At 38.1% G+C, this 253,314-nt stretch overlaps 3 protein-coding genes across 3 annotated transcripts; 1 reads left to right on the top strand and 2 right to left on the bottom strand.

Annotated features, from left to right (window-relative positions):
• Positions 1 to 18,505: 18,505 nt before the first annotated feature.
• mchr2b (melanin concentrating hormone receptor 2b) lies at positions 18,506 to 23,664 on the bottom strand. Its single transcript, XM_084430397.1, has 2 exons — positions 22,986 to 23,664; positions 18,506 to 19,799 (listed from the first exon to the last, which is right to left on the bottom strand). The coding sequence occupies exons 1-2, from the start codon at positions 23,384 to 23,386 to the stop codon at positions 19,160 to 19,162; spliced, it is 1,041 nt and encodes a 346-aa protein (XP_084286523.1). The 5' UTR covers positions 23,387 to 23,664; the 3' UTR covers positions 18,506 to 19,159.
• Positions 23,665 to 53,085: 29,421 nt separating this feature from the next.
• On the top strand, positions 53,086 to 177,295 carry ctnna1 (catenin (cadherin-associated protein), alpha 1). The gene is made up of 18 exons (XM_084430288.1): positions 53,086 to 53,541; positions 56,022 to 56,130; positions 56,221 to 56,416; positions 65,684 to 65,850; positions 68,325 to 68,444; positions 71,322 to 71,591; positions 85,843 to 86,046; positions 126,381 to 126,461; positions 127,790 to 127,942; positions 137,015 to 137,107; positions 137,390 to 137,546; positions 139,204 to 139,404; positions 142,451 to 142,602; positions 148,288 to 148,398; positions 154,979 to 155,160; positions 159,051 to 159,156; positions 175,968 to 176,102; positions 176,425 to 177,295. Exons 2-18 carry the CDS (start codon positions 56,026 to 56,028, stop codon positions 176,713 to 176,715), a joined length of 2,724 nt encoding a protein of 907 aa, XP_084286414.1. The 5' UTR covers positions 53,086 to 53,541; positions 56,022 to 56,025; the 3' UTR covers positions 176,716 to 177,295.
• Positions 112,942 to 118,166, bottom strand: lrrtm2 (leucine rich repeat transmembrane neuronal 2). The gene is made up of 2 exons (XM_084430289.1): positions 117,555 to 118,166; positions 112,942 to 116,973 (listed from the first exon to the last, which is right to left on the bottom strand). The coding sequence occupies exons 1-2, from the start codon at positions 117,556 to 117,558 to the stop codon at positions 115,349 to 115,351; spliced, it is 1,629 nt and encodes a 542-aa protein (XP_084286415.1). The 5' UTR covers positions 117,559 to 118,166; the 3' UTR covers positions 112,942 to 115,348.
• Positions 177,296 to 253,314: the final 76,019 nt, after the last annotated feature.

Raw genomic sequence — 253,314 nt, 5'->3', positions numbered from 1 at the left:
CGCGCCCGCTCTTAATGTGTGAATATGAATTGTGGACATTGCAATTTGCTTTTGGCCATTTTGAAAGTGAGTGACTGAAAGCAACTGCTGCTAAACACAAATGTAGATACGCTGATGTCATTTTCACTCTGACCACTAGATGGTGACAAACCTTCACACTTTGTAACAACAGCAAGTCCTGTAAATTGACAAAAAAAAAAGCATCATCTTGATAATCTCATCTTTCTTTTGTTCAATAGTTTGTGATGCTGACACAAGTAAACCAGAAACACTGCTCGAGTGCCTTTTAAAATATGCTTTAATGTGCTTTTTGACATGGTCTCTCTGCACATGCAGCACTAAATATTGTGTCCACCATCTGCAGTTTTCACTAAACATTTCTGTGTGCGCTTTGTTTGTTTATATGGTACTTCTATCCAATAGTTTTTTTGAATAGAATGTTTCAGTTGTGACTCCTTCAGAAAGTACTTGCTAACCCTCTTCTGAAGTGTTGTGAAGGTGCCGTCATGCTGAATGCCAGTAATCGGAACAGTGACATTATCAAGACCACCTCCTTAAAACTGACCTCCTCAGATAAACAGACACAATTAGATTCAGTACTGCTTCTCTAGCATGTTCCACCAATTGAAGTCAAATCAAATAATGATAAAATATTGAGCATATATGACTGGAGGGGATTATTTCTGTTGATGTGTGCCAGATACCGTCCAAGACCCTGCATTTGATATTTTCCAGAGATTATGTTTCCGATAGGATCAGCAGATTGGAGGCGCATCACAGTGTTGCCTGGAGGCAAGGAGATTCCTTGTAGGTTTTTTCCCTTAGAAAACTTTTGATCTGTTTTCCCCTATGTGCCCTGTACCCTTTCAACATATGGCTGATCCTTGACTGGATTACTCAAAGTCTCAAAGCAGGAATGTGACATTTCGATAGGACTTTAGGATGTCTCTTTATTGCTGTGGTCGTACCTTAAGCAAAGACTAGCTTGATGATAGATTACCTTCTGAAACAGGCCCAGCGACATGCTGCACAATTTGACAGTGAATCGTTCTCAATTGACTTTTATTCTTGAAGAGGAACAATTTTATCGATTGCAGGTTTAACTTATAGCTTTTCTAAAAGCATGATTTTATCAACAATGGCATCTGTATTGGATACAATTGGTGCAAGATGCTTTTATTTGTTCTGTATCATCAAAACAGGCTTTTACTCTTATGGTGACTTGTGACAGCGAGCTATTGTTAGGTGGCGTAGACTTTCAACACTGTAAAACCTTACGTTAATGGAGCTTCTCCAAACCCATGTCATTAAAATGTATCCAGTAAGGTCATCTCAAAGAGAGAACTTAACCATGGTAGTGAACTAGCAGCAAGTCAGGTTTATCATAAAATATTTGTTCTATTTACTAAATTCAAGCTCAAGGAATTTTTTATATTGCCCACAACCACAGTTTTGTACTTGATAATATTAAGTTATTAATATAATATTTATTATTATTATTATTATTATTCCAAAAAATGTAAGGAATGTACTGCTGGTACAAGTCAAAACTTGACATTTCAAGCAAAGTTTAATCCGAATTGTTTTCATTTATAAATGACAACATTAGGGTTCACAGTGTGCAAAAAAGTCTTGGCATTTAGTCCATTTAAATTTAGTCTTTTAAAAAAAAATCATAAAAACAAGATGAATTACTGGAGAAGCAACTTCACCGGTTATATGAATACTTGGTTTCAGAAGACTAACAGACAAATTGATTTTACTTGTTTTAATCATGCTAGATTTAGTAGTGGACTAAAAAGCAAATCTACTTTTAAATAATTTTTTTTATTTAAAAAAGATTTATATATACATATATGTGTGTCTGTGTGTGTAAAACCCTAACCCTTCGAGACATTATCTCTAAAAACAAGTCTTATTGAGCATCTTATTGAAAACAATTTTTTTCAGTGAACTCAACCCTGATTCATCTGATACATTTTCAAAACTCATGACTGTTCTCTAAATATAATTAAAAGAGACTGGCTGCAGACAAAATATTTGGACACGTGTGTGTGTGTAATTCAACAGAGCGACAGAACTGTTATTGCATCTGTCCGATCGGCAAGCCACTAAAGACTGCTGTATTAATACAGTCCAAATCATCACACGTCTGGCCCATCACAGCAGCTCATAAGACTGTGAAGTGAGTCATGACTGAGTGTTGATCTCAACCACAGAACTGACTGTTTATTTGAGGGCTGCATCAGCCATGTTGCTTTGGCAGTTTCAAAGGCTCCCATTCAGCCAGTGATGCCGTCAAACCTGCGTCATTTGTCTAGAACAAGGCGACCATCACATGACGCATCTTAGCTCCTTTTCGTTTCATGTGGATGCCATCTAAAGGAGACTCTTTCAGCTTCGTAATGGCCCAAAAGGGGAGATGCGCATGGGTTTTCACCGCTGCCCGGAATGGGAAATGAATGCGCCTTATAAAGTAGCGTATTTTGTTTAACGCGGTCTGGTGGCTTTTCTCTGAAAGCTAATGAATGTAACAGGGTCGGCCATGTTCAGCACGCAAGCGTGCAACCAAATGACACTGTTTACTCTGTTAGGGGTGAAACTTGAGGGGATTTTGAGCGGGAGGTGATGTCCGAAGGCATGAGGCTTTTTCATTGCTGCGTGACTCAGATAAAGCCTGACAGGGACAATGGCTCCTGCATGTGGAGGATTGGGAATTTTTCCAAACATTTTCTCACTTTCCCTTCCTCTGTAGTCCTGCAAATGACTCAAAATTGATTCATATTTCCCACACTTTCCACGCTATTCTGGCTTCTTAAAAATCGTCCAGCCGCCCATCGTCTTGTCCCATGGCGAGTGGCTGTGTGAGAAGCCTCCGTCCAGCAGAAAGTTTGTGGAATTTATGGATTGATTGGATGATTGTGTAATTCGATTGGATATCCAGTGGCTGCCAGGAAACTTTAACCAATCGAATCAGAGTGCGATTAATGGGAAGATTAGTTAATGTCATTGAGGGGTTTGCTGTTCTTAACATAGGCCTATTCTTACTTCAATAGGGTGATGATACTTCACAGAATGATGCTCAATCTGATGTATACGACATGTTGGCACTGTTATCCGACAACAAATTTAGGAGCTTTAATTAGTAGAAACAGCCATCCAGTTCATGCTTCTGTCCCTTTTTTATGTTTTGTTTTGCATTAGCTAAGAAATTATGCAATGCAAGATATGAATTGAGCACGATTACACAAACTGCATGTGTAATATCTGGTTTTGTAATCGGGGGTGTGATTCAGAGCTCTCATAAGCTTACATCAAATGTTCCCTTTCGGTTAAGTGTTGCTCTCACAGCTCTAATTACCCCTCTTTTATTATACGCTTTTATTACCTCTGAAATATTTTCACATGCAACGTTACGCACATTGGCTCATTGTTCACAGCCTGCGCATTTAATGTAATATCTGTTTTATATGGATGCCCTGAGCATTAACTCCCACTAAAATTTTACAGCACGCCTGTGAGGCAGCAGCAATGTGATCTCACCTATTATGGGTTTTCTTCTTTACCAGACTCCGTTGAGCTTTGCTCTGTGCCCGCCCTTACAAAACACTGGCAGTATCAGATAATAATAGTGTGGGATTTTGATATGTCATATACTGAATGAAATGTCATGGTGTTTATTTATGCATATCATCATGGGAATGAAAGCCATGACCCTGTCATTGCTATCCACTTGTTAAGTCTGAGGTCTTGTGTCATCGCTTTAGATGCCAAAAGCAAACAACAAACGGTGCTAATATACATTCACAATGTGCTGTAATACTACCGTAAGTCAGGATCATAATTTCATCACCATATCGAAATCTCAGATGACCAGACAGTGATTCATCATTTATAAATAATGGTTAAAATGTTGGTGTCCATTGTCGTGTACACAAGTGAGTCTTTAAAAGCTTCACTTATACAGTGGGTACGGAAAATATTCAGACCCCCTTACATTTTTCACTCTTTGTTATATTGCAGCCATTTGCTAAAATCATTTAAGTTCTTTTTTTCCCCCTCACTATTGTACACACAGCACCCCACATTGACAGAAAAACACAGAATTGTTGACATTTTTGCACATTTATTAAAAAAGAAAAACTGAAATATCACATGGTCCTAAGTATTCAGGCCCTTTGCTGTGACACTCATATATTTAACTCAGGTGCTGTCCGTTTCTTCTGATCATCCTTGAGATGGTTCTACACCTTCATTTGAGTCCAGTCCACACCTGTCTATATAAGACATTACAGCTCACAGTGCATGTCAGAGCAAATGAGAATCATGATATCAAAGGAACTGCCTGAAGAGCTCAGAGACAGAATTGTGGCAAGGCACAGATCTGGCCAAGGATACAAAAAAATTTCTGCTGCACTTAAGGTTCCTAAGAGCACAGTGGCCTCCATAATCCTTAAATGGAAGACGTTTGGGACGACCAGAACCCTTCCTAGAGCTGGCCGTCCGGCCAAACTGAGCTATCGGGGGAGAAGAGCCTTGGTGAGAGAGGTAAAGAAGAACCCAAAGATCACTGTGGCTGAGCTCCAGAGATGCAGTCGGGAGATGGGAGAAAGTTGTAGTAAGTCAACCATCACTGCAGCCATCCACCAGTCGGGGCTTTATGGCAGAGTGGCCCGACGGAAGCCTCTCCTCAGTGCAAGACACATGAAAGCACACCTGAAGGACTCCAAGATGGTGATAAATAAGATTCTTTGGTCTGATGAGACCAAGATATAACTTTTTGGCCTTAATTCTAAGCGGTATGTGTGGAGAAAACCAGGCACTGCTCATCACCTGTCCAATACAGTCTCAACAGTGAAGCATGGTGGTGGCAGCATCATGCTGTGGGGGTGTTTTTCAGCTGCAGGGACAGGACGACTGGTTGCAATCGAGGGAAAGATGAATGCGGCCAAGTACAGGGATATCCTGGACGAAAACCTTCTCCAGAGTGCTCTGGACCTTAGACTGGGCCGAAGGTTCACCTTCCAACAAGACAATGACCCTAAGCACACAGCTAAAATAATGAAGGAGTGGCTTCACAACAACTCTGTGACTGTTCTTGAATGGCCCAGCCAGAGCCCTGACTTAAACCCAATTGAGCATCTCTGGAGAGACCTGAAAATGGCTGTCCACCAACGTTTACCATCCAACCTGACATAACTGGAGAGGATCTGCAAGGAGGAATGGCAGAGGATACCCAAATCCAGGTGTGAAAAACTTGTTGCATCTTTCCCAAAAAGACTCATGGCTGTATTAGATCAAAAGGGTGCTTCTACTAAATACTGAGCAAAGGGTCTGAATACTTAGGACCATGTGATATTTCAGTTTTTCTTTTTTAATAAATGTGCAAAAATGTCAACAATTCTGTGTTTTTCTGTCAATATGGGGTGCTGTGTGTACAATAATGAGGAGAACAAATGAACTTAAATGATTTTAGCAAATGGCTGCAATATAACAAAGAGTGAAACATTTAAGGGGGTCTGAATACTTTCCGTACCCACTGTATATGTAATATGAATATATAGTGCTCATAAATGGCTTTTGAACCAGTTAAAACGAGTAGATAGGCTTGGACCCCGAAACCGTATTCCTTACGTCACAACTTACAGTAACAAGCAGATTGCCATTCTCAACTAATTTTATAATTTACCTTAATTATTATGTTAAAACTTGCATATTATTTGAGCTAGGAGTTTAAATCATGTTTTACAGTTGTTATTTTGTAATGGTGATAATTGTAAAACTGAATCACTACACAGAAAAGGTTAGTAAGCTATTATTATTTTTTTTTTATCCTAAAGTCGTTACACATAGTACTATTTTGACATTTTTGCTTTTTTTGTGATAATCAACATCACCTTACAATATACAGTTAAAACTTTTGTTTGATAATGCAATGTATGCAATTCAAATGTACATACACAATGCGGTTTATTGCAAGAAAATTTGAAGCATTTTGTAATTTGCATTGAAAAACACACTGGAACTGTTTTGTTATGCTGCATTACACACTTTTGCCCGTTATAGTTTTTTGTAATCAGTTAAGTATTGCAGTGTTTTATGTCAAATTTATGTTATTTATTGCGTTATTTTATTGTCATGTCACCCTGAAGGCCATTGTCATTGTACTGGATAATATTTTTTCTCTGTCTCAGAGGACACAAGCTTGGTTTCCCACATAAAATATATTGTTGACTAATGCGCTTCTGCTCTTTACGATTTTAAATGAGGTCCAGTGCCATTCTTATGTGACAGAACCTTATGTCAAACCACTTAAAGCCCATGTAAAAACCTCGCTTTGTTGGTTTTGAACAAGGCAAAGTGCTTTTTATGGTGATGGAGTTGATCCATGATCTATGGTTGGGGGAGAATAATGGAATAGCATACTTGGGTGGTGGGGAATATTGACTAAAACACTTACACGCTATTTGTCATTGAAACAGTTTAGGGAATGTAATAGCCTAATGAAGATAAAAGGTATCTTGCGACGAAAATGCTCACGTAAGCATGCAATTGAACTTTTTACTCTTCTCTGATCTACAGCTGACCCTGCAATAATGCAGATTAGCACTCCAAGCTGGAAAATAGTTTTTCCTTGACTACACATATTACAGCAGAGCTCCACCGGCAGAGGAGTCTGGCTTCCTTATCAAAAACACGCCAGAAGATGGTAAGCGAGGTTCGATTAGCTTCAGGAACAGAGATAGCTCTTTGAACACATGATAGATTCAAGTTGGAGTGTGTTAATTCAAGATTCAGCCCCACATTCAATCTGCCCTTCTCTCTGTTTGCTCTTGATAGACAACACGGATGAATGTGGGTATTATCTTCTTGTACTCTCTGTGACAGTTTGAGTCTCGGTAAACATTCACGCTCAACAGTTTGCTGCATGAGTGCAACGATTAGCAAGTCAACAAACTGTCGAGACAGACATATTTATGTGGCTATATAAACAAAGAAGTCTAACTAATATGCTAAAGCTTTGAGAAAGCATCTAAATGCTGCAACTCAGATAATTAAGGATTTATCAAGGAATGTGCTTATGAATTAATTAAAGATGATCTGACAATTTACACTAGCACAAATTCCAGGGTGGTGTATTCTGGTTTATGGTGGTCCAACATTGCTATGATGTTTATTAACATAACTTATCTTGTACATCCGATTAAAAAGAATGGTCTTATTGGTTTAGGACTTTTAAGTTCTATTGACAGTGTCTGTATCATGCTGCTTTTGACACAAGAGAAAATAATTTAGACAAACAGTAATAAATTAGAGTTATAATTTTCACAATTCATATAAATGGACAAAATTGTGTTTACAGTAATGAACTTACAGTGGAGGTCTGTGGGTCAAGGCATTCTAGAGAGTTTAAAAGCAGAAATGTGCAGCTAGTATTTTCTAAAAAAATGTTTGTTAAAGGTTTTTTATTTCATTTCAATGGCTGCATCTGAAATCACATACTTCCATGCAATAGACCTTATGCGCCAGAGAAACGAGGGCGCCGCCATCTTTTGAATATTGTCTTTTAACTTCCGTTTTCGCGGTCGCTCTGTATATTTCTATGCCATTTCTGTCCAGGAGTAATTAGCTTTTGAAGAGCATTTACTCAATGTAAAGTTAACGAAAGTTATCATGAGGACTGTAATGTTTAAAGCAGATGACTTAACAAATGTAAGTCGACCGGGAAGATTTTAAAACTAGCCGTTCATTAATAAACACGCAAAATCGCTGTGAAAATACAGACCAGAAGACAAAAGACAACGAGCGCAGCGCTGAAAAGGGGCGGGGCTACATAAGGTCTATATAGTCATAGATATCATATAAAGGCGTGTCTCGTCCGCGCTGCTGGCCAATGGAGCTCGACATCCGCACACGGCGGCCATCTTAAGACAGGGTGCTCGCTCACTCATAACATGGTGCATGTACTTTTAAATAACCATAACTTGCTCAATTTTCTACCGATTTTCAAACGGTTTGGTTTGTTATAAACGTCAGAGATGTAGCTATTATACTGCATACATATGAATAATTATGTTCAAAATGTTTAAGCATTCAGAATTATAGCCACGTTAATAACGTTTGTAAGAAACCAAACCGTTTGTAAATCCGTCCAGATTTCAGCGAGATAAGAGGATTTGTGTGCGTGCTGCTCACTCACCTTAATTCACAGAGCCCTGTCCTAAGATGGCCGCCGGTGATGCCGGAAGTGACTCCGCCTTAAGACATCTAGCCTTTATATGATATCTATGTATATAGTAGGCATAAAACAGTAAGTGACAAAATGAGTACAAAAGAAGTACCAGGAAGGATGACCTACTACTTCCGGCGAGATGGACACTTTACTATCCCATGAGGCCACTGGAGAGGATTTGTGAATGGCAGTGAAGTGACGCAACTGACACTTGGATGTAGTACGTACGGATTACATTCATACTATAAAGAACATACTTTTTAGTGGTCGTGCAGTAATTACTTATTTAAAATAAGTACCTATAAGAGAGTATGTAATTTAGGACGCAGCCATTGACTTCTTTGTCCCAATGGACTATGTTTTGTGTCTTTATACTGACACCTATTGACTTGGATGCATTAAGTTTACACTGTTGCCGCTTCACAGCAAGCCGCTTTTGATTTGTTCCTTTTCATCTATCTTTTGTCTTATACTACACACAATTTTGTTTGTTGACTCCATTCTGTGTTGAACAGCGTTCAAAAGTTTTGGTTTGGGAATTTTTTTTAAATGCTTTTGAAAGAAGTCTCTTATGCTCACCATGCTGCATTAATTTGATCAGTAAAAACAGTAATATTGTGAAATATTATTAAACTGTTTTGTATTTAATATATTTTACAGTTTTATTTAGTTCTGTGATGACAAAACTGAATTTTCAACATCATTACTCCAGTATTCAGTGTCATGTGATACATTTATTATTGTTACCGATGTTGAAAACAGTTGTGCTGCTTAATATTTTTATGGAAACCCTAATACTTTTACTGCTGCCAGAGATTCAATGTAACATTGCGTAGACATGGCTGGCAATTATTTCTTTAACATATTTGAATATTTCATGTCTTGTGGCAATGATTTGAAAGTTTTTTTATATATATATAGCCTATATATAGATATATATACATTTTTTTTACAAACTGTTGATGCAGATTAACATGAATTGAACATTTCTTTAAATGCTGGTTTAGCTGGTCACATAACATGGACTTGTGGTTTAAGCAGATAGAGCAAACTAGTTGTTTGTGATTTATAGCTTGTTGTGGACAAACTACTACATGCTGCAGGACCAGCACAACAAACAATAAATGCTGGTCTTTTCAATAGGGACGACAAACTGGACTCAAAGAAAGTTTTATAAAAGGTTAACATAATCGTGCTCAGCAAGCCTCACTTAAGCAGAGAGTCAATATTGGGTTGTTGTGTCATGTAAGGTGAAATCAGCGTCCATTATTGTGTAAAAGAAGGTCTTGTGTCCTAAGTGCTTTGTTTGGGTGCAAGTTGCAACAAGGCTTCTTTCTAAGAGCTTTAGGTCTTTAGCTTTCTGCTCCAGATGGTTTTAATGAATCCTCTCTCTGCCGTTCAACAGCCCACCTAAAAGAATTGCTGCTTCAAGCATTTGACAGCTAAATTTGTCCAAAACCACTTCTCAGTAATACGTTTTGAATAGCATTGATAACTGCCTTGATTTTACTTTTCACTCTGCACAGACTGCCAGTTGTTTTATCGTGAAGCTTCTGTCATTTTATCCATTTATCCAGTTGTATAAAAATGAATTAGAGAAATCATAACGCTCAATATGGCCTTTTTCATAGAGCTTGATTTACGTTAGAATGTGCACGCTTATCTGAACTAGGCTGAAAACATAGTTTTGTGGTGTTTGTGTTGTATTTTATTTATTTATTTGTATGTATGTATATTTAGTTATTTTTTACATGATTTTAGTAAAAGGTATGTGTACGATTTTTTTTTATGTAGGCTATTAATTACTTTTTTATTGCCACTGTGTGAACGGCTTGTAATGAAACTTAAAAAATGAGACCTTCCCCAACTTCCTAGGTTGTCTATGAAAGCCTGTAGCCTGATTTTACGTGAAGGACTCGGGATGTTTTTGCCGGAACAATCCAAAGGACGTGATGTTTAATACACGCACTCCCGACAGCAGCCTTCAGAATAATGCTGAAAGAGCAATCGTCAATATGTCATGCAAAGAAAAGGGATTAATTGAAACTAGTCTCATATAGTTAGATATAATCTATAGTCTCATATATTGGCTACTTTATAATAATAGTATCATAACAGTGTCATTTTAATATCCTTATCTGTCAACATGAGGCCTAATTGCATTGTGTTATGTTGTCAAACAGATTTTGTTTTGTCATCTAGTGTAATATTATCAACATAATTCTACACACACTCAATCATATTTTAGATTTAGGTACAGTTCTCTGATGATGAAAATCAATAGCCTATATTGAAATAGCCTTCAGTTCAGTCAGTGTCATATGTTAAGCCTTTGGTTTGCTGTGGTGAGATACAATCTCATAAAACATAATTTACTTATTTATTTTATAAGGAGCCGTTAACTAAAAAGAAGTTCAAGTTGTTTCAAATCAGTATGACTTGAAAGTAAATGGGAACTGAGGCTTTCAAAGTTTAAATAGGATGCAAAAGCACCATAATAGTGTCATACAACTTAAAGTCCAAGTCTTACAAAAATTTAATTTCATTGCAATAATTGTGTGTGATAAACAGACCAACATTTTAGTTTATTTTCACTGATAATCCCTTTCAATAATACCTACCATTTCAACTGAATCAGTCGAATTTGTGAATGAATCATTCAGACTGGGTTTGTGATCTGGACCACCAGATTTATAAACTAAACATGCCTATACTACTGGTGAACTAGTCTTTTTTTTTCTTTTTTTTTTTTACTTTAATTATATTGAGAAGACTGGTCAGGGTATTCTACTTTTGTGTTCCACAGAAGAGAGTATGTATATGGGTTTTGAACAACATGAGAGTGAGTAAATAAATAATGACAGAATTTTCATTTTTGGGTGAACTATCCCTTTAAGAAAACATTTTCAAGCAACTTAATAATCCTGAAGGGAGAAACTTTTCTTAGACATAGTTCGAAAGGTCATGTTCATTCATGTTTGACATAGCTCAACTCGGTGGGATTCTGGTTCTCAGCATGAATCTATCTTTTGAGAAAGGGGGGAAAAAACTAAATCTTATCTAATCTTTCTCTTAAACCTCAGTGCTCTTGGGGTTGAAAGTGTTCCATTGACCTAGAATTTAATTTTGAGGCAGTTAAAGTTTCTTTGAAGTGTTATATCCCATTATGGTGGCTTCCTGTTGAGAGTTGTGGAGGGCCAGGGATTGATTTCATGTGAGACCTGGTCATCTCTGAGATTAGTCATTCTCTCTCTTTCTTTCCTTCCATTTAACATTTTCTACCAAACACATAAAGTATTTAACAAGCTCCACAGAAACACCTGTACACATTTTACTTGGTACTTGCATTCTTTGTTTTCCTGATATTTCAGTCTCATTAGTTTCATAAAGAGAGTGTTGCTGTAGCAACTGCTACCACCAATCAAATGGTGGTGAAGGATACAAAATAGCGGCTTCTACCTTGATGGTTTTTTTTTTTTTTTTTGCATTCTTATTATAAATATACTTTTATAGAGATTTTTGATCCTCAAAGTCAACCAGTGTACAACAAATGTACATGTACTGTAAAATGTGCAGTCATTATGATTTAAAGTAAAATAACTGAAAAAGGCACATTAAACATGATCCATAAGCCAAAAGATAGCAAACAATCTGTTCCTCACACAATCATATGGCTTCAGAAGACTTTCAATATATAAGGTCATTCTGTGTCAGATCAACCAAATTTTGAAACTTCCGTGGCTCAAATTCAGTTTCCAAGTTTGCATACCTGTAACTCAAGATGTAATAAAAGATATCTTAATATCATTTTAGATTCTGGTTCTTAACAAACTTTTCTTTTGGTATCTTTAAAGGCCCTCTTTGGTTCAATCCCAGAGATATGGAGATTTCAATATGGAAAAATAAAGAATAAATTGTTAAATTGTACAGTTTTTCAGTGGTCAGAAACCAAATGTTGGGTCACTTTTCATACACCTGATTCTTTTTTGGTCTGAAGACCAAATAATGTTGAAACTAGAAATGTATCTTGTTTCCCATATGACAATGAAACCAATTACATATAAGAACATTTCTGAGCGCCATAAATATAATTTTCCCCAAGTTTGCATGACTCAAAAAGTATTAAAGATATCTCAATATGATTTTACATTCTGGTTCTTAGCAAACTTTTCTTTTGCAATGTCAATTTTTAAGGCCCTAATATGGTTCAGTCCCATAGATATGGGGATTTCAAAGATCCATAAGTTGAGTATTACCCATTTTCAATGGTCAAAGACTAAATGTGGGTAAAATTGCATAGAGCTAATATGCATTTAAAAGGGAATGTCTGAAAAATAAATAATGTTGAAACTAAAAATGTGGCTTGTTAACATGACGTTTTATATTTTAATAAATGATGGCATCTTTATAAAGTAATTTTTGCCCCCTCTGTAATTCTTCTGTTGAATTTTCACCCACCCCCCTCTACAAAATATTGGATCACTCAGTAGATATTCATCCATGACATTTTTTATTTTATCTTTCTTCATTTATGTACTGTATGTCTTTCGCAAAAGAAATAGTCAAAATCTGTAGTTTTTGTCATTTTTGGAGCCTGTCAGTTGTAGAAAAGTCGGTTCATTGAAAAAGAGCAGCTTTGGTTTTGTATTCAAAATCATACAGGTTTTGAACTACATGAGGTTAAGTAAATGATGACAGAATGTTCATTTTCTCTAAATTGAGTAATGTGTGGGGCTATTAGAATTAAACTAATTGATATCACAGGGTGGGTCAGTTGATTGTGAGACCTATATATATATCCCTTCATCAAATGTATCCACCATTTGCCTGAAGAAGACCCAGCAGGGTCGAAACGTTGCATTTTTTATTAAATATGGGAGCAAAAAGCGGACATCGAATTTTTTTCTGAATGTTCATTTTAACCATAAAAGTTTAGCCTTGGGAGAGTGACAGTCCTCTAAAACCTGCTGACATCAAAATTGGCATCAAAGTGTCGATTTGGCGGTGCGGAATAAAAGTTGCCAAAGTTACGTTTCCTAATGAGGGTGTTTTGCTCATTTCAAAGCATGTTGAATTTAAAAGGCATCACAAAACATTTGTGTCTGGCTTTGGAAATGCCTTTTAGAACTCCTCAGTTCCTGTGGTTAATGAGGTATATAAATGTGCTGTCTGATGTTTGATTCAGGATGCTTCTCATGATCATTATTATTAGGCCAATTCTTTGCACCTAGACTTTTGTGCATTGCTAATATGTTAGAGTTAGGCTTTTAATCTATAAATGATACAGTAGAGTACTTGAACTCTCTTTTGTGTGTGTGGCATATTAATTATTATAAACATTTGATGACGTCCATCACCCTATGGGACCGGAAGCATCCAGCACTATTTCTTTCAGAGCGCATTATGTAACACCACAGAAATCAATCCCAGCCCTGTGGGAGTGCGTTTTGGTTAAGGAGGTGGTTGAATAAAGATTTACTGATGAATGATGAATATGCCAGAGAGAAGTCAATACACCCTCTCCCCGCAGGACTACTGAGCATGATAATGTTGCATTGAATATGACCTTGAAGTTATTGGAGAGATGTTTTTTTCTTCTTCTGAAACTGTTGGAAAACAAAATGTTTCTTTTATTTTGTACCTTTTTTCAGTTCCTGCTGAGGTGAAGAAAAAAAGAGGCTTGCGGCTTCATGGGAATTCTTTGTTTTTCTTTTCTTTCGGTCTCACCTTTTATTACACTAAATTTCCAAGAAATCTCTGTCATCATGAAATGGTTTTCTCAAACAGAGATCTCTAAAGAATAGTCATGGAAGGCATGAAAAATATCTTTCTTATTTGGCGATGATACCCTGTAGCGTTTGTGCGGTCAGATTGTGCAAGGACACGCAATGTGGTACAATGTGGACACTTTGTGTGGTATTGTTTTTTTTTTTTATCTTTCAGGGTAAGATATTTTAAACTGTTCAATGCAGGCCATTATGTATACTTATACACCAATGATCCTCTTAATAAGTTTTTGGCCCTTTGATAAAAAGGCCTTTATTAAATTTGTTTGCTGTTTTGCTTTGTGGAAACTGTTTGGCTGTGTATGAAACTAATTAACTCAGCATTGTGTGTGTGGCGTCTGAGCAGATTTGCCTTAGTCATAGAAGGAAAAACAGGACACGCTTCTCTGATTTTATCCAAAGCTAAAAAAAAGTAGCCATAAATTAGTGTGATATTTACATTAGCCTACATGTAGGATGATGCAGACCTTTCAAGATTTATCGGTCAAGTGATTTATTGCTGTGACTCTAGGGAAGGCTGAAGCAAAACATGATTGAAGCACCACTTACATTTATAAAGACATTAAAGCATCTCAATATCGTCATAATCTTATCAAAATCTTTGTGTCTGTCCCTAATTGAATTAGACCATAAAAGGACCACAGGCTGTATTAAATGGATGGGGCAGGCATAGCTTAGCCTGTTGTGATTTTCAGTGCTACGATCATACACTTGTGCTCCTCCACAGTTGAGATTTCTGAAAGTTGTCATTATGCATATCTCTTCATATTTCACTGTGGTGTAATTGCATTAGAAATCATTTGTTTATTTTTTATTAGCGTTTTGGGAAGAAATGCCCAGTTAAAAAGGCACAATGTTCAGAGCCATGGCCTAACAGATGCAGACTCAGTCAAGCTGAACCGTGAAGTTTATGTGGAAGTTTGACTTCCTGATCATGACATTGAGAACCATTAGCAAACTAAGAAAAGTTCATCTGTACTGTATATTTTATAGTAATACATTTAATAAATATACTTGAGATCAGTGCATCAGTACAAGGACATTTCAGGCTGGTTACAGTTGTCTGCTATAACAATAACTGCTGACAGACATAATATAGACAGATTTATAAACAACACCTAGATATATAATGCTGTATGTAATACAATTTTTTTTTTTATTATATTGTTAAATATTTTGTTCAATATTATTTTATGCCATGGTAAATGTTATGTCATGTTATGTAGGGCCTATGTTGTTATTAAATGTTTTGTTTTGTGTTAACATTATTTTGATGCTTTTTGATCTATCTATAAATTACAGAAACGTCTGTCTGTCTGTGTGTCTGTCTGTTATTCGCAAATCTCTCGAACCGTTGGATTTCAAACTTGACCGGTGTCTCGCTACGGGCACGAGAAAGTGCAGTGCCAAGTTTGACGTTGTTTGGATTTGAAATGCAAAAGATATCGGTAAATATATCGGTAAAAGAAGCACTTAGAAGGTTGTGGTTTAAAAATAAACATTCTGACATTATTATATCTATCTATAAATTACGGGAACGTCTTTCTGTCTCTGTGTGTGTGTGTGTGTGTGTTATTCGCATATCTCTCAAACTGTTAGTCCAATGGATTTCAAACTTGACAAGTGTCTTGCTACGGGCATGAGTAAGGGCAGTGCCAAGTTTGACGTTGTTTGGATTAGAAATGCAAAAGATATCAGTAAATATATATCTGTAAAAGAAGCACACCGCAGGCCACTCCCCCTCTCACACACACACTGAGTGAGCACAGCGCAGGACCAGATACAGAGAGGGTCGAAGAAAGCAGCGGAGCTTAAGTAGCGTTTTCTCTGAGTTCACTGTGTAGCCTGCTCCCTCAATCGTGTAGTTCAATTTTCCACATTTATTGTATGTCATTATGTCAGTATCAGTATTTGCTTTCTACCATGCACAAATAAAAATGTCACTGAACTTTTGCTGTGTAATTGTAATAATGAGCACTCAAATACACCAAAACCACCAATTACTAAAAACACACACAAAAACTGATTTTGCACGGGCACTTTGCACTGCTCCCTGAATCGACGCGCTTATTCATTTGTGGATGTTAACTGAATCTGTAAGTCAGCTATGCTGTTTACTTCTGAATATTATATTTCATTCTGGTGCGATTAAAGTTATCGCTATTGTGTAATAGTAGCCTATGCTATTCACCAGCTAAACATATCCTATTCAATGCTTTCACAGTCTCTTTCACGGGCATCATTTGTAGTAGCCTATTCACAAACTGTTTCCTCAAGCATAGCGTTTTCTCGGAGTTCACTGTGTGCTTTCTACCATGCACAAATAAAAATGTCACTGAACTTTTGCTGTGTAATTGTAACAATGAGCACTCAAACACACCAAACCAACAATTACCAAAAACACACTCAAAAGCTGATTTTGCACGGGCATTTTGCACTAGTGTTCTTAAATGTTAAGTAAGTTTTGTTTATGTTGTTTTATATGTTTTTTGGTATGTTGTTTAATGTGTTATTTTTGCTTTATGTTGTTACATTTTGTTATTAACATTAATGTTAATGCCAAGAAGTAGGGCTCATGTGTTGTCTTTAGAACTGCTTCAGTTCTTGGAAGGTCATTCAAGCAGACGGATAATGGGCCACATTTACAATTATCCATTTAGCAAATGCTTTAGTCCAAAGCTTTTACAAATGAGACTAGCTATTCATTAAGAAGAAGCCTCTAGTTATTTAAAGTTGTATGAAGGAGGAGGAAATCTGCTTTGCATTCTGAGCTCCTGAATTTGCCATAAAGGTTCAGGATGTTTAAATATGTTTGACTGGGGAGACGTTTGACTTCATGCTCATGTTCACGAAACACTTTTCAGTTCATCCTGCCATCTTTATGAGGAATAGGGAAGCATCATTTAGGAGGAATGTTTACAACTTAGGCTGCACCTGGTATACTTTAAAATAGCTGTTATGGGATTATACAGAGCAATTATAGGACATAATGAGGTTCATGAAATGGGCTGACCATATCATTATGAACAAACCATGTGCAACAGTTGAACAGGCAATAGATGTTGTGAGTTGTGGACTGAAAGATGGTTCTTCAGTCTATTACTCTTTTGTCTTCGTCTTCAGTCAAAAGTATAATTACATAACAGAATGAATAAATAAATTGTGGATAGAATAATATTATATAAATTGTCCATGCATTGCAAGTACATTACATTTTTAATGCGGGGACACTGTCAAAATGGCAAAAAAAAAAAAAAAAAGGCACCATAAAATTATCAAAGTAAGTGATCCATATGTATCTTCTAAATTCTTCTGAAACATTGATTGGGGAACAGATTGAATTTAAGTCATTTAAATTTCTGAAATTCTTCTTCTTCACCATATTTTTTTGAAAATTCTGTCATCATTTACTCGCCCTCAAGTTGTTCCAAACCTGTATTCATTTCTTTCTTCTGTTGAACACAAAACAAGATATTTAGAAGAATATGATCTAACATTTGATCGGCCCCATTGACCTCCATAGTATGGTGAAAAAATTATAGGAGAAATAGATGGAGAAAAAAAATTAAAAACCCATCAACCGTTTGATTTTTCAATAGATCTTCCGACAGTCTTCAAAACATCTTATTTTGTGTTCAGCAGAAGAAAGAAGCTTTATTCTTAATTGTTAATGATGACAGAATTTTCATTTTGGGGTGAACTTTTAAGTGATTCATATATTCAGTAGTGTTGTGAACCCAGTAATTTATTTAAAAATGCACACCAAAGTGATACAGGAACCTGATTTTACATTCAAATGGTTTTTGTTGTTTATTTTGTACAATTATAGCACATAAAAACAAAAGCCTTCAGGACAGAAAGTACAGGCACGAAACAGGAGGTAATTGTTAAAACAGTGATCATGAAATATAGTTTTTCTCCCTGAATAGCAAAAATTCTTCCCTACTAAAAAGGCATTTGTCAATGTACGCCAATATATATTAAAGAAATAATATGAAGTTCTTTGTTTATTTGCCAGACATCATAATGTGTTGATTGAGGCTGGCAGCTCCTGAAATGTGACTGGTCACACATAGTTTAAGTGTCACACGTTAACAGTGAACATGACTGTTCTCACATGGGCCGCAGGGGGTTCTTGGGGAAAAAAAGGAAAAACAGAACCACACGGAGAATTTCACACTGGATATCTTTGTGAATTGATGTAATAAAATGCTCAGAAGCATACAGTCAGGGTTATTTTATCGTGTACACTGCTCTAAGTGAAGATGAAACGGACAGCTAAACATACGTGACAGCAAGACTCCATTATGAGGTCAAAGGATGCGACCTAGTAACATCTGGAGATCTGAATATTTAAATGTGTAATTATATTTTCTAAAATACTAGATATAGCCAATATCTACACATATTTACTCAGCAGATTTGCTCATTTTACTCACTAAAGGACTTCTTCAACCTGATACATAACCACAAAAACACTGATTTTACTTCATACTACAAAGGCATTTTATTTGACATATGCATAAATGACAAGTCTGGTGGTTCTCTCATTTGGTCTATCATTCCCCAACAACGCAAACAAAAGGCACCAATACATAACAGAAAACATTGAATTGTCTTTAAAGGGATAGTTTGCCCAAAATTTTTAATTCTGTGATCATTTCTTATGGAACACAAAAGTTTTTTGCAGAATTGTACGGAATGCTAAATAAGTTTTAAAGCATAAAACAATAAGAAATACTGCATGACTTCAATTCTTGATCCTTTTATGATATTCTTTCTCTTTTTGAAGCTTGAAAATATGACAATTCTTAAACCTTTTTCCTTGTGTTTCACAGCACAAAATGACATTTTGATGAACCATTCAAAAAACAACTGAAAAATGAACATTATACAACAAATAATAGATAAATTAACAGTAAAAGAAAACAAGACATTATAGTCACTTTTCCAATGTGTGACAAACCACAAACATATTTGAGTGCTAATTCACTCCTTCATGCCTCCTGAAAGTTCACTGTGGCGTTTCATTTCACAGTTTTCCCCTTTGAGAAACAGTCTACAGCGCAATTGACACCCTGTGTACAGCAAGTGTTGCATTGCAGGCCTCACTTGCAGTTTTCCTATAGCAGGTCGGGCGTTAGATGACAGTGCAACGGTGGCTGGTGTCCGGGCTGACGCTAGACCCTCCGTCGGTTTTGACGGTGGTCTTGGATGAGCTGATCTGGGACCGTAACTCTTTGCGATGACACAGGCGTTCGCGATAGTTCTGGGCGAATATCAGCAGCATGAGGGGGTTGATGCAGCTGTGAGAGTAACTTAAGCAGATGCTGATGTTGTACGCGTACACAAAGGCGCTGGTGGGCTGCTGGATGCTGAGGTTGATCACCTGGATGACGTGGTAGGGAGACCAGCAGACCAGGAACAGGGCGATCACCATCAGAACTGTCTTAGTGGCCCGTTTGGCCCACACCGACTGCTTGCGTTTGACCCGCCGGATGGAGCGGAACACGTGGTACAACGTGAGGGTGTAAAATGTACTTATTATAATCAGGGGGACAATGAAACCCAGCATGGACTGGTAGAGAGTGTACCAGTACATATCTTGTGGTCCATCCAGGTTCATTATACACATGTCCATGTTCTTTTTGGAGAGGACTTTAGCGTATATCATGACGGGGATGCTCAGAAGGAAGCTGCCCACCCACACCATAATGTTGATGATGATGGTCCACTGAATGGTTCGCTTTTCAGATGTAGGATGTACAATTGCAATGTACCTGGGGGGGGGGGGGAGAAATCACATTTTTCAAAGTAATGTCATCCCAACTCAAAGGTTGCTCTTTTATAGCTCATGAGACTTTTTCTCAGTAATTTTTATTTATGCCACATCCTAAAATTGCTTTGGTGAAGAAGAAAAAAATACTATATCCTGTAATTTTAATTTGGATATGGTAGCTCATGTAATCTGGCCTTGAATTTGATGTTTATGAGAAATGTTTGAAATCATTCTGAAATTTCAGAATTTGTATTTAATTCGATTTTTTGTTGATGATTATATGTGGACAAATCTTAGCACAGTCTTCTTCTGATGCTCAGTTATTATGTTTTTTATTGTTATTTTTTCCAAGGAAAAGCTGGAGACTTCGGCAAGAGAAATTTATTCTCCATTTTATCTCACTTTCTAGGAGAAACAATTAAGATGTTTAAGAGATCTCAATTCTTAAGTACGTGATTCCATCAGTATGAATTTTTTTTTTCTTGAGAGTAAACTTTACAAAATGCTCAAGTGCGGGCTATTATATTTTTATACAACAGAGACATTGAAACAATATCATATAAAGAACTTATAACAAATTTTCAATCAACTACCTGCATCCATCCATTTTCCTGGTGGATTCCAGTGCATCTAGCCTACATTTTAATAACACATTATTAAATAATGTTTTAAATAAACGTAAATTATATTAAACATATTACGTAGCTTAATATCTGACATTTGTAAACTACCATTCAAAACTTTGTGGTTGGTAAGAATTTTTTATTTATTTTTTTATAGGTTTTGAAAAAAGTCTCATATGCTCACCAAGGCTGCATATTAAATAAAAAATACGATAAAACTGTAATATTGTGAGATATTATTACAGTTTAAAATAATTGTTTTGCAATTTAATACCTTTTTAAAAAGTCACTTATTCCTGTAATGGCAAAGCTGAATTTTCAGCAGCCAATTACTGTCACATGATCTTTCAGAAATCATTCTAATATATTGATTTGTTGCTCAAGCTAATTTTTTTTTTTATTATTATCAGTGTTGATAACAGTTGTGCTGCTTAACATTTTTGTGTAAACGTGATACTTTTTTAGGATTCTTTGATGAATAGAAAGTTCAAAAGCATTTCTTTGAAACAGACATATTTTGTAACAGTATGTCTTTACTGTCACCTTTGATCAATTTAATACATTCTTGCTTGAATAAAAGTTTTAATTTCTTAAAAAAAAATCTTACTGATCCAAAAATGTTGAATGGGAGTGTACATTTATGTAAATATGCAGTACATAGTGCTCTCCCAGATTCTGGTTTCTTTCTCATAGCTTCTTTCCTTGCCACAGCTGTCTTTGCTCACTGGGGGTAAACAAATTTTTTTTTTTTTACTGTAAAACAGCTTTCCAGCAATATGTAGCTGACTTGTCTTGACTCTCGGAAAGCAAACAGGTCACATGCTACAGTAAACAGCACAGCAAGTGACAGATTTCTAAGAAATGCATTTGCTCTCTTTGCATTTTTCTAGACTAAAAGCAGATAAAAGCTTAAGAGCATAACATCAAGAGATGTGTATTTTACTCGTGTACAGTCCAAACACATCAGTTTCATTTTTCATCAAGTATAACAGCTCTCTTACTCTAGTCAGACATCAATATTTGTTTTTTCCCTTTAAAGAAAGAGAAAGTGTCTGGCTCCATGTATAATGAATTGTACACCGGGACTTTAATGTTGCTCTTTAAACAGAATTTGGGATTGTATTGCTTTGCAAACCATGATGAAAATGTGCAGCTAAGATACTTTATCTAAGTACCCCTCCAAGCATGTGACCCTGTAAACCCCTTTGGGAATACAGCAACAACACTATATGAAAAAGTGTTATAGTGGAGCTTTATCATAATCATTCAGATGCTTTCTGGGGGGCTCATATGTCTTTGACTAAGCAAAAACTCTCCTCTGGACTCTGTATTTTATGAGGACCTTTAGTATGTAGTGAGATATTGTGTGCTAAAGTGCTTTTGTGGGCCATAAATAGAGGCTATAAGTAAGAGGGTTTTTCAAAGTCACACACTGTTAGTTGCTGAAGTACAGTCTTCCAGACTTAAGATACAAAAATGATGGATGCAGTGTGCGTCAGTATTCAAGGTCATGTAGCATAGATCGCACCCTTGAGAGTTGCATTGATTTCTTTCTTTTCCTTTGCATATATTAAGTTGATTAAGTGATGAACAGCCAGGCTGTAATTTCATATGATTTTGTGAAAATGCTCTGTGATCTTTGATTAGAGTTTGAATAAAGAATTCTATCATTTTGACCCCTAAGCTGATTCATAGTATAAGCACGTTTAATATTATCTTCACTGAAAGAAACCTGTCAAGAACAAGTCAGAGGTCACATAAATAAATTATTAAATTACATTTAGCTTTTCAGAATTTTTCAGTATTATTGTATACATAGGCCATACATAACGGGTTTATGTTATGCTTATAATAAATGCAAAAAAAAAACCCCTTTCTATTAAAAACGACTCGATTACAATAATGAGCATCTAATGAGAAATAGTTTAAGTCATCTGGTGCAGGGATGACGTCAAAACCCGGAAGACTAATTCGCCAGTGATTCCCTCGAAATTTTCCTATGGGGTTTTATAATGGAGTTTTTAAAATTTATGATTAAAATAAGGTCTGTGCCTCTATGGTAAACATAAGTTGATGATACTTGGACGTTTTGTTCTTTAACGTTACTTAGTTAGGCTAGCCTACTTATTAGACACGTTTAATATTCGAGTTTTCGACAGGCTGTGTGAAATTTATACTGTAGGCTAGAACAACACGTCGTCAACTTATTTTTACCACAGACCTTATTTTACTCATGAATTCAAAAACCCCATTACAAACACACAAATCTCGAGGGAACCACTGGCGAATTAGTCTCCAGACTATTGGCAAATCCTAGCACATTGTTATCTCATCAGAAACTCTAGATAAGAGACATGTGACATGGATAAAAAAATAAATAAATTCAGTGTAGAAATTTGAGAAGAGATGGTGTTTAGGATAAACTGATGAGATAGAAGTACTTGAGTTCTCATTTGTGATTTTCCCCCACTGTATGGTTCAAGGCCTATATGCAAGAGATGTAAATAAAGTGTGACCACTAGCAGCATGCTACTGCATATCATCATTCTGCATGCAACTCTCACCTGTCAATGCAGAGCACAGTCACTATCCCCACTGTGGTAAACTGGTTACTGACGTCCACCACCACCACAGCTTTACACATGAAGTGCCCAAAGACCCACTGTCTGTCCCTGACCAGCTGGTGGATGTTAAACGGCATCACCAGCAAGAACAGCAGGTCTGCGATGGCCAGATTTAGCACGTAAATATCAGAGACCATCTTCTTCTTGCATGATGCCACAGCATAGATGACCAAACTGTTGGCCAGAACTCCAACTGAACACAGGACGCCGTAGATAGTGGGGAATATGTGCATGAAAGACGCGATGTCTATGATGCTGTGCGACGGGTCGGTTCGGTTCACACACGAAAAGTTGGACGAATTTGCAAAATTGGAATCGCAAAAAATATCCGAGGTGTTCATCTTCAAAACTTTTTGCTTAAAAAAGGACTAAATAAACTCTAAAAGTTGTCGTCTCAGTCTGGTTTGTGCACGATTACGCAAGCTTTTACGCAGCGCTCTACTTCATATTCAAAACGTTTAAAGTTGTAAAAGTTCTCCCTCGGGTGTCAGTTATCGTCCCGTTTTCATCTGCTTTGTTTTTCATTCAGTTTGCCGATGCCTCAGTCTCTTGAGATAGTGTTAGTTCATATGTCCAAAAGCAGGAGCTTCAGTGCGTATTCTGCGCGTCTGTCTCCTCCAGAAGCTGTTTGAAGAGATGCGCGTGTCTCCACCCTTTCATAGCCCTCTCTCCAAGCTCACCCATCACACTCAATATCTAAGATATTTTTTTAGATTTTTTTTTGATGATTCATTTATGCACAGTTCTTCACAACAAGACGCTCCAAACTCCAGTGGTCACAATCAATTTCTTTATGTTATCATGAACTGGGAACCTGTTGCATGCACGTCCTATTAGTCCTGTTATAGTTTAATCTTTTATATTTAAGCAATATTTGCAGATGTTTTTAATTTTTTTATTCAAAGTGACTTTAATGTACACATTTCATGACTAGGTGCTGCAAGCACCGTTTAAGATACTAATGTATGTTATTATATTAGATAAGATAAGATAATAATTTTCACTGTTCATTGTGAAGATTCGAAACTTCTGTACTGAATACTGATAAAAAAAAAGTAACTTACGGTGCTCATCCTACCAGATTCTAGACAGCACTGATGGTCCCTTCCAGAGCAGAAAGGATATTGATGAGAAAAGTTAATACCACAAAATTTTATTGCATACATTTATTGATTTTTAATCCACACCGTCTTACAAATGAGATGTGTAATTGTGCATGCAAAAGAGCAATGCAGCAGTCCAGTTTAAAGATGATCTGATTGGGTATTGTAATTTAGTTTAATGTGCATTATTTGCATAAATAATAATAATTAATTTAAATAATTTGAATAATTAATTTAAATATATATATTTTATAGAAATCTGTTATTCTCATCGAGGCTGCATTTATTTGAAAAAGAAAATACAGTAAAACAGGAATATTGTGATTTATTACAATTAAAAAACTGATTTCCAATAAAAAAATATTGCAATTAAACTGATTTCCAATTTAATATATTTTAAAATGTAATTTATTTCTGAATGTTCAGCATCATTACCCCAGTTTTCAGTGTCACATCATCCTTCAGAAATCATTCAATTGTGCTGATTTGGTGTTATTATGAACTATTATTGGTGCTCAATTACTAATAATGACTCTTATTATTCTCAATGTTTAAATCAGTTTTGTAGAAATCTTTTGTAACAGTATAAATGTCTTTACTGTCACATTTCATCAATTTAAGATCCTTGCTGAATAACAGTATTTATTAATAAATCAATTTTTTGCCTTTCTCACCCCAATTTTTTTAAATGGTATCACAGTTTCCACAAAAATATTAAGCTGCAAAAAAAAATCTGAGCACCAAAGTTTTTACTGCATTTTTCATTTTTCAATGAATGCAGCCTTGAGCATAAAATACAACAATTAACTGAAATTTACAAATGTATTTTATTATGAGAGCACATAGTGTTATTGTAAAGTTTACAGCGCCTTTTAGTGTAGGCTTTTACTCCACCAGAAAAAATAAAGGTGCTTTAAGGTGTCGAAGGTGTTCTCTCTTCTCACACATCATAGCGCTCATTCATTCACTCTCTCTTGCACACGTTAATTTACTGCTGTCATGAATCCACCGTATCACCTCAAAAACGGTTCAAATGTCACAGTTTTCACACTTCATTTTTTGTGAGGAGGTAATTAAAAACCACAGTCTTTGTTACAATGTGTGGAATCTGAGGGAACAATGTGTGTATACGAGCATGTTTATGTCTCCATAAAATTAAACTGGCTGAAGAACATTTAATGGTTACGGTGGCTTTAGCCTGAGGTTGATTGCATGTCTTGTGATTTGGATGGGTGACCAAATGATCTTCAGTCACTCTGACATCTTTAGTCATGGTCTCAGCCTGGTAAAGAACAGAATACAACTCACATACTGTACATCATATAGCCTACTTATATTGTATTGGGAACATGCATACTATGTTTATTCTGTCTGCCAATGAGTCTTTTGCCTAACAAAAGTTTATAGAACCCTGTTATGGTCTGAATTAACTTTCATTGTGACAAGGTCAGATGAAAAACAGCACTGACGTTGGAATTATTGCACCCTGTAATAAATCATTAAAATCAATGAGCTTAAAGGAGAAGGTGATGGCTTTGTTCGAGGAGCAGCGTAATTATGGAAAACTCGTCAAAATCTCCAGCTCAGATGCCAATTTGGTTCGACTGAAAAAGTCTGCTGATTATGAAAGGTAATTTGCAAATGTTGATACATGTGGATTTATTCATGTTAATAATGCATGTCCTCATTCATAGTAATCAGCATAAGTAGATTGGTTTACTTCTGTGTTCCCACAGAACTGAAAACTCCTTGTGTTCCTTCGTATTGTTTTTTGATTCAGTCTTTTATCTCCGAAGCAGTTAAAACAGTGTGCAATTTGCATTCCATTTTGTGACATATGTTTAATTGCAGGGCATAGTCAGTCCTTGATGATTATTCTACAAAATGGAACACAAGCAAGCAGCAAGATTCCTGGTTGATACAGACTATCCAAATATCTCCCTGAAAGCACTGAGGAATGCACGCTTTCAGGCAGATATTTCTCTAAATGGTCTCAAAGAAAAATACAAAAAGATAACAGAGAAAACATGGACATGACACTAAGATAAATGACCCAAAGGAAAGGGGGGTGGGGGGATGAGATGAAATAGAGAGTATGGCTGTTTTACTTTGTGGTCACATGCCTAAAAAGATCATATGATGTCTTGTAGTACTGGTCTGCGAGATGTTTGGCAAGATAGCAATCTGTGTTTCAAAACTACACATCTCGATCCCCAAACACTCATGTTTTCTTGACGCATATCATGCCCAAATTAGTTACACAAGTAAGGCAGCTAGGGTTCGAGACAAAGCCATTATGAATGAAAATATGAATTGTCAGCAGAGGGCGCTGAAGTGCAGCAGTCAGTCAGTGTTTCTCTGAACACAAACCCGTTTTACAACCCACACGCAGACAGTTGGGTAAACAAACTTTTTCCGCATTCTTGTTTTAGTTTGCGGTCGTCAGTTTTAAAATGTTTCCTTCGCCTGACGTGCTTCATCTTCCATTTGAATGAGCATCTGAGGTGGTATAAACATTGATCCGTGAGAAAAAAGAGACAAATTGCACTGTAAATATAGTGTTACTGCAATAATTTAAAATCGATCTTACGTAGAGATTATAAGGAATAGTAAGACCACAACAGCAATGCAAACATTATCAAGCTTTACTCTCCTTAATCAAAAATGATTATTCTTCAAGTTCATTTTAAGTACAGTTAAGTGAAATTCAAGTAGCCTATAGGCTTAATGTTGTAAGTATACTAATATTAATGTACTAGAAGTATACTTGGAAGTGTAGCATATACAGTTTTTTTGGGGACTAAATTGACCCACTTTTTAGTGTAGGCTATAAAAGTATACTTTTAAGTAGCCTATACTTTAAGTGTAACAGTAATAAGCTTTGAGTAAACAAACTAGTTTACAAACTAGTTTACAGCTAAGTTGTACTGCAACTATACAAGTGAACTTAATAGGTAGGCTACACTAGTTAACTAGTCAAATACTAGCAGCACTTTTTTTTATATATATACTTTAAATATATAACTTATTAATATTAGGCTACTTTAACTCTTTCCATTTAACAAAAAAATGCAACATTTTAAACAAAAAGCTGAGAAAATCGCATTTTTGTCAAAGCTAAGTCCGGATTCAGAACGATTATCAAAACGTTGTTTTACATTTGCGTAAGCAATCTTCTATCACTTGTTTCTGCTGCTTCTTCATCTGTGTTTTTTGATCCGGATATTCTGAAGCTACTCTCTCAGAAGAGGCGTAATAGCGCCCCCCTACCGTATAACAGTCAAAACATGGATAGCCGGAAAGTTCTGTCAATGTTGGGGAAAGAGTAAAGTAGATTTGAAGTTAATTCCGTTGTACACTAACACTACTAGTGGTCTAGCCTGGAAATCCAAACCTAAATCTAAAAGATTAATGGTCTGGCGTCGACTAATGAAAATAGGACAGCTCGAGGGGCGGCACCAAGCATGCATTTGAAAATCTCACTGCACGCAATTGGATAACACTACGACCAATCACAACATCGCTTAGCTACCAGCGGAGCTAACTGGTAGATTAGACTCTTACCGTATCCGGTCGGCAAAACAGCACAAAGGAACGATTCGAGCGGCGTCTTCTGGTCCTGTTTTAGATAAAAAGCCAAGTCTAACTCGTTCATTGTCGGCCAAAGCCGTTTCAAACAACTGGTATTCATCCATAGCCATCTTGCAATGTTTACTAATGACTTCGACGTCACAGCCTATGGTCACAGCGCTGTCGTCATCTGTTTAGCTCACCTCTGGCCCGCCTATATCAGATAACCCGATCTGATTGGTGCAGCTCAGATCGAGGGGCATATTTAATGAGCATCGTTACTCGACACCAGAGTAACTCGCAAATTCAACTTGTGCTTTCGCGAGAACTCTGGATTACCAGGGTACCAGTGGACTAGCCTACACAAAAATACAGATACTCAGAATTAGGAACAAATCTGTTTTCTTTATAAATCAATATTTTCAAACAATGTTTATATTTTTATTAGACAGTATGTAAAAAAAAAAAAAAAAAAAAAAAAAGAGTAAACAACTACAAGCCAAGTATACTTAGAATACTTAATTATAAAGTATCTCGATCAAAAGACAGGAGAAATATAGGCTACTCCGAATTTTCTATCAGTATAAGTCAAGCGCGATTTTAAATATCTCTGAGAAGTAAAAACAAAAGTAGACTGAAAGTATACTTTCTTATTTTTTAGTTTAAAAGAAGTATACTAATAGCACACTTGAATAAACTTTTTTCCGTAAGGATTGTACAATCGTTATTCACAATTATATTCTTTATACTGGTGTCTGTTCCTGTGTTCATTAGTAGTAGGTGCCAATTTTGCATTTCCAAAAAAAGTAGTGAGACCTTGAACGAATAGTTTCCCCATGAGTCATCTAGTCATGAAACATGAAACCATTCATCTTTGTTTCATCTTCCCTGGGAAATCAATGTAATGTTGGTGATGAATTTCACATTAAAATTCAACAATAATCTCGCTCTATGGTCACTGCCATTGATACAGGATAAAGCAGAAGTTTCTTAGCTACTGACTTCTGCTTTGCAAACATGGAAGTATGAAAAAGTTCCATTGACTCTCACAAGATACACAAACTCACATGAATATTCTGTCACACAGATATCATCTTTGAGCTGGTCTTCATAATCAGGAGAGAGGAAGGTGCATGTACAACCACTAATCAACATGTCAAAGGAGATTCAGATAATATAAAGTGAGTCTGGGACAAATTGATTTAATTTTATTGATTCAATCACATGGTTTGTTGTTTCAAAAGCTGTAGCCAAGTTTAATAAATCTAATCGTGGTAGTACTGATGGCAAATTGAATAATACGATCTGACAGGATTTGTGGATTCACATTAAAGCTTATGAGACAAATGCAGCTCCTGTAACAGAGCAAAATCTTTGAAACTGTTTGCCGTGCACACACACACACACACATGCACACACAGGCATTCATTTGTCATTCAGGCGATGCTTTTTATCCAAATTAAAGTGCACGTATTCTTGGTTCTAGAAGTTTTCCTATTTTTCAAAAACGAATCAACCCACAAAGCATTTCAAAAGCAAAATCACATGAAAGTTACTGCACAAAAGAAAGCTATTGATACATTCACTGAATTATATATATTGAAATAGAATATTTTTGAGTTGAGCAAAATATTCAGACAACTAGTTTGAAGTTTTATTGCTTTTTTATTTATTTGAACCTTTTTATCATTACTATTTTAAAATAATTTTATATAAAGCAGTTTGAATTATCACTGTGTATGAAAAGCACTTGCCTTGCCTAGATTGAGAGCATAAGGAGCAACATCGTTCACAATGCTTCATGAGTGCTGGATCTCTCTCTCTCTCTCTCTCTCTCTCTCTCTCTGTCTCTTGGGACTGTGAGTAGTGTATTTAAATTAACAGTGACTTGGGCTTCTACAGTGCACAAACCATCGATTAACAACCTCGGAGCGCACAGTTGGTCTGTCTTGAGGGGGTTATATGTTATCACTAAAAATCAATTTCCATATTTTCACTTCTGGAACCTGACTGGTGAAATTGATTATAGGGTTGAGTGCCTCGCTTAAGGGCACAATGATGATAGTATATGGATTGAAGAGCCTGATCCTGGAATCTGTCTATTGCAAGGCCAACTTTTTAACCATTAAGTTACCGCCACCCGGATGCAGTTTGCCGGGTTCTTGCTGGATAGTGGTCAATAAATCAGTTAATAAGCGTGGTGGGCAGGGGACAGTACCATCCAAAACACAATATAACAGTCACCTCTTCTTACTGAGTCAAAAACATCTGAAGCTTCAGAAACTAACATAAGCGAAATGCAGCACTGGTTTGTTCACTATATATACCTTGATCGCTCGTAATGATTTATTTATTTGTGTGAAGTGCCTGCAGTGACTATGATCTGGCCACTTAAAGTTTATTTCCGATTTTCATCCAAAACAAGACGTCTACTCATAGCAGAGATGAGCATGAGAGTGAACAGTCACTGTACTGCAAATACCACTGTTGATTTATTTGTTGTTTTGTTGTACCACAGAGAAATGGGCATGAAATAGAAAACATTCAAGTCACGCATGCACCTAATGGAATTAGGTGAAACCAGAAAAACTGTTTTTTCACACTAACACTATTCTGTGGAGTTGCTACGGCCATACATATATATATAATCTGTAAGTATACTTGTAATTAGATTAATTACGTTTAAAAATACTCGTAATCAGACTACAGTTACTTTTTTATTGATTACATGTTATTCTCACAATGGTAGTAAATTATTCATAATTCATTGATTGTCCCTATACTACTTCTTTTTTATCTTTTAAATTTTACTTTCTAAAATTGCCGACTGGCGACTGCTTTTATACATCCAGAAGGTCTTGTGGAATCACACACACAGACCAGCCACTAGTCATGAGCCTCAGTGAAAACTGAGACCCACACACGGCATTTCATCACTGGATTTACAGAAATCATTCAAAGTCTTTTCTCAACATTGCAACATTGCATTAATCAACTCCTGATGAACACATTCATTATTATTATTTGTATTATCACTCAGTGAGTCATCTGTGCATTACTGGAAGGCTTTTGTCTTTCAAACACATTACAATTTACAAATACAAATTTTTTTTAATGCAATTTTTTTTATTTTTTATTTTTTTTTACATTTTTATGATTTAATGAATAGCTTTTCATTACACTCACAAACCCCCTGCAGTTCCATCACAAACCCCAGTCTGAGAAACCATGACGTAATGGAATATTTAATGCACTTCAAGTTGTTCATAATGGAATATATTTTCTTTCTCTTTGTATTTTTATATCAATATGGTACAACTCCTATTCAAATCAATGAGATGTCAAATGTAATCTAAAAGTAATCAAAAAGTAGTCCGATTACATTACCTTAAATTTGTAATGTAATGGATTACTTTAAAAGCTAAAATTGTCATGTAATTTGAAATCAGTAATCGACTACAGTTTTTATATCCAGCACTCGACTATGGCTTCTAAAGCGGGCATTGTAATTTATTGTAAAACAACTTACATCTTTAATTTATTTTTAGGATATTTAGACCTTGTGGTTTGTATGAATGCTTAAGGATTTTTCTTTGTAAATAACAATAATCTTATGCAAATGCATGCGTATGAATCATAACTGTGCAATGCTCAAGGGCCCTTCTAAGTAATCTGACCATGGGTCGTAACCTTCTTCTCACTCGCTCCCTCCAACATCCAGAAACATGGTTATCTCCGTTCATATCTGACTCTTGGCTGGCTTTATACATCCGTTTGTATACTCCTCGAGAAAGAGTTACATTCTTATATACTTCAAATCAAACATTTAGATGGCTCTACAAATATTTGCCGCCATCATCGTGATGATTATCGCTGAAATAATGTAGGCTACATGCGCTCAACGAGAGCTAGTGAAAGCTCAGATTTATGGCTGCGTATGAGGTTTTTAACCTCGCTGTGTTCTTTGCATAATTTTTCTTTCATAGTTCTTGATGCATGCAGCAAGCCTTTAAGCTACATGTCAGTAAATTAAAGGGTCATGTTATTGCACATTCATGTTAATACAAAATGTCTAAAGGCAATGAAAATTAATAGCATACAGTGATTAGGGAATGAGCAGTTTACTGGACACGTGGCTATTTTAGCTTCCTGTGATAATTACGTAAATTGAGAAAAACTACAGGTCAAAGGGTTTCAAGCGTTATTTGAAAACACAAGTTGATGCCAAAACAACAAAGCTGTTATCAACCACAGTCAGTATGTTGCTCATAACATTTTATAATTCGATTAAAATATAATGTTATAATTATATTCAATTGTAACAATATTCATTATATTAATTAGTTATATTAATTTACATAGGTCGTTCCTCTTATGCAGTAGCCTACATATTAATGTTTTTATATCATTTAAAAAAAATGTTTTCCTTTATTTTTATTGTTTTGATTGGTCATCATCAGTTTATGGGTTCAAGATTTGGCTAGTTAGCATAATCCTGTTGCCCCTGCTGGTAGATATCGTAACTACACCATTGATATAATTTTCCTTCTGTTCTAATTTGCATGTCCTTTAAGGCTCAAACTAAATTCCTTGCACCTGAACTGACAGAAGAGCTGTAACTTTAATTTCTTAAAAATCTTTTTTTTTTATTTTTTTTTTTTACAACATTACCCTCCAGGAAGTGACATTATTTTTAGTGTTGGTGTGATGGTAATAAAAATTTCAAAAGATGTTTGAAATAATATCAAAATGAACACTCATGTAAGCTAACTCTCAATTGTGCAACTTTTGATTATGGAAGTAGGAAGTAGTAATGATACATTTACACCCTCTTACAACCATGTGTAATGACTCATGTGCCAATAGTAGCTAGCACATGCTACCGCAATAAACAGGTTTAATATAATAAAAATCTAACGCACTTAGGCAGACAGACATGCAGTGCAAATACAAAAGTAACTGTTACACACACACACACACGCACAACCTTGAAGTGCCTCTCCACCCTGCAAGAAAATAGCCTGCCTGTTGAACAAGAATCATCAATGCGAAATGAGATGAGAAATGATTCTGTATCATATTGGACACGGAGAGACTCTCAAATCCCACATGGATGGAATCTGATGTGGAGCTTGTATTAACTTAATATCTGCTTTTAAAGCAGGCTTGCCTTGCACACAGCACAGGTGTTAAATCACGTGATTTTAGTGACCCTGGCTCAGCTGGTGCCTTTGTGCAGGGGGACGAGGCATGTAATGCGTGGGCAAAGTCATGCTAGACTGTGTCATTGTTCATTTCTCGCTGTGGTCAGGAATTCAGCTAACCAGAAAATTGCAGATACAAGATGTGTGTGGAGTTTGGGGACAAGATAAAAACTGATGATGAATTTCTTCCCTGGTGGTTTGGACACACAGAATTAGCTGCTTGAAATCTGCATGCAAGTCTCAAGAGCTTTTCTACAGCAAATATAAAGTTTGTATTTTGCAAAATGTAACGCTTAATTTAAGTTGCTGTACACTGAGTTTTGTATGCATTAATTATCACCGACATATGGTGAGTTTTACACTTACTGCACTTGAGGGAAGCACATTAGAGAATTGAGCTTAGTTTAATAAGAGTCGGTGCTGTTTTTTCCTGTGAGCCTTTGTCACGCATGGTTGATGTATCTTTTATTTTTAACTTTTAATTGAGCTTTATTCCATTAGCCTATTTACAAATGAACGTCAAACACTGTATACAGCTTTCTTTGTCAAGCCAATTCCAACAGAAGTTCATTGTGCCATCAAAGTGTTCACAGGAAATGGAACTTATCTGTTACATCTGTTAGTTTGGCATGCATAAGTATTTTCACAGTTGACCATGCATTGTCTACATTGTAGACATAGTTCGACTGAGTCTTGGCAAAGTATAAAGTGAACAAGACTAATTTCCATAGCTGTAGAAGTTGGGCTGCCGGCAACTCCTCCAGGCATTTGGTTTTGTCTCTTGGTAATGTGTGGAACAAGTTTTTGAAACTTTATTAGCAGAGACATAATCTAAAATGTATGAAGATAAGTGCGCTAAGTCTGTTTAATTGGTTCCTGGGAGAGTGTTAGTGGTCACAGAGAATACTAAGGCAGCAGTGACAGTCTTTTATGCTATTGTTTAGCATTAAGTGGTTCCCAACTGAATTTGAAGGTTAGTAGAGTGAAGAATTTTTTTGTGTGTGTGTGTAGTTTTAGCCTGAAAATGGATAGGCCTACTTCCCCTCAACCGTCTCTGTAATGTCAACACTGTGCCACCTAGAGGATCTTTGATGGTACTGCAAGCATTCTAACAAGCGTAAAACAGATTCCATTAAATAATTATTTTAATTAAACTTGAGATTTGCTTTTGGTTCTCATGGAATCCGTTTGTGTGAAAGACATGCAATTAACCCATTGACTATTGCACTCTACTTTTACCTCATGTTCCTGTCATTCAAATCACCATGAGCCTATTTAACCAAATGTAATGTGACATTTCTATTTCCCTATTTGCTCTGCATGCGTCGGTCCCTCTGTATATTTACACAACCTATCAGAGAATAGCGTGCGGGAGGCTCGTTTTCTCTGCTCAAACTGGAGCTGATATTTTGCTGTTGTTTGAGTGAAAGACTGCACGTGAGAAGATATAGGCCTACCTCTGTATCATGGAGCAAAGCGCCGTCAAATCTGCAATATAAAGGAAATGCAGCATCTGCTGCCTGCTGAGCTCAGATAACAAGTATGAGTCGCCTATTTGAATGGGATTTTCGTGATTAATGAATAAATAAGTGAATTAATTGATGAGAATAATTTATGACTTAATTTAATGCGTCTTATCTCGAATCAGCGCATTTACTGGTTATTAAATATTTTCAAGGACTTGAAACTGGCAGCTGTTGTTTGGGAGAACATTAGGCCCACTTAACAAATCCATAGGTAACATTCCGTGTGTTTCATAAAGTGATTTAGGCATATTATTTTGATGTTATTGTGCCTATATTTACAGTATTTTACAGAAGATGTAATTGTAGGATAGGCTATTTAAAAATTTGGAGAAAACCTGCCTTTCTGTTCTCACATCTCATTAATGCAGTTTAATATTCAAATTTTGTCGCACAGTGATTGGTTAGGAGACACACACGTTGGCATCAACTATGGACTTTTATGGTGCTTTTTTTTTCTTCCTCCATTTTGTAGCTCCCCTGTTTAGCCTACCTTTCACTTTCATTGAATGGAAAAGGGCAGCTGCAAAATATATTTTCACTGCAAATGATAAGTTAATTCATACTTTTTCCTTACAAAAAAGTTTTCTGTGTATATTATAAAGTTAACCAATTTAAATGTTTTTTATGAAGCATTTTTCCAAATCAGTTAAAGTAATCATGAAATCAAAATTGACTTTTCTTTTTTTCATGGAATACTGCATGGAATTTTTTTTTTTTTTCTTTAATCAAAATATCTTCCCCTCCTTCTTGCAGTGACATATCTTTTACTAGTGCAAGGGTGGGACAACCTGTCACTCACATGAGATCACAGCAATAGCTAATTAAAACAATCAAATGATCCAGTCAATTCTGGACAAAATTAAGTCCTACTTTTTTCTTGTTCGAGAAGCTGTTTCACATATACGTCACAAAAGACTATCGCAACTTCCGTTTCATGGAGATTTTAAAATGACTGTAGAACAACACACTAGTTAACACATTCAGTGACCACCACAATATATGTTAAGTTTAGCAGCATGCTTGGAATAAAAATGTCCACTGTCTGCTAACCATTTCCACTTGAGCTGACCTCTGCCAGCAACCCTCATTCAGTAAATGCCAGAGAAGACAAAAAGTTCTCGACGAATGTAAGTCAGTATAATGAATCTGATAATGGTCTCCCACCTCCCTACTGAGTCTCCTCATGCATCACATCCAGTCTCATGCCGTGCGGGGGACAGATTATCTCGTTATCAGTGATCGGCGCTTTGCGGTCAGCCCTCAGACTCTTTCACAGTCAACGTGGAAATCATAGAGTAGGAAAAATGTCTCTCATACACAAGAAAGAGTGAGAGATTAGCAAAATAGTGCAAGTTTTGTGTACCGTTTCTATCTTTTCCTAGAATATGGTTCGCCTATATCTCATTTAGAAGCATCCTCAACCACTAGATTGACTGGCGGTCTCATGATAGTGGTAAAAATAGCATCGGCCCACTCAGAGTTGATTTAATTTACAAGCCTGGTGTCTCACTGTGAGAAGAGTGTGATGAGAATAGGGAAATGGAGTGTAACTACGCACACTCTCTTAAGCTGAAATTGAAATCTGTGGATTTTGACTTATTGGATCACAATGAAAGTGAAACGCAGGGAATGCAATTAGGACAAAAGTGAATTAAAAAAAGAATGTTGCAGATGTAAAGAAAAAATATCGAGTGATATGTCGGCTGTTACAGACCCCATGAAATTGCTGGATGTGCGCAGTTTGCTATCTTGTATTGATATATTTCCTATGTGATTTGAAATCTGCCACATTTGCTCCTGAGAACCAGTTTTTGAGCCAGTCACCTGAGTCGTACACAAATGTCATGTGACTAATCACTAGCCGTAGACGATTGTCTATTTCATTTGCATTTAGGAATGCGTTCTCATATGGATGACATCAAGGCTAATGTATGAACGAAGCAAGTGTTTTCAAATATTTTGATGCTATAGACCAAAAAATAGGATGTTCCCCTGGCAAGATATACTCCCTTCCTAAAATATAAAGGCATATGTTTACATGTATAAAGAACAGTGAAAAATAAAATAAATGCATAATAAAATATGATAAATGTGAAAAGTATTTATATTTATTTAGAGGTATAAATCTGAAGACAAACATAAATCTATGGCTATCATTTAATAAAATAAACTGTCTTAAAAGCAGAATAAACAGTAATTTAATTGTTTTCCCATTTCAACTTTATTATTCTTATAATTGCATAAATTATTTATTTTTTTCATTTTCATTTTTGTGTACCCAGAGCACCCCCTTGTGGCCCCCTGGGGCTCCCGGACGCAAGAAGAACTACACGAGGAACAATGCTTTAATGAGCATAGATATACAGGGGTTGGACAATGAATCTGAAACACTGGCCAATATAGTGTTGGAGGTTTCACACCTAAATATGCGCGGCCTGGTGGCCAATCTTCACTGATTTTACATTCCATCAGTAAGAGCAGAGAGTGAAGGTTGAATTAGCAGAGCAATAGCACATCTGTACATAAAATATTGCAATCCACACAACATAACAGGAGACATATCAGAGTTGAAAAGAGGACAAATTGTTGGTGTCTCGCTGGCTCATCTGTGACCAGGACAGCAAGTCCCTGTGGTGTATCAAGAGCTATAGTATAATATGGCTTACCACCTTGAAGGACAAACCACATCCAACAGGTGTAACTGTTGACGCAAGAGGAAGCAGTCTGAAAGGGCTGTCCAGGACAGGTACTAACCCGGATTGTATCCAAAAAACATAAAACCACATCTGCCCAACTCACTGCAGAATTAAATGCACACATCAACTTTCCTGTTTCCACCAAAACTGTTTATCTGGAGCTCCACAGAGTGAATATTCATGGTTATGCTGCTATAGCCAAAGCTTTGGTCACTCATGCCAGTGTCAAATGTCGGTTTCATTGGTGCCAACAGTGCACATCTTGGGCTGTGGACAATGTGAAACACGTATTGTTCTCTGATGAGTGTGTGGAGATATGGAGAAACCCCAAAGAGGCGTAACACCAAGTTCTACCGTACCATTCTGGAGGACCATGTTCAAACATTGTACCCTGAAGGGGGTGCCGTGTATCAGCATGACAATGCACCAATGCACAGCAAGACTTGTGACAGAATGTTTTGATGAACATGAAAGTGAAGTTGAACATCTTGCATGGCCTGCACAGTCACCAGCATCACATAGTGACCCATCCACTGTTCCGCAAGAGGAATGGCTAAACAACCCTCTGGCCACTGCGTGAAGGACTTATCTGTCAGTCTCAAGATGAATTGATGCTGTATTAGCAAAAGAAGACCCTACACTGTACTAATAAAATATTGTGTATTGAGTTTCCATTGTCCAAATATATATATATATTACTTTAGTATAAATATTTATAAATGCTTCTTAATCTCGAAATATTTTTTTTACATAGCTTGTTACAATATATTTTTGAGGTTACCTCCTCAGCGAAGGATTCATGCTGTGCTGCCTTAGAATTTGGCCAAGAGAAAATATGTTATTAGGCTGCATAATTAAGATCAGCTAACATCTTAAAACAGCCTTGTCGATTGGGAGAGCGCCTATGATGCCTAGCAGCTCCCTAACTTTTGGAACAGAGCTTAAGGGTCTTTTAAGCATTGAAATGCACATGCTGTGCTCCACGAAGGCACATATGTGCATCTGTGTGTGGCGTGCAGCTCAGTGGGGAATATGATGATTTCAAAGAGAAAGAGTAACTGAAAGAGATGGTACGCTAGAATGCTGATGGGCCCTGAGAGTACATCCCCATATAAGTCTTTAATCTGCAGGTAGCTCATTGCGCTCCTGGGCACAGTCAGAGAAGCATAAAGGGCTATGTGAATTATGCGCCGCCGACCATGAGGGGTAGGAGAACGAAGAGAAAGATATTGTGCAAGATCTGATTAATAATGAAGAGTTATAACAGCATGGCAAAGCTTGGGCAAACATCTCTGCAGACTGTCATGCCACATAGAGCAGAACTGCTGCCTCCATCTGCTGGAGCTCGTGTCCAGTAGCACCGGCATGCTGATGCGTTCCCGGGCGGTAATGGAGATGATGATGGCGTCTGAAATCACTGAGATGGGGTGGCTGGCATCTCTCTGGAGGACATTAGTGAACCGGTGTATATGTGTGGGACCTCGTCTGTGCCTGCGTGAGGTGTGTAGGAGGGAGGGAGAGGTCTCACGGCAAGAGGGGAGGAAATCATTCATTTCGTGACCTACGTGTTCTGTTATGGAGAGACCTTGAACACTATGTGTGTGTGTGTTTATGTGTGTTAGAAGACAGTTTTTTAATGTGTGGCTGTGATGAATCAGAGGTGAAAAGGGAAACCAATAATAACGGTCAAAACAACATGATAACAGATTACGGTGAAATAACCTTGTGATGCAATAGACGGGAAGACCTGTTCCCTTTTTTTGCCTTTTTATGAGAGTAGATGTGTGTGTTTGTCCACTGTTCCATTTGCAGTATAGGTAAATATTATACAATAAAGGAGCTCTTGTAACAAAGAGAGAGAGAGAGAGAGAGAGATCTTTTGCACTATTATTTTACTTTATTTGTGTGCAGTTTTTGTCTAACAAGCATTACCAAACAGGAGTTAAAAAAGAATCCAAAAGGTTTCTCAAGCACGCCCTCTGATTGCTAAATTAGTTGGCTATACATATAGGCCCACTAACACGTGCCATTGGTTGAGCCAGTGTTGCTGAGTCAAACAGAGACATTTTTTCTTTTTTTTTGTGTAAATAAACATACCTAGAAATTGCATACTTATATTTTTCTAGAATATTAAGCTGGGAGGAGAAAGTAACATATATTTACACACTTTAGCAGGATGAAATATACATTTTTGCCACTTTTAGTTCATCTATTCAATTTGCTGCAATGCTCTGGTAATACAAAAGTGCAATTATAATAACAGTTATACATTTGATCATATATTTTTTTTCTGTGGTATATATAGGTTTGGTGTCAGTATGATTTTTTACAAAGAAATTAAACCTTTTATTCAGCAAGGATGCATTAAATTGAAGTTTTAAATTGAAGTTTTTGAAGGATTATGTAACAAGACTTGAGTAATGGCTGCTGAAAATTCAGCTTTTTGTGGAAGAACATTGTTTTGGTTGTGCTTCAGCTCTGTGTGAATGTGCGGATGAATATAACTCTTCACAATAGATAATGTTTTACAGTGAACTTAGAGAGCTACATACTGTATGACATTTAACCTAAAACGCCATCTCCAGGTCGCTTTCACAACATTTCAAATCCCTCAGTTTTCAATGTTAATTTCCGCTTTGTTACTCGCTCTATCGCTTTCTCTTTTTGCCAGCAGACTCTCCTGTGATTCCCCGGATGTTCGAGATTTAGCGTGCTCCATTTAGCGTGCACCTATGCCCCTCCCACAGCATACACGCGTCAAAGTAGCCGGAGCAACTTTTTTCTATTTATGGATATGACGCATCCCGTGAAAACCATCCTGAAAGGTCTAAAATATAAACACATAAAATACAAATATAAAGCTTACCATCGTGAAGCAGGGTCAGACAAACATGTTTTGGAAGAAGGATTGATGATGTATTAGCTCATTATTTAAATTTTGTTAACTGTGAACGAAACTTTGTGTACCTTTCAACAATCTTACTGACACAAAGTTTTGAATGGTAGTAATATATATATATATAGAAGTAGTCTAGCGACTGACGCTAGAGACTGCAGTGATTAGCCTCCTAGTTAGAGTGCCCGACTCCCATGCGAATTGGGCCGGGTTCGCATACCGCTTAGAGCGGTCGGTGCAAACTGGACAGGCTACAGTGGTGCGGTGACCCGGATGTGAGTGGGCTTTGGGGAGGTGAGTGTAACAGATGTATAGGCTAGTGAGAGCTGTACATGTAAACCTCACTCCCCTAATCTCAAGAGGTCCGTGCGGAGGGGCCCGGGTTCACGTCCCGCTTTATAGAGCGGGTGGTGCGAACTGGAAGGGATATATATAAATCAGTGCTACCAGAAATGATTGTAAATTTGTTTGACATGTTGTTCACTGACCGCATGGACAACTTTAATGCCCCAATGGTCACATTTCCCATTTCACTTGCTTCATTTATGTCATTCTCAGTTCTAGCTGATGCAAATCTTCAACAGTACATAAATAGTGCAATATGAAGAAAAGTGACATGAAATATAAAGAAAAAAACCCACTAGACCATACAGATTATTTTATTCTTTATTTCTCTTTCTGCCATAAACACAATGACCCTTGAGACAATTTTCTGACCCATTCCAGTGAATGAATATACAGACCACTTGTAAGTGATAAAAACACAATAACCTTGGAATGTGTGACCCATTTTTTTGCTGTCAGTCATTCAAATGCAGAGCTGCAGCATAGCGACATATAAGCAAAGGAGAAACTGACAGTCAGCCCTTTTATGCTGTGTCACTGTGCATGTTACACTGAGTTTGAGTGGCACATAGATCTGGATTGCTGATGCGCTCTACTCTCGTTTTTTGATTTTTATGTTTTTTATTCCCGGAGACATTTAGGGCCCTGATATCTCTGGCTGGAGGATGGCTGGCTAAATACTGCCAAACCCTTATGCTTTATGTTGTGACTTGTGCAAGACATTTACCCATATTTCTTTGCAGAGCTGCAACCAATTACAGAGCCCAGTCACAGTAGACAGTAGGACAAATGCCAAGAGCGCAAAAGCTGTGTAACTGGCTTCCATGTGGCCTTGTGACAAAATCAGAGCATGACCCCTTTTCATATAGAGACATTTCTAGAGTCAGTGTCATATGCAATGAAAACACTTTTCAGTTTGCCGTACGATATCTGTTGAAGATGAACAACCAGAGACGTTCAAAACATAGTGTACATTTGCTCTACATGTGTCACATGTTTAACAGCATCACAGAAGGCCTTCGAATCGATTTATTCCACGCCGTTCAGTTTGAACGCCTGCACACTTCTTGAAGGATGCAAACCTAAACATCTGTTTGCATCAATATTTTATATTAGTGCTTCCCTCATGTGCATGTTACCTCGAACAGTGTATGAAATATTTACAATGGAAAAAAAGGCAAAAGCAATCACAGTGAGGAATGGGCCATGGGAAAGGACCTGGCATTCATACTATAGCAGGCCGGCTCTCTTAGATTTATAAGTTAAAGGCTCTCAGCAGCTATTATGATATGCCCTTACTGCTCACTGCCCCGTGTCTCTCTTTTTTCTTCACTCTGTAGAGGGAACATAAAAAAATGGACATTGTAATGAACATTACATCAATAATGAACACTGTTTTATCTGGATCTGCTTTTCTGTTTTCTACAATATGAGAAAAGCATTTCTAAAAAAAAAAAAAAAAAAACAACACAGAAAAAAAATGTAATGTGACAGGAAAAAAATATATTTTTGATATGTAGCAAGAGTTGCATGGAGCCCAGATGGTGTACCTACATGTCCTAATAGCCACTGAAAAGCCCCCGGCTGTGTTTCTTGATGTTTCAGCCCGCTAAACAAGAGAAGACAGTTGAATCAACAATCCATAATCATTTTCCATAATTGCATATATGCAAATAAGAATAAATGTCCTTGTGATCATGTATAATTTTATGAAAGCATGCCATCTGAGTTGCGCTCCATAATTGCACAAATGGATACCTGTATCAAAACAGGAAGAGCCGGGTGAATCAGACAGTTCAGATCAAGTGTTTCGAATATTTCAGTATCGGAGAGAGCAACAGGTAAGAATGAAATGGCAACGTGTTCTGTGAAAAGGTTAAAATGTTGTTGCTTTTTACCCATTAGAATTGTATTTAATAACCACTGTGGTTTTTGAACAACAGCGGATGCCATCACTTCTTGGAAAATTGTTTTTCTGTCAATTAGGGAATGCATGGTGAAAATGCAAAATTGTGTTGATTTTGATTTTGGCCTTCTTAAAATGCCAAACAATCAGCAGTATTTCTACAGACATTTAGACAATCAATTTACATGTGTGTGATAATTACAGAAAACTAATTAACAATGCATGGGGTCCATGATCAGTGCAGTTGACACTGGCACAGTGCAGCAGAGCTGTTTCTTTTTTTTCTATATGGAAGTCTTAGCAGTTTATTAGGCTGTCAAGATTGGAGAGTTTCTCCCATCTCATGGCATGTCTGAAAATGGAAGCACTTTTCGGCAGCAGGATCCATTATTTTTTTTAGTCAGTTTGCATTTTTACTGGCAATAAATGCCAGGGAAGTTACAATATTAACCATTTGTTTCCTCTTATTTGGGTGCATTGACAGGCTAAAATAAAACAGGATAAACCGCACTTGACAGTGCATTAAGGTAGTCATTTTGCCACGATTGAAGATATATCCGACTGTCGAAGAGTCATGGATTGTTTACAGTGCAGTGCAGGGGCAATGACTGGACGTTTATTGCCATCCAGTCAGGTTGTATTTCACCATTGTACCTCAATCCACTGAGCTGTCATTGCACGCATAAGACCACTGCAGCCAGATATTTCCCAGAAGTCTAACTGCAGACTGTTATGGTGAGTATAATATAAAGTTACATTAACAACTCTTGAAAATCACCAACTCTGCATCATAAAACTGATTTACTGTTTCTTTGAATTGCTGAATAGTCAGTAAGTTTCAGGAGTGTCTTTGACTTTTCTCTTTATGTTTGTATTATATGGTATAAAACAGCTTGTGGGCCAAATATGTCTAACCATTGTGGGCACTAAAGAAAAACATATTTTATGTACATATATAGTACATATATTTTATGTACTGTACACATGCAGAGGGCAATAGATATTATATTGTGACCACTGAACAACCATCAAGAATGCCATGGCAACACACTCACAACGTCTTACCACCCAGTGACAGCTTTTTACTGATGTTTGAATTGGCAAACACCCCTCACATTTGCTTCAGAAAATAAAAGAAATCGTTAGATTTGTGCATATTGCTATCAAAAAATTAACATTTTGAAAGGACAAAAGGCTGTTAAGAAGAAACAGAATCTACTAGCCTAACTATTGTTTGAAATGTCTGACAGGGTTTGAAATGAACTTTTTCACTCACCGGCCAATTTGGCTACTAAATTTTCAAGTTACCGGCCATTTAGAACTTCTAGGCAACTAGCCAGAAAAAAAAAAAAAAAGGAGAAGAAGAAATGAACCAGATTACTGTCACAGCTTATATATGAAGTTTTGGATTTCTTCATTTCTTATTCAATCAAAATCCTGTCTTTCAGCAGTCTGTCTCTGTCCTGTCTCCTCCCTTCCTCTTTCATCCTCATCCTTTTCACCAAAAATGCATTTTAGGTGGACGGATCAATACAGTACAAAGAACACCAAAAACAATGTCTTTTCTGTTAACCAAATGCTTTTTAATCTCCGCTATTGCTTCAATGCAAATAAACAAATGCCCCGTTATTTTGTTTTTGTTTCTTTGTTTGTTTGTATACTTTATTGTCCTTTTTAAGGAAATTTGTCTTGGACTCAAAGCTGCATTGATACACAACATATACATACATACACATATACACACACAACCAATAAAGAGCTACAAATATTAACAGCATCAACGGTCCCTCTTCCCACCATATAGGCAAATTGAAAATGAATCCAATAATGAATTTACACTACATTTCAACACGACTACATTACTACATCTTGCTATTTAACATATTAATAGATACAGGAATAAATGACTTTTTGTAACGGTTGCTCTTACACAATGGGACTCTATACCGTCTCCCTGATGGCAGAAGCTGATACACTGGGAATAAAACATGGCTTGAATCACTCACTATTGTCTGTGCATTTTTAAAAATCAACGATTCGTAAATTGATTGAAGTGATGAGTACTCTCTTACACCCATAACTTTCATTGCAATTTTCACAAGACGAGCAAGCTGTGATTTTAATTGGACCGAAAGATTGCCATACCAAGTTTGCATCCCATAATTCAAAAGACTACCTAAAACAGCATAATAGAATAATTGCATAATTCTCTGATTTACACCAAACAGCCTAAGTCGTCTCAAAAAATACAAGCGTTGTTGAAATTTTGAACAAATATAATCAATGTGGGCTTTCCAAGTAAATGACCGATCAATGACCACACCTAGATACTTATAGGTATCCACCTGCTCAATGATATTATCATAGATGATAACTGGGCTATAATCACCTAATCTTTTTGGATCTATTATCATTTCCTTCGTTTTTGATACATTTACGATAAGATGATTTACATTACACCACCGCACAAAATTCTCAATTTCAGACTGATACGCTAATATATCATGATCTTTGTCTAAGAGACTCAATATCACTGTGTCGTCAGAGTATTTGATAATATAGTTATTCTTATTTATACTAAGACAGTCATTTGTATAAAGAGTAAACAAAAAGGGAGAGCATACGCAACCTTGAGGCGCACCAATACTAATAGATTTAACATCAGAGAGTGTATTATTTACTTTTACATATTGAGTTCGATTGGTTAAGAAAGAAAAGAACCACTTAATAATAAAAGGGTTGACATTACTTATTACAAGCTTACCCAGGAGTAACTGTGGCTGAAGCGTATTAAAAGCGGAGCTATTTTGTTGTATTATTGTATTATTGTAATAATACAATACAACATTGTATTATTTGTTGCATAGTGACGACGTGTGTGTTTAAGTAAGCCAGATTCTGCGCAATACGTTGTATTTAATATAGCCTATCATGATAACTCACGAGTGTTTGCGCTAAATTTGTGCAGATTTGGCTTACAAATACATGAACTTCCCCAGCAAAGTGAGTAAATATAATAACGCGCCAAATTGGCTTGTGATTTGACTAGTGATTTGACAGCGTTACCCCCCACATGTGATTTTTACCCGTATTTGGCAGGTTGGCGGGTGTTAATTTCAAACCCTGCCTGTGAATGATGCTTTGCATTTGACTGCCGCTTTTCTGCACTGAGATTCTTAGCCACCAAAATCTGTTTTAAAAAAAATCACCTTTTCTCATAGTGTGAAAATCTACCTCTTAGTTTCTGACATTTGTCAGTGCTCTGCTACACATTTTTTATCTCTTTTATCTCTTGTGACTCACTGAACTTCACACTGGTCTGCACAGGTGTGATATATAGACATGCAGTTACAACAACTCTTGATATTTACAGGAGCCAAAAACAAACCACTGGCAAGTAGAGTTGCAGTGAACTTCTCCATTATGAAGCTTCCTCATCAGAAAGCATGTGTCAAAGTAATGAGGCAGAAATTCAACACCGCATCTTCACTGTGGGAGAGGTGTGACATTGTGCCGTTCCTACTGACCTATGATACGCACCGTATCTGTGCAATGAACATGGATGACTGAACCGTGAAAACACTGTTGGTTCTTGCTTCACATTCTATAAAAAACATGGAAAGTTCTGAGGCTTTCTGATAGGACTGTGATATAGTAAGGCAACTCAAAATGTATGAATAAACAAATCTTTTTTTATCATTGTAATATTGGATTATTGTATTTCAGTGTACTGGAATCACTCAAAAGAAAAACATGAAATTTCCCATATATACAGAAAGAAATTAATACTTTTATTCAGCATTAAATTGCTAAAGGGTGACAGTGAAGGTAATTAAATGATTCAGATTTAAATTTCTAGAATCCTGAACAAAATGGGTTTCCACACAAATATTACACATGCAGCTCATCTGTTTTCAACACTGAAGACTGGACTAATGGCTGCTAAAAATTCAGCTTTGCCATCACAGGAATAATTACATCCTGTGTGTTCATAAGAGACGTATTTCAAAATCATAAAAAAAAAAAACCTTACCAACCCCAAACATTTTGAACATTAATATTAAAATGTGGCAGAAATCACATTTTACTGCTTTGGTTAGTGGTTGCAACTTCTGCAGATAATTTGCTTTAAATTCAATATTTTTTAAATGTTTAATTAATAACATAATTTACCCACTTCATGTTGCATCATTTTGGTTGGTTAATGACTAATAAAGAATAATATTATGTCAGGATTTTGACCCAGGCCAGGACCCCCTTGCATGCTAAACAACACCTCCTGCTTGTATATATATATATATATACATACATTTTGTATGTATATGATCATATCATCTCACGGAGGACACCAAAAGTGCAAAAGTGAGCTAAACCATTAAAACCAGCAAGCTATATTTCAATCTAATAGAGCTTGCACGGTCACAGCATGCCCGGCCCTTAGATTTGTGAAACCCTCTTTAATCCTATATTTTACAGGTTGAGAGGGTGTCTTTTGTCTTGAGGTGACTTACAGGCTCATAATGGCCCTATTATGAGCCCAAGAAGTCATCATCAGCCTTTTAACAAGCTGGCTTTTGTATTGATACTCATTGTCATGAAAAATACACATGACATAATGCAATCGTAATTACAGTGTTCTCTGATCCTGTTCAATAATTCTCTGCAGTTCATGTCAATAATAGGTTGAAGGAAGTAGAAGCCCTGTGGAGTAAGTTAGATAGATCTTGATCACACTGGGCTAGTGAGAACCTAAATGAACTCAAACTTCAATATATTGTATTAATCCGCAGTGACTCACCAGAAACCCATCAGAAAACCTTGCATTGACCCAGCTCAACAGGAAATGAGTGTCTCTCTGTCTCCAACTCCAACAATCTCTTTTTTTCTCTAAGCCACTTGACTTCAAAATACTTTGAATGTCAGTTTCTGTGGCAGCCTAGCATGAAATGCGGAAATGTGGAGAAATGTATGACAGTCAGAGACACTCTGACATTAAAATCAGTCCAGTTCCTACACACAAGTCGATGAGAGGCTCTAGTTCCTATTATCGGAAAATCAGTGACGACTAGGTCTGGTATTAATTGCTACATGCTCTATTTGCCTCATCCCCCTATTTCTACATACGCGTGTGACAGAGAAAATGCTGTCTGTTACCAATCAAAGACACTTTCTTATCAGGAACGCTGACAAGTTACCAACCAGACCTTCACAAGGCAACATGGAAAATATGACCCACTCAATGCATGTGACCCCTCCATAAATAGCTCATTAACTCCTTCCTTCTAAGTCAAGAGGGACGGTAAACATCCGGTAAGATCATTATACCGTCTATAACTGCAATGCAAAATACAATTAAATATCTGTGGCACTGAGCAGGAGTCAATTCGAAATCCTATAATAAGCTAAGCAGGGAAAACTGCTATTACCCCATAGGGACCTGTATGAGGCGCCGCAAAAATAAAATAAATGCAATGATGGTTTATTTCAAGTTTCATCACAGTGTTTTAAACTCTCCCGCTCACCTACTTCTCAATCTAGCTCCCATGTGGATCTTATAGTAAAATGGAACAGCTCCCAAGTGACAAGCTTTACAAAATAGGGCTGCGCGACAGATGAACCTAATAGCGGAGAGTGCCGGAGGCACGTCAGTGATGAACAGGCCTCAGTTGATAAGTCATTGAGTGAGAATCTTATCCATGCATGAGAAATGATGTCAAATATTACATTTATCTCACGGACCCTAGAACAGACCGGCCAGCTTCTATTAAATGTCACAGCTTAAATTGCTCATCACAACACGGTACAATGGTATTTAAAGAGCCTTTAGTTCTGTTCTCGTGAATGGATAAATTGAGATACTCGGAAAGAGCTGAAAAGTTGACATTTCCACGCTAAACTTTTCTCGCTCCAGGTTTAAGTGCACCTAATTTCTCTTGTTGCCTTTGCTAAGGAATGACAATTGTTTTTGCTGATAAAACGGGCCACTATATGTAGGCATGAGCCACAAGGTGGCGCTCACCAGACCCCTATCAAAGACTTCAGACATCAGAGCTTGATTCAGAAATGTCCGTTAGTTGTTAAATAATGCAAAGCCATGTCAACATCATTCCCAAAGGTTTGATTGAACCCCCGAAAAAACAGCCAAGCATTACGTTAGCAGAATAGACTCTCTCCAGGGCCGTGTTTATCAGTCCACAATTGGCCTCATTACGAGAAACATCGAATCTCAGTGCGGACAGGATCACTTTATTATAATCATTTATTCCATAGTACTCTGTGTGCTAGTACTCCCAAGTTTCATTTGTATTTGTGTGTATTTATGGGACGAAGCCCAGATTTTCGAAGTCTCTTGTTAGTGTGAAAGGCAGTACTGATCCATGGCTTCAGGGGTGGCTGTGAGTGATGTACTCCCGAACATGGCCCCAAACGTTACTAATCACAGCAGAGGAATGCTGTGACCATGGAAATGACTGTGCCATGCTGATAATGGCTCTCACTGATGACATCATAGTGGTCTGTGAGACTGCAGGGATGACTCAGTGAAGTCGTCATTACAGACATTCTCACACAAACCCCTTCCTGGGAAAAATTCCTCGGAGCCCCCATAAGTGACATCATATCTTTAAACAGTTGATTGCAATAGAGATAATGTATTATTTATTCAGAGTGACAGACGTGTCCAATTCTTCCATATAACAAGGAATAATTTATCACAAGCTTTGCCTTCAAAAACACACCCGTGGATAGCTATAACACACATTGCATATGCAGCCTCTTTGCACATAGGATTACTTATTATTTTGCATAATAAGATTTATTATTTAACACATGCAATAATTATCACTCCATCTGCAGTTTGGATGTGTTCATGAACCTAATGACAGTGGTTCTCAGCTGGTTTTGTTTCAGGAATTTGTTTTATCATACAACAGTATATAAATGTATATAAAATCAAACACTGAAAAGTATCAATATCATTATGAACCGCATGAGCCCAGGAATATGCAAAACGATTAACATGACATGCTGAAAAGGAAGCAGACGATTTTGGTTTCTAAAGGTCTCATGAATTTTGATGGTTTCATGCTCTCGGCAGCCAATAATTCGTTGCACAAAACACATTGTTGTTGGCACAAACCATGTTTATCCTAGCTGCAGGTGAACCCGTATTTAATGTAATCTATTTTTTTTACAGCTTAATAGTTTTGCGCATGGTTTTTGAGGATGTGGGGATCTCAAGCAACCTGTCCATTTTGGCATCTGTCTAATTTGGCTAGCTTTAACCAAGTGAACCAATGATTTTGTGCCAAAATACTGTTTGAATGGATGCACAGCCTTATCAACAACAACAAAATAAGAGCACTATTTCCTAACTTTTAAAGGCCTATAAGCTATTTTGCTACCCTAACAAGGCATGATAACATTTGCATCATTAGGAATGTCTGAGATCATATAAGAACAGACCTGCATGCGACTGACCACCTGAGAAGCATATACAGTAGCTTAAACCCAAAAATCGAAATTCTGTCATCATTTACTGTCACATTTATTGTATGAACAAAGACAGTTCAAAATGTCATCTTTCGTGTTCCACAGAAGAAAGAAAGTCATACAGGTTTCAAACAACATTTCATTTTAGGGTGAACTATTCCTTTTAGACACAACCTTTTAAAACTGAAACCGGAGCTTTATGCAGCATTATACATACAAAGAAAAGGGATAAATTATGCAATGGAAGCTCATGGCTAAAAATGGCCACTTTTGTTAAATTTAGAGGGACATTACTGTTTTAGGCTACTTTTCTACACAGCCCTCTCACCTCTTAATGACCGGTATAAGTTTAAATCAGTGTAAGCGGTTTAAGGCTCCACACTGAACACAGAGGTTGTGGAAGTTCTTCATTAATGTCTAGTCCAACCAACTAATTTAGTGAGCTTTTTCTTCTTCCAGTGCCTGAAGAACAAAAAGTCATCGTTGTTAATGCACTCTCTTTTCCTTAGCACTGAGTTTAGAATATTGTCTGTGCTCTACCACTAAAGCAATTTCCTGAGTGTATCTAATTGGTATTATGACCACTTGGCTTCTCCTGATTTGTCAGAGAGTTATTTATTTATTTTCATTCTAGGGAACCGGACGGGCAACAACCGTGAGATGCGTAACCTGCGGAAAATATGAATTTCTAAGGGCTAAATTAACACAGCTGTCAATTACCCCAATGCTGTTTTATGTTCCCATAAAGAGAAAATTAGAAAATGCCATATGACACAGTAAAACACAGACAGACTAGCTGCAAAAACAACATATTGAAGAGAATAAAACATCCGCTTTCATGCACCGTCATCTTTTTTGTACGGCCATTATGGGTGAGATGCGCATGTTTATTTTAAATACATCTGGCCCCATCCAATAACCTGTTTATTGCTCCTCCACTTCATTAAGCTCCAAGAAAAAAACACTTGGGTCTGGCAGATTTGCTCATTATATTTCACATTGGTATTCAGGCTTGTGAAGACAAAGTACTTGTCATCCACATTGCAGCCCCCTCCTTTACCAAAATTGCTTAGCAGTGCATATAGTCTATGTCATACTCTCACACATCGGTTCACCCTCCCCAAAAGGACTATCAAGCACACAAACACAGCCTTGTATGACACATAGTCAGCATAACTATATCATGCATAGATGTAATCATTTCCACTAGAGGTTAAGGTGGGATTTTCATGATGGTTGTATTACTCTTTCACTAGAGTGGCCTCTCTCTCTCCCTCTGTTGACTGATGGAGAGGATAACTTGAGACCACCATTCAAACTGAATATGAGATTCGCTCTGCTCCAAAGATGAATACGACAGTCTTGCATAAAATATAACTTTATTACGATTCCAGCTAAAATATAAGACTCAATGCAGTTCCATTATGAATTCTTAGAAAATACAAAATAAATTAAATGACTATCATCCACTTGGCTTTATTGTAGAGAGAGCACTATGCCCTCATATAAACTGCTGAAAATGTAAGATTATTACTATTCATGCTAGAACTCGCCTGGGACTCACATCTCAATAACTTCCTATATGAGTCACACGCACTTGTGATGCACTCTGCACTGTGTTCTGAGGGGAAAAAATCTCATACCAGCTGCTCATATATTCACTGCATTTCTTACTCCCTCTTTTTCATTTATAGATTTATAAGAAAGGATTCATTTGACCTTGAGATTAAATCATTATTAATAATAAGTCATTTAAACACGAAGTTGCTAAAGAAGATATTTTAAACTTGGATGGATAGATAGATAGATAGATAGATAGATAGATAGATAGAGTTTGCTGGTCTGGAGGTATGTGTTCACACAATGGCAAGGAGGAAAGAAAACAACAATGATCTTAGAGAAGCAATTGTTGTTGCCATCAATCTGGGAAGGGTTATACGTCAATTTCCAAATAATTTGAAGTCAATCATTCTACAGTGAGGAAGATTATCCACAAGTGGAAAGACAGTTCAAAACAGTTGCCAATCTTCCCAGAAGCGGACGTCCCAGCAGATTTACCCCAAGGTCAGACAGTGCAATGCTCCGAGAAACTGCACAAAAAAAAAACCACCTCAGACTCTACAGGCCTCAGTTAACATGTTAAATGTTCAAGTTCATGACAGTACAATTAGAAAAAGACTGGAGAAGTATGGCATGTTTGGAATGCATGTTGTTTCCAGGAGAAAGCTTCTTCTCTCTAATATGAACATGGCAGCACGGCTTTGGTTTGCAAAGTTGCATCTGAGCAAACCTCAAGACTTTTGGAACAATGTCCTTTGGACAGATGAGACCAAAGTGGAGATGTTTGGCCATAATGCACAGCGCCACGTTTGCCGAAAACCAAACACGGCATATCAGCACAAACACCTCATACCAACATTCAAGCACGGTGGTGGAGGGGTGATGATTTTGGCTTGTTTTGCAGCCACAGGACCTGGGCACCTTGCAGTTGTTGAGTCGACCATGAACTCCTCTGTATACCAAAGTATTCTAGAGTCAAATGTGAGGCCATCTGTCCAACAGCTAAAGCATGGCCGAAATTGGGTCATGCAACGGGACAATGATCACAAGCACACCAGCAAATCTACAAAATAATTGCTGAAAAATAAAAGAATCAAGGTGTCGCAGTGGCCCATGTCAAAGTCCAGACCTCAACCCGGTTGACCTTCAGAGAGCTGTGCATAAACAAACGTTGTAAAAAAGAGCGAGCCAGAATGTCTCCAGAGCGATGTGAGAGACTGATAAAAGTCATACAGAAAACAATTACTTCAAGTTATTGCTGCTAAAAGGGGCTCTTGCAAGCAACTGAATCATAGGGTGTATATGTTTGTCACCCATGGCTTCTCCATTGTGGCGTCATGCGTCATCAGTGTAATATGTCATGTGTTGTTTTTCATCTGAGGTTGTATTTGCCTATTTTTTTTAGACCTTTTAACAACCAGATGATTTTTTATTATGTCCTGATACATAAACCATATAATTTAAAAGGGTGTCCTTCCTTTTTCAAATGATAGACAGATAGATAGTCTTGTGTCTGCCTCCTTTTATCACAAATGTTATTTAAAGCTCATCCTTGTTTTTTATTTAAAAATAAATATTAATTATGTATTTGTCTTTTCTTTGTATAGAGTATTTGATACAGTCCTATTGTCTCTTGATGCTTAATTTAATAAGTTTTTTTTCTTTAACAAATTTAAAGAAACAAATTTAGCCTACTGTTGTTGCCATGCCAATAAACAAAGCACATAACTGGGCTCAGTGGGCTGATAATGAGTAGAGAAAGAATATGCACATTTCGCCTTTAAATTCAGTCAACAACCATGTAAAGAGTGCCTTCACAGATTCAAATCTCTCTTCACACCTTTTAATCTTATACCAGTGTGTTTTAATGCCCCCCACTGCGCGTTCAGATGAACTTTTCTCGAGTTCTCGAGCCACTCCCAAACACACCTGATAACACTGACTGCTGGGAATCCGCCATCATCCTCCTCCTCCTCCTCCTCATTGACCTCACGGGAAAAACCGAAACTCCTCCTAAACACTTCACGAACTCTTCCATTTATTACTCGAACGGGCTCTTTTAGTCAAGTTTTAGTGGATTATATCGTTTGGCTATTGTTTAGCCGCTGGGAGGGATTAAACACGCGAAAAAACTTTACAACAGTATTTTAAAAGTCTCATCCCTCCATTTTGAATCTGACAGGAATTTCAAACAGTCTGGTGAGTAGAGTTTGCCTTTGTCTAGGTAGTTTAAATGGCATTATTTTCATTAATAACTCACAGAAAAGTAAATTTGCCTCATAACTGGTTCAGTATGTGTCTATATTGTGAATATAAGAGACAAAATGCGGAATTTGAGTGTGTGGCTACACTGTTAGCTCGTTTCCCAACTTCATGGAATGTTTGGGATATTTCTCTGTCGTTTCACATTTCACTGAATTAACACCCGTTTTTTTTTTCTTGTAAACGTCTTGTTAATTACCCTTTGACGAATTTAGAATCGTAACGAAAGGACAAAAAAGTTGATAACTTCTTAAAGTATTAAACAGAAGCTATCCTGGAAACTTTGGTGGGAATGCTAACGTTAGTTGTTAGCCGTTAGCTGCACGTCTCGTATCAGGACAAATGTGTCGGGAGTTTTATTCTTGAATGTGTTTTTGATCAACAGGCCATTGAAATGTTATCGTATGCGTTTTGTGGATGGTTGACTATTTTAAATCGCCTATGATTATAGGTTTAGGCGTTTGAGAAATATAAAATCCATACGAGGAGTTTAGGGCTCCGCCTAAACCACAAACTAGGGATCAGGCCCTTCCTGTGAGTTCTGCCCTTCGCAGTTTAATGATACAGGATTCAGACAGTATGTTGTTGTCTACTGAAATAATGTGTTGTCTACCAAATGTACAATACTTATGATTAAAGTACAACCTGATAATATTTCTCTCTAAGCCTGATGTAACGTTAACATTAATAATGTACAGTTACAGTCAGCTGGTCATTATGGAAGGGAAGTGAAAGTACATTATCCCGTTTTTTTCACGTCTAAGTTACTCACCAAATGAATAATTACTTGGACAGATTTGAATTTATTTTAATAAGTTTACATGTACATTCTCAACGTTGTCGCAAAGGAAAATGTTACTTAAAATGTACAAAAATATTGTGACATAAGAGTGGGCGAGTCCGAGGTGTGACGCAATACATGAAAGTAGCACCGGTTTCGGTTACCCGGATGATTTTTTTTGTGTGAAAAACTCACAAGATTGTTCTTCAACAGAAATAGAAAATTTTCCAGTTAAACACCAATTAACATATCTCTGTGTAGTAATTTGTAAAAATGGAGGAGTCAGTTAAATTTTGAACCAATTATTGAGAAAACAAAGAAATATAGTTTGTGGTTAATGAGGCGATATATCAATATTTGGAAGGGTATTATTGTCAAAGAGGAAAGATCTGTACACATCTTTATCATTTGACGTGCCTACTTTAACATTATTTGGAGAAAAAAAAGATTTTTTTTATTTATATAAAAAAAAGGAGGTAATTTGTAACCCTAAAGAGGGAACTCTGTCTTAGATTATAGTCCACTTAATGACACTTTCAAAACTAAATGGTTGATGGAGTTAATGAAGAATAGAGAAAGTCTATGGAATGCATTTCCTAATTATTATTTAATACTCTTGTGGGTATACACTCTTTGTGGAAGTGTATTTTTTCTGTTGACCAAAATTCCTGTTAAATTGGCCAGTTTTCACAGACAAGCCGTGCTGCCATGGAAATTGTTTTTTATATATATATAAACCATATTTTTAAAAAATCAGTTACCATCTAAACCAAGAGACTTTGTTGTTGTTCTTGATGGACTTTCAAATGTGATATTGAATCTATCTATCTATCTATCTATCTATCTATCTATCTATCTATCTATCTATCTATCTATCTATCTATCTATCTGTTTTAAAAATAAATTCCCCTACATAGAAAATGTAGGCCTATATTGTATATTTACAGCTGGAACCTGACTAAATGGAATGCAAAGAATGCTATTTGATGTTTTAAAGTACACAAGCTTGTGTTCCTCCAAGTTTTTTTTTTTTTTTGATGGTAACAAACCAATTCTATCTAAGTAGCAATATTTTCCACCAAATTGAGCCTGAATTTGTGAAAAATTATTCTCATTTATTTTTAGTGTAATTTTTTTATTTATTATTAAAGTACTTGTGTATTATTCAGTTTTCTTAGGCCAAAGAATGTCCTAACTTTTTGTAGGACACATTTGAATTCAAAGGTTTTATTCGCAATGTGTTGGTCATGCAACACTGACCTCGCCCATTTTGTCTGCATTCCCTGACCTATATAGCAAACAATGTCCATTTAGTGTGGCTGTCTAGTGCAGACAGACCCCTGCAACAACAGCAGAGCCCTCAGGGTAGGCTGATTATCCCTGTCCTTCAGTGCAAGATTGCTGATCAATACAACTGTGGTCACTGTTTGAATAGAAAATAAGAGTGGGCAACAGAGCTACTCAGACGGCATGAGTATGAGTTTTGGTTAACAGTGTGGAATATTTACATCATTAGTATTTGCGTACGCAACGTGAGTCTGTCATGTGACATTTGATTTGCTAAAAGACATAGCCCCAGGCTGCTTATTTGTCTCACCACCCTTTTTAATCCATTGATTGCTTTTTCTCTCCTCAGAAACATGACTAGCATTAACACAGCAAACATCAACTTCAAATGGGATCCCAAGAGCCTGGAGATCCGCACACTGGCGGTGGAAAGACTGCTCGAGCCCTTGGTTACCCAGGTCAGGCTGCTTTTTCAGTTTTCACACTCAGTTGCTGTATTAATCACCAAAAATCACAGTTTTCCTTATTTTTTTTTGCATTGTTTGCAGGTCACCACACTTGTGAACTCCAGCAACAAAGGCCCATCCAACAAGAAGAAGGGGCGCTCCAAGAAGGCTCATGTTCTGGCAGCCTCTGTAGAGACAGCAACCCTGAACTTCCTGGAGAAAGGCGAGAAGATTGCTAAAGAGAGCCAGTTCTTAAAGGACGAGCTGACTGCAGCGGTGGAGGATGTCCGTAAGCAAGGTAAGCAAAAAAGAGAAGGCTGCTAACTAGGGCTGGGTTGAGAATATAGATTAATCAGTTTGATGAACTGTTATCAATTCTTAAATTCCAATATCAGTCTTATATTCTATGCTGTTTTCTGGTGATGTGTGAACAAAACTTAACTAAACATTATTTGTAGCGCACCAACATCCAATTATCGCAATAAGCTTTATGCTGTTACTTTTGATGTGAAACACAGTTTCAGCTTTCAAATTCTGTCAATTGCATAATAAATTCACTTGTTCTATGCGCATGTGACCTGATCATCTTCTCCCCTTTTCTACTAGTTCTAGCACAAAAGAAATATGAATAACATTTGAAGGTTTATTGAAACAAACAGTACAACTTACTGATTATGTCTCATGTAATCACTCCTTTGGTTTTAACCACGTAAAGATCTCAATACAACAGCTTGTAAATAACATGTCGCACATTACATTTATCTCAGGAAAGCCATTCAATGTCCATAGCTTGATTGTTAGCTATATACAAAATTACATTTAGCTAAATATTTGCACTATATTACATGTTAATTGTAATTTTATTTAACCTGTTAGTGATATCTTGTATACGATATCGGATAGAAAATTGTATCGCATTACGAGCTTGTGAATCAGTATCGAATCGATTTGTGAAATCTGTGTTAACACAGTCTTGGTGATAACACTGTTAAAAGAGTTAAAAAGTGGCTGCTGCCATTGAAACTATTACAAGAAATTTGAAATATCCTAATTTAAATAATGGCTTTAATGAGTGGTTTCATTTCCTGTTTTTATTATCTGTCTGTGCTTATCTGCATGACTGGATGGATTTTTGAATTAAGAGGGCTTGGCTTGTACTATCAGAGTTGCTGCTATCATGCAATGGAGTGTATACTTCCTCCAAGACTGTTGTTCTCCATATCCCCTCATTCAATCTCATGTTGTTTGTTCTCATTACAGAACATCTCTGCCGTGTCTTCTTGCAGAAAGAGGATAGGGAAGGCAGGTTAATAGAAGGGTTTAACCCTGTCAAATTGCACAACGACTCATTTATTCATGTCTTGTTTGCCATGCATTTTTGATTAAAAATCCTGCTGATATTGATTTGCGGACCCCGCTACACTCTAGTTAGTGCACATTTTTGTTTGACTCATTTAAATAAGATGCGATAGCCTCATCATATCAGCATGAGTTTGGAGGCCTTCATTTTACGGTGCAAAGTAAATTTTCCTGCCATTTTTGACACCTATGCTAACTAATTCTAGGTATATGGCTATGCTACCTGTGCTAAGAAGGGATTGTCACTTTCATTAGTGAACAGCTTGACTTGCTGTGCTGATCCATCAAGATATTTTTTATTTATGCTCGGTTGCCAAAGATGTGAAAAGAAGCACAAAACTTGCATATTTACTCAGAGTCTGCCAGTTGTCAAGGGTGATGTCAGATGTGAAGTGAGACTTAATGTAAAGTCTGTTGCCTTCTGTTGGCATGTGACAAATAGCCTGTAACCATGAAGTCATCACCATACATCCTCATCGAAGTGAATGGCTGACATGAGCTTCTCGACTTGGAATGCCCCCTTCTTCTGGAATTAGTGTGGCATGTCGTACTTCTGAGATGCAGATGGAAGACTCAACCCACTTATTACTTGTTGGAATAACATCTTTGTCAGTTTCAGACTCGGCACTCAGTGTTTATTGGCTTAGTTTAGGCTGTAAAATCTGTCAAGCGCCGGCCAGCACACTGCTGTGATGCCGGGGAATGTCACTTTGGTTTTGGTATGCTGTCATTGGCTGTGGAATCCAGACACTGTTGCACGCTGGTGCCAGAGACTGTCAGCTATGCAGTTTTGCTCGACCATGCATGGTTCGACTGATAATGCCACCATTGAGTGGAGTGAAAGCTTCCCTAGATTGAAAAGAGATCCTGGTACCCAGCTGTGGCTTACCAGCTGTTCTGCAAGCCGGGCAAATGTAATCGTTGCGTAATGCACGTTAGAAACCACTGGATCCTTGAACGATTTTCTCCCTAACAGCTCCAGAGTTGTCTGCTGCATGTATATGTGCAACATTAGCATGTCTTCTGGGTGGAGTGTGTCTTATTTAGTAGGGCTGTGAAACGATTAATCGCGATTAATCGCATCCAAAATAAAAGTTTGTGTTCACATAATATATGTGTGTGTGTGCTGTGCATAATTATTTTGTATATATAAATACACACACATGCATGTATATATTTAAGAAATATTTGCTTAAATATACTGTATATATATTATATATAATTTGTATTATAAATAAATATACATATTTTATATATAAATAACAAATTTTTCTTAAATATTTACATGCATGTGTGTGTATTTATATATACAAAATAATTATGCACAGCACACACACATATATTATGTGAACACAAACTTTTATTTTGGATGCGATTAATCGTTTCACAGCCCTATTATTTAGAAACTGATTTTGATTGCTTCGCACCTTTCCAACGGGGCAATGAAGGATGCTGGGAATGAGAATGCTGTTCGCCTTCCCTGCAAGGTATCTGGATGCTCATTGTGTCTTCTTTACACCTCCACTTTCAACATTTCATCACAAGCTACTGTGGTCCTCTTGTGAGCGCTACCTTATAAGTGATAGATGTGAGTTTATTATGGGTGCACTGATCACTATCAGGCCCGTGAAAATGGTCTTATTGATTGCGCCCTCTGGAAGGAATGACAGTCTCTGAGTCCTTAGTTCTCCTGGCTTTTTGTGTGGTCTATGGTTAGATGAATCTTTTTTTTTAAGTGATGGGCAAAAATAGAAAGGGTCTTTGAGCTATCATTCAGCGTCTGTGGAAACCACCACTTGCGCAATAAACCAGAAAATCTTGTTTTTTAGATTGCCATCATTCTGTGAGACTTGCTTCCTGTTACCAGGGAACTCTGCACATTTTTCCAAACATCAACAAAGGAAAGAATGAGACCCCCCCTCCTGAGCACATAGCTCTTACTCAGTGCCTCATCAAATAGATTTTTCTCTCTTTTCATTGAGTCAATTTCAGTTCAGGCTAGTTATGAACTTGGCCATTACTTGCGCTCTTGGCTGCTTTCATTGCAAGCTTTTTTATTTTTATGCTTGACTTGAGTGGGATGCGGAGATCTGCATGATTGTGTTCAGTTTCATTTGTCGACACATTCGAAAAAACAACCAGAGACTCTGTCCAATGTGAGGCTTGTGGTTGTATGACTGCGCTCATTCATTTCGGTATTTTAAGCTGCTGTTAAAATGCTCTGTTTTAACGCGTTGAAAAGGTTTCAACATGAACCAACTGGGATGTGAAGCAAGCGATGACCCTTTCGCAGGCACATCAGATAAGACATCAGTGTTATCCCGGGGACTCGACCTTCACTGAAAGAACTCGTTTGGTGTGCTAGCACGTGTCAGAGAGCACTGGCTATGAGCAGACATGAATCGTGCTTTTGCTTTCACCACAGTGTTTCACTGCTTCTGAATTTCCTCTCGATCTAGCATTTCACAAAATGACATCCTAATGCAATTAACCCGTCACCCCCTAACCACTGGCATTTATCCTCGAACATGAACACCCGCTGCTCTGGTGATTAGCTCTATATTTCACCTTGTTAGTTGTTCTTGTGTGTAATGGTTGGCTCTGTTCTTATGACAGACCGTGGGGTAGCTGAATCAGACCTATCGCTTGAATTGTTGGTTTAATTGTTGGGGGGGCAGAAAAAGTAGCAAAAATGAATACAAAATAAAAATACAAATAAAGAGAAATGTTTTTGGGTAGGTCTAACAGTGTTCAGAAATACTACAGAAACTGAATAAAGTAATCAAATGTAAAATAACACTGATAGACTTTTCGTCCTGACTAAATTAAATACATAGGCTATTAATTCTGATTCCTTACAATTAAAGCTATCTTTTGTTGTTTTGACGACAACATTAATGACAGACGCATATGGCTGCTGTCACTTTTAGAGCTAGTGCACGGATCCATTACGGTTTCATTATTCTGTTGTCACACTGTCAGCGTTTTATGCTTAACCCTCTGGGGTGTAGGGCTGGGACGGTATGGATTTTTTCTTACCGCGGTTGAAAAGCAAGAAATTCCCGCGGTATTGCGGTAAACTGCTTTAAACCGCTTTAAACCTCAACCCCCCTCCCCACCCTCCCCCAGTTTTTTTTTTTCTGCGACGTTGCGGCTGGAACAACAAAGTGTGTCAATGATAATCTCAGGTAGTGTTTGTGCTTTATTTAATGTTAAAAGCATGCAATGTGACTTTGAGTATTGTTTAGTGCTCCAGCTTTGTAGCTGTAAAAGCAACAATGGATAATTCACCTCAGATCTTGAAATTAAACGAATGGAAACAATGTTCAAATTGTGAACATACAAGTGTATTCTTTGACAAATATTGTTTTAGTAACTCAGTAGCCTATGTATTTTTAATAATGTTTAAATGGTGTAATATTTGTGAATTTGATTATGTAGTAGGGCTGCACGATTAATTGCAATAAAACCGCACGCGATTTGGCAAAGGCTGCGATTATTTTAAGCGCAGCTTGTCAGTGGAGTGCGGCTGATCGGTAGTAAACACTGCCCCATTTGAACACCAGAGGGCGCTCTCACGCAAACACGCTAAATATGCCCCGCCGCAGAAGTACAATAACGGCGTATCATTCCAGGAAATCCCTGTCGCTGTAGCTGAATAGTCAGAAGATTGAAACGCTTTGATTTAACATGACTTATAAATGCACGACTGCCTTATTCTGTGTCAGAAGCTCATCATCTCACAGAAGGAGGAGCTCAACTGTCCTTATGAAGTGAGTTTGGAGTAAATGCATGTTATTAAATGTTGCATGTTATTAAAACGAGGTTCATAAATGATTCTCGTGTTTGGAAAGATATTTGACTCGTGTTGTTTTTTTCAAATGCACGTTATAAGTGACTCAAACTCACAGTGCTTTCAGATGGAGCAGCGTTTACAGAGCCGTACATCAATGACAAACTGCGCATAAAAAATAATCGCAGCCTTTGCGATTTTAAAATCGCGATAAGCGATCTCGATTTAAGTGCGATTACATGGAAATTGCGATTAATCGTGCAGCCCTATTATGTAGCCTACTTATCCATTTTCTTGTGTGCCGTCAAGATTAGGCTACTCTCTGGTGCTGTGAGTGAGCACTTGCCGCGACTCCGCGAGGGTTGACAAATGCGGTCTTCACGTGAGAGAATTCTGTTAAATAAGCACGTGCAATTAAAAGCTGAGGTCCTGCTTTTACTTTTTTTATTTATTTACGGTGCGGCTTGGGCGCGGCGTCTGTCGAAAATAGACTAGGCGCCTATCTTTATCGAAGCGGCGCTGAGAGACGCTTCTGAAACGCTTCTTGTCGTGGCTGTTGTAAACACAAGCATTGACTAGAGTGGGCGCGATCAGCTCCGGTAGCCGCGTCGCAGCCGTAACACGCCACAGAGTGTAAATAAGGGGTTATAGTCAATAGCCTACGAATGGAATGTTATTATGTGTCATGAAACAACTTGCGAAAGGTCGGATTTGTTCCATCTTTTGATAAGTTTTGTTTAGAAAACCTTGAATCCATGTAAGACACAATGTTATTAGACACACTCCATGTCATTAGAATCAATGAATCCATGTCATGTCAATGTTTTTTTGTTTTTTTTTGCGCGGTGATGACGGTGACAAGCTCAGACCCGCGGTAGGCGTCACGTGATTGCGGTAATGCGGTAACCGTCCCAGCCCTACTGGGGTGTTTTCTGGGCCCTGGAGGTGTTCTGACATGCGCTGACATTTGTTCTTATTTCTGTTACTTGTGACATTTTCATGGCTAAAATCTGATTACACTGTATTCAGCACAAACTCTGCTACAATATGTCAGTGGCATGTATGTAAAAGTTTGTAGTTTTGAGATAATGACATTTATGCGTGGTTTGTGAAAAAAACAAAAACAATTGTCACTGAAATAAGGCCATGAAACCCATACTGATTATTTCTTCACACGACTTATATATTCCAGCATTGCAATCTTGACATCGCAGCCTGTTCAATATAACCATGGAGCTTCAGAGCTAAGGCGGAGCTACAGATTAGGTGTCCCTAAAGAACCCGCGTATCTAACAGTAGTTCCGCATTACATTAATTAATTTGCATGCGAGTTTTATTTATTTTTATACCGTGTATTCTCTGTGTATATTCATGCACCAAACTGTGACGCCCGTACCGTTTCGGTTCAATACGAATACATGTACCGTTCCACCCCTAATTATCATATGTCACTTCAAATGTTTCCATTCGTGATGACGTTATGAAATGAGATCGGAGTAAAAACATTAAGCCTAATGTTTGGTCCGTTTTACTTTTCAAATTATTTACTGAAGCGATTGAGCTGCTCCAAACTATGAAACATTGTTACCATATTATGTTTATCTACGTTTGAACAGATATCCACAAACACAGTATTTAACAGTAAACACAGGTCTAAACTAGGGATGTCAATTTTCACAAATTCCCATGATCGATCGTCATTTAAATTAACGATCAATTAATCGATTAATCGTTAGCCTTAATACTGCGATATGCGTCTACTGCAGTGGCTATGGCCACATCATGACAGGGTCTGCAAATGCTGCTCAGAACGCTATGTTCCTCACCAAATCAATGAGAAATATAAATAAAGGGCTAATAGGGTTGTAAAATGTTTCGATGTGATTGATAAATTAATTATTTAATAATCAAATATAACTACTAATACAACGTGTCACCAACGCCGCCTCATATGCGCTTAGAATGTGTGACTGTTGTGGACGCGCTCTTCCTGGAACGCGCTGAATGAATCTGCTACCGTTAAACTGGAGCACTTTGCTAGCACTTTATTTATCTAAAAGAAACGCATCCTATGAGATTAATCAGATATATTCAAAATAAACATAATATTACAAATTATATCTGCACAAAATGACGCAAATTCATGCACAAGTGAACTTGAACTAAGTTACGTGCCATTCATTCAGAACTAGTTACTCATGTTGTGGACGCGCTCTTCATGGAGCAACGCGACACGGCAACTAAACCCAAACAATTCACAATGTTTTATTACAATATTGTTATGTTATGTAATATTACAGTCCCAATAGTCATTATTAGTCGTGCACTGCCGTTTGAGCTGCGCGCGCTGAAGCTGACGCTTTACTACAGAGTTAATTCTTAACCAAATGCATCCAATGTGAGATAAATCAGATATAGATAGGCATACACAAAATAAACAGTATTACAACTTACATTTGCACAAAACAAAAGGCTGCGAATGCACACGCAAACTTCTAGTCATGATGAAGGTGTAAAATGGTCCCAAACATAACTCCGGCGCGCTCGCTTTACATGTTTCGCGGTTGAGCAGCGCGTACGCGCATGAAGACCTGCTTAATCGATGATCGATAAGTTGTATCGATTAAATGTATTATCGACAATTAATCGATCGTCGATTAATCGTTGACATCCCTAGTCTAAACATTATAATATTCAGCATATATCTAGCAACAGTTCAACTGCAATGTGAAGTTTATGCAAAAATAACATTAACTAATATAATTCAGAATACATTTCTTACCTTACATCTTTCTTGTTTTCAAATTGCGTTCTTCTTCTGAGGTAAATCCAATGTAAGCTGACTAAGCTCACAGTGTGTCTTCCAAACTCGCCGAAAAGCAGAGACTGATGAAGTTTGGTGTTTTGAGGTAATGTTCGCGTTCCTTAACGTGGAGATTTGCATGTCAATCTCTTTTGCGCACGTGGGCGTGGTCTATAATGAAAAATAATGAGCAGTCATATTAAAAATAATGAGCAAGGGTTTGAGAAACTGGACATTTTGGTGGTTTTATACAAATTACTTAAACAGAGAATATTTGTTTTCATTTTAAATCCGATCATTTAAAAGTACGCTCTTAAATGTCCATAAAGATATATGGCTCATTAATGTGTGACAAGTATTCACTGAGTTTTGTTTCAGTTTATAGACGTGCTCAAGAAAAAAAAGTTCACCGAGACGGAGAGGCAGAAAGCACACCCTGTTTATTTTCTTTATTTTACAAAAGCACAATGTCTTGATTGTAAGTGGACGCATACAGAAGTAGACCTCTCACAGATTCTTTTTTCATATTTCTTTTTTCTGTATGACCATAAATGACAGAGTAATTTAAGTTTGTTGTGCTACTATGTGAAGAAAATCCAGCAAAACGCGCCGGCGCCTTTACCGACCCCAGAGGGTTAAGACATAACCGACTGTTTGCGAGTATACTGCAAAGACCAAAATTGACACAATTTTGCAGGTTTTTTCCCGTTAAAGCGAAATAATCGCGAAAAATCACTTTTGTTAGCCGCGAGTTGTTTGTGAGGCGGCTTTACTGTATGTATGTGCGCAGAGAAAAACATCTCTCAGAGAGAGTACTCAATCTACAGAGTACAGGATAGTTTATAATCAATGAATGTTTAAACTGATCAGACTGGTAAGACTTCACAAGACGTGAAAATGATAAACTTTGGTTACGATGCACTGCTGACCCGATTGTGCAAGTGACAATTCCATCAAGTCCCGACTCCTAAACTCGAGAGTCTAGTATCGTCGCCTGCAGTGTTTGATGATTGCCTTGTGCAAGCCATTTTGAGAGAGAGCGAAGACGCAGCACCACTGAATCTCTCATGCTGTTTGTAAAATTACGTCTCGCAGAAAGTTTTAAAATGATTGATTTGATTTTATAATCTGTGTTGATTAATTTACTCATACAATCTACATGCTAAAGTGAATCAATGTTTGTGGGGGAATTTCCCGCATTATAAGTGGAAGACCTGCAGGAATTATTAAAATTATGCGCAATACCCGCAATCCCACGCCAAAATTCGAGCCCTGTATTTACTGGGTTTGTGTGGCCGGGTTGCCCCTAAAGAGCCTCTGTAGCAACATCTATATGTCGTGCTGAAGCGTGTTCATGTTGTCTCGCAAACGACCTTGCACTGTATTATCATTGTCAATTAATAGAGGCAGAATTTAATCAAATAACGGACAATAATTCATTGCATTTCAAAGGGTGGCTTTGGAAGTAATTGCATCATCAGATGTTGAGTTATGTCGTCTTCCACATTGGGACATTATCATTTCCTTGACCTTGCTGCTCTTGCATCATGAGGGATAAAGAACAAATTAAAACTAATTATGAGACTTTGTGTATAAATCTTTTTCTGTAGGAGAATCCATGAAGATGGCCTCAGGAGAGTTTGCAGAGGATCCCTGTTCTTCAGTTAAGAGAGGCAATATGGTCCGTGCTGCACGTGCCCTTCTTTCTGCTGTCACTCATCTTCTTGTACTGGCGGACATGGCTGATGTGTACCAGCTTCTGCTTCAGCTCAAACTGGTGAGACACATGCACACATTTTTACTCCTTGAAGAATTGACCTATGGCTAAGCCATGCCCCCAAACACGATGAGCCAATCACAGTGCGCATAGCTAACCCAATACACTCGGACATTCTCTGCTTCCACGTCCGTTGAAATGCATTGCAGTTAGTCAGTTTTTATGTTTTTTCTTGTCATTTTAAGTTTAAAATGGTCAAACGGTGTGCATGGGGTACATGCAACTCTGACACTAGGTATCCCGAGAGGCTGGGTGACGGTGTGTATTTTTTACCCTTTTCCAAGCCACATCTCAACCGAGATAAGTGTCTGCTCTGGATTAAGTTATGCGGTAGACCGCAACACCAACTAAACGTGGATAAATTAAACAAGGATGTTTGTTAACAGATGTTTAGCGAAGCCTAGTATGCTGCTTTAACAGAAGAAAAATGTAGCTATGCTAATACAGAGTTTTAAGCTAGGTTTAGATAAAAAATAAGCTAGTAGCAATTACCATAGCATATTTTACAAGTCGCGTCAAGTTAGATTAATAAATTGAAAGTAATAATAATACATTAATAAATTGAAAGTAAATCACACTTCTTACCCTGCAGTGCATGAACAATGCTGATCCTCTATCTTGTTGTCTGAGATGGTGATGGCAACGAGATGCGGTTTATCACGTTTACACTGTGACCTGTACATTTTTGCCTGGAGCTGAAGCTTTTCATCGACCTTCTCAACAATAAAATTATTAATATAACCTTCCAATGCATAGTTAAGGCCCTTTAAGTGACTTAATAATTTAATAATCTATAGATTATTATCTATAGAATAATTTAAGATTTAATAATCTTTCTGTCTCCAAAAATCATCAATTGCCTCCTGTGAAATGCCTCCTACTGTGACAGCTGCCATAGCGCCTGTCACCGAATGTTGACTGTATGTCTGAGTTAGTGGAGGGGGTGTGGCTTAGCCATAGGTCAATTGTTTGACCTAAAAGTGAAACAAAATATCATTTTCTCAATATCACATACACTACTGTTTAAAAGTTTAGTTTCAGTATGCTTTTTTTTTAATAAAGAATTTAATATTTTTATTCTGCAAGGATGTATTAAATCGCTGAAAAGTGACAGTAAAGACATTTATAATGATGTAATCAATTTCTGTTTCAAATAAATGCTGTCCTTTTAAAATTCGAAGCTCCGATGCGGAAAATATTAACGAAATCGCGGAATCCAGTCACAAATGGAACTTGCTGTATTTCTTTTTATAGCACCCTTCATTATCTCTAGCCCTCGTCAGTCTCTGATTCTGAGGAAATAGCTAAAGCCGAAGGGAGTACCATAGGGAACTGGCTCTGGTCCAGAAGGCTGAGTAAAGGATAAACAAAGACACCCGAGTTTTGTCCTATTTACCCCCTTCATCATCTGTGCTGGTGTCAGTACTTTTATTGCCCTCAGGCTTTATTGCCTAACTCTTATTGAACTTCCTCCAGCAGTAATTACATGCACAGCAAACACTGTTACTGTGTGTGAAATAAACACTTCATATAAAAAAGAAAACACTGCATGTTCCAAGCCTTACTGTAGCCTTCACTTTGTCTCATACGCCTAGATTTTAATTTAGATTTGTTTGCATTTAGTCTATATGTTGTTGGTACAAACTAGATTACATTCACTTTCTGTTTCTGCAAGCAACGTGTTGAATCGCACTGTAGAGAGGCCTTCTCACGTTTGTGAATTAATTAATTTGACCATGCTGGCAGGGCTGTGAAAAACATCCCTCTGAGATTTCATTGGAAATGTATGATAAAGTATGATATTTTTTTAGTGTTACAATTTGATTTTTATGCCAGTGTTTCTAACGTAAAGTTTGCGACGGACGTATGTGCAAGTAGAAGCAGAAGCCTTCTTGTAAAAGAGTAGGCGCTGTTTTTCTTGCTTTTTTTTTTTCTTCATTGAATTGTTCTGTAAGTTCAGCTTGAATGATCAAATTAAGCTTTTTGAGTATGCTTGTGTGACCATGAAATTATTTCTTTTGTCTTATTTTGACTAATGTACTAATGATTTGTCTAATGCATTTTGTTGAATTAATTAGAATAAACTATGAAAGGGGAAATCATGATAGAGTTGCACATTATTATTTGCCATTTTTCTTTTTCTTTTACTGTTGTGGTTGAATGAGGTGCAGGGATCACAAATTGAATGTAGGGGGCATTTTCTGGCTCATTGGTTATGTCACTGATCATTTTTCAGTACAATAATTTCACATTGATGCCTGCCAGTCCTTTCTGTTCTCTTTTAATAAATATTCATGTCACCTAAAGGACCTTAATAGTTTTAATAGTTTTATGATGAGTAACGAATACAAAGCCAGCAGGATGAACATATATATGAATTTCAGATGTCACACTTAATATATGGTCTAAAATAAATATAATGAGAGACATTAAGGCTTCTTTTCTTTAACGTCATATTGTACTTGACTCCACAGGTGGAGGAGAGCCTGATGAAGGTGCGTAATGCCGGCACTGAGCAGGACCTGGGTATTCAGTACAAAGCTCTGAAACCGGAGGTGGACAGACTGAATGTGATGGCGGCCAAGAGGCAGCAGGTAAAATGCAGCCACTCCTCGCACCCAATGTTAAGAGATCTAATTTCAGTCAGGAATGTACTAGGGCATTTATATATAAATATATAAATAAATAAATAAATACATAAATAAATAAATATACTTTTTTTTTTTTTAGGAAGATCTAATAAAATAAAAAAGCTGTCAAAAGTACACACCACCATATGCATAAAACATGAGCAAAAAAACTATTTAATTGCAGCCGATACCGATTACCGTTTTGTCATCATTCAAGCTTTTTATAACTAATTAAACTCTCTGTTGAATGTTTTTTTTTTTTTTAATTTTTATAAGTAATACCACAGTAATATTTACAGTAATGCTGTAGATTGTTTTAAAGGGGACCTACTGTGCAAAATTCAGTTTTACATGACAAATCCACCCAGTGCCTTAATTTTTTTTTTTTTATCCCCATAAATCATAAGCACTGTGTCAGAACAAGCCGTTCACAGATTCAGGCCCCTCCCACAACTGTTGACGAACTCTGCCATTTTAGCATAGACCCGCCCTGACTGAGCTGTACACAGTCCGCCATTGTTTCGACACCAGAGTAGGTGTAGACAAGAACTTCTAAGCGATTGAGGTGTTTTGTTGTTGGATGTAAGAATGAACATAGCAGTCGTCATTTACTCCCGACATCTGAGCTGCTGGAGACACAGTGGATTACTTTTGTTTTTGAAGGGAATGCGACCCCCAATATAATATAATTTAATTTTTTTCTTGGATCCTGCTTTAAAGGTTCGCAGTCTTTATATTACAGAAAGTGTGCATAGTCCACTTTTTTTATTTAATACTGTAAAGCTGCTTGCTTTAAAACAATTTATTGTAGAAAGTGCTATAGAAATAAACGTGACGTGACTGGAGTGCTGAATTGCAGAGCTCGTGCGAATATATCCACATCGCTATAATCAGATTTCTTTAGAGTGGAAGCAGTGGTCCACACTTTAAGCTCTGAACAACGCGGCAGGAGCTGGTTTAATTCTATCATCTTGTGAGCTGGGATTGCTAATGCTAACGCTAGTGATGCACCCTTGCGCTTCTCCCCGTCACAGTTCATGTTCTGAGATTACACTGCTATCTAGCGGTCGGGTTTAAACCGAACACAAAGCCACTGACACGAATCTTGGATGTAAACAAATACACACTGACACAGTTTTGAGAAATCTATACAGTATCGCCAAACATAATATTGTGATATTTATGTGTATTGATATTTTCTTACACCCCTAGGATATACTGACTTTAAATATCATCACTTCCTCCGCCCACATGTGGAACGAGGAGCTATGTAGCTCTGGTTGAGGATTTTAGGCGTATAACCACAAACAATCATCTTAGTACCGGTCTGGGAGGGGGAAGCACGAGTGGATTGGAGCAGTTAGAGTGACAAAATGCATTTAAATGAAATGAGAATTGGGTCTTTGGGATTTTTTTGGGCTTATCAGGTTAAGCGGTAGTCGTCAGTGATGGATTTCAGGATGAATTTTCCAGGTGAGCTCACTCATTAATAGAATGAGCAGTGTTTCTCTATTTGAGAGAGATTATAGTATCTTGACAATGCTAATTATTTCTCAGTTTGAATATAGTTTAGCTGTTCATTTTATTTATTCAGTGTGAATTATTATTATTATTATTTTTTTTTTTTCTCTCATGCTACACTGAGCAAGTTTAAAGTTTTGTGAATCATGCGCGCTGCAATACAACACTTTCACTTGCGTTTTGGGACAGCTGACGGAAAGCTAACTTGCCCACGTCTTTTCAAACCTTGCCTATTCAAACATCCAAGCGATTTTATATCATTCAGTAGTATATGGGAGCTCTTCATTCATACCAACAACACACACACTGTTAGTGTGTTAGTGTTACGCCTGTTAGTTTTGGGCATGTTGATTGAGATGTTGATTATGTTGTCACATTTGTCGGTTTCACGTCAGTTTGGGTAGCAAAGCAGCAAATCAATTACCGAAATGAGCAAAATCATGATATCATACTGTTTAAAATAATAAAATATATACCAGTATTTTTCCACAACCGGAATATCAACCCTACTAGAGATATCTCCTGTTTGACAGCAATGATCGATCATGAAAAACCAAAATGGACCCTCTTTGATCAAAATCCTGTCAACTATACTCAAACTTCGTGGGTACGGATTAATCAGTGGGTGAGATTTGTTAAACCGAGGGAACCGTCTAAGAATCTGTGAGTTAGGTTTATAAAAATGAGGAATGTGAGAATAGGACGAATTGCAGATCTGTGGCCATGGATTTGTTGGTCTTGTTTTTTCTTTTCTTTTTTCTCATTCCTGTGACTTCCCAGACTCTATACAAACCTGCCATAAAGTGTTTTTTTTGTTTTTTTTTGGGCTGTAACTTGTGTACTGACAGACAGCAATTTGTGTCAACACTGTACACTGACTTTAAGTATGGAGCAACAACAGCAACACTTTAGAGATTAGAGGGTGTTCACGCAGGACACTTTCCCTTTTCAAACAGCTAGACAGAGTGTGAATGGAGCAGGACATTTATTTTTGACAACTTGACACAATGTCTTAAAAATGTGGCACTTAAGGCATGAAATGCTGAAAATAAAAAGTCCATCTAACTAATTTTTAGGTAAACCGACAATTCAAAATGTAGACAAAATGACCAAAACACCTAATGTCTCCATTTAACGGAAGTGGTCATACGGCACGTTTCAATGCTTCTGATTTGCCAAACTGTACGTTCATGATCTGATTATGAGCATGTGTTGGCCTTTGGGGTGTGCTTTGCTCTTTCAGAGTGCTTCAATGTCCTTAATATGACAGGGCTGTAGCATCACCCCTAATTCTCCTCCTTCCCCCTCTTTGTATGACAGGAACTCAAGGACGTCCATCACAAAGACCAAATGGCAGCAGCTCGCGGCGTCCTTCAGAGGAACGTTCCCATGCTGTACACAGCTTCACGTGCCTGCCTGCAGCATCCAGACGTGGCCGCGTACAAGGCCAACCGGGACCTCATCTACAAGCAGCTGCAGCACGCTGTCTCCGGCATATCTAATGCTGCCCAGGCTACCAGCAGCGAGGACTCTGGCTTCTCCCAGCCTGCAGGTGGAGGAGAGCTAGCCTACGCCCTCAACAACTTTGATGTAAGTCCATGGGCCATTGGATTTCACATTTTTGGGCCATTTTCTCTGATCCAGGCAGAAATAGCCAGCTAATAAGTGGTATCAGTGGAGAATTGTCATTCAGCATCACGACTGAGGCTAAACTGAGAATTAGCCTCCCTCTAATTGAAGGGATTGTGCTCTGTGAGCGTTGTCATTTAGGAAAAAAAATATTGCCCATTGCATTGGGACAGTGAAGTACTTTTTTCAAGGACAAAAGGGTAGAATAACAGTGAAAGTTGTGCACTTTTTAGTGAGGGTGCCAGAAGACTGCTCGATAGAGCTTATTATGGGTTATAGATTGTAAAATATTTAGAATTCAAGGAAAAGGTTGCATTGAAGTGTTATGAAAATTTGAGTCCTTTGTGGACTTTAGGCATGGCTTAACTTTTTTAAATATCCTTTAATTGCTGAATCAGTAATTCATCCGCCAATGTTTGCCATTGAATTTGACATATTGGCTACAGAAAGATCAGGCTTTGGCTTAAAATGCATTGATTTAAAATGCTTGATTTTGAAAATGTTGGCAAATTTTTACTCTTGTGTAAAAAGTGTGTGAGTGATGAAGAGGAGCATATTTGTGAGTAGGATCGAACAGCAGTTGCATCACCCTCTGCAACTGCTCCACACAGTTTTATCAACAAAAGCGCGAGAGCAGCAAGTTGTTGACAAATCCGGTGTGTGATTGAACTGTGTCGAGGAGACCGTAATCCACGATTCAATCAGATTATATTTGTATGTCCAAACAAAGCTGAGCTACTGACCTCGGAGAGTCTTTCACAAGTTTGAACTTTTGTTGCAGTGTTGAGTCAGGTCAGCACCAAAAGCTTATGGGAAATATCATGCTGATTTTAAGTGTCTAAGCAATGCACTTATTTCCTTATGTGACTTGTATTAAATAATTCAGATCAGAGTCTCTAAATATAATTTGAGGTTAAGGGTAGCAAGTGATCATTAGCTATCCTTCATTTATTTGCGCTTTGAACGGTTAGTCTCCTTCCAGAATAGGATGCGAACCATTAGTCTAACTGTTTTTGGTCTGTTGCACTCAACATTTTAAACAATCAGTTGGTGAAATAATAAATTCAAATGATATGCATGAACTGAAATGTTGCCATAGAGATATTGTAAAAGGGGGTGGGGGGGAAAGTAGGATCCAATGGCACTAGCAGTGTTTGAGCTCTGGGTGTCCACATTTCTTTTGAATTTGTTTGTGTCTAGCAAATGCAACCTTTACTCTTAAGTAATGGATAGTTTGTTCCTGATGGACAGGCTGGGAAATTAACTTTTTTCCTCCACTTGCCACATTGATTGCTAAATGCAGAATTTTACCAGTTCAATTAGGGATGCACGGCAATGGTTAAACTAATTTTTGAGCAAAATAATCATGATTATCAATAACGATTAATATCCAGTTTTTCAAAATAAGACACACACACACACACACACACACACACTCACACACACACAGACAGACACACGCACACACACACACACAGACAGACACACGCGCATATATTGCATAGTATTATAATTTACTTTTATTATATAATAGCAATAGGCATGAGGTAATAAAGGCCATTTCATATTTCACTTCACCTAATAGGCCTGTAGGTGGCGCATGACTTTAACCAACTAAGATGGCTTTATCAAATGGAAAATCAATACAAAAACTGTGGCTACTAATCTTAATTCCAGAGGTTTCATTTTTACTTTCTATTGTAGCACAGAGGTTGCCTAAGTGCATTTATTCACCAACCTTGATCGCAATAAATGTGGACGAGATTCATGTTTCGATTTAATACAATTTGTCACAGAGAAGGTTCACTCGCAAATTTAGTAGCAGCAAATCGCAGACACGGCCTCATGAAGAAACACAAACTGGCTGTGTGACACTTGCATTCGAGCAGAATTTCACAATAGACATCGCTAAACTTCAACAAGTTTGTCTGTGCTGTCAGATCATCAGTGCTTTTTTGCAGCACAGAGAGAGTGCGCATGGTTACCAGGTTGGGAAGATTAAGTAAAACACTGGACAGAAATTGTGTCCTTTTAAGAGAAAAGCTCCGTTTGGGGGATTTATTCTCTTGTCATCTGGAAACCCCAAGCAGGAAAGATAGCGGAGGCTTGTTACAATGCAAGATAACGGAAATGTCAGATAGTCAAAACGTTTTCAGGACAAATAAGCAGCGAGCCAATATTGCGTTGTGCTAGGTTTCCTTTCCTCCTCCTCTGTTTTAATGCTTTGAAAAAGAAATGAAAAAAAAAGAAGATAAATATAGAAGTAAATATAATTTTTCTATTTTAAATATTAATACTATTTGCTGGCTAAAACCAATTAGGTACCTTTATCGATTTGAATTTATACCTGAATACCTGCATTTGGCTACTAGTGGGTGTTTTTTCCCTGCTGATGGACAACAAAAATAAACATCTTACAACTCTGCTGATCTCAGTGCAATTTGATTATATCTGTAGTTTTTACGTTGACTGAAGCAGGTGCCTCTAATGAAGCTTGAAGTCGCTAGAGGAGTGTTTACAAAGTGTTGCTCTTGATGTGCAGAATATACTTTTTATTTTATTTGCTGCTTTGAAATGGATGCTTTCCGTCATGAAATAATGATGAGAGAAGGCTTTGCGCTTAGCACAGCACTTAATTAAAATTTTAACATTCCTAATTAGAACATGTCTATTAGTCATATCCACAATTCTTTTATGATTTATCATATACCTTTGCCTGGGCAACACAGCTCAAAATATAATGTTAAGGTGATGCATCTCCTGTTAAATTTGCAAAAATCAGTCACTGCAGGTATTTCTCTCTGTCTCTTGTGGCAAGAGGGTTTGTTCATCAAATTCCCTTTGCCTCGATTAGCTGTTGAAAGATTTCTCATACAAAGGAGTCAGGAGTGGCGTCGCCCTGCTAAAGAGAGAACCAACACATCAGATCAAACCATGTCGCTTGTGTCTCTCACCATTTGATTTCTTTCCTTTTTTTTTCCTTTCTTTTCTTTTGTTGCAAAAGTGCGTTCTCATCCTCAATTCTGGGGTCTTTTATTTTTGGATTAATGGATTATTGTTTTGTTTTGACTTTAGAAAGCATTGATCTTCCAAATCTGCTGTCTCTGGGGCTCACGTGCTCCGTCACCTACAAGGCTTTTTATACATAGATGAGAAAATGGGTGGTTTCCTCAGTCTCTTAGGATGAAATCGCCCATTTTTTTTTTACTGCAAATACATCTGGATGTTGATAGATTAATGCAGAATTCATTAGTCATCTGTAGGTGTAGTAGCATGAGTCAGTCTCTCTGTGTTCTTGCTCTTTTGCTCCTCCACTCATCGTTTGTTCCCGTTTTCCCTATTACACACTGCAATTATTATCAACAATGAACTGACATCCTTTTTTTTTTTTTTCTTCCTCTGACTGGATCCCTAAATGCATTGTCACTTTTGTCTATGGACTTCTCAACTGTATCTTTCATCTTTGTTTTACCCCCAGGGTTAGTTAAACAGCATTAGGCCTTTATTATTGGTGCTTGCCTGTAAGGTGAAGCACACTATTCTCACATGCTGCTGCTGCTGCTTCTTCATCCATACAAATGTCTGTATGTAACTCGTCCCGCACCTTTGTCGTAGACCCATGAATGAGGTGTCAAATTGTGCAGATTATTGAGGAGAGGTGTGTTATGACTTTTTACGCGATCGGGCGTACGATGTTCACACTAGGGGTGGGAGAAAAAAATTCGGTGCATCGATGCATTTTGATTCTCTCTCCAACAATTCTGGATTGATTCTGAGCTTAGTTTTTAACCAGAGATGTGTGATGACGTAGCCTGGATGCCAGCTGAACTTAGCCCAGCCCACAACATTTAAGGTCGGGAAGTTCGGTCTGGACTTGATCCGTTGTTGAGTAACTATGCTCGAACCATAGCAATTCGGACCAATCAAATTGTCGGGGCGGGCTTTATACGATGATGGACAGATGATCAACAGTAACGTAATCATCCACGTCACCAAAGAGCGCTTGGGTTGAATTCGTTTACAGCAAAGATGCCGCCATCGCGTGTGTTATAGAAGATATCGACAGCGCATTCATTTTAAAAGAGGAACAGAGAACTGCGATCAAGGCATTTGTCGATCGGAAAGATGTTTTTGCCGTCCTTTCTGCGGGATTCGGCAAAAGTTTTCATTTATCAGCTGGCCCCGAAGGTCGCTAAGATGGGGCGCAATGAAACCCTGTGGTCATTGTGGTTTCTCCGTTGGTCTGATTGGTTGTAGGCCTATACAATTGAGTGCAGAGGCCTTTTCTTTCCTGGTCCGGTTGAAACACGCCCCATAATCACAGCCCAATGGAGCAGTATGACGACGTCAGGCTAGTGATGACGCTGCGTGTTTTAGAAACACCCATATTCTGCTTGCTTCCGCTTCCACACACACACACACACACACACACACACACACACACACACACACACACACACACACACACACACACACACACACACACACACACACACACACACACACACACACACACACACACACACACACACACACACACACACACACACACACCACTCTAACAGTCCATACAATTAATAAAGACAAAGTTCAGAAAGATTCAAACTAATTACAAGCACATTCGCGTGCTTCATTGCACAGGATGGCGCTGTGAGAAACCGCGCACTTTGCTTGTTACGCTTGCTGTGTGCGGTCTCGCATGCTGTGATTTTCCTTACAAATGCCCTAGGAAGGCATTTATGTCATTTGGAATGCAGTGGGCTTATATATTAAAAATATGAAACTCACTGCAGAAGGCTGCTTTCAATTTCAAATGCTCGTGCACTTTGTGAAGGGCGCTCGTGCATGCGGCTGTGTGACTCTGTAAGTGGTTAAATGTACTTGCATCTCAAAATGGTTTTATGACGCAAAATTAATGTAAACAGTCAGTTATGTCTTAAGTAGGGCTGCACGATTTGGGGAAAATGTCATATTGCGATAATTGAGGTCAATATTGCGATTACGATTGCGATATGCGATATAATAAACAAATGGTTTCATGAGTCAACTTGCTTGGTTCTAAAGGAAAATAAATGCACACACAGATTAGTGATAATCTGCCTAAAGAAAAAAGTTCTTTAGTCAAGAGCAGTGAGTGTTTTTCTCTGTTCCCTTTGTTCTTTGATTAACTTTAGCGACAGATTTTTTTTTATTGCATTTTAACAAGAACAAAACATAATTTACATACAAGAGTACATATAACTATACATGTCAGGGTTAAAAAAAAAAGAAAAAAAAAGAATAACTTTAGCGACAGATATTAGTGGCTGCTGTGTACTGTCCCTTTAAGACCAGCCGCTGTCAGAGACGCGGATCTCACACACGCCTCATTCTTTCACGAGTCATCACAACTCTTCATGTTCATCATAAGACTACTCTTATGTTATGAAGACACTCGACAAAAAGACATTTTGGCATAATTGTGTGTTATTGTTCGTTCAAGCTCGAAAGAGAACTGTCATGCTGTTTTGTGCGCACGCACGATATTAGCGCGAGTCTTTCTGTCTGTCACAGTCAGGACATTCACAGGCAGCGCGTTCATTTTGGCATACGTGTGTGTTCGTTCTACCGCGAAAGAGAACTTGATTCTGGCGCGCATCTATCTCTGTGTGTGTGTGTGTGTGTCAGGAGGACAATCACAGGCAGCTCGTTCTTTTGTCTTATCGCACATGAATGGTTTAAAAGCATTTGCATTAATAAGTGTGTTAACAGCGCTCATTTGTTTATTTAATATAAAATCGCAGCATTTTGCGTCATATAATCGCGTAGGCTTGACATCGCGATTGCGATACGATTAATCGTGCAGCACTAGTCTTAAGGGAGTAAACAGACAGGACAAACTACATCTTACATTTCAAAAGAGATCTGTGTATTAGTGTGAATGCAGCTTCTTCCGCTGTCTATGATGTCATCAGTAATAATGGCAGTAATAATAAACGGTAAAGCCGAGAAAGAGAATCAGAGAAATCACTCGCAGGTCTTGAATGGAAACTGTTCAGATACTATTTAATACTGAAAGTGCTCTTTGTTTATTGCTTGTAATGTTTTTATTTTATTATTTTATTTTTATTATTCACTATTTGCTTTTATGTTTTGAAGCTGTATTAGTTTATACATTTTAAAATTCTTAACATACAATTGTTTGAATTTTTTAATTTGTAATTATGTAATTCTTTAAAAAAAAAAGATTTTCAAGTTGGTAAACAACAAATAGTGCATCTAAGTATATCAAGAATCGTTTTGGAATCGGATCGTGAAGTGCCTAAAGATTCCCAGCCCTAGTTTGCACAGCGGGTGATAGTGATGCGCAGATCATGGTTATATCCGTGGACGCTGCAGATAATCCGCGGGTCAAGTAATAAAAAATAACATTCCAAAAATTGCGGGTTGATGAGAGAGAAATCATCAATCATGTTGATTTTAATAAAGAGACAGAACTCTGATTTCACGGTAAAATGCAACGAACGGTTGTCACTTTTACTTTTGTTTTCAAAAACGTATGAAGGAAGTTTTTCCATAAAATTCGTTTTTTAATTTGGTCAAATTCATGCAAGTTCAACTCAACGAAAGCAACATAAATGGGCTTTATTTTATTTATCATCTGCTGATTTTAAGTTTAAAGACCGCAATGGGAGAGAGAGCGGCATCAGCACTGGTAATATCATTTAGTCTTGCTATTTTTAAAAGACTTCTGTGTTGAGCTTTAGGACGCAACGCTTCTTCAGCAAGCTGACATGCAAACTGCCGCAAATGAAACTGAGCTACTCCAAACACATGACGTGACCAATATGAACGGAGTTTGCTTTTTTCCGCAAGTTTTTTTTCCTTTCTTGCGGAAGTTTATTATATATTTCTCTCGGAAGGGCGCGCGCGCACCCACCCGTAGACCAGAGCGAGAGAGCGAAAGCAGTACGCCCATCAAAGCGCTGTGCTCGCTGCAGTCACAGGACTTTGTTTGTTCCCTGCATTTCGACGATGATTGTTTTATAAACAAGGCCCAGTTCGACGCCGGATTTAGCAGTTCCAACAATAAAGGTTCACGGTCGTGCGTTGGAACCGCAGGCGGTGAGTAAAACTGCTTCATATGTCTGTGTGTTGTTAGCTATCGGCACGTAAGCACCGCCCACACGGCACGCCTCCAGTCGCTCGGTTTTTTCCGGAAAGACTCGGTACAGCCTATCTTTCTTTTATAAATATAATAAAACTAAAGACTTTTTGGAGATATGAAGGATGCAATACTACTCTATAGGTACTCAAGATTAACATGAGATTGACTGAATCTGAGTGTTTCACCCCCCCTTTAACATGTTGCTAGTCACATGCTAACACGATTAACTTGTTACCATGATGCTAACATTATTATTGGTTGCTAACGTTTTTAACAAGATGCTAATGTGTTTAACTATGTTAACATTAGTTAGGTAATCGCTGGCACGTGAGCAAAAGCGAGAGATGTCAATTTAATAATTCTGATTAAATGTGTTGGCATCATGCTCGGAACATGTTAATTGTGTTAGCATAATGCTAGCGTATTTTGAGTCGAGGCAGTGGTTGTGCACGGCAAGCACCACTCTTCAGAAAATGTACATGTCTAGTTGTCATTTGCTGTTCTCTTGTCCTTTTCCATTTGAGCTCAAAAGCATTAGGAAGTGATAATTTAATCATGTGAATCCAGACTGCAGAATGCACTGAGACAATTTAAAGCTGGCAACAAAATGAAGTCCATAGATTTTATTTTATCATTGCGTACGGTTCATCAGATTGAGTATCTGCGAGAGGTAATAAATCTGAGCTATTTTAAATGAATTAAGAGATTTCAAAATGATGCATTTGTCCTGACCTAAGTCTAACAATGTAACATGGTTAATTGTAAGTGAAGCAAATGTCCTGATTTTTCTTATTCTTAGCCAATCAATACTCAGCACAAAGCACGTTGAGATTTCTCACAGCCTGCAGCTCTATCCGTACCTGTGGCTGCTAGAATTATCGGTACCCTCAGACCTCCATTATATTGATTGTGCTGTACTATGTGATTGGCCCAGTTTTTACTCTTGACTTTGAATGCTGCTTTTCTAGGGATTCTGTATAGAGCTCATCTCGCCAGATCGATCAGCGCACAGTTGAATAATTACCATTCCACCTTTTCTTTTAATGATTTCCAGTGATGATAAAACCTCTTATAGTCATGTTTTAGCAGTTTTTAATGATTTAACATCAGCTAACCCTGTGTAGTCATTGCCTTGAATCAGTAATGACATTTGTTTCCGGACTGTGTTTATAATTGTTGGATGTACTCTTCACTGGTGAATCAAAACAGATGATTGGGGCAGTGGTTCCCAAACTAGTTCTGTTGTAGTTTCAGCGCTCTACTTACATTGAGGTAAGAGGAAAATAAAATGGCATTGAAATGTTTTGGATTCAGTTACCTTAAGATATAAATTCATATAAACACCCATCCCCCAATTCAATAGTTATTTTTCTTCCTATATTTCAAGCATCACAAACAGTGAGCTTGCTGTGCCTGTTCCATCCTCAGCGTGTTCCCGGCCTGTGTTATCATTCCATTTACAGACTTTGTAATATTTCCACACTTTACATTTTGGGAAATGATTGTAATGCAGTTAGTTCGGAATAGAGATTGGTCAAAATAGAACAAAAAACTGGAAAACAGTTCCCATTTATGACTGGTCGACCGGTGTATTTCGAATAAAACGTTTTGTAGCTGTTGTTACATTGTATTCTGATAAATAAGCCACCAAAATGTTTGATACAGGTGAAATTTCACAATTCTCAATTTAACAGCAAAAACTACTAACCTAATAGGGTTGGACGATGTCCCCTAAATTGGCAGTTGACGATGTTTACAGTAAAACATCGCGATGGACGATGATATCGTGGGGTGGGGTTAATTTATAATATTACTATTAAAAACATGCTTTTTTTCAATAATTTCAACAGTAGTAATTATTAGGTCCATAGACAACTAAAAACAAACACATATTCAGCAAACAATTAATAAGTTGCAATATGGGAATTAATTGTGCAGGGCTTTCACTGTGAGGTTGAGTTACCAACTGATAAGCATAAATCCTCTTCGTGTGAGAGAGAGAGAATGCACACAGTACTTACATCTACTGTTTACGGGAATACTCGACTTGGCATTTTGATACATTTACGTTTATTTTGCCGTTTCGGCGCGCAACCGAAGACAAAGGCTATTATGCTTGTCCGTGTTGCGCTCGGAGCGCGCGCATAGCATCCTGTCAGTACAATTCAGTTCTCTTTCGCGACTTATCGCGATTTTAATATTTCTTTTCAATATAAAGCACATCCTGCTCTTTTCTTTCTCATTCGTTCATGTTTTGTTATTAATAACTTTAAACAGAATCGTCAACTGAAATCTGTGTGGATTATCAAAAATACGACACATTTATAGGACATATAGGGTCTCTGCGGCAAAAGTGAAAGTACCCGTGGCCAGCGGGTGAAATGTTTCGAAATGTCTCTTTGCACAGCTAAGCACCCGTTTCAATAAAATGATATATTAAAGTTTATATAGCCTACTTTTACATTTTCGCTGGTTTTCGCCAGCTTGAATCCCAGTGCAGGAGCTCTAGGTTACCACAGAAACGTAAGTGGTTAGTTGATTGCTGTGGTGACTCGTGACACTCGAGAACAGCACTGAACACGCACTTTTGCCGGTACAACTTGAATATTATTATCATAAACTTTTCATTAACTTCGGTAGTCTGTAGGCTACAACAAGTGATTTGTAATTGGCTGCTTTTTCTGCAGAGAGCGAATCTCTGTTGATGTGTCTTTAATTTTTTTATCGATTGTTTGTTGGTAAAGGTTGAGAGACCTTGCGAGCCACATGATTTTTGCCATTGAAGAGCCAGGTGTGGCTCTCGAGCCATAGGTTCCCAACCACTGGTGTACACGAATCAATAGATTAAATTACGTGACCATTTCACGAACTGAAATAACCTAACTAATAAAGTTCAAACATTATTGAAGACAGGTGAGTCTTCCATTAGGGATGGGAACGACACGGGATTTGGGAAATCGACTGTCGAGGCCCATGTGTCGACTTTTTGTCGAATTGTCGGCCTTTTTTTTCTTTTTTTTTTTAAAGAGCAGCAGCAATGCGGAGGGTGGAAAATATTCTACATCAGGGTCCGAAATTAACACCCGCCAAGCGCCAAATGCGGGTAGATTTTCTGTTTGGCGAGTAAATCTCAAAAGGCTATCCGCCACACTGGCGGGTGAATGTTCATAACAAAATATGAAATTTTAAGCGCGCACGCACGAGCAGAGAGAGAGAGCGAGTCCCGGCCGCGCGCGCGCTCACTCACCATTCAGAGCGGTCAAGCTTCCCCGTACTTTTTGACAAGCGTCCTTGACAGGGCGGCCAGAGCTTCTTTGCAGCTCAAGTCGGCGGCGGTGTGTACGTACCTACAGTTAACGCTCTTTCTGTTGACGGCGCTGAGGAAAAAGCTCCCGCCACTGTAAGAAGCTGTCGCCGCCCATTTGTGTCCTCCTGCGCACCCATCAAAGCCGTGCAGAACGTCTTCAGCACTCGCGGATCGTGCATATTTCCGCTGCTGCTTCTGTTTACACACCATGGTCGTTCTTTTCTCGAGAAAAGGAGTTTTCTCATAGCGTTTGCAACGCAATACTCGTTCCCTTATCTCTCAGGGAACCGAGGTTAAAGTAACCGAGGAAATGTAATAAATTAAAAGCCAAAAAAAAAAAAAAATGCAATTTGGAAATCCCACAAGCCCCGCCCCTTCGACATGTCGACACTCTATTTTTTTTGTCGAGTGGAGCATGTGTCGAATGTCGGTCGTTTTGTCGAGAAAAAGTCCCATCCCTATCTTCCATAATTAAATAAGTGAAATAGTTGGTAATAAAATAAGAACAAATAAACAAATTACAAGCAATACCTCAAATACAACAGACCAAAGATACAAATGAAATAAACAGTGCTTAATTTTTGTTAAAAGTGCTACAGTGCTCAAAGTCTAACTGTATTCAGGTACAGAAATTGAATAATCAAACATAAAATAACACTGCACAGTCTCCTCTGTAAGTAGATAGATTACTCCTTGTTAAAGCTACAAAAGTTGCTCAGTCTAGAGCACGGAGTGATTTTCTGTTTTTTGTTGTTTGGTTAACATTAATAGCACAGACGGCCGCAGGAATATGTGATGCGATCTGGGAAAACCCACCACATGGTGAAATTTGACCTATTACAGGTTTTGATATCATATGGAAGCTGGTATCAAGCCCTTTCCAAATCGGTTTTTATTTTTATCATAGCTTATTGGTAGCAAACCTCTGTCAGGAGCACTCGGTGTTTCTCTAATAATTCTTGTTCTCCATCTCGCGATTGTTATAAAACTGCGTGACGTTATAGTTTAAACAGGATTGGTGCGAAATGCGCACTAATACACATTCACTGTAGCCTATGTGGTTTATTTTATAGGTAAACTATCTTTGTAGTGTTAAGAGACGGACAGATGTATGGGATATACGGCGATTGTTTTGTTTTTTTCACCTCTGCCGGGCGTTAGAGAAAATTGTCGCATAGAATGCATTAGAGAAAGAGAGTATTTTCAGCTTGACACTATAAATCGCTGTTTTTCTGTACTAAACAAGGGAATTTTGCCAAGATATTTTCAGAGATAAGAGAAAAGATGTTCTAGAATAATAATTTAATGAAAAAAAACTGACATTCAAACTATTTTGGAATTTACTGAAAACGGCCCAGCGCGACATCCGACGGGTTTTCCCAGATCGCATCATATATTATCAGGAGTATAACTGTCCTTTTCTTGCAGTTTGTGATGTATCTGCTGTCAGATCCAATACAGCTGACTGAATCATCTGTAAACAAAAGTTTCATTGCGAACTGTGCCTCCTTTACAAAACAATCTGTAGTCTCATTCTCCGAACAAACATGTATCCTCAAACGTGATCATGATGCCAAAAAAAATAAAACATTCACTTATTCCTTAGACTGGTATCCTTCGGAGTTCTTCACAGAAATCATCAAGTGAGCTGTTTGAACAGGACGCATCAAAGTGAACATTCCTTTACTCTTCCCTTTTGTCCTCTCGTCGACAGACTCAAGTGCGTGGGGTATGTCAGAAACTGAATGCACATCTGTACTGTATTCAGTGTAGACTGTATCAGCAATTACAATGTAATTGTAAACACTCGCATCAAGTGTAAGCCAGTGCCAGCCAAGTGACTGAAAGCCAGTGATGTAAAATCTGTTCGTCAATGTCTTGCTCTGCAGGCAGGTAATTGTATTTGCCCATGTGACGTCACAAATCCAACTATCCAAACAAGCCTTTTTTGGAGCTTGAATAAATAAATTCTTTCTTTAAAATGAGGATGTTTTTTAGCAGGATGTTTTAATAGAATAAAAACCTCTTTTTTTAAAAGTCTGTTAAAAGATCAAGGCAAACTTGATATCTCATGTCATGACACCTTTTACAACGTATATTGCGAAACAGCCTATACTTTATTAAACTATTAGTTAGGCTAGTCATTTTTTCTGTGGTATCGTAGTACTGAAACTAATACTTTAATGTTCTTTATAAATGGAAAGCAAAGTTACATTTCTCTCACCGCACCATGCTACTTTGCGGAAAAAAATAAATAAATCCGATCCGTGACTCAAACTGTAATAATATTTGAACTGTGAGGTTTGTGATCCGTTGCAACACTACATATGGTATTTTTTGCGATGCGCCAATGAGACTTGGTCATTGATTGTTAATGGTGCAGACACCTTTGTATATTAAAACTGTTCAAGCTTGAGATGTAGCTGCTCTATTCTTAGTAGTAGCTGTTTCAGGCGACTAGACATCCTCACAAAGGAGAGGCGGTCCTCTTCCCAACCAGATGTCATCTATTTAAATGGCAAGAAAAAAAGTGGGCGTGAGTGTGTGCGCACATATGAGATGGGGAATGCTCGATACCTCAGATCATGTGTGTCTTTAATTTCCTGGTGACTGTGCAGAAACTACAGCACACATGCATATTTTTTCCACATCACTTCTTGCTGCTTAATTTGAAGCTGGAGCAACTTTGCAGTGAGTCAGAGTGGCTTGTTGCCATGCCAACCTGACACGCAAGCAAAGGAGGTCAAATGAGATGAGGCTAATAAAATCATATTCTTACAACTAAATTGTTGAATATTTTACTGTGAATATGACATCAGATGAAGGGGATTGTCATGTTTTTTTGAAGACTGATTCCGCCTGCTGCTGTTGTACATTTTCTTTCTTCCTAGGTAGCTATAGCTTTTCTGGCACATTAGTGACTCTTGTCATCACTTTAATTGCACCAGACGTTGACAAGTTTATTCTTTGAGAGGGGGAGTGTGATGTCCCCAAGTGAATGTACCCAGCAGAGGGTATGTAGGGACATCTAAAATGTCATCCTGGCTCAAAAAGGAAAAATTGCAATGATTTATATGCACAAGTGCATTTTGTTGCCCTAGGCTAAATTGCGATTACTCTGTTGTTTAGCCTTAAAGATGCTCTTTTACTAACTACAGTGTTTACCAAAGCAGTTCTCTCTGTTGAAAACCCGACTCGAGATTTACACGGTCCAAGTCTGTGATCTTACATAATGTGCAGTTAAGCTTGATTTTTGTCCCCACTTGTTTAACTTTTTTTTCCATGTTCGGCCCCGGTGGATGGTACAAATGGTTTTTAAGATGCCGTCTGTTACATAGTTGATTTAAAAGGCAGCTGAAGTGCACAGGCAAGCTAATGCAGCCTCTGATTGAGCAAAACCCGTTGGCCTGAAATTGCATCAGGAGCCCCAGACCATCATCTCAGATCTTGTGAATTATTGATTCGTCCAGTTAATGAATATCACAGCTTGTGCCTCAGCGTCCAGGGAGATAGATTCCAAAATCCTGTTCAGGCCGCACTGCCAATAATGGCACCCGTTTAACTCTTGTGAAGTTGGACATTTGGTATGTGAAAACATAAATCTCACTTTTTTCCCCCTCTCATTTTGCAACGAAATGTTGAATGGCAGTATTTTAGAGCATACGATTTTTAAAAGTAGAGGGAGCAAGACAGGAAGATTGAGCACTTTTTTTTTTCAGTATTAATGCTCTATTCTCTGTGTTTCTCTCCCCCTGCAGAAGCAGATCATCGTGGACCCACTGAATTTCAGTGAGGAGAGATTCCGGCCTTCTCTCGAGGAGCGTCTGGAGAGCATCATAAGTGGCGCCGCCCTCATGGCCGATTCCTCCTGCACGCGTGACGACCGGCGCGAGCGAATCGTGGCTGAATGCAACTCTGTGCGGCAGGCGCTGCAGGATCTGCTCTCCGAGTACATGGGCAATGTAGGTGCACGTCAAATACTATTTTTCTTTCTCGTTTGCTGCTTTTCCCCTTCTGCAGTCCCACATTCCTAAATGATGACCGCAAGTACCCACCTGCTACCAGAGACAGACGGTCTCCTGCAGTGAAGGAGAGGGTAGTTTTATTTCAGGGACAGTGCACACATCACGTTCGCCTGGTGGTGTTGTATAAAGACCTTCAGTCTCAACACAATTTGTCCTGTGCCGTCTGGCTTTTGAAGAGAGGGGTTCAGTACACACAAGCCCCCTGCTGTGCTACTGATCTGTGCATTGAATTGTTTGACTGCTGTTGTTTTCAAATAATTCCCCTTGTTTGCTCACCAGTATTGGTTTTATTTGTTTTCTCGAATCTTCATTTAATTTGTTTTCTTTTTCCTTCTTCATTTATTATCTTGCAGTAATAGATTCATTTTTTTTTTCCTGCTGAAAGTCCTGAGTAGTTTAAAGAAATATTGCACCCCTGCGGCATGCAGCTCGGTTGGTGATATGATATGCTTGTGGTCCAGTTGGTAAATTAAGAACTTGTAAGTTCTTTGACACATTTGGCTGTATTTGCCCCACACAGAGAGAAAATTGGCCACTTTTAGGCCAAGCTGGTGTGAAGTGTTCTATAATTGAAAAACAAACAAATGCAATCATGTTTGTAAATGTAACTTCAATTCCCCACTTTACGCCTACCTCATTTCTCAGAATCCACCTCAGGCTGATTTATTCCTCTGATTTCTTACACGCATTGAATGTCTTGCCTTGTACCATCAATGCCCCCCCCCCCCCCACACACACCACACACTACATTCTCTCTATGGCAGATATTTTTTGTAACCAACCTCTTTCACCATCTTAATTTTTAAATGGAGTAGCTTTTTTCTTTCCAACCAGCCAATTAAATTTTGTGGTGATGCATTTCGTTGAAAATGACTACAAATCGATCGCTTTCTAAATATCAAGGAAAGCTCGTAATCTGTATTGCAAAGAGTTTTTCATGCTTGATGACCCTTTTAAAAGTTAAAATAAGCTCTACGCCCCAAGCACTCAGGAACATAATTTTTCTGTCACACGTTAATAGTGGTGTGTGGTCAGCCGAAGTGGTGTTGTGCCACAAACCGCTGAAGATGATGTTTGGGGAGGCGATGTCTCACAGGTGTCAGTGACTATTTATGTCAGTCTTACAAAACGTCAGCAAGCAGCGGGTCCTCGGCTCTGTCTGGAAACACGGCGATGTTCTCGGCAACCTGAGCTGACGCTCTCCAGATGGCTCATTGCTGGTTCTGTGTTACTCCAGACCAGGATTGTGAGCGAGCGCCTCTGTCATTATTGTCCATTTTTAACTCTGCGGCGTGAGAGCCTGAAAATGGCTGTCTGATAACATCTAGCAAAGGGTTTGGCATGGATAAGGCACAAGCATTCAATAAAAGTCAAATTACACATTCGATTTCCAGTGCCATTTCAAGTGATCCTTATGAAGAGTGCTCATGCCTGGAATGGAAAAATCATACCAGATTGATTCCAGCAGTGATAGTAATCACTAATATGCAGCTATCTGTGTAATAAGCTTGCCATGTCATCCCATATTAGCTGTGTTACCATGACTACATGAGAAATGCTAATATAATTGGACAGGACCTGTTAAAGCAACCTCATCTTATGTATAGAATTTGTCCATGCACCGATAAATGACATAGAGCCATCCCATATGTCCCCACGCAGATAAATGATATGGAGCTGTCGTTTTGAATACACGAGCACAGTCCAGGAGACTTTCCTTTGTGATCGCTTTTTTGCTGATCCTAGGTGCTGCCGGTTTATTTTAGCCACAGATTCATCGAAGCAGTGTCCAGGATGTTTCAAAACAGGTTTTCTACTTGACTAGGCCTTTGCAGCGTGTCTGCCCCAACACACAAAACACTGCTCCTCAGCCCTGAAGCGCAGCTGACATGACAAGGCTTTGGCTGCTCACTCGTTCAGACAGGTGAAACCGATGAGGGAGATTATATGTCTATCCTTCTCGGCTACCTCTGGAGCAAAGCCTTCTTGAGCCTCTGGATACTTTGGCTGACATTTTACCTGGAAATACCCTTCACAAGCTCTCTTAAAACACCTAGTGCGCTATTGTTTACAAAGGCAACAAATTGCTTTAGTTTTGGCATGTTGCAACGATAACCACGCAATACTAAACACAAAATGTATAATCCAGAGTGTGTCTGCGATTGTTGCCTTTTTAGGCAGTCAAATTCAAAAGAACAACATTTGAAATAGAAATCTTTTGTAACCATAACCAATGTAAAAGTCTGTCACTTTTGATAGTCGTAGTCGTCAGGGGTTTAACAGTACGGTATGCATCGCGATACATGGTGTGCCGAAAACCGTGGTATGTACCGAACTGTCAGTTTTGTGTACCGTTACACCCCTAGTAGTGGTATTATTTTAAGACATTAATTATTACTTTATAACAATATTTGTGGATGGATTTAAATGTTGATGCAATCTTTTAAATCTCGAGGTGCTTTCTGTGAAGTCCTTTGCCATATTGCTAACATTTTTCATCTCTGGACTTTTAATGCAGGAAAAGTTAACATCTTTACATCTTTTTGTTATAGTCTTTCAGGATTTCCTTTATAAGGTAGCAAAGATATTTCTCCCTCAATCTCTCTAACTCTTCTAAATGGAGGAATGTATTGGGTGCAATAGGCTGGAATTTCGATTTAAGACAGGTGCAGATCCTCCCCCCCTCTGTTAGAATGAATAACTAGTCTCACATCCAATGTGTGCTCTGACTGTGTCGTTAAATGAACTCAGAAGGCCTGCAATAATACAGAGATTAGATTGGTGTCCTAAATTCAATTTTTAGCCATATGATTTTCCTGGAATAAAGGAACTGCCTTGTTTGAAGTTACTTATTTTGATAGAAGGACATATTGGCCAGACAGCATATGGGGTTTCATTCGCAGCTGAGACTCTGCAGTTGGAAGTGTTTTGCTCTTTCAACCTCTCTTTCTAGCTAGCTAGCTTAGCAATGTTTTTCCCCACCCGCATTACATTTTTCAAATGTAACGCAAAATAAAACTTCAGCTTAATTTAATGATTAATTTATTGAAGCAAAATGTTTTATTCACACAAGAGATTTGAAGATCTAAATGTTGTAATTGTTATCCTGATTAAAGGGAACACAAATGAAGATCTATTTGATGAAATCTGAAATTCAAAAAGTTCATAAAGAGATTGTAAAACTAATCCATATGAATTGAACGGTTTAGTCCAAATTTTCTGAAGAGACATGATCGCTTTATATAATGAGCAGATTTAATTTAGACTTTTATTCTCACATAAACATTCATCAACTCGCACATCAGTTGTGGTAAGCGGAAGCTCAAGCATGTTCGTTTGACGTGCGAGAACAATTGAGGTTCATTCTCTTGTGTTACGCAGGAGGTTTGAGCTTCCGCAAGAACCAATGAGGTTTGTTCTCGTGTGTAATGAGGGTGAGTAAATTATTACAGAATTGTTTCATTTTTGGTTGAACTAACCCTTTAAGGCAGGAAGCACTTTTCATTTCACACTCATCAAATGTCTACAAATTTCACTTTTTAGATGAGGTTTGGTTGCACATGTGCATTTCAATAGCCTCCCACAAATCAGCTGCATAAAGCAGACTTTAATATTCTTTAAATTAAATGAGGTCTTGAAAGGTTAATCTGAAACCCAAGTTATGTAGTTATAGCCTCAGGCATCAGCTCTAGTTATGAATGTTTATAAAAATTTAATAAAATGGCAGTTTACAGCAGCTCAGTTTCTAGGCATTGAGTTGACCAAGCTAAGCGCTTAATGCATTGAGGTTTCTGACTTTAGCGCTTGAATGCAAATGCTTTAAAGTTGCTTAAATTGGCATAATCTTTTTTTTTTTTTGTCACCTTATGTTTGTTTAATATCCTCAGTATGATTCTTGCCTCAGTCACATATTTAAAATGAAATTTTAGAGCAGTGCCTCAAAATAATCAAACCTCTATTCATAATTGATGGGATCTTATGATGAATACTAATGTTTTAATCACTGTTATGTGACCTGAATTTCACAGGTTTCATAATCTTTGAGCTGAAACGGTGTATGTAGGCAGAAAACCAAAGAGGCAGATTGAATTATAATGGACTGCAGTGCAGCATCCCGTTTTTGGCTTAGGTGTTTTTCAGACCATTCAAAAATAGATTGTAATTAATTGCCGATTGGCACAGAGATTGATCAGGCTGTTGTTAGTTAGGGAAAAGATGTGTAATTGTTATGCAGAACCTTAAACAGAGTGCCTCGATCTGTGCTGTAAACCCAAACTATGTCAGTCAATCAGGTTTCAACTTAAAAGTTCAACCCAGACTGATTATCCGGATGATTAACAATGCCGTGCACAGCTAAACAAACAAGCCTCTTCACTTTACAGAGCACAAGCTCATGGTTTTGAGTGCTGTGGTTCAAGCACGTATTTAATTATTCCACCCTCTCGCGACTACTTCACATACTGTGTCTGTTCTGAACGTTTCTGCTGCATTTTATTAATACATTTCAAACCCCCCTAGACTCTTGTTGTAGAGATGATTGTACACAAGGCGAGCTAGCAGTAATAAGGTTTCACGTGTCGAGCTTTTGACATTTAAATTCTTAAACTTGAAGGCAAACATCTGAAGAATCTGTGAAAAGACAGATGCGAACTCTTCAAGGCCTTACGGAGGGGGAGATGGAATGGGAGACCCACACACACCCACACCTCTCTCTCCGTCTGTTCTCTTCCTCACGTTTTCCTCTTTGCCATGGGCATTCAGCAAGATTGACGCTCACTCTGTTTTTTTTTTTTAGAAGCCTCTTAACTCGAACTGAACCTTGTTTCTATCGTCCCTCTTGTTCTTTCACCTAACAGTGTGCTTTTGAAATATTTTTTTTCTTACCACCCCAGAATAATTTTTGCTTTTTCATAAATAGTGATAACATTTGAACAGTAAGCGCAGATCATTACCATTTAACCTTTTCTGCTCTACAACATTCAGCGTTGGGGCACCTGCTTGTTAAAGCTGAGCCTTAATGAGTCCTTGTTAACCTGTTGGCTTCTGGTTCTCCCCAAATATGTACCAAAGTTAATTAAATTTGAGTCAAGACTAGAGATCCTGCAGCTTCTTTAAAACATGTTTAAAAAGCCAGAGCACTTTTAATACATCTTGGTTTTTCTACCTCTGGTTGCAAAAATGCTGTATTGATTTTGTGCATTTCATTGTAACCCTAATCTGAATGCGTAATTAAAGCGAATCACACCACATGCAGTGCATCAGGGGAGCACATTACTGTCCCTGAGGCTTTTGCTAAATTTACAGCTCTCCATAAAAACGCAAATCTGTCACACATGGGCTGTCAGATGGTTTCCTCCATACCTGGTCCTTGATCATTTAGCTGTTAAAATCACATCCCAGTCTTTTCAGAGAGATGGATGAGGTACTTTTTTTTGCCCAAGCAATTTTAATTGCATAAAGATTGAGACAGTTTGTCTATTTTAGAGGAAGCTTACTGCACTCAATTTTACTCTCTCGCTTAAAGGGATAGTTCACCCAAAATGCGGTCATCATTTACTCAACCTCATGTCGTTCCAAACCTGAATGACTTATCTTCCTTGTTCCGCATAAGAAAGTATTTAGAAAAATGCCTTTTTTCTCCATGCAATGAAAGTCAGTGGGTCCAATACAAAAGCCATACATGTTTGTAAAGAGTACACTTTTTTTTTTTTGGGGGGTTGATTTGTTAGGCAGTGGTACTTGTCTGCATGGCAGTGGTGGACCATAAAAACTTTATTTTTCTTCAAGGTAGGGTTGTGCCGATAGACGATGGTATCGATATTTAGCTCAGTTTACCATTAATGTATTTTATAATAATAATAATATAATAATTAGGGATGGGCATTTTTCAAAAATATTGCATTCGAATATTCAGGCTCATAAAATTCGAATATTCATTTATTTAAATGACGTTTACCGAAAAATGTTATTTAAGGTAATTTTTTAAAAAAAAGTTTTGTCGCCATTTCTGAAGAAGCTTACAATTAGGCAATATACACAACAAGCTTACAACGTGTTAAAGTTTTCTTTTAATTGAAAACATTAAACAGTAGGCCTATGTGTAAACAAAAAGGATATAAGCTCAAGCAGCGCGAATGGAAAAAACTGCCTAATAAAGCAGAGTAGCAGATTGCGCCAGTTATCGTACAGAACGTACACATACACTCGAGTCAGCATATGATTATCGTGTTTATATTGTTTCACGTTTATGTTGAGAAAAACAATAATATCCACATGGAGGGGCACTGCCAGCAATTTTTGCTCGAGTGAGAAAACGCGCTGCGCTGACAGACGTTTCAGAGAAACAAAGATAACTGTGTTCTAGTTCTAAGTTTCTAACAGCACCTTGCGTTTTCTGTTCTTAAACCTCTCTCTCAAAGAAAACTTAAAGGAAGAATATACCTCAAAATCATTTTACTATTAGATAAGTTATCATCTCGGATCACTCGCACTACAGCTGCGCTTACCTGCAGTCGTGATGCAGTGATGGACAGCTGTCTTTCCTCAGTCGACTGCTGTTTGGATTTCATGTGATTTCTCATTGTGGTGATATTATAACTCCAGATTAATTAATTAATTTGATCAAAAGTAATTCCATTTTGTAAAATCATTTAGTAACCTCATTTTCGACTAGTAATTCCAAACTTCGCAAGGCAGACGACGACATTATGATAAAATACAAACAACTTGTTAAACATGCGCCACAGTGCCACCCAGTGCATTTAATTATAACTGCGAGTTAGTGCTTGGGATTTATCAGGGATTCACTGCATTTACGACCCGCAAAGTATTTACGGCTTCATAAATTCGATAAAATTCGAATAGTATTTTATTTTTCGAATAATAATTACAGATCGAATATTCGAAAATTCTAATATTCGTGCACATCCCTAATAATAATAAAACTAGTATTGTTATTTAACTTAATATTAGGAACTACAATTAATTTGCCTTGCCTAAATTCATAATGACATCACCACATAGCCTAACACTTGCCACATCACTGACACGCGCATATTGGGCCTCCTCTAAGAAAATGTTTTTAAAACAGACAAAAAAAACTACATTCCACATCAAAATTGAATTGCAAGGTGATCCATTCACAAACTGTCAAGAGTGCTTGTTTTAACAGATGCATCATTCTTATACAGATCCAAGATGAAAACGGCATCGTTGTTCATCAGTATTTTGTTTCCATAGCACATTAACAAAACATTTAATGACACCAATAACACTAAAAACAATACAATTACAAAATATTAATAATAATAATAATAATAATAATAATAATAATAATAGTAATATCACTCTTTAGTTCACCAACACAGCACAACTCTGCCATCTGTGAAAATCAAAAGCAGCTTCAAACACTTGTTTAACAAGAAATATTCAAGTTTTTTTCACGGTCATTAATGTACAGTAGGTCCACAAGAGAAATATTAAGCCAGTAAATTAAGATAGTTGCTATACCGCTATATCCATCGTCGTCAAGTCATAAGTTTAAGTATAAACCAATCGACTCGATTTTTGCCCCTTACTCTGATTTCTCCCGGCATTTAAAACGCATTAACCCGCGTTCTTTGGGCTTATCGAAGTGTGTATATGTGAAGTGCATCCAGACAGAGAGAGCACTGGTTGGTAGGAGGACATATATCGCAAACTTTGACAAAAGAAAACAACTCTTTCTTGACCCAAAAAATGATTAAAACGGGTTCTCATCTCGTGCAGAAGTACAGTCAAAATGCTGTACCTGTAACAGCGTGAGAGGATAATGTGTGTGTCCCTAAATTTCCCGCTAACATGTTGAAATACTCTGAGTTTGATACAAAAATGATTAGGATCTTTTTTTACCTCACTATACCGGAAAATAACCTGATTTAGCCTATTAATAAACACTCCACCTTTGCTAGCAAAATAAAAAGATTCTCATATATAAAACTAAGTAATAAAACAAGCAAATTAATGAGCAAATAAGCAAGTTAATAATCAAATAAGTAAGCCCCGCCCCCTCACGATAATATCATGTATCGCCGATCTCACAGGCTGACGATAGGACGATATGAAAATGGAGCATATCGCCCAACACTACTTCAAAGTTTTTATACATTTCACGCCAAAATCAGATTAAATGACAAAATTGCTCATCACTAGTAGCAGTTATTCCCTGATGCTGACAACAAATTGGGGAAAAGTTAACTAGAATTTCACTGGAATATTATCGTACTATGATTAATGAAAAAACATATCTTTGGTATTGGTATGGTATCAAAAGCCTGTCACATTGGGTATTGCTTTTAAACCGTTATTATCCAGCCATGCAAAACAATCTCTAGTCAAATGGCTTTTAGTGTTTGTCGCTTATGAATAATTTTTTGTGTGTGTGATCATGGTGTTTGGCTCTAAATGTTAAAAGCACACCTCTAACTGTTATAAATATGACGGAAAAGAGACAGACTTTGTAATCTGAATGGATCACTTTAGCCAAAGACTTTTAAACCGCACACCTTATTATTCATAGTTTATGTGTTATTATTCACAGTGTGTGTGTTTTCTCCCTCCCCCAAAATACTTACACTTAGTACAGTAAATCATGTTGTATCTGTGTGCAATTTTAGCACCTGGGCAGGTCTGGAGATGGTCTGACCTCTTATAAAATTTAAATACAAGTCGATAAAATGCAAGCTTGAGCGACGGAGGCGTGGTACTTAGAGGATTTATGCCCCAGTCTTTGCAGTCTGTCTCATTGCCCATTACATGCTGGGAGAGGTATGTGTGTGACAGAGAGCACAAACCACTGATGATTCCATTATTTTCATTCATCGTTCTTATCCTCGTGGGTCATAGACCACTGCTGTCAGCTGCTGCAGAGCTGTGGCATCACTCTGTGACTGACAGTTTCTATTAAGGCCCCTTGAAGTCTTAGATGTGTTGTAGAGCATTTAAATGACAGCTCAGACCTGTGTTGTAGGTTATCGTAGTGCCATTTCTCCCATTTCTGCTAAATGACCTCTGCTGTGTCTTGTCATTTTTCCTTTTTGCATATTTAACCACTTTTTCATCATGCTTAGAAATAAACATTCTTCTTTGTCTATTCAAAAGATAAAGTGTTTGTGTGCTGTGGCACAGTATATTCAGTGCTGTTTTTATAATAACTATAATAACTAAACTAGTGTCAACACCAATTGACAATAAAATTCAGTTTATTACAAGCGCGGTTTATGTCCCCTGCCACTTTAAATCCACAAGCTCTTTAAAGTCAGGGGAATCTGATTGGCTTATAGTGTTTATCATTTATCAGCGGGAAAAACTGTTCTGAGAGTGATTCCAATGATACAGATTGTCTATCTTTATAGTTTTGTTGTGGACTTCCCTATTTTCATAGAATTAGAATGATTAACAATAACTAGAAGAACTATAAAGTTTTAATATAGTTATTGTCCTTGGTGTTAACTGCCCTTAACACTTTCTAATAAGGTTTGCTAACTTAAGGTGTTAACTGACAGACTAGCTAACATGAACTAAAAATTATTATTTTTTTATAGCATTTATTAATCTTTTGTAAATGTTTATACAAATAAAATTTTTCATTGTTTGTTCGTTAGTTCACAGTGCATTAATATTAAAAGATGCAACTTTTGAACTTAATGTATTAGTAAATGTTTAAAGGGGTCATATGATGTTTTTTATTGTTATTTTGCTTTAGTGTGTAATGTATCTGTTTGTCCATGTATATAATCTGCAAAGTTACAAAGCTCATAGTTTCCTACAAAGGGATATATTCTATCTAACATAGAACACCGATCTAGGTGTTTTAGGCAGGTTTGGATCAAAGTTCAGATATAACTTCCTCAAATGTCTGTTACAATGTGAAATGATAGCATAATGCATAATATATATACACACACACACACACACACACACACACACACACACACACACACACACACACACACACACACACACACACACACACACACACACACACACACACACACTGTAAAGGACTCTATTTTGTGAAGTTAGGTGGACTAGTCCACTACGGAACTCCGGCAAGAAGTGTGACAGAAGACAGAAGATCGTTTAACTGTTTATCTCTTCAGGATGTGTCAATATACATGTCCAGCATTATACAGCCATTAGCCATAACTGAGGTGGTAAAATGTGGTTTAGTCTGAAATAAACAAATAAATATATCAGAATATATCTGAATACAGTAAACCTAAAGATTCACCTCAGTATACATCATCTATACAGGTTTATATTGTCCTTAGCGCGGCAAATGGCGCTAAACATGTGCACGGGAATTACACGGCATCACTCGCCTCCAAACACATTAATCACGATATGAACATAACAGTCGGATATACAGCTGCGACATGAAAGTGTTAATATATCACAGTATAACAGCTAAATATAAGGATAAATGAACTTGCATTCATGCACGCACATTTACCACTCGTAGAAGATGGCGGCAGAAATGAAACGGAGTAAACTGAAACCGCTTTGGCAGAATGCACGTCAGCGCGCTGTACGTACACAACAGTGTAATACACATTAAAGGACTACCCATACCATATATGTATAAGGAATTTAGCACACACACACACACACACACACACACACATATATACAAGAAGGCATAACCTATTCTATTACACCTAATAAACAACATAATGAACTTTAAAAATAACATCATATGACCCCTTTAACTACGATAACAAATCAAACCTTATTATAAAATGTTATTTTTTTGCAGTGCTGAAGCAAAAATATCAGATTTTGTGCTGGATTAGTCCTCAGGTATTTTCTGCTCTATTGAAAAAAAAAAAAAAAACCTTTCTAATGCAGTTTTGATGAGCTGCAGTCCATACTGTGAACTCTTGACAACCTCTTTTTATTTCGCCTCCTCTCATAATGAAATGTCCACTGACATTTTGTTCCTACTCAAGTCTTAAAGCCTGGCAGAGCTGGTATCATAACATACAATAAAGGGGTGCTTTACTCGCTGTCCTCTCTCACTGTCTATTTTTTTTTTTTGTACTTTGGCACAGAGAACACTTGAGTGAGTTCTACAGACTTCTGAAACTAGGAGTGATAGCTTGGAATGATGGTTATTTTCAGCTGCTGTCAGTGATTGAAAAAAATGTCCTCGTCTTGGTCTTGTACACAATAAATGATTATGCTCACTCAGTTGAATCATGATGTCCCTAATTTACTCCGACTTCTGTTCAATTGAAGGATACATCTTTTAGTTGTAGAATTCTGTACTACAGTAGGGAGACCAGACCCATGCCTGGCAGAGACGTGTAAATTGGAAGTGGCTTTGTACTGTGAATTATAGAGCAGATAGTTCCTGTCCTAAGTGCTGATTGATCAGTACAACATTGCAGTTGTCCTAAAATACACACTATGGTAAGAGCTATTAAGTAGAACACCTATTTAGTTCGCTACTAGGGAAGTTGAGATTTGTTTTTCAAAAATGTTTAGTTGGTGGGTGTCCTAAACAATTAGCGGACTAATCTGTCTTAACTGAAAGTGTGTATTACACACTTTTTTTTGTGCTCACTAGAAAATATCTAGACTGCGCAAAAGAACAGACTTATAAATTATTTTATTGTATTATATTAATTATTTGAAAATGATCTTAATGAATCTGAGTTATAATATCACCACAATGAGAAATCACATTAAATCCAAACAACAGTCGAATGAGGAAAGACAGCTGTCCATCACTGCATTCATGACTGCAGGTAAGCCCTGTATCCCGAGTGAGCAGAGGTGATTATTATCTGATAGCAAAATTATTTTGAGACATATGCTTCCTTTAAGTTTTGTTGAGGGAGACAATAACAATAAAAAATAACACACAGAATGAAAGTGGCATTTTGGGGTTAATATGGAAACGACAGTTACCATGGTGAATACACAATACTACACATAACTTTTATTTAGTGTAATTTACAACGTAACGGCGTTGCATGCTCGTAGTTTCTTTTGCACTTTATATACAGTGAGGCGATGCATGTGCGCATGCAATTGATGAGTGTGCGCTACGAGTAGAGTATAACGGCTGACAGGACAAGAAAGTCAGTTTTTCTGAGGTGAAAGACTTTATTTGTGTACGCTTATGTCACTGCCTGGTAGTTCCTATTGTGCTGGGTTTTCTGAAGTAGTCATGATTCGCCTCTCATAACATGCTCTAAACACGCACGCAGAGTGGACAGCAGCTTGCTTGGAGCAAGGATCACAGCGCAAATTTGAACTATATCGATATATGCGATATGGTCTAATTCCATATCACATTAAAAAATATATCGATATATTGCCCAGCCCTAGGTTGTAGTCTCTCTTTTTTCTGTAGCCACTCTGAAGTCTTTTGCATTTTACAATGGGTGAATCTCCAGTTGTCACTGGTAATTGTCGTTTGAACCTTTCTGGATCTGCCATCAAATTGATAAGTTTAATTATATCAAGTGCTGTGAGAAAACATCCTCCAACATCCTCAAACGCAACATAGCCTACTAGCCGAGACACCTTCTTTATGTGTACAGATGTGTGTGCCAAGACGTATTTGAATTTCCCGCGGAAATCCAACAAAACCACTGGGATTAAAAACAGCAGATTGTTTTGAACACTGGCTGGTTATGTACTTGCTCAAATTTATTTTGGATATATTTTTAACCCAAAAAAGTTACGAACTGCAGCTTTAAATTCATCAATCTAGTGCACTTTGAGAGTTCAAAATTAAGACCTCCACCCCATATTCATTGAGCAAATTGAACAAAGAAAAGTATGTGCATTGACTTGTACCTGAGCTTTAAAGGGGATCAAATCTCTTTTTAGTTGTGATTTTAGTGTCTCAGTGTACTACTACTACTACTACTACTACTACTACTACTACTACTACTACTACTACTACTACTACTACTACAACATAATAATAATAATAATAATAGTAATAATAATAATAATAGTAGTGTTATAATATTCCTATGACAGTAATAGCCATATATTGTAAAACAATTGCACTGAAATTTTTTTAAACTTTCATATAATGGGTGTCTGCGTGTTGTGGGTAATCAACTCCACCCTAATATCTTTCTCTCTGTGTCCTCCTCAAATGTTTTTAATCCAGTTTTCCTTAAGTATATGAACTGATTATTTTGTCTGGCAAATTCTGTTGTACATTCACGCTGGCCATAATTTGTCTTTTGCTCAGTAAGCATGTCACTGTCTGAGTTGCCTTTCTTGTCATGGTGATGTGCATCTTTTCTAGTTCTCGTGTTGTTGGCTGCTTGCAGAGTAGAGAGAGTGTAATTCAAACAATGGGTTGAGGAAACCAAGATATTGAAATTCATGAAGGATGTTCCCTTTTGTTTTATTTCGTATAAAGATTAAATGACTCTCCTGCTTAAGGGTGATTGCGTGTTAACACGACTGTGACCTTGAGCTGCTTATTTTCTGTGAAGATTGAAGTATGTTTTTTCTTTTACTCCCAAGTGCATTGTGTGCTGGACTTTTAAATGATAGTCCATGATGCAAACCCAGCAATGCTTTGGGAAAGAGAATGATTGATTGATTGATTGATATATATATATTAGGGCTGCAGCTATCGATTCTTTTTGTAATCGATTAATCTAGCACTTAATCGATCGATTAATCGAGTAATCGGATAAAAAAATGTATTTCTCAAAAAATAAATAAAACAGAGGTATTTATTCCAACTCCAACATTTGGCTCCAAAACTAAGCCTATTTATTGCAATTTTTACCCATTTAGTGTTTATAAGTGCCAGTGCCAACAATTATATAACAATACAGTTAAGTCAACTTACTGTTAAACATGTATAACATGTAAAACTATGAATACAAACTTAAATAGTAAAGGCCATTTGGCCTTAGTTTTGTCGTCTTAATACAAAATTACAAAAAAAGGATTGCACCTTCTGCAAATTACCCACCGGAGAACAAAAATAAATGAAATGAATATAAAATATCAAGCCAAACAGGTACACAATGTATACAATTTATAAAAAAAAATAAGTGTAGCTTTGAAAAGGGGAATGTTTTATTGCAGATATGCATTTTTGTTAAACAGCATTTGGTTTTTCACTTAGGCTAGTTGAAGTATATAAGCACGTTTTGTAGTATTATATATTTTTTGTTAATTGAAAATGTTCTATGCTCAATTAGGGCTGTCGCGATAACCGCAATATCGCAGTACCGCGCTACTGACAAGCCAACCGCACAGGAATTCAAGTTACCGCAGCAACCGCGATATTCGCGTGTTTTCTTTTTCTTAAGGCTATTCCCTCCTTGTTTTGAACTTCGTGCATGTGTATTGAATGTTAAATAAGTTAATAATGATAATAAGACGCGGCGATCGTGGTTTTATCATGGTGATTTGTACAGAGGCTTCGTGGATTTGCACTTAAGCCTAAACAGACAGTGAATGAGAGAGATCGACTGAGCGCGTGCGATTACCTGCGTCTGTCTTTGAGGTCAAGTTATATTCGTGAAAAGGTTGTCGTGTGGCCAAGGAAAGTTAAATATATGTCCTGTCATCCTTTTAACGTTTAAAATAAAGGGTATTTACCATGGATTTACAGAGGAACTCGCGGTCGCGGCCGCGGGAAACAAAACTCAGTGAGTCACGCATTGAATCAATGCCATTTGTCTCTATTAAGTGAAGCTTCAGCGTTACCCATGCGACGCATTGCTGGTCAGCTGAGCCTTGAAAAGTGGAGCTCAAAGTTAAAAATAATTAACCTGGTTTCATTACTATCTTTTAATGAATCAGTCAGCGTTTTTAAACGTGTTGGTGAATGAATGGTTTATGACTCACTCAAAGACAGTCCGTTGCCATAACAACTGCACGCTGAGTGACAGGCTTTCAATGCGCAGAGACGCTGTTTTGTTTCGGTTTATTGGTTACTTAAAATGTACTCGTTTTTGTGCATGCTGACCACATCGTGACACTTATTTATATAGCAACAAATAAATATAAATAATTCAAAATAAATTAATAAATGCGGTAAAACCGCATATCGCGCTATTGAGCCACTCAAAATTACCGCAAGGGAAAATCCTTCACCGCGACAGCCCTATGCTCAATTACTTTGGTAGCCGATTATGTCTTCCCCAAAAGTACGAGTGGATTTGGAGAAGCAGGCTGGGGAGTTTCATTTTTTTGTTGTTGTCTGTAACTATTTGGCAGACGTGACATAGCCTACAAACAAGGTCTCGCAAAGACTGCAATACAATATTTGTTCCTCCATCACGTCCTGGTGTATACAGTGAATGCATGCTGAAATTATTGTTGCGTGGCTACATAAGTTTAAGCATATGTGACGCATTGCCGCAATTGGTCTGACTGGCGCGTGAGAGAGACGAGGGTGTGTGTGTGTGTGTGTGTGTGTGTGTGTGTGTGTGTGTGTGTGTGTGTGTGTGAAGGGGTTCTTTCTATACTCTCTTGCAATTGAACGTGAATACTTTTACTACTTAAAAACATCAAAGCTAAACATCATATCTAGTCAAACCGCATCACGACATCACTACAAATACAGTATGGGATTAAAATCAGCGAACATCAATGTATAGGCTTAGGCACGGGCGGAAATATTGGCGCTGGGTAAAAAAAAAAAAAATGCGGGGGACAGAATCGTTACCTTTTTTCAGCGACGCTGAAAGGAAGCGATCCCAAACTTTAGACATTCTCTGCCATTAATGGACATCTTTACTCTCCGCCATCGCGCCAACTAAATTCAAAATGTATCACGCAATCAGATCCCTGCGCGTCATAGGAATTTAACGAGGCTTCGAGACAGATTTTTTGCCTCGGAATTTTTGTAATCGAGTTAATCGAGTAACTCGATGAATCGTTTCAGCCCTAAATATATATGTGTATGTGTATATATATATGTGTGTGTGTGTGTATATATGTGTGTATATATGTGTGTATATATGTGTGTATATTTGTGTGTGTATATGTGTGTATATATGTGTGTGTGTGTATGTATGTATGTGTGTATGTATGTGTGTATGTATGTATTTTTTATTACTTTAAATGCAAGCTGAGCGTGTTAAATGCATTGTCTCTTTCTGGGGAAATGGGATGAATCATTGAGTGCTCCTCAAGCACAAAGACGTAGTTGCTATTTGAAATGGTTTTCTGTTCCTCTAGGGACTGCATTTGCAGTTCATGGTTTAAAGCCACATTTTTAGACCTACGTTTAGACTTAATCTAGGAGAGGTGGTCCTGGGAATTTGCGTTACACACTTCCTGAATTGTCTTGTAATTGCATTTAATAAATATCCAGAGGAGCCAAATAAATTGTTTTCTAGCAGATAAATGAGGTTAGTCCAAGATTAATTGCCTCTGAACCACCCAAAACAAATATTTCAATTAGTTTGACCCAAACACAAATGGTGCTACATGCTTTCAAAACCCACCAAGCCCCATGCACCAGGGTGATTTATCTTCAGTGTAAATGCTTGACTTGTTCATTTTTAATGACTTCTTCTGAAGTACTTTCCCACCTAATATGTTTTGTATCATTTTTTTTTTTATAAATGTCCATAATGATTTGAGTTTTTTTTTTTTAAAGTTTGAACATTGAAGCAGCTAAGAGAAAAGATATATCAAATGTTTGTTTTTGTATTGTTCATTTTACCAGATATTGCCGTGTAAGCTAAGCTGTTTATGAAATGCACGCAAACAGCAAGCCTTTGAATGATTCGAAAAGCGGAATCAATGGCTTGCTCAAGCTTCAAAGGCAAGCGTGGCTCTTTCGGTTTAGTTTTGATCTAGTGAGCATTTGTTAGAACTAGATAACTTTTTTATTTTATTTTATTTTGCTGGAAAACAATGTTAAAGAAGTGTCCTAGATCCTTCCCTTCACATCCACCACAAAATGGAAATATTTTACATTTTTCCAATGGTAGAGTAGTAGTTATTAAATATCACTGTCATGGATAATGGCATTTGCCCACATTCACTTTGGTGATGTAGCATTTCTGACTCTAATTTGAGTTACCCTCAGAAGAGGCTTAGGACTTTGCCTTTGTGATTGTCAAGGGCATCATCAGCCTCATAGGTAATATAGAAAAACACATTTCCCCCTGATATATTGTCAAGATCCAAGGAGAAATGGTTCTTTAATGGTCCCACTGGTTTGATTCTTGTCACACTGGCTCTTTTACAGTCTTCTGTAAAATTGCATTGTTTCTTAGAGAGCAGTTATGTCCATTTAGCTCATGGGTTATATAGATACATGCTCAAGCTCTTGTTGTTCTTTCCATTCGGATAAAAAATCTAAGCTGTTTGTTTTATGAGACATTTAAAGTCGTTGACATTGTAGGATTGTTTTGCAAATGGCATATTAAAAGTTAATAGCCTGTGCTGGTCTATGTGCGTCTTGAACACGTCGCAGACATGTCGTGATGTGTGGCTCGCTTTCAAGGGTAACCATTTTATATTGGGTTCAGCCCAAGGTAGGTGGTATTAGCAGAGGTTTACAGTATCACAATTTTTTTTTTTTTTTTTTTTAAATAAGCTTTGAAATTAGCACAAAGCTGTATCTGTGCAGCTGAATAATGTTGTTTGGTTAGTGCATTATAAATTCTATTTTGTCAACAAATTAGCAGTTTCTTTAGTTGTATAAAATGGTCATATAAAATGGTTTCTTAGTGATTCATTATTAGAGATACCTCTGTCTAGCTGGGTAATTATTTTAATCTATGGAGACTGGAGAGATGTTAGGCTTTTGCATGTAGGTTTTTTTTTTTTTTTTTTTTGTGGCCAGAATGGCCTCTAAGGAGCAGTCATAGTATGAATATTAATGAATTAAAAATTGAAAGGGTATAAGGGTGAACATTTTAATAAATTAGATTTCACCTTGCACAGCAGAACTTTCTCTCTGTAAGATTTAATAATGATTGAAACATTAAGTCATGCACATGTCTTCTCTCATCGTTGTCCTGCATACACTAAAAACTCTTGCAAGGGTGGCACAGTGTCACAGACATGCTCTGGTAGTTCGACATATGGGCTTGTATTCAAAGTAACCAAGGATCATTCCCCAGGTAATTAGGGCACATGGACTGTTGCATAAATGTGTTTAACATTCTTAATAAACCAAAAGATCTCGGCACTTTTTCCTGGCAAATTTTTTTTTTTTTATTGATCATCTGAGCAGACTGTGTGAATGACAAGAAAAGATCCCCACCTTGAACAAGAGCATTGGTATTCAAACCCTCGAGGTTCAATAACCCACCTTAGAATCGGCCTCATGGCAGGCGTCAGCCTTAAGTTGACAGTATGAAGACAGATAGCATGCCATGTTTATTAACTGCTCTGTACGATTTGCCAACAGCGACGCGATGCCAAAACTGATTGCTCTGTGAAGACAGATGAACGTTGCAAAGCTTGACATGCCCCATTCTCTGCCCCTCAATCCTGAGCCGAGGCTTGGTAACTAGATGTCCAGTTTTGCAGACTACTTTCTGTTTCTAGTATCCTGAGGAATGACTACAATGCACCTCCTCTGGTGCCCGCTGCAGGTGTCTTCATAAGACCTTTGAGGTTTCAGCAGTCGCACTCTAGATGTTGTTCTTTGCCTGCGACAGGTAGGCGTATGAAATGAAAAGGTCACCCTCGTATGCATAATGTACTGAGCTGTTTCTAGTGACATGTCACTTTTGGAAAGTCCTAAATAAAGTTTCTAAATAAACTGTAGTGCTATCAGTTTGTTCAATTGAATCTAAGGAGAAATTAACAAGGCTCATTTATGCTTTCAAAAATATCTTAAATTTAGTCTTTCATTTCACATCCATAAATGTAGGTCAATTTTACTCTAAAATGGCATGTAGTTTTAGTCAATGAAATAACATTTTAAATTACAAGCGTGCAAAATTAAACTAACTATTCAAGCATCTTATGTATTAATTTAAACTCTCCATTTTGACTTGATTATTTGATTGTCATTCTAGATTTTACTTAAAATTTATCGCCATGTTTTTTTGCTTTTTTAAAAATTACATCTGCAATTTTGTTGACAAAATTAACCCTGATTAGCTATCCAAATGGACCTTTTTATACGTGTGATTTTTGGTTTATCACTTAAAGATTTTGATGTGGTTATGATGTTACACTTAGACCTGGTTTCACAGACAGGGATTAGATTAAGTCTGGATTAGGCCTTGGTTCAATTAGGACATTTAAGTAGCTTTTATAAACATGCCTTAGAAAAAACATTACTCAACCGTCTTTAGTGCGAGTAAATCACTTATATTTAGCCGGGGCGACTATATGTCTATCATTAGCCATTGGCTAATACATTCTTATACACACAGGTGAGTAAAATCTAAGTTTAGTATAGATGTATTTTCACTCCCTGAACACTGACTGAGCGCTTGAGAGTTTCACTCTCTGCCAAGCGATCTGTACTATTTCAATTCAACTCAATAGATGTGCAACGTACCTGTATTTGACGTACCGTAAACTCTAGAGTAAAGGCGCACAACGTGCCACCACTTTGCTGAGAGCACAGTGTTTCTCGCACATGCAAAGAGAGAGTGAGTCTTGCAAACCACGCAGAATCGACGCGCTACATGTAAACTATATTCTTTGTTGTATTTTATACTATATACAGTATATCTCTATCTATCAGTCTGGCGAGTAAACAAAAAAAATGTACTAGCCAATGGCGATACTATTGCCAAGGTGTGCGTAGAGGGTTGTTACTAGTGTGCATCTTAAGACAAAACAATGGCACTGACATATTTTAAGATATGCCAGTGCAAGTTGCTTTCAGTTAAAAGAGCTCAAACATGCATTTTAGTCTGGGACTAGACTGAAGTCTTGTCTGTGAAACTGGGGGTTAGAATTGTTTCTTAAAATCTTATACAGTAAACTATATATGATGACTAAGAAACTAGTGTGGCCGGACTCAAGACAGGGTTTTGGCACTTCCCTCCACTTGTATATTTGCTTGTTATGGGTATCTGACTGAGTTTAATTGATTTTGTCTGGTCTCCAGTCCAAGATGTGTGTTTGGATTCCAGGGAGGAGAAACTTTAAAATGTGGAAAGCAGTAAATGTTGTGGAGGAATTTGCTGACGAGAATCCAGATTGATCCGTCCTACCTGGTAAGCGTTTTTGAGATTAATTGGAAGCTCATAATAAATGCTTCAAACATACACCGCTCTTGAGTCCTTGAACCCTGTGGGTTGTTGCGTTTCTCAGTAGTTTCTCTCCTGCCTGCAAATGTCAGTCTTATTGCTTTGGCCTGAAAAGGCTTGTTTTGATCAAATAGGCATGGAGTGGTACTGGGAGAAATGGGCTATAGTCACAGTATCTGGTTGGTATTTCCTCCAAGATCTTGATGTAATTTGCCCTTCGATAGATCTGATTGCTTTTCAAGAGCACCTCTCCAGGAGGTTCGAGGCATTACTTGGATTTCCTTAAATCATGCACATTGTCTCTTGACTGTATTCAGCGAGTCAATAAGTGCGATGCAGATGTTTCACCTGTGGCACGAAGACATAATAGGCAAACGTGATGAAATCCAGAGAGGCTTAATTATAGCACGCTTGCATCACATTTGATTATGAAGACTGTGTGGGTGACTGTGGCAAGCCTTCTCTGTGCCACATCACAGTGCTGTTTTCAGCTCGACTCGACTATTTCTGATTGTTTGGTGTTTTAGGGAAGAAAATGCTTTTCTATTCAGTTGTGTAACTGCTTTTGTTACCAAGTTCTGTAGTATGAAGGTCACCTCTATTGACAAGTCAAAGAACAGTTATGTCAGTGTTATTGGGGGCCTTTTCTTAACCTGCTGCTGTGAATTAGCTCGGACTCATTGCATTAGCTCTGCATGCACCTTGATATCTGGTATTGTTTCCCTCTGGTGCTTAGATGTCAGACATTCTCATGAATAGGGCTGCATAAAGTTACTTCTGGTCAGAACAAGGATAATGAATGTCTTTGTTCGTCACACCCTAGATGGTAATGAACACGAATTCAGTTTGGCAGAACACTGTTTCCTTGGCAACCATGTGAGAGATAAATGGAGCGTTTTGTCATTTAAATCCTGCATGTCCACATCTAGTTGATGGTCATCATTATTAACAATGTAGAAAGCATATGTAATGGTTGATTCTTTCTTTTCTTTCTGGTACTTTTATAGCAGGTACATTAAAATGTGGATCAAACTGGTAAAACTTGTCTTTTCTGCATCTGTTGCCATGCATTGCATCATATTATAAACTACGGCTGTACATTTTGAAAAGTCCTTAGTTAACTGTGTACACATTGCTAGATCTGTTCGCTTTCCTTTATTTGATGTTATATTTTTTTAATATATTTTTTTAGTTGCTTTTTTAACCAAGGTATCAACTAATATATCACACAACACCGTTACATTATGTATAGATGTCCAGTGTAGGGCTGGGTATCGATACAAATGTCCCGATTCCGATTCACAAGATATCAATTTGATTTGAGATTTTGATTGTTAATTCAATGATTAAATTTTCACTGGCCCCACCACAAAAAAAAAAAAAAATTTGATTAAATAAATGTTGTTTTTGACCCATGTGTCCTTGTATCGTAATAAGGTTATGACACCAACATTTTAGATACCAGTGAAATTTAACAGTTCTCAATTCCAATTTCGAAACCACAGCTTCAGGTAGGGCAAACAGTAGTTTGCAGTTATAGAAATTGAGTAAAGTAATCAAATGTAAAAACACTGCATGTATGCATATACACTGCACTTCACTTTATACATTAAATAAAGACTGTTCCTTATTAAAGTTACAAACGTTATTCAGTGAAGAGCAGCGAACAAGAATTTTAGGCTGCTGTCACTTTAAGACACGGATCCTGTATGCTGATATACATGCGTTATCTTTCTCTACTTTTTACCATAACTGACTACGTTTATTTATTTACGTTTATAATTGCCATGGCAGACATTTTGAGAAATTTGTGAATTTGTGCATTCAAGCGTAAGGAGACTTGAAAGAGAAAAGCTGTCTGAGACGAGCAGCTTTCTGTGTGCGCTTAGGATGAAACATCTCACACAGTGTGCGCAAGTTCTCTTGACTTACTCTTGACTTTATGTGGCAAGGCTTGAAAACGCATGCAAATAATACATTTTCGTGACCATGCAGCACCTACCCGATTGGGATAGTGACTAGGGCTGCACGTTTTCAAGTTTTTCATTAACCGTTAACCGAGGCCCTTAGCGGTTAATACTCGGTTAACCATAGTGTGCGCGCCGCAACCCCGAGATAGGCGTAATTTGCGGGTGAGACATATCCCCACCACTATTTTCTAAGGTCGATATTGTATTGTCCCCACCACTTTTGAAACATCTCGTGGCAGGTATACCAATACAAATAAACAAAACATCTCCAGTTAACTAGCAGAGCATTCATTTCGTTCGTTTATTTTTTAGGCGATCTAGCGCTGAAATGTTTTGTTTTTTAAATCAAGTGATCAAAGTGCTCGTTGCCGCTGCGATCGAGAAGGGTCTTGTAAAACGTGCTGAGGTATTATTAATTCGTGGCCACGAAACAATTCACCTGAATATTCACCAGTTCACACCATAGACTGTAAAAAATACACACACCAAAAAAAGGAATAAAAAGCTGTACGAGAATAGTCGGCCTTCACTGAAGAGCTATCTTCACAGGTAAGAAAAACAGTTTAATAATTATTATTAATTCGTGGCCACGAAATAATTCACCTGAATATTCACCAATTCACAAAAAATAGGTCTTTAGCATTCACTAATTATTATCAAACTGTTTTTGGCCACGTTGTAATTCGTTAAATCAAAATGAGGGAGGGAATTTGTTCAACGTGTCCACGATTTATTGAAACGAGGGAACAAATAAGTCGTCGTAACAACTAATTATTTAGATCAGTGGACAGGGAGCATAAGAACAAACAGTGAGAGAGCCCCGGCCGCGCGCGCGCACTCTCACCGCCTTCAAACAACACGAGCACTGTATTGCTCTCTCTCCCTCGCGCATATCAAGACAATAGTAAAAGGTCGGAAGACCGATTGTGTTTTATAGATTAATAGCTTGTTCAGATAAAGTGATTGATTAGCAAGTACATGTTTAGGAAATGCATAATACAAATTGTATGGGTTAATGTAACGGTAAACGGACTCTGCGGGTAAAACTGTTGTGATGAAATTGCGCATGCTCGAGGTAAAACTGCTGGGGTAAAGCTGTGGCTCTGCGGCTCTGCATACAGATATTATTGTGCTGCCATCAGTGGCGCGGATACTATGTTTGTTTCTGGCTCGCGCACAGCCTTCACTCTCGGACGCGCGCTTTCTTTGCCCGCTTCATATTAGAAAACTGGTCTAGCGTTCTCTGGTGGTGCAAAAATGTATTACAACTAAATTCAGTGCACGCCATTGACGCCACTTAACCGAGCAAAATGTTTCACTCGGTTACGCAATTTTTAACGGTTAATCGGTTAATCGGTTAACCATGGACACCCCTAATAGTGACAGTTCCTTCAGCTGTCTGAAATGTCTTTCACGCCAAAAGACGCACCTGTATCCGCCATATCAGGCACTGAATGAATGACGGGCTGCGTCAGAGATTGCATACTCTCTTGAGTAGCTACTTATTTTGAATAAGTAATTACTTCACGACCACTAAAAAAGGATGATCTATATAGTATGAATGTGCGTAGTGTGAATGTAATCCGGACGTACTACATTCACCATGTTGTCATCATGTGACCTACCAGCGTCAGTTGCGTCACTTCACTGCTATTCACAAATCCTCTCCCGTGGCCTCATAGGATAATTAAGTGTCCATCATATATGCACACTTCAGAATCTCGCTAGAAGAAGTGGGTCATCCGGGTACATTTTGCCTACTCTTTTATGAATACAGTGAGCATCGAAGTATTCGGTTTCGGATGCAGCCATGGTCCCCATTGTAACATCGCTCTCTAGGTAAATAAGAAAAAAGTCTGCTTAAGTATTTATCTTTTTACCTTTGCAAAATAGAGGTTGTGCATTTGACTTTTTTCATGCACAGCTAGTAATTAGCACTGCAACATTTGGTATCATCTTATCCAAGGGCAAAAGTGCTTCAGCTGAATCTAACGAAAAAATGCTTTTATTTTTCGCTAGCTGGTTCATTGAGCCGCATTGCGCCTCTCTCTATCATTTCCTTTTTGTTGACTACTTTGATCAGGGAGTGGATGAGGGATGACTACCCTTGGTGGCTAATGGAGCTTCGGCCCTTTGCTTTAATATAGTTCATTTTGAGAGACTTGTTTTGAAGAGAGGTGTCCATTCATCCTCTGTGGTCCCTGAGAGCTCAGAGCTCTAAGGAAATGATGCAGAGAGAAAATAAGACCCTTTTTTGTAGACTTAAAAAACAGAGGCAGCGAATTAACGGTTGGAGCGACTGTCGTGATACAATACGAAATCCTCTAAAAGTATTAGCCTGTTTTCATCTGGTCTCGGAGTTGCCTTTTCATTTGTGTGCGTTCAGTGACTTCACGCAGGGTTTAAACGAGCCTTCGTAATTGGGTACGCGCCGTACAGTTCGAGCACAAAGTTGAGACACACAATATTCTCTCACTTTCTTGTGTTCATCTTAGTGTACTTAAATCCAGAGTTAATTCACTTCTGTTTTCATTTCCTCAGACGAGGACAGACCTCTGCCATGCAGGGCTGCAACCAAATTAAAAATGACCTTTGGAGTTAATGGCTTTTCGCAGTGAGTGAAAAGCCTTAGAAAGCCGCTGTATCTGAAGCCTCTGTAAGAAGGCTGTCCTCTATAAATCATATTCAGCTTCAGCCCCCCCCCCCCCCCCCCACTCCCCAACAACTTTTCTTTTTTATCTGGGAAAAAAATGCATATAGACACATCTGTGAACCCAGTGGTCAACAGCTGCCCGGAGGGAGTCGGCCAATTGCTGCTTTCGTTTACCTTACTCCTGCAGTAAAATCATCATTAAAAACAATTCTATCATCTGGGTTATTTGATCTCGATTTACAAATGATTTAAAATCTGTAAACTGTCAGGCAGAAATCATGGATGACACACGCAATATCATTGTTGTTGAAGTGGCTGGGTAGCTGAATGTATTATTTATAGGAAAAGCATTTAAAATGGCTATATTTTAAAAGCTGATATTCACAGTGCCTGATGTATTAAACTCCCAAGGTTAGGCATACAGTAACAGTCGGGGTATTATTTATGTTTTTGGTCCCCTATATTCTGCACTGTAAATTGGTTTTCTTCCAGCTTGCCCTGCAGTACTTGTGCATTGCACAGTATATAACACAGGCGTGTAGCTACTGTGGCATATGCTTGCTGCCACCCTCACTTTTTTGAAACCTCCACAGAGGTTGCAGCTGCAGTTTTATTGAGGAAATCACTGGTTTCACTCATGGCTTTATAATATACCTACATTTGTATTTATTTTATATTTTATATATTGCAAAAAAAGTAACGTAATTGTCTTTTTTTTTTTTTTTTTTTTTTTTTTTTTTTTGCATTTTCTGTATGGCCTTGATTCTTCCTCTTCTTGGCCAAAGCTCCGATTTTACAGAATTATTTTCTCATAATACTGTTTTGGATGAAAATCCGTAATGTGGGTTCAGAGTGACTAACTTTCATTTCATTTTCTTTTCATTTTATATTTGGAACAGTATTTCTAGAGCGTCTGAGACCTCAGTAATTTCCCACCGGTAGTGTCATGCATCAGCACCATTTTACGTTCTCTGCTTACTGAAGAATCTCAGAGGAATAGAGAAGAAAAAACCTGTCCAGACAGAAATATTTGGCACTTCACATGAGAGAAGTAATGGTCCCATAATTCTCCTGCAAAACCTTTGAGCTGCTTTTCTGCCAACGTCCTCCTAGCTACCACTATTTAGATCATATTTAAATCAAGAATTAGTGGGCTAGATAATCGTTTTCAACCAATGTCAATCATCTCATGTTTATAATAGCATTTTTAAGCTGATTAAAACATTATTCTTCCCTGGGCTAGAGTGGAATCTCCGTTGTGTTGCATTTGATACCAGTCATTCAGGCAGGTTGTTATCTCGGTATAGAAGGGCAGGTGTGTGCAGGGTTATGATAATGTTAATGATATCAGAAGCCATTTACTTCAGAAGGGCACCTTGCCTGAAGCTTAGACCGAATACCCTGAGTGCATCGTTCTTAAAAGGCTTTCAGCCATCTCTGTATTCAGCACGTTTGATGCATGATAACGTTTCTACAATCCTTTGTGTAGAAGATATTTTAAAGGAACCAACAGTATATACAGGCAAGTATGACCTTATGTACCTAAAGAGCATATTAGACCAAAACATTTATAAATTGTAACATTTTTATTTAAAAATATACGTCTTAAGGAAAAAAAGATCTTTTCAGTTGGCCACATCTTTACCCACTATACAGATATGAAATAGTACATATTACAATACAAAAGGAAAAAGCGGGGTTTTGGGAAGAGGAGGGTGAAAAGCATTCATTTTTGCACAAAGAAGTTTCTGGATTGTGATTTGAAGGGACTGTTTTGGCCAGTCTTCAGCGTATGGAAAGATCCCCATCAAAAAAAAGTTTACAGGAGTGCAAATGGATTCATGTTCAGTGGTTTTTGTGATTTGCTTGTAAGCTGATAGTTTAAACAGTTTGTCAGAATTTCATTAGAAGGTCGTTCTTCCCCGTCACAAACGCCTAAACTATCTGATCAGGATATGAGGGTTTTTCTTTTCTTTTTTTTCTTTTTTTTAATGGTGCTAATGTGCATGGCAGGTAATCTGTTTTCTTTAAACATGCAAGGATTTTTGAGGAACGCACAAAGCAAAGCTTGGCTAAATCCAAAACAAAGCAACACCATTGGTGGATGTTCTTGGCTTAGTAAATGTTAGCTGATTTTAATCGTTTAGTCCAACAGCATTTGAAAAAAAAAACATTTTGGAATGCAGGAACCCAGCTACACCTCTGGATGCACAGAAAAGATCAGCTACACAGACCTGCATTCCCTTTCTATTTGTTTTTACCAACATAAAGTTGTCTTTTACAGGGTTGGAGTTAGAGAAAATAAGTTTTGCAGTCATTTCTCATTCATGGTATTTTACAGCACCCTCTAGAGGACAGCTTTAACCAATCTCTTCGGCATACTTAATTTAATTTTTTTTCTACTACCATTAGGTAGGTGACCAGAAAAGCTTTGATATAGATGCCAATTTTCAGATTTTGAGCTTTACACCAAAACCTTCTGCCAGGATATGACTAAAGCAGTTTTCTCTTAAGTTAAATAGCTTGATGACTAATATTTTTTTCTGTATTGAGGCAATAATTGTGGCTTGACTAGTGTGGCGTTCAGTGGTTTCCAGATCTTGCCCAGGGTGTTGTCATTCACTGTTTTGTCATGCAGTTCTTTTTTTTCTCTCTAATGGTTTATGTACCCTGATTCAGCCTCACTCGGTGGCTTCTAAGATGCTCATTGACTTCAATTAGATGCTAACTGGTGTTTGTGCTTCCTTTACCCCCCTGTGCATCCCTGCCCCCAACTCTTGATTTCAACACAAAGAGCTAAGTTACTGCAGCAGCAGCTTCTTTAGTTTGATGCTAATGTCTGTCCTCTCAGTGCTGCATACAAATGTTTCCTGACCCAGCCTCCTGCTGTCTTCTGCATGCTCTCCTGAGAGCTGCGCTACGCTTTACTTCAGCTTTTCTCTCTGTTTCGGTTTATTTTGTGTCCTTGGTATGAACCTCTGGTATTTCTTGCGCAGACAAGGCTTTTTGTATTCATGGACTAAAAGGAGCAAGGCTATGAAGTAATAACTCTCTTATTTCCATGAAGGCAGCAGATCTCATGCACTGATTTTGTACTGGCCGAGGAGACTGAAACATTCAGGGCAGAGGATTTGGGTGACAGAACATTAGATTTGTTTTCCCAGGGCTTAATTGACTCAATGTTGAAGCTGTTAGGTATGATTATGGTCTTTGCTGCATTTGAACAGTGCGACACAAAGCATGCACATTTATTTTTAGGAGACAATTTTCAGTGTCCTCTGCATTCCTTTTCTCTACCCTTCTCACTAGGAAGTTATTCTCGCTGGTGTTTGCTTCATCTAGCTTTCTTTGATGGTCTCTACCATTAATTAATGATGCAGTGATCTAAGCAGCATTGTTCTGTCACAGTGAGGATGTCAGTGTTTTAAGCAATCTTATGTAAGAATATATGCACAATGAAAATTGAGCAATCGCCTCTGTTTAACATTTAGTAAATCCCTGCTGAAGTTGTAACAGAGGGAGCTTGTTTGGACATTTTGTTAGAGCCATATTGGACATTAACCTTTTCGCACAAAGTGCAAGGCTTTAAGATTTCAAGGAACTGGAAAGAGTTTATTGAATTTAACCAAATACAGAATCAAGAAGGCTGTTAAGTGTTCTCATTAGTTTAAATTTAAGACTCGAAAGTGAAAGGATCATTTCTGCCACATGAGAAAGCCAAGTAACGTGAGTGGGTTGAATTCCCTGTTCAAATCTAAATTTCATTATGTTGTTCAATTTATAACAGTATTTCTCCTCAATTTAGAAAAGGTGTTAAAAATGATGCTTTGTATCCATCTGATTTGTGTATGTTTTGTTTCCTCTACCCAAAAGTGAATATGTGAGTGAGATCTATAGTGTTGCTAATGTGCACAAAATCTATTTCTTTTTTTTTAATCCTTTTAAATTTGCACTGCTCAGCATATGTAACTATTTTCCCATGTAATAAAATTTCACCATTTATCAGAAGATATGTCATTTTATAAACTGTTTTCTGGAGCACAGGGTTCCAGGCGGTTTGGCTATAGATTTCTCATCTCCTCTGTGCTGCAAAATACATAGTACACAAACTGGTGATGTAGTGACGCATCCAAACTTCCTCTGTTGAGATTGATTGCCCCAGCTAGATATGAACCTTTTGCATTTGTATTACAAAAATAAACTTGTGGATTTCTCTATATATCTTCTTTTCAAATTCACCCCAGGCATCTCAAGCTTTCATAGATTTCCAAAGCTAACAATTTCAAAGAAACTTTCTTCATACAAACTGAAAAGGGAACAGAAAATGTCCAAAAGCAAACCCTGTATCTTTTGAAATGGACGAATGGTTAAACCCATAAACTGCAAGAATAAATAGTTTATACTTCACACTCTTTGTAAGGCAGTTGCTGACATTTGCACTGCCCATAGCCATTGATGATCACAAGTGCACCCTCCTCGTGACTGGGATCGTACTCGTTATAGGGCACCTGTGTAGCCAGGTCCGCCATTGGCTGCCTCTGCTGGGTCCTCATCTGTCGCCGGTTCTGAATGGCTGAGCAATGGCGGATCCGCCTCAGAGTGGGAGGACAGCATTTTCGCGATATGTACACTACAAAAATAATGAGAAAGAATGAAAACAACAGAGCCATGGTGCCAATGATGACCCTCTGGGTCAGCACCGTGTTGTCCAAAGCAGAGTAGTCCTCTGTAACATCTGCCCCCTCCACCGTCATGGTAGTAGCAAGGGCAGTGCGTGGGGGTTGGGTGGTGGTGGTAGTAGTAGTGACAATCGTAAAGCTCCCAAAATCCTCTGCGTAGAAGTCTTGCGTAGGGGTCTGCATATTTCCAAACAGGGAGCTTGTGATCTCTGGGAGCATGGCATCCGTACTGGTACTGGTCAGTATGACCGGGGCCGAGAAATTTTGGCAAAGTTGGAATCCGTAAACGGCATCCAGTATTTCCTCGCCCTGTGAGTACTCGGGACTGTGGCAGAGGATAGAATGTTCCCATCGCCCCTTAAAGGTGCTCAGCCAAGTGGCCAAATTGCAGATCCGTTTGGTACATTCCCAAAGGTTGCTCGACAACCCGATCACAGTTAGGGACTTCCACATATCCATGGTTTGGGTATCGAGGCTGGTCAGTTTGTTGTTATCCAGCAGCAAGATCTTGAGGCTGGGCAAAGTCTCGAACACGTCGGGGGTGAGTACACGTATCTCGTTCCCAGTGAGATCCAGTTTCTCCAGAGTTGTCCATTTCCATTCCATGGTGCATGTTAAATTGTTGATCTTGTTCCATTGTAGATAAAGGAACTGGAGGGCGACCAGACGAGGGAAGTGTGCCAAGTTAATCTTAGTCAAGTGATTGTGTTCCAAATGGAGCTCCCGGAGCTTAATTAACCCGGCAAAGCCGTTCCGGGCCAAGCTACGGAGCCGGTTGTTGCTCAGGCCAAGGTATTCCAGGCTCCGGCAGTCCCAGAAGGCCCGCACGGGCGTCGTGCGGAGGGAGTTTGACCGCAGGTGAAGGATCTGAAGTTTCCTTAGCCCGTGAAAAAGCTCAGGCTCCAGAGCCATCATCTGGTTGAAGGAGAGATCCAAGATCTGCAGGTTGATGAGGTGGATGAAGGTTGTGTTTGGCAGCTTGGTGATGCGGTTTGAGCTCAGGTTAAGGTCCTTGAGCTTGTACAGCCCCTGGAAGGCATCTTCATGCACTGTGGTTATTTGGTTGTGGTCCAGATGAAGCCAAGTAAGCTGGGTGAAGCCAAAGAACTGGTCTGAGCTGAGCTCGCTGATGCTGTTGTGTCTAAGCGAAAGTCCTAGGGCCCCTTTATCCACACCGTCTGGGGGCGCCAGGAGCCCCTGTGTGTCGCAGTAAAACTGCAGGTCTTCACATCGGCATTTCTGGGGGCAGGTTGTGCATGACACAGGAGGGAGGCACAGTAGCATGCTGATCACACAAAGTGCCGCTGGTGCTTGTCCCACCAATGGCCACCTTGAATGGAAACCTGGGTGGGTTTAAAGATAAGAAAATAAACTGGGGGGAGGGAAGTCTAATCTCTGCAGTACACAGAAACATTTTTCTTGCACGATCTCTCTGTATTTGTCAACAGCCAAAGCAATCTGCTTGTTGATCCAATAATTTTAAATTAACATTTAAAATGAATGTTCAATGAATTGCACTAATAGTTATGCTTAAGTCATTTTGATGCAGAAATGATCCATCCATGTGTTTGGATTGCAGTATTGCAATATTACAATTTATTTGCAAGTCCTTTAGTTTTTTTTAGTCTTTTTTTTTTTTCAGGATGTTTTTATCTCCCCCCACCCCAACTGAATATGCCTTAATTTTCCATTTTAATTATTATTTATTTTTTTTGCAGTAATTTAAGTGGCTTGTAAGTCGTCTTTTTTTCCCTCTGCTGGAAAGGACCACTTATTAAATATTACAAGCGTATGGGAAAGAAAAGGAAAGCAGAATTTTAAGTATATAGATGTTTCTAGAGACCCTGACAGCCACTGTCCCCCCCTCCTATTCACTACATTGCCTATTCAGGTCCAGACTCTGTGAATAAAAGGGCTAACTTACCCATTCTTTTGTGTACATCGGAGGCTGCATTCAACTGTCTTTTTCCGCAGACTTTTGGAGCAGCCAGATGGAAGAGAAATCCAAAGGGAAAAAAACCTTTTGGGTAAATACAAGAGGAATCAAGCTCTTCAGAAATAAAGAAGTGCTGAGCCCCCCCAGTTGAACCAAATTCAGGAATTCCATGTCCTGGGATGCGGTTTTCTCTTTTTTGGGTCTCTCCTTTTTTTCAGTCCTGCTATTCAATTCCCAGATTAAGAAAAGATGAGCATTATTTGCCTTCCAAGAATCCTTAAATTTAAAGTTGATTATTTGCATCCAAAGCAACACCGCTGAGCAGATCCCTCCGTCCCTTAGCTGCCTCTTTCCTTTTCCACTGCAATGATGTCAGCTCAATTGGTTAATTGAAGATCACGCATTCCTCTTTCAGTACTCAATGTCCTTTATCCCTAACTTGTTGATGGCAGGCAGAGGCTGCACTTGCGACGGCGGTTCCGTGTGGCTCTGCTGCTGTGGAGTTCTCGGCTCCGAGGAAGGGAGATGCAGTGAGGGGAAAAGCAGAGGAGAGGAGCTGAGATGTTATTCTGTGCTTTTGTTGCAGCCACTCACTGCTACAGAGTGGTGGCAGGCTGGCGTCGATCATCAGTGCAGTTTCTCTCTCTCCCTCTCCCTCTCTCATCCGCGCTTTGGTTCGCTCCCTGGCTCGCTCACTTTCCGCCTTGCACACTTGCACAGTGCTTTGGCGTTTGATTCTCCCCCTCCCTTACTTTTTTTTCCTCTGGTTCGTCACAGTCAGAATATGATAACTGCAACGTGTTGCGGCAGTTCACAGCCGAAATTAACAATTACATTAAATCTCTTCATCTCTTTCCTGTCTGCTCAGGTTGTATATTTTGTATGCGTTTATATACATGCATATGTGTGTGTTAGTGCTTTGTTTTTGTTGGGTGTTTCACCCCTTTGTAGCTGTAAATTGAAACAAGAGATTTCAAATTATTTAGGTTGTTTTTGGTTTTTACTTCAATTAGGTGTTGATAAATGCATTTACAATATAATTAAGTTGGCTCAGGAAGCTGATATTTAATTTGATATATGATGACTTGCAATCAGATTGGCCCTTCCCTTCCCTTCTCTCTCACTTTCGTTCGTTCGTTCAGGTTTTCTGCACAAAACGCGTCACTAGCAAACCGACGTCACAGAGACCTTTTATACTCCTGTCGATCTGCAGTGGTGGGGGCAGAATCTGAATGCTGGACTTAATAGAGCATTCATACCGCAAAACCCCACTGGAGATTTTACTAAACATAAGGCATGCACAACTTAGCTGTTGTCTGCATTTTTCTCAGCTCTTCTGTCATTTGGCTGATTTTTCTTCATGTGGGTTTGCTGTTCCTCCTGATGAATCAGAGCCTTGTTTGATGACTTACTGGCTAAATGTGGATGAGAGTGGAAATGGATAATGTGCATTTAATATTCTATCATTGTGTGTGTGTGTATATACGTGTGTGTATATATGTATATATATGTATATATGTATGTGTATATGTATGTATATATGTGTATGTATGTATATGTATGTGTGTGTGTATATGTGTGTGTGTGTGTGTGTGTATATGTATATGTATATATGTATATGTGTGTATATATATATGCGCGCACACTACTTTTCTGTAGTATGCATTATTAGTATGGCGTTTACTGACTGAGTTTGATAATATAATTTATTTATTTTAATATCAGTCTAAAGGCCCGTTCACACCAAGGACGATAACTATAAAGATAACGATAAAGATATAATTCTAAAAATCGTTCTCCATATTAAAGAATAACAGAGTTCACACCACAACTATAACGATAAAGATATGAGGAACGATATAGTTGGGATCACTTTCAGAACGATTTTTTTTCCAGCTGTCGAACGATAAAACACTGACAGCCAATCAGAATCCACTCTAATTTAAAGGTCTCGCGCATTTAAAATGGATCTGGATCATCCGGGCGCGCGTGTGCTTAGAATAAAAAGACCGTTATCGGTCGTTGGTGTGGACGCATATATAGTTATCTTTATCGTTATCTTTATAGTTATCGTGCTTGGTGTGAACGGGCCTTAATGCATTAAGCCATGTTAACGTTTCAGAGCGTCCCCGAGGATGCGGGTTTCGTGACATCGTGTACAATAGAAGTCCCATTTCATTGGCTAGGCGCCAACCAATAAAACGGCTCCTTTGAACACCCCCCGCTCCCGCCCCCCTTTCTCTCTAGCCGCCACTGTTTCAAGTGCACAAGTTAGTTTTGCACCTAATATATCGCGAAAAGAGTAGCAAAAGTCAAGGCGCGAAATTTGAAATTGCAGTGACAGATTTGAGAAGTTGCTAGTGCCTAATTAAGGTTGTACAGCAAATGTTAATGTAAGAATAAATGCAAATATATATTACAAGTTTGTGTCTGTCATTGTATTTCTGTGAATAGCATTTTACACATTTGTGACTACTTGTCTGCAGCAGACAAATTCAGAATACAGGTTTGTGACTATTGTTTGCGAGTGCAAATTTCAACATTCAACTTGTACAAGTACGCATATTTATTGTACAAGTTCTCAAATTCACATCTACATGCTCTCGAGTTTTGCTACTCTCTTACCTTCATATTCTATGGGGTGCACCCTCAGTTGAAACTAATAAGAGCATATTGGCCAAACAGATTTTGAAAAGCGGCAGTGCGTATTTGTGTGCACTCTGGAGAGCGTGATGAGAAAACGTGTGTTTGAGCAATGCAGCCAATCACAGGGATATCTGTTGATTTCTTGAGACACAATGGCCAATCAGAGGTGTTTAGGTGAAAATCCACCCACAGCTCTCAACTCTGGAGTTTGTTCAATGCTGAGTCATGCAGGCTTACGAATCCTCTCATTATAACAAAGTACTGACACATTGTAAATAAGAGATTCATTGTGCAGTGTAGACAACTTCATTGATTATAAGGGAAGTTTGTGAGATCGCGAGTGACAGCTTTTTAATGATTAAAAAGGAAGTTTGCAAATGTAATATTGATTTTATACAATTACTATAAACATGAATGGATGCTGCGTTAATTGTTAAATATTTTTAACTCGTTAAACTGGAAAAAATGTATTGCATGCGTTAACGTTGACAGCCCTAACATACATATACACATACACACATACACACACACATATATATATATATATATATATATATATATATATATATATATATATATATATAAATAAATATAAATAATGTATGCGTGCGCACACACGCAACCGTTCAAAAGTTTGGAAACATTACGATTTTTTTTAATGTTTTTGAAAGTAGTCTCTTAATCTCACCAAGGTTGCATTTATTTGATCAAAAATACAGTAAAAACAGTAATACTGTGAAATATTTAAATTTAAATGAACTGGTTTCTGTTGTAATATATTTTTAAATGTTATTTATTCCTGTGATGTCAAGTTCAGTGTCACATAATTTTTTTAGAAGTCATTCTAAGATCATTTCTTATTAGCTAATATCGAATTAAATACTTTTATTTAGCAAAGGCACATTAAATTGATAGACATTAAATACGTTTATGAAATTAATACATATTACAACAAAGTTCAATTTATAATAAATGCTGTTCTTTTGAACATTTCCTATTCATCATCGAATCCTAAAAAAAATATACTTTTTGTAGGCTTTAATATAGGCCTTAGTGGTCCCTAGTACTGTATCTGAAATCTCTTTCCAAAAATTCAGCCTCGGTGCAGAATTATAGCCAGTACAAGCCAGTCCCAGAATGAGCTTCCTTCAGACAGGCCGTTTCGGTGTCTGTAGCTTTAAATGATAATGAGGAGGAGAAAGGCGGCGCAAGGTGGAGGGTGGGTGTGGCCTTGACCATCTTGAGCAACGGTACCGTGGCGTGCATGTTTACGTTGGATATATTGCAATGGCACGAAGACACGCAGTCTTTCAAGCATTACAGTTTGACCCAGAATCTGATCCGGATGGAGAAGCAACGGATTAAGAAGTTGCAACTCAGCGGCTCCAGCAGGACGTTTCCGAATGGTTAGTTTAAAATATTATGTCTGGATACGGTATTTTATTCGGATGGTTTACAGTTATTATCATGTAGCGCTAACCTACTGTTGCCTTTTCATGAGAGATCTGTAACGTCTGTATTTATCTTATTACAATTACATCAAGCTCTGCGATCTTGAAATGCGGATATCGCGTGTGCCATATAACCAACAGGAAAACGGTTATCCAAATAACAAAGAAGTGTACAACACTCGCGTTACAGTGTGTGTATTCACACACATAAACTGCATAGCTCAGCTGCATAGCTAATGTTACAGCCACATTCTACGTGTAACAATCTAATCTAACCATAAACAGTAAAGCAACACACTTATATATCATTAGTTGACTTACTTGTCCGAGGTGTGTAGCTGAGGCAAAGAGAGTGATCCAGACTTTAGTTTCAGACGTTCAGTAAGCCCAGCTCTGTATTGACCCTTCGGTGTTCATTTGTACATCCAATTATTGAGCAATTGTTATGCTTCGCTCGCTCAAAAGCCATGATATCTCTCGTGGACAAACTAAAATCGCGCGCGCGCGCGTTCCTACTTCCTAGCGCATTTTCTCATGGGCGGAAAATATTCTCTGGGCGGGCAAAGCAGAGAAAGGGGAGGTAACATTTCCTCCTTATGACGTCACAAAGAGGAGATTCAAGATCAGCGCGTATGAGCCTCCATTTTCTCAAAGGCAGAGAAAGATAGCAAAAGCTCGATTTACACCGATTGAAATTTCTAGAAACTTGGGGACCATATACAGGCTAGGGGAACTCATATTAATGTTAAAAAACCTCAGAAAGTGAAAATTTCATGTCATGGGACCTTTAAACACTGTGACACTGGGGTAACGGCTGCTGAAAATTCAGCTTTGCCATCACAGGAATAAATTACATTTTTAAAATGTATTACAACAGAAAACATTTAATTTAAATTGTAATAATACTTCAGTTTAACTGTTTTTACTATATTTTTGATCAAATAAATTCAGCCTGGTTGAGACTGAGACTTCTTTCTAAAACATAAAAAAAACAAAATACAAAAAACCTTGTTTCCAAGCTTTTAACCGGTACTGTGTGTGTATTTTAGGGGTGTAACAATATATTTTCATACATTGTGATATGTATCGAATAGTGACATGAGGGTATTGTTACACCCCTAGTGTGTGTATGTGTATGTATGTATGTATGTATGTATGTATGTATGTGTATTTCATTATATAAATTCAACTGTTGCTTGTTGACAAACTCAAGACATTGCCCAGACATTTTCTAAACATGTCTCCTTTACCCTTTAAAATGACGCCGACACAGCCATCAGTGCACTGCTTTTGTAACACATTCTCCGCTTTCAATACATTTCAAGACAATTATTGCTGGATGTCAAATCGCCTGCTGTGAAAAATAATTCCTGTTATGTGTAATTGTTGGTCTGTTGTAGTTGGAGTTTTTGCATTACACATTGCATAAGTTTGTTTTCTCAGAATCTCACTGTATGAGTGTTCTATTCAGGACCTCATTTCAAGCTAGAAAGTTAAACTTTTTTTTTTCTAATTGCTTAATGTATTCTATATGCCATAGATATCTAGTGAACGTGACTAAACCAGCCCATTTATACAAAGCTTTCTTCATTCAGATAAGCCACTGACTAGCTAATTTTGCGACTGTGTAGTTTGGAACATCCCCAGTTATATTTTGTTTCTCCTGTGCACACGGTGAGAATAGGTCGAGCTAAAATAGCTTTCGTGCCATTTTACCTACTGTGCTTAATTTGAACATCTGTGTTTCTTTTTTTGGGGTGGTCACTTTCTGAAATGACCTGGAGAATTTTTTTTTTTGCGTATGATTTATTTGTTTGTCGTTTTTCTCCATAGTTCATATGACTTTTTTTACAGATTCTTTCCCTGCTGGTGTGTAATCTGCCCTTAAGGAATGTATCTGCTGAGGAGGATGTTTTTTAAATCTTTTTTTTCTTTTTCACCAATCTGTGGGGAGATTTGTTCATGCTGCAAGCACGGCTCTACCTGACCATCATTAACTATATGTGAAAACACCACGTAAACTAGTGTGAGGAATCAAATGACTGGCCAATTAAGTGGTGCTGCTCAAAGAAAAATCAATATTGAGCGATCAAAGTCATTTCACCCTTTGGGCGGAAACATGCGATCATATAGCTAATATCCGTTGAGTTTTCTTAGTTATGCTGTGGATGAAAGTACTATCCACTCTAATGTAGGAAGTTTTTGTTCTACTCCATTACCAACTCACCTGCAGGTTAGAGATTTTGAATTGACAGTCCCTCACCATTACAGGCTACAGTCTACGTTGTTCTAAAGTGCTTTTATCTGACTGCACAAAATCAGGAGGGGATTAAGTCCAATGGCGTTCACTTGCCTCCTACCGTGTACCACCCAATGAGGTGAGGGTAAATGGGGGCTGAACTGCCAGTGACACTGCCATATTTCATTGACTGTCATGCTTTTGCTGCTTGTGCCCCTGTGACGGCCTTCCCCCAGGCTTTTCCCTGTGCTGGAGATTTACCTACCCACTGCACATGAGCAATTTGTCTGGGGCATGTGAGTGAGATCCGCTCTCCCATACTAGCCGACTTGACTGGGAGCGCTGGAGAAGAGAACGCCTTCTAAAGTGTGGAAATTGCTCAGATTTATCTCCGACATCAATCGCCTATCATTGTGTTGTAGGGCTGAACGATATTCTGTTTTAACATCGACATCGCGATGTGCGCATGAGCGATAGTCACATCGCCAAAACATGCGATATGAATGGTAGTAGCACCCATGGTGTCTTAAGAGAGCGGTAGCACACATTAAACACGAGTTTGTTGTATGGCTTGTTGCTGGGGTGACATGCACGTTCCGCGTGCCTGCACAGTGATTGGTTTGCTGTGCCGCTGCTTACCGCTCACAGCCAACATTCACTGGCAATCCTATAGTTAAAAATGGGCGACGAAGAGGATCCTCCGCCAAAAAAAAAGTAAAAATCAGCTATTTGGGACTATTTCGGCTATAAAAAGGAGGATGTTGACCAAAAAGAGGTACTTTGCCTGGAGTGTTATAAAGTTGTGGATGGTTGTCTTTTAAAAAAAAGTCTTTTGTCTTTTATTTTTCGTGTTTGCATTTATGAGGAAAAAACAATGTTACGTGACAGTTCTCAATTACGGACACGACCGCTCTAAAAAGCGGCACTAAAAGACTGCTTTAAAACTTTCACAGATACCTCAAACAGAAAGCACAAAGCCTTTCTTTAAAGCGAATTTCGTTTTGTATTAATTGTATCTTAATTTTAATCAGTGTTTCATTATCCAATTTCCTGGATTTAATAAATAAAAGTAAATATAGCAGACAATAGATAATCACGACACGGAGGCGCCAGCGCCTGAACTGGAGCTAACGTTAAGCTATCATCCATGAACCGAAACTCAGCGTATAAGGTAGCCTACTCGCCTCACACACATAAAAAAAAGAAAAGAAATATATCTATTATCTACAGAAATCTCTACTTTTAAACTGAACCATTCAAAACAAAATAAAACGATATAATCCGTATAAAATGTGCATTTCTCTCCGGCGCGTTCACTACTTCGAAGATCGCGAGTCAGTATCGTCAACTTCATCTTTGCAGCCGACACAGAAAACACTTGTTTATTAATAAACAATTAAAATGTCTCATTGCAATATTTTATTAATCATTACTTTTGCTGGTTCTTTGTGACAGCTTTTAGGTGCCGTTTACATGAACGCGTCACTGCATCAGCACCGAAAACATAGAGAGAGAGAGAGAGAATACGATTTTTTTTACTTATTTTGTCGCCGCCGCCACGTTGGATTACATAGAATGTTCACCGAATTCTGACAGAAATATGTTCTAATTTTGGAATAAAATATTAAGTGACCTTTTTGTCACTTGTAATGAAGCTTGCTTATTAGTGAAATTATTAATATCATGGAATGGTAATTATTGACTTTAGCCTGGATTGATGGCTCGCAATATATATCGTTGGGAAAGAAAATATCGCAATGTAATTTTTTTCCAATATCGTGCAGCCCTATTGTGTTTGCTAACTTGTGAACTCTACTTGATCAGGTTTACTTATCCTGCTTACCTTCCGCTGAACTTTGTGTATTGTTAAAGGCTGTCTGTCCCATCACATAATGGGTTTTATTTGAAGATGTAAGTGCCTTGCTTACATTTTAATCCTTGATGTTTGGGGCTGGAATAATCGGACACCAGTTCAAAAGCATCTGTCGCATTTTAACTAATCTTTAAGTGTGCCTTCCTCTCGATCCTTTTTTTTTGTACTTGCACTGCAGGAGAGCTATTTGTGTCATGAATTATTTCATGGACTACTTAAGCCCAGCTCAAGAAAGAGACAGGCAAATCTCTGGATTTTTTAGATGAAAAATGTATCTGTGAAAGAACGTTGGCGGGTTCCTCCTGACAGTAACTCAAGTCATGTTAGTCATACGGAACAATCGCCAAAGGGGGGTAAAGGAACCAAAACCCCTACAAAGTTTTCAAGAATGAAATGTTTGCCACAGGGGGTAATAACCATTCAAATGACTCATGCTGTTTTTTTTTCTCTCTCTGTAAAATGCATCTGTAAAATGTATCTTATCCATCATATCTTATAATTTTGTCTTGTCCTTTCAGTTCTCAGCTCAAACTCCCACCTATTGACTATAACAAGTTTAAATGAGGCTCTCTAAGTATATTTTCTCTTGTTTGTTTTTATCACAGGCTGGACATAAAGAGAAGAGTGATGCCCTCAACGTGGCCATCGACAGGATGACTAAGAAGACCCGTGACCTACGCAGACAGGTCTGTTCAACATGAAGCAGTGCTCAGAATCTGCATTCTCAATAGCCGCGTTTCCACTGTCGGGCCAGGGCCGGGCCAGGGCTTTAAACGGGCCGTGCCGGGCTAATAGCCTCGGGCCAATAGCACCGGGCATGCGTTTCCACTGTCGGGCCAGAAGCTCCACAGCGCTTCACTAAAACACGCCCGTAACACGCCTCTCTGGGACAACGTCACACTAACCCATCATTTCACCAACAAATGGAAGTTTTATCAGAAAACTAATCAGATATCACTGGAAACAGCGTTGAAAACAAACACGATAAAAGCGGCCTTTTGCTAGCTTTTTTTTTGTTTGTTTGTTTAGCAGCTACTTGAATATTTAAAACCCAAGCATCGATGTTTTACCACAGGTTTACAATAAAAAGTGATACATTGATCATAATGAATTAATTTATGTAAAAATTGCACATTAGTCACTCAGAAATAAATTACCGTTAGGTCTATTTCACAAAAGAAAGAGGACATGCACACTTACTTTTTCAGTCGCGTCTGTTTCTTTATCTGGTAACTTAGTTACAGGACATAATCCATCACATTTAGAAAAAATTATAATTTCTACAAATATATGCCATACGACCTGAGGAGCTTTAGCACTCTCTCGACTCCCATACAGATATTTTCAGTCAGAGAAACAGAGGAAGCTCCCGAAAAAAAAAAGTTACTTTATTTTTTGATAGTCCGGTTTAAAGAGACGAGACGTAGGCTATGACAGATCAAATAAAAACATGACTGTGATAGCCTTTAAGATTGGTCTGATTTCTTCAAGCATTCGCTATGGTTTTTTTTTTACTATGTGTATCTTCAAGCGTTTACTATGTTTACTATGGTAACGGCTAGCGCGCATAGTCTTTTGCATCACAAACAGAAGGCATTCAAACATGAACGCGATTTAAATTATTTTATTTTTAAGTCTTAAATGCTGACAGAATCATCCGGCGCTGCCGTCTCCCAACGCTAAACTCCTCCTCTGTTGGTAACCACTCCTCTAGCCCGAGCTGGCCCGCTTTGGCCCAAGGTATTCGACGGGCCAGAAATCCTGGCCGTTGGCCCCGAGTAAGCCCCGATCAAGCCCCGGAAGTGACAGTGGAAACGCGACTGGCCCTGGCACGCACTAGCACGGCCCGGCCCTGGCCCGACAGTGGAAACGCGGCTAATAATGTATCATGACTGTCCCTCTTTAGATGCATGTCGTTTACATTGCATATTAAAAATTAATAAACCAAACCCAGGTGCTCTGAATGGTCATATTCTAGCTAAGGATTTGTGTGTTTGTGTATTCATAATTTTAGCTGCGAAAGGCTGTGATGGACCACGTGTCAGACTCTTTTCTGGAGACCAATGTTCCACTGCTGGTATTGATCGAGGCTGCCAAGAATGGTAATGAAAAGGAGGTGAAGGAATATGCCCAAGTTTTCCGTGAGCACGCCAACAAACTGATTGAGGTAGGCACCTGTTTTCTGCTCTATAAAGTGCCAATTACTGTCCCTCATCTATTGCGGATTTTAAATTCTGGAATATTTTCAAAACAAACGATGGAACATTATTTGTACTCATCCAGACTAGCTATTCTTTTGTTCAACATGGCATCTCGAAGAGAGCACACGTGAACCGTGATTTGTAGGTCTGTTGTCTTTGGTTAAGATGGTTTTTGACATTTTTGTAGTTTTTTTTTTTTTATCCCTCAGATAAGCCTTTGGGGGATTTATCGTGGCCTAATTATAAGAGGTGTCTGTTGAAATGCAAATCCCAGTCCTGACCCGAAGTTGAATTTTGGCACACGATGTAAAAACTTTGGGGATCTGACTTAGTATATGACTGTAGACTGTAGTATTTGTAACTTACATGAAACTAAGTGTGAGTGAGGTGTTCTGCCAGACTAGATTAAAATTAGAGATGAATCTGAATAGGCAGCCTAACCGATTAGGCTGCTCGACCACTGAGTTTATCAGAATTTTTTATTTTTTTTGGCTTTCATATTTTAGGATGCTGTGCTTGAAAAGGGATGATTTAAGAGACTCTTCTTCTCTGAGAGGGTTTTAGTATGCTGACAGCATGCTTGAACGTGCTGCAGAGAAGTTGCATCTCTAAAATCATCCCCATCAAAGCATCGCTTTTGTAACACATTTGCTGCCTTCAACAGATTTCTAGACAATTACTGTCAAACTTCAAATCGCTTGCTGTGAGCAACTTTCCCATTATTATGCCTAATCTGTAGATCTTGTGAGGACTATGATAGTTTTGTGCAATAGAAGTTTTTTAAATATTTAGTATTATATGTTAGATCATTAGATATTTGTAGGATGTTTGTCATTTACCCCATTGACAAGTTGCGCCCTTCAACATGAGCCTAAAATGCCTGAATTATACAAGATACTAGATGATTTTGAGAATATACAGCTTTCTAAATGGCTAATTAAAAGTGGCGTATGCAACCCTCGAAGCAGAAGAAATTGAAGCTGTCACTTCCATAAGTAGTTAGTACACTCTTGAAAGAGAGAAACTTTCCATTCTGATTTCAACATGCAAGCTGATGTAAAAACAGAATAAATTTTAATCGATAGCCAGCGCCATCACTATTTATGCGGGAATGCGACAGAAGTCTCTGTCATGGCTCCTTGATCCGAGCGAGTTGTCTCACAGCCCTTTTATCTTTTATGCTTCATATTTTTGTGTGAAGTGTCAGACAGGAGTCAACAAACATATTTTTATACCATGGGACAAATGCGGCAAGGCTGCTGGGTTTACAATGCCGCAACCGAGGAATCACTGCATTTGTATGGGCAGTCACAACTGTGAATCACATTTTAAGTTCAGCCAAAGAGTGAAACTCCTCAGAGCCCAAGGTTAAGTGCTGCCTCGGTGGGGGAAATGCGAAACAGCTGGATATCCGGTGTCTTATTGATGGACTTTGAGAAATCTGCATTGTTGTGTCTGTTTGCGGTGACCGTATTCATGACCGATAAATAGGCCGTGCCTCTTGAGGCATTTATTTTCCGGATAGATGTTTTTCATGCAGAATCACTGGGGGTTTTATATCTCATGCTCACATTGGCAGGGCCAACGACAAGCTGACAGAAATGTTAGCTATCCTCATTAGTTTTTTAAATCTGTTCATCTTAGTCCCTCTGGTAACACGTCATCTACCAACATTTCAGACTGACCTCTCCCCACAGGGGGCAGGCCCGTCCCTCGTGTGACACGCTCATACAGGAGAAGGACTGGGGAAGGACTGGTGAAGGAAATCAAAGTGAAGGGAAAAGGAGGGGTAATGAGTAAAAGCCTTAGTCTCACCGGGGGCTAAAGATAGTCAAAGCACAACACATCTCCAAAAGTCACATTCGTATTCTTCTCTGCCTCTTTTCTCCCCTCTTCCCCTCTCACATTGTTTTTTTGTTGCCTTGATTTGACACCAGTCAGTGGTCGCACCATATGGATCCCAACCTTAATCCGAACACAGATTACATGAACAAAACATGGGCTCATTTTGATAATTCCATTTGAAAGGCATTTACAAATGATTGCGGTTTATGTACTTTCCTCACTTATGCAGAGGCAAGGTCTGCTTTTGCCCTTGCAAATGTTAAATGCAAGCTGTTGTTTATTAATAATAATCTTAAAAATGTGAATTATTGGATATAATTGAAATTCAAAGTTATTATTAAAACAAATTATTATAAATGTAACTATTGAACATAGGTGTCTTTTTATTGGTTTTGCTGCCAAAAATCGAATCTAAAACATCCGTTACTGGTACACAGCAAATTACACCCGTATTCCAGCTGTGTCGAGGGTCAGCTGATGCTTGACCTTGTGTTCTCTGCTTTGTGTGGTAGAGGGGTTTTGAAAAATGTAGGTTGTGGGGGAAAAAAGAACTGCATTGTCTGGAATAGCTGGAGCATCTCACTGCTGGTTAGTATCCAATCTGTTGGCAAGGAAATGTATTCTTGTGCATTAGGGATTTTTCCTGCATTCATGTATAGCTGCCTTCTGTTACAAAAGGAACAGTGGGTTGAAAACGATGTGCCATATATGGGAATTCCTCTGTTTGCTGATTGGCTTTCATCACTAAGGACGGTCTAATATATTTTTGACCGGCATTGAAGGCTTGCCTCGCAGCCAGAGATGGTTGAGGAGGGGAATTTATTTTAACCTCTTTAACTCTGCACTCTTGTCCTTCAACATGGTTAAATAATAACCCCAAACTTTTATTATGCTGAGCATAATTGCGCTTGAATTGGAAGTACCACTGGATTATTCTGATGTCAAGTATAGGGATTGTAGTTGATCCGCACAAACCAAGCACCACGGTCCGAAATTCATGTGATTCGACGATTAATTGCAAAGTGTAACCATCATAGAGGCAAAGTTCAGAATTTGCACTTATCAGTTTGAACATTCAAGCGATTATAAGTCATTCCTAGCAAAAATCTCAGTTCAGAACTTGTGCACTTTTTTTTGTGCACACAGCCGCACAGACAGCACGTGAACACAGAATTCCATTTTCTTCTGCATCTGTGTGTGCTTGAACGGACACACGTATGCAAAATGATGTCAAAATGCCCATCTCAGCGAGTATCCTCATGAACATTCGCTTATGGCTTACGTGAACGTAAACAATGGAGAAAGAAAAAGGATGCGTTTCATTATACTGGATCCCTGCATCCGGCCTTAGTGACAGCAGCATAATATTCCTGCTGCTGTCGGTGTCAATGTTAATCAAACAACAAAAAGAAAAAATGACAGAGAACCAGTTTTGTAGCTTTAACTAAGATTAATTATATTTAATTTATACAGTGAAATGATTTATTCAATTTCTGTAACTGAAAACTGTTATTTCTTTGATCACAATTGTCAAAGGTTTAATAGACACAGGCGAATTGCTGTCATTTTAGGAATAAGATTGCGTGGGTTTTGAATCGAGATTTGTGCTGTTTTAGCGATTTGAAAATCTACAATTCCAGAATGTTCATTTTCTGAATATCCTGCTTTTATAAATGTGACCCATGTTCCACAAACAAGTTAGGAAATTTATAGTGTAATGCTATTTTTTTGGTCCCACTTTATATTAAGTGGCTTTAAATACTATGTACTTACATTGAAATTAATAATTTGACACAATGGACTTATTGTGTACATGCATGTTTTTAAATTGTACTTATATTTTGAAAATACCTGGATGTAATTACAGCTGTAATTAATTTATGTAATTACATTTGTAATTACACTGTTGACCCTTCCCTTACACCTTAACCCACCCTTAAACCCACCCATATCACCACACCTGTCCCTAACCTTACCCGTATCACACCTCAATAGCAGCACAATTGTTTTACAATACAACCTGAACACTAAGTACATTGTACTTACAAGTGCAGTACTTAAAGCCACTTAATATAAAGTGGGACCTTGCTGTAGGGATTCCAGTTTAATTTGCCATACAATGAAGCATCCATGGATACGACAGGGATGGAACTGCAGCCAACACTTCCCTCCCCTCACAATCTTTTTACTCCTGCAGAAGGCATGAAGTCGACACTCTCCGGGGGCTGTAAAAACTGCCAGCTACATATCGCCTCATCTCTCTGTCTCTCTTTCTCTCGATCTCAATAGTGTTCTCAGACACCACCATTCATTCAAATAGTTTCTTTTGTATAGGACTTTACGTTGTAGTGAGTGCTGGTTGTGGAGACCCTCCTGGCAATCTTCATACATCACAAGAGTACTCCACCTTTACCTTTTTGTTAATGTCCTTTTCCCCCCCCCCCATTCTGAAAGCCACTTATATATTGACTTTGAACTTCTCAGCTTGCAGCTTGGCTCTGAGTGTCAGTTCTTGGTCGCAGAAACACAGTGGCGGTTCAGTTTTTATACCGTGAAATGCATCATTCCTGAAGAGGGATAAAAATAGAACCAGCTTAGTTTCATTGCCTCAAGGCCTTGTTCTCAAAGGTTCCTGGCTGCTCAAGGAACATGGAGATATTGCAGGGACTAAACTACCAATACAATTCAATGCAAAATGAATATATTGTTAAATGTTATAAGGGCAGTTCACACCAAATAAGTAAAATTAGAAAAACTAAACAGAGTGCCACGCAGATTATGGAGTGATATGACTCAGAAATTACATCGGGCAATGTTCAGATGTCATTCAGCAAGATGTTCAGAAGAACGCAAGAGCTAAACTTCTACAAGCTCAATAACATCAAAAAAAAAAAAAAGGTTAGAAAAAAAGTCGGAAAACTTTGCCCATTAATTAGATGTGCAAGGCAAGTAGGCAAGTTTTCGGGTTGTAATGGACGATTAAAAATGTGAATATTCACGTTGCACTAGCAGTGGACTTTCAGCGAGTTTATTTAAACATTTATTTTTTAAAGAGCCGTTTGTGAGTCAAAAGAGCCGTCTCTTTTCAGTGAGCTGAGTCAAACGAGCCAGCTCACGAAAAAGAGCCAAAATGCCCATCGCTAGTTATTAGGTGGCCAGTGTTTCACTTTCCCTCTAATAATATTTTGCTTTTATATATCGCGGCGACGTATGTGTGCTTACTGGGAACTAGGGGTGGGCGGTATGACCAAAATTCTATTTCACGGTATGACTCATTTTATTTCACGGTAACGATATATTTCACGATATAGTTATTTATGTGTATGTAGTTATTCTCGAAAAATCGACAAAAAGGGCTTTGTATAATAAATAATCCCAAATTCTTTAGAAATGAAAAGTAGGCTACTTCACTTTGTTTGAATTTTCTTTTTCTTTTATTTGGTAAATTATTTCTTTGGTAAACTTTTTTTTAATAGCTAAATATAGCAAACAAAACACACTTTCATCAACTTTTAGATGAACTGCCCCCAACTGATTGATATTAAATACAATACAGCAATACAAAGTGTTGCTGAATAATTTTTCAATCTCATGTTATTGCTTTACTTCATCAATCAGTTTATAATATCTGAATATTTTATATTGAACTATTCTATTCATAATAAATTAGTTACTTCCTTTTAATTTGATAGGATTATTTTTTTTTTGCCATGTCTGCTTATTATACTGTGTTTTAAAGGGCTTCAATCGAGATGTTCAGAAGCGTCAAGATCATAAGTGACTAGGAGAACAGCAGTATGAAAACCGAACAGCAGCTACTTTTAGTGTTGACTAAGTAGTGTAAATTATACACACCTTGTTATTGCGTCATTATTTTACCATAGCCTAGTGTACACCGACACATCGCGCTCCCTCTCAATGCGTGTGCACGCGCGCGTCTTTTACATCAGTAAAATGCGATCGGTTAATTTGAGTGACAAGTTGTAATCATGCATTGAATCAAAGGAAGATTTTATCAGCTGGTTCAGTGGCCAATTGTTTGTAGTTAGAAATATATAACTCGCGTAGCATATTTAGTAATTTTTGTTTGCCTCAGATACAGGATTATACATTCGCAGGTTGTTCATTACCACGGCAACCGCTCGCGTGTCATGCTGAATGCGAGTTTCGTGTTTAAAAAGTAACTATACATAAGAGACGGAAAGATGCAGATAACTATATTTAAGGTTATTTCTATTCGTTACGATATTGATATGAACTGTTGTTGTCAAGTAAGCTTCATGCTTTCCCCGTTGCAATCGTGCACTCCTCTAAACTGTAGCCTACGGGTGCCGCACTGCTCTAGACTGCTGCGCCTTTCTCCCCGAAAATATCACTTTAACAACAACGCTTTAGAAAACGTAATTCCTTTGTGGATCCTCTTGATCTGCTTTCTCTGTGTTTCTTTGACAAATCTCATGCAATGTCTCAGTCTCATGCACGCTGCATGTGAGTTAACCACGCCCACTAATTTACATGTCGCGGTATACACGGAATAAAAAAAATCTGTTACGGTTGACATTTTCTACCGCGGTAACGATATATACCGTCATACTGCCCAGCCCTACTGGGAACATAATAAAGACACCTGGACTCGTTCGAGACCAAAAGCCATATTTGGCAAGACCAGTGGCCGAGGCCGAGACAAGTCCGAGTCCGAATACCAGCGAGTCCGAGACCATAGAAAAACGGTCTCGAGTCCGGACTCAAGTCCAAGACCGGACTCGAGTACTACAGCCCTACGGCCATGTCTAGTAAACCTTTGACAAAATCACAAAGGAACATTCAAATCTGTTTTGGCACTGCCACTGACCCAGAGAAAGCAGTTAGGCTATCTAGGTATGAAACCGCTTCACAAACAATCATTTCAACGATTCATCGTTCTTGTGAACGAATTCACAAGAATTCTGATTTTCACAGAAGTACTGGGATAAAAGTTTATACTTCAGATATAAACACTGATGTCTACGCAATTGATCAAAATGGTGCAAATCACCTTCTGAAAGTAACTTGCCACTTCAAATAGCGATTGACTTTTATGACTTTTAGTGATAAAATATATTGAGGCACCGAACTCATTACGTGTGCCAAGCAAATGGAAATATGTATTCTATATATAAAGACTGATTTTTGTTTTTAGGAACCTAAAAAAATTGCTGTTGTCATGATTTTGCTTGATGTTTAGCTGCTAATGAGACCTGCAGAACTCATCAGTGAAGTTGTTCTTCAGTTCCTCATTTTGAGCTTTTGCAACACCGGTTTGTGCATCCGGTCTGCTGTATGTGTACAAACTCACCTCTCCATTGACACAGCGGTGCCACAGAACGGTGAAATACCAGCTGCACTGATAGGATGTTGCTGTTAGAAAGAAATACTTCAGGAAGAGGGATCAGTACTTGAATGAAAATGACTTTAAAATTATGCAGAGCTGCAGTTATTGATTGACATTTTGATTGTTGCAGGTCAAGCTAGTTAGTGTTAGACTTTCTTAAATCAGAGATGTTATTAAAATGCCTTTGTCATAACACTCTCATTAGCTTGAGCTTAATAAAGAGTGGAAACTGGTCGAAGGCTTCTTATTACAGAATGAGGCAGACAGTATATTATTTTGAAGTTTTCTATTCTGTAATTAATGCTATGTCGATTAGCATTGCATTATAAATATACTTTATTCTTATGAAAATACCCAAGATGGCTTGAAGAACAGATAAACCATATATTGTTGCAGTCGTCTGTTTATTGTCTTCAGATTGAATAAGTCAAAGCGTTTCCATCTTTTAATTCAGCCACAGCGATAGCTGTATTAGGGATTTCCAAAAACGTCAAAAGGTATATTATGATATATTTTCACATTTTGAAGAAAAAATTATAGGCTACAAGATAGTTCTCAAAAGTCTTGTGACTTACTTTTTTCCCCACTAACCACGCATAAACGTAATTTTCTCAACTACAAACTTTGACATACATGCTGCTCAGATATTATGGTAGCAGTGTTTGGGCTGAATACAGCCAGTGTAATCAGATTTTTGCCATGAAAATTTTAAAAGTGTGTATCACGGTGACCGTATTAGGTGTGCTTTAGATTCTCGCTTGGCCATTGGAGACCCCCTTGCCCCAGGTACTGTGGAATCTAGTCGGATGAGATTTTAGCCACTAAACACTATTGCACATAATGAAGTGCTATTTGTTCAAACTGTTGGAATGTCTGCATGTTTTTTTTTTTTAATGCTTGACTAGTGTGTTTGCTAATGGCACCCTGCTGCTCGAGAGATTCCCAGTATGGTGCTTAAGGGAGGGAGAGAGAGCGACTGTGGTGCTCCTGTAGTCAGTGGGGCATTTTCTGTGACTACGCTGAGCTCTGTTCACATTTACACTTCACTTGGGTTCTGGCTTTCCCATTCCTGGCACAGCCAATTCTCGCACATTACAATAAGGTAGAGTAACTCCCAAGCAGCCCCACTAAACAAATAAGTGAAACTCTTTGGTAACATTTAATTAAAACGACTCTCGCCTTAAGTAATGAAGCTACTCTACAACGTGCTGTGCTTATTTCACTTTATACTGGTGCTTGCGCAGCCAGAGCTAGGTAGCAGGACCCTAAAAATCTAATTTATTGCCTCAAAAATTTGCCCGCAAATAACATCTGTTTGCAGAGAATGTTGGTAAGGAGGGAGATTTGTGGGTCAAAATGACAATTTACTCTATTACACTATTAGCTCTGGCAATAGTCAGTGGGTTTGCTTATCTCAGCACTCCGGATTTCAGCAGCTTGTGGAGTTTCTGAAAGTGTCAGGAATATTTGCGTCTCTCACTTTCCTGAGGTAACAGCATCCTGGCAGACTGGTGATTTAATCATCTCCAGGAACCACTCCCTGATGCTGTCAGCCATCATCTTGTGAATTATATGAAATATATTCCCCATGTGGAGAGACGACCAGACCTCAATTTCAGGCTTTGCTTTTGTTTTGCCTTAATCCTCTGGGGTGCTTTTTTCCTGCTGTATTATTTTACCATTTTATCAAATAATCAGATCAACAGCTGACAGCAGGTGTGTTTTAAATTAAAACTGTTTGTTTGAGGGAAGATAATTTTGTATTTTTTCGTTTGCTGTTCATTTATCATGTCATAAAAAGCTGAATTATTTTCTGTTGTAGGTGGCTAACCTCGCATGCTCCATCTCCAACAACGAGGAGGGAGTGAAGTTGGTGCGGATGGCCGCTTCCCAGCTGGAAATACTGTGCCCTCAGGTACGGCAGCATTTCGCCAAGGCCCCTGTAGCACGTCCACTTCCCCCTTACTCAACTGTTTCGACATCTTTTTAATGCGAGCTCCAATGACTCTTCCTTCATCCTGAGGCTTTGACCTCATATATCTTTCAATCCAAATGAACATGGCTTAATCTCGGTCATAATCTTAAACAATTGTACTGTTTTCTCGAGGGTGGAGGAGGGCTCGGATAATCAGTCTGCATATGTGCAGCCATGTTTGTGGTTAAAAGCGGATTAATGGGATGTTTATGGTAATTGCAGGTGATTAATGCAGCCTTGGCCCTGGCTGCCAAGCCTAACAGCAAGGTTGCCCAGGATAACATGGATTTGTTTAAGGACCAGTGGGAGAAACAGGTGCGAGTGCTTACTGACGCAGTGGATGACATCACTTCCATTGACGACTTCCTCTGCGTGTCTGGTAAGCCCACGTTACAAAGTGTAGCGCTAGATCTTGGCTCTTAGACATTGTGTTAAATGGTTAGTTCACCTAAAAATAACAATTCTTTCATCATTTACTCGCCCTCATGTCATTTCTACCCCACAAGACTTTTGTCCATCTTCGAGAAACAAATTAAGATCTTTTAATGTAATTGAGAGATTTCTGTCCACGCATTGACAGTCCACGCAACTACTGCTTTGACGGTTCGAAAAGTTTATAAAGAGATCGTAAAACGAATCCATATGATTTTAATCTGTTCTCGTGTGTTACACAGCACGTTTGAGCTTTCGCAAGAACCAGTGAGGTTTGTTCTCGTGCGTCAAGCAAATACACGATTAGTATGATTTTGCTGATCAGTGTTTGTGTGAATGAAAAGAATACATTTAGTGTTATATAAAATGAAGCGATCCAGTTTTTTTTTTTTTTTTTTGACTAAATCACTTGATTCATAAGGATTAGTATCTCTTTTTGAACTTTATGAAGTGACAAAGTGGTAGTTACATAAACTGTCATTGGAGGGACAATTAATTCTTTGATCCCTTTCTGTATGTTATTTAATCACAATTGAAATGTTTAATTTCATTTACTTAGAGAAACAATCTGAAGTTGATTGTTTAGTCACTGGCTTGATTTACTGATGCATAAACGGCAATGAACGATTTTGAGACAAATAACGTCTGACTACCCTCAGTCATTACAAATCAGAAATCACGGATTAGGCATTAGAATTTAACACGGTTACTTACATGTTGTGGTATTACTGTTGGGTCCATATCTTGCAGTAAAAGCAAGATTTTACAGTTTGCAAAGCCTGCACCGATTTAGGTAGGTAGATTTTATTAATCCCACACCGGGGATGTTCACTTATTACAGCAGGTCCACAAAAAAAAAAAGTAGTTTGGAAAAGCACATTGAATTTACCAAAGGAAATGTACTGAACAAACAAATAATGCTCTATTGAGACATTCACATAGTTGGAAATAAATAACTGCTTTCCTAGCATTAGGATCATTTGGAAGGTAATAATATTTTTATTCCAGTGATCCTGTATCTCTCTTCTCTCCTTCTCATCTCACTAACGTGCCAGTTAGCAGGGCCAAAGACACATTGATGTAGGGCGTTGATTTGATTTTGAAGAGGCGGCCTTTCGTTGCGTTATTACATCACAAATTGACAAATTGAAAGTCGTTTTCTGAGCTTGCATTCAATAAAAGCTGTTTTTGGACTAACAAGGAAGTTTTGAGTTTTGAAATGACCTCTAACATGTCAAAAAAAATCAAGGAAAATTTGATTTCTCAATTCATGACCCCTTTAAGAGTTCTTGTTGAGATGTAGGATGACTGACTGCCTTCACCTCCTCTCAAGGACACATTACAGTTTACCATGTTGATTTGCAATTCCCAGACACCCATTACCAAACTGTCTGAGTGCGTTTAATCTTTTTTTCATCCGCCCATGGTTGCCGTTAATGTTCTTAAGTCAGGGACAATGTAAATACAGCATGAAGGATGAGGATTTCCTCTCTTCATGCTTTGCATTGTGGTTAGCTCTCTGTAGATTCTCCAGCACTGTCTCCTTATTTATTTTAAAAATTGTCTTGTCTTCTCTTTTGAATTTTTCTTTCTTATTGCTTTAGAAAATCACATTCTGGAGGATGTTAACAAGTGTGTCATCGCCCTGCAAGAGAAGGATGTCGATGGGCTTGATCGCACTGCTGGAGCCATTCGAGGTAGAGCTGCCCGTGTGGTCCATGTGGTCACATCTGAGATGGACAACTATGAACCCGGGGTCTACACGGAGAAGGTTTTGGAAGCCACCAAGCTTCTCACTGATACAGGTATAAACCAGAACATTATATATCTGAAATCATTTGTGTTTTGCGGTAAATGTCTGTAGCTACAACAGATTTTTATATGTAAAATAAACCAAAATCTGTTGTTTTGTATTATTGTTTTTAGTTTAGCCCTTAGTGTTTTTTACAGTGTGTAACGTGTTATTGGGCACAAGTGAGTTTTTCTTTTATAAAGCGGTGGAAAAGGCAATATGTATTAACATTTCATTCAACTAAATTAATGCAACTAAAATATCCCTAATTGTAGGCTGTTTACGATTTGCGTTATTATTTGGTGCAATAATATAAATGTTCATTTATCAGCATCTAACAGCTGCTGAAAACATGCTACATCCAATCTAAAATTAATCAGGACTATCCATTTTAAATTATTTTTGGTGATGGCACTTGTGTACATGTGATTAATTTCTATTTTAAATCCATTGTTCTTGTTTAATATCTGAAAATGCTGCACAGGCATCCAAAAATAGCACTGCTGCCATCTGGGCCAGAATTTCCTTGAGTGGGTTTGTAGGGTGTTTGTATGGGAGTGCTGATTTTAAAAGAAAAGTAACTTTGTCTACCTTTCTCACAAGGTTGCATAACATGGCCGTGCCTGTGATGGCCAAAAAAACGCTGTCTAGATAGGCAGTTCTCACTAGGTTTTGAGACAAAGCCTGTGACCAGTATCTGCACCCTAGCTTTATTAGGAAGATAAAACATATTACGTTTTTTCTGGTAGATAAAACGTTATGTTGCTTTCATGTGCAGTTGCATAATAGCATTCGAATGCCTTCAGGAACCTTTTTAAGACTAAAATCACAGAGATGGTACATTCCTCTGTGACACAGAATACGATTTTCCCATCCATTTGAGGACTTTCTATTGGGAAATCCTGTCACATTTTGTGTTCTCTGTTCAGCTTTGCACTAAAACAAATAGCTGGGCCATATTGGCAAAGAAACAATGTTATGTCACTAACGATTGTTTAAATTACTGTAAGACCTAACGTCCATAAGCCTATATGCTCATGTTTTGCTCCAAATCCAAATATTCATTTTTTTTCCCAGCTAACTTCTTTCCATTCAATCTCATCTTCATGGTCCTGTCACTGTACTCCCCAGTGCAGTCTTAAATTGTGAATGAGAATAAGTATTAATGTAGATGTGTTCAGCTCCTATAGGGGAGGTACCATTACTTGATAGCTGAGAGGTAGTGTAGCTGGTGGGCCGGCTTCATGAAGTGGTTGAGCAAATCGCTATAGATCATACTGATTCGGGTGAGTCGGTCAATCAAATTTCATGAGGGTTTGGTCTCAGATGGCCTAGTATGACTATTTTTCCCAGCTCTTGTTCAGCCCAAAATTTAGCAGTAAATGCAGTCGAGATAATCTAGCAGCAGGAACGATATTCTAGCCATGAAAGCTTTTTGCAATCACCACCCGAATCCAGTTACATTTTTAAACGGCCTGTCTGTTTGTTTGGTTTACAAAAAAAAAAAAGAAAAAAAAAAAGTAATTTGGTTCCTTTAGCAATAACTCACTAAAGCTCTAACTGCGGTCTCCATACTGAATGGTATTAGTTTGTGTTGGTCACACTCAATGTCATTAAATATCTTCTGGGTGTAAATAGGTAAATGCCATCCACAAAACGTAGGAAGCACCCCTCAAAAGGTCTCTGGTTTTTACCTTCTGCTGTCTCACTGTATGAGGATGCATGAACTTCATCTCCAGAGCCGTTCTGAGAGTCACTTCATCAGCATTTTACCATTTTATTTGAGAAAAACTATCATCATATCATAAACACACAAACTCAAAGGTCTTCACGGCAACCCGTCAAAATAAAAGTTCAGTTCAATAAAGAAATTGTGACAGAAATATATTACTGTTGTACAGTAGAATTTAGCTCTCTCTCTCTCTCTCTCTCTATATATATATATCTCTCTCTATATATATATCTCTATCTCTCTCTCTATATATATATATATAAATATATAATATTATTATAAAATATAAATTATTAAAACTATGTATTTTTAAGGAATAATCCATTTTCTTCCATGTTTTAATTGTAACAGTAAAGCTATATTGTGCAACACTTTGTTTGACAAAAAAGTTTAATTTCATATGATTAAAAGATGCATACATTTTTCATGCCGCCTTTTGATTGCCAGAATAATTAAAAACACAGAATTTCTGAATAAAATCTAAACATTTCATATATAATATATATGTATATATATATAATATATGTATATAAGATGTATATATAAAATGTATTTTTTTTTTTTAATTTTTATTTTTTTTTAACCAATACATTTTGTTTTTATGAATTCACTTAATTAGACATGCTTTTTGATTATTAAAATGTAACTAAACCATTAAAATGGAATCCAGAAAAATGAAAGAAAACAGAATTTGGTGAAAAATAAAATGGAATAAAAAAAAACTTATTTTCATAGGGCCCTTTTAATAAAACTTTTAATAAATTGCTGTTAAATTGTAAAAGTATTAATTTCAATTAATTGGACATTCTTTGATTTACTTAAGTTATTTAACCATAAAAATGGACTCCAAAATAAATAAAACTGATTTCATAGAGACCTGACTTTGAATGCAGAGCAGAGCATTTGTGTGGCTTTGAGGTCTTGCTGCCACCTGTCTTGTGATTGATTCGTTTAAGGGTGCCTCTGGATTAAGTGTACTCATCTGCTGTTCTTGCAGTCAAGTAAAGCCTGATTAAAAGTTGCCCTGAGCAGTCATTAAAAACCAGCGACACATCACCATGATTTTCTGCATTTGCTCAGCTCAGTTTCAGGCGTTCTAAGTTCGATTGAGGGGAAAGTGTCGATTCAATTCAAATCTAGTTTGAATTATATATTTCTACAGGCACAATGTCTTGATTGAATTGTACTTCCCCCTCTCTCATATTTGCTATGTTGAAAGGGATTTTTTTCCTGCAAAATTAATCAGTTTTTTTCTTTCTTTTAATGTGCTACGAAGTGTTTTTGACCTTTCTGTCTGTCCTTTCTGTCTGTGTGTGTACTTTTACAGTGATGCCACGTTTCACTGAGCAGGTAGAGGCAGCCGTGGAGGCTCTCAGCGCCAACCCTGGCCAGCCAATGGATGAGAACGAGTTCATTGATGCTTCGCGTCTGGTATATGATGGCGTGAGGGACATTAGGAAGGCGGTGCTTATGATCAGGGTGAGCAGAAGCCTTTAAATGGAAAAAGAACATTTCTTTTTAAATGATTAAGTTTTATCCTGAACCAGATCCAGTTATCATCCTCCTATTTTTGTGAACTCCTCATTGTTTTCTTTCTCTAGTCAAACACTAAAATAGATAGTGGGTAGAAAATCTAAGCCATTCTTTTCTATATCATAAAAGGGCAGATTATGAAATAACTGCACCAAAAATGCACAATAAAATTGGTCAACATGACTGAATTTAATCGTTATTCATTCTTATTCTTTTGAAGCTTGACAGTATGTTTGCCATTTACATTTTTTACTATATGGAAAAGATAAGCTTGGACATTCTGCCTAACCTCTTTTCACTGGAGTACAATGTTGTAATGATATGATTGTGAGTAAATGAGAATTTCTGGATGCATTTTTCAACTATTCTTTTATGAGAGCAGTTAAGAGTTTTTTTTTATTTTTTATTACCTTATTTAGCTATGTTATTAGCTAAACTTATTTATTACCCACTAGTGATGCGCAGATCACAGTTATATCCGTGGGCGCTGCGGATAATCCGCGGATCGGGCGGGTCAAGTAATAAAAATAACATTCTGATTAATTTCGGGTGGGTCGCGGGTGGTTATGATAAATCATTATTAATGAAAATGTCTAAAATGTAATTTTTTCCCGCCAGGCAGACAAGCACTAATTTGCACTCTCTTTAAGATATAGGCCTACGCTGCGCAAGGTCTGCTTTTTTAAGCAGGTCTGAGAGTGAAGTAAAAAAGAATAATTTATAAACAAAACCAAAGGAAGGAAAGAAAAGTACCGTGTGGGAGCGTTTTAGCGAAGTGGTTGACGAGGATGAATCAAGTGCTCGGTATGTAATATGAAACGGCTGTGAAGTGTTTGTGTGCACGTGTGTTCGCCTGTTCGGGAATTCGCAGCGACAGAAACTGTGACATTCCAGTTTTGGAATGTCAAATAAATTTTGTTCGAAAGAAATGTTCATTTAAAAGCAGCGCTCATTCATCAGTGTATTATGTTACCATTAGAGATGCGCGCATCAACCGTCGCCGAGTCCGTTATTGAAGGTGATGATCATCCATTTATCATCACGTGTAACAACACATAAGAATAATTGTAATTTGACTATCGGGTGCGGATGCTTAAATCAGAGAGAACTATTTGTGCGGATGGATGATTTGTTTTTGGCTGCGGATTTGGGTGACGTTGGAGCTCATAGGTAGCATCTCTACTACCCACACAGGTTTCCAGTGCACTCTGAAGTTTGACCTTCCATGTGCTTTTCAGCACTTTAGTTTTTTTCCCCCTCGTGAGCTTGTAATATTGAGGTAAACTCCAATTAGGTATATCAAAATGCGTTCAGAATTAGAGAGAAGAGGAGGGCAGGGTTAATTAGCGGTTTGCTCTGTGAGGATATATATAGCTCAGAATAATACTGCACTTAGACTGTGTGTGTGTGTGTGTGTGTGTGTTAGAGTGCGGATCGGGCCGAATTTTTCTGTCCGAGCCCGGCCCGCGTCCGACAGAGCAGTAACCGAACCCGACCCGAGCCCGACAGGCATAAAGATATTTATGTCCGAGCCCGACCCGAGACCGACAGTTAAAATCCCATTTTTTTCTCATACTAATGACACATGTACGTTTGTGTGGAAAGCCCGCTTTTATTAAGCAACTGTAGGAAGGCATTCGGAAATGTCAACAGGATGAGTGCATCAGCGCGCACGGAGAAACAAGCGCACTGGCGCGCATGCACGTGTTTGGTTGTCACGGCTACATAAACAAATTTGAAATTTGCGCACACAGGATGACAGATGTTATGGTAAAATTTCACATGCATTTTAATCACAAAAACGAACGTTTGCATCAAATGAAAGCATCACATTGGCTACCTACATAATAAGCTGTTTTAAATTTAAAATGTTCAATATCGCGCTGATGTGACCGAGCCCGACCCGAACCCGAACATAATTTCTAAATATCTGTCCGAACCCGGCCCGGCCCGTCGGGTACCGACGGGTCCCGTCGGGCTCGGGTCGGGTATCCATCCTCTAGTGTGTGTGTGTGTGTGTGTGCAAGAGAGAGAGAAACTGAAAAGCCTGGTGCGCATATATGTGCTGCCTTATTAGAAACTAATGGTGAATTTGTTTTGGGCAAATGGTAACCTAATTTAACTAATTTCCCTCTCCATGTGCACTATTTTCCAGAGCTGTAGTTGTCTGAGGGTTAATGGTCTTTCCCTGAGCTGAACTGTAACATTGGACATATGGTTGCTAGCTTGCAGTGAAGCGTTATCTAACAGTCTGACAATGAGCAGACAACAGTCCACTCCCGCCGTGCAGGGAAACACACAGACCCTCAACTCCTCTTCGCCAGAGCGCGGAGCAACTAGGTTAAAGCCATTAATTGAGGCAAATTTCGTCTTTCGTAGTTTCAGATTAACGAGTTTTCAATTAATCGTGAAGATAATGTACACTGAATTTAAATAATTGGCTCATGAGGAATTGTGTTAGAATGTATTAACGCCTGAAGTTAAAGCGAAGAGAGCGGTCACGACCCAGATAATGAAGCCTGAGTAGCATACGATTAAAAGGCCTCTAGAAGTTAGGCATAGACCGCACATACACTCACTTGTATTTTTGCTGTTGATGATTGGATCGTATTTCTTTGTAGCCATTGTACGTGCACACTTTATTTGAATACATCAGCCAATGCTCCTTTCAAATGTCAAGTAGCAAAACGATTCGCATTGACTCACTAGTTTGATGCAGACGAAACTCTGACTTGTACTGAAATTTTCATTAACAGTGGGTTTGAATTAGAATACACATACAATTATATGGGGGATCCATTATGCTGGATTTGCATTATAATACGTAATTGATTTTTTTTTTTTAAATTAGCATTTTCCCCTTTATTTTCAAATCCCTGGAGAGCTGTTGTGCCCAATTCATTTTCCATTCCAGACATCCTTCTCTAGTTATCTAGATTGATTCAATGGTTAAAACAAAAGTCCCTCTGGCAGACAGGATCTACTTGTTTGTTGTTGGTTTAACATGAGTGTTGAACATGCCCCCGACACTGAAACGCTTTCGAAAAGAGAGGTGTGACCTTTGCTATCTCATTTTGTTCCTTTCTGACTGTATAGTATTTTTCTTTTAACGCTTCAGGGCCCTTGTTCTAAGACAAGTCGTCCGAACCGATAAGAAACCCACCCAAAGGCCTGGCGATCACAGAGGTTTTTTTAGAGAGCACTGCTTTCATGCACCCTGCAGACATTGAGATAGCAAGGAAGAAAAATTCGTACTTTGTTTCACTTTCAAGTTGCTTCCCTCCACACGCGCGCCATGTCAAGCTCACATGTTTAGACAAAGCTTGAGCGTAGCCAATCAGCTAACACTAGTGCCCAGTGGGCATCAACCTCTGCCGCATAAGAACTCTTCGATCGGAAGAGACAAGTGTGCAACTTGGGCTACTTAAGATGGACAGAGTCTTTAACCTCAGTAAGTACTGCACTTGCAGTACTTGCCGGCCGACCGTCACCTAAGATTTGACTGGCTGGCAGCCCTCGTCTCCACTGTTGAGGGGATGTCACTGGTACTAATAGCCCTTCCATAGCACAGATCCTCATAGCTGCCGAGTGGTTACTGTAGCCTGCAAAGGCACCTTACCTACACTGCTTCAGGCGTCTCAGGCTGTTTATTCAAATGCCCGCTCACTACTGCCCTAGTTTATAGATGTGATGCATTCTCTTGGATGGCAAGGTAGATATATTTGAGCTGTCTGCAGTTCCTATCACTCGGTACGTTGTAGATCTACACTAGTGACCAGGGTTGAGCAAAATGTAGAATTCCCAGAAGTGCCTCCCTTTGTTCATTTTGGGATGTTAATTTAATATCCGGCAACACGCATGAAGTTGAATTGGAATTGACAGAGGAATTTACTAAATTGCAATTCAACACAGGTAATGCATTTTTGGAAATGAAGTGTTCTTAAATGTCATAAATATATAAACTACATACAAATTTTAATAGAGTTTAACCTAAAATTCAAAAGGTAGGGATTAGCAAAATTCGATCTTTGAAAAGTCTCTTTTATTCACCCAGGCAGCATTTATTTGATCAAAATACAGTAAAATAGTAATAATATATAAATAACATTTCTATTCTAATGTTCTAAAATGTAAGTTATTTGTTGATGGCAAAGCTGGATTTTCTAAAGGTAGTTTCTCTACCTATTTGTCCATCTTTTTTCTATCTTTCGCTGTATGTGTCGTTTTATCGTTCTCTGTTCTAAAGGCCTAAAAACCTTCTAACAAACATACATTTTTTTAAATCAAGGGTTTCTCAAACTGTTATTCCATTTTGTCCTGCTTTTCTAGTTAAATTAGTTAAATCAATTTGAATTCATTTCCATTCAACTTCCTTACATTTAAATTCATGAATTGAATAGAAATCTAAAAGGCATTTTCAATTCCATGTTGAATGGTGCACAACCCTGCTAGCGACAAGAAGTCATTTAAAATGTTAGCATCGTTAACCTAAAATCCATTTTGTGCTTCAGTGTGATTCTCCAGATATAGTGTTTTTATGAAATGAGCCTGGGCACTTCCAAACTGTCGTCCACACCTTGACTGACTTTGTTTGGCCTGTGTGTTGTTTTGATGTCATCTTCAGCAGGCAGAGTTTTGGAATGTTTGAGGTGTCTATTATTGGAGCAGCTGCATCGTGAGCCAGTCAGAATCTCCTCACAAATGGATTGTACAGACAGTCGGATAAGGGCGGCTTGCAGCACCGGCGAAATAATACATCCGTATCTTCTCACATCTCATCCTTTTTCCTATCAAGCTGAAATGCATTTTCTTGTCAGTGAGGGTTCTGCCACCCCTCCCCATTCTCCACCATTTCCCTCTGCAAACAGGTCCCTCTGCTCGCAAGTGCATACTAATAGAGCAGTAGAGTTATAAGAGGCATGTTTGGCATTCAGTGCAGGGATTAGAGAGAAAGAGTTAGTTTAGTTCAGTACAGGGAAAACGTGGCTTACCCGCTGCATTGGTGCACCAGATCATTCTGTTTCTCTTTAGAGACGTTCTTCTCTAGTAGAGCCGTTTTACTGTTAAAACTTCCAGCATTACATTTTCACTCTAAAAATTGTTTATGCATAGGCTGCTTGCTAAGGAAAGTGTCACTATTACTATTGTTCAAACTTGGGGGTTGGGGTTTGTTCAAATCCCTTAAGTATTAAGCTTCAACATATACATTTTTGATGCATTGAAGGACATACTATCAGGCCACATATCAGTGTACTAAAAACCACTAAAGCAACCTCTTAGCAAAGGCAATCATCCACAACTTGCTAGTATTATGTGGCATCACAACTGTATGTAACATTTTATTTGTTTGTGTGTATTTTACCATTTTATTGACATCGTAAGAGAGGTATTAGGGCAGGAAATAATGTGAAGCACATGGCTAAGCGAATCAGATCATATGTGTTAACCAGTAGACCATGGCCCTGATGGGCAGCAATTCTTATTACAAATGTATTTAGAGTTTCTACTTTCCCAGGGAAGACTACTATTGATAAGCGTTTGGCATAGATCATTAGGGTCTTGAGTTGTTGAAAGAGCTTGCTAACACTCCATATCTCTCCCCTTCCCTACACTTTTCTTATCCCCCGGCAGACCCCAGAGGAACTGGACGACTCGGACTTTGAGACGGATGACTTTGATTCTCGCAGCAGGACCAGCGTGCAGACGGAAGACGATCAGCTCATCGCTGGACAGAGTGCTCGGGTGAGAGATGGAGCTTTGGTTTTATGGCTCTCCAGTTTATGGAGCCACTTAGGGATGTCAGAAGGTGTCAAACTTGATCCTAAAATTACCTGAGGATTAGATCCCTTTGGAGATACTTGGATGGAATCTGACCAGGGACATACTGATTTCCATATTTTTCAGTGTTTCGATAATAAAACTTTATCACAGTCAATTTACAGAGTCGTAGACAGCATTGCGAGGTGCTAAACTTTCTACAGGCTTTTTCCTGCATTGAAAATGTTTGTCCCGCCAAAGCCTTATGTGATTGGTGAGTGATGTAGATGATTGCTGCGCTTGTGACAAGGGCGCATGTTACTGAAAGAACGAGCGGACAGCGCCATGGCCGCACGCGCGCGCATTCTCACCGTCTTGCTCTCTCTCGCTCCCTCGCGCATATTAATCAAAATCAATTGAGAATTGACATGATCGGAAGACCGAAGTTTCACGTGGAGCATATCGATTTTTTTCCCTGAATGCTGGGTGTGAATTGTGCTAAAAAATTTTTGCCTTATCTTCTCTGAAAAGTGTGCCGCACATTCAGCTGACATAAAAAACACTTTCAATAAACAAAAAAACCTATCCTGTGATTAAATGTTGACACAAATCTTGTGCGATGTCCTAACTGCCGGCTAATGACATGTCCGATTCGCAAACTAACGACTCCTTGAACCGATTCATTTAATGAATGGTTAAAACAACTGATCTGTCCAACACTGAACTCACGAGACGTCTGAATCGGTGTATAACAAATTTGTAACACTTTACTATAAGGTTCCATTTATTAAAAAAAACATTAGTTAACATTAACTTTTAATTAACTGCACTTCTACAACATTTATTAATCTTTATAAATGTTAATTTCACCATTTACTAGTAAGCCTACATTATTGAAATCAAAAGTTGTATTTGTTAACATTAGTTAGCCTAATGCACTGTGAAGTAACATGAACAAACAATGAACAGCTGTATTTTTATTAACTAAGATTAACAAAGATTAATAAATACAGTAACAAATGTATTGCTCATGTTTCATGTTAGTTAGCCTAATACATTAACTAATGTAAACAAATCAAGCCACATTTACTCAGAACACCTCTTAAAATGAGAATGCAAGTGTGCTTACCCCATTTTTTTAAGAGTGGTTAGCAAGATTTAACCTTAATAAACGACAGTATTTTCAGGTTATTTATATGACAATGTGTAGAACAATTACCAAAATTTTTTTTAGTTTAGACTGGAGTCAGGTGAAACCAGAAAAAAAAGTGCAAAGCAAGTTGTTTTTAGCTAGCTGCTAATAGTATTCAATTGTATGTGGTAGAAAATTAGACTATTAGTTAAAATAAACTTTTTAATGCTACTTTTTGAAATTGATATGTTTATATACCAAAATAATTATTAGGTCTAGCAAAGAAGGATTTTATCTTCCATAGCTATGAAATCCAGTGGTAAAATCACAGCTTAAAAAAAAAGAAAAGAAGAGGACGAGAAAGGATGACAGTGTCTGTCGGCCACCACCAAAGACCCATTTTGACCCAGGAAAAACCCTGTTCTACTCGCATCTCAGATTTGCAGTGTCACGGCTAAATCCACTTTTGCTTCACTGTTTAGCTCCAATAGCACAGGAACTGTGAATCGGTGTTTTTAAGATTCTGTACTGATTTCATGTCAATAGCTCTCCCCATGTTGCCACCAGCGAAATAGACATCAAACCTCGCCCCCTCTCTACCTCCATTTTCTCTCTCTCTCTCTCTCTCTCTCTCTCTCTCTCTCTCTCTCTCTCTCTCCCTCCTTCCCTCCCTCCCCCCTCTCCCTCTCCCCCCCTCTCCCTTCACATCCTCCTCTGTTGCCTTGGTAATGCTTATGAAAATCCATCCTGGCATAGCTGGAAGAAACACTGTATATATAAGTTTGAATATTTTCTGTAGTCCACAGCTGTGGTGATGGTAGTCACTGCAGATGATGGGCATCCTGTTTTCATTTTTAAATTCAGCGTTGTGAGAGAGATAACGGGAACCAAGTTGTGTTTGGGGATCTTGTTAGTCAGTGTGCCAGCTTTTCCTGTGAGCACTTCTTTTGAGTTCCTGATAACTATATGTGTAACAGTACAAATGTAAGAGCAATATGAGCATATTTACATCCGTTGTGCCGGTCGCATATTCTTTGTTCCCCAAGCTCGAGCGAATATAATTACAGACCTCTCACCCTCCTGTTCCATATAGTAATGTAAGCATGTTGATGAAAACTAAAAAGTAACAGAAAAATATTCAGCCCTAATTGTCTAGGGGATGGCAGAAGACTTTAAGAGCTCAAGACCTGAACAGAAAGCTCTTGTTAAAGATAAAAGCGTTGCAGAAGAATTACAATTTTCATTGAATCTTGTTGCTGTGGAAGCAAGTTGTATTTTTGTTTTGAGAGTTGTAGAAAACGGGGCAGTGGAGGTTGTGCTTGAGTGAGAATGTGATTATATAAATCTGTAATCACTGTCCAGCCTCCTGTTTCACCCCCCCAGAGGCTTTTGATTTAGTTCCCAGCTCCAGTGGGAATCCCAGCACACCAATGTGTGCCATGTGTGTGCCGGTGCTCCAAAAGTAAAGAGAAAATTGAGTTTACGAGGCAGAAAAATATAATTCTTATTGAGAACTTGCAAGAAAAGAAAGGTTTATCTCAATTAAGGTGGTCTGATTTTTTTTCATAATCAGTTTAGCCTCTACTAACCAGGTGTGATGCAGCATGTATCCAATAAATTTTTTTTATTTATTATCTATACACGCATACATAAATGTGTATATTCATTAATTAATGTATATATTAGGGGTGTCGCAATATACCGGTGTTGACGATAATCGTGATATTCAAAGCATGAAATATCGACATCGTGTTAATTTAGAGTGTGACAATATACCGGTGTTGGTGATAAACACAATGTTTAAAATGAATTGGACTCTTATGATAACATGACACGTAAATACTACAGCGCCAGTACCTGGTTGACCTCTGAGGTGTCTGTATTGCACCCGCCGGACACCTATCAAATAAGACGACGACGCAGCTAGAGTGAAACACTCTGTCCACACCCGAAAAAAGTAAGCTCGCCAGTATTAAGAACAGAGTTCTTCGGCTTCAAAGAAAACAGCACCTTAAAGGTGGTCGCACACCGGACGAGAAGCGCAGCGCCACGTCTTTAAAATTCAAACACATTCTGTATGAGTGTACACACTCAGCAACAGCTCAGGACCTTGTTCAAAATCCTGCTGCGACACAGAGCGCCATTTACATCGTTTTATATTAAATTGACATTATTTCTCAAACCATCGTAAATGATTTCACCCTGTGCTGCAATATACATTTAATTTTACATTTATTTACAGAAATCAGCTGCTTGAATGAAAATTGCTGATGTTATCGGATTTTCAGGTGATATTCTCAATTCATTGTTAACGGATGCTCTGAGGTAAAGTGTTCAGATCACAGACTCAGCAACTATTGTATTTAATTGTACAGTATAATCATAACATAGTACAGACATTATCTCAATTCCATAAGGTCCTTAAACATAATGATATTGCTGGCCATAAACTGAGAAAGTGCGCGTCCGGTGTGCGATACCTCGAGTTGTCATAGACGCGACGCGCCTATTATTTTACTAGTCATGGAATGGGAAACGTGACATTAACTGTTAACAGGGAGTTTCTGTTTTCATATATTTAATAAAGGGTGATTATTAAAATGAAGAACCCCGTTTTCTTTACTCATCTTATTTTTGTATTTGTATTTGCTCTTGATTTTCTTATTTATTAAAATCTGCTATCTGCATGACTTTATTGGCGCCGGTGCAACAATAGGTTTAAGAGCTGTTCAGTTCAGATTTTTTTATGGTTTTGTAATAGGCCTGTCCCCTAATAGTCAGTTAAAAGAAGATGCTTAGTCAACCAAAATGTTATTATTTGGTTAGTCTCAGGAAAAAAACCTTTAATATACCGTTAACAGTTGGTCCTTGTGGTAATTCAAAAGTTCGCCTATCATCCACCGACCTCAAATGTTGGCTTATCATTTGAAACATGTAGGTAGCAACTTTACATGGCTGCTCACTCTGTCTAAAGTTAATTGTGCACTATTATTAGACTCATATCCAAAAGTTTGTGCGGAGCGTAAAAGCTAAAGTATAGTGCACTTCATGACATTGAGACGCAGGCATGATCACTTGCATTTTTTCCTGACAACAGTGGAAAGAACTTAAAATGCTCTGTCATTTTTGTTTATACAGATAAGAGATCATTCGAAACTGTAAATGGTCTACTTTTATTTGTGTAAAATAAACAAAACAAACAGGATGCTTTCTGCTGTTTCAGTTTCTGTGAACCGGACCACATCACAAAAATAAACCGAAACTCAGCTTATAGGCTACTTGCCTCACAGACAGATAGATAAATATATCTATAGAAAGCTTGAAATGTCTACCTTTTCAAAATGAAAAGAAATACTCTCTGCTTATGTATGAAAGGTACATCTCTACATGCGTGTTCACTGGAGAGAAGGCGAGTCAGCATCATCAACTTGATCATTGCACCTGGCACTGTCTCAGAAAACACTAGTTTATTAATAATCAATGTCTCCTTGCTATTTTTTCAGACACATTCATAAACATTACTTTTGCTTATGCTGTGTGGCAAGCTTTATGTATGAGCTTGAGCGTGGAATAGGCTATATTAAACCTATATAAGGCTGTTAAACACTCATTATGGTTTAGTATTTATTCAAAAATAAAACTGTATATGTATAAATAAAAATATATGTATATATATGTGTGTGTGTGTGTGTGTGTGTGTGTGTGTGTGTATGTATGTATGTAGCACAATATATCGAAAAATTATCGTTATCGTGATAATTAGATAATATAGTATATGCGATATCCGTATCGCAGAGAGGTGCGATAAATTGCATTTATTTTATGTGCCAAGCATTTGTGCCAAGCATAGGTTGTTTATTCAAATTCAACTAATCAAATGGGGCCTTACTATCTTTATACCCGCCTCCCCAGTAGGTGCTATTATGCTATTGGTTAGATCGGGCCCAAAGGGGAACCTAGTGGCTCAGAGCAGAGAGTGGAAAATAAAAACTAATGGCGGGAGTAGAGACAAGCGAGGAAAATGACAACAGCGAAGAACCTGTGCCTAAAATGAACTGTACGTCTGAAATATGGCAATATTTTGGCTTCAATAGAGAAGACGTGTCATAAATGCAGGTACTGTGTAAGGGGCCGTTCACATATCGCGTCTAAAAACGCATGGAAAGCGCGGCCACGCCGTTATCTCATTTCCACAAGCGCTTGTGTCTGTCGTTGCTATGCAACCATGACCTGTTTGAGCTTGCGGAATTCTGAAAAGTTGAGATGTTCTCATCTAGTCGCAGCATAGGTGGGCCTGGAAAAATGTGCTTCCATGTTGAGCGCGCTTGCCGCGCGCGCCTGCATTTGAAATAACGAATTTGTACGCGCAAAAAACGCGATATGTGAACATAAAATCACAAAAAAGAAATAAAAATTGAAACTAATCTCCACAGTCATCTGGAACAAAACCTCAGGGACCTATATGAAGACTTCAAAAAGTGTAAGACCAAATCCACCAAAACTGCTAACGAAATGCCAAGTAACAATAACAGAGTCTCACAGACAACCATTAATCAAAGTGTTGCATGTGTAACGTTAACTCCTTATGAAAAAACTGAGATATTCTTCTGAAGATCAGAAGAATATCTATTAGCCTACCTGTTTATTTTCGTATAATCATTACATATATAAATGATTAAAAAAACTTAACATTTTAGCATTTCTCTAGGGAAATGTTATATCGCAAGAAATATCGTTATCGCAATACTCAACAACATCGCATATTTTCCCAGTATCGTGTGCAGCCCATATATATATATATATATACACACACACACACATACATACACACACACACACACACACACACACACACACACACACACACACACACACACATACTTTTGAGTGTGATGGCTCAAATTGAAACAATTTCCTCTTACTTCTGGCTTATGGAAAAATGTCAGAACTACATTAACAAAAAAAACGTGTTGCTATATAGGATCACACCTGGTGTTATTTAACGAAAAATATATTTTAACAGGTTATCATGCTCTTTTTCAGTTGATTCTTGTGCTGAATGCAGTGGCATACATTCAATAGACAGCATTGCTCAGCATAGTTCTAAAAGGTTGCGAACCTTTTACAGAATTAGAGGAATGTTTCATAGCCCATACGCCATCAGCCAAAGCTGTAAAATCTCTCCTGCTCTGCCGGGCTGGGCCGGTCATGCAAGAAATGAGAGAGAGAAAGAGAAATCAAGAGAGGAGGGAAGGACAAAGGAAGGTGTAAGGGAGAGGCTAAGAAACTAGCAGGAAGGGGGATTGAATATCAATTTTCTTTAATTGCATATCCTTTGTCATCTCTTTTCCTCATTAACAGTTGTAGATCAGCATATTGTGAGCAAATTTATGTATGGTTTGTTATATATAAACTTCTCTGTGGAATTGGCAGGCCATCATGGCTCAGCTACCCCAGGAGCAGAAGGCGAAGATTGCTGAGCAGGTGGCCAGTTTCCAGGAGGAGAAGAGCAAGCTGGACGCTGAGGTGTCCAAGTGGGATGATAGCGGAAATGACATCATCGTTTTGGCCAAGCAGATGTGCATGATCATGATGGAGATGACTGACTTCACCAGGTGAGCGCAAACCACCTTCCACCCTGCTCAACTGTCTGTCAAAAACCACACAAACACACCTACATCTCTTTTAGACTCTACTCAATAGACCTTTCTGGCCATGCACTGCTGCTCCGGTTTCACTGTGTCCCGGCTCAGTGCTTCAGCTTTATATTGGTTTGTATGGCAGTTTGCATTGGCAATGAAATGTGCTCTAGCGTTTTTAAAGGGAAAACTTTTCTAATATTGAAAGAGAGACTGGCGAAATCAGATTTTTATACCTAATTTCCCCTGTCATTTACCTAAATCGACCGTCAATTAGTAAGGTCTAATATTAACTGAGACAAGCACTCTGTTCCATCTCATGAATTCTTTTTTCCCTCTCGGTGGAAGCAAATGAGCTGTGGATTTTTTTTCTTGGGCTTTTTACCTGCCTCATTTGCCTGCCTCTTTTTCTTTTCATCATACGTGATCCCAAAAGAAGTGGGATCACGAATGATGGAAAGAAAAAGAAGCAGGTCTTAAAAATTTGGTTTAAAAACAAAGGGCAGGAGATGCTAGCGCAAGAAAAGGTCACCTGAATTCCTTACCTTTATGCTGACAGTATCAGGGAAAGGGTCATTTTAGGTGTGACAGCACACTCGTGGGCCGCACACCTGAGAGTGACTGCCATCTGCTCTCCCAGAGGAGACACTGTGTGTGACAGAGTGATAGAAAATGTTTTGGTCTATCGCTTCTCCCTGCCTATGCTAACCAAGACTCCTTTTTTAAAAATGGATCATGCTGTGGACACCATTTGCCAATATTGCACGTTTTAATGACTGTAGGATGGCTGTTACTCAACCATATCTCAAAAACCTGGGAAAAAACAGCTTTGTTTGCCTCTTCCTCCTGTTCAGAAACATGTCTCCATTCCTCCCCAGATCAAATTTTTATTTTTTTTATAATCATTAATTTAATCACAAATTTATTGTTTTGCTCCCTAAACATCATGGGCCCTATTTTAACGATCTGAAACGCAAGTATCAAACGTGAAACGCAAGTAACTTTGTGGGCGGATCTTGGGCGCTGTTGCTATTATACTGGCGGGATAAATGACTCTTGCGCCCGACGCAAATCTAAAATGGGTTGGTCTGAAGTAGCTTCATTATTCATAGGTGTGGTTTGGGCGTAACGTGAAATAAACCAATCAGAGCGACATCTCACATTCCCTTTAAGAGCAGGTGCGCTTGATCCATGGCGGATTGCTATTATAACGGCGGATTTGCCAGGCGCACGCCAGGAGCGGTTCACAGCCAAGGAGACCGACGTTCTCGTCAGGGCCGTAAAATACAGAGAAGTGACATTGTATGGGGATGGGAGAAACCCACCCAAATTAGCTTCGGTTAAACAGGCTTATAATAATTTGGGTAAATGTGTAAGCTAGATTTATGCCTATTTTTTCACATCTTCGTGGACACAACAATGATTTCCCTCGTGTGGAATATTTTTCCTTGTAATAATGTATGATTTGAAAAAATGAAAACTGCTGCTTCTGTGTAGATGAGAGAATCAAAGTTTATGTACGTTGTGCACACGCTACATTATGGCCAAGCATGCGCCCTTAAAATAGCATATGAATAACATGCGCAACACGAAACAATTGAAAACAGAAAACAATTCCGCCACTGACTTTAGACTAGGTTTTTCCTGGTCAGTGGCGGAATTGTTTTCAATTGTTTTGTGTTGCGCATGTTATTCATATGCTATTTTCTGGAACTGCAAAATAGCATCAGGGAACATTTGCGCCAGAACATGCCGCCTCTTTTCGCTGAAACGCCCCGGGAGCGCAAGTTCATTCCCTAATTTACCGACGTGTGTCTGTCGAGGGAAAAGTACGCTGTGCGTCGGGTGCAAAATAGGAATGATACATGCATCGGTGTACAAAGTCAATTGCGCTGGGTGCAAGATAGGGCCCAATGTCTATTTATTGGATGTCTTCCATTTTAGGCAGGAGAATGGTATAATTTCTATACAAGGTGATATGGAGACACTCATACCTCTTGTTGAAGGCCCCCAGAAATCTGTCATTGTCTTGAGTAAAAAGCAACAAGGCTGTAGTACATCTGTCAGATTTGGTGGCATTTGCATGAAAAATGGCAATCTGTGCTGATGTGTCACCTGCAGAAATGTGCTGAGTGAAGGTCTCGGCAAGTTAATTCAGTCCACGCCCAAATTATTGCCCCTCGACCTTGAATGGGTACACAGTCCCATGAAGGTTAATGCTATAAAGAGGAAATTGATTTCGGGAGCCTTTATCCAGCCTCAATATCTGCAGAGAAGCTGCTTGCTACCAATTCTGCTTATGTCCCTTCCTGCTCATGAATAAAGCATGCGTCGCCTGGATTCATGTCACATTTTTTGGAGCCACCTGTCTGTGCATGCTGTGGTCCAGTGCTTGAGCTGCTACCACACATACACACACACACTACCCCCATCTGGAACCAGTATCAGTGGCTAATTCATGGACACTCAGTCAGATTTGCATATCTGAGTGTGGGATTGTCATGTGAGATGAAGTCAGCCTTGCTCGACAGTCACCTTGTAGTGGCCACACTTTCACCTAGGGCGGGTTATGGGTGGGCCACCACCAAAGCGACATCAAAACAACCTGTTCTTTGTGTTTCAAAATGTTAGAAATGTTGGTTGCTCTTTGTGGGGTGCATTTTCTTTTTAAGAGACTGTCTCTGGTGAATTCCGGTAACTGTTTTGATGGATGCAGTGCTGCCAGGAGGACCCTGTCTGAATGGCATAGAAAGAGAGAGAGAACTGCAATGGGGAGGGGTGAGTGTAGAGAAAGAGCAAAAACACACAATTCCATCTGTTGTGGGTTGGATTGTTCAGTTTAGCCTGAAGAGAGCAGCTTTGAATCCAGGTTGTGCCACTTGCCAACTGTGCCCCGCTGTCCCTTGTGGGCACACAGAACTGGCAAATGACTGGCCGGATCGTAGCCGGGGAGCTGCGGGGGGTGGGCTGAGATGGGACACTGGGATGGATGAGGCCAGAACTATTAAATGAACTAAAATGGCATTGACCCCAGGAAGCTGACCAGACATCACAGAAGTGGGTGGGAGCTGCTGCTAGCTCACTTCATCTGTCTGTCTGTTCGCTTCTCGTTCATTCTCACCCCCCCTCGAAGTCTTCAGGCTACTAGTGAATGGCAGCGTGTTGGAGGGGGATGTTCCTCCTTAATGAGATTAATCAATTGGAAGCGAACTGATCTTGTCTTTCCCAAAAAGCCTTGTTCATGCTGCACTGTGTTCCTGAGCGTGAGGCAGTCAAGTCACATTTATTTATATAGCGCTTTACAGATTTTTCAAAGCAGCTTTACAGAGATAAAAGGGAAATGATGCAAAAAAAAAGTTTGTTTCCAGAAGAAAATAGCATCACAGTCCAACTTAAGTTCAGTGATATTTCATTTTTTATTAAATTTTTTTTTTAATTTAGTTAATTTATATATAGCCGCTCTGGAGTAAACCGTGATGTCATCGTCCAGCTCAGTTCAGTTCTTGTATAATAGTGTCAATGCAGACAGATCAATATTATTGTTGAATATTAAATGAAATGTTAAATTTAATGTCCCCAACTAAGCAAGCCAATGGCAAGAAAGGTGGAGAAAGGTGACAGTGGCAACGAACCAAAACTCCATCAGGTGGCAGAATGGAGAAAAAAACCTTGGGAGAACCCAGGCTCAGTCTGTGAAACGAGTGTTGTTTTTCTTCAACCTTGTCTATATGACCAGCCCTTCTTATGTCAAACGTGTTGACGTCTTGACGTGTATCATCCATGCTCTCACATACTCGCTAGAACTGTCACATGAGACTGCACACAGAACAGTAACTGTGAATGAAACTGATATGTTTTTTCCTCAGGGGGAAAGGACCACTTAAAAACACCTCCGATGTGATTAGTGCTGCGAAGAAAATTGCTGAAGCTGGATCAAGAATGGACAAGCTGGGCCGTGCTATTGCAGATCAAGTAAGTTAATTCTCATAAGTCTTTTGCAGGAAAAAACTTGATCATCTTTTGGTGAATTATCCATGCTCTTGTGTTTTACCTAAGGATCTTAATCCTTGTGATGCACTACAGTGAAACGCAACAGTGCATAATTTACCTGGCTTTTTTCCAGCACCTTTTGAAAATTGCGACACAGACCATGATGATAAAGACAGCACTATGGGGCTGTAAATTCAATCTCCACAGTCCCAACACTTATTTTCCTGGAAAGCTCCTCTTATTCCTTAAGATGAGTGACAATGACAGGTTCACAGGCTTCGTGAAAATAATATGGGAACATTTCCAGTAAACATCAAACTGCCGCGTGTGCTACAAGGGTTCTTTAAGATTTTTCTTGTCTTTTCAATAGAGCAGTTGAAAGGGATATTGTGAGCTCAGGAAGGGGGTTTTGCATAGCAGAATCATCACCTATCACTCATCCCTCCTCGAAGGCCTCTCCTCTCAGTTTGTCATTTAATTAAAAGAGTGTGTCACGCTGTGCTAACATCATTGTGCAGCATGCAGACTACCAGTTTACGGACCAATAGCACTTGTAGTGTGTTTTTAAGAACTACACGACATTTTTACACTTTGCACTGTTACGCTCAAGGGTTAGCACCGCAAACTTGTAAAGCTTTGTATCATGCTAAATGCTAATTTCTTAAGTTCTTGCATTTGTGGCAAGCAGGTTTCGAACAGGCAGAGCAGTGCAGCACCTAGGGAGGGAGTGTAAAGATATGCACCGTTATCCTATTTGCCGCATGGCTATTAGCCATTCCTATGAACATCTGCAGTGTGCTTTCAAAAAGATTCCTTTAACATAATCTCGCATAATAATGAGCCTTCATACAAACTAAAGCTCTGCACTTTTGATATTTTATTTAGATTACACTTTGATCCAACGTGAAGCAGCTCCACTTTTCAAATCTGTAGTCATACTACCTGCGATGACCCATTTGGAGAGGAATACTAAATGTCCAGTTCGGATACTGTTAAAGGTTTCATAGACGGCCACGTCCCGCAATGTCTTTGTTGCTTATTCTGTGCCGTGAATACAATATGCCCTGCAGAAAACAGATGGGTACTGTGCAGGTGCTTGTGTGTCTGTGGATGTGTTTGCTTTTCTGCACACACTGGCACATAAAATGCATTATGTTTTGTAAATGTTTTCCATTATATTGAACCCATCAATTTGAGTAATAGGATTGATTTGAGTGTAGGACGCATTTAATATAAACTTCGCTAAACGTGCCAATGCCATTTTTTTTGTTCTCCTTATTTGTTTTTTACTTTTAATATGCTGAATAAATTGTATTACTGCTTCTAATAATAACGATAATGACAGATTTTATTACACATTGTTATATTATATTTAATTTTACTATAATGTATAATTTAATTATTAAATAATACAATAATAATAATTTTGTTACTTAAAAAAAATCTGAATTTTGATTTTCTTTGCATATTTGTGAAACAAGCTAGTCTTCATCTCTCTACACAAAAGTTAATAGATTTTTTTTATTCATTTTGGTACTTTAATTTTGTATGCTGTGCGAGTGTATTTAGGAATTTGAATGGTGTGAATTACTGTGTGCATTAATAAACTAAGTACATTGATTGTGGGAGGAAATGTCTGTCCGAGTGCGACCCCTCCTGCTTTTAAGCAGGTGTGAGCAACTCCAGACGGCTGGAGCCAGCCCAGCCCATTCCCAAATGGTCCCCCCTCCTCTTGTCCTGCCTACGAATAAAGGAATTGAGGGCAGTAGGTGAAGAAAAAGTGAAAGGAAAGAGAGATGTGAAGCCCCATGTGAGACCTGAATCCATTAAGTGTGATTCGTCTTTAATTAGTAGCATAATTACCAGGTGGCAGCTTGTTTTATGTATGTATGTGTGTATGTATGTATGTATGCATGTGTGTATGCGTGTGTGTGTGTATGTATGTGTGTATAGATTTACATACATACATATATACATATACATATATGTATACATATATGTATATATATATATATATGTATATATATATATATATATATATATATATATATATATATATATATATATATATACATACATACATACATACATACATATATATATATATATATATATATATATATATATATATATATATATATATATATATATATATATATATATATATATATATATATATATATATATATATACATATATATACATATATATATATATATATACATATATATATATATATATATATATATATATATATATATATATATATATATATATATATGTTTATCCCAAACTATATTTAGACTGCTCCTCACACCTTGTGCAGACGAGGCTGCCAGAGGCTAACTGTTGAAAAATGAACTAAGGAAAGCAGTTCCTTATACACAAGGATGAATCATCAGATTCAGAGGAGCCTGCGGAGGGATGGAAAGCAAATAATCATGGCACTACTACCCCCCCCTGCCCCGCCCCCATTCTCTGTCCTTCTCGCTCTCTTTGTCATATCAAAGCCCTGCCACAGAATACACAGTGGTGGGCTATAGCATCACTTCTGACTGCTTGTCAAGTTTGTCATGTCATGTACTTTTGTTATATCTGAGATTGCCAACAAAAACCACAGCAAAGCCAGAAAATAATATGAAACAAATTGTTGAAAGCATGAATTGTATTGCATAACACTCTTCTAGCCAGCAAAATGTGCCCTGGCAGAGGGGCTTTTGCACTGGATAGTTCTTGGAACTTAGTCCTAGGAAATAACCACCAGGATGGTTCCCCGAGAAATAATGGTTCCCCTAGGAACGTTTTCTGGTTGCATTTGCACCGCCTGTAGGAACTCTGAAGTGACGTAAGCCGCGCTTGTTGTGACTTTTATTTTGATGGTGCTGCTGTCCTTTATTTTGACGGCACTGAGAAACGCCAGAGCCTGAGCAAATAAACAATGCTCGCATTCTCCGTGTTCATTAGTTTACGTGTTCATTAGAACTACCCATGACGTTAGTGTACGCTGATTGACCGAACGCATGCGGAACACCAGCACCTGCCATTTTTAAAACAGCTATAATGTGTAAACACAGATTATAGCCTATATATTTACTCCAGAAACTAACTATACAAACATGGAAAACAGTGATAGATGGGTCTCTAAACCTTTATGCTGAAGAGAAAATCCAACGCAACTTTGAGGGGACCAAGCCAAACATGATTATGTTTATCTGCCCAGCTAGCAACACTGGACATCAACCACACGGCATAGGCTAATAACCTTTTTTTCATATACTGTCTACTTTCTATAACAGTTCTATCTAATAACATATTAAACAGTACTGTTAGACAGATCGCTAGCTAATAAACACAGAGAATGCGAGCATTGTTTGCTCTGGCGTTCTCAGCGCCGCCAAAATAAAGGTCCGTCGCGCCGTCAAAATAAAAGTCACTGTGCTTGCGTCACTCCCTTACCCCTCCTACCAGTTACTATGGCCACTTGGCCAGTGCGAACGCAAACAGCAAAACCGAGTTTGGGGAGAGTAGTTCTTAGAACTGTTTAGAAGTGGACAGTTCCTATAACTAAGTTCCTGTAACTACTTGGTCGGAAAGCGGCTATAGTCCTGTCTAATGTTATTAGATAGAACTATTATACATAGAAAGTAGACAGTAATGAAAAGTTATTAGCGTATGCCGTGTGGTTGATGTCCAGTGATGCTAGCTGAGCAGAAATACATAATCATGTTTGGCTTGGTCCCCTCAAAGTTGCGCTGGATTTTCTCCTCAGCGTAAAGGTTAAGAGGCCCATCTATCACTGTTTTCCATGTTCGTAGAGTTAGTTTGTGAATGGTAAATATATAGGCTATAATAATCTGTGTGTTTACACAGCCTTTTTAAAAATGGCGGGTGCTTGGGTTTCGCGTGCGTTCGGCCAATCAGCGTACAGTAACGTCACGGATAGTTCCTATAGTGCTTGTTTAGACCCTACTCTGAAGCAGGAGCTAAATTAGTTCTTCAAATAGTTCCTAGTTCCTGCGGTGCGAACGCGCCAAAATCCGGGTACTTCCGCCAATGGTTCTGGGAACTATGAAAAGGTTTCTCCGGTGCGAAAGCCCCTTAAGTAACACTATTAGTTACTTTTTAATGGCAGTAACGCAATATTGTAATGCATTACTTTTAAAAGTAACTTTCTCCTACACTGGTGACAACACATACTACTATGCAATCCTGAGGACATCCAAGGATGCAAACAAGACAGCGATACCAAAGCGAGAGGCCTTAAAAAAAAAAAAAAAAAAAAAAAAAAAAATCTTGTTTGAGAATCAGGCCTTCTGAAGCCATCTTGTAACATCTAGCTGTTGAATTAGGACAGTTTTGGGATTGTTGCAGAGTGCTGCCAAAAATGTTCGGCCAGGTTTAATATTCACTTAAATGGCTGTAACGGAGCTCGATTAAAGTTTAAAGAAATGAGTGTAGTGCATAGATGAGGAGGATGCAGGATTTAGGTCATTGCCACACAAAGGTCTGCACTGCAGTTTATTAAGAATTTACAAGCAGATTCTGCAGGGGCAACTTCTGAGGATTTCGTCTGAGCACAGTACAGAGCAAATAATGCAGTGTAATTGAGATTTATAATGCAAATGTGTAAGGCACCACACTGCCCATAAATATTCTGACCTACATGCATGCACATGAAGGCATGAAACCACCACACACAGACATGATCGCGCAACACCAGGTTTGCATATTTTTAGTGAGGCAGACCTGCGGGCAGCAGCACATGTGCTTTATCCCAGTGATGTATACTGGCATACATAGTTTTCCAATTTACATTCAATCAGGGAAGATTTATGGTGATCCATAGGCACTACCACAGGTTGGATTAATCCCAGTTTTGGCCCCTGGCTGCTTAACGGTGACAAGCCTGTAAATTTCCCTCTCTACAGTAGAAGAGCAAAAAACATAAAAACAAAAAATCAAGTAGCGATCTCACAGATTCTCAGCTCAGCTGGTGATTATCAGCAGTGTTTGTTTCTTGCTAATAAACAAAGAGAGAAACAGTTAAAGAGTTCAAAAGTCTATACGAGTGTCTCAATGGGCACTGTTGGTTCTAGGAAAAGTTCATATTTTGATGGGAGAGTAAGAACTCTTTCGGTCTGCTGAAAAAGACTTGGGAGAAAGTAATTTTTTCTAGCAGGACAATAACCCAGACATGAGACCAAGTAAATAGTGGTATGGCTCAAGAACAAAAAAGCCCTACAGTTCCTTAGACATTATGATCTCTCTCCAGTTCCATGGCACCATTTAACAAGTGTAGTGTGTAGGCGTCATCCAGCCAACCTGAACAACCTGAAGCAGATCTGCCTTTCATTTCTGAAAAAGTTGTTTGTACAGATTATTAGAAAGTATGGAGAGAATACATATCTACTGAACTGGATTTTTAGACATGATCTCCATGTTTGGAACACGTCCATTGTTTTCTAGATGCGTTCCGTCAAATAAAATTCTGTAAAAATATCACACTGCAAAAAATGTATGTACCATTTGTTATTTGGTAAAATGAGAATTGTTTAATGGTCTCAGTATAAAGCGTGTGAAATAGGTGCTTGTAAATATGTTAGTGGAGCTGGCAGTCCTATTAATAACTGTTAGGGAAGTGATTGTCTGTTTTGGCAGACGTGTTGGCAGCTTTTGCCATGTCATGCTGTGGCTATTCAGTTTGCTTCAGTCATGCACATATAAGGCAATTGATTAATATCTGATATTTCATCAGAAAACCTCATCTTTAAATTTGAGTAGTTGATCTAAGAACATTCTTCCCTCTGTCATAATGATTGTTTATAATTACTCCCTCTGATTTTAGATCAGGACTTTATTAGACTGAGATAGAATTGGCACTTGCAAATATTAGTCTCTTTTTTTTTTTTTCCTTTGGGTAATTGTTTGGAAAGGAGCAAGATCATCACTCTGTTTAAAATGCCACTTGATTGATTATCATGGTCCATGATGGCTTTATATTTAGCCGTTTAAAAAACAAATGCTCTGCCAGACCATTTAAATGCAATATAAAACACATTAGCCACATGAAGGGAAGTTCTTCTCTCCAAGTGCATTAGAGTTCTCTCTATTAAAGAAACTACAGATGAATCTTTTATCTCTGTAAAAAATTACTTTGATATTAACAGGTGCTTTTAAAATGAACCTTCGATTGCCTTGGGTACTTTGCCGTTTCTAGTTTGTGCGTTGAATACTGATGACTGAGTGGGCTGAATTCCCTGGCCCTCTTTCACCCCTGTAGAAAGATCATTTATGTAATTGTTTTTTTTTTTTTTTTTTTATCTATGCAGGATATCTGTTTTGTTGCTGTTGTATCCACCATTTCCTCCAGATTTGTATATCAGCTAGGGCTGTAACGATATGCGATATGAAACCGAAATCGCAACACTCAGATCCACAAACCTGTGTTACGGTGTGAGAAGGCAGAATCACGAAACACCCCTTCCAACTCCCAGAGTTATTATTCCCGTCCAGATCCAATCCTACCACATCTTTAAATTGCCATTTGGCAATTCCAGCGTTATGGACGTGACATTTGCAGTCAAAACTGGAAATATAAATTCTCAGGAAATGCATTTAATACCAATATATTGAAATGTCTGTTTATATATCCATACTCCCTTAATAAAGAAGTCCAGACATTAGAAAAATATCGGTCTACACATGCGTTTTAGATTTAATATGAGGGAAATACAAGTGTTACGGACGTGATGCAAAAAATCTTTAACTTTTAGGTGGCAAAATATTTTTTAGTAATTCTGTGAATTACACTGTGCAAACCAAAAGTAATACTACCCACCAGATGAAGAAGGGTTGGCCCTCCACAGAACATCAAATATTCCTTTTATTTTATTTTTCGTGTTCGCATTTATGAGGAAAAACCAATGTTACGGACGTGACAGTTCTCCGTTACGGACATGACCGCTGCTTTAAAACTTTCACAGTGACCTCAAACAGGCATTTAAAACACCAAATATTAAGGATTGGCATATCAAGCAAGATAATATTCGATGATTGTTTCGAAAATCGTACCTCTCCCCCAAAGGTGTCAAGTAACAAAGTACAAATACTTCGTTACCTTACTTAAGTAGAAATTTTGGCTATCTATACTTTACTGGAGTAATTATTTTTCAGCCGACTTTTTACTTCTACTCCTTACATTTTCACGCATTTATCTGTACTTTCTACTCCTTACATTTTAAAAATAGCCTCGTTACTCACATTTCATTTCGGCTTGTCATAAAAAAAAAAAAAAAAAAAAATCCAGATAATTCACGCCATCCGGATAGTGAATTTGATTGTGTTTGGATACCATTCCGACACCCTAGGGGTGTAACGATACCCTCATGTCACGATTCGATACATATCACGATACTGAATACATGATACGATATTATTGCGATACTCCAAGACATAGAATGATAAAAGGTTAACAAAAAATGTACTGTTGATTAAACTGCTAAATTTGATATTACATTATGCGTATAAATGAATATTCTTGGACTTGGTGCTGGAAACCCCAAAGCACAGGACAACGATGACACCAGAATAAAAATATGAATGATTCTGAAGCTGAAAATACAGAATTATTTTAGGCGAATATGTTTGCACTCCTGTCACTGACTAGATATATTTAAAATAATGTAGGCCACTTTTTTACACAGATATTCCCCCCATTGCATTATTATACATTATATTCAACATTATAAATAATATTTTAATACTGACACAAAAACTCTGAAAACTAAAAAAAATTCTCACATAGTAATTTTTATTTTGGGGGTTCACTATTCACAATACATATTGTATGCATTTTTGTATTGCGATATATTGTGACACCCTATTGGTTTGTATGCGATCCATCGTGTACTTTTAGCCAATCAGCGATCAGCAGGCAGACGCGATTTAGCGCGATAAGTTGTAGGTAGCTGTATGTTCAAGTGATCGCTAATGCCAAAGTGACATACTATGCAGTAAGTTGTATCTACAGTAAAGAGTAGAAGTAGTGAGCAACTCTAAAAACGTACACATGTGGTGGGAGATGACTCTATGGTGAATATAACTCTGAGAGGAGAGCACAGTTGAATGACTGTAAAAAGCTTGTTGATTCTTTAACTTCTACAGAAGTCTTTTTAAACCCTAGTATCTATACTTCTACCTGAGTAATGAATGTGAATACTTTTGACACCTCTGCTCTCCCCCCACATGCTCACCGGTAAGACGGCGTTCGCTCAAATCCCGCTCCGACATTAAATTTCTCTGTACTGTAGGCTAATAGGCCTACGTGTTGTAGCCTAGTCATTAAAGAAAACGATTTAGTTTCATATTTATGTTTAAATAAAATAATTTATTTTTTAATTTCTATGTTGATTATATGAAAAGTGAAAAGCATAAGTAAAATCATAAGATGTGCAATATATTGGGAGACAAATGGAGTGGGCAGACATGATTTTGACCACTTCATTAAGTTTGTTTTTGTAGAAAACCTTTCTTTATAGTGAATTTCGTTTTGTATTAATTGTATCTTAATTTTAATCAATGTTTCATCAACCAATTGCCTGTTTACCAATTACCAATTGATCGTGGGGAATATTCCCTTCGAAAACAAAACTCAGCCACTGCGTCTTCAGCGGTTCGGATTTAGGAACATAAAAATGACTGCTGTGTTCGTTATTACACCCAAGAACAGAACACCACAATCGCTTAGACGCCATTCTGCTCCAGCGTATCAACAATGCGGACTACGATGACAGCTCGCTCAGGGCGGGTCAGTGTTGAAACACTGCTGTCAATTAACAGTCGTGGGAGGGGCGTCACACGGTCGAACGGCTTGATTTGAGACGGGAAAACATAAGAAGATAAAAAAAAAAAAAACACTGGATGGATTTTTATAATTTTATGATGGTTGTGTACAGGCACTGCCAACACACATTTCAGTACAATCAACTTGTAAAAGTGCATGTACCATTATATGACCCCTTTAATAAAAATATCTTTTTTTTTTCTTCCTCAATCTTTTTTGTCCTCTCCTCCAACATGATGTATGGTTGGTGTATCGTTGCAGCCCTAATTTCAGCATATTGTTTGCGCAGCCTGTAAATACAATCCAGAATAAGTTCACACCTGAGAGATATGCTGGAAGATCAAGCTTGCAGTTTCTTTTCTTCTATGGGTCACAGTCAGTACGTCAAATCTCCACCTGTGCTGTTCTCAAACTGTCTCAAGCAGATGTTAATGGAAAATGAAGTTTGCTTACTGCACTGTTCTTTTTATGAAGATTCAGGTCTTCCTTCAGATGGACCAAGACAGTTTTGTGGAAGATGTGGGTTTTTTCTATGCACGTGTTTACGCTTCTGAAGTAGGGGAGTCGTAATATACCATTTATTGACGATTACCGTGATATTCAAAACATGAAATATAGATATCGTGTTAATTAAGGGTGGGACAATATATCGCGATAACTGTAATATTTAAAACGAATAGTACACATGATAATATGACGTGTAAATAATCCAGTGGCAGCACCTGGTTCACATTCCAAAGTACAACGCTGCCATCTGTCATAAAGCGGAAGAGACAGCGTCAGTCTCTACCAATGGTGAGCACAAAAGGGGGCAAAACCACCTACCTGTTCAGCCACCTTCACTTCCTTCATCCTGTCAGAGAGTAAGGTGAAATTATTTTGCTAGTCCTGAAACGGGGAAATATACATTAAACTGTCAATTGCATGTGGCAAGTCTGTCAGCGCGCAAGGCAATTGGTAATTCTTTCTGTGGTTTGGGACAGATATAAACACCAGGTAATGATATCTATGAAAATTCTCTCGCTAAAGACCTTATGGGTGGGCAGAACGATTTCATCACTGCTCTAATCACCTCCATATGTCATCTGCTCTGTTTAGTTTAAAAAAAAAAAAACACAACTCATTGCATCTCCTCTCGAGAGGAGTGGAGCGAGCAGCGTATCAGTATCTCCTCAGGCTTTAGTGGGCATAACCCACAAAAGAATGTATTACACAAGATGCTCCATTTATAATCACGGCTGCTCTACATTAAAATGCTGCTATGTCAGTAAATATGGGAAACTGGCATTTCTCTTCCCTGATGTGTTGAGAAAGGTCAGAACCCTGCTCGTGCTGTTCTACTACCGCAGTCCATTTAGAATGGAATTCAGCAGGCCAGATGACATTTTCTGCGACGCGGCCTGACCTTCCTACTCACTTTTATAGCTGGATATTTTTAACATTGAGGCGTGAAATCCGTTATTTTTTCCAACAGCTCTATTCTCTTCTGCTCATCCATCCCGATAGTGGCTGTGTCCCCTTGTTTTTGTTGTTTTGAACTATTTTTTTCAGTGTCTAGTTGACTTTTTATTTATTTATTTATTTTACCTTCATGCCAGAGGACAGCACATCATTTACACAATATAATGTACATATTTGCAGAGAGAGAGAGTCAACCGTTTTCTGTCTCTTTCAACAATTCATTTTTTATGAATATGTAGAGTGAAACTTGCTTGCTACAGCAGCACAGCTTGAACTTTAAGGAATGGTTCACCTCATGCTCACCCTCATGTTGTTCCAACTTCAACCATTTTTGTCCAAAATGAAAATCAGTGGGATCCAAAACAACATTGGACACCAGAATATCTGTGGATTGTTTTTGTTCTACAGAAGAAATAGTCATACTGGTTTGAAACAACATGAGGGTGAGTAAATTATGACTATTTTTTTTTTTATACAATAACTGTCCCTTTTAGGATTTTTTTTAAATGGACAATTAAAAACAAACTTTAATCCCTTTTTTGTATGAAGAGCCTATAAGAAAAACAGTTTTTTCAGTGTCTGGTTTTTGTTTGTTTTGTTTTGAGGGAAGTATCTTTTTTTTAAAGGTAGCTGTAGTGTTGTTTATCACTTGTTTATCACCATCAATTCTGTAGTACTCATTTGAGTTTATCCAGGTCAGTTGAATAGCGTTAGTTCACCTCTTTTTGATGGTGAAAGTAAGAAACAATGGCGACACCTTGTCTAACTAAGGTGCTGAGTTTTCTTTTTAACACTTTGCTGGCAGGTTAAATAAAGATTCACTGTCATATTAAAAAGGCAGTACACTTTAAGGACAGCCCATTACTTTTCAACAACCTGCATTATTAGCCAGTGTATATGAGCCAGAAATTATTTTTCTTTTACTGATACCTCTTAAAAGGAAAAGCAAAAGTCTTCTGGGAACTATTAAAGCGTGTATTTCAGTTGTCCCGTCTCAACCAGAATCAGAGTCCCCTTTAAGTATTTTTATTTTATTTTATTTTATTTTATAAAAGTCCAAAGTCTGTGACCAAGCAAGGTAATATCTCTTAAGTGCATGCATTTACATTGCTTTAAGGGGGTGAAGTGGGGGCTGAAGTTGATTGTAAGGTTACACTGTGCACTCTAGAGTTATATGAGTTTCCTAAGAAGAACACTCTTCTCAGAAGTTGCTAATTTTTAATGAAGTGATGGGTGAATGCAGAATCAGCTCTTGGACCAGCCTGATAAGGGACTTACACTATAAAAACAACAAATAAAAAATGCTGGTTTAGCACATCTCTTCACCGAAAATTGGTTGTGTAATTGACCGCATTGGCAAAACTGCATGTGATCTGCATGTGGCCTTCACAGGTGGAGGAAGAAAATATTTTAAGCAAGCAGGGAGGACTTTTGTTTGACATGTGCATCATGTATTCACATGCGTCTAGGTCAGGCAGGCAGGCTGCATTTCCTGTTCAACTTGGATGAATTCAGCAGCTGAGCATGCACAAGTGATGCTTTCAAAGGGCCAATTCGAGCTGTTTCAAACAGGAGTCGAGCCTCTAATTGGTATGCTTAGCAGGTTTCATTTTAGCAGGGGTCTGTTCTGATTCACCACCACCATCCTCTCTCTCTCTCTCTCTCTCTCTCTCTCTCTCTCTCTCTCTCTCTCTCTCTCTCTGCGCCCCCCTCTCTCTCTCTCTCTCTCTCTCTCTCTCTCTCTCTCTCTCTGCCTCGTTCTGCTGTTTGTCTGACTTCCTCTGCAGTAAGCTCTCTAGCTCCTGGGAAGAAAAGCAGCTCAGTGATTGATATAAATTTGGGGCTTTATTAATGACTGCTGGAATAATGGGTGGAATAGTAAAGCAGATAAGAGGCGGACACTCTGGCTTTCTGTGTTTGAACTCTGGCTTTCTGGCTCTTTATGATGAACTAGAGAGAGCGGGAGAAGTTCTGCCCAGACATGGCTAGACATCCTGACTTCCCGCTGGGGAGTGATGATGTGCCCAGCTGGATAATCTTTACTACAAATCCCAGAATGCTTTGAGCCAGCTGGAGTGGAAACTGCGAACGCCAAAGCAGTCAGAGATACACCGCTGAATATTCCAGCAGCGCTGCTGGGGCTCACAGCATAGCCAGACTTGTTGCTGGATCAACATGCCAGATGTAGGGGTGAGAAGCCCTTAAAGGCAAGAAAATGCTTGCTTTGTATTGCTGTGAATGTAATCCTGTCCTCCAACCCTAGGCACAAAATGCTTTTACAGTATCCTGCAGTCAGAGTCAGCAAATACTGTAGGTGAAGCAGACCCAGAACAGACTTTTTCCTCTGGCCAAGAAGCCCTTTTTATAGCATTTGTGTCTCTTAAAGGAATGGTGCACCTAATGAATGAATATTCCTGACGTTTTTTTTTTTTTTTTTTATGTAGTATATACATATAAATGTCTATCCTACAACTAAACCATTCATTTACTGGTAGGAGTGTTATGGAAACCAGTTTGCAAACAATTATTTTTGCATTCCATGTAGTGCTTCTAGTAGCACCTAAATCTCTCACTTTACCTTTAACGAGCAAAACTTTAGGGAAATACTGTGATCGGATTGCTGCTAATTGTAAGGCGTCTCATTGAAAGTTGAGCATCATGTTGCCCTCTTCATCACTCTAACTCTCTTCCTGTTTCTCTCCCCTGTTCCTCCTCGCATCCCACTCTTGTTTCGCCCACTTGTCTCCCATCTTCCTTTGTCTCCCTGTCGCTCTGTCTCGTCTCTAACAGTCTGTGCCTGTCTCTCTGCCCTTCTCTCTCAGTGGGGTGTATAGACAGACTGATGATTATGAAAGTATAGTGAAGATGGCCTGACTCCGACTCTGTATTTTGCTGAATCTCCAGTTAAATCTCCCACAGGCACATCTCTGCAAGTTTGGCTTTATATTTCACTTTTTTTTTTATCTTGAGTTACTGACCTCAAACATTAGAATAGATGGATGTTGAGAGCTCACTTGGCAAAATGCTCTTATCAAATGCTCTTTTTTAAATTATATTTGAATTTAATGTAAGAAGATGGTTGCCTGTTCATCCTTCAATTAATCAGTGTTGTTACTGTATAGTCTTTTTAATCATGAGTTTTTTTTTTTTTTTTATTCATGAGTTGTTAGGCATTGCAATCAGTTTTTGATTATGTAGCACACAAAGTATTACTTAAATCAATAATTACATTATTCATAAAAAAACCCCCAAAAAACTATTAAACCTTTAAAATATAACATTATACTATTTGGAATGCAGGGACGGTCACCACGAGAAAAAATAATGTGCTGTGTATTTTGAGCTATTTGAGTTGCCGTAGTTTGCTGTAGTTCTCAAGCAGGGATGGGTAATGTCGAGTGAGCACCAGCGGTAACTAAACCCATGCATGAACAAGCGTTACAGTAAACAACACGCATAACATTCCCGCCTGTGTCTCGTTTGTGACAAAGTGATAAAATAATGCACCCCAACTCAAGTCCAATCTGTGTAGACAGGATCCGAGTTGGACAGGGTCAAAAAATGCACATGAAAGTGTGCGTCCAGTCCATATGCAAGTTAACTTAAATTTGGATAATATTGCATGAAAAGGACATGGAAATGTGTACTACTTGAAAATGGATAGCCTCTTGACAACTGTGCAATACTGCAGCTTCCCTTTGGATTAACTGATTGTGTCATTTAATTTAAAAAGCAAAGATTATCACAAGGTAAGACTTGGCTATATTGTCACTGTTTGTTCATTTATATAACAGCACTTTTCCAGTGGGTGATGAATACACATGCCTTCAGATGCTTTATGTGCAATATAATAAAGCTGACTTTATTGACAATACTGCTGCACATATTGATAGGGAATGAATGAATAGTAAAATGTTTTCATGCTGTCATGTGGGCTAGTAAAGAGAGAACGTAATCGAAAATACCATACCAAAATGACTTTTTTATGAGTGTCTGTCTTCAAGTCCCAAGTCAGTTGTTCACAAGTCCAAGTCAAGTCGCAACTTCGCAAGGTTTTTTTTTTTTTTTTTTTTTTTTTTGTGTGTGTGTGTGGCTTGTACGACTCTAGTCCAAGTTGCAGACTCGAGTTTCCATCTTGGTTATGTAGACATGGAAGAATCATATTAAATGACCATCTAGATTTAATTCAAATTCATCATTTTGTCATGAGTACGTCATGTCTTTTGGATTTTCTTGCCCCATTTTTATACATTATAGCTAACTAAGCACTATTTTAACTTGGCTGAATAACTGAGGTCTTAAATTGCATTCAACAGAATTTTACATAATCATAATTGGTTCATTTTGCTTTGCAGAATTATGCACATGACATCTGTGAGTGTCTTTCCAGCCCTAAGCGACATAAGTATGCATCTACAGTCTAGCTGTTGTTTAAAATAATGGAAATTTGACATTTTCCCCAAATGCTTTACGCGGAGAGTTATTGAGATAAAGGCACTGTTGGGAAACTGGCTTTGTGTAATTATGTGCAGGCAGGCACCCTCAAGTCCTGCTCATTCAGAGCATTTCAATGCAGAGATGTGGGGCCAGACTCTTTGAACATTATCACCGTGAAGAAAGTATTTTTACCTTGGAGACCGGTGAAGCATGGTGAGGTATTGATATTGGATGACCAAACTATGGGCAAAAATCAAGTACTGTGCTTTTTACTGCACCAACGACTGGTTAATGGGGCTAGTGATGTATTCAGTTGGTTGGCAGCACTGTAGTGCATGCTTTTTATTTTAAATGTAGAAATGAGCAGGATCATTGTCTACAACAACTGATTTCTTAAACGTTTAAAGGGGCATTTCACCCATTTGAACATTGTTTTTTATTTAAAGTGGGTCATATATGTAGTCGAAATGTAAAAGAAATTTTGAATTTGGTGCCTTTGTGACCGAGAAAAGAATAAAACTCAAAAAAAAATAACTCCAGGACGCATTTGTATGAAAGACAACAACTCCCACAATGCACCACATTACACAGCTCTGCAAGCCACTCCCACTAATCCAGAAAGCACATATCTGCCTTTAAGAGAAATCACTCTTCCGTCTACAAGGCTAGCTACCACCAGAGCTTGAAATTCATTTCACATTCACACAAAATGTCTAGTTAGTTGGCGAACTCATTAGTGCATTACTCCTCGTTTGTATTTCTTTCGAAAAAGGTGAATTATTGCATGGTACCTGGATGTTCAGTCAGAACATATGCGGTGCGAAACTAGGAAACTAGTTCACAACACAAACGTCCGTGTCCTCGTCTGATTCAGAGATTTCGTCCAGGAGAAATTGTCATCGTTGAAAATCTTTGCCACAGACGGACTCTATCTCTGTGTTCGTAGCGGTTCGTAGTTGCATAGTGAGATCACCGGCGCCACCAGTCCGCCCTAACCCGAGCCAGTCCGGGCTCCTCGTCCGCGGCAGGCAGGTCTTCTGCCTCGGCGGCTCTTCGCTATAATGCGGCTTGTAAAGGTAGCCACAAACACCTGATTCAAGCATCAGACTTCTGAAATCCTCTTCCTCTAGTCTATATCATATTGAGCACTCTCCTCCGCTATTGTCATAACTTTACATCTGTCTCCACAGCGTCTGTTAGCTTAGCTTCAAACAAGATGGAGGATATTGCTTTCAGTTTCAGAGAGTAAAGTCCCACCCACTGATCTGTAATAGGTCTGTAGCATGAGCGGGTCCCGCCCCCTGGGAAAGATGAGGAACGAGTGCTTGTAGTCACAACAGAAATCCCCCCCTCTTACACTTCCTCCTACAATGACGCAAAATGACGATTTTTGCGTCATTGTAGGAGGAAGTGTAAGAGGTAAATAACGGATTTCTCCCGTCTCAGGGGAAAATGAGAGAGTGTTGCACAACCATTCAATAGTATGACTGGGTTTCTAACAATGCAAAGCTTAATGCAAATGGGTGGAGTGTCCCTTTAAACGGAAATTTTGCAACAGAGTAGTCTATTACCCTAAAACTTACTAAAATAAGGACAGCTTGGCTGTGAGCCCTTGGTGGGCCAGTTCGCCTGCCACAATGGGGAATTGAATAAATTTGACTAGCACATGCAGCTGGACAGGTGACTGTGGAGCGTTAGGGTATCCACAGGCAACAGTCAAAGATCATCAAAACAACCACTGCGTTGTGTGCGCTTTTCATTTTAGATATCAGTAGAACTCTTTCTGTATAGACGCTAGTCGGCGTTAGTTTCGCTGTGTTTTCTTGTCAAGTTTATTAAAATGGTGCATCCGTATCATTAGGCCCACACAAAGTCTGCTTTTCAAAGTGCCACAAATTTATTTATTTTTTATATATATATATTTGGCCAATTTTTGTTTTCAACTACAATAACTCTTAAAATTGCACCCACTGCTTCGTTTCGAACATTATAACATGTTGAAATATTTATATGCTTGACCGTAAGCAACTGCTTTTTCTCTCTTTTCCTGTAGTGTCCAGATTCAGCATGCAAGCAGGATCTGTTGGCCTATCTGCAGCGTATCGCCCTTTACTGTCACCAGCTCAATATCTGCAGTAAAGTCAAAGCAGAGGTGCAGAATCTGGGCGGAGAGCTTGTGGTGTCTGGGGTAAGTCATTATCAGGGAATTTTAAAATGGAAAGTAAAGAGAATTCTATAGTGAAGCTAAATTATAAATATATTTCCAATAGATATTGTGCTTTTATAAGTGTTTGTGTAGAGTAAAAGTTGCCCGCAAGCTAGATAGTTTGACATTTTTTACATTAAGTATAATCATTTCAATCCTTTTATTTGAAAAATTAGTGCCTGACATGCAAGCTGAAATCTCTATCAAATTCTATAAAAGTGAAATATCCATAAACAATCAAATGGCTGAAAGTGTCATGGGAATGGGAATTCATTGGTCTTTTCTATTTCCTTCCTATTTGCAGGTGGACAGTGCTATGTCTCTGATTCAGGCAGCCAAGAATCTGATGAATTCTGTGGTGTCCACTGTGAAGGCCTCCTACGTGGCCTCCACCAAGTACCAGAAGTCTCAAGGAATGCAAAACCTCAACATGCCCGCCATCTCCTGGAGGATGAAAGCTCCCGAAAAGAAGCCGCTGGTCAAGCGCGAGAAGCAAGACGATGGTCAGACCAACAAAGTGAAGCGGTCCTCTCAAAAGAAGCACGTCAACCCTGTGCAGGCCCTGAGCGAGTTCAAAGCAATGGATAGTATTTAAGCAGCCCTTAAGGCATTTCAGTAGATTATGTTTCAGATGTAGATTGAGCCTTAAAATCAGTCAGATTTAGCAAATACACATTTAAACGCATTCCTGTACCTTAGTCACCAATCTGCCTTTTTTCCATAAGCAGTGGCTATGCTGAGTGCGCTGAGTGCACGAAGGTCTATATAGCAAATGTTATATTTTTACACACGAATGCATTAATCTGCTCAATCTTTACACAAGATTTCTTCCCGAGGACAGGTAGGGGCATACATTAAATTCCGGGCATTCCCTCACAGTTTGTGTACGTTTCCCCTTTTTCTAGATGACTATTGTGTATTTTTTAAAACATTTAAGTGTATTTTACAAGAAGACTTTTATATATTTCACACTAAGGGCTTTGATATTGCCCATTACTGTCTGATTTTTGTTTTTCTTTTCCATTCTTCATGCCTATGCAAACTCTCACTGTAACACTTGCAATACTTGTGTTTTGGTATGAAACTATAAAAGAAAAATAGGCTTTGATTTAGTGTAAGTCTCAAGACCAAAGTCATTGTATTTTGCTGTGCCTAATAAACTTTTTGATAACTTTTTGTTTTGCTTTGATTAACTGTAAAATAGACTAATTTTGGTGAATATTAATGCTTTCTATCTCTAAAAAGGTCCTGTGTGAAAAAAGTGATGATGTGAAACTCGAAATGCAAAAAATTCAAACTAGTTGCTTTTCTCAGTGACTAGAGTTGCCTAAAAAAAAAAGAGAGAACAATCTCAATGCCCTCAGTAATCTCAAGGAGCAGCAGGGCAAAGCTAAATGTGAACGAGAGGCTGAGAGTGAGCGAGTTCAATCTTCAGCCCTGTATTTAAATTCAGAAGACTGGCCTTAGGCCTCTCTTCTCCTCCTCCTTCCCATCCTCATACCCCTCCATGACTCAGACACTGATTAAATGAATCAACACGCCTCTTATTCGGAGGAGCGCTCGCTAAGAGATGGAGAACTCTTGGGCTAAATGGGTGTGGATGGACTGGGCCAGAAATCTATGAGCCGCTGAGCACCTCCAACGATAAATGGGATCAAGCACCCTGAAGGAGCTTCAAAATCACAGTGATCGATATTTCTCATAAGGCCACGCTAGCTAATGAGTTCATCATTATCAGCTCATCTGTTGAATATATCTGTGGGTAGAAAAACATCTCAGCACTGCTGCGTTCATTTTAACTACATTTCTCTTGCGATGAATAAAATCTTGATTGTGAAAGTGCAGGATGATGCTTGATTGGTTGCGAGATGCGTATGACCTCAAATGCAGTTGCTCGGTGATTTGACTGGTCAACAGAGAAAAAGCTTTTCACGTTAGTCATCGCAGTGGGTGGTAAAGTGTTGCTTTTTGAGCTGCGTTCTAGCCATGCATACACATTTCTATCAAGCATGGATGAGTGACGACTTTTTTTTTTAATGTAACCGACGTCACTTCCAAGCTGATCCCAGCGGTAGCGCATTTTCTTGTTTCTGCATTTATAAACAACGGTGTGTTGTGTCACCGGAGGTCACATGACGGATGTTTATGATTCAGTTTGTATGTTCATTGCAACTTAATTGCATGTCAGAAGTTCTTGCGGATTTAGTACTGGTTTGGGGTTTAAAATGTTTTTTTGTTTTTTTTTCTGTCTTTAATTTCTGAAAATTACTGTAGTGATCAGTAGTTTATGTATGTTATGTAATGCTTTGGGAGTTATCTGCTGATTGCTGTTTTACACTTTGGCATTCTTGGTTCAAATGAAAAATAAAAAAACAAATGAAAACACATACATTGTCATTTGTAATCAACTAGGAATTTGTTTTGAAGGTGTGAGGAAAAAGCGAGATCTGTTGAAATCATACAACAAATGTGATTTCCAAAAGAACCCTCTTCTCTGAAATTTGCCTGTCAATTGTAAAAATCTGAATTTTTCGGTCACGTGCAATTCAGCGTCGCTTTCATAAAAAAATCTTGTTTTATTCTACGTCATTGTTGCAACACACCACTTTAAGAGCTTTTAGATATTTACCCTGTAAAGCTTGACATGAAATGATTGAATCTTTAGACAAAATCCCCCCCCAAAAAAGTCTAGTTGAGTATCATATTTGATAGGCTACATCAGGCTTTTATGGTGTATAGCCTATAGTATGATATAGGAGAATATGGAGCTCATTCTAGATAAGGAAAAAAACTTTTATTTAGAGGCCCAAATTAAGCAAAAAGATGCAATTTGGTGCTGTTGCTGATATTTAAATGGTCAAAAAGATAACGTTCCTTCAGCTTGTAATGTAAAGCAATGTGATCTTTATAACCGGATTACTAACAAAAACTGCATACAATTATCAATTCCCCAGGTTTCACAGACAAGGCTTAATGCCTAGTACACATTGTACGATTTTGGCCTGTCCCAGATGAAAGATGACCAATCTCCTACTTCGTACTCTGAGAGCGGTTCAACGACGACCTTGAGCCTGCGATAAGTTTCTGACCGTGTCAGAAATTTACCCTGATCATCTCACAGTGTGTTCGATGTTACGACCAACGTCTAATGACTAGCCAAAAAAATGAAACATGAAATGGCTTATTGATCAACGCGACATGACGCTAAAAACTATTTACCTCAAGCTCCACTTACAAAATTGCCATGCCAAATTGGCCTCTTTTCCTTAGCCATGACCACGTCCATATTCTTCTCTTTCGCTTCCTTCTCCGAACATAAATTAGTAATGGTCTTATATGATTGCCGAAATCGCAGTCCGTAGCAAGCATAAGCCTAGTCCCAAACTAAAATGCATGTTTGATCTGTTTTAACTGAAAGCAATTTGCACTGACATATCTTAAAAAATGTCCGTTCCATTGTTTTGTCTCAAGATGCACACCACCAGTAATGTTTTTTTTTCTTCTTAGAAACGCTTATAAAAGCTACTTAAATGTCCTAATTGAACTAAGTCTAATCTAAGCCCTGTCTGTGAAACCATGTCCCAATAATATGTCTTTGAAAGATTACATTTAAATTTAAACCTTAAACATTACTGAAACATTTTCTAGGAAGTGATTTGCAAGTCGAATGCATGGTCTCTAAATCTAAATCTAAACTATCTTCAGCCAAACTGATTTCCTGCTGCAGTGTGTCCAAATTAGCCAGCTGCTAGAATGTGGTGAAACTGCTTCATATTTCTAGCATAACTCGAGCCTACGTTCCTACAGTATGTTGAATCTTTGATTAATGATATCTGTTATCACACCTGAAGGTGGTCTATATCAAAAGCCTCTATGGCTTTTTTTAAAGTGCCCATTTGCATTCTCTTGTCATTGTTTAAAATATGCTGTCAGACGTCCAGCTAGTAGCCGGTTATCAAACGCTTCCCAAATTAACGTCTGAAGAATATTTCATTGTAATTGACATGACTCTGAGACATTTTCTCTAAGCGATTATTCAAAATCAAACCGCTCTCTGTTAAAGGCCATCAGGCGTCGCCGTGTGCCGTATTTTACATGGCATGTCTTCTGTCTTGCCACATACATGTTGAAAACTGTCTTGTTTTGTTTAGGCAACACATCCGCTGTACACTCATCTAAAATGACACGTTTCTGATATTTTCTCTGGTGAGGAAAAGTATCGAGTGTCAAAGCTCCTCTCAGCCACCTTTCCCTCAACAGAGATTTTCAGATACGGAGTGATGTCCCCTCGCCCCCCGTTTCTCTCTCACATTACTCATACTGTCTGTGTTTGACCTTTCCCTCCAGACATTATGGTTCTCCAAATAGGAAATGTACTACGGTGCGGGAGGCGCGAGTGGACAAGCTTGATACAAGTTCACTGCTGAGACGAAGTGCATTTACACAGGGTCTCACTGCTAAAGCGGAGCATGAAACCTCGAGTCGACATGCTTGTCGGGGGAAGCTCAACTGCCTGTATTAATCGTGAGCAGGATTGTATAGTTTGTTATTTGTTGAAAGATGTAGCTGCTAATTGCTTGAGAAGAACAAAATAAACTTAAGGATGTTCATTTCCGATGTTCTATTGTTTGGTTTTCTCACAGGATCTTAACACATTCTTCTTCTCTCCACATTTTAGCAGCCCATGCGCTCACATTCTGTCAGGCTTCAGCTGTCGACTTTTATTTGGAGAACATTTTTGATTTGAGCTTCATTATAATTGCTGCATCTGTCAAGGCAGTGTGTTTGACCTGACCTCCTGATTTCCCTCCAGTCCTTCAAACAATGAGCACCCTCAAATATATCCTTCCTGTGTTGGAAGGTCATCTGGGTGTTTCATGCATGCTGTTTGATGCCGAAAAACTTCTCCAGTTTTAACAGGAGTGTATCTTTTGGAAGTCTAAGGTCAACTTTACCTGCTGCTGGGCTGTAGAGGATTTATTTGACAGGTGAGGTTTTTTTTTTTAACTCTCTTTGGCCCTCCTTTCTCACCAGACAACTGACAACAATAGCGAACAGTCTTGATTGCTTCGAATTTGTTTATTTTTGGGCAAATTTTATAAAAAAAAAAAAAAACTATCACCTTGCCTCGAATTCTAGTATTTTCTCTCCTAGGATCCGTCAGCCAACCCGATCGCATCTAAAATTGGCATGACATGATTGGTTGAAATGTGATCAATCAAACAACGTGTTTTTTGACAGTTCAATCAATTGTGAGAGTATTCTCCCGGCTTCCTGTTATGCTACAACAAATGATTCCAAGGCTTGATGCGTATGAAAAGAAATGTCTTATGAGGTATTACCCTTCAGCTAGCCATGAGAAGACAGGCAGCAAATTTAAATCCAGTCTCTCACACCTAAATCTCAGAGCATTAAATTGACTTAAAGGGATTGCTAAGAGGTTTTGTTAGATAGCTGTGTATGGTAACATCTATCTTTTAAACAACAATGCTATCTTTCACAGCAATTCCACTACATGAAAAGACTCCACTCTAGAACATTGGACGTTGCTAAGAGGGCAAGGTGACAGAAGGTAAGCGGTGACTTTAATTAGTTTACCCAAAAATGACTCCTTTGGTGCAACACAAGGACATTTTTAATGCAATTACAAATTCGCTTTCAAGCCTCAAATAGCACCATACCAGTGGTCAATATGACTTTCCCGGCTAACAAAAATAGGTTCCAATATGTTCTTTTGCTAACGTTCCCATTAAGTTATGAAAACGTTCATTTTGAACGCACTCTGAACATTCAAAATGTCCAGTCAATTGTCCCCTCAATGTGAATGAAACATTCTATTTTATCATTCTTCAAACGTGTTACTCTTGAATGTTCTCTAAACATCCTGAAACAAATATTAACATTTAAAAAATGTTAGACAAACATCCAAACGTTTCAGACAAAAAAAGTTCCTTGAACAATGTTTTTATGCTAATGTTTTGAGAACAATCCAGATTTGAATGAACGTTTCTTCATAACCTTGCCAGAAGGTTAGCCAAAGCTCTGAGAATGTTCCCTGTAAACTGGGTCTCAGCAGTTTTGTGAATCAACTGATTCATTGAAAAGATCATACTCAAATTGGATGTTGCTGCTTCTGCTAAAATTTAGTTTTTTGATGAATAATCATTTAAATGATGGTCTGTTTTTACAAAAAGCTAAAGTATGAATTGAAATGTAGAAAACAAACTATCTGTACTATTTTTATAATTTTGTGTAATTTTGGAATGTTTACACAAAGGAAATAATTTAATGAATTGAATATGGGTCACTCTTTTTAATGCAAGTACAATAAACTTCCAAGCTTCAAAAAACTAAATACAGGTGAACCATAATATGACTTGCTTGTCTGAAGTCTTAACTTTTTGTAAAGACTTGTGAGACTTGGGGGCTGTTTCCATGACACCGTTTTCAACTAAAAACGGAAATGCGTTTTGGCCATTCATTTACCACGACAACAGGTTTTTTTGTGAATTGAATCAACTTATCCATTGGATTGCGCTGTTGAGATGTTCAGTGAATAATTGTTTAAATTATGGTCCATTCCTTACACAAGGCTTTAGTATGCATTGCAATTAGGTTTGGGTATCGATAACTGGTTCCATTTTTAGAACCGGTTCCAAAATTCCACAGGGATTCGATAAGACGCGCACATTTCGATTCCTCTTATCAATTGACCACTTGAACGGACAAATACACACAAAAATATGTCAAAATATCCTTGTAAACAGTCATTTATGTCTTAAGTGAACGTAAACAGCTGACAACGAAAACGCATGTGTAACAGTATATTGGATCTGTGCAGCTCTTAAAGTGACAGCAGCCTAATATTCCTGCTGACGTCTCTATAATAACAGTAATCAAACAACAAAAGAAAAAGAAAATTCACTAACTGTTCTTGACTGAATAACTTTTGTTACTATATTTGTAATGTATATTTTATTTTAAAGTGCAGTGTTATTTTACATCTGAATACAGTTTCTGTACCTGAATACCAGAAAATCTAATAACAATGTTTATTTCAATCGTTTCTTTGTTCAGCTGTATTTATTTGTGCAATTGCTAATTTGTAATTACAGAGTTTTTACTTGTCTTTAATAATGCTTGAAAGTTAGTTAGTTGTTTTTGCAATGGTATTTTTAAACCATAGACACAAGGTCCTTTTGTAAGTATTCTTTAGCCTGTTGACTTTGCTATTCAGCTACAATGAAATGTTTTACAATAAGACTTCGAATACGTTTTTTTTATTTTTTATTTTTTTACCTTTTTGGAATCTAATTTAGGAATCGATAATAATCGGAATCAATAACCAGAATTAAAATCGGAATTGTTAAGATTCAAACGATGCCCAACCCTAATTGTAATCTTAGAACACTAATCATTTGGACTATTTATATCATACTTTTTTTGTTGACTGGAGTTCAACCAGTCCTCATTCATTTTCATTACACTAAAAGTAGTGACCAACATATGCTTTAAAAATTCTCCTTTTTGTTTAACAAAGTCATACAGGTTTGGAATGACATGAGGGTGTGCCTTTTAACTTCTAAATCAAATGACTTGATGGAAAATTCTCGTCGTCTGCCATCCCGTTTCCGAAACCAAAGGTTTAACTGCGGTTCTGCCAATGGTTGCGCTGAGTCAAACCCATTTACTTACACATCAACACAATTTTTTTGTGAAGAGCTTCTCTTCCTGTTCGCACTCATATTCCTGTAATACGAACGCTGGGAGCAGTGTGGCATTAAATTAAGGGAGTCAGCATCCATAGCATTAGCAATCAAAATGTTCTTACTGATATACTTCAGGGAAAAACAAATATTTTGTCGTGTCTAAGCAAGCTGAGCTTTGTTTGTGTTGGTTTTTATATCCAATCCCTTTCCCTAATATTGATTTGGCTGAAAAACACTGTGAAATCTATACTATATCAGATGTAGCCTACCTTAAACTAAGAGCCTATAGTTCTTTGCTGCTGGAGCAACCAGTCAAAAACAGGTTCTCAGTGGTTTGGATGCTGCCCTGTGGATTAGGATTTTATTTTTAGTGGTGCTTGTTTAAGTTTTAAATGGTAGTTTTTCATTTGTGTTGAGGAGAGGTGTGCTTTTAAAATAAGTCACGAAAAAAAATCTTTTAAACATACTAGTCTAGGGTGACCCCGAATAGTCGAAGATTCGATGCTTCGATTGGAGGAGCCTGATTCGACTACCGATCTCACGGTCGAATCTTCGCAGAGGTGTTATGAAACGAGGATCATGCCACTTTGGCTGAGGGCGCTCAATGTCTGATTTCACATAGAACTACCGGTTTTCTGTCAATACGTTAATATTCAGCCTATTATCATAATGCTGTATATAAAAATGTGCAAAGAAACTTATTTTTTAACGTGCGTGAATAAATCCAAACACCCCGCAACAGATTTAAGTTTCACTTTCAATCCGTGACCGACAGAGGAGCGTCTTGGCGGCAAGGATTTAAATCTTTAACAATGTCTGGGATAAGAAAATCTAAAGTGTGGATGTACACCATCAGAAAGGATATTCTCCAAAGCTGGATTTAGCATCAGGAAAACCATGATCGCACTTCTGCCGGCCAACGTTAACAAGTTGGTTTTCCACGGGACGTCCTAAAATGCTTAACTAAAAATAGTGGCTTAATGTATGTACACAGTACACACTTTATTAAGAAATCATACTATGTGAAGATAAGCAGATGAACCTACAATATGAATGCAATGCGTTCCTCTTATAGTAAAGCGTTTTCTTTACATAAACGCTTTTCACGTTTTAGAATGTATTTTATCCGCGCGCACAATTTGAAAAGACTCCAACGGACACAGACAGAGTGAAAGACTGGATTTGTTCTCTCGATCAGGTAGGGTACAAGTGATTTCAAAACTTTTCAGCCGGTTCTAATTTGATTTTTGGATGCTGTGAACATTTTTAGCTAAAAAGACTGCCACTCCAGTTTATCATTTATTGAGTTTAGCATTTATAAAGTTGAAAATTCTGGCTACTGTCGTTATTTTAATAATTTCTTTATTATTATTTTATTTATTGATCTGTCAGGGTTATCTAATCTAACTATTTGTGGCTTGTGTTTTGAATATATGTTCCCCTGCACTTTAGGCATTTTGCACACATTTGCTCCTCATCTTGTGACTTGATTCTGATTTATTTCGTTTTGCATTTTTATTTATTAGAAAGGTAGCCTATATTCTGTTCTAATTTAATTTTGTAAATTAAAGGTGCTCTAAGTGATGTCACGCGTTTTTTAGGCCCAAACATTTTTTGTCACATACAGCAAACATCTCCTCACTATCCGCTAGCTGCCTGTCCCCCTGAACACACTGTAAAAAACGCGGTCTCTGTAGACACCACAGGCTCCACAAACGGCAACAAAAACAAACTGGGCTCACCTGCACCACGAAACACAACAAACAGTGTTCCAGCCAATAACTGGCAAGATGTATTTGAGGGTGGGGTTTGGGGGGGTTAGTGCGCGTACACATGAAGGGGGTGTGGAGGAGAGGGAAGTTTGAATTATGGCCGACACACGACCAAAGAGACGACGTTCCGATGAACAAATTGCAAAGAATAGGGACAACAAAACAATTGACAACAAAACAATTGGTTCCAACCAATCACCGACAGGGGGAGGGTGTTGTGAGGTTTTGAGCCAGCTTCTTCTTCAGCTCCGACTTCGCGTGCAGTACATGAGCACAAAACCTCACAACACCCTCCCCCTGTCGGTGATTGGTTGGAACACTATTTGTTTTGGTTTTGAGTGGTTGGTGAAACCAATTGTTTTTGTGTGCAGATCTCAGAGCCTAGGCTGCCTACAGAAACGCGTTTTTTTGACGGCTTGCTTATGGGGCGAGCAGCTAGCAGAACGTTAGGAAAAATTAGATGAATGTGATCTTTTTTTTTTGGGCCTGAAATCACTGATTCAACCTTTAATTGTTTATTTTTTTCGGTGCATCAATGTTGTGCTGTACTTAGAGCCTGCTCGCACAGGTTATTTAGCCGATTTAATTTGATTTGCATGTGAAATGCAAATCCTGTCTGCAGTGTGGCCTTTCTGGAGTTATTTATGTTATTTCTTAGTTTTTTTTGATCCAAAATGTTTTTATACATTTTCTTCTATATCTTTGTATGATTTTCTGTACATCGCCACTTTGAAATGTTAAAGCCCCGCCCCCAGCCCCACCCCCATACACATGATTCGACTATTAGTCGACTATAGGCAAGACTTCAGATTCTGATTCGACTATGAAAATCCATAGTCGGGGACACCCCTAAAACATACATTGAATGAGCCGTATCCAGAGACCACTATATTAGAGATATGGGGAGAGGTCTTTTGACTTGGACCAGTTGGCAACACCTTAGCAACCACATAACAATACCATGGCAAACCCCCAGAACACCTTAGCATGGTCGCAGTAAGTTTTGCACAGGCGAGCTCCAGACACATTTTCGTCTGAGAAACTGAGTGCTGCAATCTAATGTCTCAACCTTTCAGCCGCACAGACCAAAAAATATTCCACGCAGAAGTCACACTCAAAAAATGTGAGAGAGTTTTTTTTTTTTTTTTTCAGTGCTACAGGAATGGGCAGCGTTTCAACTGGAGTCCATCTGCATGTCCATTGATTTTTAGTACAAACGGAAGCTGTGAGCAATCTTGTGCGGAAACACACAGTGCAGATTAATTCACAAGGCATAAGACAACATATTAGAACAGAAGTTTATAGAGGTACCAAACAGACACTGAAATAAAAATATCCAAACATATAGAAGCCAATAGACCGCATATGTTATTACTTTTCTGTTACTACTTTTTTCAATGTATATGACCATGCAGAGGTGTTCTGGGTGGTTGCCATGGTATCGCAACTTGGTTTTCGGAGTAATTGTCCAAGAATGTGTGCGCGCGCGTGTGAACGTGTGTGTGTGTGTGTGTGTGTTTGTGTATACCAACCGTATATACAATATATATGTGTGTGTCATGTACTGTATGTAATGGCCAAAAAGTGATGTCTGGAGGGGATATTTGGTTTGAATGACCCTAACCCCCAGATTCACAGACAAGGCTTATATCTAGTCCCAGACTAAAATCCATGTTTGAACGGTTTTAACGGAAAGCTACTTGTACTGACATATCTTAAAATATGTGAGTGCCATTGTTTTGTCTCAAGATGCACACCAGTAATGTTTTTTTTCCCTCTAAGGCACGTTTATAAAAGCTACTTGAACTAAGGCCTAATTCTGGCCTAATCTAAGCCCTGTCTGTGAAACCTGGTCTAAATGTTCTATTAAAACATCAAAATATGAGGGTCTGACTGCTCACTGGTGTTAATTGCAGGTGGGAAGGGAGACCTGATCTTTGGAAGTTCGTGTTCATTTATGTGAAGCCCTTCAAGAAAAGAAATGTCGTCATTTACTTGTGTACTTATTGTGCTTCCCACACCAGGTTTATAATGGTGTAGCAATCAACATAATTTTAATCGATGTTACATTTTTATCATGTATTTTACATGTGTCTGTCATTTAGAAATGAGGGAGGTTTTGAAATCAATTGTCTGAACATGACACTTTTGGGAACAGATTTCATATGTATATACATAACAGATTTGCATTTCCTAAATAGTGCAAAGCTGCAAAATATTGTTAATGCTTTAGACTTACTAAAATATAGAGAAAGAGAGAGATTGATTGTGATTTGCAATATAGATGGATGAATAAAAAAAAGATAATACTATAATATAAAATTCTGTCTCATTTGTTAGCTTTAGTTAAATAACGGGTAACGGGTAGCAGCCATTTTGATGAAAATCATGCGGTCTATAGCCTATTTTGAAATGAAGGTTGCTTTAAAAAAAAAAAATAACTTTTTAAGCTGCTGACAAAATGTATACAATGTAAATTTATAAACATAATTTGTACCCTAAACTATCATATATAAAAAGGTAGGCCTATATTATGAATTTCCTATTCCTGCAGAGATATAGATTCTGTGGATTATTTTATGAAAACATAAATAGAAATATTTGCTAAGTCTCTTTTTTTGGGGGATATTCGAGGACATTTTGGAAGCAGCTCACGTCTGACACACGCATGCTATCTTTATGGACGGGGAAGCAGTTCTAACACACCAGCGAGCAATATTATTTCATGCTTGTTTTGTAAACCCGTCTATCTAACACGCACAAATATCCTGACTGATGTTCTTTTTAAAACCCTTTTTAATATATATATATATATATATATATATATATATATACACACACACACAATAACACACACACAATAATATATAAATATTTTTTGTTTGTTTGTAAAAAATAATCTCATTTGAAGGTCATGCTAAAATCATTTCTAAGTGGAATTGGTGGTGAATTGTTTGCTAAAGGCTAAAAGGATGCATTTGTATTTTTAAGCTCTTATGGGGAGAAAAACCTATAAAAGCCTAAATCGTAATGGAATCAGAAGAGAGGCTCAGACATTTATTATTATTATTTTCCAGAAACTTGATTGCTCTAGCTGTCACTGTAAAGCTGCTGCCAGTGTAAAACACATGCATTTGTTTTTGCATGTGGTCCTGTATGTGCTCTCTTGTCCGAGTTGATTTGTGTGATGTAATTACAGCTAAAATGCTTTTGAGCTGACTTTTTCATTGCTTTCCTGGAGTGATTGGTGGTGATCGAGTACATGCTGGTGTCTTGGTTCAAGGCTTTGTGTTTCTTTGTGGCAGTGCTGGGGATCAGAGCATGCATTAGTTCCACACATCACATCTACACATATCTTAACACTCTTTTAGCTGTTCCAGTGAAACGACTGAAAATAAGCATGTGCGTCTGCTCCATACATTGTTGTGATATGTCATGCTGCCTGTCACATGACCTCACACTGTAGGTTTACTTGCTCTCTTTCAAATGCCTGTCATAGCTAGATGGCTTTCAAGTGATTTATATATATATATATATATAAAAAAAAGGTGTTAGTCACCATCATATTTACAGATCTGGATCACCCACAGGGTTCTTTTAATCGCTTTCAATTAAATAAAGTTCTGAAAGCGATTAATGCTGTCAAACTAAAAACGTACTGCTCTTTTATGGCTATTAGGATTGTCACAATGCCTTTTCATTGATCACATGTTGTATTGTGTCACTCTACTTTGCTTTAGATAAGTAGTCAAGTAATTTTTTATTATGACTTGTATAGGCTAATATATATTGTTTGTAAAATACTAATATTAAATTGATCGAAGGTGTGAGTAATGACATTTATGTTACAAAAGATTTATATTTAGAATTAATGCTGTCCTTTTGAACATTATATTCAAAGAATCCTGCAGTTTCCACAAAAATAAGCTGCAATTATTTTTCAATATTGATGATTAAAAAAAAACATGGGTAATAAACATCAATAATAATTGATAATAATTGAGCACCAAATCAGCATATTAGAATGTTTTCTGAAGGTTCATGTGACACTGAAGACATTCTGAAAATTCAGCTTGGCATTACAGAAATTATTATTTTTTTTATATTAAAATAGAAAACAGTTATTAAAAAAAGTTATTTTAAATTTAAGTTTTTACTGTATTTTTATGATCAATTGCAACCTTGGTGAGCAGAAGAGACTTATTTAAAACCACATTAAAACACTCTCAAATTATTCCAAACTTTTGACCGGCAGTGTAATATAATTGTGAATGCACACACACACACACACATACACATATATACACACACACACACACACACACAATTATTGTATTCTATGTGTTATAAATCATTATACATTAATATAATTAATTCCAATGAATTTATTAACTCAAAAATATTTTTTTTGTCTTGCTCCAGTTCTCTAAGGTTTATCTTGTCTCATTAGCATTAGTTTTGTATGGTAATTGTATCAATGATAACTACTGTACTACAATTGGCAGTAATCTGAAGCTTGTGTGCTGCTATTGTGACACTGGTGCACCACAAATTAGACCCACAGACGCAGCGTCTAATTCGTCTCCATTTCCTTGAATTCTTTCCTTCCCACGTTTCTAGTGCTAAATTACTCAAAGTGTTTTCCTGCCTTTACAATTAGATCAGACAGGCAGCAAGGAGATTAATCAAACACCCAGACAACGTTTCTGTGGACGTGCCACTCAAGGAATGTGCTCTGAATGAGTCTGTCTGTGTTAGCTGTCTGTAAAGACCATGTGACCTGCTTCCTCGCCCTGCTTTTATTTCCAGCCGAATTGGATCGGGAGATCTACAGTCAGCACGTTTGTGATTAATCTTTTGGCCACCCGGCTTTTGGCCACTGTAATTGTACACACAAACAAAATCAAAGTAAAATGTATTATTTTACCCTTATGCTTGGATAAGTCTCACTCCCCAAGAGGGAGTTGAAATATTGTGATTTTCGTGTTTCTTGCTCGGCTCTCTGAATATATTAGTGCTAATATATACAGAGCAATATTAGGATTCAAAACGTTCAAGTTTATTAGCATTCCTTCAAGAGGCTGAAATATGAGCAAATCATTACAGCCTGCTGTTCACTCTGAAGCATGAGAGGAGCATTGGATAATCTCACTGTTCTTTAATCAGGGCTGAAACTTCACTGTTGGGTCACGACCTAAAAATGGTCTGTTCTGATGGGGAAAACAACGCTAAAAGCAATACTAAAATGCAGCCAACCATATAATCACACATTATTATGATAGCAAAATAAATAGGCTTTTAAAAGTAAGGAAACCCATCCCAAATCTTGTGGATGTTTTTTTTTTTATAGCACAATATTACAGGTCTTTTTTCTATGGTACTTTTTAATGTTTTTACTTTTACTATGGTAACTTTTTAATGCCGTGTTAGCTGACGCCTTCATCTTAAAATGCAACACTTACGATTATAATTTGCTGCTCAAGAAATTATATCTTATTATTATAAATATTAAAAACAGCTGTTATTTTTGTGGAAGCTGTGATGCATTTATTTACAGGATTCTTTGGTGAATAGAAAATTAAAAAGAATTTATTTGAAATAGAAATACTTTGTAACAAAAAAAAAAAAACGAGACACCAAACTTTTTTCATCATGACGACGTAATGTGTTTAAGTTTTACGCTTTTTTAAATTATATAGCCTATGTTACATAATAGTTAAACCAAACTTCTAGATTGTGAAGAGAAACATTTCTCATTATTCGTTTCTTTTCGTTTAGCACGCTTTGCAATCTACCCTCTCAGAATGCTAGATTAGCCTGTTTAATATGCATATGTTTATACATAAAAATTTTTTTTTTTGAACAGGCATTGCAGCATCTGTAAACAAGATTACTGAAATGATGATTAAGAAACCTTTACAGCTCAAATAATAGCCATTTTGTTTGAAAGAATGATGTTTACGATGCACATTTTTGCCTTTAAACCCTCGGGACGCTGGGATCATTTTTAATGATTTATTTTTAACCCTAAATGAAGCAGTGAAATGAGCCTATTCTTAGATTAATTATTCCTATTCATTATGCCAGAAATACTGTCGATTAAGCATAGCATGTATTGAACCCAACACACATCACTCCATTTTCCAGTGTGTATGTTGAAGGTTTATGTGCATTTTCAAACCTCCATCTCTCTCCGTCTTCATTTCTCCCTTTCCTACAGCAACATCAATGGCAAATATGCTACAATCACGTAATGTACTCGCCTGCCAGCACTTTACATATGAGCTTGAAATGTTTTCCATTGAGGGAATGTTTATTTTTATTGGTGTTCTTTATGGGAAAGGCTGGTGATGATTTTCAAATGCACTTGTGTGATTTGTGGCCAGTGGTTTAGATCACAGTGTGTGTGTGTGTGTGGGTGCTTGGGTGGGTGTGTGTGTTTGTGTACATTCACAATTATATTACACTGCCGGTCAAAAGTCTGGAATAATTTGAGATTGTTTTAATGTGTTTTTTAAAAATAAGTCTCTTCTGCTCACCAAGGCTGCAATTGATCATAAAAATACAGTAAACACAGCAATATTGTGAAATATTATTATTATTATTATTTTCTATTATAATATATTTAAAAATGTAATTTAATTTCTATGATGCCAAGCTGAATTTTCAGCATCATTACTCCAGTCTTCAGTGTCACATGAACCTTCAGAAATCATTCTGATATGCTGATTTGGTGCTCAATTATTATTATTTGTTTGTTGGTGGTTCAGGTATATCTAATGTTATGGGAAGCAAGTGTCCTCACAAGGATAGTAACACCCGACTTGTATTGCTCCCCATGAGGAAAGCAGCTTATAAATCACATTAAATGTGATAGGTAGGTTTAAGGGTTGGGTTAGTGGAATATAGAGTTTGTACAGTATAAAAATCATTATGTCTATGGAAAGTTCCCATAAAACATGGAAACTCATGTGTATGTGTAGAGAGATTTCCGGTGATGGAGAGCATCTTTCCATGAGCACCTCTTGCCCTGGCCTGTATGGTACGGGAGCGACAGACACCTGGGATGTCAGCATGGAGCGGTCTTCGAAATACCCCGTCTGAACCGAAGGCTACATTTCCCTTCCCTGCATACAAATGGAGAGAGTTGTGTATCTCTAACGGCATCCATATCAACGCAATTTAAAGACTTCTTTTGAAAGTAGGAATGCGAATGCACACCCAATCTATCTTTCATTAGCATGCTATTTTTCAGAGTAAACTGCTGGTCTCTTGTGATCTGTATATGAGGGCATTAAACATGTATCAGGACCCAAGAGTTACAGCCTAATAAAAAGTCCATAAATATTAGGTGCATTAGCATAGTAATATTCATCAAAAACTTCCCATTCTCGCTCAAGCAGGGAAAGCTATCCTGTGGTTCGTGTGCAAGTACCGCTGAAAATGTTTACTCAGGATTTTTTTCCATCCGAACACAAAAGGGGCTCTCTTTGAGGTCCTCAAACAAGACTATCTAGCTGTGTGCCGCTAAATTAAACGCCTCTGTGTCGTTACTCATCGGGCTTGTGTTAAAAGGACCGGAGGTGTCCAGTTCCGTTTCAGGCAGTTTTTTTTTTTTGGGAGAACCTGGAAAGATTGAATGATTGTTTTAAAAATGACTTAGGCAAGCACCAAGATGTGTAACTTGAAGTGTTACTTGTATCTACATTTTCAGATAAAAAAAAAAAAGTTGTTGTTCATCATTAGTTTTAGACTCTTGTTATATAAATTGTTTTTTTTTTGTTTTATTGGTTGCATTTAGCATAAAAGCACTTGAGAAGATACTGCACAATCTCAAAGAAAGCTCTCAAAAACTGTTCCGATTGCAAAAATATATATATATATATTTAGTTTTATATAATAACATAGAAGATAGCCCATTTATAATATAGCCTCCTTAAAATTTCAATAATGTTATTTTCTGTTTGTTGGTAGCTTAGTTACGGTGGCATTTTAAAATGAATAGAATGAGTGTAGTGGAGCAATTTTAAATGAGTAGCTTGTTTCTGGAGAAGTTTCAAAGTAGCAGCTGCATATTAACACAATCATGAGGGTTCAATCTAAATGAGGGTTCATAGAAAGTTTGACTGGGCACAATCAATGCACCGGCACATAAAAGTGAATGAGGACTGCTGGGGCTAAAATCTGCTGAGAACATCAAGCCTTCATTAAAATGAGCTGTTGCCACACTTAATTAAAAGTGACACTTGGTAATTTGGGAACATGATGGGTACCATGAACCTTGCTCATGTTTAATGACAGTCCAGTGGATTATGCCTCCTGACTTATCCCTGTCCTGTGGTATCTCTCTCTTTGAACAGAAGCACTACGGCATGCTGGGAAAAGCCTTTCAGTCGCCTAGGCAAAAAAGGAGGAAAAGAAGAAAGAAAAAAAAAAGTTGCCGGAATTTCAGTTGTATTGATTTTGTCTGCTCTATAATAATGTCCTTCCTGGGGGCATTAAATCACTCTGATTGTTAGACTGTATATTTTATGAAGGGCACAAAGCCCCATCAGACCATAGGAAGGAGAGTGAGCACGTCTGAGTAGTTCAAGATATCACGCTATTTCCTCCGGTTGTCCTGTGCACAGGAGTCTCACTCTCCAGTTCTGTAGACCTTTGAATATGAAGGGGAAGTTTCACTGTAAAGTCCTAATCCAGGAGGTGATTTTCGGTTAATTCTCTTCAAGATTTGCTCACCTTAGCTAAAAATATTCGAACTAGTTGGAAAGAGTTGCTTACATTATTCAGAGCACTATCTGCACTCGAAGGCTCATGAGCACAAATGTTTTTAACATATAAATCCGTCGAGATTTGTAAACAAAATTAATATGCATCATGCGAGTTTGGAGGGTACGTAAGCGAACGGTGAGTAAACACTGTGCCAAACTTCCAGAAAATACCAGAGTGCAAAGTGTAATGAAGTAGATGATTGTTTTTAAATGTACTGAACAGTTATTTGAATTTCTTGCTTTGCAGACAATTGTGCTTTTATCTGTGGATGGGAGAGGAAACACGTACTGTATTGCCGAATGCAATCGTAAATGATTGAATTTCAATGCTCAAAGTGAGACAAATATAGAACTGAATTATTTGAAGACACGTCCCACTAGCTTTGTTTCTGTTTGCTCTTCATAATCAGCTGGTGAACTCTTGTTCCCTGACATTCATGTGCCATTTGTTTTTCACACTATGATCTTAAGAAGTTTATTGGGGATTTTTTATTTTGTTCAGTTTCATAACATCATAGTAGCTGTTCAAAGGAGTTCAGGAGTAAACTTTTGCATTCTCAAATCAGGGCATCTGTGAGCAAACGGCAGTTCATTTGATCCAATTCCTTTAAACTTTTTGCTCTCATTGACAGAAATTGACTGCTGGGCCAGTATAGTTACTCAAACTCAAGCAATCATTCATTCATTCCTTTGCCAGTCAACTCGCCTGACAGCAGTAAATAACTTCAGATAAGGCAAGAACGTGCCTGACCCGTATCAGTGCTGCTTTCCGAGAAAACGTTTTTTTTTTTTTTTTTTCGTTCTGGGAGGTCTAAATTAATCAGTCATTTTTGCTGTGTTTTGATGTGAAAGGGTACCATAAATCATGCTCCTGAGCAAGTTAGCAATTATCATTATAAACATTGTCACTTACATAGAGCCTGATTTCACCAAGTGCAACATGTTCCTGGAACAACATTCCAATCAATCAATCAGATTTGAGGGAAGTTTACAGTTTATGTCAAGTTTAAGCTTACAACCAGGGTTAGCTGCTTCTACATCAGTGTTATTCACATCATTTCCCTCTGATTTTAGGGATAACTTATGTGTGGGGATATGGTTATGATTACATTTCAAATATGTTGACTTAAGAACACATCTAAATCGACAAAATCCAGACTTGCGTCACTTACCATAATATAGGCGAAGGACAGGGCGTGTACACAGGGAGTAATGGAGTAAAATGACCAGTCTTTAGAGATGCACCAATATTAATCTTTCATGCTAATTTCGAACACTAAATTAAGACACACTCAAACAAATGAGTCATTATGTGCGTATCTAGTCATATCTGTAAACAGAGAAAAGTTGCTCTGTCTACTTTGACACATAGGTTAGTTGTCACAACCAGCGAGAAAGGAGAATCACCCAAAAAAAAAAAAAAAAACAGCGAACGGAGGAGAGTGCTGGCAAAAAGAAAACGCAAAAGAGTTCATAAAAAAACAAGAATCAACATTGGTTTGGCTTTTCGAAGATGACGAAAACTGGGGGATTTTTAAAATATCAAGTCAAGTCACCATTTATATAACGCTTTTTACAATATAGATTGTTTTAGAGTGATAATAAGAAATTGCAACAAAGATTGTTTTGGCTGTACATCAGCTCCAGAAGAAAGTGCAAGTCCTTGAAAACGAGTTTCGGAAACAATACCACCACCATCCCCGTGCAAACCTCGGAAACGTGAATCCACAAAAACAGCGACAGCATGCACAGTCACAGTTTGGATAAAAGCATCTGTCAATTTCAATATATTGTTCATCCTTAATTATTTTGAACCGTAAATGTGATTATAACATTATAATCAGTTAGTGTGGTGGTAACAGCAGCACTCTTTGCACTTAACTTTCAATTTATATAGTTTTGAGGAAAGTTGTAGATTTCAAAGCGATTTTAATTTGTAGCAGAAAATATGAAAATATTGTATCATATGGGAATATTATATCAAAGCTGTTTTGATGTCTCCCTGCTGTATGTAAAACGGGTTGGTACCAACTTGTACAGTTCCCTTATAACGATTTCCTTTCCTGTCATATTCTTGATCACTGCACCAACTGAACTGCTTTGAATATTACACAGCTATGGCAGCATGTTCTCATTTAGTTAACTAGTTCTCTTTCTTGATACAGTAGCTCGACAACTTCAGGCAATATAAAGATGCATCAGCAGTGCAGTAACCGAATGCTATTTGTGTGATACCATGTGATACCGTGTTAAATTGCATGTGATACATCATATTTTTTAATCTATACATTTCTGCAATATGGATTATGGATTCATATGTACATGGTATGAAATAATAGATGGGAACATGAAGAATATCGACAGTACTTCTTATAGATTTTCTGACTGATTGGTTTTCATGGTGGGATTAAGACTGATTTTCCCTTTGAGTCTCCACACTCAAAGGGTTTTTTTCTACAGACTGAGCGAGTTTCTCCTGCTACCACTGGCATTGTGATAATTAATATTATGAAACATATTCTAACACACTGAGATGTCACAGGTGTCTAGTTACCTACTGTAATTTTTTGGAATAGAATTTTGGCCAGTATGACAGGAAGTTGAATCTCTCTCTCTCTCTCTCTCTCTCTCTCTCAGTTAAAAAGTTATATTCTTTCAGTTATATTCTTTGAATTTCAATTCTGCTTTGATACATTCAAATTTAAATTGGATTTCTGCATCCTGTTTGATACCTCATTTCAAATTCATTTCAAATTAAGGAATCCAAGTGGAATGCAGAAAACATTTGTAAAATTATTTTGATCAATTTAATGCTTCCTTGCTGAATAAAATATGAATATTAAAAAAACGTTGCATCTTTAATTTAATCATTCTGACTGAAAATGATCGATTTTCACTTAAAATTTCCACAAAAAAAACCCCCTCTCCAATGCTGAAAACAGAGCAGATTTGTGAACTGAACAGAGTGTTTGATATATATAGTGTTTGATATATTCTGAGGTCAGGGTCTAACAGTGTGCTCCGGTGGCCAAACTCTGCCAGCACTTTAATCTCGCCTCACATACCGAGTGCCCGACCCTCCCTGCTCCTAATTGGTGTTTTGCTCTTTGCCACTGGGCCAACAAATTGACTAACTGACCTGCAAAAAATTGTAGCCACTGGTCTCCGGTTTTCCCAAAAGCAGAAAGTTTCGGGGGCCAGACATTACGTTTATATGTGCAGACAGGAGAAACTCTTGGCCTATTTTCATTTTTCACCTCCGTCATCTCTAATAATACTCTTGGCCAGCCTTGACGGATGAACATGAGGTTTTCCGGGTATTTATTTAGTGCTTGTTTGTGATTGCCTTCAGATATTAAGTTTAGAGGACACTTTTTGCAATATCTTCTTAAACGGGATGTCAAAACTTGCATCCAGACGGAAGAAAGCAATTTTATGATCTTACTCCTAATATGAAATACATTTGCCTTACAGCCGCTTTCATCTCCATCTCAATGTCATGGAGGAGCTGTTTGTCCAACAATAACCACGTGCCTCAGTGTTTGCTGAGATTTGCTCTTTTTCCGTCTCTCTGCTATGACTTGACACTGATATATTGGTGGTTGCCAGAGGCAGAACCTGCCAGGCAAATATACAGGAATGTGTATTTGTTGACCGAAGACTATTCATTTTGTCTTGTCTTTTTTTCTTCTTTTTAAGAAAGCAATTGTGTATGTCAGATCCCACTAATAACAATAAGTATTAAACAGTACATTTAGCATCTTTGGAAACTTCTTCATATGTGTGTGGAATCCTCAAATGAATGGATTCAGCAGCATTTCTTAAACGGGGTCTGTTTCTGTCAACAATTACTCATCCTCATATCATTCCAAACCTGTATGACTTTATTTGCAGAGCATAACAAAACATAAAATAACTTTTGAGAAATGTTTCATTGTTTGAGATGAATCACATTAGCAATTGATAGCACAAGATCACAATTCGTATTATCAAATCACAATGCAATATAACACTATTGACTCTTAAGTATACAGTGTAATGCTTGCCATGGTTTTACTCATTTTTGTTCTCAATCAACTGACTCTGTCAATCAGAAACTGACCCCAGTTAAAGGAATGCTGTGGAATCCTTTAATTTGAAGATTCTTAGACAATAAGCTACACAGAATGTAGGGTCAGTTAAACTGAGGGTAACTGATTCGATAATGTCATTCACAATGCTTTTTGGTGGTCTGAGCACACTTTCTAAAACGGTAAAGAGATTCTGCACAGGAAAATAGAGATAAATTCCCAGAAAGAAAGAAACCATGCAATATGTATGTTTTATTTTCCACAAAGAACTCTTCTCAATGCAGGATGCACATGTCAGATCTCTGGTCTCCAACGAATACCAAAATAAAAAGAGGAAAGCTATAGTTTGGTCTATTCTGGTCTTGAAACAGGATTATATTTGAAATATAGTCCTGACGGCTAGACCGAAAGTGCAGCTGCACAAACAATTCATTATTTCTTTTTTCCCTTTTCCTGACTGCTAACTCACCGGCTCCCACTGGACACCAATAGTGCTTATTCACACCCTCATGTAGCCACGCTAATTAGCCTCATCATAGCAACTGTATCTTAGTGATAACGAACCACTCATTGAGAACTCCCACAAATTTGCAGTTCTCATGTTTCTTGTTTAGCTCCATTCTTTCTTCCCGGCATTGTAGGAGTTGATATCTGCTGTTCATGAAAACCCAGCATCCCTCTGGGTGTTGTGTGAGAAAATGAACGAATAGTGAGCTTAACAAAGAGTGTGCTTGTATAACATGAAGACTTGTGGAACAGTTTAAAAATATGTCCTTTTATGCATGCATGTTTACAAATTAACCACTGTAATACACTGTTTTTGCTTAATTCTCAATTTAGGTATTCAGAAACATGCGCCTCTATAATCCTTCGTCACTGATTACGAGTAATTTCCAACTCAACTATTTCTGGCTTATTTCTTCTGAAATGTGTTGCATTGACATTGTAGCGAAATCTCTGAAGTGCACAATGCAAGAGAGGCTTGAATTAAGTTATTACTTCATCCACCATTGTGCTTGTCTCATGGCCGTACCCTTGACTGCTCTGCATCAAACAGTCCGGACACGGAAAACTAAATGCCTGTTATCTGCTCCCAATTTACTGCAGCCTTAGGAATAATTTGTGCACACAGAAAGATTTTAAATTATTTAAAAAAACGATTTCACTTTTACTTTGCTCACTAGAGACAACACTAGAGTGGCTCTTAAACTCTCAAACACCCAATGACCACCCTGTGTTTTTTCACAATGGTTTTGAAAGCAACTGTACTTTGAGTGTTACAAATGTTGTAGTATTACAAATGTAATAGTTATTCATTGACTGTTTTTCATGTAGATGTTGCAAAGTCTGGAACAAATATTGTATCCTAATGTCATTGTTGACATACAGATCTGTGAATTAAATACATTTTAATGTGAAAAACGTTTATAAATGAGTTTCTTTTGGTTTCTGAATGAAATAGGCTACTAATTTACAGCTTACTGAACACTGCAGACTAACCACTTTATTTTACAGTGTGGAAGTAAGCTATTTTCTTTGAATGTGCGAGACTTCAGGTTCATTAGCATGACTAGAAGAATAACAAAGTGCGGTAAATGCTAAAAGTAGTTGCGCAACAAACCATTGTGTTTATGATTATGATAATGAAATTAAAATAATATGATAACAATTAAAAGCTTTCAATATAACGCGAATGACAACGGAAGCTGGACGCATTCAAGTTACAAATGGCCGTGCCTGCTTTTTCATTAAAAATAAGGTGTATGTATACGGTATACTGTATACTGTATATATATATACGTATACACACTATTTGTTAAAAGAAAAAAAGCAGTGTGCTTAGTTGTATACTGTGCATTTTGGGAAATATAGTAGGTCTGGGTATTTTGTGCATACAGAAAATGTATTTTTTTTTCATTTTTTATCTTGTTCTTGTATTTTCCTCATTACACAGTATTTATTTTGTATTATCTGTTTTAATACCTTAAGCTTTGGAAATATTTTAAATGCTAACAAAGCTTTTTTTTTTTTTTTAAGAAATAAGAGTAGCATGTTAGTATGCCATTCCAAACATAGCCTTTGTTGCAGGTTATTATGCTACAAAGACCAGGGGTGTCAAGGTTTGGCTGGTTATCATCAAGGAGGTCTATAATGCCTGGAGAAAACCATCCATTTCCCATTCAACTGTCACAGCCTATTATACCTATAAGAATAAAATATGTGCGATTATATGTTGCTTGCAAAATATATATTTTGCCATAATCCTCTGCTATGTTTGAATGGTCGTCAGTGGAGAAACAGACTTTTTTCAGTACGGGCTAATGCTGGCGAGCCAAACATTGACCTTCTAGTTGCCAATCCTGTCTCAATACACCTATGAGAGAGATTTTCTAATTATTGCAATCAGTGACTGGCAGCTGCACTGGTGTGAAGGCAAGGCTTTAAAAAGCCACTTGGAGATTCAGATTAGGGAGTGGGAATGCTGCATGAAGGCTAATGGATTGAGTAGCTGCCGTTCTGATTGTTGCATTTCCCTCGTCCTCAATTTTTCTTTCTTTATTATATTTTATAATTGCTCTTCTCCCTGCTCAGATTCTGCTGCTGCACGACGTGTTTGTGTTGAGCGTTATGTATCTCTGTCTGTAGTAGTGGGTGTTGTGCTGCTGTGACACCTTAGAGACAAAGCTTAACTCATTTTAATGAGCATTTTATTTTCTTACTTGCTTTTGTTCTTTTGTTGTGAACCACCGCAGAGATTGGTGTGCAGGTCATAATAAATGACCATTTGATGGTAAAACATGTTGAACTTTTAGTAGCACAAACACAGCTTAGTTCTTGCACTTTAAACTTTGAAAAATGTCTAGGAGTTCAAGTCTAGGCTATTAGCATGGCTTCCAAGAAAACTGTGACAAAAAACAAGCTTATTTTCAGGAAAGATATATACTTTCCAATCTCAGATGTTAGTCAGATCACACCGGACCAATTTTCCTCCATAATGGATACTGCGCTTTTATCGAATTCTTATTTAATGTGTCAGACAGGTCCATGTATTACTTCCAAAAGTCATTTCCAGAGAATTTGCTGTGGCTCTTTTGTCCTATTTTACATGGACACCAATTTTGAGCGCTGAATTTGAGGGATGTGTTAATACAAGCTTTTATCACTGCTCTCAGGTTATTAAATCCAACAAACACTGTAGTCTGATTATTTGGCCATAACCCCTTGAAGCCAAAATCACATCAGTTGGGCATTACGTATTCTTCATCTATTGTTGTCTAAATTTAATAGATTGGAAAAGCTGTCGCAATCTGTGGATCCATTAGCGGCGTAATCAAAATTTCAGAGCCATAAAACGCAGTTTAAGGATGTGTGAATGATGGCTAACACTCTAGTCGTACTATTGTAGATGTTAAAAACACCTATGTTTTTCCTGTCACCAGCAAAAAATGAATAGTTCTGTTTTTGTCCAACCAGGTGTGAAATTACTGTTGGCAGTGGTGTATGTGGGTTAATTTACTCTCTGTAGCTTTCAGACTCCCATAGGTCCTCTCTTACATGTGTTCAGCTGTGGAATAGATTTGTGGTGGTAGAGTTGCAACTTTAATAGCCTTATTGAATGTAAGGTGATGTTGTTTGCGGTGGGCCGAGGGTGCATCGTTGTGAAGGAAACGGAAAGCTTTTGGTGATGAATGCGTTCATTGGGTTCCAGCGTTACAGTACGGACATGCTGGCTCTGACATGAAAAGGCTAAAAATGCCATATCGAACCATTTCTCACAGAGCGCAAGTAATCTATTCCTTAAAGCAAGCTAGTCATTTAACATCCCGCTACAGTGCACCTCTTCTGGGAAGTAATCTCCCTCTGCCTCTCTCCGTACCCGAGACAATTTCAAGTGTTTGTTGCGAAGCCTTTGGTGCTGGCTTTGTGATGCACCGTTGAGTTCTGGATCCCTTTTCATCTATAAATCATTTAGTCAGCTGCAGGCTGCAGACTTTTGCAAGCACCAGGCTAGCATGCAAGGGAAGTAATCAGCGCTAACAGGCATGTTGCCATGGCTGTCTGTGATAATTGTTTTATGAAATGTGACACTCCCCTTCTTTCTGACAGTCTCCTAAATGCCATCAGAAGAACGAAAAGAGAAGTAGCCCAGGTACCTGGAGCCCTACCAAAACTTTGAACGACCTCTGCAGTCTTAAAAAGAGGGAGATGGATAAAGGGTTAGCTAGTTAGCATGGCCCATTAAAGGGGTAGGTCAGCCAAAAATGAAAATTATGTCATCAGTTATTCACTTTCATGTCAATCAAATCCCATAAGACTTTTGTTCATCTTCAGAACAAATTAAGATCTTTTTTTATCAAATCTGACAGATTTCTGTCCCTCCATTTAAAGTTTATTCACACAAAATTCTGATGCTTCAAAACATTCATAGTGATTGTGAAAAAAAAAAAATATATATTAATTAAGCGGTTTAATCCATTTTCTTTTTTAAAACAACATTTCACCTTTTTAAGAAACTTAAAAAAAAAAAAAAAAAATGGTACTGTATCTCTATCCCAAACTTTTGAATGGTAGTGTACAGTATACAGTAGCCTATATAATTTAGTAAATGTCTTAATAATTAAATTATTAAAACAACCCCCCTCCCCCCCCCCCCCCCCCCCATTATAAGTGTGCCTATTCAAATTTTTTGGATGACAAAGTCTTGTATCATTTAAAGTTTAACGGAATTAAATATCTCAATACAGTTTGGTGGTATTGCTGTCTAGTGGCATTTTCGTGTTTAAAAATTAATTTGTGTCTGTGAATGAAAATGAATAGCTAACGGATAGGTTTCTCCATGTATGATATACCCACTTGTTCTTTCCAGTCAAACACTCACAGAAACACATGCAGGGCACGTCTTGCGCAGTGCAATAAACGCAATAAATCAAAATCTGCAGCAGGTTCAAAACCACATCCACCCATATCCTCAAATACTACAGCGGATAAAGGAAGTCCTGCTTCGGATCAGTAGCGTGGTATTTGTTTTCTTCCTGAGTGTTGCCTTTGTGGTGCTTCTATTATGAATGCTTGACTGCACAAAATGCTCAGCATACTGTAAATGCCTCCAATATCAGTCTGTGTGGATTGTGTATTTGAGATTTCCATTCGGTTGCGTGTTCCTACAGGCGGTATCCCCGGGGAGAGCAAGTCGATTGCAGGGGGTCCCTGGGGCATGAGCTCCAAGCCTCCGGCGCAAGAACAGATTAAGTCCAAGATGGAATTTCTGATTTGTTTACTCTGTCTTTTTTTCTGTTCCGCAAGTGCAAAAGTCCTAACTGCTGTTCCAGTCCTCAGCAGCGCTCCAGGCCATTTAATGCTGCAAAGTGCATTTCAGAACTTTTTATTGGGCATCATTTTCGTTTGTTTCATTTAGCAGTAAAAAAAAGGATGTTGGCAAGTGTTGCTGATAAATATCGAAGCATCTGCTCTTTTTCTGAATGTTCATGCACAGATGAGCTAAATGTTTTTATTTCAGAGATTAAAAGCAATGGGAAGCCATTCATATTTAACTAATATTTTAATCTGCAAAGTAAACCATCAAAAAATACAGTAAACAACTCTGAGAATTCAGTTTTGGTATTTTCTCTGTTCTGAACTCTGGTGAGCTGCCAACATAGGCTGCATTTTAAGGCATCATAAGCACAATACCAACACCAAGCAGGCAACTTTAATGTTTCTGCCTTCTTTTGGCCAAATTCAAAGGCAGCGTCACATTAATACTTAATTGAGAAGGGAGTCCCATAATGCACTGCAGCAGACTGAATGAAAGCATTCATCCTAGATGGTGGACTATGGAATATGGAATATGTTGTTCTATTAAAAAAAAGTTCCCAATATTTGTGTGTGTTAAGTAGTTTTATGCAGTATTGCATTGTTAGTTTATAAATCAGAGCGCCATTTGTGTAGAGCGCTCCAAATCAGTTTAGTATCACTGAAATACTATTATAGTTTTTAATAATATTTTGAATTATATTTTGTTTATATTTTCTATGTTCAATTTTATTTTATTTAAAGTTTTTTTGTGTGTTAAACTACATGAAAATGGGAAATGTTGCGCTGACAACTAGCTGAAATAAAATTTTAATTTCAGCTCATGCAAAAAAAAAAGAAAAAGGTTTTAGTTTCAGTTATAATCATAACCCGGCTCCATTTATGAGGTTCTATTTCAATTAGTAGTAGACAGCAAGGCAGCTCACTAGGTTTTGGAACATAGCCATTGTTAGTGTGTACGCATCAAACCAGACACGCTAGTGCTTTACTTTGCATTATAGGGAAGTCTTAAGATCGTCATTTTGTTTGTGAGACAGACGGAGCAAGTGGATAGGACATGAATATATAATAAAATCTAAAAGTACCTGCTGGGTAAGATGTGCTGGATGTAATGTCCTTTCAAATGAATGTAACTGCCAAACGTAAGTTCTGACTGCATTTATTTGTTCCTCTAGCCCTCAACTGGGAGAGAGTTGAGAGACAATGCGTAAATGGCAATGCTCCTGCAGCACAGACGCCAGACCGACAGAGGTACGCTTGTTTAAAGGAACACTTCAGCCATTTGCATTAAAGGGATAGTTCACTTTGAAATAAAATTTTGGTATGTTTTAGCTTACCTCAAGGGCATCCAAGATGTAGGTGTCTTTTTTTCCGCAGTAGTTTCAATTTTGATATTTTTAGGTCAAACCGTTCTTGTCTGTCAGTCATATAATGCAGGTCGATGGTCACTGTCTCAAAACACAAGCACAGAGTCCAAATTAAAACAATTCCCCATCGTCCAAATTAAACAATTCCCCATCGTAAGTACACATTGATGGCCTAAGACACGAAACGAGCGGTTTGTGTGAGAAAACGAACAGTATTTATATCGTTGTTATCTCTTGAACACAGCACACGTCCAAATGATCTGACGGCGCGGGCGGGTATAGATATATAAATAGATGTCGCCTTCGCTACTGCAGTTCATTGGAACGAAACCGTAGCCAAGGCGACATCTATGTATATTTCTATACCCGCCCGTGCCGTCAGATCATTTGGACATGTGCTGTGTTCAAGAGATAACAACGATATAAATACTGTTCGTTTTCTCACACAAACCGCTCGTTTCGTGTCTTATATGACTGTCTTATATGACTGACAGACAAGAACGGTTTGACCTAAAAATATCAAAATTGAAACTACTGCGGAAACAAAGACACCTACATCTTGGATGCCCTTGAGGTAAGCTAAAACATATCAAAAATTAATTTCAAAGTGAACTATCCCTTTAAGCTTTGTAACATTAGAAACCCAGTCATATTTTTTAATGGTCGTGCATTATTCCCTCATTTTCCCCTGAGGCGGGAGAAATACGGATTTCAGTGTTGCAGTTCCTGCTTATAATGATGTAAAAATCGTCATTTTGCGTCATTCTAAGCAGGAAGTCACATATTATCTTTGTAGAGGGGTTGAGACTACAAACACTCGTTCCTCATTTTTACAGGGGGTGGGACCCACTCACGCTACAGACCTATTACAAATCAGTGGGTGGGACTTCACTTGCAGAAACTAAGAGCAATATTGTTTGGAAGCTAAGCTAACAGGCGCAGTGGAACCAGATGTGAAGTTACGACAATGGCGGAAGGTACTCAATATGATATGGAAGAAGAGGATTTCGAAAGTCTGATGCTCGAATCAGAAGTTCATGGCTACCTTTATGAGTCGCAATATGGCGAAGATCAGCTGAGGCTGAAGGAGGAACAGGAGGCGGCTGCTGTGGCTTCTGCAGCCGATGCATAAGACCTGCCTGTCGCGGACGAGGAGCCCGGACTGGTGGTGCCTGTGCTCTCACTGTGCGCCTACGGACACAGAGATAGAGTCCGTCTGCTGCAAAGAATCTCTGAATCAGATGAGGACATGGACATTTGTGTTGTGAACCATCCTAGTTTCTGGATTAGTGGGAGTGGCTTGCGGAGCTGTGCAATGTGGTGGATTGTGGGAGTTGTTGTCTTCCATACAAATGCGCTCTAAAGTTACTTTCTGTCTTTCCTCGGTCAAGAAGGCACCAAATTCGAAATTTATGTTACATTTCGACTACATATACGACCCACTTTCAATAAAGATAATGTTCCCATGGGTGAAATGCTCCTTTAATAGAGATGCGTGCAGTCCTGTTCAGGCTGACAGGCAGTGGCTATCGTGAGGGCTTAGCAACACGTAATCATCTACTGGATAAACATTCAGATTAAAGCACTATGTAATTCTGTATCGAGCCTTTACAATGTGATAAAGAGGATTTTGGCGGTAAATGCTTCAGTACAAATAGTCGTGGTAAATGAACCGTCTGTTTGTCCCCCCCTCCTCTGGTTTAGCATCTTGTGAGCACGGCGGGCGCCCTCGACTCAAGCATTCGATTATTTTCCCGGCTCAAACTGACAGCCTGCAGGTGACAACCAATATGAAACTAACCCACTGTGTCATGCAGTTGCAGACTGTTAGTTGGGGCGGTATCAAATCGTTTATTTGATACATTTAATCTCTGTATTGCGTGCATTGAGCAATTTCTCACAGAGTGGGAATAGAGCCGCGTGGCCATGGAAACATGGAGGTTCAGTGCCAGCATTACAATTCTGTGCTGTGAGAGTGTCGAGTATGTGTGTAGTACTGCTAAAAACGGCTGCCAGTGTGTCTTTAAATGAGGATGGGCAAGCATTTTTAGTCATTATACCACAATAGCCTAATTTTAGTATTCAAACTCTCATAAGGATGCATGTTCCTGTCCATAAGAAAATGAATGGAGGATGTTTTATTTCCTCAATAAAATAGGCATCCTTGCACTGAATGCGTGTGGTCAGCTGAATTGCAAATGAGTTTGAATAAAATCACAGAGGAGGTGAAGGTCTGAGGCTATATAATCAAAATGAGTCATAAAGGCAGAAGTACCCCGGCGGCTTAGCTGGGAGTGATGTTGATGTGGTCAGAACTCGCAGGTTAATTGGATGGGACTGTGCACTAGATTAGGACCATTTACCTTCTAACTGCAATTGTCTCTGCGCCTCTTCTTGAAATAAATCACATCAGGTGAAATTCATCATCGTTGGAGGAAATCATGACTAAGGGAGAGAAGAAGAGGGAGATAAAAAAAAGCAAGGGCAGACCCCTGCAAAATGCAATTTTATGAGCGCTCTGCCACATTCTCTAACTTTGTCACATTACAACTAAACTGAATCGGCTAAATCAGGAAGCAATCAGCACAAGCGGGTAGAGAGCGAAGGCCTCACCGGCACAGCCTGCCACGGCAAACCTGAGCGAACCAGCGGCCAAGTGTCATCACATGTGGAATTGGCACGGAGACCTCGGGTTTCCCGCTACACATCCATCATCATGAGGCTTCTCCGGTTCGGTGCTCCAGGGTCACATGTGCCTTTTCTAGTGCCCTGCGCCTGCTTTGACATATTGACTGTGACATTGCAACCTTTTGTGCAGAAATTTCCAGATAAACTTATAGGGGAGAGGAAGGTCTGGAGGGGTGGATGGGAAAAGGTAATCGGCTTAGATGTTGGACAGAAAACAGGAAACGTCAGCTTTGATTCTTCTTCGCTCTTGGTAGAGGTGTTTGTGGCACCGAAAACACTATTACACACTACATTCACACAAAAGCACAATATACTTGTCAGTCCTGTTTGATAAATGCAGTTCTGTTGTTCACACACAGTTATGTTATAACAAGAGCAACAACTGTATTGTATAACCAAAGTGGCTCTTACATTTTCAGGGCTTGCAGCCGAATTAAGTTTGGTTTGCCTGCATGTGCTGAGTGAGCCACATAGACGACATGTTGGCTGTCATGTCATACAGTGCCATAGTGAGAGCTGCTTTTTTTATGTGTGGTTTTATTTTATTAAAAAATGTAAAATAAGTTAAAATTATGCATACGAATCTGCTGTTGATTAATACAAATCCACACTACACTCTTAGAAGAAACTTATATTTAGTTTGAATTCATTTAGTTTGAATTCATTTTATAATTGTACTTATATTTTATGAATTAAACAGCTCATAAACATACTTTATCATTAGAAAAAATAAAATAAATAATAACCTGTTAAATATGAAAGTATTATGCAATAATTTAAGACATTTCTCCTAACATTTTTGACATAAAGAACACTTTAAAACTGAGTTAAGACAAAAGTTGCGTCCCATATTAGGCACTATACTCTATGCACTTATGCACTATGTTCTAATCCGTGTAGTGAATGAACGTTATAAGGCTATTTTGTCAGTGAACACCAGAGTCTGATAGCCCCTCCCCCTCCACTACGTCATTAAAGTTGCGACAGTTTAGTGCATGAAGTGTCCAACATTCCACTCTTCGTCCCCCCCCCCCCCCCCCCTTTCCTTTTGGGAGTTTTTTAGTGTGAACACACTACTCGCACTATTTATACTTAAAAACGTCACAGAATAGTGCATTAGTATGCAGATTGGGACACACCTAAAGTCCCTTTAAGGCAAGTCATTTCACTCGGTGGCCATCTTTGTAACGCATCTCTCTGGCAGCTATTTCAGTCATGCAAGTACAGCTCCTATCTCTTTGAATGGGGAAACGTAAAATCCTCCAAAGCTGTTCACCAAGCTTACGATTAAATTTCGTATTTGAAATCAACAATGAAATCTGACAACAACTGTCTCATATATTTTGTTTCTAAATGCTCAAATCATGACAAAAAAAAACTGCATTTTTCAGGCTGGACCAGCCAATGCGCAGTCATAAGCGCGCATCTCAGAAGTTTCTATAGCAACCGGAGCTTCTAACTGCGGCTGCAGTGATGTGATGACTTTACCAATTGGTGATTGGCTCTTTTATTTAGAAGGCGGGACTTATTTCGCCATATTGCTTATTGCACATTCTCATATTCATAGTAATATGAGTCCATTGTACTTATATAGCCTATCTAAAATCTTTGGTCAAGAACCCAAGGGTTCTATATTGAACCCTGGGGTTCTTTTTTCTATGAGTGCACTAGTTGTCAATTGTCAGTTTATACAGTGCTATCATGAGTGCTGCATTTTTTTTTTTTTTTTAAATGTAAAATAAGTTACAGATAATGCATTCAAAGCTGCTGTTTATTAATAAAGATCCACAGTGGTCTGTCAAGTCATGCAGTGCGAGGGGTGCGTTTTTTTCATGTGTGATTTATATTATGTTTTTGTTTTATTCGATTATTTTTTTTCATTTTCAAATTAGAAGTTAGAAATTGTGCATTCAAAAGCAGATGTTGATTAATAAAGATCTACACCAGACAACGGTTGTCTGTCAAGTCAAAGTGCCATCATGAGTTTATTAATTAATTTATTCAAAAATAAAACATTCAGAGATGCTGCTGATTAAGAAAATGTAAGCGATGAACTTGCATCTCAATTAGACTATTAAAATATGATGTGCAAATGTGTTAAGACTTTCCAGTGTTCATGGAAGTCGCCATATTTGATATTTACTGGTATTTAGCCATTTATTATTTATTATGATTAAGACATTGTTTGAGTCACTCCTGTAAGCTGTTGTATAAATAGGACAATTCAATTGTCACTCCTGTTAGTAAACATGGTGGTCAGTCAGAGAAACTTTTAACACTTTTCAGTCTTGACCTCATTTGCCAACCTCTAAATGCAGAATTTTACCTCCATCTTTTATATAGTTTCGTTCTTCTCTGAATAATAACAGCTGAAGGTTATTATTTCCTCACTGAATATTCCACTCTTGAACAACAATTACAAATTCTAACATTGAACTTATGACCAGGCTTTAATTGTGGATACATGCTGATAACTCATGACATGAATTGACGGCCTCCAACTTCTTCTGTCACATGCATTTAATTTACTGGCAAAGATTTAATTTTAGATTGAAAGTTCAGGTGGATTCAACCTCCAAAAGCGTCTGTTCTGCCAAGTCCCTTGCGTGAGGGCAAACACAGCAAAAGGGGATCGTGTTTTCATGGGAGTTAGTTACTTAAAGATCAAGATCCCCACAGGCACAGAGATCCCGCATGGATTTATGTGCTTTTGGACAAGTGGCTAACTCCTAGCGCAGATTTGTTCCATTATACAGAGAGAACATTGTGTACTCAATAGTGTTATTCCCTGGAGATCACAGACAGCCTATGGGTGGCCTACGTGTTCCTGGACGGCAGTGAATGAGAGTGAGTTTGCTGTGGGCACAGAAAGCCAATTCACCCCAGTGGAGTCTAAATGCCTCATCACACTCTTTAATTACACTTTGTGCCATTAGTCTGTTTTTCTATCAAAGAATTAGCCTCTTTAGAAAAACACTCAGCACTGTGTAAACACTGAATGATAATGAGGAAAAGCTTTTAATGATGTTGGTAGTGCTTCTGTGGTTTTAACGTCCATATTGCGTACTCAATCTTCCATGGTGCGTTCCTTCTAAGAAACTGCACGTCTGTCTTCAGTGTCTCCATTTGTTCATTTTTCACCTCTTGTTTTGCTCTAGAGTTTCAAATAGTATTCTTTCCTGTTTCTGAAAATGTTGATGGTTGTTCAGACTCAGAGTAGGAAACAAGTAGTTTGGTGATGGGACGGCTGTAGTTTTGTTGGGTCTTCTAAAGAAGGGTTCACTGGTTTAACCTGGTTGATTTTTGCACCCATTACCGTAAGCATAACTGGTAACGTAGCATTATTTTTTATACATTTTAACAAGTTTAAAGTATAACTTTTTAAAAAGAATTAACAATAATAATATAAAATGATCCCTTTGCTATAGTGTATTGACATTGGCAACTAGAAGAAACCATTACAAAAATGGTTTAATTGATAACACAGCAGTATCCATGTACACTACCATTCAAAAGTTTGTGGTCGGTTAGATTTTTTGGTAACACTTTAGAGTAATGGACCGTCATTAATAGGTAAAGACAGAACAAATGAGTACATTATCCAGCCCATTATCACTTCAGCTACTACTATTACCTAATATGGGGACAAGATAACTAATCACTTAGTACAAGCAAATATAGGCCTGAGATAGTTTCTTATTAGGTAATCAATAATAACTGATTGGCCTCATCAATAACTATTAACCAACTATGACAAATTCTAATTAGGGATGCATTTTATGACCATATTTAGAGTACAAAAATGTCTCAGACACACATTACTGTTGTGATTAGTAATTAATTGGTAATGCTTTATATAATTTGTTATTAGATCTTAATGAGACCAATATCATTCAGTAATTATTGATTGCCTAATAAGGGACTATCTCAGTCCTAAATTTGCTATTACTTGCTGATTAGTTAATCTTGTTTCCATATTAGGTAATAGTTGAAGTGTTAATGTAGTACTAATCATTTGTCCTGCATCTCTTCCTGCATAGTTAACTATGAATGACGGTCCATTATTCTAAATTGTTTAAGTTTTGAAAGAAGTCTTTTATGCTCACAAAGACTGGATTTATATGATCAAAAAGGCAGTGAAATATTGTCAAATAAGACCTATTTTCTATTTAAATGTAAATTATTCCTGTCATGGAAAGCTGAATTTTCATCTGCCCTCCAATCTTCAGTCACATGACCCTTAAGAAATCATTCTAAAATGTTGATTTGGTGTTCAAGAAACATTTCTTATCTTTGATGAGATTTCCTTGCTACGACACTGTAATCACTGCAACCAATTCAGTCTCGAGTTCAGTTCGACCTCGAGTGAATTTTGCTTGTGCAGCTCAGGTCATTATCATTGTGCTTGGATTAGGGGGGTTTCAAACTGTCAGTTTGTTTCATCTATCTTGGTCTCTAGTGTGTTAAAAAAAAGTGACATGCATTACGCTCAACGACTAGCTGTAAAAAATGGTGAATCCTCAAGGCCCAATTAACTAAAATTCAGAGGAAAAGACTTATTTTAATGATTATGGCTTATTTCAGGTTTCCAAAGGCAGAGCTTCCTTAGTAATTCCCCCTTGCACAACTTTGATGTGCAGTGCTGTAAAATAAATTCCAGCAGGCATGTAATCTAAACTGTTGAAAGGGTTTTGTTTTCATGTAGGAACAGGGAAGTGAAATGAATGTATTGAAAATACATTGGCGTACACACTGTTGAATAATTGCTTGGACTTGTGCGTGTCTTTTCTTTGATTGGCCGAGCAGAATAATAATTAGATGTTGTTGTTTCCACTGTTCCACAGTGAAACTGCAGCACAACGAGAAACAATAATAACAATATATGTTATTTCATATATTAATCTTTTAACATGGCTATTTCCTCTTGAGATCAGAGAAAAGCATCTAAGTGTTTCAATGTTGTGTTTCACACCTAACAACCTCAATTTGCAATTAAAACAGTGTCCTTGAGCTTCTCTAACAACAGGAAAAAATGATTTTTTTTGAGCTGGTATATTTTGCAATTCTATAGAAAAGGTCATTTTGCCAGGAAACATTTTACGCTGTGATGTAGGCTTCATAAATTCAGTCCATTTTTATTTCATTCAGAGTGATGTGCATGTTTTGCTACAAATCAGATATTTGAGTGACTCATTTATTGCGTATAGAGACTTGAAACTGTGAGGGATAGCTGCACCAATCAGCCTGATGGTGGCGCTAGAGCGATCAAAAGCACGTAATGACCCATAACTCCTAAACCGTTTGTCGCAGACTCAAGTGTCTTATATCATTTGAATCACGGGTTCAAGGTGGACAATGGTGAACTTTTCCAAAAAAACTTGCGAACTAGCCCAGTGCAGAAAGATTCTCTGGAGTCTGATTGTCAGTATTTTTCGAAATTTCGATCAACGTCCGCGACGGAACACCAAATTGTTCCCTTTTATGGAATGTGATAATTTCACCAAACTCGGTACACCTATGTATGGGCTAGGTCTGTGGTCGCGTGAAAAAAGATGAGACGACTGGCCACTTGGTGGCGCTATAAAATTAAAAAACACGAAAACGGCTAGCTATGTTACAGTCAGTCCGATTGATTTGAAAACTGGCATGTGGTGTCTGTGTCCAAGGTGCCGTGCATTCCCTACGAGGACATTTGCGTGTCTCGAAAAACAAGGCTGCTGTCGCCCAATGAATTTCGAGCATCTGTAAGACAAGGTTTGGAGACCAATGGGAACCAAGGGGGTAATCCAGCCTCCGGAAAGCGTTCCTTCTATGGGGGCATCCATTGGCTAACAAGCCATCACCTGCTGTTAGCATTCCATTGACTCCCATTCATTTTTGCGTCACTTTGACAGGGAATAACTTTACATCTGAGGCGTTTAAAGACTCTGTTTGTCCATTGTTTATTTCTAAAGAAACATGACAATGTATAAAAGGCTCCATTACCTTGTATCTTATGTTATGACCCTGTAGAAGCCGTTTTTGTAAAAATAGGCTAATGATTGCGTCATAACCACGCGACTCTCTGTCGCACAATAGAGAAATTAGCTTGCAGGCAATCGGGGGGACGTGGAGGCAAAATGACAAAATAATTAATCAGAATACTTACCAAAAGTTGCTCCTGCTCCTAGCTCATGGACAGCTCCTACTCACGCTCTCTGTCTCGGCAAGATTCGGAAGGGAATGATTCAGATTTCTCTTGGCACAGCTACTAGAAGACAGACGGGATGCTCACGTCACATCTACGTCGTCAAGCTCAGTTTGAGGCTGCGCAGTACGCTCAGCCATCAGGAAGAGAGTGCTTCTAATTGACTTCACTTTTCTCCGTTGAAGTCTATGGGGTTGCTGTGTCCATTTCTTTTACTGTCTATGATGGGAACGAAACTCGGTAGGCCTGTTTGACTCCGGACCCTAGAGGGCTGTGAGAAATTAGCACATGCCCATGACATTCATACCATATGGTCGAACTCCTCATTCTGAACAGCTTTGTCTCTTGGACCAGGTCAATCGAATCATTCGTTAAATATTGGAGATTATTAGAGGTTTTTGGCTCTACCTCGATAACTATTAAAAAGCTTTAAAACATATATTTTATTAGTAAATTGCCTGTTTTAGCTGTAAATGGTCTTTTCCATATACAGTATGATCTAGGTCAGGGGTGCCCAATCCTGTTCCTGGAGATCTACCTTCCTGCAAAGTTCAGCTTCAACCTTGATTGATTAGAGAGAGAGAGGGAGAGGGGGGAGGGATGGATGGATAGATAGATAGATAGATAGATAGATAGATAGATAGATAGATAGATAGATAGATAGATAGATAGATAGATAGATAGATAGATAGATAGATAGATAGATAGATTAGATTCTGTTTTTAAATGTAATTCAATAAATTCCTTATTTCTGTCATATTATTTAAATGCCAGTTCAGCTTTGTGTGGGCTGTGGCCAGTTCAATTCAAATTCCAGTTCGTGAATTTACTTTTTAATGCATTTGTTACTAGTCACGTGTTTTTGTTTTCCTGAAGGAACTGACTTCCCAAAGACATTTCATGCTGCGGCTACCACAAACAACATACAACAAGACAGACTAGCACATAGCACAACTGTGAGAAATGTAATGAAGCCCTCTGGTCCATTTGTCCTTGTGAGCCTGACGTCAATCAAGTGAAAACATCTTGTGTGTTTTACCTGCGGCTGTCTCTGCGGCCCTCCCTCACGTCCAGACGCTGTGAGTGAGTGAATGTGTGTGTGTGTGTGTGTGTGTGTGGTGCCAGTGGTAATTGGAATGCAGCATGTGACTCTGGGCTACAGAGAGAGCTGTCTGATGAGCCCATTTGTCTCTGAGCGCCACAGCAGCTCCGCTCCTCCCCCCTACCACTAATTGCAGTGTTCGTCTGCGTGCATTATCTGCAAATGGAGAGCCGGGACGCCACACTTCACTTTCTCTATCGCATTGATCCTGTAGTAAGAGACAGCTTCTTTCACACTGACTGTTTGATCAATCTCATATTGTGCTTGTAGTGTATGGTACATTCAAACACAGAGAACAAAGGAGGAAGATCAAGAGAGACAAGACAATACTACCTTTAAAGTAAGGCATAATTTAAAATTGTAACTGCTTGCACTCATATTGATGTCATGGTTTTAGGTGGTATAACTAAACTTTAGTTGACTTTTAAACAGAGAAATGTAAAGAGATAGTCCCACCCAGGATAGTCTGTGATACTTTGAGAGCTATCTGTTAGCATTTCCATAAATTTCTGGCAGTTTGCAACCTGCATGCTGCTTTATTTGCTAATGGACATTCAGTTCAGCAGGCCAATCATCTAAGCCGTGAATGGCATCAGTAAGGGGTCAAGGTTTGGCTGGTTAGCATGGACCTGTTAGCCCCTGCTGGTAGATACCATTACTAATGATGCCACAAGAACACAGACAATCCCAGACCTCTCATAACCATGCTGAGACGTAAAAATAGCAGACAGGGCAAAATATAAGTTTGATGTAATATATAATCTCAATTTTGGGGGCCAGTTAGATTTTTTTTTTTAATGATAAAGAAATAAAGTAATACTATAATAATAATAATAATAATAAGTAATTACAAATCATTTTCAAACTATAAGTGTATAGTTAATTCATAGTTTATACATTGTAGTTTATACATTGTTATTATATTAATAGGCTATATACAAACAGTGTTCTTCATTCATTCATTGTCACTGTAATTAACAACATTTTAATTGTTTTATTAGCATATATGTGAAGATAATGTTTTTAATGCTTTGGTAGGTTAGGCCATGGAAAATCGGAAAAAGTCATTCATTATAAGTGCAATTATAAGTGTTGATTCTCATTTAGCAAAAATCCCAGATTGTCATTATTGAGTTTTAACAATCAATAATCGATTTATTTTCCTATTGCATTCTCAGGTCAAAAGCAGTTTGTTACAACCAAGAAGTCAGCAATCATTTTTATGTGTGTGTTAATCATGTGTTTTCATGTTCTTGTGACCTTGTAAAGAAAATTACAGAAGTTACATTTTAAGGCAATCACAAATAACTAAAAACAAGCTAAAACAAGAACACTGTGTGAAATGTAATCAAGCATAGTTCAGACAAACCGGTAGTCTTGGCCCAAGTTTACAACACTGGCTGAATCAGATGTTAGCATGCTATTATTATTTTTTAAATAATATGATAGTTCATTTTGGTTTCATATTGTTCTCGACTGAACATAAAATTGTTATGGTTGGTGACTCATTCTTGAAACAAAAAGAGACAATGACACTTTACAATTTAACCCTTGATTATATTAATTAGGAAAGATGTGGATTATTTTTATAACATGCATGATGTCGACACCTTCTCTTAAGTTAATGAATTGTTGTAGTTGTTTTTTTGTAACTGTCATAAACACGTTTTGGTCACTATTTCCCAATGTCACACAAATGGTTTTGCGCCATCACACCCTCGGAAAATAACAGAAATGGTTTATTTATTATAAGAATGATATCCAAAAATCATAACACAAGGACAGCTGCAAAACATTGCTCATTTCAATAAATCTTCAGTCTCTCCATCTTCTCCACGCATCTCACCTGCCAACATGAATTATGAACATGGGCAATTTATTATTTGAAACGTGGAAATTTGATTTGATTGCAGCAGGTAATGTTAGCTGGGTGAACTATAATTAATCATGGTTTGGAATAATGCCTAATGATGTGGTTTTATTGTTCCAAGTCCATTTCTAATCCCCTTTGTTTGTGTATGTGTGTGATTTTCATTTATACAACACACACATAATTGAAATTACTTGAGCATTGAAAAGTTAACGTTGAACTGTTATTTCTCTAAGGCCAGACTATATCAGAGACCCAGTCTTAATATCTTAAAATTGATCTCCTCTGCACCATGCTCTGAGGAACATGCATTTATTGGATGCTGAATAATGCTATATGCAGTGGCACATGTTTTAAAGCTGTGCATTTGTACAAAACACCAGAGACCCTGTAATACAATTCAGCACAAATGAGCATCTATTATTGCTTTATTTGTTCATTGATGAGGAAAATAAGTTTCCATCGCATCTTCCTTTTTTTGTAAAGGTTTCTCAGAAGTCTTCCGAAGAACATTTCTTTACATCCTGTCAGAAGTCATTTTTCAGCTGCAAGCATCTGGGAAAAGTCAGTCAACACTCAATATTAAAAAAAGGGAAAAGAAACTGAGCCATTTTTTCTTTGCAAAATACACTTGTTACGATAAGCAGTGATTTACATGTTAAGACAGAATGAATGAAGTGTGACCTTGTATTTGAAGTTGTGTTCCTGTTGGGAACTGTGTAATCGTTATTGTTTATGAAAAAAAATGTAATTACCGAATCACTGATTAGCAGCTTGCAACAGCCACTCATTGAGTATAGTGTACACACACAAGTTTATGCTTAAACCTGCATGTCAATGCATAAGGTCATTTAAACGCCTTAAAGGGATAGTTCACCTAAAACTGAAAATTGTGTAACACTTTCTATTTCGATAGTACACTTTAGACATTCTGCTTACCATAAGTAACCTTGCAACTACATGTGAACTACCAGTCATTAGAATACTGGTAGACTGTCTGCTTAATATTTGCTCACACTTTATTTTGATGCTCCCCCAACAGACGTTCTACTGACTACAAGTAACTTTTCAAGCAGCTATGTCATCTTATTCTACTTAACCTAGCAGTCTACTAATATTCTGAGAGTAGCGGTCGATGAAGTAGGCTACACAAATCAAGTACTTGAGTAAAAAAAGTAGATACCCTAATAAAAATTACTCCAGTAAAAGTGTTAAGTACTCCTTTTCAATTTTACTTGAGAAAAAGTACAAAAGTACTTAATTTTTAATGTAGGCTACTTGTATTAAAAGCAAAAAGTACTGATTGACGAATGTTTATTTTGCAATTTTATATACTCCATCCTTCTGTTTGGAATATGTGTGGGGGGAGGCGGGGGTATATACTGTATATGTACTAGACAAACAGATAAGGCTTAAATAGGTCACAGCTCTCTGACATCAGTATGAATTGTAGCCAGCACTGGTCAATAAGGAAGATTATGCAGACACTTACAATGTATTGATCTGCAAGTAAGAAAATGTGCGAACATACTAGTTTCATCATTTGAAACTGTTACGGCTGCAGGGGAGATGCATGAGCATTAAATTGCGTTATTACATGGCTCTGTGAAATACTTCATTCTGATTGGTCAATCACACCATCCAGCATGTTATCCCTGATAACCACCGGTAAAAACGAATAACACAGGCTCATCCGGGTAACTGAATTCGGCACTTTGCGCTTGCTAGGAACGTTTTTTCCTCATGATTTGTGTTTGGTGGGCTAAATATTTAAACTCAAATCAATATTTTGTGTACAGTTATTTATGTCATCTGGTTTCGCGGACTCGCTCTCTCGTTTCATACAAATGCAGCTGCTGCCATTTTGAGACGATTGTTTTTGTACACTGTTGTATATGTCCAGTTATGGATTATAAGATAAAAAAACAGGTACCATTTTGAAACAGTTTGATCTCAAATCAACATCTCTTATTCTTATAATTATTTATGTGGTGAAATGCCATGTAATAAGTAATATGTAATATGATGTGACATTTTAATGTAATATGTATGTAATCAAATAATGTAATATGACTGTACTGTCTCCCTTAAATGCCCATCAAGTTTGAACTTGTCGCTTGCTAGCAACTGCTATCTCTGCGCAAGCTCTGCGCTAAAAGAGCAAATAAATTATTTTGACTTTCATTTCATGTCTAATTATTTGCTTATGTGGCAAATAGCATAAGTGGGATAATGTACATCCAGCCAGATATTATCGCAGAATAAACACTATCAGGGTTTGTGCATCTTCCTCATGCATGCGTAACAGCACCCCCTACTGAAAAACAGTAAAAACACGGAAAGCCGGAAAATTTCCGTCAAATGCAGGGAAGCATTTTCTCAGAAATGCCATAAATTTCCGTCAATGACGGTGAAAGAGTTAATGAGAGTTAGTTGACATGTAGTTGCAAAATTAATTATAGTTAGTAGAATGTCTAAAGTGGACAATCAAATTAAAGTGTAACCAAGTTCTATCATTATTTACTCACCCGCTGGTCGTTCCAAACCTTTCTTTCTTCTGTGAAACACAAAAATATATATAGCCCCCCCCCCCCCCCCCCCCCACAATGTGGTCCAAATCTTGTTCGGACCCTAGTGTTCTTTACAATATCATCTTTTGTGTTCCAAAGAAAGATCAAAGTCATACAGGTTTGGAATTACTTGAGGGTGACTGTACACCTTTTTAAAAGAAGACTGTGTTGTATGTCCATCCATTCCCAGGTGCATGTGCCTTGCAGGGCCATAATCTGTCCTTGCACTGAGGTTATACCAAACCCATTTCTTTCTATTTTGATGGAGTGAATGAAAGTGAACAGGGCTTCCAACAAATCCCAGTGGAGATGCTTGGCTCAGATGTGAAATTTCACAGTAAGTCACTTAAAGTTCAGTGACTGACGATAATCAAAAAGATGCATTTGAATGCTGAATGCATACTACGACCAGATCTTTTCAACCATTTTAAAGCAACAGGCAGTCTGGCTCAAATTCTCTGATGTCAGAGTATATGCTTTTAAAACATTTAAAAGGCTGCTGTTTCCACCCAGGGATTGACGGGGACGGCAACACTGTTGGGTTAAAAGGTCAAAGAGCTGAATCTAGGACAGTTGCCTTCTTGAAATAAGAGAGAAGATAGTTCTTCTGTGTGAATTACCCCTTATCATCCTTCCTGTCTGTCCTCAGGCTCTTTGGACGGAGCTTTAAGAGCTGAGAATCCATTCAGATAGGGGATGTGCGAGTTTGTTAACCCAGGAAAGTGACCTCTATTTCAGCGACTATATGTTTATGTTGCTGGATGCTCCAGAGATTGTTTTTCTGCCCCAGCAAAACTTTGCTGCCCCTGTCGTAGCAGAGTTTTTATTTTCTTTGCTCTTCGAAAGTGGAGAGTTTGACTGTCTTACGGCTGATTCCTCCCTGCTGTGGAGACTGCATGAAAAAGTCTTCTAGATATAGAGTGTTGGGCATTTATCGTTTGTGCTTGCACAAATTTTGAAGATAAAATTGAATAAGTATTGATCATGATGATAGAAACTACTAACAATCAAAATATGCAGAGGACCAGAAATCGCTAGATTATGTATTCAGATTTCAGATTATGTATAAATCTCAATTTAAAGAAAATTACACATAAGACTGGTTTTGTGGTCCAGGGTCACATATACACTATGCTAATATATATATATATATATATATATATATATACAGTACTGTGCAAAAGTCTTAGTCATGTTAATATATATATGTAAGGGATAATGTAGAGCAAGGCGGTTGTTATAGCGAATACAACCCCGACAGGCTGATCAGCAGAAACATCTCAGCCTATGTAGCACCTATGTACACCAAACTTTCCAGTTATACACTTAGCAGTATTCTGAAGATCTGTTCAGAGGGATTTGTTAATAAATCATTCCTGGCCTGATTTATGTGACATTTTAATAAAAAAAAAATGACTAAAGTGCCATTTTTCAACATAAGGCATTTCAATAACTGACTACTAACCTTTTCATTGTCACTAAAGTAAAATCACTGAACCTAAAAAAAATTAAATAAAATGCTCATAAAAAAAAAAAAAAAAGTCTTAAGTCTTCAAATACAGTGCTTTGCAAAAGTATTCGTACCCCTTAATTTTCCCCCCACATTTTGTTATGTTGCTGCCTTATGTTACTACCTTCATTTCATTTTATTTTTATTTCACATCACTCCATACACAATTATGACAAAGCAAAAAACAGATTTGTGACATTTACAAAAACTAGTGCAAAATGCTCATGCAAAATCAGTTTTTGTGTGTGTTTTTAGTAATTGTTGGTTTGGTGCCCGTGAAAGAGACTGTGAACGCATTGAATTCAGGGAGCAGGCTAGGTTACTACAAATGATGGCTGTGAATAAACTATAATATTCAGAAGTAAACAGTGTAGCTGACTGAGTGTTTATGTATACCACAACCTTCTAAGTGCTAGTGCAAAATGCCCGTGCAAAATCAGTTTTTGAGTGTGTTTTTAGTAATTGTTGGTTTGGTGTATTTGAGTGCTCATTGTTACAGTTGCACAGCAAAAGTTCAGTGACATTTTTATTTGTGCATGGTAGAAAGCACACAGTGAACTCTGAGAAAACGCTATTTTTGAGCAAACAGTTTGTGAATAGGCTACTACAAATGATGCCCGTGAAAGAGACTGTGAAAGCATTGAATAGGATATGTTTAGTTGGTGAATAGCATAGGCTACTATTACACAGTAGCGATAACTTTAAGCGCACCAGAATGAAATATAATATTCAGAAGTAAACAGCATAGCTGACTTATAGATTCAGTTTACATCCACAAAAATAAGCGCGTTGATTCAGGGAGCAGTACAAAGTGCCCGTGCAAAATCAGTTTTTGTGAGCTGATCGCCGTCAAAAAAGTTCAGGAGATATTTCTTAGTGATGGCTGATTTCAACAGTTTCAATATGATAAAAAATAACTTTTAGATTGATTCAATGGATTAATTGCATTTTGAAAAAAAAGTGTCATGAATTTATTGCATTTTTTGGGGAAAATAATCCGTTTTTATCCGTTTTTTTTAATGTTATTATAACCCAAAGATGCTATGTGAAAGTTTGAAACAGAAAATAGTGGTAAAGAAAACACATTTTTACTCAAATTAATCAAAATGGATTTATCACGTTCTGGAACCAAACTATAATATTCAGAAGTAAACAGTGTAGCTGACTGAGTGTTTATGTCAGAATGTTTATTTTTAAACCACAACCTTCTAAAAATTATATATTTAACAATATCTTTTGCATTTCTCATCCAAACAACGTCAAACTTGGCACTGCACTTACTCGTGCCCGTAGCGAGACGCCTGTCGAGTTTGAAATCCATCGGACTAACGGTTCGAGAGATATGCGGTTAACAGACACACACACAGACAGACAGACAGACGTTCCTGTAATTTATAGATAGATGAGTGTCATGGTAATCTTATGTTTTATCTTATTCTTGCCATTTTGGGACCTATGCATTTTATAACTGTCGATAATATTCTCTTATCTCAGATGAAACTGTAATGCTATATGAAAACTGATCCTTTTCAAACAGATTGTGATGAATCTGTCAGACCTGAACTCAAGCCGATTTTAAAGGTGAGCTCAGTAAATTTCCCTCATTAGTAAATTTCCCTCATTTTTCACATAAATGAAAAATATTTTAAATGATGCACACCCACCTAAGCCATGTCAGCAACCTAATAAAAGCCGTTTTATTTTACATGCCACCACGTTGCCATCATTTGACCAGCTGAATACTGCTTACTTTATTTCAAAAAGCCCTTATTTTTGGACACATAACCAATAAATGAATCATAGCTGGAATCAGGATTTAGCTGCAGATCCATGCCAGCACAACATAACAAAAAATTACTGAGTGCACCATTAATAAATCATTATTTTTCAGGGTTTTCACACAGAAACAAACTGAGGCTTTAAGGTTTCTGCAAAAACTTGATTGGATTTCTGTGCATGCCAGGACTCTGGAGTCTAAAAAACAACTACAAATTATAAAGTAATAAAAACCTTTTTTGAAGACTGTTTCCCCACATAAACAGCTTATATGTCAGACTCAGCCTGAAAACCAAAAATCTCAATGACAGTGACACTGTAATCTTGACCTTTACTTTGGCAAACATTGTCTGATGATGGAGAAGATCGATCTGAACGGGGATTTGAGAGCTCTCCACTGCCTTTTCATGCGAGTCTCACCAGGAATCTCATTGTAGTTTTTTTTTTTTTGGCTCCTCCTTTCATGAGTTTATTCTTTATGCCAGTCATGCCAGGCAGCAACATCATGCTTTAGTTAGGTCACTGTGCTTCTCCATGGGCTGGAGATGATGGATTGGACTCAGCGTTTGTCTATAATAGAAATGGGCTTGGACTGGGCTCTTGGCCATTGCGTCCCACAAGTATTGGGTCTATTTTAAGCATCTTGTTTGTGTACAAACATTTGATAAACATCATCAGAGTGGATTCACATGCATTATAAATCTTCCAAATGTTCTGACACCTTACAGGAATCTCTCTGCAACGTATTGTGGGTGAGAAAAATGGTCTAAAGATTTCATCATCCAGACAAAAATATATTGCACATACGTTTATAAGCATTTTTCGTAAGCTGAGAGAGGTTGATAGTCCTGACATGATTGATAGTGATTGACAGCCAAAAATACCATATGAAACATGCTCTTCTGTCATACATAATATATGTCCTTAACGTGACAGACAACTTGTCGACTGCTGTTCTGTTCATACAATGCACATTTTAAAAGGAGTCACTTCGGTTATTGAATGCATTTTTCAGTCTCTTTTACAACTGAACAATGTGTGACCAGTATTTAGCACTGCAGACAGGACTTACAACTGTACTATGATGTTTGCTGATAGCATAAAAATTTAAATGTTGGATTTATTCAGCAATTCTGGATCTTGCTACCTTAATTTATGCTACCATGAAAAAGGAAAACGTTATCAGTGATGTAATCGATTTGTCTTCATAATTGTTTTTTAGTAATAACCAATGACAGGCAGTAGCCTACTTTGCTCCGTTGTTTTTTTTTTTTTTTTTTTAAATCATTGACAACACTGTACATTTTTTTTTTACTGCTATTAAAAAAAAATATGGTAACAATATTACACATTATATTTTTGAATAGTTAAGGCTTGATTTCTTTCATGGAATCTGAATAAATCATGTAAAATCCCCTAATTTATTTAGTCTATGACACAATGAATTTAATATTTTTAGTGAAATATGCGTTTTTATTTTAAGTTGACTGTCAAAATTGTGTGAATTCGAGTGAATGGAAATGACCTGTTTATATTTGACTTTGAGTTAAATTGTATAATAAAAAGACTGCATGTTGTTAGCACAGCACAGAAACAAACTTGTTACTGCACTGGCATTAGCAAAGTTATTGCTCAATGAACAAAGCAACATGCTTCAGAGTATCAATACATGCAGTTATTCACAACCTAATTCTTATTAGGTTTTATTCATAAACCTTATTAACCTTATTCATAAGCCCTACTCTTCTGCATAATGGTAACAATCAAAACTTCAACATAATAGAAACTCTTTCAAATGTCAAACATAACTGAACATTAAACATTAACAGATATTTCCCTTTGCACAAAAACACAATAACACTTAATTTCAACATGTGCAAAGCATGCTGGAAACTAACAATGGTGTCTCTAAATAAAACCGTGTAATTAAGCCAATTCTCTTCAAATAAATAGGTAGCCTTTTTCCCTTAATTTCATCAGCTTTATCGGTTCTTCAATTCAAGTCTCAAAACTGTGTATGTTTCCTTAAAAAAAAAAGGAAAATGTATCTCTTGGTTTTATTTGTGAAATGTTCTCAATATTTTCTGTACAACACTGAACCACCATTTTCTTAATAAAATATACACAATATTTTGAATTATCACCTTAATTTTTTTAATAAGAATTACAAGACCAGTGAATGCATTAGTGGATGAATAGTTATTAACTTCATACAAGAATTTAAGTGTGTTTTTTTCCTATATCAAAGGTTGTAATATTGTGATTCACCTGTAATAGATTGTTGGTTTGGTTCATAACTTGAAACAGACATTTTTGATCTCCACATAACACTTTACAATAAGGTTCCATTTGTTAACATTGGTTCTTGTGTGAACTCACGTTCTTTTGAGAGAGAATGCATCTCATGTATTTTCCAACAGCATGTCCCTTTAGGGGCTCAATAGTGTGCTACCAATAAAATAAATGGTAAAAATACTCTCAATCTAGCCCTACTCGGACGGGACTAGTTTCACAGGAGGACGTTAGCGAAATTTCTGATTCACAGACGTACTTTGAGATTTTAATCCTGTCCGAATCTGCCATGTCTGTCTTTTTCTTACACGACCTCTGTAAAAATTCCAGAGCAAATGACCTACTGTTTTTCGTCAAACTCGGCGGTCCTCAGAGAAATCTAATCCCGTCCGAATGCGAATGTCTGTGATTGCCGCAAATGTTTGTTTTTTTCCAATACGCTTTTTCTTGTGTTTTTGGTCAACGTGAACTACCGTACAATCTCTCGCTATCGCGCCGGTATTCAAGTTTCTGCTTTTTGCGCACCGATAATAGATGTAGATGTGTTCGGTACACTGCGAAGAAATAAAAAAAAATGAAATCAACAAGAAGAGCCAAATCACGTAAACTGTTGGCTAGGGGAGAGCGGGGCACAAAGTAACGCTTTTTGACTTTCTCAGTTTGTGTAAATCTCCTTATGGTTCAGAGTATTTATTTTTTCCCTCATTAATTTCCAACATGTCTAGTAGAATTATGTGGTTTTGTTTTATAATACAGTATATACTTTTTTCTTGATATACCCCGAAAGAATGGAAGTGAAATGTGACAACAACATGCCCCATAGGTGGGGTACATTGTAACATGTGAGGGGCACATTGTAACATGACCATATGACAGCTTAAAATGTTATCTGATCTAATAAAAGAAATATACAAGACAAACTAAAATATTTTCTAAATAAAATACAATTAAAAAACTTTTTCATATAAAATAATGGCAATTTTTTATAATTAAATATAAACTCATTTTTGAGTTTTGACTACGAACACAGGAAAACACAGCTATACAGCATAGTTCAAAACAAATAAATAATTAGTCATTTCTGAACATTGACTCTCAGTCTTTATTCACCTTGTTTTCTCAATAAAATTAATAAAAGTATAGAATATAATAGCATATTTCTAATAGGGGCACATTGTAACGCAGTGTGACAACATGGGATTTAAACCCAGCTAGTGTCTTCTGCTAGTTAGCGAAGCATTAAAGAACTATCTCAACTGTTAAATAACATTTTGGAGATTAAAATAATATCAGATTTGTCTAATTTTAAATAAACACAAAAAATAGAGATGAAAAATTAACTTAAGTAAGAAATGTACTTTTGCTATGGTTTGTGGTTTGTGGTTTCATATATGGTTTAATAAATGTCTATGGATATCTTCCAATTTTTTTTTAATTCTGCCACAATTTTTTCTCTATATAGTGTTGATATGGCAACTAGTAAATACACCAAGTTTCGTCATGCTAGCATGTGTGGAAGTATTTAAAACAAGTGTGTTACAACTAGCCCCGTGTTATGTTGTGCCCCGCGCTCCCCTACTGTAATATTAGTTTCAGGTAAGATTACTTTCATTTCTGCACTTAATTACATAACGTGTAAATTATATAAGTTAAAACTTTTTATTCCAGTGGGTTTATTATAAGAACCCAGTTCTATAAAATCATGATGATAAATGTATGAGCTTTGGGTCATGACCGAAAGGACAAGATCCCGGATACAGGCGGCCGAAATGAGCTTTCTCCGCAGGGTGGCTGGGCGATCCCTTAGAGATAGGGTGAGAAGCTCGGTCACTCAGGAGGAGCTCAGAGTAGAGCCGCTGCTCCTCCACATCGAGAGGGGTCAGCTGAGGTGGCTCGGGCATCTTTTCCGGATGCCTCCTGGACGCCTTCCCGGGAAGGTGTTCCGGGCGCGTCCCACTGGGAGGAGACCCCGGGGAAGACCTAGGACACGCTGGAGAGACTATAGCCGCTTTCCGACCAAGTAGTTACAGGAACTTAGTTCTACCAGAAAGACTCGGGAGATAAAATGATATAACAAGAGTAAATTTATTAATAGCTCAGCAAGCATAGTCTTTGGCGTAGGCCCCGTCCTTAGCAAGCAATGCGAGGGTAATGGAATCTGCAAATCCCGCCTGAAAATGAAGGCAGGGGCGCAGCCGACCCCCTGGAGGTAAAGGAAGGGACCATCCTGGTGGTGGTGGGGAGGATGGAGGGAAAGGACCATCTTGGAGGTGGTTGGGGAGGATGGAGGTAATTGGCGCCGTCAGTATCTGCGAACTCAGACGGATGTAAGTACCATTCTTTTATACTGAGAGTGTTAACACATGATTGGTTAGAAGTGAGTTAATTCATGACGCGCTGATTGAGTCTTCCTGGCAGAACTTAACGCTAAGCTTACATTTCTAGGAACTGTCCACTTCTAAACAGTTCTAAGAACTACTCTCCCCCAAACTCAGTTTTGCTGTTTGCGTTCGCACTGGCCAAGTGGCCATAGGAACTGGTAGGAGGGGTAAGGGAGTGACGCAAGCACGGTGACTTTTATTTTGACGGCGCGACAGACCTTTATTTTGGCGGCGCTGAGAACGCCAGAGCAAACAATGCTCGTATTCTCTGTGTTTATTAGTTAGCGATCTGTCTAACAGTACTGTTTAATATGTTATTAGATAGAACTGTTATAGAAAGTAGACAGTATATGAAAAAAAGGTTATTAGCCTATGCCGTGTGGTTGATGTCCAGTGTTGCTAGCTGGGCAGATAAACATAATCATGTTTGGCTTGGTCCCCTCAAAGTTGCGTTGGATTTTCTCTTCAGCATAAAGGTTTAGAGACCCATCTATCACTGTTTTCCATGTTTGTATCTAGTTTCTGGAGTAAATATAGGCTATAATCTGTGTGTTTACATTCTAGCTGTTTTAAAAAATGGCGGGTGCTGGTGTTCCGCGTGCGTTCGGTCAATCAGCGTACACTAACGTCACGGGTAGTTCCTATAGTGCTGGTTTAGACCCTACTCTGAAGTAGGACCTAAATTAGTTCCTCCAAATGGAGTTCCTAGAACTAAAATCGTTCCTAGTTCCTGCGGTGCGAACACGCCGACATCCGGGTACTTTAGCCAATAGTTCTAGGAACTGTGAAAAGGTTCCTCCGGTCGGAAAGCGGCTTATGTCTCCCGGCTGGCCTGGGAACGCCTCGGTGTCCCCCCGGAAGAGCTGGAGGAAGTGTCCAGGGAGAGGGAAGTCTGGGCATCTCTGCTTAGACTGCTGCCCCCGCGACCCGGCCCCAGATAAGCGGTAGAAGATGGATGGAGATGGATGGATGGAATCCACGCATTCTGAACATGAATAAACACGGAGATAGTCCCGTCCGAATCCATACATGAAAACACAGACGTAGGTTGATAAGAATTGTAACTCAAAGGTCGTTTGGAAAACTAGTCCTGTCCGAATAGTGCAAGATGCACTGTTGCTTTCTGTACGAGCTCTTAACTGTAGATGTCAGTAGTTATTTAACACTCAACTGACTCTATAAACGAAAAGAAGTCATTGGTTATTGCAGATTTCCAGAAACAAATTAATCCTCAACTGCTTAAGAGATGATTCATCTTCCATCTTGGAGAATTTAATCTAGGCTGAGTCTCTGAATCACAATACACTGAATCTATGTGTGTGTGTTCATGTGTATGCAGGTGCTGTCTGCAAGCATAACTGATATGGATGCAACAGACAATATGTATAATGTCAAATTTTATGCTGGCTTAATAACAGTGTTTGATCCACGATTAGTACCGTCATCCCTCTTTATGTGGCTCTTGGTATTTAACACCCAGCAAATCAGAGGAAATGAAAAAGCTACACAAAATGTGCGTAAACGAAGAGCTTGGAAGCAAGAATGCGTATTTTATCTCATCCTCTGATTATGTCACATAGATTTACTGATGTGCTGAATGGGGACACAAAATGAGGACAGGGTTATGCTGTTGATATACAGGACTGATATTTTCAAAATGGCCACTGACTCATCAGTCAGATGGTTTTCTCAGAAGCAGTAAATCACATGCTCTTATCGTATTCATGTTCATATGAATATTATCCCCGTTGTGCAATTCTCTGCTGCCACCTTACAGAGCACAAGAATTATATACCTCTTAAATGACAGCAGTTAGTCATTTACATTTTTTGTGTTGCCAGTGTATTTTACAGTCAAAAGCAGAACGCCTTATTATAAGTCATCCTTACAAACAGTAAATATCTCCAGGATACAAATGATTTTGCTGTCAGTCAGGCTATTGACAGCAAAGTTTCAAAACAGGCTTCTGAACTCATAAAGTAAAGTCAGTAAACATAAAGTCAATGTTCAGAGGTTCCATACATGTTTAGTGTTTAGTTAAAAATAAAAAATAAAAATAAATCTGTTTTTCCTTCATTCACTCTGTCAAATATAAAAATAATGTATCAAATATAAATCTGAAATTAATTTCAATTAATGCATGCTTTAAGACATCCAGATGGTTTCAAACTGATTTGCCCGTTATATTGCTTGCTATTAATAAGAAGTAATATATATAAAAGCACAATTACCACAATTTAATGTTTTATACAGGTAGTTTTAGGGATAGTTAGTGATAATGTAGCCTAATAATTGTGATAAAAAAAGAGAAAATCAAATGAAATGGCACATTTGGTACATTCTGGTCGTCTGTAATTTCAAAGGGAAAATGTTGTTATTTTGTAATGTTAAAGGTAGGCCATTTCAGAGAGGCTAGCAATAGCAAGCAAGCCACCACAGTCATATAAAAATATAGAAATAACCAATAAGTGGCATTTTGGGGTTATGGAAACAACAGTTAGGCTACCATGGTGATACACAATACTTACAAGAACTGTTAAAGAAACATGGAAGCTGCTCCTGATAAATAGAATGAACATCATACCTGCATGCAAAACACATGACGTACCAATAACCTGATTTATTGGTATTTTACTTATTTTGTTACTTACTAATTTACGACGTTGCATGCTGTATTTCTTTTGCGCTTTAGTGAAGTGATACAGCGCGCACCGGCACATTTGCGCGTGCAATTAAAGAGTGCAGGCTACGAGCACAGTATAACGAGGACATGAAATTTCGTTTTTCTAAGGTGAGAGATTTTTTTTTCGTAACAAGTTATGAAAATAACGATGGAATAATGACACTGACATATAGCCTGACACCATCTCATCTGACCGCAGATACTGAATCTGGACAACGCGTTTTTTTTTTCCTAATTTAAAACGTAACGACGTTGCATGCTTGTTTATTTTGCGCTTTATAGTGAAGCAATATACAGCGCGCTCCGCCGCATTTGCGCATGCAATTGAAGAGTGCGCGCTACTGCAGTATAGTGGCTGAGAGGACAGGAAAGTCCGTTTTTCTGAGGTGAGAGACTTTTTATTTCAGTGTACACTTACGTCTCTGGTTGTTCCTATTGTGCTGGGTTCTCTGAAGTTGTAGTATTCGCCTCTCACAACGTAACATGCTCTAAACACACCACACAGAATATTGTAAGTGGCTTTTTTTTTTATTTGATTTTTTATCGCGGTTTTGAACGATTACGTAATCCTGGCATCCGTAATCGTAATCGCGATAAGAAATTCGATTAATTGTGCAGCCCTAGTACAGAGCTCTAGTTGTACCACCTGACTGCTGCAGATTCATTTTGCCATTTATAGTGTTGACATAGAAATGGATAAATCTGAGTCTGTGGATGTGAACAGGGTAGAAACGTCACAGGTTTGCATCTTGTAATTATTGTTACGACATGGCGTGAACGCAGCATAAGCTCATTGCTTTGGTACAGGAGGAACTGTAAAAGGCAGCTGCTGTTTGTTTGTGGCGCTCTGTGACTGTCTGTCTACAACTCTGCATAGCCTTATGGAACGTGCTGATGAGCGAATGCAAGACATTTTTTTTGGTCCTGAGACTTCCAGAGAAGATATATGTCCATTTTTTAATATTAAGACCACTTCTATTATTGATTGCTATCAGGATGTAAAGAGAGTTTCAACCACTATAACAAAAAGTGTTTATGAAAAAAATATTGCCTACCATACCTTTAATAGTTTCAAAACTGATTGCAGATGAAATTGTGGGCATGTTTTGTCATGTCTCAGGAATCAGTGCTCTTTTCCCACATCTTAAAGCATACTCAGCAGACGTGGGTGTCATGCGCCATAATAGAAAATGCATTTAAAATGGGTCTACAGGAGCTCATTTTATGAATCATTAATAATGAATTGGTGCAATCTATCCTAATGATGACAGCTCCTGCTTCTGTCTGGCTTTAGGAGAATTTGGCTTCAATAGACCCCTTGCTTTTCTTTACATTCAATGGACATAGGGCTTCCTGGGGATATTGTTAACTCACAGGGTTTTACGTGTATAAGATGTGTAGCAGGTCGTGTTCCTGCCGCTGTCGTCTCTTTCTACACCAGATTTTCAGAGAGTACCTACAGTATATAATTTCTTTGTGCACTCTACAGTTAGCAAGCAGTCAAACATTGGTCTTCATAACTGCACAATCATTAGCTTCTCTCTATAGTGGTATACACACACACACACACACACACACACACACACACACACACTCTCTATATATATACTTTAGTCAAAGCATTTTTAGGTAGGGAAATGGCAACCATCTGGAAGTAAAGTCTGCCTACGGTTAAGAGTCAGGGCCGCTAACAGTAAAGTCAGAGGTTTAATCCCAAGCAAGGGTGACCAGGAAGTGATAAAGAAAACTCATCCCGTCTCTATCACTGTCCTCTTGAGCAGTGTACAGTACTTCTAGATACTCCATGGGGATTATGTGGCTGTGTACTGTATGTTATATCTTTTTGGATTAGCTTAGACTATAACAGTTTAACCACCTATAGCTAACAGCTAAAACTGAAACCTCTACATTTCTGTTCAGGGAGTTTATTAACAGCTTGCCCCAAAAAAATTGCCACATTTTGCAGACACACAGCAGTGGAAATGTATGAATTTCCTCTGGTGAATGGAAAAGGTAGGTTATCATTATAAGTGAACCTGCTGTCTGCCTCAGAAGTGAGCAAGAGATAAAAAGACCAGACAGCAAGGTTTTTATTACCTTAACCCCTTTTAATGGTCTATTTAATAACATCTCTTCCTCTCTTTTCATTAATTCTCTTTCGATAGCCAACAGTCTTCAAATACATCTAATCTGTGTTACTAAAAAAAGCTACAACTTCAGTGGTGTTATTACTGTACAATGTGCAATATTCACAATGTTGAATGTGTTATTAACTTAATAACAAAGTTTTTGAAAGTTGAAAGTTGCAGTAAGCGATCTCCCAGAATTGTTGTTGGACACTGTTTATATTTGAAATCAACCCAAACAAATCCACCCCCTCTCTTCATTGCTCCGCCTCCAGAATTCACAAGCACTTTACAGCCCGGACCTAACCCCCTTGCTCTGAGCTGGTCTCGAACCCTGATCCAGCGTACTAGCAAATACGCTAAACACCACATTCTCTAGTCTAGCGTCACTAGCTATCCTCCGTTACACACACAGTGCAAGAGTGGATGTCTATTTATCATAGCAGAAGTGAAGCAAAATAATGCTTCACAAAAAATAAAGCAAAGATGATGAACGAACGACAAGGAAGCACAAAAAACGTTACGTTCCCTTTCGTAAAGGAACTCCCGCTGCATCGATACTCGACGCTTTGGGGAACGAATACCCATGCCGCCACACTGAGAGAAATATGCCCTGGTGTCTCTCATCTGGCACACTCACGGACGACAGGAATGAGTAGAGGGCAGATCCAACCTAGCTTGTCATAAGATTTGGTGTAAGAAGGGGAGGTCTGGAGCCAGATGCTCAACTGACCCCATGGATGGGAACCCCAGACAGTAGAAAGTATTAGATGAGGGGTGAAGGCAAAAGCGCACCTCATACCTCAGTTATGAGAGGTTTCTGCAGATAACCAACTGTCTAATTGATAAAGGGGAATAGCTCCTAGCCCTTGATACATAACTAGATGGATTAACTCCTCCCAGCCAGAGGCCTAACATAGGGACCTCCAAGGCTATGACCTTGACCATCCGACACATGTGATGGAGGATGGAATACCTGAAGAATCATGATATTGCCTATAGGCACCTCAGTGCCGGGGCAAAAATAAGGTAGAGTGGCTCCCACGCTATCAAGTAAGAGGGGGCAGCACCACCGCTCTTCCAGGGAGTAGGACGAGCAGAAAGCAGACTCAATAGATTCTTATATATATCTCATATATCTCATCCACAGGACATGATGGGTGCCAGGGATAACCCGTCAGCCCGATGCCAATAGGCTGGATGACAGGATTCATCTTCCAATCTACGGGAACATGGAGTTTTTAGTGGGAATGTCCCTACGTGCTCAGAGGCTTGCGGAGGGCACCGGGGCCGCCACGGAGGCCCTAAGAATGAATGTGAGATCCCGTTAGAGAACAGGATGGAACGCCAGTACTTAAGCCAGTGGGCAGTAATTAACTGGGTTTAATGCCGTCCCTAACAAATATTTAGTTCCTAGTAGAGTGGGGTTCTAGAATGGATGACCTAACCACCTCGGTGGAAAGGGCAACTTATTTATGGGTTGGTCCCCCTCAGGGGCCAGACCCATAGTCTCCATAACTCCGGCCGTGGATGCAATATTGTACCACCGGCCTGAGAAAAAAGAAGATCTCTCCTAATAGGGACTCGCCAGGGAGGACTCTCCAAAAGACTAATAAGGTCCGAGAACCAAATTCGGACCAGCCAGTACAGAGCTACAAGGAGTAGGCTCACACCATACCTCCTGACCCTTTCCAGAACCCCAGGGAGCAGAGTGATCGGGGGAAAGGCGTACAGACGTGACCTCGGCCACATCTGTACCATGGCATCCAGGCCCAAAGGAGCTGGATGTGAGAGAGAGTACCAGAGCGGGCAGTGAGAGTTCTCATGAGAGGCGAACAGGTCAACCTCCGCCCGGCCAAACTCTCTCCATATGAGCTCAACTACTTCAGGGTCGAGTATGGCGGGGTAACGACGGCGGGGGATGAGTTCTTTAAATGCGGCTGACTGTCGTTTCGCCTCCTGAAACCTATCGACGACGTTATTGACTCCGTCGCCGAAAAGGCCAGAAGGCGAAACTGGGGGCATCGAGGAGACAAGCCATGTCCTTGTCCCCGATGCCCGACATGTTCAGCCACAGGTGTCTCTCCGTGGCTACCAGTGCTGCCATGGAGCGGCCGATGGCACGGCCATTTCCTTGGTAGCACGGAGAGAAAAGTCAGCCACTCGATGCATCTCACGGATATCGTCAAAGGCGACCTCCCCGCTATCGTCCACCTCTTTGAGGAGGTCGGCCTGGTATGCCTGCAACAGCCCCATCGTATGCAGACAGCTACCAGCCCGGCCTGCCGCCATATATGCCTTCCCAACCATGGCCGATGTTGTACGGCAGGACTTGGTGGGAAGCGCCGGAGCCCGCAGGGATGATGCAACGTCAGGGGAGAGATGTGAAGCGAATGTCTCTTCAACCCTGGGCATCATCCCACAGCCCTCCTCCCTGGCACCCATTATATTAGAATATAAATGTACATTGGGGCCAGATATTCGTAAGGGGAAGGGCTTGTTCCACGATCTCAACACCTCGGTGTGGAGATCGGGAAAAAATGGCAGACTCCGGCGTAGAGGCTGTGACCGAGCCTCCAGGAAGCGCTCATCTAGCTTGCTTTTCTTCGTTGCTTCCTGCATTTCTGGTGGCCAATCAATTTTTAACTTGGCCACGGCTCTAGTCACAACCTCTAGCAGCTCCTCAAAGGCAGGGGAATGGGGTGGCGAATTCTCACATTCCCCTGCCTCAATGCCCAAAATATCCAGCTCCTCGGAACCGGATAATTCGAGCATCGGTTCCGTTTCAAGGGCGGAAGAAGGGTACAAGGCTACGCGGGCTTCCGCACCCTGAGCGGGACCCATGGAGCTAGCTTCAGAATGTTGAGAAAGGGCCGAAGCCGTCTCAACATCATCTGCTAGCTCCCTTTGCAATCCCCATGCAGTCTCATCAAACATGGCCCGGCAGGAGCGGAGCGTTCTTAGCGGCAGCGCTCGAGGGCGAGGGTTGTGACATGCTCCGCTCCCAGACAAACTACAAATAACGCGGGCAAGAGGACGCACACTGCCTGAATAGCTTCTCTTTATTTGTTTCCATTATAACTTTCTCAGAGTGACAGACAACACCAAATAAGACAAACAGGTTGACACAGAACGCTTGCTGAAGACCAGAAGCTAACATTTCCTGTTTCCTGTGACCATTTATAGCTTCCGGATCACCGTCACATGCGACGTCACAAGTGACGTAATGACGCTACACCAATCGAGATTGGAATAATTCCATAGTTGACTTCAGACGCTACATGCCAAAGGCATTCCCCAAAGCGTGGAGTATCGATGCAGCGGGAGTTCCCTTACGAAAGAGAACTATGGTTACAACAGAGAATAACTTTTGTAACAACAGTTACAAAAGAAAACAGACATGGAGGGAATGGGAAAAAATTTACATTTTGCAAAGCCACCCTAGGCCTACACACATATTTGCAAATAATAAAAAGCATCCAACCATATAATCGTGTTAGAATAGCAAAGCAAATTGCCTTTTTAAATGTGTTCCCTTATATTGATTTTAAAAGCTGTGCATGCATTAAAACTCCACGCTATTTTGGTGCAAATTCATATGTCACTTTGAATAAATCAAGCGTTGTGCAACATACCCTAATGAACTTACAAAAACACAGAAAAAAACATGAATCAACAAAAACACAAAGCTATGCAAGTGTGATGCTTTACATGACCCAGGCAACTTGATGGTCACTTGCAAGAAGGATAAACATGGTTTGTGTCATATTATATATTTATATAATACTTATATATTTGATGTACTTTTCTATCTGTTAACTTGCTTGATAAACAGTTTTGATTCTGTGTTGGACCACCAATCATGTTCAATTGATGTAAAATCTGAATTCTGATGCAAAACCAGTTAACGGTAAAACACTGAGCTAGCTGTCAAATGAAGTGGATTGAAAATGGGTTCATGTAAAATTTAGAGTGTGTTGTCAAAATGGCATGAGTCTTACTTGTAGAAACCAGCTTTAGGCATTATTTCACTGATGGAGCTGTGTCAGTCTATTTTCTTGTCTGTCCATCCGTCTAGATATGTTTTCCTCTCCTGTCGGCTATTTGTCTGGTATTTCGTCCCCCATTTAGTTTTTGTCTTTGCAATCCCTATAAACTTTAAAGGAAAATAAAGTTCATCATTTTCATTATGCCCTCTGCCACACTGTATTTATCAGTGTGCACATTAAAAAGAGATTGCTGTGGAATCTTATAGTTTCGAGTGTGCCTAATGAGAAAATGCCCTGATTTCATTTGCATGTCTAGTTTCTTGATTAGAAGTCTTGGATTAATGCTGAATCTGTAGATCTTGCTCACCAAAGCTTTTAAGCGGCATTTTGCGTGTTTTTGGGAGTAATGGTTTTAAAGAAAATCAGGATGACATGTTGGTTAACTCAAACCTTCATGTAACACTGCAAAAACAAACCATTCCAAACCACAAGTCAGAAGTACACTAAATAATGCTCAGAGCTGGATTTATGAAGGTGAAATTGCACAGAGTAGATCAACCTGCCATTAAAAGGAAAGTTTTAGGTGAAAGTATTTTTCCTGATGTGTGAAATAAACAGTAATTTAACTACATTCTGCAACAAATCAGATTTATTGTGTACAATGAAAGACACTAATTGCATTTAATTTAGGTAGGAACTATGAAATTAAACTTCGCAACTTCACAAAGAAGCTATACTTCGCACAGCGTTCTGCTTCATCTTGCGAACAGATGCAGTTTCCCTCGACAAAAGCCCAATAGGATTTGTTCATTGGCTTTTGGATTTTTTGCAGAAAATAAGAAAATATAAATCAAAAGTTTATTCTTCTTACACACTTGATACACATCATTAAAATCTTTCACAAATGAATCGAAATGTAGGCTATAAACGAACACCACAACGGTCTGAAGAAAGCCATTAAAGGTGCAGTAAGCAATTTTTCAAAAATGCTGTTGAAAATTTGGTCGAACCGAGAACCACAACAAACGTGTCAATCAGCATTGACAATGATGGAGGAGGAGAGAGAGTGAGCAAGCAGGAGATTTGAAGAAAGACTGTTGAAAGAGAGATGAGAGACAATCCAAAAGAGAAAAGGTTAGAGGAATATTACTGGAAAAAGAAGGGTTGAGGCAATGATCAGGCAAGAGCTTTAATAATAATGATACGTTACATTTATATAGCGCTTTTCTGGGTACTCAAAGCGCTTTACATGGACGGGGGAATCTCCTCAACAACCACCAATGTGCAGCATCCACCTGGATGATGCGACGGCAGCCATATTGCGCCAGAACTCCCACCACACACCAGCTTACTGGTGGAGAGGAGACAGTGATGAAGACAATCAGTATATGGGGATGATTAGGATGCCATGATGGAAAGGGGCCAATGGGCAAATTTGGCCAGGATGCCGGGGTTACTCTTTTTTGAAGGACAACCTGGGATTTTTAATGACCACAGAGAGTCAGGACCTCGGTTTAACGTCTCATCTGAAGGACAGATTCTTTAGGACCCGCTTTAATATTAGAAAAGCTTTCAAGCACTGGAGAGACCTATGCGGACGGGAAGGCATGAAAACGGATGCTGAGGTTGCCTTGTTTCTGCTCCGTACGTGAGTAACACTGGTTCTTTAGAAACCCTGTTCATTATGTTTCACTGAGGGAAATGTGTCTTTATTGAATCATTATACTTAATTTTACACAAACAATTTACTGCCCAATTAAGTTATTTACTTTTAAGAGACCAATAACTTTTAATTACACACTAATTCAGCAGCTAATGCATTTTAATTACCCTCTAGTTTGTGATTTACACACGTTTATAGTCTTTAAGAGATAGTAGTAAACATTATGTTTTCCTTCCTCCCTTTCATGTGTAACCCCTCCACCTGGATCCTACTCGCCCCGCTCTGTGCGGGCCTCGAACCCGCGTCTCCGGCTTGAGAGTTAGGTGCTCTAACAAGGAGGCTAAAGACTGCAGCATCTGTGGCTAGAGCTCCTATTGAGATCAGAGGAGTGAGGTTTACTCGTACAGCGATTACTAACCGTTACACATGTTCTGTCTGGAGAAACATCATGTCATCTCAATGACTTCACATAGTTTCTAATTTAAAGCCTTTTTGTGTTGTTTTTTATTGATGTATTGACTATTTCACCTTTCCCTCTGGATTAGTAAAGTACATGTTGCATTTTATGGGCAACATTAAGAAGACTGATGAAGGAAAAAAATTCTCTGTTTATTCATTTTGAAAGGTCCTTCAGAACAATAAGGGTAATAAAACATAGATTATTATCTTTCTGCACTAGTACTTGTTTTGAAGTTTTATAGTTACTGCTTTTCTTGGACAGACAAGAAAAAATAAGCATCTGCATGGGCACCAGTGCCAACTGCAGTAATACCAACCAATTAAATTCAACCTAAATAAAAAACTGAATATTCATTCTTCAGTACAGAATTCCTATTTTTGGAACTGAGTTCCAACCACACTTTATTTTTTAGAGCTGGTGTACATTTTATTGAGAGTGATTAAAGGTGCAAAGGCACAAATCTTAAATGTCATGAAAATATTAAGCTTTTACCTGCTGTAACTTTTTATGCATTTTAAAACATCTCCACCACAGCACATCCTGAATATGAAATATAATTTTCTTCATTATGCAAACACCTGTGGCTATTTTGCTAATGAAAACCAGCTGTTCTTTGTAAGTTGTAGAGTAAAACGTTGACTCATTTAAGAAGGCAATATTGAATTTACCCAGATATGATCTGATTTTGCAAAAGAGAAATAATAATCTGCCTAGCAAACATGCTCTTATCCAAACACAAATAAATTAATCATGGCTCCCCATACTAGGCAGTGAACTGCCGCACACATCTGTTGCATAAATTACCATGCTGCAATGGAGTCCTTTCTTCAAATAAACAGGAAGACTTCATGCCTCCTAGTTTGAAAGAAATGTTGAGTAATGAATAATAAAAGCATGTTTGCTGACATGGAGTCTCTGTGGACAGTAGTGGTCTCCATAGTCCAGCTGAACTGATCTCAAGTCTGAGGCAGCAATAATGAGGGAACATGTTCAGTATGAAGTATAAAATCAATGTGCTCTAGCTGCTTTTAATCTGAACCTTCTTTGTAATTTTTTTTTTTCATTGAGAGGACCTTGATGAAAGATTTTAATGGAGTTTGATAAGAGTAATTATGATTCATTAGGGCTCCATGATAGAGAAAAAGACTTTTGAGCAACCATAAAGTAATATGCGCTTTCAAGCATGGCAGCCGAACAAGTCATGTCCTAATGTGAGCAAATTTTTATTGTTGTCCATTTCATTAGTTACAGAAATCTCTTTTGAAAGTGGAAGTAGTAATTGCATGAAATTGGTTGTTAGTGGCACTAAACATAAATGTCAACAGACCGTTATGAGGCTAAATGGTTCCTTCCACATGTTTTCAAATGTTTTCAAATGTTACTGCACAGGCAGGATTTTAGTAATTACCGAAATTGTACAATGTTTTGCTTTTCACCTCTAAAACCATGGATCATGACGCAAGATTAAAAGCTTCACTGTGCTCTCAAGTGTCTTGAGCGTTTTCAGCTTTGTATTCCATTCTAAAGGAAGTGATTTAACATTTGAAAAATCAGACACCTTGTACAACTCTCTGGAATACTTGAATATGATTGGTCAGTCGCTGTGTTCTTCCAAATATTTTTGTACAACTGACCGTTGTCCTGGCAACCAATTTCCTGCATTGTGTTCATACACCCTCTCAAAACACTCTCTTCTCAAATAAACTTAAATTAATATTTCTTGCCCATTTATTTATTTTTTGTCCTGTAGCTGCATAATACTGTATGTTGGATAATGTCAGTCCCATTTCACGCTTTGTGTCAGGGTTTGATCACCTCTTATGTTGTCATTATATTCCACTGACAGCACATTATTACATTTCAAGTCTATTCAAGTCAAGTTCTGACAAAAAACGATACTATAGGTATACTATTTCCCCCCTGCTTCATGTTCTCCAAAGGAAATGTAATGCACGCTTACCTTAAAAATCCAAAATTTCTATTTGTGACATTACAATTGCTGTAAACAAAAGGTTCATCGTTTTAAGAACAAAAGACAACATGAAATAAAAATAGACTCTCCTCCGGTTTCACAGACTATAGATCCAGACTAAAATGCATGTTTGATCTGTTTTAACTGTACTGACATATCTTAAAATATGTCAGTGCCATTGTTTTGTCTCGAGATGCACACCAGTAATGTTGTTTTCTAAGGCACATTTATAGAAACTACTTAAATGTCCTCATTGAACTAAGGTCTAATCCTGGCTTAATCTAAACTCTGTCTGTGAAACCAGGCATCTATTTACTTTCTTAATGTACATTCCTGGTCTTACTGGGGACAGTTCATCTGTGCATGACATCTTATTCCAAAGAAAAACGTTCCTAATCTTTCATCAAAATGTAATAACATGTTCTATCTCTGAAACCACTTTTCTTTTCACCTGATGTCACCAATCCCCATTTGTCAGTCTCTTCTCTGTAAACCTGGCTCAGAGGAATATATATTTTTGCCCACAGAATGGTGGTTACAACATCTACAAGTAGAGGCTAACTGCTTCATGCCAAAGACTTTAGATATACAGAAGTGGTGCACTCATATAACTTACGAATGGGAGAAAGTGCAATGCGAAATATGGCGTAACAAGTCTCATCTTCTAAATAATTGGTAAAGTCATCATGCCACTGCTGCCATTAGAAGCTCTGATTGCTATAGAAGCAGGCAAATTGTGTCCCAAATGACACACTATACACTATGCAAGTATATTTGGACAGACCGTCTACCCCATAGAGAGTGAGTCTCCTCATATGCCTATGTAAATTCATGACTTTCTAAAACAGGTGATAAAATGTTCAAACAAACTCTTAATTAAAATCACTGGACTACATAAAAAAAGAGTTGACGAGACGTTTTGGTGTTCATCCAAACACCATCACAGGAAGTAACTCTGGCAAATTTACACCTATTAAAGTCACATGATCAGCACACATGTAGAAGTCACATGACTGCTACAGTAAGTTAACCTCATAGTATGCTTGCCAGAGTAGATGGTATTCGTCTACGCTTACGGTGGTGTCCCTCCTCCCAGTTTCTTTCTGTGTTTTTACAACTGAGGATGGTGTTTAGATGAACATCTTGTCGGGTGCTTCTCAATACTCAAACTGATGCTTCCTCGTTCCTCCATTCTCTTATATGGCAGCGCAGTGGCTTCACTTTTTTATGATGTCCTGAGCAATCTAGTCATTTACATACTGTAGATTAGAGACTTAGAGAACACAGCCTCGTTTTTTTTTTTTTTTTTTTTAGTTAATTGAGTGCATTATCAGGGTACTCTATTGTGTACTTTTTCTTTCAGTGTGAACACATTGCTCACACTATTTATACAAAACAGCATTAAATATTGCACAAGTACACAAATTGGGATGTACCTTTAACGTCCCGAGACACACTCTGCGCACGCGCTGACACAGCCTGAAATACTGTATAAGCTTTTTAATGCTATTTGAACAGAAGAAAAAAAAAGTTAAAGCTAGCTATGTTTCCACTATTCAATTTCTGCAATCCAGTTAAGCCGATGTTTGAATCTGCATTGTGAAATACAGCAGTGTTGTGAAGTTTCTATTACCTTAAAAGGTTGGTTTATACAACAACAAATCGTGGGGTCATATAGCAGATGTGATATCCCTATTCCTGGGATGTCCACCCTCTCTTAATGTCAGACGGCCTCTCCTCCACCTCTCTGCCGGCTCAGAGCATGGAAGTAGGTCAGTGACTGTCCCATCCTCCAGCACGGGGGCGGCAAGCTTATTTGCTCAGGGCTTGGTAATGGTACTGGCAAAGACGGCATTCAAAAACATCCATTCCATGCTAAATTTCAAGGACAAAAATACCAGTGATGGAACACAGAAACTAAGAGAGGTCTTTAGCCTTGAGCAGAGTCCTTATTTACTGCTAGTTTGCACAGATGAGCAAATTGTGAGCTGGAGAAAGAGACTCAGGGCAGGGCAAATTCACTATACATTTGTGGCAATTTTACTCATGCTATTTCAGTGCAAAAACTTGCATCTTATTCACCAACAGCCCACAATCCGGTTTAACCAATTCTGTTGAAATAGATGTTAAAGTATTTTAATAATTGACTTTAAGTGCAAACACGCCTTCTGTTATATTAGAAATAGATATTATAAACATATGAATTAGATCTATGTTACGTAGATAGTACAGCCCCCGTAAAGAACGGCAGATTGTGAGACACCTGCAAGATCAGGAACTGCAGCATGCAAATGACATACATACAGAGATTTTTTGTGAGACTTGATGTGCATATGGATCCTTTAATGAATCGGATGCTAAAATAATGCACTTCAGCCAAAGGTAATCTTTTAGTGACAACGTTTATTTTTACACATTTCATCAACGATAATGAAGAGGAGAGAAAATTTGACATCAATGCCAGAAATACTGCAGTGTGGATAATTGAGACTAGAGGTAATATTCATAGTCCACCTACAATCACTTGCTATTACGAAGGGATGTCACAGGTGGTAGAATAGGGCACCTAAATGCTCAAAACAAATGAAGTGCACTTCACCTATAGTCATCTGTCTTCATTATTATCTGCTATGACACACCAGAAGCTAATGAAAAAGCCGTGTCAAACCTTCTGACAGACGGGGAATTAAAATAGTCTTTTTCTTCATCTTCCCTCACAGATGTTCGATTTACTGACATATTTGCCATGATTTGGATTTCCAGTGTTGGCTTGGAAGGACTGTGATTGTGTTGGATTGTAGCGTATCAGTCTCAGAATCAGGCACCGGCAGGGCTGACAGAATACTCCCAGCTGGATTCTACATAGAGGTTGTTATGAAGTCTAGCCAACCATGGATGTGTTGCCAAGATCGGATCGGGAAGCATGAGCAATGCAGCACAACCCCCCCCACCCTCCAAACCTCCAGGTTCCCCCCTCCTTCTCAACAAATTCATCAACACAGTCATCAGCCATTATCAAACAGCTCAGCTGAACCTGAGGGCTGCCTGGGAACAGAACAAAACCACCACAAGAATCATCTCGTGTACGTGCAGTGCCTGTGATAAAGACCCTCCTCTGTCGTTTGCGTGCATCCATTGCATTTAGCATATCAATTTCACGCATTTCAATGAATTGATGCCTGATGAGGAAGAATGCTGTACTGTACATGATGTTAATTTTTGCCAAGATGGCAATAAAAGAGCATAGATTGACCAAATTGTATAGATTCATCAACGACAAGCTTCATTTTAAACAAAAGACTGTAGTGAATGATCCGCCTGTGTGTGGTACACTCTTAATAGATTACTCTGAGCAGACTGTAATGAGAAGGAACAAAATATTATTAGTGCATGGCGGTGCTTGCTAAGTGTTTCATTTAACATCCTTTGGCTCTGAAAAATGATGACAGAAATAATCAAATTTGAATATTGTTAAATTCTTGACAATTCAGTTCTGTGATTCGTAGACACTGACTTGAATGCTAATTCTTATTAATTTCAGGGCTTATAGGTACAAAACAGAATTGCAGGTTGGGAACTTAAGTTTTAATGTTGGTTTACCCCAGAATGCTTTTATTATGTACATCTGAAAAGGGATTTTTGCATATAACCATCTGAGTTAGCTGGAAACCACTTGGCAATTTGCTCCATCATTTTTATCAAGGTTGTACAAGGAAGAAGAAAAAAAAACCAGTCATGTTTGATTCAGATGGGATTAAAAATCCAAAAGTATGTCTGTGAAACATTTTTTCCGACGCCTTAAGGGAAAACCAGTCTCATCTGAATAGGGCTTGTGTGTGGACAGTTTAACTTAAAGAAACACATACAAGAATTGGACATTACTATTTAACACAATAACTGGTTGGTGAATGTGAGAATTATTTTGAAATCAAACCAGGGCTCTTAAACAGAAACCACACCGATCCAACAGCCTTCATGACTTTCTCAGAGCATAATTCATTTAATGAAAGCACTGAAATTAATTTGAATTTCAATGTCCCCTTTGAAGGCTCCCCTAACATATGACTAATTGATACCTCTGGAACCAGTGTGCATTCAAACATTTCTTTCTGCTCTGATGGCCGAAACAGACAAAGAGAAAGAGAGCGAGACACCTAGTTAACGCTCAACGTGTCATGATTTATTTAATAGATGTAGCATTGCATAAAGGTGGTGTTTTGCATGAGAAAGAGGTGTAATTGTATAAGAGGTAAACAATAAGATATCTCAGACTCAATAAAGGTAAACTGTTAACTGCTAAAGGTGCTGTAGGGATATTCGTGGTTCTCATTGAAGTACAGAGCACAGTTCTCTCTCTGTAAGGCTGACATCTCATTGGAAAGGTTAGCTCTGTGACCTTTATGTCTTATACCTTATTATGTAGGCAAAGAGTGTGCAATTTGATAGTTCAGAAAAGTACACTGAAGCTTCTTTCTCTGACAAAATCAGGTAGATCTTTACTGAAATCCTTCTCTGACAAAAGGATGAAAAAATACTGATTCCCATAGATAGTTCCCATAAAAATGCTGATTCTAATAGATTCGTGATTGAATCCCACAGATAACTTCGAAGAAAGGGTGCTAACAGAATAACAGAAAAGCCAAGAAGTCTGCAATACCTGGAGAAAGCTAGCTGTTAGTATTCCTATTCATCTTAATGGCAGTTCCTTGGCTGGTCCAATCACTTGTGCAGTAAATGCCATGTGACTAATCACATCGTGGAAGCAGATAGGGAAAGAAATATACATTAAAAAAGAATCAGGCACTTGAAACATATCTACAATAATACAATTAAATAGTGTTGATTGCATGTTGATTTATTTTTCTCAGAATACACAGAAAAATCAAAATGGCTGTCAATGTATATAATGTTTTATTTTATTTATTTTTACATCAGATGGTGTAGTTACATCATCCAACAAGCAGGGTCAAATGGTGCCGTGCTAATCCGCCCAACCTTTGGTTTGATCTAGTTCCATGGTTCTCAAATGGTTTTGCTTAATCAGGAACCGGATTTGGACATCAAGTGGTGACCCAACACTGCACCAAAACCATTAAAAAAATTGGGGTTGATAAGATATTTTTTTATGTTTTGAAAGAAGTCTCAAGTCTCAAGACTGCATTTATTTGATTCTATCATGGCAAAGCTTAAATTTCAGCATCATTACTTCAGTCATTAGTGTCACATGATCCTTCAGAAATCATTTTATCATGTTGATTTGATCCTCAAGAAACATTTGTCATTATCATCAATTTTGAAAACAGATGTGCTGCCTAATATTTGTGTGAAAAAACCATGATACTGTCAGGATTATTTGACAATGATTTATTTGAAATATAAATCTTTTTTTATTGTTTCTTATCATGTGTCTTTTGTAACATGTCTCATCTATCATAAATGTTACTTTTGATCAATTTAATGCATCCTTGCTGAATAAAATAATTAATTTCCCCAAACATTTGAATGGTATAGCTAAATGGCATAAGCTACATGAATATGACAAATTCAAAATGTCTTGCATTTCAATGTCTTTAAGCCAATGCACAAAACATATTTTGGTTGACACAAACCATGTTTATGTTTACTGCAAGTGAACCCATTTGCTTTGTATTTTCTATTTTCTTATGTAGTTCTGATTTGTTTTTGAGGATGATAGGATGTCATGCATGTTGGCATCTGTCTAGTTTGTCTAGCTTCTACCAAGTGAATGAATCTGCAGAAAAAATACCATAGCATTTGATTGGACGCGCAGCATTTGATGTCAACAGAAGATATGGGAGGCATTTTTCCCCTTTTTAAAAGTTGTAAAGCCTAATGTACGATTATACGGTTGCATTATATATATATATATTTTTTTTTTTCACTTGCTTTCAGAACAGACCTGAGTGAAATTTTATTTTCTGCCACAGTCCAGCAGGATCCATTCAGCCATCCTATTTTTGTCATAAATGACTTGTATTGTCATTACCTGAAACAAACAAGCTTATAATCAATCATTCCATCATGCACTCCTCCAAACCAGTGCGATGTACATTTGAATTTCTATTTGTTTTTAATTAAAAAGCTATTTTAAATTCCAAAGATGAACCAAAAAAAAAAAAATCAATTCCCAAATGACAAGCAAACATTCTCCAAGCTTGAACCTAAAGACACACGTTTAATATCCAATACATAAAAGATTGTTACACTTGAACGACCAACAGCATTTATTTTGAATTGTCCGTGTTTGGCTTCACATATTTGCTCAAGGTCTGCTCACGACAGGCCGTACGACCTTTACACAACAAGGTCACATTCACGATTTTGTGTCCGTTAGGTCAGTGTTGACTGCTGCACGGAATACACAAAAAATCCTCACGTTTCACCGTCTTCCTATGGGAGATAAGCTGAGGGATCTGTGAATACAGGTAACACAGCATGCAAGAGGAGATCAGCACGGCGGTTACAATGGCTGTGTATCCAGGGACATGAATGCAATGGAGTGGAAAGATCATGTAGAAAGCTGTTTACCCTTGATTTGTTTGAATCAATAGCTGCAGTGCTTTGGTTTTTCTCAATGATTTGTAATTTGTCCCTGTTTGGCAGCTCTTAAGCCCCTAAGATCCAACACAACACTGAGCCTCATAAAGAAAGGCAAATCCAGACTTTATAGGATTACTAGCACCCTCATAAAAAGAGAAAGTCAGCACTCTCCTCTGAGAATATTTCATTTATGGGATTTAGCCTAATATGACCCCAGGATCCATCTGTAAATCTGATTACTATAGGCAACTTATGACATGCATATTTCATAACAAAACATTAGATAATTGGTTCTGAATTAGAATTTTAATCATCATGGGGAATTGCAAATAGTCTTGAGAATATGACATTGCAGTGAGTCAAGCTAATACATCCTTCTACTGTCTTCACATGTGAACTGAAAGTATAATAAATAACAACCTTTGTAGGGCCCATTTAATTATCTCAATTTGAAACACTGCGACTTTCATTTGTGTATAATTTATGGGGAACATCTGATAATGTCACTTTTTTGGGGGCCTTTTGAAGAGACAGTAATGGAGAGCGGACGGGGAACAGGAACTACTGGGAAATGTCACAAGCGACATTTGAACCACATGAGCATTACTAACCACTCAGCTTCAGACTAACGTGTGCCTTTTGAAGTCGACTTGAATGTACACGGGGTCTAAAGGTGGTGACACTACCACAAAGTCTCATACAAAGATTACAGATTGGGTCCTTTGCACCCAGTTTCAAAGAGCGCTCATGTGTTAAGGCATTAAAGCATTGGCTGTAAACCCAGGAAATCTTCCTTCTTCCTGTTTCTGTCTCTGTCTGTGCAGTGGGCTCTGGTAAAGGTATTGGCAGGCCTCTGACACTGGCAAGAAAATGATTGATTGCAGTGTATTGATCGTGTTGTAATGAAAGAAACCATGCTCACTGTCACTATGTGACGGATACATAAGCTCTGCTGAGGACATTGTGTATTTTCCTTTGATTGAGCTGAGATAAATGTAGCGGAATGAACATCACTATCGAAGGCAGCCTTAACACTGCACTCAGGAAACACAATCACTACAGTGGAACTAAAATTGCATGCTTTCTTGTCTTAAACCAGGGCTGAAATATTAGTTATAATGATATGTTTATACTTACAAGAGAGTAAATTTAAAAAAATGTCTAGCACTGCTTGGGAAGTTTAAGTGATCAGTGCCTAACATTCTCTGAGATTTTCACCATGGCCTTGATGGTTCGATGATGTTCCATGACATTCTGTGAGGATAAACAAAATAATTTATAAATTCTCACATGATTCTTTGTGCTTGCCCTGATGTTGTACGGCAAAAAAAATGACCAGCTTCTTTAATTCTTTTGTTGAATCTACACCAGACAATGTGCAGACTCACAATGACCCACATCTTGTCTAAGTCTGGAATCACTGGCAGGCGTAATAGCTTCTAATGGTGAGTAATATGAGCTGCAGAAATAATTTCTCTTCCTGTGAAAAGTTAAATGAGGCTTAATTAAAAAAGACACAGGACAGCTATGACTTCTAATTCTCATTCAGATGGTAGAGCAGCCCGGTTTGAGAGGCCTCTGATAATAGAGGTAATTCTCATCTATATTGCTGTTCATGCTGCTGAAAAATAAAAATAAAAATAGTACAGCACAGCACTAACCAGCCATCATATAACACTGAACCATTCTGTTTTAATGTTTAATTACACTGAAAAATTAATACCTCAAAAACTGCATACAGCGCTGCCAGAATATAGTAATCCCAAATCATCATGTCCATTTAAATGAATTTACGAGGGTGTATACGAAGCATGAAAAATACAATTTTCCACGATTTTTTTAAATGAGTTTAATAAACATACTGTAACTTTTATAACTTTCTCCCTAGTTCAAAAAGGCCATCTATTGAAATTAAGGGCCAAAAATGACAATGCAGTCTATAGGCTTGTTCGACTTGAACCGGCGCTGCACAGACCGATCGGTGAATGACATCAAAGTACCGCGAGAGCGAATAGAAAGTAGACGGCTCCTATGAATTGCTCTCGCGGTACTTTGATGTCATAAACCGATCGGTCTGTGCAGCGCCGGTTCAAGTCGAATAAGCCTTATGTGTTTCGACAGAGTGAGGTAATGACATGTTTAGACCAATCAGTGCAAGGTATTGAAAAGGTAGCATAGATACTATTCTAAACACCAGAAAGAGATCCTTAAAGGGATAGTTCGCCCCAAAATGAAAATTCTGTCATCATTTACTCACCCTCAAGTTGTTCCAAATCTGTATGAATTTCTTTCTTCTGTTGAACACAAAAGAAGATATTTAGAAGAATATGGGTAACCAAAGAGTTGATGGGCCAAAGCATTTTCCAAAGATTTTTTTGTACTATGGAAGTCAATGGAGCCCATCAACTGTTTGGTGACCCGTCGATCTTCAAAATATCTTATTTTGTGTTCAAAAGAAGAAATTCATACAGGTTTGGAACAACTTGAGAGTAAATGATGACAGAATTTAATTTTTGGGGGGTGAACTATCCCTTTAACCTCAATCAGCTGCATTTGTGACAATGTTGATTACAAAATATAATTATATATATATATATATATAAATTCAACTTGCACGTTATTTTATATATTTTTTAAAGCAATATATAATTATATTTAAAATTTATAAAATAAATAAATATATACAAATATAAAAGCAAAATATATATATTTTTTTCTGTTTAAAACTTTTTATTGAACTAAAAAGCAAATTTTTACAGTTGTTTTAGTGTTTATAGCATTGCGTTGTAATATAACGTTTCACTGAAAAGGTTAAAAAAAAAGTTCACACTTATGTTAAAATCAATACGCATATTGTTTGTCTTGTGGCTAAACTATTGAAACAGTGAGTATTCAAACATTTACATACTCTTATTCACTTCCACTGAACGTGTCACACTGTCACTCCTAGAAATGGAGGCACAAATGGAAATGTATTTTTTATAGTAGCTTGTATATCAACATTATTCAACAAATGCAATTAAGCTTATCTTGTATTGAAGCCATAAATATTCCTCTAAATATGCCCCCCACCCCGAACATCCTCACAGAAAAAAAGAACAATTACAGAAATGCTGGATAAAAAGCACCACTGCCTCTTGATGAGTGTGATGGAGAAAGAAAGCGATGGATGCGCTGCGTCTCATTTATGTTCTTGGTTGCATAGACGGAGCCAGCAGGATTTTGATGAATAGCATAGAAACACCACTGACCTAGTTGCCTATTTTGGTTCAGCCGCACTGATTCACAGCACCAAACACAAAAGATTGAGCTAAGCACTTCAGGGCGACTGTGTTGGATGTCTTTGTGCAATGCATTACCAGTGCTTCTTGCGTGTTCAGCACAGTCGTTCATTTTACCCCATGGACATATATAGGGCTGCCAAAAGCTCGCAACTAGTGACAATGCTTTCTAAATTAAAACCTGTTTAATTTTTACATGTTTTATTACATAATTCGACTAACAGGTAGCACTGAAAAATTTACATGAAATTTGTTTTGTTCATTTTGATTATATTAGTTAGTTAAATACAGTAGGCCTATATGAAATATTTCATTGCCATTTTTCGTCATATAACTTTTTTTTTGTTTAAAGAAACGTTAAATCATAAAACGTGTTTATTTCCAGGTTTAAATGAGATTTTAAATCCCAGATTGTTATTGTGATCTCAGATCTTATTCCACTAGAAAATGGGCATAACAAAATTTTTTTTTTTACTAAATTCCAAATTGCGTTAGACATACATAAAAATGTCTTGAATTAAGTTTATTTTCTTTTAAAGCTACACTGTATTTTCCCCCATCTAGCGGTGAAATTGTATATGACTACCCAGTGAATATTAGTTTCTTTTCCTTTCAATTCCGAGGGCGTTTTAACTCCTACGGTGGCCGTATTAGTCCAAGATTAACATGGCTTCCAGTTCGACTTCGCAAAAATTGCGCCTTTAAAACTATTCATCACCTGTGATCCGTGGCAGCACAGATTTATGTTACAAGGTAAACAATACTTTTCACCATTGAAGCGAGGAAAAGTAACGCAAGTTATACTAGAGGTCGTTCTGGCGTTATGCACAGCCATGCTATGGTTAGACAAGCAACTATAAAACTTTGAATTTACACAAATAGGCTGAATTACCTGTCGAGAAGAAAGCAGGCAACTTCGGCGTCCATTTTAAAATCTTTGCTCCTCATGAGCTCTTTCCATCTGGGAAAAGTTACTCCAATATTGACTTTGGTCTTGCTGATTTGCCTGTCGCGTTGACGTTTTAATTCTCTCTTTCGCTTCCTTGGTGACTCTGCTACATGTCCTCGAAAATAGGCGTGATCCTCCATCTTCAGCAATCTTTCAAATCTGCCGGGCAGTCGCGAGTAATCTCCCCCTCGCATTCGTCACGGTGTCACTGAGTGTAAATCGCGAAAGGCGAAGCTTGAATTTCCAGGTATGTCCCTCTTTGGCGAATGTATTTTCAAGATGGAGGCGCAACATGGCTGCCGCCATTCGAGTGACTCGCTCGTATGTATTATAAATGGCAGATTTTACCCATTCGAGAATACTTTATTAGTTGGTGGAAGTAATAACACATGAATGAGCACATATACTTTTGATAGAACAAAATGTTTTTTGCTAAGAATCAACTTAAAAAGTTACACTGTGTAGCTTTAAGTATAAGTACATTTTGCAATATATTAATGCTAAGAAACTGTTGCCAATGAGTTACGAAAAAATTATATTCTTTAATAATTATTTAATATTGTTTAGATGTTTCCCTGGAAAGAGGAGACTAAAATACTGATTTAGAAAGAGCAGATGAATAGATCTTTAAATACAAACTGTGAAAGAGAAGAGAAGAAGACTTTATGGAAAGAGGGGGAAGAATCAACATAAGGTGAGAACTAGACATTGCGTAATTATATTGTTTTTTCAAACAAGGTTGCCATCATTCATCCACACGGATCCCTCCTGAGATCTGTGAAAGGTTGATGTGCCCATTCAATATTGATGGAGAGCGTCGGAAACCGAATCGTTTGGGAGGTAGAAACGGCAACATCTGTTTCATGTCTGTTATGACGGTGGTGATGAGACAGAGGAACGACTAGGAGACGTTAAATACTGACGTTTAAAAATCTGATGACACAAGGAGGGAACAGTTGGGCATGTTTATAGAGAAGAAACATATATCACACCTGCATGCTGCTGTGTAAAGAGGTATATATATGGCTGTTCAGTATTCCCAGACCTCCTCCAAGGGGAAGAAAGACTTAGCTATTCCCAGTGTATTAATTAACCCTACCAATGGAAGAGATGCAGAAAGACAGTGAGGAGAGACACATGATGTAAAATGCTTCCACTTAGCCATAGAGGTTAAAATTCAGACTGTGCACCTACAGTATATTTATTGAAGCTGCACCAGTGGGGGTCTGGGCTCAATGATGGACAAAACTAGGGGTTTTCATTGAGGCCGAAGACTCCCAGGGGACTGTAGGGAGGTTTGCAGGGTTTTTCTCAGTTTGCACCATGCAAAAAAAATATTATTAATTATAAAAAATTCTTCTGATTAAGAAAATATAGCAAGTAAATATTTTCCATTTTATACATATTATTTTTATTTTTCACAGCATAAATACATCTGTATGCATGAATACATCTGCCTTTTGCAAGGGGATCCTATGGAAGCTTGTTTCCACCACTATATGTACAAAAGGTAATTGTGACTTTTTATTTTACAATTCTGACTTTTTGTCTCACAATTGCGAGTTTATATCTCTCAATAAATTTGGACTTTATAACTCGCAATTGTGTGTTTATGTGTATCTCACAACTTTATTAGTCTGGGTTTATATCTGGCGAATTGTGAGATACAAAGTCACAATTATCTTTTTTTTTTTTTTTTTTTTTGAAAACAAGCTTCCATAGGATCATAATGTTTAGGCAGTGCAAAAGTTTGAATACCTCTGGTCTAGATGAGATAAAAACAAAAAATATAAAATAATCTAATAATTTATATTTAGCTATGACAATACAAAACTTGTGCTTACACAGAAATTACTCTTAATTGATTAACATGACCTTTTTCCAAGTATTATTTAATTTTGTACTTATAAAAAGCTCCACAATCTATTATGACACTTCACCATCCTACAGTAAGTGTGTGAAAAGATGAAGTTATCTGAGTGGAGGTTAAACGCCCACACAACATATACCTAGTATGTCAGTATGCCATTCTCTTGCTGTTATATATGGAACACAGGATGAAGGAAGACTTGTGAGAATTACATGTAAGTGCACTTACTTCGGTCTGAATTTAGTGTAAGTGCAAAAGGATT

This window comes from Rutilus rutilus (assembly GCF_951802725.1).
Source record: "Rutilus rutilus genome assembly, chromosome: 14".
Classification (NCBI taxonomy): Eukaryota; Metazoa; Chordata; class Actinopteri; order Cypriniformes; family Leuciscidae; genus Rutilus; species Rutilus rutilus.
Note: the sequence above shows the minus strand (reverse complement) of the source record. Positions and strands in the feature narration are given on the sequence as shown.

Coding starts and splice junctions, on each gene's coding strand:
- ctnna1 (XM_084430288.1), top strand. CDS start 56,026: ATGACTAGCATTAACACAGCAAACATCAACTTCAAATGGGATCCCAAG. Junction 68,445..71,321: donor TGGCGGCCAAGAGGCAGCAG/GTAAAATGCAGC, acceptor TTTGTATGACAG/GAACTCAAGGACGTCCATCA. Junction 148,399..154,978: donor TCGCTGGACAGAGTGCTCGG/GTGAGAGATGGA, acceptor TGGAATTGGCAG/GCCATCATGGCTCAGCTACC.
- mchr2b (XM_084430397.1), bottom strand. CDS start 23,386: ATGAACACCTCGGATATTTTTTGCGATTCCAATTTTGCAAATTCGTCC. Junction 19,800..22,985: donor ACTGTGCTCTGCATTGACAG/GTGAGAGTTGCA, acceptor CCCCCCCCCCAG/GTACATTGCAATTGTACATC.